We start from the raw sequence: 272034 nt of genomic DNA, 5'->3' as shown, positions 1-272034 counted from the left end.
AATTGGATTTATACCAAAACATTGCACGACTGATCATATTTACACCCTACACACCCTGATAGATAAACATGTCCACCAAAATAATACCAAAATATACGCTTGCTTTATCGACCTCCAAAAAGCATTTGATTCTATTTGGCATACAGGACTGTTCTACAAAGTTATTGAAAGTGGTGTAGGGGGTAAAATATAGCACATAATTAAATCAATGTATACTGGCAATACGTGCAGCATTAAAATTGGCAAGAAAATAACAGAATTCTTTAACCAGGGGCGGAGCCTTCGCCAGGGTAGCAATCTGAGCCCTGCACTCTTCAATATTTACATCAATGAATTGGTCACTATTCTAGAAAAATCCTCAGCCCCTGGTGTTAGTCTCCACAATTCAGAGGTTAAATGCCTACTCTTCGCAGATGACCTATGCCTGCTGTCACCCACAGCACATGGCCTACAGTAGAGGCTGGACCTGCTAGAGCAGTACTGCCAGACCTGGGGCCCTGGCAGTAAAACCCCAAAAGACTAAAATAATGATTAATGACGTAACAAAAGACAATCCCGCACAAAACAAGGGCGGGTCAAACTACTACATATAGGGAAGCTAATTAAACCAAAATAAACACAGGTGAAACTAACTAAGACAAAACCAACAGACAAACGAAAAAGGGATCGGTAGCGGCTACTAGGACGGTGACGACGACCGCCGAGCACCACCCGAACAGGCAGGGGAGCCAACTTCGGCGGAGGTCGTGACATTGCAAACCAAGATTGGGACAAACACCCTATTGAAACCCTGCATGCAGAGTTCTGTAAGATTCTCCTACTTGTCCAGAGGAAAACTACAAACAATGCATGCAGGGCAGAATTAGGCCAATATCCATGAATAATAAAAACTTAAAAAATAGCAATTAAGTTTTGGAAACATCTAAAATACAGTGACCCCCTCTCATATCATTACCAAGCCCTGCAATGTCAAGAGCTGAGCAAAGAAAAGAGTCCCCTCATCCAGCTGGTCCTGGGGCTGAGTTCACAAACTTGTTCTACTAACACACTGAAGCCTCAAGACCAGAACATCCAATCAATCAAATGAACAAAATTATAACACAGTCAAAACAAAACTACATTACTTTTTTGGAAACACAAGCACAAACACAAAGCAAAATGCAGTGCTATCTGGCCCTAAATCGACAGTACACCATGGCTAACTATTTGACCATGGTTCCTGATCAAAACCTTGGAAAAATCTGGACAAGAAGGGTAGACACAGGAAAAGGCAGGCAGGCAGACAGGCAGACAGGCAGGCAGGCAGGCAGGCAGGCTGGCAGGCAGGCAGGCAGGCAGGCAGGCAGGCAGGCAGACAGGCAGACAGACAGGCAGACAGACAGACAGACAGACAGACAGACAGACAGACAGACAGACAGACAGACAGACAGACAGACAGACAGACAGACAGCGAAAGAGAGACAGAGAGAGAGAGAGAGAGATTGAGTTTAAAAAACTTTATTGGGTCTGGGAACCCACAACACAAACACTCAAAAAACAACGCAGATCTCATGAGCATCTGAATCAGGCCAAATGACCACTTCTACCGTATTCTTTCCAGGGATGTCCAGGTAGCCAAGATAGTAAGGATTTTGTGGTTTCACTTTGTCAACAAGGCTTCAAGATCTGCCAACTGCTCACGTGGACAGGCGTACTAGCATAAGCCATACAGTCTGTTGTCATATTTTATTTTAAACGATACCTACAGTCTGCTCCAGTGAGTACACAAACCTAAACACCTATTACCGAAACGACATAACCTGTTTCAGAGCCGGGTGTTTGAAACGTCATATCCTGTTTCAGAGCCGGGCGTTTGAAACAACATAACCTGTTTCAGATCCGGGTGTTTGAAACGACATAACCTGTTTCAGAGCCGGGTGTTTGAAACGACATAACCTGTTTCAGAGCCGGGTGTTTGAAATGGCATAACCTGTTTCAGAGCCGGGTGTTTGAAACGACATAACCTGTTTCAGAGCCGGGTGTTTGAAACTGAATAACCTGTTTCAGAGCTGGGTGTTTGAAACTGCAAAACCTGTTTCAGAGCCGGGTGTTTGAAACGACATAACCTGTTTCAGAGCCGGGAGTTTGAAACGACATAACCTGTTTCAGAGCCGGGTGTTTGAAACTGCATAACCTGTTTCAGAGCCGAGTGTTTGAAACGGCATAACCTGTTTCAGAGCCGGGAGTTTGAAACAACATAACCTGTTTCAGAGCTGGGTGTTTGAAACTGCATAACCTGTTTCAGAGCTGGGTGTTTGTTCCAGAGGTGGGACCAAGTCATTGTTTTGTAAGTCTCAAGTCTTAGCACTTAGCAAGTCAAGACCGTCAAGTATCCTAAGTCCTAAACTGTGAGTTTTGAGTCCTAAACAAGTCATAATATGCTCTTCACCAAATGTAATACCATATCATATTTTTGACAAGAGTAATAGTTAGTATATTACATTTACGCAAATCATGAATGCATTTAAAAATATCTAGATATTTATTACTTTCCAAATAAACATTATATTTCCATGGAAAGACCCCACCCCCCCACCCCCACCCTAATAGGGATCGACTATCAAGGATCGCTATGGGGCGCAATCGGGCGATGTAGGCTTGTACACAATCGACCCAACAGCAGTAACATCAGGCAGGATTTCGGCTACCAACTGCCTAGCCAGTTGTAGTTCAATCTTGGGTGCAAGGATCACGTTCCTGCACTGACTGACTGTGTGGAGGCTCATTGATTTAAAATATATAGCTGTCGTCTATATTAGCCACGACTTACCGTTCTTTGTGCAGCTTCAAATGTCGAACAAAGTTGGAAATTGTTGCGCCTCCGTCTGTAATTTTCTTCCCGGATGTTTTGCAAGTTGCAATCTGTTTTTTGCTGATACGGCGGCGTCTTTATATCCGAAAATAATCATTTTGGGTATCATCTTTCCAAGGGCTCCATCTGAATTCACCCGCCAACGTTCCTCTGCACTGCCTCTCACAACTTTTTGCTGGCACAATTTGATTGGCTGCTGTCAGATTCAAACTGTAATCCGTTAAATGTAAAGTTGATGCGCTGCACACTTTTTTTAATAGAATCATTTTTAATATTTGGGCTTGGGGAGGGTATCAAGTCAGGTCGAGTCATAAGGCTCAAGTCCAAATCAAGTCACGAGTCATGGGCGTTAAAGTCAAAGTTGAGTTCAAGTCATCATATTTGTGACTTGAGACTGACTCGAGTCCAAGTCATGTGACTCGAGTCCACACCTCTGTTTGTTACCTAACGGGACAATCTTAATAGAACTTGCAAACTTCCCAAACAGAAATATCTCACACTCCAATACATCACGCTCCAATACCTCACGCTCCAATATCTCACGCTCCAATACCTCACGCTCCAATATCTCACGCTCCAATACCTCACGCTCCAATACCTCACGCTCCAATACCTCACGCTCCAATATCTCACGCTCCAATACCTCACGCTCCAATACCTCACGCTCCAATACCTCACGCTGCAATAACTCACGCTCCAATAACTCACGCTCCAATAACTCACGCTCCAATAACTCACGCTCCAAAAACTCACGCTCCAGTAACTCACGCTCCAATAACTCACGCTCCAATAACTCACGCTCCAATAACTCACGCTTCAGTAACTCACGCTCCAGTAACTCACGCTTCAGTAACTCACACTCCAATACCTCACGCTCCAATAACTCACGCTCCAGTAACTCACGCTTCAGCAACTCACGCTCCAATACCTCACGCATCAGTAACTCACGCTTCAATAACTCACGCTCCAATAACTCACGCTCCAGTAGCTCACGCTCCAATAACTCACGCTCCAGTAACTCACGCTTCAGTAACTCACGCTCCAATACCTCACGCTTCAGTAACTCACGCTTCAGTAACTCACACTCCAGTAACTCACACTCCAGTAACTCACGCTCCAGTAACTCACGCTCAAATAACTCACTCTCCAATACCTCACGCTGCAATAACTCACGCTGCAATAACTCACGCTCCAATAACTCACGCTCCAATAACTCACGCTCCAATAACTCACTCTCCAATACCTCACGCTCCAATAACTCACGCTCCAATAACTCACGCTCCAATAACTCACGCTCCAATAACTCACGCTCCAATAACTCACGCTCCAATAACTCACGCTCCAATAACTCACGCTCCAGTAACTCACGCTCCAATAACTCACGCTCCAATAACTCACGCTCCAATAACTCACGCTTCAGTAACTCACGCTCCAGTAACTCACGCTCCAATAACTCACGCTTCAGTAACTCACGCTCCAATACCTCACGCTCCAATAACTCATGCTCCAGTAACTCACGCTTCAGTAACTCACGCTCCAATACCTCACGCTTCAGTAACTCACGCTTCAGTAACTCACACTGCAGTAACTCACGCTCCAGTAACTCACGCTCCAGTAACTCACGCTTCAATAACTCACGCTCCAATAACTCACGCTCCAGTAGCTCACGCTCCAATAACTCACGCTCCAATAACTCACGCTTCAGTAACTCACGCTCCAATACTTCACGCTTCAGTAACTTACGCTCCAATAACTCACGCTCAAATAACTCACTCTCCAATAACTCACGCTCCAATAACTCACGCTCCAATAACTCACGCTCCAATAACTCACGCTCCAATAACTCACGCTCAAATAACTCACTCTCCAATAACTCACTCTCCAATAACTCATGCACAAATACCTCACGCTCCAATAACTCACGCTCCAATAACTCACACTCCAATAACTCACGTTCCAATACCTTACGCTCCAATAACTCACGCTCAAGTAACTCACTCTCCAATAACTCACTCTCCAATAACTCACGCTCCAATAACTCACGCTCCAGTAACTCACGCTCCAGTAACTCACGCTCCAATAACTCACGCTCCAATAACTCACGCTCCAATAACTCTCACTCCAATAACTCACACTCAAATAACTCACTCTCCAATAACTCACGCTCAAATAACTCACACTCAAATAACTCACACTCAAATAATTCACTCTCCAATAACTCACACTCCAGTAACTCACGCTCCAATCGCTCATTGGGAATAAACAGTGGTACATTCGAAATCGTTGCCCTTGTTGACTGAGAAAGAGCGGCGTAACTTGAATAAACGTACCTTTCAGAAGTACGCCATGCTCAACCATCTGATCAACAAGACGCTCTTCTTTAAGAAACACCACCTCTTTATTCATCCGTGACGCATAAGCAACATTTTCATAACCTACTGTACCTTCTCTCCTACGGTGATCATAAACTCCTCCACAGTGACTTCAGTAACAGACCTAAAGCCGTGCCGAAGTGACAGGGACGGCGTCCCCATGTGGGTCGCTCATACAATTCCCAGCATGCACCAAACACTCCCAGCATGCAGAGAGAGCGAGACAGAGAGAGAGAGAGAGAGACAAAGATAGAGACAGAGAGAGACAGAGACAGAGAGAGATACAAAGATTGAGGCAGAGAGAGACAGAGAGAGAGACAGAGAGAGACAGAGAGAGAGAGAGACAGAGACAGATACAGAGACAGAGAGACAGAAACAGAGAGACACTGATAGAGACCCAAGTGAGACAGAAAAATAGGATGGGGCCACAGACAGACCCCTCCTGTCTCAGCCTCCAGTATTTATGCTGCAGTAGTTTATGTGTCGGGGGGCTAGGGTCAGTTTGTTATATATGGAGTACTTCTCCTGTCTTATCCGGTGTCCTGTGTGAATTTAAGTATGCACTCTCTAATTCTCTCTTTCTCTCTCTCAGAGGACCTGAGCCCTAGGACCATGCCTCAGGACTACCTGGCATGATGACTCCTTGCTGTCCCCAGTCCACCTGGCCGTGCTGCTGCTCCAGTTTCAACTGTTCTGCCTGCGGCTATGGAATCCTGACCTGTTCACCAGACGTGCTACCTGTCCCAGACCTATTATTTGACCATGCTGGTAATTTATGTACATTTGAACATCTTGGCCATGTTCTGTTACAATCTCCACAGCCAGAAGAGGACTGGCCACACCTCATAGCCTGGTTCCTCTCTAGGTTTCTTCCTAGGTTTTGGCCTTTCTAGGGAGTTTTTCCGAGCCAACGTGCTTCTACACCTGCATTGCTTGTTTGGGGTTTTAGGCTGGGTTTCTGTACAGCACTTTGAGATATCAGCTGATGTACGAAGGGCTTTATAAATACATTTGATTTGAAATAGGGACAGAGGGAGGGTTGTGAGAGGGTTCTGAAAAGGCTGACGATAGTGAGTCTGCTACCTCAGGGCCAAGGCTGCCAGCCGTCACGCCTGGCGGGAAGCTACTTGTTTACTTGGTTTTCTTTGTTTGTTTCTGTTTGTTTTCCCAGATCCAATTGTACAGAGTGGGTGGGGGGCAGAGAGCGGGGGAGCAGGAAGGGTAGGGGCAGGATGGAGAGAGAACAAGGAAGAGAGAGATAGAGAGAATTGGCTGCATGGGCTCAGGGACGGTATTATTCACCTGAAAGAGCATCCAAACAGCCTCAGCCTCTGCAGGACTTCAGCTCACCAGGAGGAGCCATCTTCTGGCTGGCTGAAAGCAGATAAATACATCAATAAAGGAATAAAGGTCATGCAACCAAAACCCCACAAAAAAAACTTTCAACCTTCCTGAAAAATATGTATTTTCTTTTTTGATAGGGCACAGAATCCCTCTGTAGCTAGTTCTCACCCTCCTGCTCTATGGGCAGTGGGCATTGATCGTTGTCATAGCATGCGGTGCAGAGCCATCCAAAGATGGCAAGGGGCCTCTACTCTGTATGGGCGAGAGGGCCCCGGCTTCATGCGTTCTTTTCCTTTTCTGGCTCTACTGCTGGTCGAGTACCTTGATTGTCTCGATTGCCTCCACTGTGTTCAGTTAGTGGGTGTTGAGTTATCGTAGCTGTTTCGTTTGCTCTACTGGTTCACAGCCCTGACAGCCTACGTCCCAAATCACACCCTATTCCCTTTATAGTGCACTAGGGCTCAGGTCAAAAGTAGGACATTATATAAGGAATAGGGTGCCATTTAGGACACCCCAGTTTGCAGTCTCAGATGGATAGAGATGAAGCCTGCCAGCTGCGGACTTCCTGTTCATGCAGGCCCTCTCCCACTGAGCTCAAAGCCCAACTAGAGCTCCCTGGTCCGGGCAGAGTGCTGGCAGACCCGGCCCTGGGACAGCACAGCCCTGGAGCTTCACGCTGAGTAGGAAGTGTGACGCTCAGAGGGGGTCCTATGGTTCGACATTAAATAGGCATGCCAGAATGGACACCCCGGGAATATCATCAGAACTTTAGCATTCACATTCTGAGCTATTTATCCATAATCAATGCAAGGCTTAGGATCCTGGTTGAGGTGGCTAAGTTTAGGAGGCTAAGTTTAGTTTGGTTAAACAGTTCTACTTCTGTCCATTCTACAATGGGCCTATAGTGCCAATGTACATTATGTGCTCTCTAGCAGGGCCAGATAGTGCCAACGTACAGATTATACTCTCTAGCCAGATTAGTGATGACCATCCAGGGTCCTACTGGACGCCATGTGGAGAGAAGAGGAACACTGTGTTCCCCCCATGGGAGTGTGACAGACTGGATTTGTGATTCGCTAAAGTCTCACACCATCTTGCTATACTGAGTCAGTAAGGACAGTCTGCTATACTGACTTGGCACCTGGCAGCTCTACTCTTCAGCTGTGACGGTAAAGGGAATGACAACATCCACACTGATAGCCGGGATGGACATTATCTCTGACTGATGATCATAATTGTACCTTTTGATTGAGCCATGTTTTTATGGGCAGCTTTGACATGGCAAAGAAGGATTTTGGCCCTTTTGGCCCTTATCTACTTCCTCAGAATCAGATGAACTTGTGGATATTATTTTATATCTCTAAGTGCAGTTTGAATGAAGTTGTTAACTAGCGCAATTGCTAACTAAACTAAAAGAAACGTCCTCTCACTGTCAACTGCGTTTATTTTCAGCAAACTTAACGTGTAAATATTTGTATGAACATAACAAGATTCAACAACTGAGACATAAAACTGAACAAGTTCCACAGACATGTGACTTACAGAAATGGAATAATGTGTTCCTGAACAAAGGGGGGGGGGGGGTGTCAAAATCAAAAGTAACAATCAGTATCCGGTGTGGCCACCAGCTGCATTAAGTACTGCAGTGCATCTAATTCTCATGGACTGCATCAGATTTGCCAGTTCTTCCTGTGACATGTTACACCACTCTTCCACCAAGGCACCTGCAAGTTCCCGGCACCTGCAAGTTCTTGCCATGGCAGAACACTGACAATCCTGTCTTGCAGGAAATCACTCACCTGCCTTACAACAGGCCTACAAGCCCTCAGTCCAGCCTCTCTCAGCCTATTGCGAACAGTCTGGGCACTGATGGAGGGATTATGCGTGCCTGGTGTAACTCGGACAGTTGTTGTTGCCATCCTGTACCTGGTCCTGCAGGTGTGATGTTCGGATGTACCGATCCTGTGCAGGTGTTGTTACACATGGTCTACCACTGCGAGGACAATCAGCTGTCCGTCCTGTCTCCCTGTAGCGCTGTCTTAGGCGTCTCACAGTATGGACATTGCAATTTATTTCCCTGGCCACATCTGCAGTCCTCATGCCTCCTTGCAGCATGCCTAAGGCACGTTGACACAGAGAGTGTGTTAGTATTACTCTCATAGTACAAAAGGCAGGTCTTAATGAAGAGAAAAGGAAATGGCTGATTTAGACCAAAAGAGGGGGGGAGAGAGCGAGAGTAGAGAGATAAATAAGAGAGAGGGAGATAGAGATAGATGAGCTATGTCATCACCTCAGAAGCAGAGGTGAGTAAGAGTTGGTCATGTTTTCTGAATCCTGATTCTGTCCTGTAATTGGTCAACATTAAAACACATGCAGTAGAGATTTCCCTATGGGCATACAGTCTCCAACTCCAACTAGGCTATTCATTATATCCAGTACGTCCTGAAGTGCTGGCCTGTTGCACACTCGACAACCACGGTGATTACTATTATATGACCCTACTGGTCATCTATGAACATTTGAACATCTTGGCCATGCTCTGTTATAATCTCCACCCGGCACTGCCAGAAGAGGACTGGCCACCCTTCATAGTCTGGTTCCTCTTAGGTTTCTTTCTAGGTTCTGGCCTTTTTAGGGAGTTTTTCCTAGCCACCGCGCTTCTAAATCTGCATTGCTTGCTGTTTGGGGTTTTAGGCTGGGTTTCTGTACAGCACTTTGAGATATCAGCTGATGTAAGAAGGGCTATATAAATACATTTGATTTGATATCAGACACAATAAACAAAAAAGCATCCTATATCCTCATAATAGCTCTTCTTTGAATGTTTCTTCAGCATTCCGTTCATTCAGCTGCGTCTCTACAGATGCGACAATCGAAGAGTGCTCTCTCTCCGTGCACCAAATGAATGTATTCAACATCTTCAAAGCAGCTCATTTACTTATTATGTTTGATACCTTTTCACAGACGAGATCTAATGACGTTCATGGCTCGAGTGTACCTTCTTATGTAAAAGAAAAAACACACCTCTAGCGGTTTCTCTACCGTTAACAAGACTAATCACAGTCGTGTCACAAAAGTGGAAAATACCTCCTACCAAACAAGACTAAGAGATAGGGAAAGAGAGGGAGAAAATGGAGGAGAGAGAGGCATTGAAGCTGTTCTGTGCCCTGGCTGACACACAAATAGGATTTTAGAGGGGAAATGTGAAGGACTACGCCATGCACGCGTGCTTGCTTGTGCTTGCATGTATATGTGTGTGCTGAAATAAATAACAGCAAATGCCAACCACAACTCTCTGGTGGAAGACTAAGCAAATGCAGCCTCTCTCTCATTACATTTAATCTCTGGTAATGGGATCAGGGCTATTGATTCATAATAACATGTAGATTATCAGACATAAGTTATATATACAGTGCCTTGAGAAAGTATTCGGCCCCCTTGAACTTTGTGACCTTTTGCCACATTTCAGGCTTCAAACATAAAGATATAAAACTGTATTTTTTTGTGAAGAATCAACAACAAGTGGGACACAATCATGAAGTGGAACGACATTTATTGGATATTTCAAACGTTTTTAACAAATCAAAAACTGAAAAATTGGGCGTGCAAAATTATTCAGCCCCCTTAAGTTAATACTTTGTAGCGCCACCTTTTGCTGCGATTACAGCTGTAAGTCGCTTGGGGTATGTCTCTATCAGTTTTGCACATCGAGAGACTGACATTTTTTCCCATTCCTCCTTGCAAAACAGCTCGAGCTCAGTGAGGTTGGATGGAGAGCATTTGTGAACAGCAGTTTTCAGTTCTTTCCACAGATTCTCGATTGGATTCAGGTCTGGACTTTGACTTGGCCATTCTAACACCTGGATATGTTTATTTTTGAACCATTCCATTGTAGATTTTGCTTTATGTTTTGGATCATTGTCTTGTTGGAAGACAAATCTCCATCCCAGTCTCAGGTCTTTTGCAGACTCCATCAGGTTTTCTTCCAGAATGGTCCTGTATTTGGCTCCATCCATCTTCCCATCAATTTTAACCATCTTCCCTGTCCCTGCTGAAGAAAAGCAGGCCCAAACCATGATGCTGCCACCACCATGTTTGACAGTGGGGATGGTGTGTTCAGGGTGTTACTTTTACGCCAAACATAACGTTTTGCATTGTTGCCAAAAGGTTCAATTTTGGTTTCATCTGACCAGAGCACCTTCTTCCACATGTTTGGTGTGTCTCCCAGGTGGCTTGTGGCAAACTTTAAACAACACTTTTTATGGATATCTTTAAGAAATGGCTTTCTTCTTGCCACTCTTCCATAAAGGCCAGATTTGTGCAATATACGACTGATTGTTGTCCTATGGACAGAGTCTCCCACCTCAGCTGTAGATCTCTGCAGTTCATCCAGAGTGATCATGGGCCTCTTGGCTGCATCTCTGATCAGTCTTCTCCTTGTATGAGCTGAAAGTTTAGAGGGACGGCCAGGTCTTGGTAGATTTGCAGTGGTCTGATACTCCTTCCATTTCAATATTATCGCTTGCACAGTGCTCCTTGGGATGTTTAAAGCTTGGGAAATCTTTTTGTATCCAAATCCGGCTTTAAACTTCTTCACAACAGTATCTCGGACCTGCCTGGTGTGTTCATTGTTCTTCATGATGCTCTCTGCGCTTTTAACGGACCTCTGAGACTATCACAGTGCAGGTGCATTTATACGGAGACTTGATTACACACAGGTGGATTGTATTTATCATCATTAGTCATTTAGGTCAACATTGGATCATTCAGAGATCCTCACTGAACTTCTGGAGAGAGTTTGCTGCACTGAAAGTAAAGGGGCTGAATAATTTTGCACGCCCAATTTTTCAGTTTTTGATTTGTTAAAAAAGTTTGAAATATCCAATAAATGTCGTTCCACTTCATGATTGTGTCCCACTTGTTGTTGATTCTTCACAAAAAAATACAGTTTTATATCTCTATGTTTGAAGCCTGAAATGTGGCAAAAGGTCGCAAAGTTCAAGGGGGCCGAATACTTTCGCAAGGCACTGTATATGCACATGCTTGATGATAACATGTCTGTAGCTGATGAGATGGGATCTGATTAATTAGATGAACTGGATTGTGTGTGACTTCCTGTTAGCCTGTGTCCTTGATGTGGGACGTGTGTGTGTGGAGAATGCCTCTGGGTGCTGCATAATGGAATGACCTGTTGTGTCTGAGTGAGTGACAGCTCCATCTCTTTCCCTGTCTGTCTCTCTCTCTTCTCATCGACGTAAAACATGGACCAGCAGATCTCCATCATTTACTCAGACAGAGAGAAGGATAAAGACAGGGAAAGATAGAAAGAGAAAAAGAAAGGGAGCAAGGATCCCGGGAGAATGACAATGTGAAGCGTGTGTGTGTGTGTGTGTGTGTGTGTGTGTGTGTGTGTGTGTGTGAGTGAGTGAGGCAGAGAGAGCGAGAGATTCCACCACGCAGGTTTGCACTGACGCTACAGTCGTGGCCAAAAGTTTTGAGAATGACACAAACATTAATCTTTCACAAAGTCTGCAAATACTCAAGAATGTTATGAAGAGTGATCAAATGAATTGCACAGTCCTTCTTGACATGCAAATTAACTGAATCCCCCCAAAAACATTTCTACTGCATTTCAGCCATGCCACAAAAGGACCAGCTGACATCATGTCAATGATTCACTCGTTAACACAGGTGTGAGTGTTGACGAGGACAAGGCTGGAGATCACTGTCATACTGATTGAGTTTGAATAACAGACTGGAAGCTTCAAAAGGAGGGTGGTGCTTGGAATCATTGTTCTTCCCCTGGTGTCATGAAGGGCATCAAAGAAGCCACTTCTCTGCAGGAAAAACTTCAGGGACAGACTGTTCTTCTGCACAAGGTACAGGGATTGGACTGCTGAGGACTGGGGTAAAGTCATTTTCTCTGATGAATCCCATTTCCGATTGTTTGGGGCATCCGGAATAAAGCTTGTCCGGAGTAGACAAGGTGAGCGCTGCCATCAGTCCTGTGTCATGCCAACAGTAAAGCATCCTGAGACCATTCATGAGTGGGGTTGCTTCTCAGCCAAAGGAGTGGGCTCACTCACAATTTTGCCTAAGAACACAGCCATGAATAAAGAATGGTACCAACACATCTTCCGGAAGCAACTTCTCCCAGCCATTGGCCATACTTACTGTGTCTCCAGTGTGCCTCCACAGTCCAGTACGTCCTATGCCTCCTCCTCGCACTCGCCCTGAGGTGCATGTCATCAGCCCGGTGCCACCTGTACCGGTCCCACGCATCAGGCCTCAAGTGCGCCTCCACAGTCCATTACGTCCTGTGCCTCCTCCCCGCACTCGCCCTGAGGTGCGTGTCATCAGCCCGGTACCACCTGTACCGGTCCCACGCATCAGGCCTCCAGTGCGCCTCCACAGTCCAGAGCTTCCGGCGACAGTTCCCAGTCCAGAGCTTCTGGGGACAGGTCCCATTCCAGAGCTTTGGGCAACAGGTCCCAGTCCAGCACTTTCGGCGGTCCGGAACCTCCAGCGATGATCGGCAGGCAAGAGCCTCCAGCGACGGTCTGCGGTCCAGAGCCTCCTGCAACAGTATGCGGTCCAGAGCCTCCAGCGACGGTCTGCGGTCCAGAGCCTCCAGCGACGGTCTGCGGTCCAGAGCCTCCAGCGACGGTCTGCGGTCCAGAGCCTTCAGCGACGGTCTGCTGCCCAGAGCCTCCAGCAACGGTCTGCGGTCCAGAGCCTCCAGCGACGGTCTGCAGTCCAGAGTCTCCAGCGGTGTTCTGCGGTCCAGAGCCTCCAGCGATGGTCTGCGGTCCAGAGCCTCCAGCGGTGTTCTGCGGTCCAGAGCCTCCAGCGATGGTCTGCGGTCCAGAGCCTCCAGCGGTGTTCTGCGGTCCAGAGCCTCCAGCGGTGTTCTGCGGTCCAGAGCCTCCAGCGATGGTCTGCAGTCCAGAGTCTCCAGCGGTGTTCTGCGGTCCAGAGCCTCCAGCGGTGTTCTGCGGTCCAGAGCCTCCAGCGATGGTCTGCGGTCCAGAGCCTCCAGCGGGGGTTCTCAGTCCAGAGCTTCCTGCTAGGTTTCCCAGTCCGGAGCCACCGGCGACGATCTACGGTCCGGAGTCCCCGGCGACGAACCACAGTCCGTCGCAAAATCTCTTTCTTATGCTACACCAAAGCTGTAAAGGTTAACAGAATATAGCATATAATAATAATACAACAAAATTGACAGTGATGTGATGTATCGTAGTGGTAGTGTAGCTCTCGACCAATAGCAGACTCTATTGCCAGGCTCTGGCTGTGCTGCAACTCTGATTCATAGGCCCTTGTCTAAGCCTTTATCTTAACACCAAGGAAACCAAAGTTATGTAGATATGTTCCACCAGGAAAAGGCCAACACAGCATGGGATACAATTAAGTATGGGAGGAGTACAAATTGAGGAGGTGGCAGAAACCAAACTACTAGGAGTGTAGCTAGACAACTGCTTATCATGGTCGTCTCAAATAACTCATCTATGGAAAGAAAGAAAGAAAAATTAAAACAGCATGCATGATCAGAAGGATAGCTAAATATTTACCAGGAAAGATTCTTAAGCAAACAACACAAGCATTAATTGAGAGTCAGGTGAACTACTGTTCTGTCGTCTGGAGAAATGCATCAGCAAGTGAAGTTAGGAGGCTGCAGATTGCACAGAACAAAGCAGCAAGGATTGTTTTAAGGTGGAGATATGGTTCTTCTGTTGTAGTCATGTGCAATGCTCTTGGTTGGTCATCAATCAACAAAAACAATTGAAAAAACCTTGCTTATTTTATTTCATAATATACATCATTTAAAACGGCCAAGTTCTATTCACAACGGTTCAGTTGGTAAGAGACAGACATTCAGTAAATACTAGGAATAGATTGTCCAGCATCTATGTGTTATCCAGACAGAAAAGAGAAATATGCAAAATAACATTTAGATTTAGAGCAATAAAGAAATGGAATAATTTAACTGAGAAAACCAGAAACCTTTCAATATATAAATTTAAACAATGCTGTAAAACCATTTAAATATAATACATAGAAAAGTTGTGCTGGACTATGGTAGATGAAGAATCAATATATATTTTTAGAGTATTTATCGGGTCAATATGTTAGTGTATTATGTCTGTTTGTAACAGTGTGTTATTTGTGAAAATGTGTTCGTATTATGAATTGTATTTTAATGTTTAAGGACTCTTGGAAGATTAGTCCAAATGAGGACTTTTTTTTATAAATGATAATAATCTGTGCTGGAGATAGTATATCTGCACTCTCTAGAGCCACAGATATATCATATCCTGTAGAGCCACAGATATATCATATCCTGTAGATCCACAGATATATCATATCCTGTAGAGCCACAGATATATCATATCCTGTAGAGCCACAGATATATCATATCCTGTAGAGCCACAGATATATCATATCCTGTAGAGCCACAGATATATCATATCCTGTAGAGCCACAGATATATCATATCCTGTAGATCCACAGATATATCATATCCTGTAGAGCCACAGATATATCATATTCTGTAGAGCCACAGATATATCATATCCTGTAGAGCCACAGATATATCATATCATTTTGATCCACAGATATATCTTATCCTGTAGATCCACAGATATGTTTTATCCCGTAGATCCACAGATATATCTTATCCTGTAGGTCCACAGATATATCTTATCCCGTAGATCCACAGATATATCTTATCCCGTAGATCCACAGATATATCTTATCCTGTAGATCCACAGATATATCTTATCCCGTAGATCCACAGATATATCTTATCTTGTAGATCCACAGATATATCTTATCCTGTAGATCAGCAGTACGTTTTGTTCCCCCTGCACTCCTTTCTGTACAGAATCCCTTTCAATTAGAGAGAAACTTGTACAACTCACAGCACCACTTGTTTTCAGGCTAAACCAAGCCGTGCTCTGTATGCAGATTCACATTCTACAAGATAATGAACTACAACCCATTATTACCCTGGAGACAGTGGACCAAAGCTCAGAGACTATGTGTTGTGATGTGCTGCTGCAGCTTAATATTGTATTCTAGCTGCACAGCAGATGATCTGGCACTACACTTTATTAGGCTCTCTATAAATTTTACATTATTTAGGTTTGGCCTCAGAAGCAGACTGAGTGACTGTGTGTGTGTGTGTGTGTGTGTGTGTGTGTGTGTGTGTGTGTGTGTGTGTGTGTGTGTGTGTTTTATGTTTTCTTTTATTTCACCTTTATTTAACCATGTAGGCCAGTTGAGAACAAGTTCTCATTTACCACTGCGACCTAGTGTGTGTATGTGTCTGTGTGTATGTGAGTGAGTGAGAGCGTAGTGCGGACTTCTACGAGCTCTATTGAAACTCACTGATTACAGTCTCTGTACTGACAGGCAGACGATAAGGGAGAAGGCGAGCCTGCCTGTCACAAATCTAACAGGTGCAGCTAGACTCTAATAAATTGCCCCAGACTCTGAGAGGGAGTGCAATCATGTCTGCGTGTTCCACAGAATCAAACTCTCAGCCAGAAAGAGAATCACTAAGTTTTTTAAGGCCCATCGGGATGGTTTTTGGGGAAGAAGCGTAATTATGTTTTGATTGGATGAAAAAGCGGATGGTGAAAAGGAGCATTATGTTTACCTCGGTGGTATCTAGTTACGCCTCTCGTCTCCTGGAGGGTTACTGCTGAGATTACCTCACTCACTAGACTGTCAGGCTGGGTCTCGTCTGATCTCTTTTACAGTTGTAGATCATAACTGGTTCTATCCACAACTCAGCCTCACAACGGTCAGTTCCAGGGTCAGCCATAGTAGTACAACTCCCCTCGAGCAAATTAGGGTTAAGTGCCTTGCTTAAGGGCAATTCGACAGATTTTCCCCTTGTCGGCTCGGATATTCGAACCAGCGACCTTTCAGTTACTGGCCCAATGCTCTAACCACTAATTCTGAAGAGAGAGAGAAAGAGATTCATGTGATTTTAATGGGCCCCGTGCTAAAGGGAGTATGATCGAGTTCAACATTTTATTTTGTTGTCTTGTGACATGACGACGGTCTGAACATCCTACTGGATCCTCACCACATAATGTACACATGTAGGAACACACACACACACACACACACACACACTCACACACACACTTCTCTGCCCACCATCTAATTACACAACCACAGGTGTTGATATTGATCCCTCTGTTAAACCCCCTTTTCCCCAGCCAGTATTTCTCTCCCATTCAATTAACCTGGTAAAACAAAAGTTCAACAAAATGGCTCCAAAGCCCCAAAACATTAATCAAAACACTAGAAAGTAATTCATTTTCATTATAAACCGGACGTTTAGAAGGACTTGAACTTCACCCCACAGCCCATCCAATACTGATGTGTCCTCATAGCACTAAGTGTCTCACAGTACAGACGCAATTTAGATAGCTTAAGTCTGATTGAACCCCAATTAAAGTGCTGTCGTGTCTTTGGCATCATTCAATTGAAGACTGTTCATTTTATCAAATCAATTCTCTGTAATTATTATTACGTGATTAAACTAATCATGTAAATGTAATTAACTAGGAATTTGGGGCACCAAGGAAAATCTTCAGATTACAAAGTTGTACTTTTCCTAATATAACTCTTCAGATATTTTAATATCTGACCAATTAGTCTTCTAATGAATGAATTATTCTTTACCTCAAGTTAGTCTCATTCCAAACGTCGTAAATTGTTGCACGAACCCAGCCTTTACTATGAATCATCCATACGCCAATTGTCTTAATCATTTATTTACTAACTAAATAATCACAGAAATGCATATACAAACAAACAGTAGATATGGTTACATGGAAATGATAGGGGAGGTTCCCTAGTGGGCTAAGCCAATATGACGGCTTGGTGGACAAAGGGAAGTGAGCGTGGACAGAGAAAGGCAGGAAAGACAAAAGAGACACTACACAGTTGATAATTATATTAATTGAAATGCTAATCCTTTGCACATGAACGCTCACTCATTCTAGAATAATTGCAATCAATGTATATTTACACTGAGTTTGTTGTCGTGATCTCCGTTGGAAGTGTCCGTCTTTCTGTTGGAAAGTTCATCCGCGCGTCTCTCTCTCTCTGCTTCCCTGAAGTCTTTCGTGGTTAGAATGTAAATCCTGAAGAGGATTTCTTCAGGTGGGGGTTTTATTCGTAACAGTAGAAAAGGGCTGTCCCATGTGCCAGATCATGTCTGTGTTCATGGGGGCGGGCCAATGACTTAGTTCAACTTTCACAAATAGTTTCATCTTTACTCCTTCATTTTGTACAATAATTAGACGCAAACCTCATAATGGAAGCACCACTTCATGAGGTCACAAACATGAGACAAAACTAACTGGGTCATAGCTGGCTTCTCTACCGACCATTTGCACATTCTCCAAAACATGGACACTGTTCAGTTCTCAAGTTCTCTGATGTAGAAAAAGTTCCTTTGTTCTACTGTGAAACTCTCTGGGTGTAGGAGGGAGAGAGAGGGGGATGCCACGCTCTATACCCAGAAACGGTCACGTCATGAGAGTACCTAGACTAGACAGTGGTCCACTGGCTCAAGCACACACACAAATAGCTCCCATCCACACAGGTTTAAACTACTCCTGTGTAATACGGCACACTGACGTGCTTAGCCTACTGCTTAGTGCTTGATGTGTTCTACTTGCTCTGGATGCATTATGCCGCGCACACACACACACACACACACACACACGATTGAGCTATCAATGCATGAACACAGACAACAGGCCTGGGCTCTTCATCCAATACTATATCAATAAAATACCACCCAGATTTACATGATCCCCGGCAGCTACAGCGCTTAGCGAGCATCAAAGGGTTGCAGCTAAGGTCAGTGTATGTGTGTGTGTGTGTGTGTGTGTGTGTGTGTGTGTGTGTGTGTGTGTGTGTGTGTGTGTGTGTGTGTGTGTGTGTGTGTGTGTGTGTGTGTGTGTCTGTGTTCAGAAAAAAATATAACTGTATCACTTGACACAGAAGCGAGCGCAGGCACACGCACCTCATGACCTTCTGGAATAAAGTGGATCTGTTATAGCCGTCACAGGCCTTACACTGCTGAATGAATAGAGAGAGGGAGAAAAAGAGAGAGAGTGAGGGGGTGGAGCGAGAGAGAGAGGAGAGAGAGAGAGAGAGAGAGAGAGAGAGAGAGAGAGAGAGGGAGAGATGGAGGGAGAGGAGAGAGCGAGAGAAAAATAGAATAGAATGAGGCAGATAAAGAGAGAGAAAGAGAGAGAGAGGAGAGAGAGAGCACCATGCTGAATGATGCTGAATAGTGTATTCATCTCCACACAGCAAGACAAAGCGATGTGAGGGAGAGGTCCGCTTCAGCACTAGCTCCAGCTCCCGGCTTCGAGCTGGCTGCTCCATTTCAAAGTTGCTTGTTTTGGATTCATTATCTTAAAAATCCAGTCCCACCAGAGAGGAGAGAAGTTTCCATAACAAAGCAAACATCGTATGAAATAAGGTATAATGAATCGGCAAAGCCTAATGCCCTCATAAAAATGTTTTATTACGAAGCTGCCAGGAGAACAGACAACAACTTAAAACTCATCTAGGAGGGTACTCTCCCTTTCTTTCTTTCTCTCTTGATCGCTCTCTCAATGCTCATTATGAGGCTAATGAAGATGAGGAGGCGATGAGGTGAGAAGAGAGTGTCGGGGCTAGTCGCATTGTGACTTCAAGGCCTAGTCCAGTAGTAGTGTACGTTCAAGTAGTAGTGTACTTTCACTGTGACCCTATTTTTCCAAAGAGACACACAGTGACTCATTTTCTAGGTGCCTCGCACGTTCACACACACACCAACAAAGATGAATATAGCCTGCACATTATACAGCAAGCAGAAACAACACAACACAATGTTTGGGATCTAGGGAGGAAAGGGCCACTACGTGTGACTTAACATGTGGGGCTTACACAGGTACGACAAAGGGGTTCTTAGAAGAGCTGGGAAAGATCAAGGCTTTTCTATCTCTCTGAGCATTCTTTTAACGCTGATGCGTTAAAGGGCAATTCTGCCACTTTTCAACCTCATATTCATTTTATCTCCAGCACCAAACCAGCGCTAACATGTGTGAAAACAACGCGTTTCTATGATCTGTAGTTAAAAAGATAAGAAAGGCCCTATAAAAAAAAATGCTTCTTTCTGACATGACAGGGTAGGATTCAAAGGGATTTAAATGGTGGTGTTCACTGTTGTGAAATGTTTTTGATGATGTCATCGTGTAGAGCTTTTTAGCTTTATGTTTGTTTCTACAAAGCGTAAAAATGTTTTTACATATGTATATACAGTTGAAGTCGGAAGTTTACATACACCTTAGACAAATACATTTATATGTATAAGGTCAATTAGGATCACCACCTTCTTTTAAGATTGTGAAATGTCAGAATAATAGTAGTGAGAATTATTTATTTCAGCTTTTTTTCCCCCAGTGGGTCAGAAGATAACATACACTCAATTAGTATTTGGTAGCATTGCCTTTAAACTGTTTCACTTGGGTCAAACGTTTTGGGTAGCCTTCCACAAGCTTCCCACAATAAGTTGGGTGAATTTTGGCCCATTCCTCCTGACAGAGATGTTGTAACTGAGTCAGGTTTGTAGGCCTCCTTGCTCACACAAGCTTTTTCAGTTCTGCCAACAAATGTTCTATAGGATGGAGGTCAGGGCTTTGCGATGGCTACTCCAATACCTTGACTTTGTTGTCCCTAAGCCATTTTCCACAACTTTGGAAGTATGCTTGGGGTCATTGTCCATTTGGAAGAGCCATTTGCGACCAGGCTTTAACTAACTGACTGATGTCTTCAGATGTTGCTTCAAAATATCCACATAATTTTCCTCCTCATGATGCCATCTATTTTGTGAAGTGCACCAGTACCTCCTGCAGCAAAGCACCCCCACAACACGATGATGCCACCCCTGTGCTTCATGGTTGGGATGGTGTTCCTCAGCTTGCAAGCCTCCCCCTCCCCCTATTGAGCGAACTTTCAGGTTAGGTCGACATAAGACTTGTTTTACTGTGGATATAGATACTTTTGTACCTGTTTCCTCCAGCATCTTCACAAGGTTCTTTGCTGTTGTTCTGGGATTGATTTGCACTTTTCGCACCAAAGTGCATTCATCTCTAAGAGACAGAACACGTCTCTTTCCTGAGCGGTATGACGGCTGCGTGGTCCCATGGTGTTTATACATTCGTACTATTGTTTGTACAGATGAATGTGGTACCTTCAGGCATTTGGAAGTTGTTCCCAAGGATGAACCAGACTTGTAGAGGTCTACAATAGTTTTTCTGAGGTCTGATTTCTTTAGATTTTCCCATGATGTCAAGCAAAGGGGCAGTGAGTTTGAAGGTAGGCCTTGAAATACATCCACAGGTACACCTCCAATTTACTCAAATTATATCAATTAGCCTATCAGATGCTTCTAAAGCCATGACATCATTTTCTGGAATTTTCCAAACTTTTTAAAGGCACAGCCAACTTAGTGTATGTAAACCTCTGACCCACTGTAATTGTGATACAGTGAATTTTAAGTGAAATAATCTGTCTGTAAACAATTGTTGAAAAAATTACTTTTGTCATGCACAAAGTAGAATGTCCTAACCGACTTGCCAAAACTATAGTTTGTTAACATGATATTTGTGGAGTGGTTGAAAAACGAGTTTTAATGACTCCAATGTATGTAAACTTCCGACTTCAACTGTATATGTATTGTGCTGGAGATAATGAAAGTTAGGTTGAAAAGTTGTGTATTTGTCCTTTAATGCTGACTCCCCACAGAAGCAGCAGCAGCCAACCCTCTCTGTGGGTTTTCTTCTCAGAGAGAGAGAGAGCGAGAGAGAGAGAGAGAGAGAGAGAGAGAGAGAGAGAGAGAGAGAGAGAGAGAGAGAGAGAGAGAGAAAGAAAGAGAGAAAGAAAGAGAGATGGAAGGAGTTGGCGAGAAAGAGAGAGAGAGAGAGAGAGAGAGAGAGAGAGAGAGAGAGAGAGAGAGAGAGAGAGAGAGAGATAGGGGTAGGGGTAGGGAGAGGGAGGGAGAGGGAGGGAGTCTGCGCTGGAGGGTCCTCTGAGCTGGAGCCAGAACAAAGAGCTTCAACAGCTGTTTGATAATACGGATCCATTAATTACACGTTGACGCCTCAAGTCTGGCCTGAGCCATGGTAAAATAAATGAATAAAATAAACCAAAACTGCTCTTTTGGAATCATGGCGAGATTGTGTAACGGCCCATTGTGCAATGTTTACCTAAGAGGGCCCCCATGAGAAATGATTCCCACCGTGTATGTGTGAATGCGTGGGTTCATAACAGGAAGTAGTTAACTGTGCCACACTCTGCAATCAGTCACATTATAAATACTATTCTCCCTGGACGTCATGTGCAAGTGATGTAATGACAGAACCCAGAGATGGTTCCTAAAGCTTCGGAATTCTTATCCACATCGACAGGCTACATATGCAGTTGACTGACTGACAGACTCCGTATGTCCTATCCATGGCAGTTACTTCTGGGGCCGTATGTATCAAGTGTCTCAGAGTAGTTGTGCTGATTACGGATCAGTTTCAGTCTGGCTTAGGAAGCCAGTGAATCTTTTCCTCTGGCTTCATTCCAAATGATCACCTTCAAGCTGCAAATCTTCAAGCTGCACACTGGACACTATTCCAACTGAACAACTTAAAGAGCTGCTTCCTGTGCTCGGCCCTCCTATGTTGACCATAATAAATGGCTCTCTATCCACCGGATGTGTACCAAACTCACTAAAAGTGGGAGTAATAAAGCCTCTCTTGAAAAAGCCAAACCTTGACCCAGAAAATATAAAAAACTATTGGCTGATATCGAATCTTCCATTCCTCTCAAACATTTTAGAAAAGGCTATTGCGCAGCAACTCACTGCCTTCTTGAAGACAAACAATGTATACGAAATGCTTCAGTCTGGTTTTAGACCCCATCATAGCACTGAGACTGCACTTGTGAAGGTGGTAAATTACATTGTAATGGCATCAGACCCAGGCTCTGCATCTGTCCTCGTGCTCCTAGACCTTAGTGCTGCTTTGATACCATCGATCACCACATTATTTTGGGGAGATTGGAAATCCAGATTGGTCTACACGGACAAGTTCTGGCCTGATTTAGATCTTATTTGTCGGAAAGATATCAGTTTGTCTCTGTGAATGGTTTGTCCTCTGACAAATCAACTGTAAATTTCGGTGTTCCTCAAGGTTCCGTTTAGGACCACTATTGTTTTTACTATATCTTTTACCTCTTGGGGATGTCATTCGAAAACATTATGTTAACTTTCACTGCAATGCGGATGACACACAGCTGTATATTTCAATGAAACATGTTGAAGCCCCAAAATTTCCCTCGCTAGAAGCCTGTGTTTCAGACATGAGGAAGTGGATGGCTTCAAACTTTCTACTTTTAAACTCGGACAAAACAGAGATGCTAGTTCTAGGTTCCAAGAAACAAAGAGATCTTCTGTTGAATCTGACAATTAATCTTGATGGTTGTACAGTTGTCTCAAATAAAACTGTGAGGGACCTTAGCGTTACTCTGGACCCTGATCTCTCTTTTGACGAACATATCAAGACTGTTTCAAGGACAGCTTTTTACCATTTACGTAAAATTGCAAAAATCTGAAATTTTCTGTCCAAAAATTATGCAGAAAAATTCATCCATGCTTTTGTTACTTCTAGGTTAGACTACTGCAATGCTCTACTTTCTGGCTACCTGGATAAAGCACTAAAAAAACTTCAGTTAGTGCTAAATACGGCTGCTAGAATCCTGACTAAAACCAAAAAATTTGATCATATTACTCCAGTGCTAGCCTCCCTACACTGGCTTCCTGTTAAGGCAAGGGCTGATTTCAAGGTTTTACTGCTGACCTACAAAGCATTACATGTGCTTGCTCCTACCTATCTTTCTGATTTGGTCCTGCCGTACATACCTACACGTATACTACGGTCACAAGATGCAAGACTCCTAATTGTCCCTATAATTTCTAAGCAAACAGCTGGAGGCAGGGCTTACTCCTATAGAGCTCCATTTTTATGGAATGGTCTGCCTACCCATGTGAGAGACGCAGACTCGGTCTCAACCTTTAAGTCTTTATTGAAGACTCATCTCTTCAGTGGGTCCTATGACTGAATGTAGTCTGACCCAGGAGTGTGAAGGTGAACGGAAAGGCACTGGAGCAACGAACCGCCCTTGCTGTCTCTGCCTGGCCGGTTTCCCTCTCTCCACTGGGATTCTCTGCCTCTAACTGGTGCTCTTCCATGCCGTCCCTAGGAGGGGTGCGTCACTTGAGTGGGTTGAGTCACTGACGTGGTCTTCCTGTCTGGGTTGGCGCCCCCCCTTGGGTTGTGCCGTGGCGGAGATCTTTGTGGGCTATACTCGGCCTTGTCTCGGGATGGTAAGTTGGTGGTTGAAGATATCCCTCTAGTAGTGTGGGGGCTGTACTTTGGCAAAGTTATATCTGTTATATCTGGAGTATTTATCCTGTCTTATCCAGTGTCCTGTGTGAATTTAAGTATGCTCTCTCTAATTCTTTCTCTCTCGGAGTAGGACCTGAGCCCTAGGACCATGCCTCAGGACTACCTGGCATGATGACTCCTGGTTGTCCACAGTCCACCTGGGCGTGCTGCTGCTCCAGTTTCAACTGTTCTGCGTGCGGCTATGGAACCCTGACTTGTTCACTGTGATTACTATTATTTGACCATGCTGGTCATTTATGAACATTTAAACATCTTGGCCATGTTCTGTTATAATCTCCACCCGGCACAGCCAGAAGAGGACTGGCCACCCCTCATAGCCTGGTTCCTCTCTAGGTTTCTTCCTAGGTTCTGGGCTTTCTAGGGAGTTTTTCCTAGCCACCGTGCTTCTACACCTGCATTGCTTGCTGTTTGGGGTTTTAGGCTGCATTTCTGTACAGCACTTTGATATATCAGCTGATGTAAGAAGGGCTATATAAATAAATTTGATATAATTTGATCACAATAAATAAGACAGGGGGACCTGATCCTAGATCAGCATTTCTACTCTAAGAAACCTAAACTAAAATACACTAGGAAACCAACTACACCATCAACATATTGACATGATATTGTGAATGCCTATCTAAGAAAATAACCGTAGTTTTGTTTATCTGTTCTGTGTGTCTGCAAGGGGTCTTGTTGCTATGTACTGTATGTTGCTTCAGTAGTGAATGACCAATACCTATCATATTGTACAAGCATCATGAATGAACAGACATTGGTTTAGTAGTTCTAAATAGTGGTTCTACTTCCTGCATGGGCAGAGGGAAACCTTATGGTCAGTTGTACAATAGTAGCGCGGAATTTCCTGTCAACATCTTGAGTCATTGTATTGTTTACTGTCAAGGGGAGGGAAAGACATCATTAAGCTGAACTGATGAGATGATTCAGCCCCTGAATGATGAACTATGTGATGCGATTCTCTCATGCCATTCAATCTAAAACTGAAGGTGAACAATACACTTCTCTTCTTCTCTCCTCATGTGTTGTTAGATCAGAGTGTGGGTTGAGTAACTGTATCAAGGCGCTCCTTTTTAGTGTGACAGTGGATGGGCTGGGCGGCCGGGACCTCCCCGAGAAGAGTCTGAAGCCAGCAGGAGCACGTCCAGGAGTCTCTTTCTCTCTCCCTCATCATCTGCTGTGGTTCAGCTCGGCTGGGCTCGCTGGTTGTCTCTCTTTGTATGGCTGCTGCTATTGGCCCAGGAGACCACAATGTATCAGTGACCACTGTAGACAGCAACTTTTTTGTCTTTCGCTAAAGTGAATAAGGTGGTTTTCCCCTTCACTTTTGTTTTTGAGTAAGATGGACTGGTGCAGTTGTTGAGTTCATGTGTGTGTCTGTGAATATGTGTCGGTATTGCTGCGTGCATGTCTGTGTCTGTGGTGTGTGCGTGCCTGCCTGCCTGTCTGACTTCTTAGTGCCTGTGTGTGTGTGTTTAGAGGTCTCTAAGCAGCACAGAGGAAGGTGAAGCTGATGCCCTTCAAACCCTAAGAGTGCCTCCTCTCCATCACCCCAGCTGCTTAAATCAATGTGTCTCTCCTGAGAGTCATCACTCACCATGAGGAAGGGGCTGATTTTAACCTTTCCCTCTCTCAGGCAGCATCCCAAATGGCAGCCTATTCCCTTTATAGTGCACTACTTCTTTCTTTTTTTTTTTACCAGAGGGCATAGGGCTCTGGTCAAACATAGTGCACTATATAGGGATTAGGGTGCCACTTGGGAGTCATCCTCACCCTCGCCTGTTGCTGCCGGCTCAAACATTATGAGATCTTCAGATCCCAAGACATGAGGAAGAGCAGCTTTATTTGGGTCCTTCCTATTTGGCTGTGAGAAATGGGGCAGAGAGAGTTTAAGAAAACAGAGAGAGTAAAGGGAGAGAGAGAAATATATAGATTCATTATTAGAGACCCTGACTAGGCCCTGCTCCTATGCACACTAGAGAGCGAGTGAGGGAGAGTGAGAGAGAGAGAGAGAGAGAGAGAGAGTAACCACAGTAGGGGGAGAGAAATGGGGAAACGGGGCCAAGCACAGACACACTATACTCCCTAGCGAAGCAGAGAGAGGGAGAGCAGGGGTTCTGTGAGTCCAGGCAACTGAGCTTCAGACCACAGAAATGCTGCTGGCCTCTGTAGTGAGGCAATAGAGACTACCTCCTAAATGGCACCCTATTCCCTATGTATTGCACTACTTTTGATATGTCTCTGGTCAAAAGTAGTGCACTATATAGGGGATAGGGTTACAGTGTTATTTGGGACGCAATCAGAGAGCCCTTCCAGAGAGCTCAACCTTTTCATTTTGTCAATATTGAGGCGTCTGAGAAAGAACAAGTTGAGGAGGGTAATGCATCTCTATTGTTTCATCAACATGGTTGCAAAGCTCAGCAGTTGGCAGAGGCAAGACGAGGAAAACTACATGAACAAAGCCAACGGAGTAATGAATAGTACAGAATGTGATATTTATTTTCAAGTTACGAGATGGTTCATGAATTGGTGAGAGGTGTTTCTTCCACTTTCCTTAAATGATCTACTGCATAATTGTAGAGTTTCCACCATCTAAAAACACAGCCATCTCTCTAAGAACTATCTCTTTGGGCTCTGCTACATTTACGTTGGGTCCATTTCTCATCTTTGAGGTCTAATACACTCGATGCAGCAACATGGAAAATCATGGAATTTGACTTCCTTTCCATTTTTGAAAAAAAAAGAGAAGAACATGTTATTCAGAAAGTTCATTTGAGAAGCTAAAGGCAAACAGACAGGAGGAAGTGCAGAAACGTCATGTTTTGATATAAATACATGATCAAGTTGCCCTCTATAGAGGTGGGGATGGGGCAGAAAAAAACCATCTGAAAGCACTGAGTCTTCTGCTCAACTTCCTGAGTAAAACATTAGAGTTTGTATTCAACAGTTTCCCCACGAGAGGCAGTTTAAAGGCCGAAACACTGACAGGCAAAAGGCAGTGAGTAAGAGGAGTTCAAATCCTAAGAGGCTTCCACTCAGCTTCCTGTGTGACCGTTAGAGAAGTAATTTACTTTATTTAGCCAGAAAAGTAATCGAGAACAACAACGACCTGACCAAGAGGGAGCAATGAAGCGGACAGGGAGCGTTGGTATTCCTGGTCTTCTTAAACGCAGACAGTGAACGTTGGTGTTCTGGTCGTATTAAACGAGGACAGAGAACGTTGGTGTTCTGGTCGTATTAAATGAGGACAGGGAACGTTGGTATTCTGGTCTTACTAAACAAGGACAGAAAACATTGGTATTCTAGTCGTATTAAACGCAGACAGTGAACATTGGTGTTCTTGTCTTATTAAATGAGGACAGGGAACGTTGGTATTCTTGTCACGGTCGTCCTCCTCTTCATCTGAAGAGGAGAGGCGAGAAGGATCGGACGACCAAAATGCGGCGTGATATGTGTTCATGTTGAATGTTTAATTAAAGAAAGAACTGAACACTGAAACACTATACAAAAACAGTAAACAAAATAACAACCGTGAAGCTAATGCGAGCTGCGCTGAAACAAGCCATCAACATAGACAATCACCCACAAACAAACAGTGCAACCCAGGCTACCTAAGTATGATTCTCAATCAGAGACAACTAATGACACCTGCCTCTGATTGAGAACCATACTAGGCCGAAACATAGAAATGCCCCAAAACATAGAAAAACCAACATAGACTGCCCACCCAACTCACGCCCTGACCATACTAAATAAATACAAAACAAAGGAAATAAAGGTCAGAACGTGACAATTCTAGTCGTATTGAACGAGGACAGGGAACGTTTGTATTCTGGTCGTATTAAACGAGGACAGGGAACATTGGTATTCTGGTCGTATTAAACGAGGACAGGGAACGTTTGTATTCTGGTCGTATTAAACGAGGACAGGGAACATTGGTATTCTGGTCGTATTAAACGAGGACAGAGAACGTTTGTATTCTGGTCGTATTAAACGAGGACAGGGAACGTTTGTATTCTGGTCGTATTAAACGAGGACAGGGAACATTGGTATTCTGGTCGTATTAAACGAGGACAGAGAACGTTTGTATTCTGGTCGTATTAAACGAGGACAGGGAACGTTGGTATTCTGGTCGTATTAAACGAGGACAGAGAACGTTTGTATTCTGGTCGTATTAAACGAGGACAGGGAACATTGGTATTCTGGTCGTATTAAACGAGGACAGAGAACGTTTGTATTCTGGTCGTATTAAACGAGGACAGGGAACATTGGTATTCTGGTCGTATTAAACGAGGACAGAGAACGTTGGTGTTCTGGTCTTATTGAACGAGGACAGGGAACGTTGGTATTCTGGTCGTATTGAACGAGGACAGAGAACGTTGGTATTCTGGTCGTATTAAACGAGGACAGAGAACGTTGGTATTCTGGTCGTATTGAACGAGGACAGAGAACGTTGGTATTCTGGTCGTATTAAACGAGGACAGAGAACGTTGGTATTCTGGTCGTATTGAACGAGGACAGGGAACGTTGGTATTCTGGTCGTATTAAACGAGGACAGAGAACGTTGGTATTCTGGTCGTATTGAACGAGGACAGGGAACGTTGGTATTCTGGTCGTATTAAACGAGGACAGAGAACGTTGGTATTCTTGTCTTATTAAACGAGAACAGGGAACGTTGGTATTCTGGTCGTATTAAACGAGGACAGAGAACGTTGGTATTCTGGTCTTATTAAATGAGGACAGGGAACGTTGGTATTCTGGTCGTATTAAACGAGGACAGAGAACGTTGGTGTTCTGGTCTTATTAAATGAGGACAGAGAACGTTGGTATTCTGGTCGTATTGAACAAGGACAGGGAACGTTGGTATTCTGGTCGTATTAAACGAGGACAGAGAACGTTGGTATTCTGGTCGTATTAAACGAGGAAAGGAAGCCTCCAGTTCTCCAACTCTGATCCAACCATCACATATTGACCTTGATCACTGGCCATGCTCTGGGGTTTACGGCAACAAAAGCGTGAAATGGTGAGGGAGGGAACGGAAATACACCAGGCTACTCAGGGAGATAGAGGCTTTGTCCCAAACGGAACTCTAATCCCTACAGTATATAGTGCAATACTCACAAGGCTCTGGCCAAAAGAAGTGCACTATATAGGGAATAGGGTGCTATTTGGAATGAAGCCAGAGAGGAAAAGCTTCACCAGCTTCCTAGGCCAGACTGACACAGAACATAATTACTTTGTATCACTCTAGAAAATAGGTTTTAATATCCTAAATACATAGCCTACAGTATATATGTTTTGCTTTAAACGGGCATACCTATTAGGGACATAAATAAACGAGAATGTTTTACATATTCTGCAAATTAACACACTCCAAATTGTAAAAAATGTACACTGGGCACAGAGGTCAAGTTCAACGTCTATTCCACATTGGTTCAACATAACTTCATTGAAATGACCTGGAAACAACGTTGAGTCAGCCAGTGTGTGCCCAGAGGGTAAATAGGCCTAAAAGAAAGTATCCAGAGTGCCTGACAAACTCTCTCCTCGGCTAGACTCAGACAATTAAGTCATTACCAAACTGTTTGGAATGCAGCGATGTGTTTGTGTATCTGTTCTGTATTAAAGGTCAGACAGGATTGCTGTTAATGTAGTTGGTTAAAGAGTGACCGAATAATTGTCTCTTTCTCGCTCTCTCTCTCACACACACATATGCAAAATATACACACATATGCTCACACACACACACACACACGCACGAGCGCACACACACACAGCCATGTGTAATCACTTGGCTGGAGGCGACAGAGTATTTTTGAAGCCTATTAGCAACAGGCCATTTCCCTGTGTCCTGTATGACATCACCATCAATTTAAGGGCAAGCTATGTATTACAGTACTGTATTACCGAATAGGGCAAAAATAGCACTTTACTACCACTGCAGGAAAAATGTAGGGTCATCTCGACTAGTTATTTGTTGTAAAGAATCTTAGTTTAATCAGTTTGCATGATCTCAGCTTCGCCTCAGTACTTCGGTAGTCCTTCAAGGCAGCCTCAGTATAAGAAAGCAGGTGCCAGGGTTAGCACACACCCAAGACACACACACACACACACACTCTCACACACACACACACACACACACACACACACACACACACACACACACACACACACACACACACACACACACACACACACACACACACACACACACTCTCTCGCTCTCTCTCTCTCTCTCTGTCTCTCATCTAAAAGTTACACACACACACACACACACACACACACACACACACACTCTCTCTCTCTCTCTCTCTCTCTCTCTCTCTCTCTCTCTCTCTCTCTCTCTCTCTGTCTCTCATCTAAAAGTTACTCCAGAGAGTTTTAATTGCTGTGTGATGAAGGAGCTGCTGCTGTGAACCTGGCCGGTGCATCCTACTCAACCCACATAAACAAACATACACCAGCGGAGAGAGTAAACACATTTAAATAGTAAATAGACCTTCACTATGAAACATTTATGACCACGCCATTTCTGTTTATTTCCCTTGGCAGAGTAACATCACCTTGAAGGTTGTAGGTATCAACAGGGTAAATGTTTCTAAATGCAAATGTTGTGTTAGTTGGCAGAGGCTGCCAGCATTTCAGACGAAGGTTTGTTGTTCTAATCTTTAAACAAAGAGCTGTGGTAAAAGGCTTCCCACTGTGCACACACTGGTTGAATCAACATTGTTGTCATGTCATTTATCAAAACTAGAGAGCAGTACGATGAGGCAATCCGCTTTTATGACCTCACACCTCTCCAGTCCAACAACAGAGGCTTAATGTCATCTCCCAATTGACACCCCAGGTGCCATCTGAGACTCATTTACAGTGTTTCCCCTGACTCTCTGTCTGACTCGCCAATTTACAGTGTGTTTCCCCTGACTCTCTGTCTGACTCGCCCATTTACAGTGTGTTTCCCCTGACTCTCTGTCTGACTCGCCCATTTACAGTGTGTTTCCCCTGACTCTCTGTCTGACTCGCCCATTTACAGTGTGTTTCCCCTGACTCTCTGTCTGACTCACACATTTACAGTGTGTTTCCCCTGACTTTCTGTCTGACTCGCCCATTTACAATGTTTCCCCTGACTCTCTGTCTGACTCGTCCATTTACAGTGTGTTTCCCCTGACTCTCTGTCTGACTCGTCCATTTACAGTGTGTTTCCCCCGACTCTCTGTCTGACTCGTCCATTTACAGTGTGTTTCCCCTGACTCTCTGTCTGACTCGTCCATTTACAGTGTGTTTCCCCTGACTCTCTGTCTGACTCGTCCATTTACAGTGTGTTTCCCCTGACTCTCTGTCTGACTCGTCCATTTACAGTGTGTTTCCCCTGACTCTCTGTCTGACTCGTCCATTTACAGTGTGTTTCCCCTGACTCTCTGTCTGACTCGTCCATATACAGTGTGTTTCCCCTGACTCTCTGTCTGACTCGTCCATTTACAGTGTGTTTCCCCTGACTCTCTGTCTGACTCGTCCATTTACAGTGTGTTTCCCCTGACTCTCTGTCTGACTCGCCCATTTACAGTGTGTTTCCCCCGACTCTCTGTCTGACTCGTCCATTTACAGTGTGTTTCCCCTGACTCTCTGTCTGACTCGTCCATTTACAGTGTGTTTCCCCTGACTCTCTGTCTGACTCGTCCATTTACAGTGTGTTTCCCCTGACTCTCTGTCTGACTCGTCCATTTACAGTGTGTTTCCCCCGACTCTCTGTCTGACTCTGCAGCAGAAAGTTGACCATGTTATTATTAGTCCAGACCACAGCAGCATCTCTGCATGTTGTGCATTTCTGTGTCTCGAACGTATCAACCTTGAACCTGGCTCCTTTCTCTCTCTGTCTCCCTCACCCTCTCTCTGTCTCCCTCTCTCTCTGTCTCCCTCTCTCTCTCTCTGTCTTCCTCACCCTCTCTCTCTCTGTGTGACTCTTTTCTCTCTCTGTCTCCCTCTCTCTCTCGGTCTCACTCTCGCTCTCTCCCTGATTTCAATGCAGACAACCTCGATGATAGCAAACTTGGTATTTAGCAGACGTTGGCATTCTCCTTGCCCTCCGGCCTCCAGAATGTAGCATGCCCTCGTCTGACCCGTCCGTCTAACTCTCTCCTTGGCATCAGATGTCACGTAGACCTGCCTGCACTAGGGATGTTGTGGTGGGTGTTACAGTACAGTACACATGGCGGATGGAGTCAACCTTACATAGAGTACAATGTAAAGCAGCAATCTGTTCCATTATGTTCAAACCAGCTTGTCCAACACTGGGTCATTTCCACAATAGACACCCATCTATAATAATAAAGAAGCATGCTCTATATAACTTCCTTTGTCTTCCTAGAGTGGTTGAATATCTCTCGCACAGACAATAGACGCCCCCCCCCCCCCCTCACAACACATTAAGGAAATCAAATAGGCAGCAGACCCAGTGTGGTGTTGGTTAACTGGTCTTTGTGTTCAGTTTCTAATCAATAGGTTTGGTCTTAGTGAGACACACACTGCATGATCGTTCAAGGGACCCCTAACTGGGTAAGTAGCAAGCCAGCCAGCTCCAGCCACAAACCCATCTTCTAAAGCTGTGATCATGTGGAAAGCACTTTAACCAGTGAAGCCTGATATGTTTTCGAGCTTGTTTTATTCCTTCTGAAAGGTAAAGCTTTTACCCTAGCTGTGGAATTCCCACTGCAATGTACAACACCGTAGCGCTCGCCTGTAGTGTAGGTGTTTTGTTTTTGCTGAAATAGTCCTCGTCTCCTAAATTGAAAGTTTATAGCGACACAGAGCCCATAGACCGAGGCTGAGTGGGCCTGACAGAAAGCTCCGCAGAGGAATATGATATGCTGCAGTCGCTGATCCAGAGAGAGGGACAGACGTGACATGGAGGTCAGAGACTAGTTAGGAAGGAGGACATGGTGAAAGAGGAGAGTATGGGGGAGGAAAAGTATGTGGAGGATTGGGGGGTGGTGGGAGAATAGGAGGTGAGAATTGGGAGAGGGTTGGGGAGATTGGGGGGAGATGAAGGGGGAAATTGGGAGAATGAAGAGGAAGATGGCAGGGAAAATATAAGGGGCATGATGGATGAGTGGATGGAATAGGAATGGAGTTGTTTGTTTTGATAAAGGGCGTTGAGGCCCTCCCATAATAACAGTGGGGTACAGATTGGTCCCTAAGCAGGAAGCAATCTCTGTTTCAGAAGAGGCCATTGGCTGGGTTGGACCCTCTAATAATGACATCAGAGGAACTGCTCTGCTCTGCTCTGCGCTGGTGACTTCAAAAAAGCGGCAGGGGTCGTAGCTAAGCCGCAGTCTCATTAATAATCATCATGAGCCTAGTTTCCAGCCCCTCACAGTCCCTTTAATGACTGAGGGGAGAGACAGACCCTCCAGGGTCTGTGGGAAGTTTGATGTAAACCTTTGCTGCATCTTAAATTGCACCCAATTCCCTTTATATTACACTTCTTTAGACCAGGGCCCATAGGGATCTAGGCAAAAGTAGTACACTATATAGGGACCATTGTCATTTGGGACACAGTCCCTGAATAGTTAGTCAGAATGGGTCCTGGAGAAAGGCCCTATCTGTTCTCAGAGTGATTTTAGACGGAGGCCATGTCTGAATAACCATACTTGAATTCTAAATAGTACGATTTTTCAGGAACCGAAAAAATATACAATTTTATAGTATGTGAAATTAATTCCAGGATGTCATACTCATTTTGGCTTTTCATCTAGTAGAATTTGTTGCAAACTATTGAGGAAGAGAATCTGCTTTTCACTCCTACCTGTGTTCTACAATGGCTGATAATCAGAATAGGGGATGTGCTCTACAAAAATGTACAAAGGGTGGGGAACAAGCGCTATTGCGCATTTGATGACACCTTCTCAGTATGCTTACAACATACCTTTTACTAAACAGTACATTCTAAATAGTACGTAGCACGAGTAGTGCTCAGTATGCTGTTTTAGTAAGTCGTAGGCAAGACAGAATTTGGACACTTTTGCCGTCAGGGTTATCTGATGGGCATTTGACGAAGCCTCCAAGCCTCTGGTCTAAAGCTCCACAGCAAAAGTGTCTGAGTCACAGTCAAACAGAATATTGTAAACAGTGACCACATCCAAGGCCACAGGCACCCTCGCACATAAGTACGTGTCACTCACACACTCAAACAAAACCCCTCCCCTACACACACATACACACCGTACAGCCTGTGCTACATTTCCGTACTAATGACCGTTGACAGAAACCAGAGCAGCGCTTGAAACGTTTTCATCATGTTTGTTTTGTGGCTCCCTCCCTCACTCCCTCCAGCAGATCCCCATATAGCCCCAGCCTTGCTTGGCTCTGGTGTCTGGTGTAGTCTAACATCTCGCTACCTGTGATACCCAGGGGAGAGGAGAAGGTAATCACCAGCAGCATTGCATTCCATCCTCCTGTCCCACTGCCATATCTACACTGGAATGTTAAACACACTGGGAGATACATGATTTACATATAGCTGTAGTTACTAGCTAGTTAATGTATTTATTTACATGATTTACCTTTTACATCATACATTATTAGTCCATGTATTCATTGGATGATTCGCATTTATTACTGTGCAAATCACTGTACTTAAGCAAATATTGTTTTCATTTGATGTGCTAAACAGTTTGTTTTTAATAAGTTAGTCCCAGTAGTTATTAAACTATATGCTGTTGTACAAGTTACTCAACAGATATGTTTTGACTCCAACCTAGAAGGTCTTATAACAGTCTCCTCTGACACACAGATCTACACTAATCTGCTAAACCCCCTTGGACATTAGGATTACTAATTGGATGAATTTAGTGGTGAGTTCACAAGGCCAGGGGGCCTGAGGGGTGGGTAGACGTTCCCCTTCTCAGACAACATATCCAGGATCAGCTTACCCTCCCCAAATCCTAGCCTTAACCATTATGGAGGTGGAACAGCAAACTGACCCTAGATCAGTATCTAGTTGGTAAAATCGTTTGGCGTTGGCTTGGACAATGGACATTCTCATTTTCATGCAGTTATTTTTTGACAGTTTAATCTCCTATGTGTGGTGTTGGCATCCTGGCTAACCTGTCTGCATTGTGTTTTCACCATATTTTCGTGTATGACACACACACGCATAATGTGCACGCAACCACTCATGCATACACACACTTGCACTTCTACACTCGCATACATGCACCCATTCACACACACATGCATCCAATCTACTCGGGACCCTCTGCTCTGTCTGACCTATAGAGAGGAGGTGAGGGGAGGGCTAAGGAGGGGGAGGGAGAAGGATTTATAGACAGCTGAACCATGCAGTGAGGTACAAGGTTGACCTGGGAGGGCATGTGTGATAATACAGGAACAGTACAGACAAATCCATGTAAGGTTTAACACACTCGCAGGATGAGTATTCTATTGGTGAATACAGTAGCCCCAGGCTACAAGGACATAATGTACGAATTTATATATTACTCAATGTCATATCTAATTAATTGTGACATGAGAAATTGAATTTCACATCTTTAGCATGTAAATAACTGAGGTGGGATATTTGGCTTGCTCTAGGCTATTGTACGCTAGTGTTTATGCTCCTTAGTATGCACGTACAAAACATAATTTGTTTCAATAAAAGTTTTGAAAACAAGGTGAAAACTGGATACCTCTCTACCATGCAAGCACGCTCCCGCCCCACAGAGGTTCCCCGCGCCCAGTTGCTTAGGGTTTCCGAGTACGCGCCCACGGCACGGATACGCGCACTCCAGTCTCCGTCCTCTGCTAGACATGGCGGCGGATCTAAACCCAGACTGGCTCTCCTGCCTTCCTTCTTCTTGGAGTTATGGGGTTACTCGGGACGGAAGGATATTCTTCATCAAGTAAATATTCTCAGGATACGGCGCATGGAAGTGAATTGGCTTTGTTTCGACGCGTTTGTTTATGTCTGTGTTATTTGCGTGTTCACCTTCTCCCCGTTTCTTACCCAACAGTGAAGAAGCCAAGAGTACGACCTGGCTTCATCCCGTCACCGGAGAGGCCGTCATAACGGGGCACAGAACAACCCCAGGTAAAAACGGTTCGCATCGACCTCTTCCAATCGTTACATACGGCAAGAGTCTCGGTTTTAAATGGTTTCAGAAACCACCGAGAAACGTTGAGCGAAGACTCCCTGCCGCAAGCAACAGCCGCCTGTCTTTCTCTCCTCTGCGCTCAGACCATCAAGTTGAGCCGCCAATTAATGTCACCTAGGCATTGCGACAGAGTTGTTGAAAGTTCGGTCACGTAGGCATTCACATTCATAAACAAAGAAGTTAGTTTCTTTTTTTACAATATTGTTTGCAACTTGCCATGGTTGTAGACTAAACTGTAAGGCTTAAGCCCGTAGCGTGGGCACTGGGCAGTTATTTTGTAACCATTGTAACAACAGCTGTTGATAAAATGATAACATGAAACATTGATGCGTAACTCGCTACAAATGTTGAATGCAACAAATGTTTGAATTGCTGTGAACATGACTTCGGATAAGGATGTTATTGTTACCATTCCATATCCATTGCATTAGAGAGAAGACATCGTGCGCTGAATGCATAGATCCTCACACTGTCAATGCCCAGGAAGCAGGTTTTTACAATCTCACGCCTATCAATACAATATGTTGAATAACGGATACGAATAGAAATGACGACGAGGCTATTCGACCATCCTTACTAGGCTATGTCATTAATGGATAGCATGTCGGTAGGCTGTATATATTGCGTAAGGGGAACGGTATTTTCGGTCACGCGCAGATCTCTGCTCGTATCAGCCGCTTGTGTGTTGCGATGTATTTGTTTCGTAGCCTATTCATTACCCCCCCCCATGCCCCTTCTCTTTCCCGCATAGATTTACCAACGGGATGGGAGGAGGGATATACCTTCGAAGGAGCCCGCTGCTTCATCAAGTAAGTTGGATTTTTCAAAGCCACCGCGCTTTATGGAAACACTTGATATTTGTCCTCCTCCTGTCGCTGGCAGGCTGCTTTGTTTTTGACGGCAGTTGAGATTTTCAGATTCTCTCCCACTGCCACTCTGGAGTGTTCAGGAAAGATCTCCTCCACATCCCCTTATGAACACACACACAGTTCCAGGTTCTCGTTTTTCCTCCTGTCTGTGGTGGAGTTTGACAAGCCAGTGTAACTCACAGCTCTCAGCTGAACAGGCTTTACTTGTTGGGGCCTCCTTCCCTCAGACATGACACTGCCAGCCAGACTGGCGTGTACTTGCAACAGAGACACTACATTATTACACCCCTAAAAATCGGCTTAGGGTTTGTTGCACAGTCATATTTGGGTTGATAAGTCAGTGTTTGAAGGAACACGTGTATGTACAGTTTTAAAGCCTTGCAGTGCTATTCAGTTGTCTTTCCTTCACCACTCTCTCTTCTGATTCTCTGCTATGGCCATTTGGAGAGTAGCAACTGAGCTAATAGCATGTGCTTTAGATGGGTCCACTAACTGGAGTGTGTTTTGTATCTCAAGGCATACATACTGTACCGCTGTGCTGTGAATTAGTGTTTTATTTAGCGTCACTGTTTCCTCTCCCACAAGTATTATTGTGGCACACTGCTGATGGCATGGACTCAAGTTGGACCGTAGGCTGAAGGAATGGAATTGGCTGAATCACAGTCACATTTCTAGATGGGATATCTTTCTGAGACACAAAGAGCAGCATTTTGGACTGAGAAGAATTTTGTCCAGTTTATGTTTTGGACAGCGTTGCATTGGCAGTGCATGGTGTGCTATTTTGCAATTTGCATTGCCTGGGATTTCTGAAATTCTTCTCAATTTCCTTGCTGGTCAGCCCATGTATTGGGCCGTTATGCAGACCTTATGCCCTCCACGTCCCCTATGCCCTCCTTCATCCCGGAAGGAACTGGATGCCCTTTGATTTAGGATTCATGTCCCTCTTTCTCTCTGGTGTTGAGAGGGTCCCATGGGACCCAGACAGTGGGCTGCTGGAGGGGTGTGTGTGTGTGTCACAACCCAGCCTGTGTCCTCGTGACACCCATTAATTCACAGGGGGATTCTTCTCTCTGTTCCCCTTTGTCCTAGTGTACCTGGAGACAGAACCAATCCGAAGAGGCTTGTATGATGTTTCATCCTCTGTTTCAGTTAACGCTCCCTAGAGTCAGTGCCCTACCTAGTACACTGAAGTACACTAGTTCACAGTGGCTGTCCAGCCAGAACAGGCAGCTACCCTAGTGTACCGTAACCCTGTATACACTTTAAGCCCTTTGACTCAGACTCTGAACGCATGACCGAGCTAAACCTACTGAGGACTATGGAAGTGTCTCCCCCACGCCTCCCATCAGGCAAAAACATAGTCATTCAGTCCTCTACCTCCCACTGAGATTTTTATTATTTTTTCTGGTCATTAAAAATACTTGTGTCAAAAAACGTCCCATTTCTTTCAGTATCCACCCTGGCTGGCCATGACGTAACAAATAAGACGTCAGCATGACGTTGCTTCAACTAGCTAATATTGCCCACTTTGATACTGCTGTTGTGGTTGAGGCCTTTAATGACCTCCCTGATGTGTCTCACCTCTGTGTGTCACGCTGGCGTCTACAGTATTACCTCAGCAGCAGGTGGAAGGCTGCCAGACATGAGGAATGGTACAGCTCATTTATTATTCCTGGGCTGTGTGGAGTCGCAGAGGGGCTGACTCTAAAGGACGGACACACACACTTTACAGATCCCATTCATCAACGACCAGGTTGTTTTCACCCAGCATCTTTAATTCACTTATCCCTCTCTCCCTTTAGCCTTCAGATAATTTCTGCACTGGCGCACACAGTATGGCTGCGTCCCAAATGGCCCCTGTCTATGGGCTCTGGTCAAAAGTAGTGCACTATAGAGGGAAAAGGGTGCCAGATGTATACACTTAGAACAAAGGAAGAAAACCTACACACAGCAAATGCAGCTTCCAAGTGATTTGATATACCACTAACCACAATAGAGAGAACATTTCAGCTAGCTGCAATAGCTTCCATAAAGGTGTTTTGGATGTGTAATATTACACACACACTGGACGATTTATGTAGCTCACACAGGTATGCCATCCAAATGGCACCCTATTCCCTATGGGCCCTGGTCAAAAGTAGTGCGCTCTATAGGGAATAGGGTGCCATTTGGGATGCAGCCCAGGAGTGGCAGAGAAAGCTGGATAAGGAGCCATGTTTAAGACATGCAGTGTGGATTCATTTCACTCTCCCTCCCCTGCTTCCCACGCTGGTTTCTTGAAGTGAGAGGAGGAGGAAGGCGGAATGAACGAGAATAGGGAAATGGTTGGAGGATATGTGGAGGATATGACCTGTAGCTGACACTTGGAGTGTAGTTGGGGGGTGGGTAGGCAAAGAGACCTAGTGAGACAGCCTTGGTAGACAGACAAGGCTGTGTATGTGTGTGCTGCAGTCCTTTCCTCTGGCTTAGTTTGGCAGCTGGGGGAGTGCTTGGGGAATCCTGCAAAATAAACAGTTAGAGAAACATGGCCTGCTCCCCTTCTTCTCCACGCCCACTGGTGAATACTGCCCTCCCATTGGAGGTGGAGGCTCTAGGCCTGCCTCTTTAACTCCGATCAAGTTTTGGGGCTTAGGGGTGTGTGTGTGTGTGGAGCCTACAGACGAGGCCACGAAGCAACATTAAGGAGACGTGACCTAGCTAGCGGTCTCAGCTTTGCTGCAGCACTCTCCATAGTGGAATTCTCCACAGGCTGTGTTAATGAAACGAGCTGTGTTGTGAATCTAGATGCACCCTAAGGATTGGAGTTTCAATTTGAGAATGGTTTTGCGAAGGACTGATGGCGAGAAAGGTTTCTGTTTTGGTCAGGCTAAATAGAGCAATCTGATAGAGGTGAGTGGAGCAGGAGATGTAGAACGAGAGATTGAGAAAACAAAAGAGAGTGAATCTAAAAAGGAGATGGGGAGAGGGAGACATAGATGGATAGAGAGAGGTTAGTGTGTGAAAGAGAGAGCTTTGTGAATTGGATAAAAGCTGGGAATAGGCTTCTAGCTGTCAGGAGGAGATGCAGGTTCTGCAGGTGTTTCCACCGGGATACAACAGCCACTCAACTTTTCCTGGACATCTGTCAGCAGTGTGTGTACGTTTTGTGTCCACACTCATTTCCACCTCTGGGATCATGTGAGCTGTGGTTGAAGTAGGGACAGATCTATAAGTGGGTCGCTGGCTGGGTGGAGTTGCTACACTGATGAAGTGCTTCCTGTCTCGTTCGCTCTCACTCGCTCTTGCTCTAGCTCGGTCTCATCAGTGGGAGACGAGAGTAAGAATGGTCTAACATTTCTACTGCTGAATGTTGCGACACTAGCAGGTGATGACAGCCCCTTGTCAAAGCTGTTGATTCACTGGAGACACCATCAACTCTCTGCATTTCAGCAACTCTGTCCTATTGCTCTTCCTCTTCCTCCCTAAACACAACACACCTCTGGTTCCACACCATAGGCCACTAATGAACGACACCACCTGCAGTGAATACAAGTGAGTTTAATTTTCTGCTTACAGTAAGCTGTGAAAAGGCTGTTAGTCAATCAATCTTATTTTATAAAGCCATTTTTTACATCGGCAGCCAAAACTGCCCAGCCAAAACCCCAAACAGCAAGCGATGTAGAAGCACACTGTACGGTACATCCCAAATGGCACCCTATTCCCTATATAGTGTGTACTACTTTTGACGGGCCCTGTTCCAAATTAGGACACCGTATAGGGATTAGGGTGCCATTTGGTATGTATCCATTGTGTTTGGCTGTGCTGCAACAGTTATTACTGAGTCCTATTCAGGGGCACCGCAGCACTGCATACCATAGTCTGTGGTGGTACTATGATGGAGTATACATCTTCAACTTGAAGTCTTGAGTTGTTACGACTGGCCATATCTATGAGTGAGTGATCTGTCAGTATCCGAGATATCACTGACCTGATTTACCACTAACCTCCCCCTCCAAAGCCAGGGCTCAGTGCAAAGCCTGCTTGTGTTCAATCCAAAAATGGAAGAACCTACAGACTGGGTAAGCTCACTGGTTATTGTGGTGAAAAATAACTGCAATCTCAGGATATGTCTAGACCTGTGAGATCTCAACAAAGCAATCAAGAGAGAGCATTTGAAGTTGCCAACCAGAGAAGAGAGAATGTCGCAGTTTGCTGAAGAAAAGTGGTTCAGTAAGTTTGATGCCTCATCAGGATTCTGGCAAATGAAGCTAGATGATGCAAGCTCAAGTCTATGCACATTCAACACACCTGAGGGCAGGTACAGATTTCATATGGGATTCTCTCAGCGCCAGAGGTCTACCACAAGACAATCCACATGATCTTCGAGCGCATTCCAGGAGTGGAGACTATGATGGATGACATCATCGTCTGGGGGTCGACAAAAGAAGAACACGATGCGAGAGTGAGACAAGTGCTGGACCTGACACGGAGAGTCAACCTAAAAGGACAAATGCGAGATTGGTGTGAAAACACTTACCTTCGTGGGAGATGTACTTTCTGAGGACGGAGTCAAACCAGACCCGAGGAAAACATCAGCCATCAACAACATGGAGCGCCCGAAGACCAAGGACAATGTGAGATGCTTCATGGGCATGATCACCTACCTTGCAAAGTTCATACCTCAGCTGTCAGCACAGTCCGCTCCACTCAGATGTATTCTGGAACAGAAAAAGTAATGGGAATGGTCCCATGAACAGGAAAACCGCTTCTAAAACCGAAAGAAGACAATCACAGAAGAGCCAGTGCTCAGGTTCTATGATCCAGAGAAAAGCAGGATTTCTGCCGACGCGTCACAGTTTGGCCTGGGAGCAGTTCTTCTGCAACAGCATGACGACACATGGCAACCCGTCGCTTATGCGTCCAGAGCCTTGACGGGGGCAGAGACAAGGTATGCACAAATAGAGAAAGACCTACTGGCAAGCACATACGCTTGCGAAAGGTTTCCCCAATACGTCTACGGACGAGACTTCGAAGTAGAAACCGACGACAAACCATTGGTGTCAATCATGTCTAAGCCACTGAGTGATTGTCCAATGAGAATCCAGAGAATGTTGATCAGACTGCAAAAGTATGATGTGAAGATGATTTATACCCTGGGAAAGTTCCTGTTCGCCGCCGACTCTCTTTCTTGAGTAGTCGACAAGAAGGAGAGCTTCGACACACAGAAAAATACTGAGATTCAGGCCTACGTCGACATAATCGTAGCATCACTTCCTGTGTCTTCTGAGAGAATGGAGCAGATCAAAAGAGAGACCGCAGCTGACCAATAAATGACAGAGTTGAAAGAAACGACACTAATAGGATGGCCTGCACAGAAAAACTGTCCAAGGAGAATACAGGATTACTGGATGTGCAGAGCAGAGCTCACCATTGTGGGTGACATAGTGTTCAAAGGCAACAAGATTGTCATTCCCATGACACTACGCAAAGAAATGCTACAGAAAATACACGAGGCCCACTTGGGTGAGGAAAAATGCAGACAACGAGCACGTGAAGTAATGTACTGGCCAAGAATGAACCAGGAAATCAGCCAGACCACTGCTTCATGTGAACTATGTTTGACCTACAGGCCAAAGCAGCAAGCAGAGCCGCTAATGCCTCATCTAGTACCCAACAGACCCTACTACAAAATTGTCAAAGGTCTGATGAAAAAGGCACACGATGGAAAGGAGGATTTCCTAAAAAAATCTGATGATCTACCACAGCGCACCGCTGCAGAACGGACTTTCACCTGCACAAATGTTGATGGGACGTCGCATCAGAACCAACCTACCCATCCATGAGGACTTGCTAACACCCAGAGGTGCTCACAAAGTCAAACTCGCAAAGGAAAAACAGAAAGACAAACAAAAACAGCGACAGGACAAAAGTGCAAGACACTTACCTGAACTGAAACCTGGAGATCGTGTACGACTCCGAGACATCACTACAGGAACCTGGATGCAGCAAGGGTGTGTGCAGAGAGAAGTTGCACCGCGATCCTATGAGATCCAAACGGATCCAAACGGAGCATGGATCACAACTGGGTCAAAAGAGTGGATCTAAGGCTTTAGCCATTCACTCAAGGGACTGAGGATCATCAGGAGGATACTGCTGAAGCGTCAAATGCTTCAGGAAGCACTTCAGCAGAATGACCAAAAAGGACTGTCAGAGCCCCTGAAAGGCTTATTGAGAATTGAAAAAAAACAAAAAAAAAAAAAAAAAAAAAGGGGCACCTGGACTGAATGTTTGGTTTATGTGAAAATAAATACGGCCACAATAAAGTATTGTTGGACAGACTATATTTAGTTGAAAAAATATTCTATTTTTAAGGGAAAATAATTTTGGGAAAGAAATGTGTTATTGAAAATTGCATGTTATGCAGGTTGAGTAAACAAATGTGATGTGACATGTAACTACTTTTCTTTCTTTTAAAGGAAAGAAGATGTGTTGTTATGTGTTAAACATTTAGACTACGTTACCCAGCAGGCTATGCGGGATAGGTGGAGGGTTAAAGAATGCCTTGCATGGCTAAACATGGAGTTTTCTAGCTGAAGTATATGTTCATTAAAAGTAGTTCAACCTACGCTCCAGTTTGTCATTATATAAGGAACAAACATAACACAACTTAATGGAAATCTCATGATACTTTATTTATTATACACGTACCATGAATACACAATTCCAATATACTAATACGGACTTCAATACACACACATTTACTTGTAGCAGGACATGGACTCATCTTACAACAGGAGGTTGCAGAGGGAGGGGTGTGCTCTGCCCCCAGGCCCGATGCAGAACCGCATGCAGGCCCACTTGATTCATGCCTGGCGCTAAAGACGAGAAGGTAATGGCCAACATTTAATCCAGTCACTCAGCTCAACGCTCATCTGACTGGGACTGACTGGCAAATCATTAAGTGTTGGATTTGGGGTCAGTTATCTGGGTGCAACTCAGGATGGTGAATGTACTGCTAGTTCATTCTACAGCAATTGCTAGATTAATGGATGAGGATATGTTTTGTTTTGGATGGCCCAATAGAGGGAGAGAGGATTAGTCGCAGTTCCTATTGGCCCAGACGTGATTAATCAGACTATGGTAATCAGTAGTGTGTGTGTTAAGTGTGCACGTACCAAGGCTGTTGAAAATGTGAGGGGCTCCCCAGGTCTGCCACTGCACTTATGCATACAGCTGGTTACAGAGCGAGAGAGAGTGAGAGGGAGGAAGATTTCGCAAGAGAGTAGGAGGAGGAAGAGAGTGAGAGCAAGAGACCCTCACTGTCTCCACATGCAGTAACTTTAAGTGAAAGCCTTTCCTCACTGCTCTGTTCTTTCCTCTGCAATGCTCTATAGAATGGCCTTCCCTGCTGTGTCTGTCAATAGCATGCTTAAAGGTGTGTGTGTGTGTGTGTGTGTGTGTGCACGCCTACTGCATTAACATCGAATAGCGCCCGCGCTATGCAACTTTTCAGGGAAGTTGAGTTAATTGAGAATTTCAATAAGCATTTTTCTACGGCTGGCCATGCTTTCCACCTGGCTACCCCAACCCCGGTCAACAGCTCTGCACCCCTACAGCAACTTTCCCAAGCCTCCCCCATTTCTCCTTCACCCAAATCCAGATAGCTGATGTTCTGAAAGAGCTGCAAAACCTGGACCACTACAAATCAGCTGGGCTAGACAATCTGGACCCTCTCTTTTTAAAATTATCCGCCGCAATTGTTGCAACCCCTATTACTAGCCTGTTCAACTTCTCTTTCGTATCGTCTGAGATCCACAAAGATTGGAAAGCTGCCGCGGTCATCCCCCTCTTCAAAGGGGGAGACACTCTAGACCCAAACTGTTACAGATATCTATCCTACCCTGCCTTTCTAAGGTCTTCGAAAGCCAAGTTAACAGATCACCCACCATTTCGAATCCCAATATTTCAAATCGGAGGGCCTGTTGTGTGGACCTCTGTCAGTTTCTATGAGGGTGACACAGGGTTCAATTCTCGGGCCGACTCTTTTCTCTGTATACATCAATGATGTCGCTCTTGCTGCTGGTGATTCTCTGATCCACCTCTACACAGACAACACCATTCTGTGTACTTCTGGCCCTTTGGACACTGTGTTAACAAACCTCCAAACGAGCTTCAACACCATACAACACTCCTTCCGTGGCCTCCAACTGCTCTTAAATGCAAGTAAAACTAAATGCATGCTCTTCAACCGATCGCTGCCCGCACCTGCCCGCCTGTCTAGCATCACTATTCTGGATGGTTCTGACTTAGAATATGTGGACAACTACAAATACCTAGGTGTCTGGTTAGACTCTAAACTCTCCTTCCAGACTCACATTAAGCATCTCCAATCCCAAATAAAATCTAGAATTGGCTTCGTATTTCAGAACAAAGCATCCTTCACTCATGCTGCCAAACATACCCTCGTTCAACTGACTATCCTACCGATCCTTGACTTCGGCGATGTCATTTACAAAATAGCCTCCAACACTCTACTCAGCAAATTGGATGCAGTCTATCACAGTGCCATCCGTTTTGTCACCAACGCCCCATATACTACCCACCACTGCGACCTGTATGCTGTCGTTGGCTGGTCCTCACTTCATATTCGTCACCGAACCCACTGGCTTCAGGTCATATATAAGTCTTTGCTAGATAAAGCCCCACCTTGTCTCAGCTCACTGGTCACCATAGCAGCACCCACCCGTAGCACGCGCTCCAGCAGGTATATTTCACTGGTCATCCCCAAAGCCAATTCCCTCTTTGGCTGCTTTTCCTTCCAGTTCTCTGCTGCCAATGACAGGAACGAATTGCAAAAATCACTGAAGCTGGAGACTCATATCTCCCTCACTAACTTTACGCATCAGCTGTCAGAGCAGCTTACAGATCAGATCATTGCACCTGTACATAGCCCATCTGTAAATAGCCCATCTGTAAATAGCCCATCCAACTACCTCATCCCCATATTGTAATAATTATTTTTTTCTCCTTTGCACCCCAGTATCTCTACTTGCACATTCATCTTCTGCACATCTATCATTCCAGTGTAAATTGTAATTACTACAGCCCCATGGCCTATTTATTGCCTTACCTCCCTCCCTTACCTTATTTGCGCACACTGTATATAGAATTTTCTATTGTGTTATTGACTGTACGTTTGTTTATTCCATGTGTACCTCTGTTGTTGTTTGTGTCGCACTGCTTTGCTTTATCTTGGCCAGGTCGCAGTTGTAAATGAGAACTTGTTCTCAACTGGCCTAACTGGTCAAATAAAGGTGAAATAAAATAAATACCTGTGTGCGTGGGTTTGTTTGCATACTTTGCTCAATAATTTAGTCTGTTCACCTAGCTACCTTCCCATGATCATGTCCAATTTCATTGACGTGTCCCCTCTGCACTATCCCCACTGCACTTGTAATGTCCTGAGTACTGCTGTCCATCAGGACACGAAGGCTGTGTTGACACAGGCAGCCCAATTCAGCTTTTCTTTCCACTAATTGGTATTTTGACCAATCACATCAGATCTATTCACATCAGATTTTTTCCAGAGCCGATCTGATTGGTCAAAATACCAATTAGTGAAAAAAAGATCAGAATTGGGCTGCTTGTGTAAATGCAGCCAAAGTCTTGTTTACTTACTAGTGACCAGACATGGAGGGATGTGAGCCAGTGCCAGATACATGTTTACATTCCGTACTCAGAGGAGGATTGGCCCCAGGGACTCCCGTTTAGGATAACCTATTGTAGAGCCAGGCTAGGATCAGGACAACTTGTCTGACCATGTGGAAACAAATGCGCTATCAAATCAAATTTTATTTGTCACATACACATGGTTAGCAGATGTTAATGCGAGTGTAGCGAAATGCTTGTGCTTCTTGTTCCGACAATGCAGTAATAACCAATGCGTAATCTAACCTAACAATTCCACAACTACTACCTTATATACACACAAGTGTGAAGGGATAAAGAATATGTACATAAAGGTATATGAATGAGTGATGGTACAGAACGACATAGGCAATATGCAGTAGATGGTATAGAGTACAGTATATACATATGAGATGAGTAATGTAGGGTATATAAACATAAAGTGGCTAGTGATACATGTATTACATAAAGATGGCAAGATGCAGTAGATGATATAGAGTACAGTATATACATATACATATGAGATGAGTAATGTAGGGTATGTAAACATATTAAGTGGCATTGTTTAAAGTGGCTAGTGATACATTTTATTCCATCAATTTCCATTATTAAAGGGGCTGGAGTTGAGTCAGTATGTTGGCAGCAGCCACTCAATGTTAATGGTGGCTGTTTAACAGTCTGATGGCCTTGGGATAGAAGCTGTTTTTCAGTCTCTCGGTCCCTGCTTTGATGCACCTGTACTGACCTCGCCTTCTGGATGATAGCGGAGTGAACAGGCAGTGGCTCGGGTGGTTGTTGTCCTTGATGATCTTTATGGCCTTCCTGTGACATCGGGTGGTGTAGGTGTCCTGGAGGGCAGCTGGTTTGCCCCCGGTGATGCGTTGTGCAGACCTCACTACCCTCTGGAGAGCCTTACGGTTGTGGGCAGAGCAGTTGCCGTACCAGGCGGTGATACAGCCCGACAGGATGCTCTCGATTGTGCATCTGTAGAAGTTTGTGAGTGCTTTTGGTGACAAGCCGAATGACAAGCCGACAACCTCAGGAGGCTGAAGAGGCGCTGCTGTGCCTTCTTCACAACGCTGTCTGTGTGGGTGGACCAATTCAGTTTGTCTGTGATGTGTACGCCGAGGAACATAAAACTTACTACCCTCTCCACTACTGTCCCGTCGATGTGGATAGAGGGGTGCTCCCTCTGCTGTTTCCTGAAGTCCACAATCATTTCCTTTGTTTTGTTGACTTGAGTGTGAGGTTATTTTCCTGACACCACACTCCGAGGGCCTTCACCTCCTCCTTGTAGGCCGTTTCGTCGTTGTTGGTAATCAAGCCTACCACTATAGTGTCGTCCACAAACTTGATGATTGAGTTGGAGGTGTGCATGCCATGCAGTCGTGGGTGAACAGGGAGTACAGGAGAGGGCTCAGAATGCACCCTTGTGGGGCCCCAGTGTTGAGGATCAGCGGGGTGGAGATGTTGTTACCTACCCTCACCACCTGGGGCCGGCCGGGGTCGAGACCCAGGGTCTCGAGGTTGATGACGAGTTTGGAGGGTACTATGGTGTTAAATGCTGAGTTGTAGTCGATAAACAGCATTCTCACAGGTATTCCTCTTGTCCAGATGGGTTAGGGCAGTGTGCAGTGTGGTTGCGATTGCGTCGTCTGTGGACCTATTGGGACGGTAAGCAAATTGGAGTGGGTCTAGGGTGTCAGGTAGGGTGGAGGTGATATGGTCCTTGACTAGTCTCTCAAAGCACTTCATGATGACGGAAGTGAGTGCTACGGGGTAGTCGTTTAGCGCAGTTACCTTAGCTTTCTTGGGAACAGGAACAATGGTGGCCCTCTTGAAGCATGTGGGAACAGCAGACTGGGATAAGGATTGATTGAATATGTCCTATGCTAATGCTAATAGTGTTATTAAAATCATAACATTTGTTTTGTTTTAGTGATGTGGAAAGTATGCGAGTCTCGGCTCTTTCCGGCGACTTATTGGAAATTGAAATGTTTGCCTGATTCTAATAGACTGTTTTATAGAATATAGCTTTGTGTTCTTTTAAGAAGGGAATTATATCCTCTAATACACTTTGATCCACTCCATCATTCTCCCTCTCTAATCTCTCTGTGACAACAGACACTCATTTCTTAGGAGCGATGATAAGAAAACACTTGGGTACCGTGATCTCTCATCTGCACAAACAGAAGGTCATCTGCTACTGAACAAATACAATATAATGTTTGAGTCCTTAGTTGTTGTGGAGAACCAGACCTTACCGACCTGTTCGTTGAGCTGCGAGCGCTGATCCGCCATGATCACACGAGGCTGCTGTCTTAATCATGCGTTTCAGTAGAGGAGCGTGAGTCTGAGGCATGATCTGTTTTTAAAGGTCCCATGACTACAGATGAGGACGTGAACTGAAGGTGAACACTGCTATTGGAGTGTTTTGTTTAATCCTCTTATCTCAGGATGAAGTCTTTACTATTTGACAGTTTTTTTGATGTAGGTCTAGTTGTTTCATCAGATGTATTTCTATGGTACACAGCGAGAAGAGCTCTGCATTGATTTGTCTGGTGGTGTTACTGCAGAGAGGAGCAGACTGTTGTTTTACCTCTACGATCAGTCTGCAGCATTGGGAAGATTGAACACTGCTCAGAAACATTTGATAATGGCTTCACTGCACCAAAAGCAACATCGGATCATTAGCCCAATTTATCATCCAACTCTAATCCTTGTCAATACAGATATTCTCTGGTGTAAGTGGTAACTGAAAAGCAGAATGAATCTAAATTCCCAGTTGTGGCTCTATTAGATTAGGAAGAGGCTTCAAAGGAGGAGTCTGGAGGAATGGTGGAGACCTGACCTTGTGTAGCGTCTCATGAGAACCTATGTGGCTGTAGGGCAGCTTTTCTCCCACTCAGGACAAACGCACACATGCTCACACTCTCACACAAAGACATAAGGCTAAGGGATCAGTCCAATAATAGGGTATTAGATCATAATAATGGTGCCATTATATGATGGCCTGTTATTATCATTATAATAATAGTGTAATGCGTCATAATATAGGTAATAGAGATGCCACGGTTTACCCAACCATGGGCTGTTGTTCCCACTCACGGGACTCTGACTCTATATTTGTTACACAGACTCTTGGCCTCCCATTCTAACCACCTCTCGCCGGCTTTGTATTCATGTCACTTGATGTAATTGCTGTACAATATGATTTTGTTGCCATCTAATGCACATTCAAATGTCATAAATCAACACTGCAGAGCTCTTCCTGTCCTCTGCCGTGCCCTGATTGTTTTACTGCTGATGATATCTGGAAATGTGCATGTACACCCTGGCTCATCTACTGTTGCTAGACCCAATTCTAACTTGTGCTCGGATATCTGTTTAACTGATTTCTGCTCTCGTTAAAGCCTGGGTTTTCTGCACGTTAACACTAGAAGCTTATTACCTCAAATGTATCAATTGAAAGTGTGGGTTCACAGCTCCAATCCAGATGTATTGGTCATTACTGAGACATGGTTAAAAAATAGTGGTTTGAACACTGATGTTAACCTTTCTGGTTATAACATTTTTCAGCAAGACGGATCTTCCAAAGTTGGTGGAGTGGCAATCTTTACCAAGGAACACCTTCAGTGCTCGGTTGTCTCCACCAAGTCTGTCCCCAAACAATTTTTTGGGCTGGTTTTAAGCATTACAATTTCAAATAGCTCTTTGTTGACTGTTGCTAGGTGTTATCGTCCACCATCGGCCTGTACTCTAAATGCCCTTTCCCCTTAAACTAAGTCTGATCTTGTACTGCTAGGTGACCTAAACGGGGACATGATTAAACCACCTGACCAAGTCCTAAAGCAATGGGACTCCCTAAATCTTTCTTAGATTCTTTACCAATCCTACAAGGTATGACTCCAAACAGCCAGAAAAGGCTACTCTCCTTGATGCTATCCTCACAAATAATCCCGATAGGTATCAGTCTGGTGTTATTTCTGTAATGACCTTTGTGATCACTGTTTTATAGCCTGTGTTTATAATGGCTGCTCAGTGAAATGGCCTGTCCTGATTTGTCATAGACGCTTGGTAAAAAACTTAATGAGTAAGACTTCAATCATGACCTGGCCTCTGTAAATTGGTATAGAATCAGCTTGATCCCCTCTGTCAAAGATGTTTGGAGCTTCTTTTTCTATATTTTCAGTGATATTGTTAACAAACACGCCTCCATAATGAAAATGAGAATTAAAAACAGGTTCAGCCCCTGGTTCGACCGTGATCTGACTGACTCTCTTTCAGGCAAATGAGAAATGTGACCCGATTCAGGAAACTAGACGTATGTCGCAAGTCACGACTTCACAGGAGAGCCATTTGAACGTAAAACATATTTTTTCATCAAAACGTGTGAACTTTCATGTGCCTTAATAACAAACTTGTATGCCATCTGTAAATACGAATAAAGTTATTAAATTATGAGCCTTGTTGGTTTTGCCGCAGAAAAAGTCGTCAACCTTCTCACTATAATGAGTGTGCTGGACATGCCGAGAGATGAGTTCGGATTGGTCTGCCATATAGAGGGCTTCTGTCTATTTGAGCTCATCAATTTGTGTTGGTAATCCTGTCAAATGCAGCTTTAAATTTTTTTTATAATATAATAATATTATAATTGTTGCTCTCCACTTTCTGGAGGATCAAGTTTTGAAATCAGTGGAATTAGTATGATAGCTAAAGAGATGGAGAAAACACCTGTCTCCGGATTACATCTTCAAACTAAGGGTAACTGTGGTATGGCATTCCTGACAGGGAATACGCATCCATCATGCATGTAAGATAGTTTAGCCTTAGTCTAGCATTAGCTAGCTACATTTTCAGAAAGAGGTTTAATTTCAAGCTAAAGTGTACTGTTAGCTAGCTAACTGTTAGCTAGCTAACGCTAGCTGGCTGGCTCCCTAGCTGACGTTATTATGCGTATCCCAGAGCTGTTTACTTTTCTAGTTGGAGCCTAATGTTAGCTAGCTAACATTGCACCTGGTTGGTTAGCTCCCAGCACTGTTGCATTGTTGGCACTGTTCATTGTTGTTTAACTAGCTAACTTTAGCCGGCTCGTTAGCTAACATTACGTGACGTGTACAACACCCGGTGTCAGTAAACGTCTGCAAAAATGCATAATGAAATTGTTGCCAGCAGAGCTGGTTAGGCTGTTTTCATGTTATCCATAGGTAAACAAATCATCGGCCAGAGCATCAAGTCTGCGCTCCGAGAGCGAGATGGGTGGAGCTAAAGCTTAAGAGGGTGTGAACGATGCTCAATGGGTGGAGACAAAGAAGAGCTCTTCACTCGATATCAAAACATTCAAAGGCCATTTTCTCAAAAGGTGAGTTTACAAGTTGATCAACTTTCAAAGCAGAATTACTTTCCCACTGTTCCTCAAATGCAGTGTATGTTATACCATTTTGTAACTCTGAGTCTCTACTTTTATTCAATGTAAGACATTTTTTTTCTTCAAATTTTGCTACATGAGACCGAATCCGGGTGGTGAGTCACAAATAAGTGCACTCAGGCTGAGTTCGTTACTCTAAGGAACAGTTCTCTCACTGTGGGTCTAACCCCAAGAAGTTCTGAAAAACGGTTAAATATCTGGAGAATAAACACTCACTGCTGCCCATGTCCCTTAATGTTGATGATGTGGTTGTTACTTACAAGGTGCACATGGCTGAGCTCTTTAATCACCACTTCATTAAGTCAGGATTCCAATTTGACTCAGCCATGCCAAAGGTTCCCATTGCTTGGAAGGCAACCAAGTTGCATCCTTTATTTCAAGGGTGAGATCAAGCTGATTCTAACTGTTATAGGCCAATTTCTATTTTGCCCTGTTTATCAAAAGTGTTAGTTGATTATTGACACGTTTTTCTGACTGGCTTTCTTGATAGTATTCTCTCTGGTATGGTTTCTGCTCAGGTTCTGGATGTGTCACTGCAACCTTAAAGGTCCTAAATTATGTCACCATTGCTCTTGATTATAATCAATGCTGTGCTGCTATTTTTATTGACATGTCCAAAGCTTTTGGTATGGTAGACCATTCCATTCTTGTGAGCCGGCTAAGGAGTATTGGTGTCTCTGAGGGGTCTTTGGCCTGGTTTGCTAACTACCTCTCTCAAAGAGTGCAGTGTATAAAGTCAGAACATCTGCTCTCTCAGCCACTGCCTGTTGCCAAGGAAGTACCCCAAGGCTCGATCCTAGGCCCCACTCTTCTCAATATACATCAACAACATAGCTCAGGCAGTAGGAAGCTCTCTCATCCATTTATATGCAGATGATAGTCTTATACAGCTGGACCCTCCCCGGATTTTATGTTAACTTCTTGGCACACCCATCCTGTTAGCGGGATCCTTTTCGTCAACATCCACTGAATTGCAGAGCGCCAAATTCAAATTAAATTACTACAAATATTTAATTTTCATGAAATCACAAGTGCAATATAGCAAAACACAGCTTAGCTTGTTGTTAATCCACCTGGTGTGTCAGATTTTCAAAACGCTTTACAGCAAAAGCTATCCAAGCGTTTATGTTAGGACATCTCTCTCAGCAGACAAAACATTACAAACAGCTAGCAGCAAAGTAGATTGGTCACGAAAGTCAGAAAAGCAATAAAATGAATTGCTTACCTTTGATGATCTTCGGATGTTTGCACTCACGAGACTCCCAGTTACACAATAAATGTTCCTTTTGTTCCATAAAGATTATTTTTATATCCAAAATACCTCCATTTGGTTGACGCGTTTTGTTCAGAAATCCACAGGCTCGAGTGGTCACGACGGGGCAGACGAAAATTCCAAATAGTATCCGTAAAGTTTGTAGAAACATGTCAAACGTTTTTATTATCAATCCTCAGGTTGTTTTTACAATAAATAATCAATAATATTTTATCCGGACCGTAGCTTTTTCAATAGGAGAGAGAGAAAATGTCTGCTCCAAGCTGTGCATGCAAAACTCTGCTAGCACCCAGCCATCCACTGACGCGATGTGATCGTTCTCGCTCATTTTCAGAATAAAAGCCTGAAACTATGTCTACAGACTGTTCACACCATGTGGAAGCCATAGAGAAAGGAATCTGGTTGATATCCCTTTAAATGGAGGGAAGGCATGCAATGGAACAGGGAGATTTGTTTATCTTAGGCACTTCCTTGTTGGATTTTTCGCCTGCAATATCAGTTCTGTTATACTCACAGACAATATTTTGACCGTTTTGGAAACTTTAGAGTGTTTTCTATCCTAATCTGACAGTACTATATGCATATTCTAGATTATGGGCCTGAGAAATAGGCAGTTTCATTTGGGTGCGTTTTTCATCCAAACATCAAAATACTGCCCCCTACACTCAACAGGTTAAACACTCTACAACAAAATGTTCTTAGTGTCCAACAAGCTTTCTCTGCCCTTAACCTTGTTCTGAAAACATCCAAAACAAAGGTCATGTGGTTTGGTAAGAAGAATGGCCCCTCCCTACCGGTGTGATTAGTACCTCTGAAGGTTTAGAGCTTGAGGTAGTCACCTCGTACTTGGGAGTATGGCTTGATGGTACTGTCCTTTTTCTCAGCACATATCAAAGCTGCAGGCAAAGGTTAAATCTAGACTTGGTTTCCTCTATCGTAATCGCTCCTCTTTCACCCCAGCGTCCTAACTAACCCTGATTCAGATGACCATCCTACCCATGCTAGATCACGGAGACGTAATTTATAGATCGTCAGGTAAGGGTGCTCTCGAGCGACTAGATATTCTTTACCATTCCGCCATCAGATTTGTCACCAATGCTCCTTATAGGACACATCACTGCACTCTATACTCCTCTGTAAGCTGGTAATCTCTGTATACCCATCGCAAGACCCACTGGTTGACGCTTATTTATAAAATTATCTTAGGCCTCACTCCCCCCTATCTGAGATATCTACTGCAGCCCTCATCCTCCACCTACAACACCCATTCTGCCAGTCACATCTTGTTTAAGGTCCCCTAAGCTCACACATCCCTGGGTCGCTCCTCTTTTCAGTTCACTGCAGCTAGAGACTGGAACGAGCTGCAAAAACACCTCTTCATTCAAATACTCAACCATGGACACACTTACTGACAGTTGTGGCTGCTTTGCGTGATGTATTGTTGTCTCTACCTTCTTGCCCTTTGTGCTGTTGACTGTGCCCAATAATGTTTGTACCATGTTTTGTGCTGCTACCATGTTGTTGTCATGCTGTGTTGCTGCCTTGCTATGTTGTCTCTTTATGTAGTGGTGTCTCTCTTGTTGTGATATGTGTTTTGTCCTATATTTTTATTTTTAATCCCAACTCCCATCCCCGCAGGAGGCCTTTTGGTAGGCCTTCATTGTAAATAAGAATTTGTTCATAACTGACTTGCCTAGTTAAATACATTTCAAAAATGTCAAATAGAAAACTGGTCAACTTTTGAGACGATAAACAGCAGAAGTGGAAGGATAATGTCTCATGGGAGGGACAGGCAAATGGAGAACATATAGAAATGGAGGAGTTATATTCACTCTAGTTTTCATGGACATTATGTCCTTTGGTTATTTTCATTAGATATACTCTGACAGCCTCTTTGGGTTAGACTGGTACCAGGAGACAGATGTTGACCCACTCAGCAGTTTCACTGTGGCTGAAGAGCCAGTTGGTTGAAGGGGTATTCGAATCCTGCCCTACGAGGTCTGGACTACTACTGGTTTTGTTTTCTACCTGATAATGAATCGCACCCACCTGTTGTCCCAGGTCTAAATCAGTCCCTGATAAGAGGGGAAGAATGAGGTGGAAAATGCAGTGGAACTGGCTTCGAGGTCCATATTTGAGAGACGACCTGTTTTGGTAAAGCTCTGATGGTCTAGTTGATTGTATGAGTAGGCCTAGATCTCCTTATTGGGCAGTCAGGTCTCTCTGTGTTGCGGCTGATATTACATGGCCTGTGGTCAGTTAGCCCCTCTGTTTTGTGTTGTGGTCTGACATACTTGCCTGTCTACCCAGACTCCTTGCTCTGGCCAAACGCTATGCGCCACGGACATGAGTTTCTTCTCTGCAATAAGTCTGGATCTGAGTACCTCCCCGACCCTTCACCGAATGCCAACACATTCAGGGCCAGCTGATTTGTTGCCGCTGACATATGGTTTTGTGGTCTGTGGTTAGCCAGTGATTTACTGCCCCTCCCTAGATAAGAGGCCCGCCCTCTGATCCACAGGAAGTCAGGCCCACAGGCCGCAGGAAACAGACTAATCTACTTCCTATCCATGTGAGAACACTGTCATGGTAACTTCAGCTGTTAAGCCCCCCCTCCCCTCTCTCTTTTTGTGGTCACTAATTCATATCTGTTCAGTTTTTCTTCATGTCGCCAACCAAGCTTTTAAAGCATGATATGATATCCATTTGTCCAGTCTGTCATGCTTGTCTGGAGCTGTGCCACAGGAAAGGACAAACTGATAGGTCAGTTTAAAGAGTCATTGTGAAAACAGACAGCACTGGACACAGATCCACAGCAGACAAGACTGTTGTTCTTCACACGGAGACTGTTTACTGCAGTCCAGGTCACGCTATCATCAACTGTGTACCTTCAAACTGGATTGGCTCCAACTGTCTACTGATACTGCGTGGGAGTTGGCTTTAACACGGAGAGTGTGGTGTCTCAATCATTGCGTCTGTGTTAGAGGTCGACCGATTATGATTTTTCAACGCCGACACCGATTATTGGAGGACCAAGAAAGCCGATGCCGATTTTTAAAATTTTATTTGTAATAATGACAATTACAACAATACTGAATGAACACTTATTTAACTTAATATAATACATCAATAAAATCAATTTAGCCTCAAATAAATAATTAAACATGTTCAATTTGGTTTAAATAATGCAAAAACAAAGTGTTGGAGAAGATAGTAAAAGTGCAATATTTGCCATGTAAGAAAGCTAATGTTTAAGTTCCTTGCTCAGAACATGAGAACATATGAAAGCTGGTGGTTCCTTTTAACATGAGTCTTCAATATTCCCAGGTAAGAAGTTTTAGGTTGTAGTTATTATAGGAATTATAGGACTATTTCTCTCTATACCATTTGTATTTCATTAACCTTTGACTATTGGATGTTCTTATAGGCACTTTCGTATTGCCAGTGTAACAGTATAGCTTCCGTCCCTCTCCTCTCTCATCCCTGGGCTCAAACCAGGAACACAACAAAAACAGCCACCCTCGAAGCAGCGTTACCCATGCAGAGCAAGGGAAACAACCACTCCAAGGCTCAGAGCGAGCGAGTGACGTTTGAAACGCTATTAGCGCGCGCTAACTAGCCAGCCATTTCACTTCGGTTACACTAGCCTCATCTCGGGAGTTGATATGCTTGAAATCATAAACAGCGCAATGCTTGACGCACAACAAAGAGCTGCTGGCAAAACGCACGAAAGTGCTGTTTGAATGAATGTTTACGCGTCTGCTTCTGCCTACCACCGCTCAGTCAGATACTTAGATACTTGTATGCTTGTATGCTCAGTCAGATTATACATGGCACGCTAGATAATATCTAGTAATATCATCAACCATGTGTAGTTAACTAGTGATTATGATTGATTGGTTGTTTTTTTATAAGATAAGTTTAATGCTAGCTAGCAACTTACCTTGGCTTACTGCATTCGTGTAACAGGCAGTCTCCTTGTGGAGTGCAACAAGAGGCAGGTCGTTATTGCCTTTGACTAGTTAACTGTAAGGTTGCAAGATTAGATCCCCCCGAGCTGACAAGGTGAAAATCTGTCTTTCTGCCCCTGAACGAGGCAGTTAACCCACCGTTCCTAAGCCGTCATTGAAAATAAGAATGTGTTCTTAACGGACTTGCCTAGTTAAATAAAGATTACATAAAGGTGTAAAAAATCTGCAAAATCGGTGTCCAAAAATACCAATTTCCGATTGTCATAAACTTGATCGGCCCCGATTTAATCGGTCGACCTCTAGTCTGTGTGTGTGACTGCATTATCCAAGCATCAGATTTGTCTGTGGAAAGTGGAAATGAACGTCTCCCAGAAGGAGCCAGAATGCCAGGCAAGCCATGGTGTTCAGCGTTGCAATGGCTTGGGATTTTCTCATCTGAAATTGGATGCTCTATCACCCCTCCCTCTTCCTATGAGACCCAGGGATCAACTGTAATTAACACCACTGTTTCAACAGGGTGCTGGAGCTGAACGGCAAAATACTCACACACACACACACACACTACAGCTAAGCCTCACTCATATTTGAGGTATTACGAAGAGAAGCATCTGCTTTGGATTACTGTATGTGATGATTCACATCCCAATATCCTCCACCCTTTACTATGAGTTTCTCCCTCAATCACTCCCATCTTTGAATTACTTTATTTTTTGGGGGAAACATGTCTATTTATTCTGTCGGTTCTTAGTGATTCTGGTCAGGAAAAAACCCTACCTACCTTACTGTAATGTCACAGTGTAATTGGCTGCTCAGCGGTCTGTAATGGCACAGTGTAATTGGCTGCTCAGCGGTCTGTAATGGCACAGTGCAATTGGCTGCTCAGCGGTCTGTAATGTCAGTGTAATTGGCTGCTCAGCGGTCTGTAATATCATAGTGTAATTGGCTGCTCAGCGGTCTGTAATGGCACAGTGTAATTGGCTGCTCAGCGGTCTGTAATGTCATAGTCTAATTGGCTGCTCAGCGGTCTGTAATATCATAGTGTAATTGGCTGCTCAGCGGTCTGTAATGTCATAGTGTAATTGGCTGCTCAGCGGTCTGTAATGTCATAGTGGAATTGGCTGCTCAGCGGTCTGTAATGTCTTAGTGGAATTGGCTGCTCAGCGGTCTGTAATGTCATAGTCATCAGCTGTGATGGATAAAATCACTTCCTGAGAGCCTCAACAATGGCCGTGTGTGTTCCTCCATCACCGTCAACACAATCACTGTCCATATGGTGGAATTACTGATGTGAATAAGAGTGGAGATCCTATGCCATGCCCCGTAATGTCTGCCAATACAATATATTGATTCTGTCCTTGGGAGTGAAATTAGATTTTTCTCTACAGGTTTAGGAGTAGCTGTTTAAAATCTGGGGCTGACTGGAGAGAGAGGAAGGGAGAGGCAGAGCACACTGTTTACCAAGATTTGCCGCCAACTTTACCACGCAGCCAACTTCTTGCTGTCATTTCTTTATCTGAAAGGTAGTGATGACAACAAAGCCTTTGCGTGTATTTCCGCCAACCGACCTAGTCATGATTGTGTTAATGTATGCATTTTAAAAGTCCTGCCAACCCCTCAGCATAAACGTCGCCTTTTATTTTACCGACTTTGTCACGTATTAAATCAGGAACATTCTTTTGTTGTCCGACATCAACTTGTCAATCACAAAGCTTCACAGAAATGCTTTTAATGCGTTATTTTTTTGTACAAAGTGTCGTCCTTCAGCTGTGCTCGTCACATGGGGGAACTCACACTGCCATTCTTTTCTTGACTTTGACAGGGAAATATTTAAAGGCCCTTATATTTATCTGATACATAATGGGTTAATAGCAATCGTTTCTAACTCAGCCTCCTAGCTGTTTGGAGTTTATCTGTCTTCAGCCAAAGTCACTGGTGGGGAGTTTGAAAGTAGAGAAGTTTATCCAGCTGTGTCTGTTTTTAATGAACAAAATAAGAACTGATTTTAATTTACATGGCATAGCCTGTAGGCTGCACAGACCAGTAACATAAATGCAAAATATTATATTATTTTGAAAATAAATGTTTCTTTGTGACGGCGTATGCTTTGCCACGCTTTAAATCATGAACCTTCTATTGTTGTTATCCGACATCAAACTTGTCCTTGTCATCAAGAAGTATAAACACATAAATAACATCATTCAGATAGCAATGTTATATGCTCACTAAAAATGGATTTAGGATAGGTCAATCTAACAAGCCAGGCAACTAAAAGCCACCTTCTTGACAATGTTTTGGTTCATTGCAATCGCGGCTGGCTATCCAGATCATATAATTAGCAGAACATATCTGACTACGTTTAACTCTAGCCAACCTTTTTATTCGAATGTGAAGAATGAAAGCAGGTCTGAATTTAAAGAGGAATTTAGCACATGCTACTTGGTCGCACGTGTGTGTGTGTGTGTGTGTGTGTGTGTGTGTGTGTGTGTGTGTCCTCTCTCCTGTCATGAGGTGAGGGAAGAGGTCATCAGGCGTATGCTCAGGGGTTGCCCAGGCTGGGCATACACAAAACACAGAGGCGTGTGTGTGTGTGTTAGGCCAAACAAAAGACATAATCTCGGTGATGGGAACGGCATGACTCTCCTCTCTGTGACTCTCAATGCCATTGTTAGTGGATCAGTCGTATCATCTAGAAGCAAAACATAAGCTTGCAGCTGCATTCTCCTCCAGTTCCATCCGCAGTGTTTGTCTTTCTATTCCATCCCTTGTGTTTCCTGACCTTGTCTCTCATGTGTGTGTGTTTGTCTCTCTGTGTTTTTGTGCGACTGTGTGTGATTCCAGTACATCATGTCCTGCTGGTCAGAGAGGGGTTAGTTTAGGAGGCCCAGTGCCAAATAACAGCTGATACTAACAAAGTCCTCTTGGCCTGATACCACCGTGTCAAGAGTTTCCCCGTGGATCTCTGGGTCTCCACTCTCGCGCTCCCAAATTGTTCTACTTCCAATAATTCCCTAAAATTCCATCCTGGCTCCAGTGCATAACCTCAGTGTTGAGTGTTCATGCTGCAATCTGTTCTATACTGGGATGGGGATACACAACATTACCAAAAGTATACACAACATTACCAAAAGTATGTATGCCAAGAGTGTGCAAAGCTGTCAAGGCAAAGGGTCTAAAATCTCAAATTTATTTAGATTTGTTTAACCCTTTTTTGGGGGGGGGTTTACCACCTGATTCCATATGTGTTATTCCATAGTTTTGATGTCGTCCCTATTATTCTACAATGTGGAAAATTGTAAAAATAAAAACCCTTGAATGAGTAGGAGTGTCCAAACGTTTGACTGGTACTGTGTGTGTGGTTTGTAAGCAAACTCTCGGCTTCAACGTCATCCTCGTCTCCTTTGTGACTGTAAAAGTTTGATATGTAGGAAGAAAACGGAGTTGTGTGTGTATATACCAGCATGCTTTGTTTTATACCTGCAGTGTCCTGTATCATCCATTGTATGTCTCTTGGTCATACAGGGCTCCCTTGTAAAAAAAAAATCTCATTGGGACTTTATTTAAATTTCAAGCAGCAATGATCAGGGTCCAAGCTAAATACCGTTTTTATTGCCATATGGTCAAAGTACCGCACCAATGTTTTCTCATGAACCATTGAGTTGATCTACATGAAATGTTGCTACTTGCGCTCCTTTTAAACACTTTGGGCTGATGCCTCAAAGTTGGAGGGCTTGGCTTTGCTGTTTATTCTGTGCCCCAAACAGGCCTCCCAGAACAGGGCCTATACATTTCAGATGGAGGGTTTATAGTTCTGGCTATAGTCCTCCCATTTAATTTACTAATCCAACTCAGTGTATCAGCCCCAGTCTTGGCCCGTTCACTACCCACCAGCAGCCTGACACCAGGGCCGAGCCGTGCGCCAGGGCACAAGCAGAGGCTGAGAGGGATTTATTAAATAGGTAATGGACTACACTGCCTAGCTTTGAAATGATCTGGGGGGTCTGCATATGCTGTGTGCAAGGCTTATGATTCTAAAATTCCAATCTGTGTTGGCAACTGGTTTGGACTGTTTCTCTGAGTGGTTTTCAATATGGTAATGTTCTAAATCTGTTATTTGTTGGGTGAAAAAATCCTCCCAAATCCTCTCATGCAATCAGATGGATTGAATAGAGAAAAACAAACTGAATGAGAGAAATGAAAGGGATGTGTCACGTGTGCTCCCTCTCCAGCCTCTAGGTCACCAGGCTGCTCGTTATGGCACACACCTGTCACCATTGTTAAGTGCACCTGCGCATCATCAGATTCACCTGGACTCCATCATCTCTTTGATTACCTGTCCTATATATGTCACTCCCTTTGGTTCCTTCCCTGTGTTGTTCAGTTGTTTATTCATTTATGCACTCCCTTAACTTGCTTCCTGACTCCCAGCGCACATGTTACAGGATTGTTGAGGTGAAGCTGAAGCTGGTCTCTGTAGCTACCAGAATCATTTGACATTTTTTCTGGCTCTGCATTAAAAAGGAGTTTGTTTATCGATAGTCAGTACAAAATACAGACCCTTGCCATTTCATAGTTCTTTTGTGGTACATTTTCAGGGAATAATTTTATGGCTTTGAATGTGAAAGATCTTTTGTTTGAGAACTGAAATATAGCTTTGAGAATTCTTGGTCTATGTTGCCTTAGGGCCAAGCCAACGGATAAGTGAAGGAGTGTTATCCCTAGGAAGTAATATGGTTCTAATCAGGGCTTCAATGGCACCTGGTGGAGATGCCTATGTAATAAGGCTGTGGATTTACAGCTGACAGCCTTGTTGTTGATCTCGCTCTCTCTTTCGGTCTTTTTTTCCTTCTCTTTCTCCGTTTCTCTATCGGCCTCCTCTTTCACTATGAAAAGATTATGGTTGATTTAATTAGACCACATTGGCTAAATGAATTACTGTCAATCAGGTTGAAATGGAAAAACAAATTGAACCTGATTGTGTATGCAGGTCCTCGTACATCTGGGATGGACCAGTGAAGCTTCAAGGTGACAGTTATAGAGGACAGCTCTCACTCTCAAACAGCTCCGAGGAAAGGAGAAGAGGAGAGAAGGAGAGGGACAGAGAACTACATTAGAAATACTCTTCTAGCTCCCAGCTCATAAAAGGAAGGGAAAAGTGGCTTTGGCCAGTGGATAGAACATTTATCTCACAAACTTGATATTTGAATCGATTTGAAATGTACTACCACTGATTATGTACGGCTTCTGGCTTGTACCTCCTCTGCTCTGAGGGAGCAGGCTGTATGTATTTTTTATTTCTCCTCGGTCAGAATAGATTTAGCTTCCCACTTTCTGATTCAGTGGGAATCCGATAATGTCAGTGTCGTCCGTGTATGGGGTACACACGTGCACGTGCACAGCTAGAATAACCTGCCCTGGTGATTCACTTCGCCTGTAGGCACTCCTGGATGACCTTGGCCCCAGTTGAAATCAACATCAAAGAATTGTAGATACTGTAGAAATACAGCCTATGTGTGTCACATGGAAATCCAGCAGCCTTAAATATTTCACTAGCGTTCCACTACCAGACTCATTAAACCAGATTAGGTCGCTCCGAATCGGAGACACCGAGAGTGGAGGGACTCTGCATGATGATCACAACGCAGACGCACACATTGACCTGTATCATTCTGAGCCTGTCCCATATACATTTAGAATGGATCCTCCTTTCCTTCCTTGAGCTAGCCTAATCACTGATCTGACACGACCTGCTTGATGAACCGAATGTAGTGCACTCCAATCCAGGCTGTATCACAACCGTCCGTGACTGGGAGGCGCACAATTGGCCCAGTGTCGTCCGGGTTTGGCCGGCGTAGGCCGTCATTGTAAATAGGAATTTGTTCATTACTGACTTGCCTAGTTAACATTAAAAAAAAATATATATATATAAAAATACCTTGCATTACACCTAGAAGGGAATGGTACCCCGTTCCTTGTGTGGTACTTAGTGGCATGGTTAATAGCAGGGGTGGGCAAATCCAGCCCGCGAGGCGCAGGAGGTTTGTGTAAAGAAAAATAGAAAGAAATTATGTCAATTATAATGGACCCAAATATTTTATCTAACTGACCTTTTTCTGGCCTGCAGTCTGATTTTGGCGAACACATTGTTCCCAAAACATTCTGTGTTTTGAAATGGCTCTCGAGCCAAAAAGTTTGTCCACCCCTGGTCTATGGTGAATAAAGTGAGACTCATTCTCTGAAGCCATGAACAAACAGTACTGTCTGTTCTGTGCTCTATGTATAGAATGACAGTAAACACACGTGGGTGTGTAGGAGTAGGGACACGTGTTAAGTGAGTGCATCTTCTACTTAGGCTTAGTTACCAGCGTGTGGATCAGGGACAATATTGGATTACAGAGTCAATGTACAGAGCCTTGGCTCGCTTTCTGACTGGATCCTTCCACACAATGATGTTAGTGCCGTTGCTTTACTTGTAATCTGTAGCATGATCCCGGGTATTGTGTGTGTGTGTGTGTGTGTGTGTGTGTGTGCTTGCAAGGTCCTTTGCACTTTTTGTATTTACCCTGACAAAAGACCTGTCAGGGTAAACCCTGAAAATAGCACATTGTTCTGAACGCATGTCCTACCTTGTGACTGTAGTGTGCTGATATACAACCACAAATCCTCTGAATGTTTCACATCGGTTTGAGTTTCTACAGAACCAATTATAGACGTTCCCATCAGGGCTACCCCTCTGCCCCGCCTTCCCTCTAGTCCTAGAGAATAACCTGCCCGGCTTTGATGTGATACTTGTGTGTGTGCTTCTTACTTGGGGTTCTATCATCTGTTAAAGATTGCTTTTGTATTATTAAAGAGCAGGCCCATGATCTAAGGGAAGTAGGCCCACACACAAACCCTTAACAAAGTCTTCTTCACACACTATGAACAGTCTCATTAGCAGTACAGTCCCAGGGAGTCTCCTCATTCACCTACTCTGCAGATGTTTCTGGATGTGTTTGGCCTTCATCTTCATCACAATATACAGCTGTGAACCATCAGTCTGGTTGTGGCATTGGTCTCAGAGCAGTGGGGGCACTGTGTAGAGTGTTTCAGTAGGGCGATTGATAAGATGTGGGATCACGTGCATATCACCTACAGTGCCTTTCAAAATTATTCATCCGCACCTGTTCTGAAAGTCCCCAGAGTCTGCGACACTACTAAGGAAGGGGCACCACCAAGCAAGCAGCACCATGAAGACCAAGGAGCTCTCCAAACAGGTCAGGGAGAAAGTTGTGGATAAGTACAGATCAGCGTTGGGTTATAAAAAAATATCTGAAACTTTGAACATCCCATGGAGCACCATTAAACCCATTATTAAAATGGAAAGAAAATGGCACCACAACAAACCTGCCAAGAGAGGGCTGTCCACCAAAACTCACGGACAAGGCAAGGAGGGCATTAATCAGAGAGGCAACAAAGAGACCAAAGATAACCCTGAAGGAGCTGCAAAGCTCCACAGCGGAGATTGGAGCCGTACACTGCACAGAGCTGGGCTTTATGGAAGAGTGGCCAGAAAAAGCCATTGTTTCAAGAAAAAAATAAGCAAACACATTTGGTGTTCGCCAAAGGCATGTTTGAGACTCCCTAAACATCTGGAAGAATGTACTCTGGTCAGATGGGACTAAAATGTAGCTTTTTGACCATCAAGGAAAACGCTATGGTGCAAATCCAACACCTCTCATCACCCCGAGAACACTATCCCCACAGTGAAGCATGGTGGTAGCAGCATCATGCTGCAGTGATGTTTTTCATCGTCCGGGACTGGTAAACTGGTCAGAATTGAAGGAATGATGTATGGTGCTAAATACAGGGAAATTCTTGAGGGAAACCTATTTCAGTCTTCCAGAGATTTGAGACTGGGGCGGAGGTTCACCTTCTAGAAGGAGAATGACCCTAAGCATACTGCTAAAGCAACACTTGAGTGGTTTAAGGGAAAACATTTACATGTCTTGGAATGGCCTCGTCAAAACCTAGACCACAATCCAATTGAGAATCTGTGGTATGACTTAAATATTGCTGTACACCAGCGGAATCCATACAACTTGAAGGAGCTGGAGCAGTTTTGCCTTGAATGGGCAAAAAACCCAGTGGCTAGATGTGGCCAGTTTATTAGAGACACCCCAAGAGACTTGCAGCTGTAATTGCTGCAAAAAGTGGCTCTACAAAGTATTGAATTTTGAGGGGGAGGGGTGAATTGTTATGCACACTCAAGTTTTCAGTTTTTTTTGTCTTATTTCTTGTTTGTTTCACAATAAAAAATATTTTGCATCTTCAAAGTGGTAGGCATGTTGTGTAAATCAAATTATACAAACCCACAAAAAAAACGATTTTAATTCCAGGTTGTAAGGCAACAAAATAGGAAAAATGCCAGTGGGGGTGAATAATTTTGCAAGCCACTGTATGCCTGTGTGTGTGTGTGTGTGTGTGCATGTCTGTGTGTATTTTCAGCAGCTAACAGCGTGGTGTTACCTAGGATCAAGCAGATGTACTAACTCCCTTCATCTCCTCTACCACATCTCCCTCACACGTCCTGCCAGACCAGACCAGACCAGATGGAGTAAGATTTCTTACTCACTGATAAATAATTGGCCCAGCAGCCTGGCAGGCTGGCGGGGTGAACTCTTAAGGGCTTTACAGGATCTCGTTCATGGCTGCGGCTGGAATGGAATCAGAAAAACGCCTTCATCACCAGGAGGACTGATGTAAGTGTGGGATGGAGGATGACTCGGCTAAAAGCTGTGAAAAAGTTTGGACAACTTCTGCTTCTTGGCGGAACACTGAGGGCAAGAGGGGATATTAGATTGGTTTTCTAATGCAGGTCATGAAATGAAAAAAGAGAAGCTGGATTTAGAGTGGCTTTGATTTGAGAGGAGAGGAAGACTGGAGAGGATATGAGAGAAGGCGAGAGGATACGTTCTAAGCTGAGGGGGAAGAGTTTGGCAGATGCTGTGTGCCTCTCTAATGAGATGTGGTTGTTCTCTCTGTCAGCTTAGTGTCAGAGCTGGGCCTTTTTCGCTTTCCCTCTCTGCCTCTCTCTCCCTCTCCCTCCCTCCTATCGCCAAAGATCTCCACTACGGCCAGTTGAGTGTGTGTCTCTGTGTGGGGGATGCCGGGTTGGTTTTATCCATGCTTAAGAGGGGGCCTCCTGAGCGTCTTTGGTGGAATACACACCACGCCTGGAGAACACAGCGCTCCGTTGAAGAGAATAGCCCCTCTACTGCTAATGATGTTACGTAAGACAGGGCAAATCCATTCAGTATGAGGTAACAGAGGAGATGAAGAGAGGAGGAGTGAAGAAGGCTTAAAGGAGAGGCAGAGAGAGTGAGGGAAAGAGGCGGACAGAAGAAGGCAGAGTTCTGTGCTGTGCTGCCAGTTTTTTAGAAGAAGAGGGTCAAACTGGTGCCAGGGTTTCCTCTAATCCCATTCTAGAGAGGACGGCGGTTAGTCCTCAAACCGCCTGAGAAGAGGTGCTGCTAAATGCAAATTACATCTATAATGAGGAGCCATATTGTATTGTACCACTCACAGACAGATGCTGCACTATAGCTGCCTCTGTTAGTTTAAAGAGGCTTTAGTATGGATGCAACATGACTCGTAAGAGCAACCCAGTGCTGGGGCTACTTAGTGGCACTATGAAGCGACGTGGCTCCTATCTCCTTCTGTTCCCCTTCTGCAGCTTCTGATGTGTCCACTACCGCAGGCCTAACTGTAGTCACTGAGCTTAGCTCCTCAGAGAATATGTCTATCTCCTTCTGTTCCCCTTCTGCAGCTTCTGATGTGCCCACTACCGCAGGCCTAACTGTAGTCACTGAGCTTAGCTCCTCAGAGAATATGTCCATCTCCTTCTGTTCCCCTTCTGCAGCTTCTGATGTGCCCACTACCGCAGGCCTAACTGTAGTCACTGAGCTTAGCTCCTCAGAGAATATGTCCATCTCCTTCTGTTCCCCTTCTGCAGCTTCTGATGTGCCCACTACCGCAGGCCTAACTGTAGTCACTGAGCTTAGCTCCTCAGAGAATATGTCTATCTCCTTCTGTTCCCCTTCTGCAGCTTCTGATGTGCCCACTACCGCAGGCCTAACTGTAGTCACTGAGCTTAGCTCCTCAGAGAATATGTCTATCTCCTTCTGTTCCCCTTCTGCAGCTTCTGATGTGCCCACTACCGCAGGCCTAACTGAAGTCACTGAGCTTAGCTCCACAGAGAATATGTCCATCTCCTTCTGTTCCCCTTCTGCAGCTTCTGATGTGCCCACTACCGCAGGCCTAACTGTAGTCACTGAGCTTAGCTCCACAGAGAATATGTCCATCTCCTTCTGTTCCCCTTCTGCAGCTTCTGATGTGCCCACTACCGCAGGCCTAACTGTAGTCACTGAGCTTAGCTCCTCAGAGAATATGTCCATCTCCTTCTGTTCCCCTTCTGCAGCTTCTGATGTGCCCACTACCGCAGGCCTAACTGTAGTCACTGAGCTTAGCTCCTCAGAGAATATGTCTATCTCCTTCTGTTCCCCTTCTGCAGCTTCTGATGTGCCCACTACCGCAGGCCTAACTGTAGTCACTGAGCTTAGCTCCTCAGAGAATATGTCTATCTCCTTCTGTTCCCCTTCTGCAGCTTCTGATGTGCCCACTACCGCAGGCCTAACTGAAGTCACTGAGCTTAGCTCCACAGAGAATATGTCCATCTCCTTCTGTTCCCCTTCTGCAGCTTCTGATGTGCCCACTACCGCAGGCCTAACTGTAGTCACTGAGCTTAGCTCCACAGAGAATATGTCCATCTCCTTCTGTTCCCCTTCTGCAGCTTCTGATGTGCCCACTACCGCAGGCCTAACTGTAGTCACTGAGCTTAGCTCCTCAGATAATATGTCTATTGGCAGTGGAGAAAAACTGTGTGTGTGGATTAAACCAAAACATCAGTCATATTACTCAGTTCTGCCCACACCCTCTGGTGATGGTGGGCTGTGACAGCTCTATACAGTTGTTTTGGGGACTAGAACCCACCTCTGTGATTCCTTCTGCTCAACAAGGTCTTCTGGTACCCTCGCAGCGTGGCTGTGCGTGTGCACGCCTTCCCTGACGTGTGTGTGTGTGATGCACTTGTCTGACTGTGTTTCTGTGCGGCTTGCGTTGTGTACATACCACCTAGTGGCCTAGTGGTTAGAGTGTTGGGCCAATAACCGAAAGGTTGCTAGTTTGATATCCCCAAGCCAACAAGGTCTGACACAATCTGTCCATCTGGCAGTTAACTCTAATGACTCTACGGTTTGCCGTCAATCATGGCCGATCCGTTTCCGTGACCCCACCCTCCGAGGGCGTCTCAGGGGAAGTTGGGATATGCCAAAAAAAAAACATTTCCAAAAACAAAACATTTCCAACTTCACCATCAAACTCATCTGTTCCACCCCACCACTCTAGAATCCTGACACTGTCTCCACCAGCTGGGAGAGAGAACGCAAATTAGTCCGAATGCAACAGAAACCACCTCCGAGGAGAGAAATTATGGTTCTAATTACTACACCTAGCAGCAGAGAATGGAGCAGAACTAAATTTAGCCGTAGCTATAGCACAGTGGCGAGGAGAGAGAGTCACCTGACAGACTGGATCCCTCAGGGGAGCTTAGTACACTGAAGCAACAACACGTGAGCAGCAGCAGTGTGGAAGATGCATCACTCTATAGGAGTTAACACGTGTTCCCCCAGGCAGCTTATATTGTAGGGAGAGTATATGGGTGGTTAAATTTGGAGTGTGAGCCCAGTGTCGTCCTCACTAAATTCCAGGCCGACCCCTGATGCCACCATGGTCACTGCCACCTAATCATCCCAGCTTCCAGTTTGACTCTTGGAACTCTTCTCCAGGTTTTTGCTGTAGATGAGAAAGTATCCCACTACCTGGTATGAAAAGGTTTTAAACGACAACCTTAAAAGACATGCAGACAGAAAGACCAGTTAGTCCTGTGGTTGGATTCCCCTTCTTCAGGATAGAAGAGCCTCTCTCTCTGTTCCACTGCACACACACTATGCTCCGCTATCTGACCTGGATAATGGCACTGCGGTGTGTGTGTGATGGTTAGAGAGGATCTGTTATGGTTACGTTGTTATGACACCTGACAAATTCACTTTACAGCGGAGTAGATGACACCTGAACGGCTGGCTGGCTGGCTGGCTGACTGGAAGACTAGACAGATTTAGGACAGTAATCCACTCTCAATGTCATGACCTCGCTCTCTATTCCTTTCCTGTTTCTAAGTACTGGGTGAGATACTGGGAATGAGAGGTGCAGAAAAAGATGACTTCAGCGAGAGAAGTATTAAAAGCATTTGAAAGGTTTGCACCTTTTGCTTCAAGGAACTTGCTGGAGATCGTTGAGCTTCAACGAAGCAACCGGTTTCACACGTCTCTCCCCCACTTAGTTTCCACTGTCCTGTTAGGTTTCCCACCAGAGCTCTGAGGTCTGCAGTGTAGTGCCAGCTCTCTGTGTGTCTTGCTCCCCACATCTCTGTTACCACCGATCTGCTCCCTATAGCCTTACATGGAGACACAACCAACCTCCTCTAGGTTGGGATTGGACCTGTTTACTAGAGAGTGAACGCTAGAGAGGAGAGTTCGGAAAAGAGGGAGGGGAGAGCGTGTGAGAAGCACAGCCCGACCGAGAAGAGGAGGACGGAGAAAGAGGAATTGCTCATGAGTGTTTTTGGGTTATGGCCACGGTCGCCCCTTCAAATCCAAACTAAGACGGTATGTTCCTCCTAGCTCAGCAACACAATCCCTGTTTGAACCGTTTCTGCTTGTTAACAGAGAACCTTAAGTGGCCTAACAGCTACTCTTAACTAGGTCAAGTGTAGTGTAGCTATATTGTTCAGTCTGGGTGCGTCCCAAATGCACCCTATTCCCTATGGGCCCAGGTCAGAAGTAGTGCACTGCACAGGGAATAGGGTGCCATTTTGGGACATAGGTTAAGTTGTTCAGTCTGTCTTCACCCCCTTCCCCTGGTCTAAGGGTGTGTAATTACAGCCCCTTAGACTGGCTGCTCTGCTCTCCTTGATCGTTGTCGAACTCAAAGGGTTTGGGTCTCTGCAGAAAGCCTTCCTGTAATCTAGTGTAAGAAGATAAGCAGAGCCATTGATTGATGGTAGATTCTACAGGCACTGCTGTGATTAAGGCAGAATGAAAAGAGAGAGTGGGGTAGATGGAGAGAGAGAGGGGCGGGAGAGAGACCGAGACGGTCACTAAGATCTTTGTGGACTTGTCTCAACGTCTTGACTTATCATGACATGCTGACTAGAGAGGGAGAGGGAGAGATGTTGGCTTGAGGTCATGCAATATCACTTGTCTTCATCAGCTGTGTGTGTAAGTAAACATTTCATTGTTAGTCTACACCTGTTGTTTACGAAGCATGTGACGAATAACATTTGGTGGGTGGTTTGATGGGGGTCTGTGCGATCCAAGATCGTTGGGACGTCCCAACCCCATTTTGAGTTTACATTTCAGAAATGTTCAGGGTAGGCACTAGAGGTCGACCGATTAATCGGAATGGTCGATTAATTAAGGCCGATTTCAAGTTTTCATAACAATCGGAAATCTGTATTTTTTTACACCTTTATTTAATCCTTATTTAACTAGGCAAGTCAGTTAAGAACACATTCTTATTTTCAATGACGGCCTAGGAACGGTGGGTTAACTGCCTCGTTCAGGGGCAGAACAACAGATTTTTACCTTGTCAGCTCGGGGGATCCAATCTTGCAACCTTACAGTTAACTAGTCCAACGCAATAATGACCTGCCTCTCTCTCGTTGCACTCCACAAGGAGACTGCCTGTTACGCAAATGCAGTAAGCCAAGGTAAGTTGCTAGCTAGCATTAAACTTATCTTATAAAAAACAATCAATCATAATCACTAGTTAACTACACATGGTTGATGATATTACTAGATATTATCTAGCGTGTCCTGTGTTGCATATAATCTGATTGAGCATACAGCATACAAGTATCTAAATATCTGACTGAGCGGTGGTAGGCAGAAGCAGGCGTGTAAACATTCATTCAAACAGCACTTTTGTGCGTTTTGCCAGCAGCTCTTCATTGCGCTGTTTATGACTTAAAACCTATCAACTCCCAAGATGAGGCTGGTGTGACCGAAGTGAAATGGCTGGCTAGTTAGCGAGCGCTAATAGCGTTTCAAACTTTACCCGCTCTGAGCCTTGGGGTGGTTGTTTCCCTTGCTCTGCATGGGTAACGCTGCTTCGATGTGGTGGCTGTTGTCGTTGTGTTGCTGGTTCGAGCCCAGGGAGGAGCGAGGAGAGGGACGGAAGCTATACTGTTACACTGGCAATACTAAAATGCCTATAAGAACATCCAATAGTCAAAGGTTAATGAAATACAAATGGTATAGAGGGAAATAGTCCTATAATAACTACAACCTAAAACTTCTTACCTGGGAATATTGAAGACTCATGTTAAAAGGAACTACCAGCTTTCATATGTTCTCATGTTCTGAGCAAGGAACTGAAACGTTAGCTTTCTTACATGGCACATATTGCACTTTTACGTTCTTCTCCAACACTTTGTTTTTGCATCATTTAAACCAAATTGAACATGTTTCATTATCTACTTGAGGCTAAATATATTTTATTGATGTATTATATTAAGTTAAAATAAGTGTTAATTCAGTATTGTTGTAATTGTCATTATTACAAATACTTAAAAAAAATATTAAATCGGCCGATTAATCGGTATCGGCTTTTTTGGTCCTCCAATAATCGGTATCGGTATCAGCGTTGAAAAATCATAATCGGTCGACCTCTAGTAGGAACGTCCCAAGAAATCCCGAATAGCACTGACCATGGTGTGCGTGTATTCAATGTGAAAATAAAAGATTCACAGACGTGAGGTGTTGGCGACCGGTCATGAAATAGCCTCTGCGGTGATTGTGTATGTTTGCAGCAGTGTGCGAACTGTGTTTTGTATGATGTGTATGGCTGGGCTGTTGAATTATATATCAGAGGATCTAGATCTCTGCCTCCAGACAGATTACTATAGCACCACCTGAGACATATTCCTCGTGTTCCAAATTGCACCATCATTCTCTGTTTAGTGCACTACTTTTGACCAAGGCCCATAGGGTGCTGGTCAGAAGTAGTGCACTATGTAGGCAACATGATGCCATTTGGAATGCAACGGTAGACCTGAAGATCCGTGCAGCCCTATCTAGCTGCATCCATGAAGGCTGAGCTGGATTCTGGTCTTTGGTTTGTCACACTCTGTTTCACACAGATACACGGCCTCGCTGTATGTTAGCTACTTGGGCTACTCCATAAAACATTTACCGTCACATACACCCCCCTCCCCCCCCCCCAAGCAACGTCCTCGCCTTCATTGTGCCTCTCTGCCCTCCCTCCCTCCCTCGCTCCCTCCCTCTCTCCCTTTATCCGGCATTCCTCTCATCACAAAGAGACTCTTATTAATGTTTTAGCGTTTTAGTCTTCTCCGTACGATTGCGTGCGCGTGTGTGTGGGTCCGTCCGTGTGTGTGTGTGTCAGCTCAGTGTCTCACTCGGAGTGCACTCCCCCTCAGCAGTCTGACTTTTAGGCCGCAGATGTGAGATGTTGACATGGTTCTGTTTCTTGTCATCACAGAACTATGTGTTTCTGTGCCTGGAGAGGAACCGTTATTGAATTCCTTCTGTCTTTTTTATCGCTCTGTCTCGGTGAGGTGACTGAATCAGGGACCTTACTGGAATAGAGTTGCAACGGCAGCAGGAAAATGGATGGAATTTTAAAGGTTTAACCCTGAGAGGAGAAATAGGACCTCCAATTCTGTCTCTGGCAGCTCACCTCAGTGATATTATCAGTCTCTACAGCTGATGCTGCATTAACAGCCATACTAATCAAGCACAGAGAATGGAAAGTGAGAGCCATACTAGTCAAGCACAGAGAATGGAAAGTGAGAGCCATATTAATCAAGCACAGAGAATGGAAAGTGAGAGCCATACTAGTCAAGCACAGAGAATGGAAAGTGAGAGCCATACTAATCAAGCACAGAGAATGGAAAGTGAGAGCCATACTAATCAAGCACAGAGAATGGAAAGTGAGAGCCATACTAATCAAGCACAGAGAATGGAAAATGAGAGCCATACTAGTCAAGCACAGAGAATGGAAAGTGAGAGCCATACTAATCAAGCACAGAGAATGGAAAGTGAGAGCCATACTAGTCAAGCACAGAGAATGGAAAGTGAGAGCCATACTAGTCAAGCAGAGAGAATGGAAAGTGAGAGCCATACTAATCAAGCACAGAGAATGGAAAGTGAGAGCCATACTAGTCAAGCAGAGAGAATGGAAAGTGAGAGCCATACTAGTCAAGCACAGAGAATGGAAAGTGAGAGCCATACTAGTCAAGCAGAGAGAATGGAAAGTGAGAGCCATACTAGTCAAGCAGAGAGAATGGAAAGTGAGAGCCATACTAGTCAAGCAGAGAGAATGAGATGTAAGAGGCATTTCCTCATTACAGCTGCAGCTCAACCTGTTGTGGATCATTAAGCTGTGATGTTGGCTGTGACACTCAGGAGAAACATCTCCATCCGGACAGAGAGCCTCAAACTGCGCTCTCTTTTCACACAGTCCACTGAATATAGACTGCAGTTAATTACCCAATGGTGCTCAACACAGCTCCTCACAGCCAAGGGGCCAATATGCTTGTCTAGGTTTTTTGATGTTCTCCTTCAATAACTATCTGCAGCTTGAAGTTCCTAATCCACCTCGATTAATCTGCCTAAGACTTAAAATTAGCCTCAAATGAATCAGCGTTTTCCTAGATACACAAGCCACATAGCTACAGTACCAGTTCCATTTAACTGCAGAGACCGTCCATATTGTGTGTCTGTAATGGGGTGTGTACAGATGAGATGTGCTGAGCTATAAGGAGTTCAAAGGGGTCATTTATATGAGGCTGTGTCCAGTCGTTGTTAACCAACAGTGGGGCTGGATGGAGGATTTGGGATGTGGAGCAGCATCGAAGCTTAAAAACTAATTTTGCAGTGAGCCGTGCAGAACATCTAGGTTCAGATGGTCAGCTGCAGAGTTAATCCTATCTGGGGTGGGGAGAAGTCTTAACACGGGTTGCAAAGGGTTGGAAACTTTCCTGTCAATTTTCCAAAATGTTTGGAATTTTGCTTAAATTCATCAAAAAAGTTAGCTTATAACAGTGAACCTTTTTTTGTGAGATACACATAAGGCAATTCTAGGTCTTGTGGCATATTTTGGTTAAACTATCCCCAATTCAATGGAATTGCAACCCTCTGCATGCACAGTGCATTCTACCATCACATGCACTGTGCATTCTACCATCACATGTGCAGTGCACTCTTCCATCACATGTGCAGCGCACTCTTCCATCACATGTGCAGCGCACTCTTCCATCACATGTGCAGCGCACTCTTCCATCACATGTGCAGTGCACTCTTCCATCACATGTGCAGCGCACTCTTCCATCACATGTGCAGCGCACTCTTCCATCACATGTGCAGCGCACTCTTCCATCACATGTGCAGCGCACTCTTCCATCACATGTGCAGCGCACTCTTCCATCACATGTGCAGCGCACTCTTCCATCACATGTGCAGCGCACTCTTCCATCACATGTGCAGTGCACTCTTCCATCACATGTACAGCTGATTCTCAAGATCTTGCACACTAATGAGATGCTATTGAGTCCACACTACTATACTTTGTAAGCCAAGGACTACATGCTTTCTGGTGAGTTTTGATTACAATACTGGGTGGGGTGAATATATTTAAAATCAAATCAAAGTTTGTCACGTGCGCCGAATACAACAGGTGTGGTAGACCTTAAAGTGAAATGCTTACTTACAGGCTCTAACCAATAGTGCAAAAAAAAGGTGTGTGTGTGTTTGTGTGGGTAAGTAAAGAAAAAAAACAACAGTAAAAATACATTTGAAAATAACAGTATTAAGGCTATATACAGACACCGGTTAGTCAGGCTTATTGAGGTAGTATGTACATGTGGGTATGGTTAAAGTGACTATGCATAAATGATGAACAGAGAGTAGCAGTAGCGTAAAAGAGGGGTTGGCGGGTGGCGGGACACAATGCAGATAGCCCAGTTAGCCAGTGTGCGGGAGCACTGGTTGGTTATTTTTCAGTTAAGAACACATTCTTATTTTCAATGACGGCCTAGGAACGGTGGGTTAAGTGCCTTGTTCAGGGGCAGAACAACATATTTTTACCTTGTCAGCTCTGGGATTCGTTTTTGCAACCTTCCGGTTACTAGTCCAACGCTAGTCTAACCACTTGCCTTACATTGCACTCCACGAGGAGCCTGCATGGCAGGCTGACTACCTGTTACGCGAGGGCAGCAAGAAGCCAAGGTAAGTTACTAGCTAGCATTAAACTTATAAAAAAACAATCAATCTTCACATAATCACTAGTTATATACACATTGTTGATGATATTACTAGTTTATCTAGCGTGTCCTGCGTTGCATATAATCGATGTGGTGCCTGTTAATTTCTCATCGAATCACAGCCTACTTTGCCAAACGGGTGATGATTTAGCACTGTCGTTGCACCAAACCTAACCATAAATATCAATGCCTTTCATTAAAATCAATACACAAGTATATATTTTTAAACCTGCATATTTAGTTAATATTGCCTGCTAACATGAATTTCTTATAATTAGGTAAATTGTGTCACTTCTCTTGCATTCCGTGCAAGCAGTCAGGGTATATGCAGCAGTTTGGGCCGCCTGGCTCGTTGCGAACTATGCAAAGACCATTTATTCCTAACAAAGACCTTAATTAATTTGCCAGAATTGTACATAATTATGACATAACATTGAAGGTTGTACAATGTAACAGAAATATTTAGACTTCGGGATGCCATCTGTTAGATAAAATACGGAACGGTTCCGTATTTCACTGAAAGAATAAACGTTTTCGAAATGATAGTTTCCGAATTCGACCATATTAATGACCAAAGGCTCGTATTTCTGTGTGTTATTATGTTATAATTAAGTCTATGATTTGATATTTGATAAAGCAGTCTGACTGAGCGATGGTAGTCAGCAGGCTCGTACGCATTCATTCAAACAGCACTTTCGTGCGTTTTGCCAGCAGCTCTTTGCAATGCTTCAAGCATTGAGCTGTTTATGACTTTAAGCCTATCAACTCCCGAGATTAGGCTGGTGTAACCGATGTGAAATGGCTAGCTAGTTAGCAGGGTGCGCGCTAATAGCGCTTCAATCAGTGACGTCACTCGCTCTGAGACTTGGAGTAGTTGTTTCCCTTGCTCTTCAAGGGCTGCGGCTTTTGTGGAGCGATGGGTAACGATACTTTGAGGGTGGCTGTTGTCGATGTGTTCCTGGTTCGAGCCCAGGTAGGGCCGAGGAGAGGGACGGAAGCTATACTGTTACACTGGCAATACTAAAGTGCCTATATGAACATCCAATAGTCAAAGGTATATGAAATGCAAATGGTATAGAGAGAAATAGTCCTATAATTCCTATAATAACTACAACCTAAAACTTCTTACCTGGGAATATTGAAGACTCATGTTAAAAGGAACCACCAGCTTTCATATGTTCTCATGTTCTGAGCAAGGAACTTAAACCTTAGCTTTTTTACATGGCACATATTACACTTTTACTTCTCCAACACAAGTTCAATTTGGTTTAAATAATAAATTATTTAAACCAAATTGAACTTGTTTCATTATTTATTTGAGGCTAAATAGATTTTTATTGAAGTATTATATTAAGTTAAAATAAGTGTTCATTCAGTTTTGTTGTTATTGTCATTATTACAAATACAATTTAAAAAATTGGCCGATTTAATCGGTATCGGCTTTTTTTGGTCCTCCAATAATTGGTATCGGGAGGCAATAATTGGTATCGGGAGGGGGCACACAATGCAAATATTCTGGGTAACCATTTGGTTACCTGTTCAGGAGTCTTTTGGCCTGGGTGTAAAAACTGTTGAGAAGCCTTTTTGTACTAGACTTGGCACTTCGGTACCACTTGCCATGCGGTAGTAGAGAGAACAGTCCATTTTTATGTGACATACATGATTTTTTTTGTTAACCAGTAAATACTAGCCTACAGCAAAGTGTGTTTAAATAATTTCTAACATGTTAACAATTTATGCTAGTTAGTTTTTGCAACCATGTGGGATTTAGCTTGCTTGAGCCTGCTAACTGATGAGTGTTAATTCACCTGTTTCCATACATGTTTCATTTTAGAACATTTATCTTTACAAATGAGTTGTTTAATCTAACTGCCTAACTATTTATCTGTACATGGAATTGTATTTGTTTTGTTTTTTTACTATTTTTTTTCTAATCTTTACAGGAAAATGCCACTGATGTGTGGAGACATTTCACTGCAGCTAATGTAGAAGGAAAAGTTGTGTACATTTGCAAATACTGTGCCAAATCATATGTGAAGAATGCAACAAAGATGCAGAATCATCTGGCCAAGTCCTTAAAGTTCCTTCAGCGCTCACAACAAGCAACCTCTAACAAAAGTCCCTCAACTTCTATTTGAGGTAAAAATGATGAATTAGACACCTTATCGAAAGCAACAGGTCCTCCTGGAATCAGAAGTTTGTTTTGACTCAATGGAGGAACGTAGTCAGAGAAATGAAGACAAATTTCTTGCTCGAGCTGTGTATGCAATGGGTTGACCCCTGCTCACAGACAATGTGTATTGGATGAGATTTCTGAATGTTCTTCTCCCAGCATACACCCCTTCTGCCTGAAGCCCATACACGCCGCAGCGTACATGTTGGACAACCAAGTATGCTGGCAAGCGCATCCTGTCTGGTGCAGAGATCAACAAGGCCTATGGTGTCATCACTACCGTGTCTCACCACCTTGGCCTTGATGAGGGCAAGGTTCTTGGCAGTCTGGCGAAGTACACTTCCAAGTAAGGGCTTTGGGATGGAGATTCAATATGGCAGTCATGCCAACATATCTCATCAGCCACCTGGTGGAAGGGACTTTGTGGATCTGAGGCTCTTTCCTCTGTTGCCTTCATCATCCTCCAAATCCCACCAACATCAGCCGCCTCAGAGCGCAACTGGTCCTTGTTTGGGAACTCCCACACCAAAGCACGCAACAGGCTGACCAATACAAGGGTTGAAAAATTGCTGGCCATCCGGGCAAATTTGAGGCTTTTTGAGCCTGACAACGAGCCATACTCAATAAGGTTGGAAAGTGACAGTGAGTCTGATGTTCAAGAGGTGGACATTGAGGAGGTCCAGGGAGAAGACATGGAAGCCCGAGAGGAAGACAACCAAAGCTTTAGTTTCTAGACTATCATTTTACAGATGTATGTTGAAAACGTTTTTGGGAGATGCGATGGATCATTCAGTATTCCCTTTCTTTTGTTGTTCAGTGAAATCATCCCATGTGAAGAGTCAACTCCTTTAATTAAAGTTCAATGTGTAACTAAATAGTTTTTTGTTATTTCTATTGGAAGGATTTAATCATTTGCAATTATGTCTACTTATGATAAGGTAAAAGGTTAATATGTCTGTCTCCATATGATATGGTAAATATATCCAAAGCAAAAAAACATCAACATTTAAATGGTATTAATATTAATTTGCATATATTTCCGTAAATTCCCACGGAAAGTTTCCACCTCCTGAATATTTCCCAAAATGTGCAACCCTACTTAAAACACATGCACTACACAGTGGTTTTACTTTCAAAATAGTATGAGGCTTAAGTGCCTGCTGTGTGCTGCTGCCTTATTTGCTGTTTAGCAGCGGTGTGTGTGTGCGTGCGTTACCCCCAGTCCACCTCTGCAGAGACTGATGTTGCTTACTCTGCCTCCAGATTGACAGACAGACAGAGGGAGAAGTTTTTCTGTTAACAACTGCTGAGCACACTGGATGTTGTTGGGACTGGAGTTGGTGCTGGGTGTGTGGAGCTGGCTGTGATCATGTGTGTTGAACAGAAACATTCTGCCCCTACGCAAAGTGATGCAGCACTGCGCTCACTGACCCTCACATATCAAAACACCCCCTCATTCTTTTTCTCTTTCCCTCCCTTTCTCACTCTCTCTCTCCCTTGCGCTCTCTCTCTCGCTATTTCTCACTCGCTGTGTGTCTCTCTCTCCCTGACTCTCTCCCTGCAACAACAGTGTTCGGGTTCCCATCCTTCCTCTCTGTGTTGTCTCTGATCTGTTTCCCAGGAGACCGAGAGAGTCTCCTGCTGAGTAGTACTACAGTAGGAATGTACTGTACAGTAAGTAGCATGATGTAGTAAGGATACTCTGTGGGAACAGGGAGTGTTTGGCGTTTTAGATGGTGTGTTCACACTTGCTGGTGTACGTGCACGCCTGCATCAGTGTGTGTGTAATTCGGGTGTTGGGGGATATTTTAGAGGTTATTTTTCTATTCCTCCACCTCTGAGCTAGACCTTGCCTTGAAGTGTGTGTGTGTCTGTCTTAGTTCAAACGCTGTCCCTGTGTGTCAGTCCCAGTGTGTCTTCTTGGGACCGCTTGCTCCAGACCATGTCTAGAGGTTAGATCAGGGCTAGAGTCTAGGAGGTAGGACCAGACCAGGACCTGTTGTTTTGAGTAGAAGTCACTGTGGCCTTTCTCCACACACCTTCCTTACTGTATTTGTGTTTATTATGGATCCCGATTAGCTGCTGCCAAGGCAAAATGAAGGCAGTTATGCAATTGAAAAACATTACAATACATTCATGGCTGTCTGAAGACGCTTGGCACACAGTCAGGGGGGGTAATGACCGGAAAGAGCTATTTGAGTCTCAAACTCTCTTTGATTGCACACACAGCCCCTTCCTCTACCAGAAGAGTGTGTCTGTGTCTGTCTCTGTGTCTGTCTCTGTGTCTGTCTCTGTGTCTGTGTGTGTTAAGATACAGAGAAACAAGTGACATGATTGATAGGACAGACTCACCCCAAAAAACTTCCAGTACATTTATTTATTACATCAAATATCAGCCAGCATTTTAATGTCGTCTCCGAGAGATGTACAGTTGAAGTCAGAAGTTTACATACACTTAGGTTGGAGTCATTAAAACTCGTTTTTCAACCACTCCACAAAATTCTTGTTTACAAACTATAGTTTTGGCAAGTCGGTTAGGACATCTACTTTGTGCATGACACAAGTAATTTTTCCAACAATTGTTTACAGACAGATTATTTCACTTATAATTCACTGTATCACAATTCCAGTGGGTCAGAAGTTTACATACACTAAGTTGACTGTGCCTTTAAACAGCTTGGAAAATTCCAGAAAATGATGTCATGGCTTTAGAAGCTTCTGATAGGCTAATTGACATCATTTGAGTCAATTGGAGGTGCACCTGTGGATGTATTTCAAGGCCTACCTTCAAACTCACTGCCTCTTTGCTTGACATCATGGGAAAATCAAAAGAAATCAGCCAAGACCTCAGGAAAACAAATTGGATACCTCCACACGTCTGGCTCATCCTTCATCTGTACAAACAATAGTACACAAGTATAAACATCATGGGGCCACGCAGATGTCATACTGCTCAGGAAGGAGACTTGTTCTGTCTCCTAGAGATGAACGTACTTTGGTGCAAATCAATCCCAGAACAACAGCAAAGGACCTTTTGAAGATGCTGGAGGAAACGGGTACAAAAGTATCTATATCCACAGTAAAACGATTCCTATGTCGATATAACCTGAATGGCCTCTCAGCATGGAAGAAGCCACTGCTCCAAAACCGCCATAAAAAAAGCCAGTCTACGGTTTGCAACTGCACATGGAGACATTGATTGTACTTTTTGGAGAAATGTCCTCTGGTCTGCTGAAACTGTTTGGCCATAATGACAAAATAGATGCCATCAGGTGCAAGGAAAATGTGGATATATTGAAACAACATCTCAAGACATCAGTCAGGAAGTTAAAGCTTGGTCGCAAATGGGTCTTCCAAATGGACAATGACCCCAAGCATACTTCCAAAGTTGTGGCAAAATGGCTTAAGAACAACAAAGTCAAGGTATTGGAGTGGCCATCACAAAGCCCTGACTTCTATCCTATAGAAAATTTGTGGGCAGAACTGAAAAAGCGTGTGCGAGCAAGGAGGCCTCCAAACCGGACTCAGTTACACCAGCTCTGTCAGGAGGAATGGGCCAAAATTCACCCAACTTATTGTGGGAAGCTTGTGGAAAGCTACCTGAAACGTTTGACCCAGGTTAAACAATTTAAAGGCAATGCTACCAAATACTAATTGAGTGTATGTAAACTTCTGACCCACTGGGAATGTGACGAAAGAAATAAAATAAATCATTCTCTACTATTATTCTGACATTTCACATTCTTTTAATAAAGTGGTGATCCTAACTGACCTAAACAGGGAATTTTTACTAGGATTAAATGTCAGGAATTGTGAAAAACTGAGTTTAAATATATTTGGCTGTAAGGTGTATGTAAACTTCCGACTTCAACTGTGTGAGTTATTTCCTTTGAATAGAATAGACTGTTGAGATCAGATATTTATTGTCTGAACCTCTCCTGTGAACTCTGCTGTTCAGTTGGAAGTGTGTTTTTAGTATGCACTCATCCTTTTTCTCTCTTCCTGTTGTTGTGTGGGCTTGACTCCCTGCCATGTTTTCTGGAAGTTCCTTCTTGGTGTATGGTTGTGAGTGTGTGTGGGTTTGTCTTCCGTGTGTGTGTGTGTGTGTGTGTGTGTGTGTGTGTGTGTGTGTGTGTAGAGCTGAGTGACAGTGTCTTGCGGTTCCATGGAGGTTTATCAACACTGTCATTACAAACCCTGAGACACTTTTTTCTTCCACCCAGAGAGCCACAAGCCTACACACACACCCATATCCACCATATAGTGCACTATTTTTGTCGACTCCACTTTGCCATCTATATAGAACCCAATGCACACTCCCCATCTTTGCAGACAGAGAATCTAGTCCACACTACAGCCTGCATACAGAGCCCACTCGCCCAGCTACACTGAGAATCTGGGTCTCCAATCAACATAACATGTCCTCTCCTCTGCTGTCATTTCTCCGTGCCTCACTTCCTGGCCTGGTTGTAGAGAGTGAGTCACTCACAGATAACACTCATTCATTCAACTGGCTGGTCTTAATGACTTAACCCAGGAAGCCAGAGAGAAGTCCACTCAATGAACTGGCCTGGATAGATGAGACTGGCCCTGCTTCACATTACTTTAATACAATGGCCATGTGACTATAGGCCAAAGGGATAGAGTGCTCTCTTCTCTATTATGCTATTTCCTTTGTATTTCCTCCTTATTTTGTTCGCTCTTCTCTTCTGTTCTCATCTCTCGGGTTACAACCACCTGCCCATGTGTGTGTGAGGGGAGTTTTCTTTTAAGAGGAGTAATTGCATGGGTCTCAGTTTTGCCGGTGTTCTCTGTGATTTTCTGGTGCGTCAATCCAAGCTTGTCCTCCTTGGCCAATGTCCCCCCAGCCCCACGGACAAGCGTGTGCACTCACACAAATACATTGCCTCTGTAGCAGCTGGGTTGGCTGTATACTAATGGCTTTGTCCAGGGGCCGCAGGAGCTAGGAATGTGTGACCGTGTGTGTAATAATGATAATAATGTGTGACACCAGCCTGCGATGGTAATGAGCGTGTTGCTGCTCCACCTGAGAAGTAGCTGTGTCGTGCTTTTACTAGTCCTTTAACTAGTCCTAGGAACAAGATGAACTGCCTTGTTCAGGGGCAGAACGACAGATTTGTACCTTGTCAGCTCGGAATTCGATCTTGCAACCTTTCGGTTACTCGTCCAACGCTCGAACCACTAGGAATAACTGCCGCCCTGTGCTTGGGGGTTCTCACAAGGATAGTAAAACATGGAAAATTCATGGACACTTGCCCCACAGGGAAAAATACTATTTTGTGCTTAGGGGTAAGGTTTAAGGTTACAGTTACAATTAGGTTTAGGGGTTAGGGGTAGATTTGGGGTTTAGGGTGTAGGTTTAGGGCTTTGGGGTTAGGTTTAGGGGTTAGGGGTAGGGCTTTGGGGTTAGGATTAGGGGTAGGGTAGGGCGGTGTCCAGATTTTCATTTTCATACATAATCCTACTGTTTTATACCATAGCAGCATATACGGTATTCGCAAATGTGCACACAAGGGGTGCTATTTTTTGGGGATGCACAACACAATTTAGGCAACAGGGATCTTGATCCAAGAGGGGATTGAATGTCTGCTGTAACTACCTGTGTGATGAACCTTTGATCTTGATATCTAGCCACTTAGCTAGCAAGTGAGCACTGAGCTGGATATCATTTGCTATAGCTTAGATTTCTTGTGTGAAGTGAAGAAGCAATTCCGGGATGCTGGCCTTCTAGGCAGAGTTGCAAAAGAAAAAAGCCATATCTCAGACTGGCCAATAAAAATAAAAGATTAAGATGGGCAAAATAACACAGACACTGGACAGAGGAACTCTGCCTAGAAGGCCAGCATCCCGGAGTTGCCTCTTCACTGTTGACATTGAGACTGGTGTTTTGCGGGTACTATTTAATGAAGCTGCCTGTTGAGGACTTGTGAGGCATCTGTTTCTCAAACTAGACACTCTAATGTATATGTCCTCTAGCTCAGTTGTGCACCGGGGCCTCCCACTCTTTCTATTCTGGTTAGAGTCAGTTTGCGCTGTTCTGTGAAGGGAGTAGTACACAGCGTTGTACAAGATCTTCAGTTTTTTGGCAATTTCTTGCATGGAATTGCCTTCATTTCTCAGAACAAGAATATATTGACGATTTTCAGAAGAAAGTTATTTGTTTCTGGCCATTTTGAGTCTGTAATCGAACCCACAAAGGCTGATGCTCCAGATACTCAAATAGTCTAAAGAAGGCCAGTTTTATTGCTTCTTTAATCAGCATGGCAGTTTTCAGCTGTGCTAACATAATTGGAAAAGGGTTTTCTAATGATCAGTTAGCCTTTTTAAAATGATAAACTTGGATTAGCTAACACAACATGCCATGGGAACACAGGAGTGATGGTTGCTGATAATGGGCCTCTGTACACCTATGTAAACATTCCATAAAAAATCTGCTGTTTCCAGCTACAATAGTCATTTACAACGTTAACAATGTCTACGCTGTATTTCTGATCAATTTGATGTTATTTTAATGGACAAAAAATGTGTTATTCTTTCAAAAACAAGGGAATTTATTTTTTCAGGACCCTGTCTTTCAAAGATACTTTGTAAAAATCCAAATAACTTCACAGATCTTCTTTGTAAAGGGTGTAAACACTGTTTCCCATGCTTGTTCAATGAACCATAAACAATTCATGAACATGCACCTGTGGAACGGTCGTTAAGACACTAACAGCTTACAGACAGACGGTAGGCAATTAAGGTCACACTTATGAAAACTTTGGACACTAAAGAGGCCTTTCTACTGACTCTGAAAAACACCAAAAGAAAGATGCCCAGGGTCCCTGCTCATCTGTGTGAATGTGCCTTAGGCATGCTGCAAGGAGGCATGAGGACTGCAGATGTGGCCAGGGCAATAAATTGCAATGTCCGTACTGTACGACGCCTAAGACAGCGCTACAGGGAGACAGGACTGACAGTTGATTGTCCTCGCAGTGGCAGATCACATGTAATAACACCTGCACAGGATTGGTACATCCGAACATCACACCTGCGGGACAGGTACAGGATGGCAACAACAACAACTGCCCGAGTTACACCAGGAACGCACAATCCCTCCATCAGTACTCAGACTGTCCGCAATAGACTGAGAGAGGTTGGACTGAGGGCTTGTAGGCCTGTTGTAAGGCAGGTCCTCACCAGACATCACTGGCAACAACATCGCCTATGGGCACAAACCCACCGTCGCTGGACCAGACAGGACTGGCAAAATGTGCTCTTCACTGACATGTCACAGTTTTGTCTCACCAGGGGTGATGGTCAGATTCACATTTATTGTCGAAGGAATGAGCATTACACCGAGACTCTGGAGCGGTATCGAGGTGCAGGGTCAGACTGAGCTTGTTGTTTTTGCAGGCAATCTCAACGCTGTGCGTTACAGGGAAGACATCCTCCTCCCTCATGTGGTACCCTTCCTGCAGGCTCATCCTGACATGACCCTCCAGCATGACAATGCCACCAGCCATACTGCTCATTCTGTGCGTGATTTCCTGCAAGACAGGAATGCCAGTGTTCTGCCATGGTCAGCGAAGAGCCCGTATCTCAATCCCATTGAGCACGTCTGGGACCTGTTGGATCGGAGGGTGAGGACTAGGGCCAATTCCCCCCAGAAATGTCCGGGAACTTGCAGGTGCCTTGGTGGAAGAGTGGGGCAACATCTCACAGCAAGAACTGTCAAATCTGGTGCAATCCATGAGGAGGAGATGCACTGCAGTCCTTAGTATCTGGTGTGGCCACCAGCTGCATTGACTGTTAATTTTGATTTTGACCCCCCCTTTGTTCAGGGACACATTATTCAATTTCTGTTACTCACATGTCTGTGAAACTTGTTCAGTTTATGTCTCAGTTGTTGAATCTTATGTTCATACAAATATTTACATGTTAAGTTTGCTGAAAATAAACACAGTTGACAGTGAGAGGACGTTCTTTTTTTGGCTGAGTTTTTATACACACTTTATTTATTAATTATTTTAAACAGTATTGAAAATCACTCCGTCTGTATTTCAAAATTCCCCAGAGTATGGTATAAGTGGTATATCTCCCAAGCCTGATTAGGGAAAATATGATTTAAAAATGGGAATCAATTGTCTGGTAAAACAAATGTGTGTGTGTGTGTGTGTGTGTGTGTGTGTGTGTGTGTGTGTGTGTGTGTGTGTGTGTGTGCGATGACTTCACCATAGCAACGTGACACAGCATGCAACTGTGGCTGAGTAGCTTAGCTCTCATGAGTGTGTGTGTGTGTGTGTGTGTGAGGGAGAGTCTCTACAGAGTGACATGCTAGTGAGGCTTGTCCTCCCCATGGGTAGAAGTCCTCGAGAACAGTGTTGTATGAGCGGGTGTGGGGTGGGACACTGAAACACAATAACGCAGAGAACACATTGATCTCACCTGACAAGAAAAGCCTGTTTCCAGACCTCGGCTGAAGGATTGCCCTTTAGATTCTGTTGTGTTACTGGGTTGTATTTGATTCTATCCGAGCTGTGGTTTGTTTCATGGGTCACCGCTTCCCCTAGATTCTGTTATACTGCTATTTGTCTAAAGGGCTAGGTCTCTCTGAATAGGCTGAGGTTCATGCCAGAATGCCTGATAAATTGCCCCTGGGATCAGTTTACCCTCCCCAATTCTTAACCGTAACCATTGGGAGGGGAAACCCCATAGGTGGCCTTAGATCAGTGTCCAGGTTAGAGGCAAGTTGATCTTACTCCTGGGAAACCACTCACATTTAATTACTATTAGGCACTGATCTAGGATCAATTTATTGTTCCCAAATCCTATGCTTATCTATGAGAGGGTAAAATCAGTGTTATGTTGTAGGAGCAACTTCATCCTACTCTTGAGTCCTGACTGAGAAACCACTCTGCTGCTCGACCTCATTTAATTCCTGTTGATTTTGCTGTCTGTTGTGTGTAATAACTGAGTCACTCTCTTCCTCAGTCATCACAGAATCCATCTGCCCTCATATAACTAAGTGTTTCTCTGCCTCCACACATTATAATGCATTAGAGGACTCCACTTTTTCGTTCAGACCTCTTTTTTTTATTTTCCTTGAAGATGTTGGACACTGTAATGTTTTCATTTGGATTTCAGCCCTCTTTTTCTTTTCATTAAAGATGTTGGACCCTGTAAAGTTTTTCATTAGGATTTCAGGCCTTGTCTTTTCCGTTGGCCACGCCTCCTGTGGCTGGGTGCTACGGGTGTGACACGCGATGCTGCCAATCTTAGGCACAGATCTAGGATCAGCTTATGCTCCCCAATCTTGACCTTAACTATTAGGTTGAACCGTTCTAAACACTCCTTAGACCAGTGTCTAAAGAGGCAGCTTCGCCCAGCTCCCCTGAGGCTCTCGGAGTAAACCACTGGCTTCCTGTTAACACACCCAGTTAATGGCCGTTCATCAAAGACCTGGGCTGGGTCTCATGCCTGGGTTGGTCAAATCATGTCGCTTTCTCCTATCCAGTGCTCCATTCGTATCTAAAAGGAAAGATTGGAAAGGAGCAACATTTTGGGAATGAAACTCAGCCAGTGCCAGCCTTCATCTCTGTTCTCTGAAGTTTCCGTCCAAGCTTGGATTAGAGTTAAGATTAAACAAATGACATAGGGGATGGCTGAAAAGGGAAAAACAGCAATGTTTCTGATCTTCCTTCATATACTGTGGTGCGTGTCTAATGTTATTTCATACAGCAGCCGCTTCAATTCTGACTGTGGCACGTATAGTGGTAATGGGCTGCAGATCAACTATGCCGGAGATATTGGCTGTTAACTGAACCATTCCTCTTGTGTTTCCATAGGCCTGGAGAGATGAACTGTGTGTGTGTGCGCGTGCGTGAAGGATAGGATGTGAGGCCAAGCCCTCTCCCATAGTAACAGCCCAGGGAATATTTTTGCTCTGTCCATGAATGCCAGAGATGCGCTCATGTCTGAAGCCAGATGGAAGCTGCGCTGAACTTTTCTCATCTGTGTGTTTTATCACCGATTATTTGATTTCAGTTACGTCCACAACGACCCTCTTTCATTCCACAATAATTGATGAATGCTTCAGAACATTTAGCCTTCTGCGTGGATCAGTGTGTGTGTGTGTCTTAGCAGTGTCCTTATAACTCAACTCTGAAGGAAGGCTGAGGCTCAGTTCCATTAATGAGCTGCTGTCTAATTGAAACCTCTGAAGGTCCCTCAGTAGGTGGAGGGACAGTGATCCACCAGGCCATTCCCTGTCATGCTGGCCCATTGAGGAAAGCTCTGCTGTCTAACATGGGTTTTGTGGCCCCGCGCAGCAACATCAGAGGCCCTTGAGTGTGTCTCCATTCTCTTGCCTGATTCAACACCCCTGGTAGCACAGTGGCCTGGCTGACGCGACCCACGTGACCACACAGTGAGGAAGAGCTGTGACTTACTGGCCTTGAAAGGAGGCCGTTTCCTAATGCAGTATTAGCTCAGAAATTGAGCGGACGCAATGATTGGTTCTCTCAAATGTTTTTTTGTTGTTGTTGCTGCGGGGTAATGGAAGGGAGCGGCACTCGGGGGGGTTGTGGGTGGTTCAGTGAGAAAGACACAGAGGAGAACCAATAGCACCCTTCATTATCAACGCACCGGGTCGACAACATCAACACAGCCTTTCCAGACTCTGAAGTCACAGGACTTTGAGTTTGGCATCAGCCAGACTGGTAGCACAGGTCCTCTGTGTGTGACAGTCACATCTGATTTACTATCTTTGGGAAGATTCTGGGCAGGATGACATGAACACAGTCACAAGCTCAGCCCTCTGCGGGACTGTGGTGCAGAGTTTTAATCTTGGTCAACAATGGATTGTGAGACTAAGCTATTAGGATGTTACTTGTGCACTTTTGCTGAATCGTGTGTAATCTGTGGAGGCGTATGCACTCCAGTGTGTGTTTACCTCCCAGTGCTGTAGTGCAGAAGGGTGTGTGTGTGTGTGTGTGTATATGACTCAGTGCCGTAGGACATTAGCAGTAGCGGGTCTGGTGCTTCACATCAGCAATGCAGCAGCTAACCCCATCAGAGACCCATCATGCTCAGACTTGACCTCACACACTCAATTACTACACACACACGGTTACCACACACACTCACACGGTTACCACACACACTCACATGGTTAACACACACACACACACACACACACACACGGTTACCACACACACACAATTACGACACACACACACTGCTTCACAGGCTAAAGGGATTATTAACCTCTCACCAGAGCTAATGCTAATTACCCAGGCTAAAATAATGAGCGTGGAAGTGTGTGTGTGTGTGTGTGTTTTTGCTGCGTAAACAAACAAACAAACAAACCTTTTAATGTGGGAGTGAAGATGGTGAGCGTGTTTGGTCAATGGCAGTGCATGGCACGGAACCTCAGACAAAATGTTTGGCTTCCAGTAATACTAGGCTACATCTAAACGCCGGCCCCTGCTCCCCAATGCTGTCGTGTCACAGCTGCCTTGGTTTGGGCCTCAGAGCAGAAAGACTGAGGAACGACAGCGCTGAGCATACACCTCTCCTCCTGTCCTTGGCTTGTGTTGTGAGTCTCATCCGTCTGCCTCATCGCTGCCTGTGTAAAGTGACAGCTGTTGTTGTTGCAGCCTTAACAGTGATTATTTTGTCATTCATGTGGATGAGACCGATTATACAGCGCATTGTGTTTAATATTCATTACCACATTCAGCTGCCTACGCTACAAGTGCCTGTGTGTGAGGGAGGGAGGGAGGGAGGGAGGGAGAGACTTCCTCCTCAGTGCATACCATGACAGTTATATGAACGCACAGTTGCTCTGCTGTGTGTGTCTGTAGGGTTGGTTTATGTGTCATCCTCGCTCCAGCCCTTTCTGTCAGCTGGAAGGGAGGGGTTGGGAGCCCTGCATGTCGTCCTCTTACCCTGTTGAAATCCTCTGCACGTCCTGTGTGTTGTGTTCTTCTGGCCTTGGTCATGAGAGACCTTGAGACTCGCTCTCTCTCGATGTGCGTGATGTGCCCGTGGCAGACTGCTTGGGAGGGAGTGTGCGTGACGTGCCCGTGGCAGACTGCTTGGGAGGGAGTGTGCGTGACGTGCCCGTGGCAGACTGCTTGGGAGGGAGTGTGAGACGTGGCCGACTGCTTGGGAGGGAGTGTGCGTGAGTGTGTGTCACAAAACTGACTGTGTCAGTGTGTTTGCTCCGCTCTCTATCGAACAACAGCTGTGTACTATCAGATCTCCAGTCACGCACACACACGCAGCCTGAGGAAAACATCCCCTGGACTCTGGCTGTGTGTGTTTTCCTGGAATATTTATTAGTCCAGAACTAGCTAGCTGAGAGGGATGAGCTCTCCTCCACTCTGAGGACTGCTGGAGCTGCTGTCAGCCTCTCTTTCGGGGAAAGCCCGACATTCTCCTGCCACATTCCCAATACGGAATGTTTCCCAGTGATATGTTCCTGGAATCCCTCCACTGTATCCCTGCTAGACGAGCGCATGGCAGAGTTCGAGAGGGAGGGGCTGTACTAGAGGATCTAACTGGGGTCTCCTGTAAGGGGCTGGGGAGCTGACTGATGGTAGAAGTGTTTGGCATGGTAGGAGTGGTTGGCATTCTGCTGTCACATTCCCAGTCAGCCATTCCTAGAATGTTCCACCTTTGGCTCGACTGGCTAGACTGACATCGTTGTGGAAGGAGTGTTCACTGTGCTGCTGTCTCTGTCTCTCACGTTGTCTTTCTTTAACTGGGCCGCAGGTAGTATATGAAAGGTTGCTGGTTCGAATGCCCGAGCCGACTAGGTGGAAAGTCTGCCTGTGCAAGGCACTTAACCCTAATTGCTCGTCACTCTGGATAAAAGCGTCTGCTGAATGACTAATATGTAATGAAAATGTCAACTCGTTTTCTAACTCTGTGTTCGTATCCGTGTGTGTGTATGTGTGTTTGTTTTGTATGCCTGCTGTCGTGTACCCGTGACTCTGTCTCAGCCTGGCTCATTACCGTTCTGTCTCCACTCTCTCGGTCTCATTGTCCTGCAACAGAGACGGCCCCGACTTCACAGCACGACACCATATTCCTGCAAACTTCAACCACCCTCCACTCTATTTAAATGAAGTGTGTGTTTACCGTATGTGGGTCTAGATGTGTGTCTCCATGGAGTAGGAATCTCGGTGAAACTGGATCCATGCTGGACTAAGTATAGACTGAGCTCATAGAGGGTTGAGTTGAGGCTGGAGCGAAGGAATAGACGGGCTGTGTTCCGCGGCATGTCGACCCTAACAGCGGGAAAGTGTCACTTTGACAGCCCCTACCAGATGTGAGCCCAGCTTATAGTACACTCTCTCTCTCTGTGTCTCTGTGGATGTTTAATTCACAGCTCAATGGATTCTATTCTCCTTCTCCTTTCTTTTTACAAAGTATTTTATCAATGCACAATGAATATTTAACTTGTTCATATCTCTAACTGAGCTTTAAGCTTCCAAATCTATACCGCACGCTACGGTGATATCTATGCATCTATTTGTTTCCGTATCAAGTAGATGTCTCTTCTGGAGATGATTTTAAAAGATGAAGGGCTGTACAAATGCGTCGCTAATTAGCATGTGTCATAGTAAACGCACACATTGCAACCTAATTTCATCAGCCGAATTCTGTTAAGCCGAGATGACAAAAGAGATGTATGAAACGCATTTTGCTTTATAAATAATTCATAATGGGAATACTGGAACAACAGCTGAAATCATTTGTCCTGAGATTTTCTCTCAGTGCCCTCTGCTGGACATGTTTTGCCTCATACACTAGTTGATTATAGGAAGGAAGGAAGGAAGGAAGGAAGGAAGGAAGGAAGGAAGGATGGATGGGAGAAAGGGAGGATGCATTTTCCAACAGGATCTAACTGTCCTACAGGTGTTGTCAGATGCTGCATAGTGCGCACGCCATCTCTCTCTCCCGCTCTGCCTCTGTCGGTGTTTGAACATGAGCTCCATTCCACCCTCTCTCTCTCCCGCCTTCCTCCTGGACAGACTGTGACAGACTCTGTCCAAACAGCCTCCAGGCTAATTAGTTGGAGCAATGGTTGGAGACAGATTCCTCTGGTGTAAACTTCCGCCTGTTGACTGTTGAAACTCTCTCTCTCTCAGCTCTCTCTCTCTCTCTCTCTCTCTCTCTCAACTCTCTCTCATCTCAGCTCTCTCTTTCTCTCTCTCTCTCTCTCTCTCAGCTCTCTCTCTCTCTCTCTCTCTCTCTCTCTCTCTCTCAGCTCTCTCTCTCTCTCTTTCTCTCTCAGCTCTCTCTCTCAGCTCTCTCTCTCTCAGCTCTCTCTCTCAGCTCTCTCTCTCTCTCTCAGCTCTCTTCTATGCAGGCTGTTGTCTTTAGACATTCCAGTGTTCTGGGAAATTCAGCTGTAGCTGGAGGGTCTGTCCTAACCGGAATCAAAACTCTTCTATAGCCTGGACATAGATACCGGGCTCAGGGGGTTCAGAAAATGTGGGAGCACCCTTGTGCTACGGGACAGTGACCCGGGATACTGGGGCTTCTCTCTCGCTCTCTCTGTCCTGGGGGTTATCACCGGCCGGTGGAACAGGCACTGGGGCGTGGACAGACAGAGACACCCATCCACTCACCCAGCTGGGCAGAGGCATGCTGCAGAATGGAACATTTGTTCCCATCCTTTATTCATGAGGGAGCAGCAGCCCTCCGGTCACTCAGTCAGACAACGGGGATATTAATTCCCATGTAACATCTCCAGCAGACGACTCACGCTTTAACCCAGGGCCCAGTGTCGAGTAAATGGGGAATCGATTGAACTCAAACTGTATCGAACTGTTGCCGGCTCACACCTGTACCCTGAGTCACAGTTCTAGGATCAGCTTGGCCTCCTCAAATCAGCATAAATAGGATTTGAGGCAGAATATTAGATGCGTGCACACACACTCACTCACACACTCACTCACACACTCACACACTCACTCACACAGACGTGTTGTGCTTTATTCTCCTCGCTCTCTGGGATGAGAAACAAAAGGGATGTTTTAATGTTTCAGACAAACCCGAAAACTGCCTCTCTCTGGTTTTTAAGTATCTCCACACACACCTCGTCCTCTCCTACCGACAGAAGGCTATAGCCCTATATCTCTGCACACTGAGGAAGGGTAAATCCCTCCTAAAACCCTGGCCTCGGCCTTAACGGGCAGAGGAGAGGAGACCTTCGGGGTGGTGTTACAGGGCATAGTGCTCCCTTAGCCTCCCTCCCTGGCTCTGGGCTGTAGTAAATGCGAATGTTAGCCTCTCTACTATCCTCCAGTCTCCTCAGGACTGGACAGCTAGCTGTGTTATGGCACAAGGTTCTCTGACCACACACACACACACACACACACATTCTCTGTCCCATTCGTAGTGGAACACTGTCCACATTGTGTCTATGTTCTCTGTGTTAGTGAAATTAGTGTCCGTCCGTCCTGCATTATGGACAGGCATTTTTATTGGGTCCACACCCACCTCCACTCTTTTCCTACTCCACACTCAGAGGAAGGTTGATTCATGCCGAAACGGAAGCCTGTTGGGTTTTTTTGTCGCGTCAATAAATCTGTCCGATTTACCCCGCTCCCCCATCTCTTTAGAAAGGTTCCTGCCACTGGCAAACAGTGGACACGTTACTCTTACTCAGGTACTGTTTTCTCAAAGTGAACAGTACTCTTTCTCCTCTCATCCATTCTCCTCCATCTCTTTAGAAAGGTTCCAGCCACTGGCAAACAGTGGACATGTTACTCTTACTCAGGTACTGTTTTCTCAAAGTGAACAGTACTCTTTCTCCTCTCATCCATTCTCCTCCATCTCTTTAGAAAGGTTCCAGCCACTGGCAAACAGTGGACACGTTACTCTTACCCAGGTACTGTTTTCTCAAAGTGAACAGTACTCTTTCTCCTCTCATCCATTCTCCTCCATCTCTTTAGAAAGGTTCCTGCCACTGGCAAACAGTGGACACGTTACTCTTACCCAGGTACTGTTTTCTCAAAGTGAACAGTACTCTTTCTCCTCTCATCCATTCTCCTCCATCTCTTTAGAAAGGTTCCAGCCACTGGCAAACAGTGGACACGTTACTCTTACCCAGGTACTGTTTTCTCAAAGTGAACAGTACTCTTTCTCCTCTCATCCATTCTCCTCCATCTCTTTAGAAAGGTTCCAGCCACTGGCAAACAGTGGACACGTTACTCTTACCCAGGTACTGTTTTCTCAAAGTGAACAGTACTCTTTCTCCTCTCATCCATTCTCCTCCATCTCTTTAGAAAGGTTCCTGCCACTGGCAAACAGTGGACACGTTACTCTTACCCAGGTACTGTTTTCTCAAAGTGAACAGTACTCTTTCTCCTCTCATCCATTCTCCTCCATCTCTTTAGAAAGGTTCCAGCCACTGGTAAACAGTGGACACGTTACTCTTACCCAGGTACTGTTTTCTCAAAGTGAACAGTACTCCTTCTCCTCTCATCCATTCTCCTCCATCTCTTTAGAAAGGTTCCTGCCACTGGCAAACAGTGGACACGTTACTCTTACCCAGGTACTGTTTTCTCAAAGTGAACAGTACTCTTTCTCCTCTCATCCATTCTCCCCCATCTCTTTAGAAAGGTTCCAGCCACTGGCAAACAGTGGACACGTTACTCTTACCCAGGTACTGTTTTCTCAAAGTGAACAGTACTCTTTCTCCTCTCATCCATTCTCCCCCATCTCTTTAGAAAGGTTCCAGCCACTGGCAAACAGTGGACACGTTACTCTTACCCAGGTACTGTTTTCTCAAAGTGAACAGTACTCTTTCTCCTCTCATCCATTCTCCTCCATCTCTTCATCCCGCCCTCGCTCTTTCAATCTGGTCTGTAAGCACTGTGCTGAAAGCCATTTCTAGAATCTGATTTATTCTTCCGAGAGATTCTAATAACCCTTCAGTGTCTTATTCCTCAGACAAGCCCCTCTTGTCAGAACACATAGCTGCATCCCAAATGGCACCCTGTTTAGGACACTACTTTCGACCAGGACTTATGCCTTTTTGAGGCACAGACTCAGCGGGGTAAGCCTTAGCGTTGATCCACCTTGTACTCTCTCCTCAAAGGCAAATGCCTTGATCCTACTGTCTGGAGCTAGTTGACTTTTGAGGTTGAGCCTCTTCACTGACAGAGACCTGAGAAGTGTCATTATTCATTCTCTCTTAGTCACACAAACTGTCAATCTACAAGCAACTGAAAGACCCACTCAGTTGAAGTGGCATGTTTTGAACAACAACAAAAAAAGCATGAATTCACATGTTGTAGTTTTTGCGTTATGAGTTTAAATTTGCCACTGGGAATGAGGTGTAGTACCTAATGTACTGTAACAAAAGCAAATGGCAGAATAGCAGGGTTTGATTTGACTGCATAACTTTTTCTTAAAGGAAGTGGTAGTTGTCCAGTTCTTTGAGCCATTGTTTAACATGACAAAAATGTGGTTTGTTAACACTCAGGAGTCGCCGGATTAGCAAATAGTTTTGGCCCGTCTGTATGTACATGATTTTCCATCACCTCATCTACCAGTGAAACTTTAGTCTGATCATACTCATTTCCTATGGTGAGTGAGTGAGAGAGAGTCTGTGCATGTTGATTTTTGGAGGTCTCATCAGCCTTGTATAAATGTGCATTTCTCCCTCTGACTCCAGGAAAAAGGAATCAGTACAATTTTATGGTGAAACTCACTACCCCTTCCAAGCACTGCATGGTTCTGTCTCTCTTTCTCCCCCTCCGTTCTCCTCTTCCATCTCTCCCCTCTCTCCCTAACGACTGGGAGTGAGTGAAGGGTCATTAAGATTTGCCCTGGTTTCTAATTGTGGTCGCCATGTTCCCTCTGCCAGAGTGCGGTACAGTAGCTGATTGCTTCTACGGTTACTACTTCCTGACTCTACGTGTGTGTGGTTGCTATAGAGGAACACCCGAGCTGGAGAATTCCTTTACAGAGGGCTTATTGCATTACACTTCTCTTTGCTCTGTGGTAAACACAGATGGATGGAATACTTCATTTCTGTTATCAGTTGACAAGTTTTCATTGCATTGCACAAGCCCTATTTTACCATCCATCCATTCACCAATAGCCTAGATCCGGATTCCCCAACTGAGTGGTGGTTTTATTTGGCCCCCCAAGTTGTCTGGTTGTAGTTTTTTTTTAAATGTTCATTGTTGGACATTAAAACATTGTAAAAACACCAGCCAATCAGCTCCAGGTGATTGTTAATTTTGGAAATCGGTCCCCAAGTATTCCCACGCATAATAGACGGACACGTGATGGTATGCAGACGTACGCCAGGTTTGAAATGATTAAGTTTGAGTCAAATATCTCTGTTTGCGCTTCTTTCAGCGTACAAATGATTTGCTAATATGATCCGCCCGCGGCTGAATCTAGTTGTGGATCCCTGGATCTGTCTCTCTGCTGCAGGGTTAGTCTGTCTTCATCGAGGAAGATCAGACCGACGTTGTAGATCTGTTTTAGATAATAAACGTTGGGGTAAACAAACGCTGTTGGCGCTCAGCGTGTTTCTGGAGAACATTGGTTAGGTAAAGCATCGGAACAGAAGAATGGTCTTGTTTCGTCTCCGAGGCAGAAAATTGTCTTCTCACTGTGCAGAATAATCAACCCTGTACGTCTGAACTAAGGAATCAGTATGCAGCTTAGTGTGTGTGCACGAATACGAGTCTCTCTCTGTGTGTGTGTGTGTGTGTGTGTGTGTGTGTCCACAAGTCACCAGGCTTCACTCGATTCATTCATTATGTGTTGAGTAATGATTGGGTTGGACAGTCTCGTTACAGGATCTCATTAAACTCTGTATTCATTTTGACACACTGATGGGAAAAGAGATCAGCCACGTGGAATCATTGGGCCTGATGCTGTCTACAGTGGGACCTGCGACATACTCACTTTCACATTCAACAATGTAATGACAATGTATTGCCTGTTGAACCACCTACTCTTGATACCTCAGAGTAATTGCCACACACTCGAACACACACACACACAAATAACCACACACACACACACACACACACACACACACTCGAATTGTAGACATTACTCAGCCATCATCCCTTCTCTTCCTCATCCATCCATATTTTCTTGTCTCTGTGCTACATGGCCTTACTGCACCAGAGAACACACACACACACACACACACACACACACACACACACACACACACACACACACACACACACACACACACACACACAGATCTTTGATCAACCTGTCACAGTCCTCCCAGAGGAGCAGGTTCTAATGGAGCTGTTTGGTGCTTCTTCTGTTTCTCTTCGTAATTATGAGTCCCTAATGATGTTCCTGGTCTGTTGGAATACATCAGAGTTGCTATGCTAGAGGAGGCTCAGGTTTCTCTCTCTCTCTCTCTCTCTCTCTCTCTCTCTGTCTCTCTCTGTCTCTGTCTCTCTCTCTCTGTCTCTCTGTCTCTCTCTGTCTCTGTCTCTTTGTCTCTCTCTCTCTGTCTCTCTCGCTCTCAATTCAATTCAAGGGGCTTTATTGGCATGGGAAACATATGTTAACATTGCCAAAGCAAGTGAGGTAGATAATATACAAAAGTGAAATAAACAACACAAATTAACAGTAAACTCTCTCTCTGCCTCTCTCTCTAGGTCTCTCTCTGTCTCTCTACCTCTCTACCTCTCTCTCTCTCTCTACCTCTGTCTCTCTCTACCTCTCTGTCTCTCTCTCTACCTCTGCCTCTCTACCTCTGTCTCTCTCTACCTCTCTGTCTCTCTCGCTCTCTCTCTTTCTCTTTACCTCTGTCTCTTTCTCTCTGTCTCTCTGTCTCTCTCTACCTCTCTGTCTCTCTCTCTCTTTCTCTTTACCTCTGTCTCTTTCTCTCTGTCTCTCTGTCTCTCTGTCTCTCTCTACCTCTGTCTCTCTCTCTCTCTGTCATAGCATGCATGTTTGGAAAACTTCTGCCATTACTCTCCCTTTCTTCAGCTTCAATAAATGATATCATTCTGGTGGAAAGGGCTATTTCCAGTATTTAAATGTTTTACCCAAGATGTATTTCCACCGTGTGGAAACTGTCATTTATTAGTGAACAATAATTTATGATAGACCTGTGAGCCATTCCTAACTATAATTACACAGTCTGAATGACTGATTGCTCACTGAGACACCTGTATCTGTACCACCTGGAAAATGAAACAGATTCCTGATCAGTCAGGTGTGTGTGTGTATGTGTGTGTGTGTGTGTGTGTGTGTGTGTGTGTGTGGAATGTGCATTCCACATAACACACACGTGAGTTCGGCCCTCATTGTATCATTGTAATGTGTAGTATGGGTCATTCAATCACGTGTTTCTTCAAACCAGTCATCTTCATATTCAAATGGCCCAGACTTCAAAAGCCACACCCCCTTAACACTTTGACATTTGATGTGTATTATAAGGTGCTTTGTTAATGTACTGAACTCATATTTGAAGAGGCAGGAATGGGAGAGATGAGAGGGGCAGACTCCTGTTGAGTCAGATGTTCAGAGACCCTACTGTGGTGTCTGTATAGAGGTTGAGTAGTTCGCTACAGAACCATTCCCTTATGGAGTGAACTCGTCAAACCTCACTTCCAGAGAGCCCTGCTGTATGAAGCATTGATTAGGTAGGGCAGTGGATGAGAGACATGGGGATGGGATGGAGAAATGGGGAGGAGGAAAAGGAGGTGGGGAACAGGAGAGGATAAAAATGAGGTGGAGAGGAGCAGGATGGTAGGGGAGGGGGATGGGAGAGGAGAGAGATTGGGAGGAAAATGAGATGGAGGGGATTAGAGAGATGAGATCGGAGGGGATTGAAGAGATGAGAAGAGATGGGAGGGGATTGATGAGAGGAGAGGAGAGAGATGGGATGGGAGGGGATGGGATGGGAGAGGAGAGGGATGGAGAGGAGGAAAATGAGATGGGGAGGGGATTGAAGAGATGAGATGGGAGGGGATTGATGAGATGAGAGGGGGTTTGAGAGATGGGATGGGAGAGGGGGTTTGAGAGATGGGATGGGAGAGGAGAGAGAGGGGATGGGAGAGGAGAGGGATGGAGAGGAGGAAAATTAGATGGGAGGGGATTGGAGAGATGAGATGGGAGAGGAGAGAGATGGGAGGGGATGAGATGGGAGAGGAGAGTAGATGGGGAGGAGGAAAATGAGATGGGGAGGGGAGAGATGAGATGGGAGGATATTGGAGAGATGAGATGAGAGGGGATTGGAGAGATGAGAGGGGATTGGAGAGATGAGATGGGAGAGGAGAGAGATTGGAGATGAGAGAGATGAGAGGGATGGGGAGGGGATTAGAGAGTAGATGGGGAGGAGATTAGAGAGATGAGATGGGATGGGAGAGATGAGTTGGGAGAGGAGAGATGGGGATGGGAGGGATGGAGAGGGGAGAGATGGGGATGGAAGAGGAGAGAAGAGAGATGGGGATGGAAGAGGAGAGGAGAGAGATGGGGATGGGAGAGGGGAGAGGAAAGAGATGGGGATGGGAGAGGGGAGAGGAAAGAGATGGGGATGAGAGAGGGGAGAGATGGGAATGGAGTGGGAGAGGGGAGGGGAGAGATGGGGATGGGGTGGGAGAGGGGAGGAGAGAGATGGGGATGGGGTGGGAGAGGGGAGGAGAGAGATGGGGATGGGAGAGGAGAGAGATGGGAGAGTAGAGAGATAAGATGGGAGGGGATGGGAGAAATTAGATGGGAGAGGGGGAGGGGATGGGAAAGGAGAGAGATGGGGAGGGGATGGGAGAGATGGGGATGGGAGAGGAGAGAGATGGGAGAGGAGGGGGTGGGAGAGGAGAGAGATGGGAAAGGAGGGGATTAGAGAGATGGGGAGGGGGAAAAAGAGGTGGAGTGAGATGGGGAGGAGAGAGATGGGGAGGGGGAAAGGATGAGGAGAGGAGAGAGATGGGGAGGGGATTAGAGAGATGGGAAAGGAGGGGATTAGAGAGATGGGGAGGAGGAAAAGGAGGTGGAGTGAGATGGGGAGGGGGAAAGGATGAGGAGAGGAGAGAGATGGGGAGGGGATTAGAGAGATGGGAAAGGAGGGGATTAGAGAGATGGGGAGGAGGGAAAGGAGGTGGAGTGAGATGGGGAGGAGATAGGAGAGAGATGGGGAGGGGATTAGAGATATGGGGAGGGGAGTTGGAAAAAAGGTGGAGTGAGATGGGGAAGAGATGAGGAGAGGAGAGAGATGGGGAGGAGGAAAATGAGGTGATGAGAGATGGGGAGGGGATTAGAGAGATGGGGAGGAGGAAAAGGAGGTGGAGAGAGATGAGGAGGGGATGGGAGAGGAGAGAGAGGGGGTTGGGATTAGAGAGATGGGGAGGAGGAAAAGGAGGTGGGGAGCAGAGGAGAGAGATGGGATAGGGAGGTGGAGAAGAGAGAGATGGGGAAGGAATGGGAGAGATGGGGAAAAGGAGGTGGGGAGGAGATGAGAGAGGAGGAAAGGGAGGTTTAGAGGAGACATGGGGAGGGGGTGGGAGAGATTGGGATGGGATGGGAGAGAGATGAGGAGAGAAATGGGAAGGGGATTAGAGAGATGGGGAGGGGAGTTGAAAAGGGAGGTGGAGTGAGATGGGGGGAGAGGAGAGAGATGGGGAGGAGGAGAGGATGGGAGAGAGATGGGGAGGGGATGGGAGAGATGGGGAGGAGGAAAATGGGGTTAAGATGGGAGAGATGAGGAGAGAGAGCTGGAGAGAGGATGGGCGAGGAGAGAGCTGGGGAGAGGAGAGAGATGGGAGGGGATGGGAGAGGAGAGTGATGTGAGGGAATGGGAGAGAAATAGATTGGGGGATGGAGATAGATGGGGGTGGGAGAGGAGAGAGATGGGATGGAAGAGGGGAGGGGATGGAAGAGGAGAGAGATGGGGAGGGCATGGGAGAGGAGAGAGATGGAATGAAGAGGGGAGGGGATGGGAGAGGAGAGAGCTGGGGAGAGGAGAGAGATGGGAGTGGATGGGAGAGGAGAGTGGTGTGAGGGAATGGGAGAGAAATAGATTGTGGGATGGAGATAGATGGGGGTGGGAGAGGAGAGAGATGGGATGGAAGAGGAGAGAGATGGGGAGGGCATGGGAGAGGAGATAGATGAGAGAGGAGGGGATTAGAGAGATGGGGAAAAGGATAAGGAGAGGAGAGATGGGGAGGAGGAAAAGGAAGTGGAGAGATGAGGATGGGAGAGGAGAGGAGAGAGGTGGGGAGGGGAGGGGAGAGAGGTGGGGGGAGGAAAAGGAGGTGGAGAGGAGACATGGGGAGGGGATGGGAGAGATTGGGATGGGATGGGAGAGAGATGGGAAGGGGATTGGAGAGATGGGGAGGGGAGTTGAAAAGGGAGGTGGAGTGAGATGGGGGGGGGGGATGGGGAGGAGGAAAAGGAGGTGGTGAGAGATGGGAAGGGGATTAGAGAGATGGGGAAGAGGAAAAGGAGGTGGGGAGCAGAGGAGAGTGGAGCGATGGGAGAGGAGGAAATGGAGGTGGAGAGGAGAGAGCTGGGGAAAAGGAGGTGGGGAGGAGATGGGAGAGGAGGAAAAGGAGGTTGAGAGGGGAGGAGAGAGATAGGGAGAGGTTGGGAGGGGATGGGAGAGATGGGGAGGAGGAAAATGAGGTGAAGATGGGAGAAATTAAGAGAGAGATGGAGAGGGGATTAGAGATGGGGAGGAAGAAAAGGAGGTGGGGAGCAGAGGAGAGTAGAAAGATGGGAGAGGAGGAAAGGGAGGTGGAAAGGAGAGAGATGGGGGGAAAGGAGGTGGGGAGGAGATGGGAGAGGAGGAAAAGGAGGTTGAGAGGGGAGGAGAGCGATGAGGAGGAGGAAAATGAGGTGGGAGCAGAGGAGAGTAGAGAGATGGGGATGGGAGAGGAGAGACATGGGGATGGGAGAGGAGAGACATTGGGGATGGGAGAGGAGAGAGATGGAGATTGGAGAGGAGAGAGATGGAGATTGGAGAGGAGAGAGATGGAGATTGGAGAGGAGAGAGATGGAGATTGGAGAGGAGAGAGATGGAGATTGGAGAGGAGAGAGATGGGGATGGGAGAGGAGAGAGATGGGGATGGGAGAGGAGAGACATGGGGATGGGATGGGAGAGGAGAGACATGGGGATGGGATGGGAGAGGAGGGAGATGGAGATGGGAGAGGAGAGAGATGGGGATGGGAGAGGAGGGAGATGGGGAGGGGAGAGGAAAGCAATGGGGAGGGGATAGGAGAGGAGAGGGATGAGGAGAGGAGAGTGATGGGAGGGGAGGATGAAAAGGAGGTGGAGAGGAGAGAGCTGGGGAGAGGATGGGAGAGGAGAGAGCTGGGGAGAGGATGGGAGAGGAGAGAGCTGGGGAGAAGATGGGAGAGGAGAGAGCTGGGGAGAGGAGAGAGCTGGAGAGAGAATGTTAGAGGAGAGGGGTGGGGAGAGGATGGTAGAGGAGAGGGATAGGAGAGGATGGTAGAGGAGAGGGGTGGGGAGAGGATGGTAGAGGAGAGGGATAGGAGAGGATGGTAGAGGAGAGGGATAGGAGAGGATGGTAGAGGAGAGGGATAGGAGAGGATGGTAGAGGAGAGGATGGTAGAGGAGAGGGGTGGGGAGAGGATGGTAGAGGAGAGAGCGATGGGAGGGGAGGATGAAAAGGGGGTGGAGAGGAGAGAGATGGGGAGGGAATGGGAGAGATGGGGAGGAGGGAAAGGAGATGGGGAGCAGAGAGGAGGTTGCCTGATTTGTAGCTCCATGGGACCACTAGAGGGCACCAACCTGTCAGGCCATGACCTCAGATTTTAACACGGGTAATCTGACCACTAGAGGGCACCAACCTGTCAGGCCATAACCTCAGATTATAACACGGGTAATCTGACCACTAGAGGGCACCAACCTGTCAGGCCATAACCTCAGATTATAACACGGGTAATCTGACCACTAGAGGGCACCAACCTGTCAGGCCATAACCTCAGATTGTAACACGGGTAATCTGACCACTAGAGGGCACCAACCTGTCAGGCCATAACCTCAGATTTTAACACGGGTAATCTGACCACTAGAGGGCACCAACCTGTCAGGCCATAACCTCAGATTGTAACACGGGTAATCTGACCACTAGAGGGCACCAACCTGTCAGGCCATAACCTCAGATTATAACACGGGTAATCTGACCACTAGAGGGCACCAACCTGTCAGGCCATAACCTCAGATTATAACACGGGTAATCTGACCACTAGAGGGCACCAACCTGTCAGGCCATAGCCTCAGATTATAACACGGGTAATCTGACCACTAGAGGGCACCAACCTGTCAGGCCATAACCTCAGATTGTAACACGGGTAATCTGACCACTAGAGGGCACCAACCTGTCAGGCCACAACCTCAGATTATAACACGGGTAATCTGACCACTAGAGGGCACCAACCTGTCAGGCCATAACCTCAGATTATAACACGGGTAATCTGACCACTAGAGGGCACCAACCTGTCAGGCCATAACCTCAGATTATAACACGGGTAATCTGACCACAACAGGGCACCAACCTGTCAGGCCATAACCTCAGATTATAACACGGGTAATCTGACCACTAGAGGGCACCAACCTGTCAGGCCATAACCTCAGATTATAACACGGGTAATCTGACCACTAGAGGGCACCAACCTGTCAGGCCATAGCCTCAGATTATAACACAGGTAATCTGACCACTAGAGGGCACCAACCTGTCAGGCCATAACCTCAGATTATAACACGGGTAATCTGACCACTAGAGGGCACCAACCTGTCAGGCCACAACCTCAGATTATAACACGGGTAATCTGACCACTAGAGGGCACCAACCTGTCAGGCCATAACCTCAGATTATAACACGGGTAATCTGACCACTAGAGGGCACCAACCTGTCAGGCCATAACCTCAGATTATAACACGGGTAATCTGACCACTAGAGGGCAACAACCTGTCAGGCCATAACCTCAGATTATAACACGGGTAATCTGACCACAACAGGGCACCAACCTGTCAGGCCATAACCTCAGATTATAACACGGGTAATCTGACCACTAGAGGGCACCAACCTTTCAGGCCATAACCTCAGATTATAACACGGGTAATCTGACCACTAGAGGGCACCAACCTGTCAGGCCATAACCTCAGATTATAACACGGGTAATCTGACCACTAGAGGGCACCAACCTGTCAGGCCATAACCTCAGATTATAACACAGGTAATCTGACCACTAGCCTTGCAGCAGCACTGTCCTTGTTCTCAACCACATCTGTCACAGATCTGCATGTTTCTGTCAGTGTGTGTGTGTGTGTGTGTGTGTGTGTGTGTGTGTGTGTGTGGTGAACCCAGACTGATCTCAGTGGGAAACTAATAGATCCCTGTAGGAAGACATGACTGGTCTCACCAGGGTGTGTGTGAGATAGATCCCTGTAGGAAGACATGACTGGTCTCACCAGGGTGTGTGTGAGATAGATCCTTGTAGGAAGACATGACTGGTCTCACCAGGGTGTGTGTGAGATAGATCCCTGTAGGAAGACATGACTGGTCTCACCAGGGTGTGTGTGAGATAGATCCCTGTAGGAAGACATGACTGGTCTCACCGGGGCGTGTGTGAGATAGATCCCTGTAGGAAGGCATGACTGGTCTCACCAGGGTGTGTGTGAGATAGATCCCTGTAGGAAGACATGACTGGTCTCACCAGGGTGTGTGTGAGATAGATCCCTGTAGGAAGACATGACTGGTCTCACCAGGGTGTGTGTGAGATAGATCCCTGTAGGAAGACATGACTGGTCTCACCAGGGTGTGTGTGAGATAGATCCCTGTAGGAAGACATGACTGGTCTCACCGGGGCGTGTGTGAGAGAGATCCCTGTAGGAAGACATGACTGGTCTCACCAGGGTGTGTGTGAGATAGATCCCTGTAGGAAGACATGACTGGTCTCAGCAGGGTGTGTGTGAGATAGATCCCTGTAGGAAGACATGACTGGTCTCATCGGGGTGTGTGTGAGTTAGATCCCTGTAGGAAGACATGACTGGTCTCATCGGGGTGTGTGTGAGATAGATCCCTGTAGGAAGACATGACTGGTCTCATCGGAGTGTGTGTGAGTTAGATCCCTGTAGGAAGACATGACTGGTCTCATCGGGGTGTGTGTGAGATAGATCCCTGTAGGAAGACATGACTGGTCTCACCAGGGTGTGTGTGAGTTAGATCCCTGTAGGAAGACATGACTGGTCTCACCAGGGTGTGTGTGAGATAGATCCCTGTAGGAAGACATGACTGGTCTCATCAGGGTGTGTGTGAGATAGATCCCTGTAGGAAGACATGACTGGTCTCACCAGGGTGTGTGTGAGATAGATCCCTGTAGGAAGACATGACTGGTCTCACCAGGGTGTGTGTGAGATAGATCCCTTTAGGAAGACATGACTGGTCTCAGCAGGGTGTGTGTGAGATAGATCCCTGTAGGAAGACATGACTGGTCTCATCAGGGTGTGTGTGAGATAGATCCCTGTAGGAAGACATGACTGGTCTCATCGGGGTGTGTGTGAGATAGATCCCTGTAGGAAGACATGACTGGTCTCATCAGGGTGTCCTGGCAGCATCCCATCACTTTTACATTTCGATGACTAGAGTTGTTCCTCAAACACCGGCTTTGCTTTTGAACACTGTGTCCCCATATCAGTGTTGGAGTTCGCTCAGCACCCAGTGTTGGAGTTCGCTCAGCACCCAGTGTTGGAGTTCGCTCAGCATCCAGTGTTGGAGTTCGCTCAGCACCCAGTGTTGGAGTTCGCTCAGCATCCAGTGTTGGAGTTCGCTCAGCACCCAGTGTTGGAGTTCGCTCAGCACCCAGTGTTGGAGTTCGCTCAGCACCCAGTGTTGGAGTTCGCTCAGCACCCAGTGTTGGAGTTCGCTCAGCACCCAGTGTTGGAGTTCGCTCAGCACCCAGTGTTGGAGTTCGCTCAGCACCCAGTGTTGGAGTTCGCTCAGCACCAAGTGTTGGAGTTCGCTCAGCACCAAGTGTTGGAGTTCGCTCAGCACCAAGTGTTGGAGTTCGCTCAGCACCAAGTGTTGGAGTTCGCTCAGCACCAAGTGTTGGAGTTCGCTCAGCACCAAGTGTTGGAGTTCGCTCAGCACCAAGTGTTGGAGTTCGCTCAGCACCCAGTGTTGGAGTTCGCTCAGCACCCAGTGTTGGAGTTCGCTCAGCACCCAGTGTGTGAATGTGGAATTTGACCATATGTGTTTGTCGTTTTATCTTGTTTTTCTACTGTTTTTGCGAAAGCATTTAACATTTTTCTTTATTTTTACAAACATTTGTCCTTAGTTTTCTGGGTTCTTGGTGTACTTGTCATGTATATCATTTTTGGGGTTGAATCTGTATTGAAAGCCAAAGCCACATTTCTGTTTTTACCTTGAAATGGACTCAAGTTGTAGAACTTTTTGTATTGACAGTGTTATTTTCTGTGAGGACAGTACTGATGATCGGCAGAGTACAACACTTCATTGGAGTATTGCTGTGATAGGATTTCTTAAAGTGTATTTCTCTGACAACAATGAATCAAAACACAAGTGGCGCTTGTGATCATAGAGCAGGTTTGTGAGCAGATGACATCATGTGTATTTCAGAAGATGTGCTTGTATACGCCACCCACTAGGGGGCAGTGTTGAGTTAGCTTGAGTTGTATCTGCCCTCTGTTGAAGTGGAGACCTCGAGCCTGATGAATGGACCCTCAATATACAATGAAGCTGGAACTGAACGGGAATCAAACCCAGGTCCTCTGCTTGGCTTAAAGACCGTGTTGGCCCATTGAGCTAAACGCATAGGCATTAGTTCTGACTGATAAGCCAAGTCTTTAATTATCAAGCAAAGTGGTCTTCCAAATGTAGTTTACACCACACACTTTACATACTGTATAACATTGCATGATCATTTATCATGCAATGTTATGTATTAATATGTAGTTCAGTTCTCTACAATCTACAGTACCAGTCAAAAGTTTGGACACACCTACTCATTCCAGGGTTTTTCTTTATTGTTACTATTTTCTACATTGTAGAATAATAGTGAAGACATCAAAACTATGTAATAACACATATGGAATCATGTAGTAACCAAAAAAAAATGTTAAACAAATCAAAATACATTTGAGATTCTTCAAAGTAGCCACCTCCTCCATGCTTCACGGTGGGAACCACACATGCAGAGATGATCCATTCGCCTACTCTGCGTCTCACAAAGACACGGTGGTTGGAACCAAAAATCTCAAATGTGGACTCGTCAGACCAAAGGACACATTTCCACCAGTCTAATGTCCATTGCTCGTGTTTCTTGGCCCAAGCAAGTCTCTTCTTATTATTGGTGTCCTTTAGTAGTGGTTTATCTGCAGCAAGTCAACCATGGACTGATTCTCTCAGTCTCCTCTCAGCAGTTGATGTTGAGTTATCTTGCTTGAACTCTGTGAAGCATTTATTTGGCCTGCAATTTCTGAGGCTGATAACTCTAATAAACGTATTCTCTGCAGCAGAGGTAACTCTGGGTCTTCCTTTCCTGTGACGGTCCTCATGGGGCCAGTTTCATCATAGCGCTTGATGGTTTTTGCAGAAACTTTTAAAGTTCTTGAAATGTTCCGGATTGACTGACCTTCATGTCTTAAAGTAATGATAAACTGTTGTTTCTCTTTGCTTATTTGAGCTATTCTTGAAAATTCTTAAAATTTGGTATTTTACCAAATAGGGATATCTTCTGTATACCACCCCTACCTTGTCACAAGACAACTGATTGGCTCAAGAAGGAAATAAATTCCACAAATTAACTTTTAACAAGGCACACCTGTTAATTGAAATGCATTCCAGGTGACTACCTCATGAACCTGGTTGATAGAATGCCAAGTGTATGCAAAGCTGTCAAGGCAAAGGGTGGCTACTTTGAAGAATCTCAAATATAAAATATATTTTGATTTGTTTAACACTTTTTTTTTAGTTACTACATGATTCCATGTGTTATTTTATAGTTTTGATATCTTCATTATTCTACAATGTAGAAAATAGTGAAAATAAGGAAAAGACCTGGAATGAGGTGGTGTCAACTTTTGACCTGTACTGTATTTCTAATGTCAGTGTGTATTATTATTATTGTTGTTGTCGTGTCTTTGGCTATGCCGGATTAAGTGATATGACATGCTGTTCTATAAAATAATTTCTCCGTAATTAATATCTTCACGAACACTGGCTAACAATTTGAATCAGCAATACAAAATTGGGTTTAATCATTTATTTACTAAATACCTAACTAATCACACAGAATTACATATACACATAATTAAATCATAACTTGATTACAAATGACGTCATAAAGGAAAACGTCCCTAGCGGGCGGAACAGATATGACAGCTGGTTACACAAAAGAAAAGGGGCTGGGTTTGAGTGGAAGAGCGGGAAAACTGAGGGACAAAGGGAAGAAGCTGTGCTATCGTAAATACAGTTTCTTATGCATTCTAAATTACCACCCATTTGGAAAAGGAAAATGCAATAAATATTTACTCTGAGCTGCGCTTCGGTAGGTTGGTGGTAGATGGAAGGCCCTGTTGCCCAACCAAGTCCTTTGAAGAATGTCTCTGGTTGTCAATTGTATACGTTGTAGTAACGTCTTTGAGTGATAGACAGGATACTCTGTCTGTTCCTTCCTAACCCTCGTTTGCATCTGCTGTTGCTAATTCAATGGCTAGGAGGTATCACTTCTGTAGTGAATAAGAGTTCAAAGTTCATACCATTCGCAACCAAAGCTCACGCTGATGTTGGCTTCGTTCTGTAGTTATTATCTGAACCATTCTGACATCGGACCGTCGTCCTCACATCATCGGAACAGAAAGTTATATTGTCGTCAAGGGCTTATATAGGAAGGGAGAAGAAGGCGTGTTTGAAAAGTTTTATAGCCCATGTCCCTTCACAGGGGCAGGCCACTGATTGAGCAGCCCTAACTTATGAAAACCCACATCTCACATTTTAGAAGCTAAAATCACATTTCATCCCATCACAAATAATTTCATATTCAAACATTTAAATTGAACAACAATTCCATGTGAATCCGATAACTCTGATGTGTAGACTTTCCACTGTAGAGTTTGTCATCTTATCATTGATGAGAATGTCTCAGATGACAACCGAACTGACATCATATTCATTAAGTACCACCGAATATGTTCAATGGTTCGGATTACCAGAATATAGTTAATTTCCCCCGACCTTCTGACGTTCCCAGAATCTCTGTTAACCAAGGGATTTGCAAATGTAACCTCAGTAGGGTGGAGAAGAGGTATTTATGACTGTCATAAACCTACTCCCCAACGTCATGACATTGTTGTTATTATTATTATTGTTATTCTGTATTCTCATTATGTGGATATGTCGACTGCAGAGAACCCTCATTAACGTATTTATCCCTTCTCTCTTTTCCCATGTCCTGCTGTGCCTCCATCATTACTCCTCAACAGGTAAGCCATTTGGTTTGAATAACAGCGGTTTTTCTCCAGACTTTGTTTGTCTTGGTTTAATAATGTTTGTAATTGTTTTTTCTAGTCTTTGAATTTGAACATGTATTGTGTATATGCATACACAATCTGTGAGTGCTGTCGGAGATGTGGTTCGATGCATTCTGTGGCGAGAGCAGCTGGTGTATAGGAAGACTATCCAATGGTGTGTTGGGTGATCGGCGTGTGTGTCCATGTGTGTAACTAAAGTGATGTTCCTCTCTGCCTTCAGCATGTTGACTGGTTTATTCATGGACCCATATGGCTGTTTATAGAGATGGCCAATCATTTCTCTCTCTCTCTCTGTCTATCCCCCTCGCTCTCTCTCTCTCTCTCTCTGTCTGTGTTATCAATCTCATAGTTATTTGTGTAGCAGTTTTTGTCTGCTGGTCCTGTTTGTCCTCCTGGTGCTCCGTCCTTTAGGTAAAGTCTACGCCAGTGTTTTCCTCTCTTTATGGATGAGTGTTAGTGGAAGGGGGCTGACATTTCAGGGTGTCAGAGTATGGGATGGATTGCTGGCATGCAGTCTCTCCCTCTACCAACTCAAACACGATTTCAGTCACACACACACACACTCGCAGCTCAGTGTAGTGTTTGACGTGTGTGCGTTCAGAATGGTAACCATGACAACATAGACCCTGAAGTACTGCTGCTCGCGGCAGTTGGACCATCTCCCTCTTCCATCCCTCCCTGGGAGAAACTCTGTTGCATACTCCTCTCGTCCTCTCTCATCACCTCCTCCTCACAACCCATTGAAGGAGGGTCTCTTGCCAACTTTCTCTCTCGCTCTCTGGGTCTTTCACCCTGGGTTCTCCAATAGGAGATTTTAGACTCCATATTTATGAACATATGCCTGTACTGTACTCGTACCTTGTAGCTGGATATAGATTGATATGAATGAATCCCACAGGTGTTTGTTGATTTCAGATCATTGCCATGGGTTATAGAGATGTTGGCCCCCCATGGGGTCCATCTGTCTGTCCCCTGTAGCTCACACATCTGGACTGGTCATTCAACACAGCTTGTGACTGACAGACAGCTGAGAGCTTCATCAACACACACACACACACAGACACACACACACACACACAATAAGATGTCAGCTGGCTGAAATATGCCTATAGATATTTGAATACTACTTACTTAAAGCCTTTTACTTCTTGGGGGGCCTAGGTCATCCGCAAACTTCCTCCAGTGGGCTCTGTTGTTGTTTTCACAAATGAATAAAATAGGTGCCAACAAGGAGAATAGCCTGCCTTGGTTTTTCTGTGCTCAGTGTTGTGGTCTATCAGAATGTGACCCAGTTAGCATCTGTAGAACCAAGTGTCCTCTGGCTCTGATGATCAGTGTTCTGGCTCCAGTGGTCAGAACAGATGACTCTCCAGCCGTCTGGGCCAAGGGCCTGTGTCAGGGTTCAGATCATGGCAAAACTAGAGCAGTACAGCCTGGTCCTGTCCCCTCATTGCCCTAGTAGCTCCAGCTGCTCACATGCACCCTCTGCACATCAATACCAGTGGTTCCCCTAGGGACCCAGGGATCGGCAACTACTGATGGAGACCACAAAAAAAACTTGGGAGGGGCCGCAGTGTCTCGCGGGTCTGCAAACCCACATCCACACATGCAGTCAGAGCTGGCCCGAAGCTACATGTGACAGTCCTTCAGAGCAGTCATCACGCAGAAATAAAGACATAAAGCTTCTGCTGTGTTGCTCAGTCAGTAGAACATGGTGCTTGCAATGCCAAGGGTTGTGGGTTCAATTCCTGCTGGGGCCACCGGTACGTACAAACGTATGTCGCTTTGGATGAAAGGATCTGTTATTGTATTATCAGAGACCGAGAGAGAACATTCAGCAGCAGGATCAGTGCCTCCCTTGTTTTTTTCTCCTCGCTCGCTGACAGGTCCTCTTATCAGCAGTATTCACACCAGAAATACTGTGAGCTCTGGAGTTTTGTTTGAGTATGAATGTCTTGATGTTATGTCTGCTGCCTGTTTTTGTGCCAAGTGCAGTCCGGGTTCAGTACATCCCAGTGTATCATATGTATTGCCATTTTGCATTATGTACAGTAGGAACATACAGTACACTCAGTGTACAAAACATTAAGAACTCTTTCCATGACCTGACCAGGTGAATCCAGGTGAAAGCTATGATCCCTTATTGATGTCACACACTTTGCAGCTGAGCCGTTGTTGCTCCTAGACATTTACACTTCACAATAACAGCACTCACAGTTGACCGGGGCAGCTCTAGCAGGGCAAAAATTTGACAAACTGACTTGTTGGAAATTGTGGCATCCTATGACGGTGCCACGTTGAAAGTCACTGGGCTCTTCAGTACGGGCCATTCTACTGCCAATGTTTGGCTATGGAGATTGCATGGCGGTGTGCTCAATTGTATACACCTGTCAGCAACGGGTGTGGCTGAAATAGCCGAATCCACTAATTTGAAGGGGTGTCCCCCCCAAAAAAAAGAACAGCACTTAAAAAACACTGCATGGAAAACGTGCGTTAACACCTGTAGCTTAATACACAGTAATTATGTAGAAGCATTAAGATGAAGACGTTACAGAAGTGTCGTTTTTGGAGAACTATTTTGACATTGTTATCAAGTATATACACGTATTAGTACAAATGTGTCAGGGAATGCCAGGCCACTGGTGCACCAAGGACATTATGGGCAGAGTGTGTCCTTTTTCCCATCAGCAATTTTAGACCCGTGACAGCTGTTCTACACTTTTGCCTAATTACCGTGTGTGTGGAGTGGGGTTTCAGATAACACAGCCAGGCTCTCCCAATACTGCCTGCATCTGTGATGAGTCTGCAGAGACCTCTTACAGCCTGTCTACCTATGTCTGCTGCCTACGGGCTACTCGCTGACAGATGCTTTCTGGAGCCCGGGAGAACACGGGAGCGCACGAACAGACACACACACACACTCACACACAGTCTGTCCGTAACATACACATGGTGTCTGGCAGATATTGCAATGGGTGAAACACACACTGACAAATACGTATACTCCCAGGAGAGACGGAGCGAGAGGGGGAGCTGTCGAGCTGAGTGCTGTTAAGGTGTGATAGTGTAACCATCTCTGTGCTGTGTGGCTATGTGAAACTCAGCCCCAAACCTCCCTCCATTCTGGCTCTAGTTCCTTACATCATACAATGGTCTCGTACGCCATTTTGGTTCCCCCAGGAACATACTCCCACACCATTAAACAGCACCCCCTCCCGTACTGTGTGATCAGGCTAGGGGTGAAAGCAATCGCCTGCAGGCTACCGTATTGTTAGTCCACACTGAGTCTCTAATTTTTAAAGGTTCATTTAGAGGATAATTTGGTGATATTATCTAAAACTCCTAACTATAGGTAAGACGAGGCAGTCCCTGTCCTCGTTCCGTTATCATTAAAACCCTCTGCCCTCCTACAGTGAGATAAGGGCAGATATTTCAGATGACGGTTAAGATGCCTCTGTAATCCCCACCCATTGCCTAGGCAGCCTAATGATGACATTTATCAGGGAAACAGACAGACCGGAGCCGACCCGACCGCTGTCAATCCCACTGCTGCCACGACAAAGATGTCTAATATGAGGCGTCGTCGTGGCACCTGAGTGAAATCACATTTGTGTCTGGGTAAGTGGATGCCAATGGACCCACTGGGAGAGGTGGAAGGTAATGAAATGTAATTGTTACGGTCGATTCTCTTCTCTGCGGTGGAGTTCTTTGCTGTCACTAAAGAGATGCAGATGCATTGTCTTACGCAAATGGAGTCATTTAATAACGCTTATTTTTACCTCTCGAGGGGAGATGGAAAGCTTCTGTTCTCTTTGTGTTGGAGTGAAACTCTCAAGGTCTCACTTCTGTTCTTGGCTCTACCTTTAGTTGAAGGGTGTTGTTGAGGTGTGATGTTTTAAGAAAGATTCTTTCTCCAAAGGCCAAACTATAAAGTGATGCATTTTTTTGCAGAAGAAATCGTGTCTTCTGGTAAAACGTTGGCGTGTGCGTCCAGGTAGCTCCTTCCCCACGCTAACCTACAGGGACTTAGCGCCTTGCTGAAATGTTCTGAAAACGGAGATTTAGCGGTCTATGTTGCTATCCTGTAGATATACTCTGTTTCCCAAAGGTCCATCAGCAATGATCTTCCAAATCCCTCACTTCTTCACCGTAATACAATATCCCCTTTCACCCAGCCTGACCCCGGCTGTGTGAATATGATCTGTTATAAGCCGTGTTGATGTTCACCACAGTTCCTCCGGGTGGTGTGAGCTGTAGGGCAGCCAAAGCTCGTTTTCCTCCTCTCCTTTACTCTTTCAAATCTCTACCCATTACAGATTCTGTTTCTTTAGTTTCCCCTCTCATGGTTTCCTCCTCTCCTGTTTCTTTAGTTTCCCCTCTCATGGTTTCCTCCTCTCCTGTTTCTTTAGTTTCCCCTCTCATGTTTTCCTCCTCTCCTGTTTCTTTAGTTTCCCCTCTCGTGGTTTCCTCCTCTCCTGTTTCTTTAGTTTCCTCCTCTCCTGTTTCTTTAGTTTCCTACTCTCCTGTTTCTTTAGTTTCCCCTCTCGTGGTTTCCTCCTCTCCTGTTTCTTTAGTTTCCCCTCTCGTGGTTTCCTCCTCTCCTGTTTCTTTAGTTTCCCCTCTCATGTTTCTTTAGTTTCCCCTCTTATGTTTTCCTCCTCTTCTGTTTCTTTAGTTTCCCCTCTCGTGGTTTCCGCCTCTCCTGTTTCTTTAGTTTCCTCCTCTCCTGTTTCTTTAGTTTCCCCTCTCGTGGTTTCCTCCTCTCCTGTGTCTTTAGTTTCCCCTCTCATGTTTTCCCACAGTTATGCTGTGCAGTACATTTCAGAAGCGAAGGACCTGTGTCTCTGATGATCTGAGAGCTGCTCTTAGCTGCAGAGGAAGGAGACGGCTAGCTAAACGCACACACAGGCCCACGAATGTAACACACACACACACACTGAGAGCCCAGCTGTGACGTTATGGGAGGAAGATGACTAGGCTAGCCAATACACACACACTCACTAACACACACACACCCTGAGTGGGCTGTCAAGGTGAACACAGCATGGTCGCTAACTCCTGCATAATGATTCGGAGGCATAGCAGTTCCTCTTTGAAACGTAATTTGCCTGGGATTTGTTTTAGCCAGAATAAAAGGTTCCGGGTCGTTCACTACCCTGCCTGATATGCCCACTGGGTCTAGGCAGGAAGAAAAAAAGATCTTGGATTTAAGAGAAGGAAAGTTGGTTGGCTGGCTGGCTCACAGTTATCTTTTCTTCCACATCAGACACACAGTATGCAGTTCTCATGTACTGTCGTGGCCAAAAGTTTTGAGAATGACACAAATATTAATTTTCACAAAGTCTGCTGCCTCAGTTTGTATGATGGCAATTTGCATATACTCCAGAATGTTATGAAGAGTGATCAGATGAATTGCAATTATTTGCAAAGTCCCTCTTTGCCATGCAAATGAACTGAATCCCAAAAACATTTCCACTACATTTCAGCCCTGCCACAAAAGGACCAGCTGACATCATGTCAGTGATTCTCTTGTTAACACAGGTGTGAGTGTTGACGAGGACAAGGCTGGAGATCATTCTGTCATGCTGATTGAGTTCGAATAACAGACTGGAAGCTTCAAACAGAAGGTGGTGCTTGGAATCATTGCTCTTCCTCTGTCAATCATGGTTACCTGCAAGGAAACACGTGCCGTCATCATTGCTTTGCACACAAAAGGATTCACAGACAAGGATATTGTTGCCAGTAAGATTGCACCTAAATCAACCATTTACCGGATCATCAACAACTTCAAGGAGAGCGGTTCAATTGTTGTGAAGAAGGCTTCAGGGCGCCCAAGAAAGTCCAGCAAGCGCCAGGACCGTCTCCTAAAGTTGATTCAGCTGCAGGATCGGGGCACCACTAGTACAGAGCTTGCTCAGGAATGGCAGCAGTCAGGTGTGAGTCCATCTGCACGCACAGTGATGCAAAGACTTTTGGAGGATGGCCTGGTGTCAAGAAGGGCAGCAAAGAAGCCACTTGTCTCCAGGAAAAACATCAGGGACAGACTGATATTCTGCAAAAGGTACAGGGATTGGACTGCTGAGGACTGGGGTAAAGTCATTTTCTCTGATGAATCCCCTTTCCGATTGTTTGGGGCATCCAGAAAAAAGCTTGTCCGGAGAAGACAAGGTGAGCGCTACTATCAGTCCTGTGTCATGCCAACAGTAAAGCATCCTGAGACCATTCATGTGTGGGGTTATTTCTCAGCCAAGGGAGTGGGCTCACTCACAATTTTGTCTAAGAACACAGCCATGAATAAAGAATGGTACCAACACATCCTCCGAGAGCAACTTCTCCCAACCATCCAGGAACAGTTTGGTGACAAACAATGCCTTTTCCAGCATGATGGAACACCTTGCCATAAGGGAAAAGTGATAACTAAGTGGCTAAGGGAACAAAACATCGATATTTTGGGTCCATGGCCAGGAAACTCACCAGACCTTAATCCCATTGAGAACTTGTGGTCAATCCTCAAGAGGCAGGTGGACAAACAAAAACCCACAAATTCTGACAAACTCCAAGCATTGATTATGCAAGAGTGGGCTGCCATCAGTCAGGATGTGGCCCAGAAGATAATTGACAGCATGCCAGGGTGGATTGCAGAGGTCTTGAAAAAGAAGGGTCAACACTGCAAATATTGACTTTGCATCAACTTCATGTAATTGTCACTAAAAGCCTTTGACACTTATGAAATGCTTGTAATTATACTTCAGTATTCCATAGTAACATCTGACAAAAATATCTAAAGACACTGAAGCAGCAAACTTTGTGGAAATTAATATTTGTGTTATTCTCGAAACTTTTAGCCACGACTGTACACACACACCTGCATGCACGTACTTGTACACACACAAAACACGTGTTTGGTCCGTAGTCATGGGGACTCCAGGCAGGTCTGATTGTGGCTGATAATTGGCTGGAACATTTACATAATGAGAAACAAGTGGAAGGCTTCATTTTTTTTTTTACCATTGTCTCTGTCTCAGTTCTCTATTTGCCTTGTATTCTCATACTATCTGATTAACATTGTAGCCCAAACAAAATAAAGCACCTTGAACACCTGGAAAAGAACCATTTACATCTCATCCATTATGCATTGTCATTATAATCCACCCATTACAATGCTAGACAGTGTATTGCTATGGTAATGCTATTTTCCCATTGCACTTGGAAGTGTTAGTCACCCCCCCCCCCCCCCCCCCCCACACACACACTAAACATCATACAGATATTATTAATGTGACAGTTGATCTGTGTGTGTGTGTGTGATTCAGGTGTGAGGAGAAAGGATATTACATGGGCTGATCTCACCAGATATAAAACAATAGGAACCAGAACCTGCTGTCACTTGGTGATGATTGATAATCCCAACAGAGGGGTTTATTGCTTTTTGACTGAGACGGCAGGACAGCTATTACATATTGTGTGGATTGGAGGGAGAGGCTGGCATTCCGCTGTAATTGCCTGAACAGAGCTGTGAACGTAATGCAGAGATGCAGACACTGAAAATGCACTTCTGTCTCTCATCCAGTCGACATTACTCACGGCGACGAGGGAAGGCAATAGCCGTACCTTTGTAGCGATTTGAAGGGGAACAGCCAGGCTTGAACCAGCAAGCAGCAATGTCTTTCTTGTGTGTGCCATAAAGGGCCAGACCTCTTGGCTGAGGTCGTATGCACTCAAATATAGGGAGGCTACACTGTGTCTTCGCCTTCAGCCTGGGTGCCTGTGTGCTTTTAAACAGTTCAACAGAACAGACGGGGAACATTTACACAACTGGTGTGTCTTTAACAGACAAGATAGGAATGATCCAAGTGTCCTTTTTCATGTCCGTACTCCTCCAGTCTCAAACCTATTCAGGCAGCAGTAGAGTGGCAAAAGAGAGTGGATTTTTTAGCTTTGCTACATGTTGCAGGATGACAGCTCGGAGTGGTTCTTCCCGTGGTTTTCAGCCGTGCATACAGCCGGGAGGATGTCTAGTTCCACACACACACACACACACCCGTGAGGATGTAGTTTTGTAATCTAACCACTGTGTCTGATTCTGACTGACAGAGTGGCAGTTAGAGCATGCAAAAACTCATTACCGTCGTGTGTGTGTGTGTGTGAGGGGCATAAGGTCTTCTGAAAGCTTTGTCAGGCAAGAGAGCTTTAACCGCTGCTGATTCTCTTGACTGAGAGTGTTGAACTTCCCCCTGTGCATTGTGACAGAGCCTGTCAATCAGTAGAACTAGAATGTCTGTAGGAGAGAACCTAGAAGTTAGGTAGCTAGAATCAGCTGGGTAGAATCTCGACTCAGTCAGCTTGTCTGTCACCTTCATCTTATTGGATTTGGTAACGAAGCACCATTTTTTTCTCTCTCTCTCACACTCAGTCACTGACTAATTGTGATTTTGGTGTCGTGCAGCTGAATCACAACATGCATCTAATCCCATAAACTCGTAACTTCATTACACGCACCACTATTCCCCCTCTCCTTGGCTCCTCCCCTTAGACCCTCCCCTCTCACCAGCATTTCTTCTCATGTGGAATTCTAGAGGGGATCAGTTCAGCACAGCATGACACTCTTCCTGGCTGTAGAACCAAAAACCAGGCTTGCTGGCAGATTCCAGTTGGAGCAGTACAGAGGTACGGCATGAAGAAGAAGGGAAACCGCGCCAATGCAGAGAGCTTTGTGTTGTTGCATGTCATAGTCGATGTTTACAACCCCTTGTGATTGAATTAGTTACATTTCAGACTGTGCTTTAGTTTTGACTGAAACAGCACGGTACTGCAGTAGGATAGTCCATCCAGGAGAATGCCCTATCCCTATTTTTGTAGTCCCGTACCCCTTCAAACATTCAACCTCCAGCTCCAGGGTCAGCGCACTCTCAACTGTTGTTTTATGCCATCATTGTAAGTCTGCCACACACACACACACACTATACAATACATTTATTAAACATAAGAATGAGTGAGTGGGAATAACCCGGCTCGTGGGAAGTGACAAAGAGCTCTTATATGACATGGGCACGAATACAAATATAATAATAATCAATAATTTGCTCATTATTTAACCATCTTACATATAACGTATTTGTTCGTCGAACATTGTGAATAACTCACCACAGGTTAATGAGAAGGGTGTGCTTGAAAGGATGCACATAACTCTGTAATGTTGGGTTGTATTGGAGAGAGTCTCTGTCTTAAATCATTTCCCACAGACAGTCTGTGCCTGTATTTAGTTTTCATGCTAGTGAGGGCTGAGAATCCACTCTCACATAGGTACGTGGTTGCAAAGGGCATCAGTGTCTTAACAGTGTGATTTTCCAAGGCAGGCTACTCAGAGCAGCCCAATCCAGAAATCTGGCAGTGGCTTCTGATTAAATTAAATTTTCACAGAACCGCTTGTTGCAATTTTGATGAGGCTCTCTTGTTCAGATATCGGTAAGTGGACTGGAGGCAGGGCATGAAAGGGATAACGAATCCAGTTGTTTGTGTCGTCCGTTTCAGGAAAGTACCTGCATAATTGCTCACCCAGCTCACTCAGGTGCTTCACTATATCACATTTGGCATTGTCCGTAAGCTTGACTTCATTTGCTCACAAAAAATCATACAATGATGAAAGACCTGTGTGTAGTCCTTGTTAATGCAGACAGAGAAGAGCTCCAACTTCTTAACCATAGCCTAAATGTTGTCCCGCACATTGAATATAGTTGTGGAGAGTCCCTGTTATCCTAGATTCATATCATTCAGGCGAGAAAAAACATCACCCAGATAGGCCAGTCGTGTGAGATACTCATCATCATGCAAGTGATGTAGTGTCCAAAACGTCTTTCAAGCGATCAGGCATTCTCTTGGCAGCAAGAGCCTCTCTGTGGATGCTGCCGTGTACCCAAGAGCCTCTCTGTGGATACTGCAGTGTACCAAAGAGCCTCCCGGTGGATGCTGCAGTGTACCCAAGAGCCTCCCGGTGGATGCTGCAGTGTACCCAAGAGCCTCCCGGTGGATGCTGCAGTGTACCCAAGAGCCTCCCGGTGGATGCTGCAGTGTACCCAAGAGCCTCCCGGTGGATGCTGCAGTGTACCCAAGAGCCTCCCGGTGGATGCTGCAGTGTACCCAAGAGCCTCCCGGTGGATGCTGCAGTGTACCCAAGAGCCTCCCGGTGGATGCTGCAGTGTACCCAAGAGCCTCCCGGTGGATGATGCATTGTACCCAAGAGCCTCCCGGTGGATGCTGCATTGTACCCAAGTGGCGTCAGGAGAAACTGCTTGCACCCGCGTTACCACTCCACTATGTCTCCCTGTCATGGCTTTTGCACCATCAGTAGATACCAACATGAGCAGCAGCTACGTTTGGCTACACACGGACCGTTAGTGGAATTATCGCGAGAGAGTAACGGTAAATGTGATGTTAATTGTTTGACTAGGCTACCTGTATTTGACATTGTGTTGTTATTTCGCTGAACACTAGATTAATTAATTTGATTTTTGGCAGTGAAACGAGGCTACTCAGGAGAGAAAAAAATCTCACCCATATTTATAAGTCCCTTGGAAAATATAAATATATATATATATATTTTTTTAAAGCGTACCCCAGTTTAGGAATACCTGCCCTATCCTATAAAACAACAAAACATCTCAAATGACATTCCCATATAGTTACCCACTTTTGAGTGGCTATTTCTCATATATAGTGCATTACTTTTGACTAGGGCCACTTATCCCTACTCATCAAAGTAGTGCACTACACTATACCAAACTCTCTGAGACACAGCCGCTGAGCTTGAAAGGCCTGGTTGCCCCGAGCAACAGCTTACTCACCGCAAACGCACAGTTTATGATTAAGGTCAGACGACCCGTTTCTTAAACTCCTAATGAGCTTCATCCCCTCTCTCCGTGGATGAACCTGTTCCCTACCCTTTCTCTCTGACATTATAATGTGAGGGTGTAGAGTCCTCCCAGCCAGCGTTATTATACGCTAGCACATTCACCGAGATGAGTCTAGACTGGTAATGCTCTCAGATCCATTTGTAAGGATGTGACTGTCTGCTTCGACTCTTAGTGATACGTTCTATGGTTGGAAACGGGTATAGTTCCATCGTCTCACTTAAGAGGTGCCATAGACAGACAGGCACATGTGTACGCACATCTGTACACACACGGCACCAGTTTAGCAGCAGAGCAGTCATGTGGAAAACATAGAGAAGCACTCGAAAGTGAGTGGTCATTTATATGACTGGCTGTGAATCCGAGTCATCTCTCCTGGGCTTTTATCTCGAAAAGTCTCTCTCCAAACAATGGTCGTCACAATGTTTTCTCACTGACATGAGATTGCCTTCCATTTCAGGAAGCACTTGAGGCAGATTTGAAAGTCGTCCATGAGTCATCACCATGACAATTTGTTACAACTTTCTACATTTTTACAACATATTATGTTACACGTGCAGTTGTTGTATTGTGCTTTATATATTGAGGTTTATTCATGTTGTACATTATTATTTTGTTTGTCTGCATCGATCAATACAATGTGGCCTGGCAGATTTTTTGTTGTTGAAAACATCGATGTGCCAATTGCAGACTGTAATTCCAAAATGCTGGGTTTCACCACTTATTTAGCCTACAGTAATATGTCACCTAAGATATGCTAAGTGTATACAGCATCAGTGGACAGAGATGTGTCGCCTGAAGATAAATGCCTTGCTGCTAGAGTGCCATACTTTGAACAGAAAATTACAGCAACTTTCTCTCTTCTGCCTCGTCTGAGACGACTCTCGGCGGACACTGAGGCTGGAGTTTTACAGAAGCTATACACACACACATACTCGCTTGCACGCACACGTGTGCGCCTGATGAGGTTACACTTGTGGGGAAAGCCAGTCCAGCGGAGCACGCATGCTCTTCCAGGCATTGGTGATTGGGAGGGAGAGAGACTGTGTGTGCAGTCTAATCAAACCTCAGTGGCCTGAAACATCTCTGTAATGACGGTGGATGTGGTTCTCTCACCCTGACCCAAACACGGCATTCTCCTCTCTCACTGTCATGCATCCACACACATGCACGTCCAGGACAAACACACACCCGGGCACTGCTTGTGGACACTATGAACACGACCACAGCCGGACGGACATATCTACTCTGCTACAGAGCGTGGCATGAGTGATCTGGCTGCTGTTTGTGAATCATACAGCAAGACTCACACTGCCAGGTAGCGAGAGAGACATGCAACACACTGCGTAGGAGAGATGGAGAGAGAGAGAAAGGCTATTTGCCCACTGGTTTTCATATTTCATTCCCTCTCTTGCCTCTGGTGTAAACTTCTGCCTGTTGCGGTTTCTCTCTCTCCCTCTTTCAATTTGAGGGCTTTATTGGCATGGGAAACGTATGTTTAAATTTTCAAAGCAAGTGAACTAGATAATGGACAAACGTGAAATAAACTATACAAAATGAACAGTGAACATTACACTGACAATAGTTCCAAAAGAATAAAAACATTTCAAATGTCATATTATATATATATACAGTGTTGTAATAATGTGCAAATAGTTAAAGTACAAAAGGGAAAATAAATAAACAGAAATATGGGTTGTATTTACATTGGTGTGTGTTCTTCACTGGTTGCCCTTTTCTTGTGGCACCAGGTCACAAATATTGCTACTGTGGTATTTCACCCAGTAGATATGGGAGTTTATCAAAATTGGATTTGTTTTCAAATTCTTTGTGTGTCTGTGTAATCTGAGGGAAATATGTCTGTCAGCGTGTGTGCGCCTCTGGTTATAGTTGTTAGTAGTGCATACATACACACAACTTTCCGTGCCCCAGTTTCACCACAGAAATACTGCATTAAAACAATCCCATATTCTCATGGCCTTATACAGTATGACAGGTGCATCTGTAGCAGACCAACATGTAGTGCTTGCTATTCCCAGCCATATTCAGCACACTAACAACATCCATATACAGGTAACTGTCAAAATAAAGGAAACACCAACATAAAGTGTCTTCAAGAGCGTTGGGCCACTACGAGCTGTCAGAACAGCTTCAATGCACCTTGGCATAGATTCTAGAAGTATCTGGAACTCTATTGGAGGGATGCAACGCCATATTCCATTTAAAAAAAAAACATAATTTGGTGTTTTTTGTTAATGGTGGTGGAAAACAGGTATAGATAACAGATAACAGATAACAGATATCTGGTGACTGAGACCCCCCCCCCCCCCCCCTAATACCCTATGCTCCTTTGAGACCCCTCTTTCAAAGTCACTGAGAGAGCTTCTTCTAGCCACATTAGCCAAAAATAATAGGCAACTGGGCATTTTATACATGGCCCTAAGCATGATGGGATGATAATTGCCTAATAAACAGGAAGCACCTGCTTTCAATATGCATTCTGTTCCTCATTTACTCAAGTGTTCCCTTTTATTTTGGCAGTCACCGTGTACATCCCATCAATGAGCTCAAGTGTGACTGATAGAACAGTAGGCGTGTGACCAACAGCCTAAAGAATGGGGATGGAACAACCCTAGTCATGCATGATTCATGCTGTACCTCTAGCTAGCACGCGGTCCTCCTGCCTCATGCCAGCCCACTCAACTGTCCCTCTCTACCTACACCTGGATGCACACTCAGACAGGAAATGGGAAGTGACATCACAGAGAGTTACAGGAAGGAAGTGCAGACCGATGGTATTGACATGTTCAAAGCCCTTTACAGTGTATCATATCCCACTCCCCTCCGGTCCTCGTGCAAACATTATGCTGTCTCTCTGCTGTTATTTTGAGGTCTGTATCAAATATTAATGTGTCACATTGTTTAGTCCTGTGAGGCTCCCTGTTAATGATTTTCATTATAAGTGAAATCCTCAATGAATTATTCACACTAAAACACACGGTTGGAGACAGTGAGAAGAAAAGTCCGGCTTTATTCTGGAAGTGTTTGCTTAGCTCTGGCAGAATTTCAGTAATGATATTCTGAAATAAATGGCTGTTTCGACCCACAGTGTTCCTTTGGGTGTGTTCCAGCACAAATGGACGAGTCTGGAGTCGACTCAATGTATTTTTTAATATGCCACTGGTCACACTGATTGGGTTGGGTGTAAAAGTCTGAAACATATGGTGTCATTTACTGCGTGTCTTAGTCTTTCCTCCCAGTGCAGCTTTATGCATGGGGATGCAATGCCCCATGCAGGCCCTGGCTGAGAGGGTGTATGACAATAACTCTTATGGACATGTTGGGTCTCGGTTCAGCGAGACTGTGTTGTGCTGCTGTGACACGGGTGCCATTGAGGACCTATGGCTTTCTCTCTCCTTCCCTCCATCCCCCTCTCTTTCCTGGGATTTTCCTGCTATTGAAATCCTTGGGCGGATTTTAATAGCAGTGTAAATTTCAGGTTTTAAAAACGCTTTCAGTGTAAACTAAAACTAGTGGGAAAGTATGTAGAAAAGATAATGGACCTGTGTGTGTAATGGACCTGTGTTTGTATATATATATGTGTAAATAATATAATATTTGAGAACTAAAAATCATAGATTAGACAGTCAGAGAGAATTGAAAACAATGAATTTAGATGCATTAGCCATGGTAAAATGCATAGAATTGCAGATAATTAGATTTAAAACTACAAAATGATCTCCGCTTCATGGCAGAATATGTAGAATCGTAGGAAAATTTGCTTTTGAAATGAAAACAATTTCTCTCAGCTCCATGGAGAAATGTATATAATTGGAGGAAATTGGCTTAAATATTCAACAATGTCTCTACATCGCCAAGATGATGGCCACTAAGTGTCTCTACGATCCAGCAACCACACCCATTGCCACACCCACTACCTAAACCTATTTTTGTATTTTATTTTCTCTCTCTACCACATCAACTGCTAGGCTCCAGTGGAGCAGTACAGCCAAGCCTGGCTGCCTGCTATCCTTCCTCTCCTCCCTCCATCCATCCATCCACCCACAAGCCACCCTCAATCGTCTTATGATCTCCCCATCCTTTCCTTAATCGCTTCCCCATCTTCTCCCTCCCCTCTTACTTCATCCATCCTCTCAAACCATCCCTACTCCCTCTCCTCTCCTTTCTATCCTCCCTCCCTCCCTCTGCTGCTGCACTGTGGCCTGTCTCACCTGTTGCCCCGGCAACCTGCCTGGGCAACATGTGACCAAACAGACAAGCCACGTGTGTGTGAAGAGCAGAGTAGTCTGGCGTGTGTGTTATCAACCTCGTACAGCCTCTCTTCTGAAACTCTCTACCATAACTCAGCCATCAGTGTTTACCCCTGCTGCTAATGCTAATCCTCTAATGAACATGCTGTTTATATTGGCTTCATTAAAGACCTCTGTCTGAGAGGGTAACAAGCAGAGTGTTTCAGTGACTGACCTTCGTGTTGTTGCCCTCTCCACTCCTCCACTAGCCTGTTAAAATCCCCTAGTAAATATCACTATGACAGAAGGGTAACTCCCTGTGTGTCCAAATGGCACCTTATTCTCTACATAGTACATTCATTTTGACCACGGCCAGCATAGGGCTCAGGTCAAAAGTAGTGAACTATATAGGGTACCATTTGAGACTAATATCTCCCTCTCTCTGTTGGGGTTACTGACTACCCTCCCTCTGTTTCTGCCCCCATTGTTAAATACTGAATCTGCTCTGCTCTAGCGTCTCACTCTAATGGATTCAGATTGCCTACAGCAGTTTCCCAACCCTGGTCCTCCGGTACCCCCAACAGCACACAGTTTCTTTGGAGCTCTTGACAAACACCTCATTTAACTCAGGACTTGATGATTAGTTGGACAGATGTTCTTGTCCAGGGTTACAATAAAATTGTGTACTGTTGGGGTTACTGGAGGACCAGGGTTGGGAAACACTGACCTACAGGACACACTAAGGTTAAGGGCATTGGGTTTCACAGGTTCAAACTCATCACATTAGTTAAGAAGTTAAAGTATAACTTTTTTGATGGAACTTTTCAAAAGCGTTGCAGTTTAATTTATTTTATCGCAGCTCCTTAGAAAATGGAACAGGAAATGTAGTCGGCCCAAAATATGAAACTATTTGGGGTTTTATAGGAAAATGTCCGTAATCTCTTTGTGACAGTTATAGTGGGGAGAAGACAGGAGGATAGAAGAGGTCTTTGTTAACTCTCTCCTTTACCACTTGCTGACTGGCACACAGCAGCAGAGACCAGAGAGCCTAGATATGATAATACACACACACACCATCTCCAACACCCATACGCTCTTGTCATTGATTCACTCCTTTAACTCCTCATCGTGTGTGTGTGTGTGTGCGTGTGTGCGTGCGTGCGGGCGTGCGTGCGTGCGTGCACACTTTGGCAAGTGTGTTGGTCTCTTCTTACTTGGTCTCTGCATACAGATAGATGGCTGCTTAGAAGCTTGTTTCACTTATCAACAGAGGGAGATTGCTGAGTTTCAGCTGTCGGCATTACATATCAATCTCTTTAATTAGCAGACATTTTACTTGATAAAATACTGCGGAGACGTTTTTCAAATCAAGTACCACACGTCCGGTGGGCGCTGCCTCTGGGTTTGGACAGATACAGTTACTGGGAGTATTTTAATTCAAAATAATAAAAATGTAGAATTCTGAATTCAGAGTTTTAGGACAAGATAGTTCCTTGTCTATCCAATACACGCACTATGGAGCCCAACACCGCAGCTCTCTTCCCTAGCCCCATTTGACAATATCAGCTTTACTAGGCTAGCCAGCTTTCAAAACCTTTCTCTCTCTGACCTGGTCAAAAGTAGTGCACTATATTGGAAATAGGGTGCCGTTTGGGATGCACATATGGGTTTAGACTTCAAACGCATGCCCCCTGTTGTTTCCTGGACAGTTGAAGCAGGGTGGATCGAGTGGACTTTTCCATTCTACTGACCTCATCACTGCCAATGGGTCTTGTTCATCCTCCCTCGCCATCACGCCTTTCTCCCACATCCCTCCTTCCCTTGCATCTGACGGAGGTCAGGTCAGGCATTCAGGTCAGGTTGTTCCTGAGTTTTATAAGATTCGGGGTGTTATGAGACGGCATTCTATGAGTCAGCATTAAAGGTGCTACACGGGATTTTTTTTGAGATGTTGCATTTGTCATTTGAGAAAATGCCCATAATATATCTGTTAGTAATAGTGGAATTATAGTGTTTGACAGTATTACTTAACCACCAGTGTTGTGGTTGACTGATATTTGCCTATTGATTTCTCCCGCCGAAGTTGCATCTTATCAAAATGTGAAAGCTGTTTTGACTTTGTGGCTGTGTTATCTAGGTCAAGTGGCCAATGTAGAAATTGCTGTCATTGCTAAAATTCTATACTGAACACTTCATTTCAGTTTGCGGCAAAACAAGCACTGAATAGTCTAGGGAATCATCGCTGTGAAAATCTTCTCAATAATGAAAAGTATGTAAGTAAGCCGGTCGACCGAAACCTAAAGTAAAAGGCTCAAGCCCGAGTCTCCGCCATGTTATGGGATGGGGAGATTGGTTTTGAATGCAGCCGTTTGCTGTTACAATTCACCTAGCTTCCACATAGGGGAGGAATTCTAGTTGTAGAAATTCTAGTTGTAGCACCAACCTGGCATGGTTTTTTAACCATGCCAGGTTGGTTGTTTTTATCTGCTCTTTAAAACTATTGAGGAGCCACAGCAGGGTTCAATACAGTTTTCTGTGTGGCGAAAATATGTAATGATGAGCTTTTCTCTCAGCCTTTTGAAACCCTGGTTTAAGCTGATGTCCGGTCTCTTTTCCGACACACATACACACTAAAAAGGTCCTCTCTCTCCGGAGCCATTGGGCCCCCAGTTTCCCCTCTCCCCTCCTCCCCTCCAGGCCTGAATAACAGCACTAAGCTGGGGGGGGAGCAGATTAGCCCCTCCACAACCATTGTCTGCTTTCTATTAGAAAGAGTCCTGACTTGTGGTTGAACTTCAGGATCTTGTTATCTATTTACACACTGTAGTGCGTGTGTTCCTAGTACCACATCATATCACAGCCTGGTATGAATACGTGTTAGATGGGACTCTGGAGGAACATCAAGCATTACGTTAATAATATAGGCCTAGCTTTGGAGCAGACGCGTGTAGGCGTACCTGATTATTTGCACTCAGGAGACGCCATGCACTAGATGTAATGTTGTTACCATGTAATGTTTCGATAGCGCTAAACGATTAGGTCTATAGTTTACATTGAGATGAGCCTGTTAACTAGCGTGTGTCTGCTGCATTTTGCACGCCACCAGCGGTCACACACACACACAGCCTGAGGCACACCGCTCATCATTTCTGTAGCCTATTCCGTGTTTTTCAACGAACACGTGATGCCACATCTGCTTTGAAATTCAATTGATCCGTGCATTACATCGCGTTTCAGTTAGGTTTGAAAGGCATTAACGCACAGCACGGCAGATTTTGTTCCAGCTCGGTCGGCGGCGCGCATTTCACAGAGCGGGCGAGGAGGAGCGCGCCAGTCAGTGAGCGGTCACTGAAGTGCGCTGCTCTCACCCAGTCCGCATCTGGAAAGACTGCGTTTATTTATTTCACGAGTTTTACTGGCTTCTCCACTACAGGCGTCCACTCGTAAGTAAACACTACCCGGTGATCATTTAGTAATGTTCTGTAGTCATGCTTGGATATGATTTGTTTATTCTATAGGCTATTGAAATAATGAAATACTGGCATTGCTATTTATGCGTGCGGTAATGTGATGCCTTGTTGGTATGACAGGCTATATTTCACCGTAGCCCACGCGCTGTCATACATTATGCATATTTTATGAAGTACACACTGGATGCCTGCTCAACATAGGACTGATGCTCAGATTCTTCCATATAGGGAACTCTACGTTGCTGCTTTGTGTAACAATGCCAATAGGATAGTAGGCTTAAGCAGTCTAATTTAAATTGTAAATGTTGTTGTATTTGACTGTTATATTTAGTATCATGCATTCAGCTCTATTTGTTTACTACATCCCATAGCCGCTGTTACTCAGCCTCTCCCCTGCTCTCCTCTCCTCTCTATCTATAGCTCATTTAACCTGCCCAGACCCTTGGGGATAATGGAATGGGAGCTTGTCTCTATTTCTCCATCAAATAGTTGCTATTCCTTCTCATTCTGGACCCATGTTATCGCTCTCTTTCCCGCGGTGCACAGCGTGCCGTTAGGGGTGTCAGGCTGTTCCCTGCGTCCCGTTGGGAATCCGATTAAAGTTGTATTTAACGAGCTGTGGTTCAGGGATGCCACAGGGACCATGTTATGTCCCTCGGCCAGCTCCATGCATCTCATTGGTCAGCTCTCTTGAGTCCATGTTGATGAGTCTCCCTACTCCTTAGACTCCTCTGTCAGGGTTTCTTCAGTCTATTAATTAGGGAGTTTCTGTTTCTACCATTTGGAATTAAGCAGCTATCAGTCTCACTATGCCCGTGTCCATTTGGGGATACACGTAATTACTTTAAGGAATCCAGACGTTATCTGTGTGTGTGGGCTTGTATAATTTTCATTTAAAGGAAGGTAGACTTTTAGGGGACTTTCCCACCAAATTGTTTTGGAGCTTGCTTTCACCCTCAGGTCGGTAAGTTTGGACTGTTGGGAGTGTGCGGAACAACGCACCATGGTTCACTCAAAGGGTGGTCTCGGTCCGATTCCATTCTTACATTGGTGCGGTTCGCTGCAGGTGAGAAGGCAGTCCGGACCAAGCACAGGACAAGTGTCAGAGGCCTGCGGTATCAAGGCGAGACCCAGACTCAGATGCAGACTCAGGGTCTTACAATGTTTATTAATCCAAAGGGGTATGCAAGAGAATGGTTGTGGACAGGCAAAAAGGTCAAAACCAGATCAGAGTCCAGGAGGTACAGAGTGGCAGAATGGTCAGGCAGGCAGAATGGTCAGGCAGGCAGAATGGTCAGGCAGGCAGGTACAAAGTCCAGAAACAGGCAAGGGTCAAAACCGGGAGGACGAGAAAAAGGAGAATGCAAAAAGCAGGGGAATGGGAACCTAGAAAACATACAAGACGAACTGGCACAGAGAGACAGGAAACACAGGGATAAATACACTGGCACAGAGACAGGAAACACAGGGATAAATAGACTGGCACAGAGAGACAGGAAACACAGGGATAAATACACTGGCACAGAGAGACAGGAAACACAGGGATAAATACACTGGCACAGAGACAGGAAACACAGGGATAAATACACTGGCACAGAGAGACAGGAAACACAGGGATAAATACACTGGCACAGAGAGACAGGAAACACAGGGATAAATACACTGGCACAGAGAGACAAGAAACACAGGGATAAATACACTGGCACAGAGAGACAGGAAACACAAGGATAAATACACTGGCACAGAGAGACAGGAAACACAGGGATAAATACACTGGTACAGGGAGACAGGAAACACAGGGATAAATACACTGGCACAGAGAGACAGGAAACACAGGGATAAATACACTGGCACAGAGAGACAGGAAACACAGGGATAAATACACTGGCACCGAGAGACAGGAAACACAGGGATAAATACACTGGTACAGGGAGACAGGAAACACAGGGATAAATACACTGGCACAGAGAGACAGGAAACACAAGGATAAATACACTGGCACAGAGAGACAGGAAACACAGGGATAAATACACTGGCACAGAGAGACAGGAAACACAGGGATAAATACACTGGCACAGAGAGACAGGAAACACAGGGATAAATACACTGGCACAGAGAGACAGGAAACACAGGGATAAATACACTGGCACAGAGAGACAGGAAACACAGGGATAAATACACTGGCACAGAGAGACAGGAAACACAGGGATAAAAAACACAGGGGAAAACAAGCAACACCTGGAGGGGGGTGGAGACCATAACGAGGACAGGGGGAAACAGATCAGGGTGTGACAGCAGTGTTATTGGTTGACGGACTGTGACCATTTGATGAAATGCACACACAGTACCATAACTTGATATCTCAAACATTCTGTGAGCAGCAGTGCATTTAAGAGCCATCCAATGCAGATGAAGCTGGGACTTTACCAGGGATATAGGCTAAATAAAGTCTATTCGCATCGCAGTTTGTGGCCATTGTGCTGTTTCCTCCCACATGTTGTTGGAAGACCAAAGTGGTTGTAATATGAAGATTGTCTGTCTGTCTGTCAGTCAGTCAGTAATGAATGTGTTCACCTGATTAATGCCCTATAGATCAACTTGACCAATTAAGAGAAATTCGAGCACTGTAAGACTCCGAGCATCTCCATCACAAGGACGAGGAGCCCGTTGGCAGGCACCCTATTCCCTGTAGGTGCACGACTTTTGCCCCATGAGCCACAAGCATATAGAGCTCTGTTCTGATCAAAAGTAGGGCACTATATTAGGGACCATGGTGCCATTAGAGACACAGAAAGTGGTTGACAGGACCATGGGATGGATGGACTGACTGACAGACAGACAGAGGGCAACATGTGGTACTCTAGTTCTATTGTTTCCATGGTGACCCTGACTGAAGCCCCCTCACCTCTGTGGCCCAATCCAGACCTAATTTCTTCCATCTGTTTTTAATTTTATGTATCTGTCATTTTCCTCTGTCTTCTTTTGAACTGTCCTTCTATCTCGACATGGAAATCAAATAAAGTTGCTCTGAACCATTCACAGCCTGGCATTTCATTCCCCCTGCCATAGAACTACATAGCATCAGCCATCTGCCAGGGTTACTATTGGCAACACACTCAGCAGAGGATGAAATACCTCAGCAGTTTGACTTGTTTTGGGTTTTATTCGTGCTGTTTTCCTGACTGCATTGTTTAATATGTAACTGTGGGTTATTTTCTGCTCTCTGAGGTGAACCTGAGTCCATATGCTGTTGCAGCACCTAGCTATAGTAGCTAGTAGCTACAAGTCTGTGTTGTGTGTGTGTGTGTATTCATAATTATCATCTATTCATATGGATGGGGTATAGCAGACTGTTATTTGCAGATTAGAAAAGGCTAAAGGAGATTGCCATGTATGTCATTTTAAATGCCACCTTGTTGAAATGTCATTTCTAATCGGTGAACCCAGAACCAAATGTTGCATGCCGGTGTGCTGGCTAGAATTTTTGTTAAGAGTCTGTCATACTGTCACAGGTAACTAGGGACGTAACGAATGTAGAAATGTTCTTAACGTTTAAATTGCCATTTTTTTTATCGTTTAAACGAGAGAGAAAAATGAAGGGGGAAAAAAAACATAATGAGGTGAATTTACAATGGGCATGACCGCTAGGGGGCAATGCAGTTCAATCTACTGGAGTCCTGGCTACCTACCAGACAGCGCTCACCTTACTGCTGTCCTCCACCCACTCAGCAACGATGGTATTAATGCCGTTCTAGGTTCTCTGTTGTGACTCTCTTCAATGTTCTCAGTTGTCAGTACATGGGACTTCATGTTCCACTTCCCATCAATGTGAGGGCTCGTTTCAGTGATGTACAACAGGGTGTTCATAGATGTCCAACCACCTGTTGTTAAGGCCACGTATGTCGTTTGAGAGAGTGTGTTTTGTACTTGAAGAGCAATCAGTGTACAATTTACTCCATCAGGGCCGTCACGTTTTTTCCGACGTGGCATCTAGTAGTCTGGTTACTAGATATGTCATTAGGGTATTGAAGCCGACATCCTCCACACCCTCTACGGTGGCTGCATATCAACTGCTATCATTTCTGTAGTCTGTGCTGTGATCTGCTCACTTCGTCCCTTAACACACTGCTGCCAGCAACGTGTTGGGGTCGGGTCTCGCGGTGCCTCCCTTTCAGCATCTACAGCCACTGTAGCTCACATCCAACTCGCAAAAGTTTGCATTTAATCTCCTTCTCATTTAACTTCTCAGAGTATTGCCATACAGGACTTCGCAGCTGTCGCTTGCTATTCCAACTGTTAACGACAACGACGTGCAGAGCGCTTTATATCTGTGGCAAATCATTTGAAAGATGTCCAGTTAACTTACAGCATTGCTGTGTTAGGTATTTGTTTAAAAAAATATACGTTTTGCCAGTATGATGATGATCAGGACCTGTTAGTGGTAGTTTTGTGAGAACGGCACTGTGATTTCAATTCTGTAGGAACATTCTAAACGTTAATGATCACACATTTGTTTAAACATCATACCCCTACAGGAGAGTATGTACATCTCAAATGGCACCTTATTCCCTACATAGTGCACTACTTTTTAAGGGTCCATAGAGCCGTGGTCAAAACTAGTGCACTATATAGGGAATAAGTGCCATTTGGGATGCACTCTATGTCAAAACAGCTGGTATGTGTTCTGTATGTAAACATTGGCCCTGGACTTGTCACAATGCATACTGTATTATCATCCCAAGCTCTCACTCTTAACCTGATTATGAATTGTACGTGCAGGAATTACATTTTGACTGAGCATCAAAGGGGATTTGTTCTCGTCCCCCTTCTCAGAAAATGAGCTTTAGCAAGTTGTCGGTGACGTGGAGGGCAGCTAGTGGGAATCAGCTTTATATTTGCGATCTGCCTTAGTTTAGCTCACCCTGGATCATGTTGTTATACAGTAGGTGCTCCCTGCCACTGTAAGTAATAGCCTAACTGTTTTAGTGCACTTCATGTTCATTTCAAATGATACAAGGTGCTGTTTTGTCCCTCGATAGGCTTTTCAGTTAATAGTGGTAGAGTGTGACATTCTCGAGTACCGGCACTAGGATTTTGTTTTTACCTCAATGTGTAGTTGTGATTTAATTGAAGTGCTTGTTGGAGTATTTAGTTACTGGCTCTTCTAACAGAAGGCTTCTCTGTGTTGGAGAGACTCCCCAAACCTCATCACAGGAAGGTGGGCTGCCTCAACAGATACACTATATATACAGAAGTATGTGGACACCCCTTCAAATTAGTGGATTTGGCTTTTTCAGGTATATAAAATTGAGCGGCCATGCAATCTCCAAAGACAAACATTGGCAGTAGAATGGCCTTACTGAAGAGCTCTGTGACTTTCAACGTTGCAGCGTCATAGGATGCCCCCCTTTTGGACCCCCGAGTCTGTCGAGTCTGTCCTTAGTTGCAACACTCACTACCGAGTTCCAAACTGCCTCTGGAAGCAACGTCAGCACAAGAACTGTTCGTCAGGAGCTGCTTAATGAAATGGGTTTCCATGGCCGAGCAGTCGCACACAAGCCTAAGACCACCGTGTGCAATGCCAAGTGTCGGTTGGAGTGGTGTAAAACTCACCACCATTGGATTCTGTAGCAGTGGAAACGCGTTCTCTGGAGTGATGGCAGTCTGACGGACGAATCTGGGTTTGGTGGATGCAAGGAGAATGCTACCTGCCCGAATGCATAGTGCCAACTGTAAAGTTTGGTGGAGGAGGAATAATGGTATGGGGCTGTTTTTCATGGTTCGGCTAGTCCCCTTAGTTCCAGTGAAGGGAAATCTTAACTCTACTGCATACAATGACATTCTAGATTATTCTGTGCTTCCATCATTGTGGCAACAATGCCCTTTCCTGTTTCAACATGACAACGCCCCCGTGCAAAAAGCAAGGTCCATACAGAAATGGTTTGTCGATATCGGTGTGGAAGAACTTGACTGGCCTGCACAGAGCCCTGACCTGAACCCCATTGAACACCATTCAGATTAATTGGAACTCCAACTGTGAGCCAGGCCTAATCGCAGCAATGTTCCAACATCTAGTGGAAAGCCTTCCCAGAAGAGTGGAGGCTGTTTATAGCAGCAAAGGGGGGGACCAACTCCATATTAATGGCCATGATTTTGGATTGAGATGTTTAACGAGCAGGTGGCCACATGTTTTTGGTCATGTAGAGTACATACTGCCATGGAAGGCATCACATTAACACGAGGAACAGAAGAGAGGATGGCGTTCTGTAGGAGGACTGTTTATTCATAGATCTGCTGACGATGATGAAAGGAAGGAAAATTAAGATGGCATCCGCTTGATGGCAATTTGAAGTGCTTTTTGTTATTGTTTAGATGACTGCCAACCAAAGCCAAGCCCTACTGTGTGTGTGTGTGTGTGTGTGTGTGTGTGTGTGTGTGTGTGTGTGTGTGTGCGTGCGCGTGTGCGCATGTGTTTGCTGCAGCCTGGGTTGTGTGCAGTGAAGGCAGTATCTGACGTTTTTAAAGAGCTTTTCTCCTCCCTAGGAAAGGTGTACAATACATGTCATGGGCGAGTCAGAGTGCTACTCTGAATGCTGAGAGAGAGAGAGAGAGAGCAGGATGCAGAAAGGGAGGGAGGATGTTGAATAGAGAGAGAGCGAGGCATGGGGAGAGAGGGATAGAGAGAGTGCAAGGGAAATGAGGAAGGTCTGTCTCTGGCCTTTCTGAAAGGTTACTCAGCGGTGCCAGAGGGAGCGGTGTGAATGGCAGGGGGCTCTACAGGGAGCGGATTAGCAATTGTTGACTGACCCTCAGCCTTTATAATAGCACAATACTGAGACAAGGGTCTGAATATGGACACATTGTTCTCACCATGCCGGGCCTGTACAGAACCGAACACCGAGACGTATACACACTTTGCACATCAGAAGACTTGTCATTCATCCACTGTGGATGAAGACATTTAGAAGGGCCCGGCCCTGGCCTGCGCTATAGCCGTTTGACCAAGGCAACGTTTCACTTGGCATTTAGAGCAGAGCGAATCATACATACAGGGGAACAAACATGGTCTGACATTTTACATGTGGTTTTAATGTTTCTGACGTCTTATGGATTAGCTGTCATCATAAGATTGATGGGGCTCCTCCTGCTCCTGACCTCTTGTTATGCCAGGGTTATGTAGGCCCTATGACAGTGGTGTGTATGCTCCTGTGAGAGCGAAATTATAAGATTGTTATAATACTGTTATTGCATCAAATGGTTGTTTTATAGAATAGGGGTCTTAGAACACTCATCTGTGTGTGGTCTTCTGAGTTTGGCCTCTGGGGGGCCCAGTGTATTTACGATGCCTTTTTGGTGATAATGCCGAAAGACAGCATTCCATAGCATGAGTTGGTGTTTGTGTGCCGGGAGATACCAGGGTGGAGATGGCTCAGGTATGGATAATGATGAGGGGAACCTTGTTTGGGGGCCAGACACACTGGATTCCACAGAATGAGAACAGTCTTTACAGCAGATACTGTCTGCTGTGAATTATTAATTGCGTTCATACAAACCCTAACCTTGTGACCCATTCCACACATCTGTTGTTTGTCATGTAGACTAAGGGGGTGTATTTTTGCTATAAAAGATCTTTGTATCCTTTGTGTCGGGGCTCTCAACAAATCATCTGAGGGTGCTTCGTCGACCAGTCCTTCGTCAAGCAGAGCACTCACAACATTCACGTGTGTGTGTGTGTGTGTGTAGCCTGCTCTCCTTATTAATAAGCGAATATTTAATAAGTGAAGATTTAGTTTAAGTATAACTCTTGACTTGTGTGATTTTGTGTGAAGTTTCTCTCCTCATTTAATAAAAAATAAATAACCACCACAGTCCTCACGCAGGGGCTTGTTATTACCCACAATGCACTGGGGCACTTATCAGAGAGCAGCATGAGTAGCAGACTCCCGCTGGCAACATGCCCTCTTCACAACCTCCCTTCCTCTCCACCACTCTCCCCCTCATACCCCCTTCCTCTCCTCCACTCTCATCCTCGCTTCCTCTCCTCCTCATCCTCCCTTCCTCTCATCCTCCACTCACCCCCTCATCCTCCCTTCCTCTCCTCCTCATCCTCCCTTCCTCTCATCCTCCACTCGCCGCTTCCTCCCCCTTTTCTGTTTTTGGGTGATTACTTCTCCTGTACTCTTTCTCAGTTTAGTCTGTATCTCTCCCTCTCTCGGTCTCTATCTCTGGTCTGAATATCTCTCTCTCGCTCTCTGTTTTCTCTCCCAATTTCCCTCCATCATCGCCGGCGGCCGGCGTTTGAAAAATTGTTTACAGGCAATTAGGGTGATTTGTAATGCTGTGTGTTAGCGGGTGGCAGGGAGGGATGGAGAGGTGGAAGAAGTGCCTGTTGATTTTCTTATCAGCGTTGTCCAATAAACACATTATTTCTCTCAGACCTTCCTACCAAGCACAATTAGCCTAACACCGAGAAGACTAATCAGAGGCCATACTGAGACCTGGGTTGACTTCAGCGTGACAGCAAACAACATTCCCATACAGCATTTTACTGTGAAGGAAACGTTCTGAAACAGGGAGGGAATACCTGTACAATAAGAACACAGATTTTCTGTTCCAAAACGTGTTTCTACGCGGTGTGTCCTACTCAACACAGGCTGTTTTAGAGTTTGAAGGCATCCGGTATTGGTAGGGCTAGGAGTTTTTCTTTGAGATGAAATGCCCTGTAGTTTTTCACATTCCTGTTGGACAGACAGTTGACAGGTGGTATAATCCTCTCCGTATGTTCCTTATTGCCTACCTACCTCGAAGGGGGCGGGGGGGGGGGGGGGGGGGGGTACTTATATTTGTCCTGTTTCACTGCTGTTCGAGTGCGAGATGTGAAATTATTTTATTTTTTGCATATCCCAACTCCCACTGAGACACCCACAGTGTAGAGAGTGGAGTGGGTCACGGCCAGGGATCAGCCATTATTGAAGGCGACCGTGGAGCAGTTAGGGTTAAGTACCTTGCTCAAGGGCACATAGACAGATTTTTCACCTTGTCTGCACAGAGATTCGAACCAGCAACCTCTTTGGTTACTGACCCAACGCTCTTAACCGCCAAGCTGCAACAGACCAGTCACCGGAGCAGAAACAATGACATTTCAGAAGAAAGCGGCGGCATACTGCTTTGGCATAAAACACTGCTCTCTCTGATTTATTTCCCTGTCTGTGTACAATTCAGCTCCTGTCCTTGGACTGACAGAAAAGCCCTTCTGTTCATACCCTTCTGTTGTTTCACCTTGCAATGGTCAGAAAATGAGTAAAACATACAGCCCCTGTTGATAATCAGTTACGTGATGCCTCGCTGAAGAGGACACGAAGCTACTCTGCAGACTTATTTAATGGCTGTAATTCAAGATGATCGTTATGTCCCTCTGCCTCGGCCTCCTCTGTCGCCTCTAAGCAATGTGTGTCCAGTGTGCTCCAGCTGTAGTTCAAGTTACGGCTAGTTATGGCATGGCTTGCCCCACATCACACATAACAACATCAGTGTATCTGGGAGGGAAAATGGTGCATGAAATCTGAGGTGATATTTTTTGGTTCGATATATACAGTGGGGCAAAAAAGTATTTAGTCAGCCACCAATTGTGCAAGTTCTCCCACTTAAAAAGATGAGAGAGGCCTGTAATTTTCATCATAGGTACACTTCAACTATGACAGACAAAATGAGAAAGAAAATCACATTGTAGGATTTTTAATGAATTTATTTGCAAATTATGGTGGAAAATAAGTATTTGGTCAATAACAAAAGTTTATCTCAATACTTTGTTATATACCCTTTGTTGGCAATGACAGAGGTCAAACGTTTTCTGTAAGTCTTCACAAGGTTTTCACACACTGTTGCTGGTATTTTGGCCCATTCCTCTATGCAGATCTCCTCTAGAGCAGTGATGTTTTGGGGCTGTTGCTGGGCAACACAGACTTTCAACTCCCTCCAAAGATTTTCAATGGGGTTGAGATCTGGAGACTGGTTAGGCCACTCCAGGACCTTGAAATGCTTCTTACGAAGCCACTCCTTCGTTGCCCGGGCGGTGTGTTTGGGATCATTGTCATGCTGAAAGACCCAGCCACGTTTCATCTTCAATGCCCTTGCTGATGGAAGGAGGTTTTCACTCAAAATCTCACGATACATGGCCCCATTCATTCCTTCCTTCACATGGATCAGTCTTCCTGGTCCCTTTGCAGAAAAACAGCACCAAAGCTTGATGTTTCCACCCCCATGCTTCACAGTAGGTATGGTGTTCTTTGGATGCAACTCAGCATTCTTTGTCCTCCAAACACGACGAGTTGAGTTTTTACCAAAAAGTTATATTTTGGTTTCATCTGACCATATGACATTCTCCCAATCTTCTTCTGGATCATCCAAATGCTCTCTAGCAAACTTCAGACGGGCCTGGACATGTACTGGCTTAAGCAGAGGGACACGTCTAGCACTGCAGGATTTGAGTCCCTGGTGGCGTAGTGTGTTACTGATGGTAGGCTTTGTTACTTTGGTCCCAGCTCTCTGCAGGTCATTCACTAGGTCCCCCCGTGTGGTTCTGGGGTTTTTGATCACCGTTCTTGTGATCATTTTGATCCCATGGGGTGAGATCTTGCGTGGAGCCCCAGATCGAGGGAGATTATCAGTGGTCTTGTATGTCTTCCATTTCCTAATAATTGCTCCCACAGTTGATTTCTTCAAACCAAGCTGCTTACCTATTGCAGATTCAGTCTTCCCAGCCTGGTGCAGGTCTACAATTTTGTTTCTGGTGTCCTTTGACAGCTCTTTGGTCTTGGCCATAGTGGAGTTTGGAGTGTGACTGTTTGAGGTGGTGGACAGGTGTCTTTTATACTGATAACAAGTTTAAACAGGTGCCATTAATACAGGTAACGAGTGGAGGACAGAGGAGCCTCTTAAAGAAGAAGTTACAGGTCTGTGAGAGCCAGAAATCTTGCTTGTTTCTAGGTGACCAAATACTTATTTTCCACCATAATTTGCAAATAAATTCATTAAAAATCCCTCAATGTGATTTTCTGGATTTTTTTCTCTCCATTTTGTCTGTCATAGTTGAAGTGTACCTATGATGAAAATTACAGGCCTCTCTCATCCTTTTAAGTGGGAGAACTTGCACAATTGGTGGCTGACTAAATACTTTTTTTGCCCCACTGTATGTGTTTCGGTTTTGGCTCAGAGGCTGAAGTCTGTTGCTGCTTTATTGACAAGCCCCAGGTTGTAATTTCATGATACGTTATTACTTTTAGCAGGACCGAGTCTGACAGTTAGTGCATAGAAGTTGTCCTCAGAGGCTAGAAAGACATTATTTATCTTCCTTTTAACCAGTGGAAATGGATGTTGCTCTGATACTGGAGTGCTATGGAGCATGCGGTTGTTTTGAATCTCTGACTAATGACCATTGTCTTCCCACAACTTTCATTTCGAATCAAAGAGCAATGGGATGCTTCCCCCTTTCATTGAGTTTTGTTTATCATTTCCCACATTGCCATCTAGATTTCTTGTGTCTCAAAGTGGGGGGGGGGGGGGGCAAGTGGAAACACTTCTGAGACCCCCTTGTGGCGTCTCCGCAGCATTGACATATACACACACTCACTTACACACACATGCACTTGGGTAATCTCCAGAACTCATGAATAAAAGCAGATCCTGTCATGTCATGGCTCTGAGTGATTGTGCTTTGTGATTCTACGTGACAGATGGGAGACATGGATCACAGTTAATAATAGACGGTACAGGCGACATGTCTCTCTGGCTCAGCTGTGACTGTGTCCTGGATGGCAGGGCTGGGGCATCTCCAGCAGGGACACAGTCCAGAGACCAAGCCCACGAACACTGCTGCTTCACTGGGTAGATTAGCCCAGCAGACCCCCTGGCATGGCCTTAGTAGGACAAAGATCCGCAGAGAGTGAGAGGAGTGTTCCATCTCCATCTGTGACTCCTGCAGGCCAGACTATCCTCTTGCTCCAGTGTTGACTTAACTGAAGTGTGTTGTATTGCACAAGAGCTACAGCAGGCCCTACAGCAGTGGATAATGTGTGTGTGTGTGTGGGGGGGGGGGGGGGAGTTTCAGCAAGTTACAGATGAAACCAGGTGTTTCAGCCACAAGCCTAGCTAACTACAGCCCAGCTGAGACACTCGGTAAGCCTGCAGGGATAGCATATACGGTGTGTGTGGGTCTGTGGCATCATACAGTGTGTGTGGGTCTGTGGCATCATACGGTGTGTGTGGGTCTGTGGCATCATACGGTGTGTGTGGGTCTGTGGCATCATACAGTGTGTGTGGGTCTGTGGCATCATACAGTGTGTGTGGGTCTGTGGCATCATACAGTGGGTGTGGGTCCGTGGCATCATACAGTGGGTCTGTGGCATCATACAGTGTGTGTGTGTGTGTGTGTGTGTGTGTGTGTGTGTGTCGGGGGGGGGGGTTCTGTGGCATCATACATACAGTGTGTGTCCGAGCCAGTTGATAAATATACAGTACACTCTCTCTTTCAGATATCCATCCATGTCCAGATGAGCCTAGAGAGCTGTTAAATCCATGAGAATAGCGTATTCTCTGTCTGTACAGTCTGTCCTCCTTCCCTCCGTGTGTGTGTGTGCATGGCTTCATCTTTGGAGCAGAAAAGAGAGCTCTGTTCTCTCTAGTCTTTATCAGCACTAAGCGTTCCCCTGCCTCCCCTCCACTCTGCGTGAAAAGCTGCTTGTGTCTTACAGAGGGCCGGCTGCCGAGGTCTCTCGTTCTCTGTCTGACTGGCTGAGGTGCTGTAATTGTATTTATAGATAGGTCACAACTTGCTGTGAAACAGCCTGTTAGCTGTGCTCTTGTGATCTAAGGCATATGACTGGAGCAGTTCGAGGCTTCTAGGGAGGGGTAGATCATTTGTATTCTGCAGCAGTGTTGAAGATCCACGGCTGGGCTGGATAGCGGTTCGTCACGCGAGAGAAGAGAGGATAGTGTCAGTGGAAGAACTATGTTAGATGGTGCTGTGTAGAACAGTGTTTGACCCAGGTCAGAAAACAGATGGGCTGCCATGCTGAAGTTCAGCACCACCCCCCACTCAAGGTGTGTAGGCATTGTGTCTGCTGTTCGTTGTTATTCAACAGGACATTGTGTCGTGTGGAGAGGGACACTAACCCTCATCTTCCTACTACTCCTCAATTGGCTGGTTAACAATGGGTAATATGGTTACTATTGGCTGGTTAACAATGAGTAATATGGTTACTATTGGCTGGTTAACAATGGGTAATATGGTTACTATTGGCTGGTTAACAATGGGTAATATGGTTACTATTGGCTGGTTAACAATGGGTAATATGGTTACTATTGGCTGGTTAACAATGGGTAATATGGTTACTATTGGCTGGTTGACAATGGGTAATATGGTTACTATTGGCTGGTTAACAATGGGTAATATGGTTACTATTGGCTGGTTAACAATGGGTAATATGGTTACTATTGGCTGGTTAACAATGGGTAATATGGTTACTATTGGCTGGTTAACAATGGGTAATATGGTTACTATTGGCTGGTTAACAATGGGTAATATGGTTACTATTGGCTGGTTAACAATGGGTAATATGGTTACTATTGGCTGGTTAACAATGGGTAATATGGTTACTATTGGCTGGTTAACAATGAGTAATATGGTTACTATTGGCTGGTTAACAATGGGTAATATGGTTACTATTGGCTGGTTGACAATGGGTAATATGGTTACTATTGGCTGGTTAACAATGGGTAATATGGTTACTATTGGCTGGTTGACAATGGGTAATATGGTTACTATTGGCTGGTTAACAATGAGTAATATGGTTACTATTGGCTGGTTAACAATGAGTAATATGGTTACTATTGGCTGGTTAACAATGAGTAATATGGTTACTATTGGCTGGTTAACAATGGGTAATATGGTTACTATTGGCTGGTTGACAATGGGTAATATGGTTACTATTGGCTGGTTAACAATGGGTAATATGGTTACTATTGGCTGGTTAACAATGGGTAATATGGTTACTATTGGCTGGTTAACAATGGGTAATATGGTTACTATTGGCTGGTTAACAATGGGTAATATGGTTACTATTGGCTGGTTGACAATGGGTAATATGGTTACTATTGGCTGGTTAACAATGAGTAATATGGTTACTATTGGCTGGTTAACAATGAGTAATATGGTTACTATTGGCTGGTTAACAATGAGTAATATGGTTACTATTGGCTGGTTAACAATGAGTAATATGGTTACTATTGGCTGGTTAACAATGAGTAATATGGTTACTATTGGCTGGTTAACAATGAGTAATATGGTTACTATTGGCTGGTTAACAATGAGTAATATGGTTACTATTGGCTGGTTAACAATGGGTAATATGGTTACTATTGGCTGGTTAACAATGGGTAATATGGTTACTATTGGCTGGTTAACAATGAGTAATATGGTTACTATTGGCTGGTTAACAATGAGTAATATGGTTACTATTGGCTGGTTAACAATGAGTAATATGGTTACTATTGGCTGGTTAACAATTAGTAATATGGTTAACAATGCTGTTATTAATTAAGTCTACTTTATGTATGATTTTGGTGGTCTAATGTGCTCTCTCTCTCTCTCTCTCTCTCCCCTCTTATCCCTTTCTCTCCCTGCCCCCCCCCCCCCCCCCCCCTCCTCTATCCCTCTCCCCCACCTCTCTATCTCTCTCTATCTCTCTCTCTCCAGTCACAATGAGCGGAAGGTGACCTGTAAGCATCCAGTCTCTGGTCTTCCTTCACAAGACAACTGCATCTTTGTCGTCAACGAACAGTAAGTCTCTTCTCTCCCACACCCTGACCAGTGGGATGACTGGAACATACATGCCAGTGGAATGACATACCCACAAGTGAACTTACATGCACACACATTAACTTATAATGTCGGATTGGTTTCACCATTCTTTATGCCACAAGATGAATGTCAAAGTGTGAGTTGAAATACAGGGAAGTTTTCCACAAATCACATTCAAATGAAAGTTATAAAACACACAACTTTGTCCTCCAGTAATGCTTGAGGGCCCACGTTACTGTCAGATCATGTCACAGTATATTGCATATTAAATGATGTACTAAATTGGTTGTGTGGTGTTTACATAAAATATTCATACAGTAGTTGAGCATGTATTCACAATGGCATATATTCACAGTTTGAGCTTTTATGCCATTGTAAATTGACGGAGACGCTGTGAGAAGAGTGGCTTTTATGGACTAGAAAGTGTATTGTAATCCTGGAGGCGTTGGAACAAGAAAACCACGGTGGGATCCAGACAGGAGGAGTCTGATCATAGACACCTTCTGATAGTGTCTGAAGGTCACAACACTCAAAACCAGGTTTTAACACACACACACACACAGAGGTATCCTGAAGAGGAAACCTTACAGTTTATCATAACATAATGTAGTATTAACCTTCTTCAGTGGCTGACTGAGAGAGTGACTGACTGACAGACTGAGAGTGACTGACTGACAGTGACTGACTGACAGAGAGTGACTGAGAGAGTGACTGAGAGTGACTGACTTAGGGACTGCGTGAGTGAGTGAGGGACTGCGTGTGTGAGTGAGTGAGGTGAGGGACTGCGTGTGTGAGTGAGTGAGGGACTGCGTGTGTGAGTGAGTGAGGGACTGCGTGTGTGAGTGAGTGAGGGACTGCGTGTGTGAGTGAGTGAGGGACTGTGTGAGTGAGTGAGGGACTGTGTGAGTGAGTGAGAGTGAGTGAGCGAGGGACTGAGTGAGAGAGGGCGAGCGAGGGACTGAGTGAGAGTGAGTGAGCGAGGGACTGAGTGAGAGTGAGTGAGCGAGGGACTGAGTGAGAGTGAGTGAGCGAGGGACTGAGTGAGAGTGAGTGAGCGAGGGACTGAGTGAGAGTGAGTGAGCGAGGGACTGAGTGAGAGTGAGTGAGCGAGGGACTGCGTGAGAGTGAGCGAGGGACTGCGTGAGAGTGAGTGAGGGACTGAGCGAGAGTGAGTGAGTGAGCGAGGGACTGAGTGAGCGAGGGACTGAGTGAGAGAGTGTGTCAGGGAGAGAGAGAGAGTGTGTCAGAGAGTGTGACAGAGTGAGTGACTGACAGTGTGACACAGTGAGTGAATGACAGTGTGACAGAGTGAGTGTCTGACAGAGGGAGAGAGAGAGAGAGCCTGAGCGAGTAACAGAGAGGCAGAGAGTGACTGAGCGACTGAGAGGGAAAGAGTTACTGACTGAGAGAGAGACTTAGAGAGGATGACTGAAAGACTGAAAAAGAGTGACTGACTGAGCGTGACTGAGAGACTGAGAGAGTGACTGACTGAGAGAGTGACTGACAGAGAGTGACTGACAGAGAGAGTGACTGACAGAGAGAGTGACTGACTGAAAGAGTGACTGACTGAGAGACTGAGTGAGTGAGGGAATGACTGAGTGAGTGAGCGGGTCAGAGGAGAGGGAGAGAGAGAGTGCGTGTCAGAGGGAGAGAGAGAGTGCGTGTCAGAGGGAGAGAGAGAGAGCGTGTCAGAGGGAGAGAGAGAGAGAGAGCGTGTCAGAGGGAGAGAGAGAGTGTGTGTGTCAGAGGGAGAGAGAGAGAAGAGTGTCAGAAGGAGAGAGAGAGTGTGTGTGACAGAGTGACAGAGAGAGAGAGTGTGTCAGAGGGAGAGAGAGAGCGTGTCAGAGGGAGAGAGAGAGCGTGTGTGACTGAGAGAGAGAGAGTCAGAGTGACAGAGAGAGTGTGTCAGAGGGGAAGAGAGAAAGAGAGAGTGTCATAGGCAGAGAGAGAGAGAGTGTGTGACAGAGAGTGACAGAGAGAGAATGTGACAGAGAGTCACAGAAAGAGAGTGTGTCAGAGGGAGAGAGAGAGAGTGTGTCAGAGGGAGAGAGAGAGAGAGTTTGTCAGAGGGAGAGAGAGAGTGTCACTGAGAGAGTGACAGAGGGAGAGAGAGAGGGAGTGTGTGTGACTGAGTGACAGAGAGAGAGAGTGTGTCAGAGGGGGAGAGAGAGTGTGTGTGGCTGAGAGAGTGACAGAGAGAGAGTGTGTCAGAGGGAGGGAGAGAGAGAGGGAGTGTCACTGACAGAGTGACAGAGGGAGAGAGTGTGATAGATGGGGAGAGCGAGAGAGAGTGTCACAGAGAGTGACAGAGGGGGAAAGAGAGAGAGTGTGGCAGATGGGGAGAGAGAGAGTGTGACAGATGGGGAGAGAGAGTGTGTGTGACTGAGAGAGTGACAGAGAGAGTGTGTGACTGAGAGAGTGACAGAGAGAGAGAGTGTGTCAGAGGGAGAGAGAGAGAGTGTGTGTGGCTGAGAGAGTGACAGAGAGAGAATGTGACAGAGAGTGACAGAGAGAGTGTGTCAGAAGGAGAGATTGTGTGACTGAGAGAGTGACAGAGAGAGAATGTGACAGAGAGAGAGAGTGTCAGAGGGAGAGAGAGAGTGTGTCACTGAGAGAGTGACAGAGAGAGAGAGTGTGTCAGAGGGAGAGAGAGAGTGTGTGTGGCTGAGAGAGTGACAGAGAGAGAGAGTGTGTCAGAGGGAGAGAGAGAGTGTGTGTGGCTGAGAGAGTGACAGAGAGAGAGAGTGTGTCAGAGGGAGAGAGAGAGTGTGTGTGGCTGAGAGAGTGACAAAGAGAGAGTGTGTGACAGAGGGAGAGAGAGAGAGAGCGTGACAGAGGGAGAGAGAGAGAGAGCATGTCAGAGGGAGAGAGTGTGACAGAGCGTGTGACAGAAACTGAGTCTGAGACAGAGTGACTGACTGAGAGTGACTGATACAGAGTAAGATAGTGAGTGATGGACAGAGAGTGAGTGACGGACACAGAGAGTGAGTGACGGACACAGAGAGTGAGTGACGGACACAGAGAGTGAGTGACGGACACAGAGAGTGAATGACGGACATAGAGAGTGAGTGACGGACACAGAGAGTGAGTGACGGACACAGAGAGTGAGTGACGGACACAGAGAGTGAGTGACGGACACAGAGAGTGAGTGACGGACACAGAGAGTGAGTGACGGACACAAAGAGTGAGTGACAGACACAGAGTGACGGAGAGAGAGAGAGTGAAGGAGACAGAGAGCATGACGGAGACAGAGAGCATGACGGAGACAGAGAGAGAGTGACGGAGACAGAGAGAGAGTGACGGAGACAGAGAGAGAGTGACGGAGACAGAGAGAGCGTGACTGAGACAGAGAGAGCGTGACTGAGACAGAGAGAGCGTGACTGAGACAGAGAGAGCGTGACGGAGACAGAGAGAGCGTGACGGAGACAGAGAGAGCGTGACGGAGACAGAGAGAGCGTGACGGAGAGAGAGAGAGAGCGACGGAGACAGAGAGAGAGCGACGGAGACAGAGAGAGAGCGACGGAGACAGAGAGAGAGAGCGACGGAGACAGAGAGAGAGAGAGCGACGGAGACAGAGAGAGAGAGAGCGACGGAGACAGAGAGAGAGAGAGCGACGGAGACAGAGAGAGCGACGGAGACAGAGAGAGTGCGTGACTGAGACAGAGCGAGTGCGTGACTGAGACAGAGCGAGTGCGTGACTGAGACAGAGCGAGTGCGTGACTGAGACAGAGCGAGTGCGTGACTGAGACAGAGCGAGTGCGTGACTGAGACAGAGCGAGTGCGTGACTGAGACAGAGCGAGTGCGTGACAGAGAGAGTGACAGAGAGGGAGAGTGTGTCAGAGGGAGAGAGAGAAAGAGTATCAGAGGGAGAGAGAGAGTATCATAGAGAGTGACAGAGGGAGAGAGAGAGTGTGACAGAGGGGGAGAGAGAGAGAGAGAGTGTGACAGAGGGGGAGAGAGAGAGAGTGTGACAAAGGGGGAGAGAGAGAGAGTGTGACAGAGGGGGAGAGAGCGAGAGTGTGACAGAGGGGGAGAGAGAGAGAGTGTGACAGAGGGGGAGAGAGAGAGAGTGTGACAGAGGGGGAGAGTGAGAGAGCATGTCAGAGGGAGAGAGTGTGACAGAGCGTGTGACAGAAACTGAGTCTGAGACAGAGTGACTGACTGAGAGTGACTGATACAGAGTAAGATAGTGAGTGATGGACAGAGAGTGAGTGACGGACACAGAGAGTGAGTGACGGACACAGAGAGTGAGTGACGGACACAGAGAGTGAGTGACGGACACAGAGAGTGAGTGACGGACACAGAGAGTGAATGACGGACATAGAGAGTGAGTGACGGACACAGAGAGTGAGTGACGGACACAGAGAGTGAGTGACGGACACAGAGAGTGAGTGACGGACACAGAGAGTGAGTGACGGACACAAAGAGTGAGTGACAGACACAGAGTGACGGAGAGAGAGAGAGTGAAGGAGACAGAGAGCATGACGGAGACAGAGAGCATGACGGAGACAGAGAGCATGACGGAGACAGAGAGAGAGTGACGGAGACAGAGAGAGAGTGACGGAGACAGAGAGAGAGTGACGGAGACAGAGAGAGCGTGACTGAGACAGAGAGAGCGTGACGGAGACAGAGAGAGCGTGACGGAGACAGAGAGAGCGTGACGGAGACAGAGAGAGCGTGACGGAGAGAGAGAGAGAGCGACGGAGACAGAGAGAGAGCGACGGAGACAGAGAGAGAGCGACGGAGACAGAGAGAGAGAGCGACGGAGACAGAGAGAGAGAGAGCGACGGAGACAGAGAGAGAGAGAGCGACGGAGACAGAGAGAGAGAGAGCGACGGAGACAGAGAGAGAGAGCGACGGAGACAGAGAGAGAGAGAGCGACGGAGACAGAGAGAGAGAGAGCGACGGAGACAGAGAGAGAGAGAGCGACGGAGACAGAGAGAGCGACGGAGACAGAGAGAGAGCGACGGAGACAGAGAGAGAGAGCGACGGAGACAGAGAGAGAGAGAGCGACGGAGACAGAGAGAGAGAGAGCGACGGAGACAGAGAGAGAGAGAGCGACGGAGACAGAGAGAGAGAGCGACGGAGACAGAGAGAGAGAGAGCGACGGAGACAGAGAGAGAGAGAGCGACGGAGACAGAGAGAGAGAGAGCGACGGAGACAGAGAGAGCGACGGAGACAGAGCGAGTGCGTGACTGAGACAGAGCGAGTGCGTGACTGAGACAGAGCGAGTGCGTGACTGAGACAGAGCGAGTGCGTGACTGAGACAGAGCGAGTGCGTGACTGAGACAGAGCGAGTGCGTGACTGAGACAGAGCGAGTGCGTGACTGAGACAGAGCGAGTGCGTGACAGAGAGAGTGACAGAGAGGGAGAGTGTGTCAGAGGGAGAGAGAGAAAGAGTATCAGAGGGAGAGAGAGAGTATCATAGAGTGACAGAGGGAGAGAGAGAGTGTGACAGAGGGGGAGAGAGAGAGAGAGAGTGTGACAGAGGGGGAGAGAGAGAGAGTGTGACAAAGGGGGAGAGAGAGAGAGTGTGACAGAGGGGGAGAGAGCGAGAGTGTGACAGAGGGGGAGAGAGAGAGAGTGTGACAGAGGGGGAGAGAGAGAGAGTGTGACAGAGGGGGAGAGTGAGTGTGTGTGACAGAGAGAGTGTGTCAGAGGGAGAGAGAGACAGAGTGTGTGGCTGAGAGAGTGACAGAGAGAGAGAGTGTCAGAGGGAGAGCGTGTGTGACTGAGTGACAGAGAGAGTGTGTGACTGAGAGAGAGAGTGTGTCAGAGGGAGAGAGAGAGTGTGTGGCTGAGAGAGAGTGAGTGACTGAGACAGCAAGAGAGAGAGAGAGTGACTGAGACAGACAGAGAGAGAGAGTGACTGAGAGAGAGTGACTGAGACAGACAGAGAGTGACTGAGTCAGACAGACAGAGAGAGAGTGAGACAGACAGAGAGAGAGTGAGACAGACAGAGAGAGAGTGAGACAGACAGAGAGAGAGTGAGACAGACAGTGAGAGAGTGACTGAGACAGACAGAGAGTGACTGAGACAGACAGAGAGTGACTGAGACAGACAGAGAGTGACTGAGACAGACAGAGAGAGAGTGAGACAGACAGAGAGAGAGTGAGACAGACAGTGAGAGAGTGACTGTGACAGACAGAGAGTGACTGAGACAGACAGAGAGTGACTGAGACAGACAGAGAGTGACTGAGACAGAGAGAGTGACTGTGACAGACAGAGAGAGTGACTGAGACAGACAGAGAGTGACTGAGACAGACAGAGAGTGACTGAGACAGACAGAGAGTGACTGAGACAGAGAGAGTGACTGAGACAGAGAGAGTGACTTAGACACGTACTGAGAGACACGTACTGCGAGACGGAGAGAGACGCGTACTGAGAGCCGGAGAGAGAGATGGAGAAATTGCTTAAGCTTGGCAGCCATTTTCTCACTTTACCTCAAAAACAAAGAATTTAGGCTATTATGCAGTCAGATGCAGTCATGACTCAGTTCGAATCCTATTTTTCTGGATGGAACATTAGGTGTTTTGGAGATTTGTAGTCTGTTCCTTACTTCCTGGCTGTGCCGTTGAGTGATAACCCCCCTCCAATCTGCTCTGCACCCCGTCCCAATTATCCCCTCTGTCACACTCTCCTCCTCAGACTTGGATTAAAATTCCATTTGCTTTTGCGTTTACTTTGTTTTGTTTTAGTTTTGTGAGCATTCCATTGGTTCCATTTCGGCAGGCAAGCTCAATCAAGCCCATCTAAGGTATTTGAAATGATTTCAAATACTATTTGAACCCATGTCTGCTCTTTCTATTAGCACCACACTGAGGCGTCTGAGGATAATATGCAAATATTCTCCTCAGTGTGTAAACTGTTAATTGGGACTGAGGCGAGAAAGTCAAACATAACAGATTGAGGTGTGTTGGTGTCAGACAGAAAGGTTTGTGTGAACGAGGGTCACCTCCGATCACGAGAAGGAAAATGGAAAAGATGCTAAAATGTTTCTTTCATTCCAAACAGCAACTCGACACCACCGCCTTCGCTAGGGTTCTTGGGCTGACTAAGTCTTGACTGCCGGAATGTGTTGGTTTTTCATAATGAAGGCCCACTTTCTATTCAACTCCTTGCACGTTGCGAGAACGACATAACAGAATACTTGAAACAACAGAAAGCAAGTGATGTGTTCGTTCCTCCCAGTGGAAAAACACAACTTCACATCCTGATTATCCAGCGAGCGTCGGCCTATCCGTGAGCGGATAACCAAGCAATGTTAATTTGGCCGGCCTTGTCACTCAGTCTCTCTCTCGGTCTGTCTGAAGACTGTATGATCAATCAATCAAACTTCATTTATATAGCACTTTTCTCACAGCAAATGCATTTCAAGGTGCTTATTTAATCAAATAAAAGGGTGTTAAAAGCTAACACACAGCGTTTCTATGCAAATCTCAACTCAAGATAAATTCGGAAATGAATTACAATAGTAAAAAACAATTGTAAAATAACGGTGGATATGAGAGACTAATGCAGCAGGTGACAAATGGTGATATAATATACTGGATATAGAATCAAATAAATGGAGTGGAGCAACCTCTGCTTTATGGCCAGCACTGCATTCTGAAAGTGTGTTCGCTTAGCGTTCTTTGTACTGAACTGCTGTCCTTGAATCCTGGTCGACACCATCTCCGTTCTCCCAGGTGATTGACACGTCAAAACACCTTTTATGGAACTTTAGTATAAGAATCTTTATAAATCTCTGAAAAGGAAAGTTTCCGAAGCGAATAGGGGATGAAAAGTAATCTACTTCAGATAAATGTCACCTCTCCCTCACACACCTCCACCTTCCCTACAGACGTAATAGAGGGTGTAATGTGGATTAATGGTGTTCTGAAGGAAGCACTCCTCATTGGTAACCGGTTTACACTTCTTCAACCCACACATCCTCTCTCCCTATCAACCTCTCTCTCCATCTCTTTCCACTTGTCGCCCACAGTCCCTCTCTGCCTTTCCGACTCGCCCATATTCCCCCACCCTGCCTCTCTCCCTCTTTCACTCTCCTCCTCATGCTTCGTCTCTCCCTTTGTCCCTCCCACACCCCATACTCCCTCTCTCTCAAACTTTCTTCTCTCTCTCTCTCTCTCTCTTCCCCTTTCCCGCTCTCTCTCTTTCTCAATAGGATCAGTGCTCCTGGTCCAGCCAGACTCTGTAATGAGTTATTTACAGTGTGATAAACCTCTGCTTTAATCTCCTTAGACCCCAGGCACAAACCACTGAGCGCCACTTTATAGTGCAGAAATGTCACTTAGAATAATGTTGTGTTTGTGCCTAATATCCAGACAAAAGAAAGTATTCAAAAGTTAACTCCTTGGCTCATTAGTTTATACCCTTTCACCATTTATATTGTAATACTTTCAAGTGTCTTATTTATTTCCCCAACTTTGATGTCTTCCACTCTTTAATATCTCTGACTCTGAAGGCTCGGCTATGAAAAGCCAACTGACATTTACTCCTGAGGTGCTGACTTGCTGCACCCTCGACAACTACTGTGATTATTATTATTTGACCATGCTGATCATCTATGAACATTTGAACATCTTGGCCATGTTCTGTTATAATCTCCACCCGGCACAGCCAGAAGAGGACTGGCCACCCCTCATAGCCTGGTTCCTCTCTAGGTTTCTTCCTAGGTTTTGGCCTTTCTAGGGAGTTTTTCCTAGCCACCGTGCTTCTACACCTGCATTGCTTGCTGTTTGGGGTTTTAGGCTGGGTTTCTGTACAGCACTTTGTGACATCGGCTGATGTAAAAAGGGCTTCATAAATGCATTTGATTGATTGAATGAATGGAGTCTTAAAGTGGCAATATGTCACTTTTTGGGTGACCTGACCAAATGCACATAGAAAGGTGAGTTATAGAACTATCATTCCACTTGAAAGCAAGTTTAAAAAGTGGTAGATCTGTTTTATGTGAGCTATTTCTATGCTTCCCGTTCTAAAGTTTTGTTTATGCATCTTTTTACTGGCCATGTCTTTCTTCACAACTTATTCAGCACTCAGAATTGGATTCAAAATGTCCGCCACCTCTGCGATGACCCTGGGCCTAAAGGAGAGGCCTTGCTCTCGTCATCCGTCACAGCAACATTTACAGTGTCTTCCGAAAGTGTTCACACCCCTTGACTTTTCTACATTTTGTTGTGTCACAGCCTGAATTTAAAAGGGATTACATTTTAGGTGTCTTGTCTCTGGCCTACACACACTAACCCATAATGTCAAAATGAAATGATGTTTACAAATGAAAAGCTGAAATGTCTTGAGACAATAAGTATTCAACCCCTTGGTTATGGGAAGCCTAAATAAGTTAAGGAGTAAAAATGTGCTTAACAAGTCACATAAGTTGCATGGACTCACTCTGTCCGCAATAATATTGTGTATCATGATTTTGAGTGAATACCTCATCTCTGTATCCCACACATACAATTATCTGTAAGGTCCCTCAGTTGAGTAGTGAATTTCAAACACAGATTCAACCACAAAGACCAGGGAGGTTTTCCGATGCCTCACAAAGAAGGGCACCTATTGGTAGATGGAGTAAACATTTAAAAAGTATCCCTTTGAAAATGGTGAAGTTATTCATTATACTTGAATGGTGTATCAATACACCCATTCGCTACAAAGATACAGGCGTCCTTCCTAACTCAGTTGTTGGAAAGGAAGGAAACCGCTCAGGGATTTTATCATGATGCCAATAGTAAGTTTAAAACAGTTACAGATTTTAATGTCTGTGATAGGAGAAAACTGAGGATGGATGATCAACATTGTAGTTACTCCACAATACTAACCTAAATGACAGAGTGAAAAGAAGGAAGCCTGTGCAGAATAAAACTATTCAAAAACATGTCCTGTTGGCAACAAGGCACTAAAGTAATACTGCTAAAATGTGGCAAAGCAATTCACTTTTTTACCTGAATACAAAGTGTTATGTTTGGGGCAAAACACATCACTGAGTACCACTCTCCATATTTCCAAGCATAGTGATGGCTGCATCATGTTATGGGTATGTTTGTTATCGTTAACGACTGGGGAGTTTTTCAGAATAAAAAATACATGTAATAGACCTAAGCACAGGCAAAATCCTAGACAAAAAACTATTTCAGTCTGCTTTCCAGCAGACACAGCAGGACAATGACCTAAAACACAAGGCCAAATCTACACTGGAGTTGCTTACCAAGAAGACAATGAATGTTCCTGAGTGGCCACGTTACAGTTTTGACTTAAATCTACTTGAATATCTATGGCAAGACCTGAAAATGGTTGTCTAGCTGTGATCATAAACCAATTTGACAGAGCTTAAAGAATATTGAAAATAATAATTGACAAATGTTGCACAATCCAATAGTGGAAAGAGACAGAGAAAGACGCATAGCTGTAATCACTGCTAAAGGTGCTTCTACAAAGTATTGACTCGGGGGGGGATACTTGTGTAAATTTGCTATTTCTGTATTTCATTGTGTGTAGATGGGTGAGATTTTTTTTTTTCAATGAGGACGTGAAAGTCCAGGGACATGAATACTTTCTGAAAGCACTGTACATTCTTCTACATTCCTCTTTTCACTCTCCACTTCCTCGCTCTCTTTCTTCTGTCTCATCTTCCTCTTTCCTCTTTCTTCTCTTGCTCCATCCCTGTCAATCATCCTCTCTGCTTTCTCCCCTATCTTCTTCTCCCACTAAAATATATGATTCAATTCACAGAGAACGTTTACTCCTTGCCACAATTTAAAGCTAGACCAAACTGCAGTTAGGTTTGAGGGGAGGAAGGGGCTGGACAGCAATCAGCTAGTTTCACTCTGTAGGGAAACTGATATTGATATCACAGCACATATGGTGCATGTTAAAGGAAGATGGCAGCATGGGTTGGTATTAAACTGATGGTGGTTTTGCCATCAGAGCTGTTGATATGAACCCTGTCTTGTTTCAAGACCAGATGAGAAAGGACCACTGTATTTGATGCTTGGTGGGAGTCAGCTTTCTGATGTGGTAATTCTCCTGAATACTAGATGTGATAACCACATGAGCCACGTTCAGCATGTGTTAACTGTAAGTGGCTTTGGATAAAAGCCTCTGCAAAATGACCATATGATGATGATATATTTGAACACTGCGTGGCATCCAAATGTGAGCAAGCAAGGGAAGAAGCCCTGAAGCTAGGGGCTATGCAGGGGGCAGCCTTCATGTGGCACAGGGAGAGAGAGACTGGTGGTAGGAAGTAGGAAAGGAGAAGGGACTGTCCTCCCAACAAACCCATCCCTTACTTACAGTACAGAGCTGCCAGTAGCCTAGAGGGGAACAGTCAATTAGCGCTAGGTAATGGTCTTATGTAATATAAACCGCAACGGTCCTCTGTAGCTCAGTTGGAAGAGCACGGAGCTTGCAACACCAGGATAGTGGGTTCGATTACCGGGACCACCCGTACGAATGACTAAGCTTTGGATAAAAGTGTCTGCTAAATGGCATATATTAATGCAATTGTAATGTTCTCTTCACGATGGATATTCAGTGAAAAGCATCTAGAGAGTGTGTAGCCTGAGAACGTCCCTGAAGACTACAATTATAGTTTCAGTTTGATGTGAATGTTTATTTGTTAAATGTCACGATTACATATAATTAGTTTATCACGTGTTTGATATTTTCAGGTTATATTGTTTGATATTATTCTTTAATTCAGTTCATTTTGTTTCCTTCCCTTTTTGTTTTCTAGCGTGACTTCTGCAAAACTTGTCCACCCTGTTACAGATCCTGTCACAGTCAACCCTGTTACGGTCAACCCTGTTACGGTCAACCCCGTTACAGATCCTGTCACAGTCAACCCTGTCACAGTCAACCCGGTTACACACCCGGTTGCAGACCCTGTATCAAACAGGTAATATAGTATACATGCCTATTGGCTGGATGGATGCTTTGCTCTTCCTTGCTATTAAGCATAAGCCTCTTCATCTGTCTTTCTGTGGAGAACCCCAGCTAATTCATCTCTCTGGAAGTCCTGCCTCTACCGCTGTCTCATTAAGTCAGTCCAACCACTAACCCGTATGCTGCGTGTGCCGTGTGTTGGGTTGCCTGAAATCCTGCTATGCATTGCTAATGCTAAGATGTGAAAGATTTATTTGTGCCTTCCGATTTGTCTTTAAGTATATTTAATAGAAAAAATTAAGCTTAGCTCTCATCGTGTGTGTGTGTGTGTGTGTGTGTGTGTGTGTGTGTGTGTGTGTGTGTGTGTGTGTGTGTGTGTGTGTGTGTGTGTGTGTGTGTGTGTGTGTGTGTGTGTGTGTGTGTGTGTGATCGCAACGGGTGAAATACATTGTGTCTCCGAGCCTGAGTCAATTTATAGAATTGTTCCTCGCAACGGGGTCTACCATTTACCTCTCAGATAACGATAGCCTCAGTGTTCAGACTGACACACAGTCACTAGTTATTTAGCTAAACAGACCCTGCATAGACAGACAGCATACATGGGTTCAAATAGTATTTGCTTTCATTCAAATACTTAATCATTGATTGAGCTTGCTTGGCGCAATGGATTTGTCAGGGAGATGTAAAACTCTGTCCATTTGATTCTCCAGACAGAAAGAAGTATTGGAAAGAAAACCGATACTATTTGAACCCAGGTCTTTCGGACAGTAACAAACTACAATGCAGCTTTAAGAAATGCTTCACTTCTAAGGCATGTTTTGTAACCTTTATCTTCATTTTCCTCTCTTATCCTCTCTGCTGACACACTAACACACATAGGGGCCATTGATCATGAGGCAGAGGCTGTATGATCTGGGAGCCTGGCTGTGTGGGTCGACAGCGCTTCTCAGAGAGGTCATACTCCGGTTTACTCCTAGAGATTTCTGCTAGCAGAGGTAACAGAGAGAGAGAGAGAGAGAGAGAGAGAGAGGGTGTGTGGGGGGGGAAAGGAGGGGAAGGTGGAGCCATACAGATGGCGGGAGAGATAAAGACCTGGGGGAGATAGAGAAGCATCATTAAGGCGAGAGAGGAACAAAGAGATCTATAGAAAAGGAAAACGAGAGAGTGAAAAGTGACAAAGAGAGTGATTGCCTATAGAAAGGCTGTATGATCTAAGCATGATTTGTATGAGTCACTCTTCAGTTCTTTTGATGTTGTCACCAGGACTGATGTCATCCACTCCTACAGGAGTCAATTGCCCCGCAATTCACAGACCTATTCACTGGGCCTGCCTCTGACGCACTTGGAAATGCTTGAAATGCACATACACACACTTTAATGCTGGAAAGCTTTGACTGGAGACAAGCGTTGAAGTTGGAAACTTTCCAGGTTCAGCTAAGAAGAGTGTCATTTAACCTTTCTGATCTCCCCATCCCGGATCCGGGATCGTGAATACAGACTCAAGCTCATTACCATAACGCAACGTTAACTATTCATGAAAATCGCAAATGAAATGAAATAAATATGCTAGCTCTCAAGCTTAGCCTTTTGTTAACAACACTGTCATCTCAGATTTTCAAAATATGCTTCTCAACCATTGCAAAACAAGCATTTGTGTAACAGTATTGATGGCTAACGTAGCATTTAGCATAGCATTTAGCGTTAGCATTCAGCTGGCAACATTTTATTTATTTATTTATTTTTTTGAATTTTTACCCCTTTTTCTCCCCAATTTCGTAGTATCCAATTGTTGTAGTAGCTACTATCTTGTCTCATCGCTACAACTCCCGTACGGGCTCGGGAGAGACAAAGGTTGAAAGTCATGCGTCCTCCGATACACAACCAACCAAGCCGCTGCTTCTTTAACACAGCGCACATCCAACCCGGAAGCCAGCCGCACCAATGCGCCGGAGGAAACACCGTGCACCTGGCCACCTTGGCTAGCGTACACTGCGCCCAGCCCGCCACAGGAGTCGCTGGTGCGCGATGAGACAAGGACACCCCTACCGACCAAGCCCTCCCTAACCCGGGCGACGCTAGGCCAATTGTGCGTCGCCCCACGGACCTCCCGGTCGCGGCCGGTTACGACAGAGCCTGGGCGCGAACCCAGGACTCTGATGGCACAGCTGGCGCTGCAGTACAGCGCCCTTAACCACTGCGCCACCCGGGAGGCTAGCTGGCAACATTTACACAAAAAAACAAAAGCATTCAAATAAAATCATTTACCTTTGAAGAACTTCAGATGTTTTCAATGAGGAGACTCTCAGATAGCAAATGTTCAGTTTTTCCTGAAAGATTATTTGTTTAGGACAAATCGCTCCGTTTTCTGCGTCACGTTTAGCTACGAAAAAACCCCTGTATCCAGGATTGTGTAAATCTATCAGCAAGCTCATTAGCATAACACAACGTTAACTATTCATAAAAATGGCTAATGAAATGAAATTAATCTATTTGCTCTCAAGCTTAGCCTTTTGTTAACAACACTGTCATCTCAGATTTTCAAAATATGCTTTTGAACCATAGCTAAACAAGCATTTGTGTAAGAGTAGTGATAGCCTAGCATTGCATTAAGCCTAGCATTCAGCATGCAACATTTTCCACAAAAAACCATAAAAGCATTCAAATAAAATAATTTACCTTTGAAGAACTTCAGATGTTTTCAATGAGGAGACTCTGTTAGATAGCAAATGTTCCGTTTTTACAAAAAATATTATTTGTGTCGACTAATCACTCCGTTTTGTTCATCGCGTTTGGGTAAGAAAAAAAAAAAGAAAAAAAAGTCATTAAAACGCAAACTTTTTTCCAAATGAACTCCATAATATCGACAGAAACATGGCAAACGATGTTTAGAATCAATCCTCAAGGTGTTTTTCACATATCTATCGACGATAAAATCCATCGTGGCAGTTTACTTTCAATTCTGAAGAAATGGAACGCGCATGGACTTACTGATTACGCACACAGGACACCGGGCGGGACACCAGGTAAATGTAGTCTCTTATGGTCAATCTTCCAATGATATGCCTACAAATACGTCACAATGCTGCAGACACCTCAGGGAATATACAGAAAGCGCAGGCTCATTCCTGGCGCATTCACAGCCATATAAGGAGACATTGGAACACAGCGCCTTCAGAATCCGGGGCATTTCCTGTATGAAACATCATCTTGGTTTCGCCTGTTGCATTAGTTCTGGGGCACGCACAGATAATATCTTTGCAGTTTTTGAGACGTCAGAGTTGTGTCTTTCCAAGGCTGTCAATTCCATGCATAGTCAAGCATCTTTTCGTGACAAAATATTGCGCTTAAAACGGGCACGTCTTTTTATCCAATAATGACACAACGCCCCTATAGGTTCAAGAGGTTAATATCTGTTAATATCCCTCATTCTCTCACAGATGCTTGAATTAACTCGTGATAATCCGTGTTGGCTTGGAAGGTCACGCACGTTTCACCAGCCCACAGAAACATAATTTAAGCATTTGGGGAATACCCCGGGCATGCGTTGTGTAAAGGAATGGAAAGCCGCAATGGAGATTAATCCTGTCAAATGGGCTGTGAAGACAATTATTCACTTTGAAGATAATAACGTCTAAATATCGGTCTAGCAATTCACTATAAATAGGTTTTTAATGTTGATCTATACTGAGTGTACAAACCATTAGGAACACCTGCTCTTTCCGTGACATAGACTGAGCAGGGGAGGAGACGGGTTAAAGAAGGATTTTTAAGCCTTGAGACTTGGGCAAGACAAAAGATTTAAGTGCCTTTGAATGGGATATGGTAGTAGGTGCCAGGCGCACCGGTTTGAGGGTGTCAAGAACTGCAGCGCTGCTGTTTCCCGTGTGTATCAAGAATGGTCAAACCAACCAACGGACATCCAGCCAACTTGACACAGCTGTGCGAAGCATTGGAGTCGTCCCTGTGGGATGCGGTCGACACCTTGTAAAAGGTCGACACCTTGCAAAAGGGGGTGCAGGAAGGTGTTCCTAATGTTTTGTGCGCTCCGTGTGTTGTTAAGAATGTATGTTGTGTGTAAGTAAACAGCAGCCGTTGCTGTCCTAATTGTGGCCTGGCCTTTGTGTTTTTGAACGCCAAGCTGAACTGATGTGTGCCTGTGAAGTAACCTTGCCCCTACGTTCACATGTCTTAAGTCACGTTCACATACCTGTCATAACAATCCTGTTATAATCCCCTGTCCTGTCTGACCAGTCCTGCAACGTCCCTGCATGCAAGCATCATGCACATGGTCCAAACATGTCACAGACTCTGACGGACATACAGGCTGACCTGTTTCTATGGCGGGTTGGAGAGGTGGCGATTACAGTAGATTAGAGGAATGGGCTAAGCGAAAATGTAGGATAATATTTGTCAAGCTTCAGGGAATGATAGCTGGCAGGAGAGGGGAGAGTGGATTGTCATACCTTATCTGTTACCAGAGCTGAAATCAGCGGTGTACCCTCATGTTCAAGGTGTTTGTTCCTGTGAGGTGGGGACCTTAAACCCAGCTTTACTATCTCCCAGACAGACCGATACAGATATTCTCTCGACCCCTCTCCACGCTCCAGAGATCACAGAATACAGGCTCAGAGATCACAGAATACAGGCCACTGCTCAGAGACAATACTGATCTGAATACAACTCTAGATCTATCAACTCTGCAAATAGGAAGATTTATAGGCGAGCCTAGCTTATTTTTTGTTACTGTTGTTATAAGCATTACAATCTTTTATGGTGCTGGGTAGTTTATCCTGGGGGTCCTTGAACTTTCCTGCATTTGGTATTGGCCTTCCACTGGACTGGGACATGCACTTTGAGGCCATTTAGTTTGTCAGGCAAAGTTGTCAGGCGATTTAAAGTGGCCTGACTTGGAGGAATATATCAGATGTGAGACGGAGTGAGTAATTGGTTTGATTTATGGGGCCTGCCTCTTGTTGCCTTCTCTCTCTCTCTCTCTCTCTCTCTCTCTCTCTCTCTCTCTCTCTCTCTCTTTCTCTAACGGCAGGGTTTGGCTCTAACAGAGATGGGCTCTCATTGTCGTTGTAGTTTAAACTGGCGAACCGATAGAGCTAGACAGGCTTGGCCATTAGGCAGCTTATTCGCAGAGCAATCAGTGTCATGCACACAGCTGCAACCGCGTCGCCTCTTAAACCCGCCCATTAATCCCACAGAAGTTGAGTCCCAGCCTCATTTGTGTAGTCTTGTCGCATTTCTCATGTCCTCCTGCATTTCTCTGTCTCCCCCCCCCCCCCCCAGGCCAAAGGCTCCAGAGCAGGCTCCATCAGAGGAGAGCGACCGAGTGAAGAAGGAGCGCCCGATGAGCACCATGAGCCAGGCGTCTAACTACACAGGAGGGTCAGACTACAGCACCTACCCTGGCAGCAGCCCCGCCACACGGGTAAGAGCTCCACTTCGGCCTGTACACCCTACCCCTAACAGGCCACTAGACCCATGCCCTAAGCACGAGTATAGATCTGAGAGGGTTAGAAGTTGGTGGTTCCTAAAGAGCACATGGATGCCACTGTAATGGATGTCATGCAATTCTGGTCCATGTACAAGGACCGGGTTGGATTAATGTACTGTAACAAGAGTGATTTGGCTAATAGGGGCCTGTGAGAGGGGAGACAGAGGTCCCAGTTCTGGGATTTTGAGAGGTGTCTTGTGGGGTCAGTGCTCGCTCCCATTTTCTCCATTAGTTCAATGTTATGAGAGCCGTATTAGTCCACAGAGAGTATCAGAACAGGGACTCTACATTAGATAAAATATGCTGGATTATCCCAGCCCTGTCACAGCTTCACAGTTCATAAATGCTTAATAGACTGGTGTATAAATATGCATGCTTTGATCAAATGAAAAGCATGCTTTCATGAATTAATGATGTTTTACTTCTGCTTACACTGACCAAAGGTATTGCTTGGTGGCATGTATTTATTAATGAGCTGTAATTATTGATGAGTTACCATAGAGCACCACGGTGGAGGTGTCATAATACCCATAAAATCGAGCGGTCAAATGGTCCCCCACCCCCACCCCCAAAAAAGAAATGTCATGCTAATTAGGCTATCATAAAGAACTACAAATACCATGATGCTCTGGATTCGAACCATTTCCCTGTTTGATTGCTAGATTTTATGGTTATTATGACATACTGTGGAACTCTATTGTGGGTCGAGCTACTGTAGCGCTATGCTCTGCTGCTGTAGGGGTGGATAGACGGTTCTGCAATGCTGTAAATGAGTCTCTCTCTTGCTCTCTCACTCTCTCTGTCTCTCTCTGTATCTATCTCTCTCTTTCTCTCCCTCTCTCAGTAAAGATGGTCTTGTAGAATGGGCTAGTTTAATGAGGTGAATACTGTACCTCTTCCTTCAGTTGCTTTTGGACTTTGTTTGTTTATTAACACCAAAAAGCCAAATGCATGTTAACGGGCTTCACCTATATTTACTGCTGAAGGAGGATATTTTGAATGAATTTGTAACTCTCCTCCTCTAATTATGCAACTTCAGAAATGTATTTGTGTATATATACTGAACGAAAAATAGAAACGCAACATGAAACAATTTCAACGATTTTACTGAGTTTACAGTTCATATAAGGAAATCAAGTCAAACTGAAATAAATTCGTTAGGCCCTAATCTTTTGATTTCACCTGACTGGGCAGGGGTGGGCCATGGGTGGGTCTGGGAGGGCATAGGCACGTCCACTGGGGAGTCAGGCCCAGCCAGTCAGAATGAGTTTTTCTCCACGAAAGGGCTTTATTACAGACAGAAATACTCTTCAATTTCATCAGCTGTCCGGGTGGCTGGTCTCAGACGTCCCGCAGGTGAAGACGCCGGATGTGGTAGTCCTGGGCTGGCGTGGTTACACGTGGTCTGCTGTTCAGGCCGGTTGGATGTACTGCCAAATTCTCTAAAACGACGTTGGAGTCGGTTTATGGTAGAGAAATGAACATTAAATTCTCTGGCAACAGCTCTGGTGGACATTCCAGCTGTCATAATGCCAATTGCACGCTCCCTCAAAACTTGAGACATCTGTGGCATTGTGTTGTGTGACAAAACTGCACATTTTAGAGTGGCCTTTTATTGTCCCCAGATATACAGTCTATGGCTATAAACAAACAAATTAGAAGTTTTGAAATGGCCTAGTCAGAGTCCTGACCTAATCCCAATTAAATTGTTGTGGCAGGACATGAAACAAGCAGTTCATCCTTGAAAACCCAAGGATAACATTCAGTATCAAAAATATACAAAAATTAAGAAAATCAGAAAGGGGGCAAATACCTTTTTCACGGCACTGTGTATAAATGTTTTTACATACTGACAGTTTATCTATTTACATTTTCAGCCTTCAAGGTCTTACAAAAAGGTCCACAACTTTGGCAAGAGGTCCAACTCTATTAAGAGGAACCCCAATGCCCCGGCGGTCAAGAGCAACTGGCTTTACAAACAGGTATTGGAAAGTTTGTACATCATTTGTAGTTCCCAGAATAGAAGAACTTGACTAAATGACTTCTTCATTGCAATTGACTCTCAAAATAGTCCAGAGAATTGCAGAACCTGAGCGGATCAAATGGCTGATTGCAGTATGTATGAGGATGAGTTGGTGTTGGTGGAAGTGTGCAGCCTACACAGGCTTCCTCGGTGGGTTGAGGAGAGAGTCTGTGTGACAGGGCTTTGAGGGGATAGCCACCTGCACACACACATACAATTCTAAAACTGATACAATTGTTATTTTTCCTCATCAAATTACACACAATAACCCATAATGACAAAAGCAAAAACAAGTTTAGACAAAATATCACATTTACATAAGTATTCAGACCCTTCACTCAGTACTTTGTCGAAGCACCTTTGGCAGCGATTACAGTATCGAGTCATCTTGGGTATGACTCTACAAGCTTGGCACACCTGTACTTGGGTGTCTTCTCTGCAGATCCTTGGATGGGGAGCGTTGCTGCACAGCTATTTTCAGGTCTCTCCAGAGATGTTCGATTGGGTTCAATCCGCGCTCTGGTTGGGCCACTATAGAACATTCAGAGACTTGTCCCAAAGCCACTCCTGCAGTGTCTTGGCTGTGTGCTTAGGGTCATTGTCCTGTTGAAAGGTGAACCTTCGCCCCAGTCTGAGGTCCTGAGCGCTCTGGAGCCGGTTTTCATCAAGGATCTCTCTGTACTTTGCTCCGTTCATCTTTGCCTCGATCCTGACTAGTCTCCCAGTCCCTGCCGCTGAAAAACATCCCCACAGCATGATGCTGCCACCATCATGCTTCACCGTAGGGATAGTGCCAGGTTTCTTCCATAAGTGAAGCTTGGCATTCAGGCCAAAGAGTTCAATCTTGATTTCATCAGGCCAGACAATCTTGTTTCTCATGGTCTGAGAGTCTTTAGGTGCCTTATGGCAAACTCCACGCGAGCTGTCATGTACCTTTTTACTGAGGAGTGGCTTCTGTCTAGCCCCATAAAGGCCTGATTGGTGGAGTGCTGCAGAGATGCTTGTCCTTCTGGAAGGTTCTCCCATCTCCACAGAGGAACTCTGGAGCTCTGTGAGTGACCATCGGGTTCTTGGTCACCTCCCTAACCAAGGCCCTTCTCCCCCGATTGATCAGTTTGGCCAAGCTTCCATGTTTTGGTACCCTTCCCCAGATCTGTGCCTCAATCCTGTCTCAGAGCTCTACGGACATTTCCTTTGACCTCATGGCTTGGTTTTTGCTCTGACATGCACTGTCAACCTTATATAGACAGGTGTGTGCCTTTCCAAATAATTTCCAATCAATTGAATTTACCACAGGTGGACAATCAGGTTGTAGAAACAGCTCAAGATGATCAATCGAAACAGGGTCTACCTGAGCTCAATTTAGAGTCTTTACTTATGTAAATAAGGTATTTCGGTTGTTTTATTTCGCTTTGTCATTGTGGGTTATTGTGTGTAGATTGATGAGGATTTTTATTTATTTAATCCATTATAGAATAAGGCTGTAATGTAACAAAGTGGAAAAAGTCAAGGGGTCTGAATACTTTCTGAAGGGACTGTATACACACACACACACACACACACACACACACACACACACACACACACAGACAGAGACACAGACACACAGACACAGATACTCAAAGGGAACTTGACAATGTCATAGGGGTTTATCCAGGCTTATCACAACCGGCCAGGATTGGGAGTCCCATAGGGGGGGCGCACAATTGGCCCAGCGTCGTCCGGGTTTGGCCGGTGTAGGCCGTCATTGTAAATAAGAATTTGTTCTTAACTGATGTCTGGGTAGGTTCCTTGTTCCTTGTCAATCATTGGCTTATTGGGGAAATCAGCAATCGGACAATATCTTTAAGTAAATCAATCAAACCTTTATTAATGCAATTGCAGATAGAAGTTGACAACGGAAACACAACACCTGTGTTTCAGACTAAGTTCTGCACCCCACCTAAGGGCCCAGCAGATTTTATACATGTGATCACTCCCTGCTCATATGCTCACCTACGTCAATGTATGTATGCAGCAATATGCTGAGGTTACCTTATAAGGTAACCTAGTACACTAGCTTCTCTGAATTCATTAGCATTGTCTACTGTCACACAAGATCAACATGTCAAAACCAGACAGTGGTTACTTCTCTTTATCTAGTTTCGGTCTGACTCAGACCTAGTCTGCAAGCACAGTCTCACGACAACCAGGGCTTAACCACAAAGACTAATATAGATGGCTTGTGCAACGTATAGTGGCAGAGCAACTGTATCTTATTATAAGGCCTGCAGCAAAACGTATGAATCTTAAGGTCCCCTTAATTAATAATGGGGAGGGTCTTTGGGACCCTAACCCCTTCACGGACTTGCCTAGTAAAGGTTAAATGTGTAACATCAGACTCACACACAGACGCCCAGCTATCTATTTACCAGGGACATCCTCATTCATATTCAGAAAGAGATACATTCACTTTGAATCTGTATTCCCAGACAATGGATTGAAATCAGATTGGATTTGGGGGGGGGGGGGGAGTGGCCTCATCTCTTGTTATCTGGCAATTGTATTCAGTCTAAATGTTGATGCATCATTTTGTCATTCTCATTTACATAGCCTTAGTCTTTTGTTTTAGTTAATACTGATATGGTGGCCTGGTCCCTCAAGCAAAGTGACAACCATCCTTGATTGGATGTAGCTTTCTCTCTTTCTCTCTGTCTCAATTAATCAGGTCACTTTACAGACTTGCTCGACCAACCTTGTGGTGGCTCAGCTATTTTGCTCATTATCTTTCAACCTGTACAATGCAACTTGAGCATTTCCTCTCCCTCACCAAGCTCTGGCTGTGGGTCAATTTGTCAATGTGTCTCGACCCCCTAGCACACACAGTACACAAACACACCCACACTCACTCACAACGATCAACATTAGCATCACTCAGTTTCCAACCAGAGTTGAGCTGTTGTCAATAACCTTTCTCCTACGCGCTTCCCTCTCTACCATGCTGAATTACCCTTTCAAAGCTGCATTGATTCTCTCGCGAAAGACTTGCCTTTTCTCCTTCTCAAACCTGACAACCAAAGTCTTCTCTTAAAGGGGACATATTTTATTTATGATGGCAAGGCTTTGTACTCCTACTCATGCATCAAGAGAAGCTGAAAATGAAAACAAGAAAAACACAAAACAGTCTTTAGATTATTTATGTTATGAATAAAAAAGAAAGGCAACGTTAGAAGAGAAGCCATTATTGTTTTAGAGAAAAGATTGGAGCTTATTATCTAGAGACTAAAGGCAACTAAAGAGCGTACACACAGCTATAAAAACAGAAATTGGAAACTTGTCTGGTAGTTATTAAAAATATAAATTTAAATAGGGCCAATTAGCTTCAGTGGGAGGAGATAGCTGTGGTTAATGAAACCGTCTGGGATCAGAGGGAGTGTGTACGTTGCTTCCTGAACTCCGTGACAGAGTTGGCCACTCCGAGCTGGAGGGACAGCAGGGTGTGCAGGATTTGGTTCTAGCCTAGCTATACTTACGCATCTCATTCAGCAAATCAAGGTAGGTCTAGATGGAAAACAAGCACAGCCTATAGGTATCCAGGACCAGTATTGAGGAACACCGCTCCATGCACTAGATCTGATAGCGGATGCTTGAATAGATGGAAGCAATTTGCCATTTATTGTCGAAAGGCTCACCTAGCTTATCAGAGGGCAAGGAAGCGCTTCTACAACACGTTTTACTCTGTCTCAGTATCTGATTGGATTCTCCCATCTTCTGTTACCCTGTAGGACAGCACAGGGATGAAGCTATGGAAGAAGAGGTGGTTTGTGCTGTCTGACATGTGCCTGTTTTACTACAGAGGTGAGACACACACACACACACACACACTCAAAACGCAACACACGGTCAAAGTTTGAGTATAGGACATCCACCAGGTGCATCATAGCTAGCAGTAAAAGGCAAACGTATTTGCTGCAGACGTAGACATAACACAATTCTCCCAGGTTTCAGAGAGTTTAATTTCCATAAATTGTTCAATTAAATGGTCCCGGAGTGCAATCAGCCAGCTCTTTCATGACATGCCCAGAGGGGAATTTCCTGTTTATTGGCAAACCAAGAGACGAGAGAAGAGTTCTTAAAAGAGTGTTGACGTGCTATGCTTTCTGATAACAACATCTAGCTCTCTCACGCGCTCTTATCATCTTCACTCACTTCATTTGAACTTAAGTTCCGTCTGTCAATGAGTTTTCAGGGGTAAGGTTTTGACTAGGAATTGTGTCTATCTGAAGGCAGGAAGGAAAGAGGTTGTTGGGGGAATATGAATGACCATGTCTGATTTGACTGATGGTTCTGCTCTGGTCAGGATCTCTGTCGCCACAGAATGATCAAATCAAATCTATTCATATCATCACATAGCTTAAAGGTTAAGGTCACCTTGCTTCGTCTTTGTAGAATCTAGTGAAACGTTGTTGTTCACATGTGCTGGATACAACAGGTGTTGTAGACTTGACAGTGCACTGCTTAATTACAAGCCCATTCCCAACAGTGCAGTTAAAAAAAGAAGACACATATTTGCTAAAGAAAAAGGAAAATAGGAACACAATAAAAATATAACAAGGCTATATAGAAGGACTACCGGTACCGAGTCAATGTGCAGGGGTACGAGGTAGGTCATTGAGCTAATACAGTATGTGCATTTGGGTAGAGGTGCAGCTTTCAGGGGGAGGAGGAGCTGCGTTCTCATTTCATCTTCTCGATCTCTCTCCCTCTCCTCAGTTAATAATGCAGCAGTAGAGAGAGAGCGGGGCAGACGCAGGGATGGAGAGCTGCGGGGAATTCTGCTGTACTTGCCTGTTTAAAGTAAACCCTGAAGCTGGGTTTGGGCTCTGTTGGTTTTGCTGCAGTCATGCTGCACTCTACAGATGGTGTGTTACAACACAGTGTAGGCATTATACAACCCAGCTTTACGTAACACTCTGACAAGCAAGAGGGATCGATTCCATCATTGTTTACTTGTCTCTCTTTGATGCTATGCTATCACACCCCAGTTAGTGTGTTTGTTTACCAAGTTGCACTGTTAGGATTCAATTTGACTGTGAAATTATAGATGTTTGGCAAAGCTGCCCGAGGAGAAACGGGTTTGTTGCTCCATCTGGTTTGGGTACCCTACTGTGTAACATGCTGTAAGCCCGGGATTTGGGGGGTTCTTAGTAAAGAAAGAAAGTGAACATCCCGCCATGCTCTGATAAACTCCAGACTAAATGGTCCTATCTGAGACGGTTAACACACCCAGACCGAGGATAAGGCGTCAGAACTTCTTAGGCACCTTTTATGTTTCCGGTACATCCAGTGTCCACTGTCCTGTTAGAATGCTGATAGTTCCCCTCCTATGATCTCTCCTGACTTTTCTCCGCCAGATGGACCATAATGCACTATTCCACAGCCTGCATCGACATTGTAAACCATATATGACGATTCTTCTCGTCCTCTGTCCTGCAGATGAGAAGGAGGAGGGCATCCTGGGAAGTATCCTGCTGCCCAGCTTCCACATCTCCATGCTGTCTGTCGACGACCACGTCAGCAGGAAATACGCCTTCAAGGTCAGTACTGTACACACAGACACAGCCATATAAAGGACGCTGCGCTTCCGCGAGTGGACGGCCTAGGTGGTTGCAATGCGGAGCCCGAAAAATAACTTGGGAAAAATGTTTAGGGGGGGTACTTGTTTACTTGTTACTGAAGGCAAATCTATAATCCGTAACTCCTTGTCCGTCGGGCTGGATTGTATAATGTATGGATATCTGTATAGACAGCGGTAGGTTACGCGGAAGCACGTCTTCCCGCTGTATACCACAGCAGAGTTATTGCTTTTGTACTGAGTTTTTGTAGTGCTATGTATCAACAGCCATTGTCAGACAATCCCGTAGGGGTACGAAGCTTTGGTGAGCATCAACTGGTCACTCGCGTCGCGATATCGTGGAGGATTTGAATAGTTCAGCTTTAGTCCCGCCCTGTTCAGATCCCTCATGCTAGCATCGCTCAACGGTCCATCGCCCACTCTGCTTCTCTCTCTTTCCTTCCATTGAAAGTGAATGGCTTCCGATGTTTCACCGCGTGATGCTGCTTTCTAGTGTATGAAACACTGTGACACACACACTTCTCTGCGCTTTTGGTCTTTCCTTTCAGAGAATCTCTGAAAATGTGTTTGTATATGGAGAGCTCTTTGTGTGTAGATCCATGATAAAGTCAATAGATTTTCTAGTCTCACTTGGCAAGAGGGTGATTGGAGCAAGATGGGCAGAGAGAGAATATGAAGGAAAGTATATACTGATAGAATGCTATATCCACCTTCTGAGCATGTTATCCTCACATACTGTTTCACACAAGTCATCACAGTCAACACCGGTTCACTCCGACACATTGACACCGTCTATAACACAGTAACAAACCCATCCGTTCTCTACTCCCCCACATCCCCTACTGTCTGTCCTCTCCTCTGATGTGTGTTAGGGCGCATCCCAAATGGCACCCTATTCCCTATATAGTACACTAGGCCTGATCTAAAGTAGTGTACTATACAGTGCCTTGCAAAAGTATTCATCCCCCTTGGCATTTTTCCTATTTTGTTGCATTACAAACTGTAATTTGAATGGGTTTTTATTTGGATTTCATGTAATGGACATACACAACATAGTCCAAATTAGTCAAGTAAAATTTTCTAAATAACTTGTTTCAATACATTCAATAAATTTTAATGGAAAAGTGGTGCGTGCATTCACCCCCTTTGCTATGAAGCCCCTAAATAAGATATGGTGCAACCAATTACTTTCAGAAGTCACATAATTAGTTAAATAATGTCCACCTGTGTGCAATCTAAGTTTCACATGGTCTGTCACATGATCTCAGTATACAGTGGGGAGAACAAGTATTTGATACACTGCCGATTTTGCAGGTTTTCCTACTTACAAAGCATGTAGAGGTCTGTAACGGAGCACCATTAAATCCATTATTACAAAATGGAAAGAATATGGCACCACAACAAACCTGCCAAGAGAGGGCCGCCCACCAAAACTCACGGACCAGGCAAGGAGGGCATTAACTAGAGGCAACAAAGAGACCAAAGATAACCCTGAAGGAGCTGCAAAGCTCCACAGTGGAGATTAGAGTATCTGTCCATAGACCCACTTTAAGACGTACACTCCATAGAGCTGAGCTTTACGGAAGAGTGGCCAGAAAAAAGCCATTGCTTATTGGAAAAAATAAGCAAACACGTTTGGTGTTTGCCAAGAAGCATGTGGGAGACTCCCCAAACATATGGAAGAAGGTACTCTGGTTAGATGAGACTAAAATTGAGCTTTTTGGCCATCAAGGAAAACGCTACAGTGCCCTGCGAAAGTACTCGGCCCCCTTGAACTTTGCGACCTTTTGCCACATTTCAGGCTTCAAACATAAAGATATAAAACTGTATTTTTTTGTGAAGAATCAACAACAAGTGGGACACAATCATGAAGTGGAACGACATTTATTGGATATTTCAAACGTTTTTAACAAATCAAAAACTGAAAAATTGGGCGTGCAAAATTATTCAGCCCCCTTAAGTTAATACTTTGTAGCGCCACCTTTTGCTGCGATTACAGCTGTAAGTCGCTTGGGGTATGTCTCTATCAGTTTTGCACATCGAGAGACTGACATTTTTTCCCATTCCTCCTTGCAAAACAGCTCGAGCTCAGTGAGGTTGGATGGAGAGCATTTGTGAACAGCAGTTTTCAGTTCTTTCCACAGATTCTCGATTGGATTCAGGTCTGGACTTTGACTTGGCCATTCTAACACCTGGATATGTTTATTTTTGAACCATTCCATTGTAGATTTTGCTTTATGTTTTGGATCATTGTCTTGTTGGAAGACAAATCTCCGTCCCAGTCTCAGGTCTTTTGCAGACTCCATCAGGTTTTCTTCCAGAATGGTCCTGTATTTGGCTCCATCCATCTTCCCATCAATTTTAACCATCTTCCCTGTCCCTGCTGAAGAAAAGCAGGCCCAAACCATGATGCTGCCACCACCATGTTTGACAGTAGGGATGGTGTGTTCAGCTGTGTTGTTTTTACGCCAAACATAACGTTTTGCATTGTTGCCAAAAAGTTAAATTTTGGTTTCATCTGACCAGAGCACCTTCTTCCACATGTTTGGTGTGTCTCCCAGGTGGCTTGTGGCAAACTTTAAAAAACACTTTTTATGGATATCTTTAAGAAATGGCTTTCTTCTTGCCAGTCTTCCATAAAAGCCAGATTTGTGCAATATACGACTGATTGTTGTCCTATGGACAGAGTCTCCCACCTCAGCTGTAGATCTCTGCAGTTCATCCAGAGTGATCATGGGCCTCTTGGCTGCATCTCTGATCAGTCTTCTCCTTGTATGAGCTGAAAGTTTAGAGGGACGGCCAGGTCTTGGTAGATTTGCAGTGGTCTGATACTCCTTCCATTTCAATATTATCGCTTGCAGAGTGCTCCTTGGGATGTTTAAAGCTTGGGAAATCTTTTTGTATCCAAATCCAGCTTTAAACTTCTTCAAAACAGTATCTCGGACCTGCCTGGTGTGTTCCTTGTTCTTCATGATGCTCTCTGCGCTTTTAACGGACCTCTGAGACTATCACAGTGCAGGTGCATTTATACGGAGACTTGATTACACACAGGTGGATTGTATTTATCATCATTAGTCATTTAGGTCAACATTGGATCATTCAGATATCCTCACTGAACTTCTGGAGAGAGTTTGCTGCACTGAAAGTAAAGGGGCTGAATAATTTTGCACGCCCAATTTTTAAGTTTTTGATTTGTTAAAAAAGTTTGAAATATCCAATAAATGTCGTTCCACTTCATGATTGTGTCCCACTTGTTGTTGATTCTTCACAAAAAAATACAGTTTTATATCTTTATGTTTGAAGCCTGAAATGTGGCAAAAGGTCGCAAAGTTCAAGGGGGCCGAATACTTTCGCAAGGCATTGTATGTCTGGCGCAAACCCAACACCTCGCATCACCCCGAGAACACCATCACCATGTTTTTCATCGGCAGGGACTGGGAAACTGGTCATAATTGAAGGAATGATGGATGACGCTAAAAACAGGAATTTCTTTAAAGGAAACCTGTTTCAGTCTTCCAGAGATTTGAGACTGGGACGGAGGTTCATCATCCAGCAGGACAGTGACCCTAAGCATACTGCTAAAGCAACACTTGAGTGTTTTAAGGGTGAATATTTAAATGTCTTGGAATGGCCTAGTCAAAGCCCAGACCTCAATCCAATTGAGAATCTGTGGTATGACTTAAAGATCTCTGTACACCAGCGGAACCCATCCAACTTGAAGAAGCTGGAGCAGTTTTACCTTGAAGAATGGGAAAAAAAATCTCAGTGGCTAGATGTGCCAAGCTTATAGAGACATACCCCAATATACTTGCAGCTGTAAAAGGTGCCTCTACAAAGTATTGGCTTTGGGGATATGAATAGTTATGCATGCTCAAGTTTTCAGTTTTTTTGTCTTATTTCTTTGTTTCACAAGGAAACATATTCTGCATTTTCAAAGTGGTAGACATGTTGTGTAAATCAAATGATACAAACAGAAAATACATTTTAATTCCAGGTTGTAAGGCAACAAAATAGGAAAAATGCCAAGGGAGGTGACTAGTTTCGCAAGCCACTGTATAGGGAATAGGGTGCCAATTGGGACGCTGACTTCTTGTCAGTCTCTGCCTCTGCAGCAGGAAACGAGAGTAACACTCAGCTTTGAGTGTTTTCCTGTTGCTCATATTTATGGTCCTAAGCCTAAGCAGGTAATTAAAGTTAGCTACACAGCCTTGGAGTGGTAGGGATGCACACATACATTCATGCTCAAACACACAGGCGTGTGTGCACAGACAGTCTGATCGAACACGTGCACACCTCTTCCAAAGAAGGTGATGTAAACACTCTCTGCGGTCTTGCCAAGGTTACCCACTTACCTTCCTCACGCTCCTCTGTCTTACAAACTCTCCCTCTCCCGCCCTCACTCTCTCCCTGCTAGGCGACCCACTCCAACATGAGGACATACTACTTCTGCACAGACACGGCCAAAGACATGGAGTCCTGGATGAAAGTGATGACGGACGCAGCCCTGGTCCACACAGAGCCAATCAGAAGGTGGGTAAACCCAGATAGAACTGCCCACTAACCCAAATCACTCCGATAGCAGCCAGCCAGCCTTGATTGCCTGACCTGTGGCAATGAAAGCTACCAACTGAACCGTGCAATCTACCAACAGTGATTGCATTTGTTTTGTAAGCAAATGGACAGCCGTGAGAGACTGCAGTATTTCTTGCAGAAGCGAGAAATCACATCGATTTAGAAGACAATTACCAGATGTTGTGTTGAAGATGCATAGCTGGGAACAAGAAGCTATAGTTTTAGGGCTATTCACCACAGCAATGGTATCCATCCTCACTGCCTCCAGTCAAACTTTATTTATTCTGTTGGTGTGGCATATCAGAGGCAACAAAATCGAAGTGTCAGTTCTTCTTGCTTCTGCACTTCACACTCGATACAACAAAATACTTTAAGTGCTGTTGGTAATTGCAGTGTTTTAGCTGTGAGCTGTTCGTGAAGGCTTATCGACATACAGCGCTTTATACTCTGGAGAGACTCCGATAGACAGTGACACCTACTCTTCACTGTCCTGGAAGCACAGCACACCAGCAGTCCTAGCTTCATCATTGTGGAGTGATGCAGGCCGGGTCTGGAGGTTTGTTTGTATGTCTGCACACTGCAAGTATTTCAGCACTGCTCTCATCTTAAAGTCTGGCAGTAGAAATTGGACACACTGCCATTACTGTACCTTTACCTCACTGAGAAATACTAGAAAAATCCCAGATAGAAATACATTATGTACTGGAGCATTAGATTAGCAGTCCCAAGTGGCTGCCACTGTGACTTGTTCCTGAGCGCAGTAGGCGGTAAAGGACTGTGGCAAGCCTTGAGCTATTTCCCTCTGGAGTACCAGACCTGTTAATGGCCTTTCTGTAACAGACTGAAAGATTGCAGCAGTGAATGGCTGCTCAGTCAAAGTAGCCATGTCTCACTGTGCCCTCAGAGTGCTGAGGGCAGACAGTGATGTTTTAAAAACCACTCACTTCCTCTGCTCCTCTCTGGTCCCCCGAGGCAGACAGGCATATAGTCAGGCAGGTTAGGGGAGACGTAGCAGTAGAGCCCAATGCCTGACACCCACACAGCAGGAGTCCATTGTTGGAATGTGAAAATATGTTTTTCTGTGAACCTGCCTAGTAATGACTTGTTGATATATATTTATCTTCATATTTTTATCATTCATCTGTCTTTTTTTCTTTCTCTTACTGTTTCCAATCCCTGTCAATCCCTGTTCTCTCCCTCATTTTCTCTCGTCCATCACTCTCTCTCCCCCTACTCTCTCTCTTCCAGACTGGATAAGTTGAAGGTGGACCGCTGCTGTCCCCAGGAGGTGAACAACATCCTGAACCACAACCGGGTTCTGACCCGACCAGAGATCCAGAACAACGAGAGGAACCTTGAGCCGCGCCAGCCCTCCATTACCCGCAGCATGGACCGCACAGACGGGGACAGGAAACACAAAGACCCAGAGAAACACACCCTCCAGAGAGAGCGGGAACGCTACACGCTGCAGAGAGACGGAGAGAGATACTCCCTTCAGAAAGACGGGGTGAGCTACACGCTGCAGAGAGACGGAGAGAGGTACCTGTTGCAGAAAGACGGCGAGCGGTACGCCCTGCAAAAAGACGGGGAGCAGTATTCCTTGCAGAAAGACGGAGGCGAACGATATTCTGTGCCTAAAGATGTTCAGATGGAGAAATACGCACCTCAGAAAGACGGGGAGAAGTACTTGGTACAGAAAGATGGAGAGAGATATGCTCTGCAAAAAGAAGGAGAGAGATACACCCTCCAGAAAGATGGACAGAAATACAACCTCCAGAGAGGGGTAGAAAGACACACGTCTATGACTGAGAAAGATCGGTCAGATCGTTATGGAACCCTTGATGAAAGGCAGAAGTATAAAACCCTACGGGAAGGGAGTAAGTGTGGTACCCTGCGGGATGGAGAGAAGCATGGGACGCTCGATAAGTATGGTACCCTTAGGGAAGTGGATAAGTATGGTACCCTCCGTGAAGGGAACAAGTATGGATTCCAGAGGGATGGCAGTGCTGAGAGGCCTCTGACTAAAATCAACAGCATCAAACTCCAACCAGCCCAGGCAGCAGCCATCGCAGCAGCAGTTACAGCCTCCCGCCAGGTACAGGTCTCCCAGCACATGGCCCCACATCAGGTCAACGGCTCTGGAGAGCGGGCTGGGGACCACAGCCCAGGGGAGGTGGTAGGTACCCTGGGCAGAGGAGCAGGGAAGGCCCATGACCCGCCTCAGAACCAGACCCAGAACCAGCAGGCCCAGGAGCCAGAGAAGAGTCTGACCAGAACCAACTCCATGAGGCAGCTGGAGAACTGGGTTAGAACCCAGAGGACACAAGAGGATGACGATACTAGGAGGTATGGGGTTGATTGTGTTTCTGTCTGTCTGTATCTCTGTCTGTTTCTTTATCGGTCTGTACGTACTAGAGGTGGACCGATTATGATTTTTCAATAACGATACCAATTATTGGAGGACCAAAAAAAAGCCGATACCGATTAATCGGATGATTTAATTTATTTATTTGTAATCATGACATTTACAACAATACTGAATGAACACTTATTTTAACTTAATATAATACATCAATAAAATCAATTTAGCCTCAAATAAATAATGAAACATGTTCAATTTGGTTTAAATAATGTAAAAACAAAGTGTTGGAGAAGAAAGTAAAAGTGCAATATGTGCCATGTAAGAAAGTGAACGTTTAAGTTCCTTGCTCAGAACATGAGAACATATGAAAGCTGGTGATTCCTTTTAACATGAGTCTTCAATATTCCCAGGTAAGAAGCTTTAGGTTGAGGTTATTATAGGAATTATAGGACTATTTCTCTCTCTACCATTTGGATTTGCTCATACCAAGTGCTCATACCAAGATGGCATAGCGGTCAAACGTCCTTTGTCCTCATCTTGTCGTGTCCCGTGTATATATATATATATATATATTTACATCTTTCTTCGCATATCTTTTATATATATTATTTTCCAAAAACTCAACTTCAAAACACTCTCCTGCAACCCGCCTCACCAATTTAAAAAAGGAAAGTATTATTTACCTCAAATCTGAAATACACAATAGAAGCTAACCAGAAGCTAGCCAGAAGCTAGCCAGTTTACTGGCTAACGTTCGTATTCAGCTAACCACGGTTTGTGGTCATCAGCTATCCTTCAGCTCGAAAAGCTATCACCAGTTTTGTACAACGCGACTCAGACCAGAACATACCGGACCTATTTTTCTCTCCATATCCCCGGATTTCAACCGCAAGCTCTGGACATTTACACCTAGATCTCGCAGCTAGCTAGCTGCTATCCATGCGACTATTGGCTTACGTCAATCCCGGAGCAAAAATCTATTATTCCGGAGCTAGCCAGCTGAAGAGTTCCATCAGCTACTCCTGGGCTAAAATCACCTATCCGGACCCGTTTTACTGCCGATGCGGAGCCCCACCGGGCCTTCACAACTGGACTACGTTATCTGCCCGAGGGAGTAATCCAACTGACCCCTCCGTCGCGACGTTACCTGAACGCCCATCTGGGGCCCGCTAATCGTTAGCTGTCTTATCGCCTGCTGTCTGAATAGGTCTATCGGACAATTTCTTTCTTGGGTCACAAAACTATATCTATTTTGCCAATTGGATTGATCCCCTCTACCTCACGGAACCCCACTAATCTACCGACGGAAACGCACGAGGTGGCTAAAAACAGACCTCTATCCTATGCTAACTTTCTACCGATGGCCCGGCTAGCTGTCTGAATCGCCGTGACCCCAACCAACCTCACTACTCACTAGACCCTTATGATCACTCGACTAAGCATGCCTCTCCTTAATGTCAATATGCCTTGTCCACTGCTGTTCTGGTTAGTGTTTATTGGCTTATTTCACTGTAGAGCCTCTAGCTCCGCTCATTATACCTTATCCAAACTTTCAGTTCCACCACCCACACAAGCGATGACATCACCTGGTTTCAATTATGTTTCTAGAGACAAAATCTCTCTCATCATCACTCAATACATAGGTTTACCTCCACTGTATTCACATCCTACCATACCATTGTCATTATACCTTGAAGCTATTTTATCGCCCCCAGAAATCTCCTTTTACTCTCTGTTCCGGACGTTCTAGACGACCAATTCTCATAGCTTTTAGCCCAGCCCTTATCCTACTCCTCCTCTGTTCCTCTGGTGATGTAGAGGTGAATCCAGGCCCTGCAGTGCCTGGCTCCACTCCTATTCCCCAGGCGCTCTCTTTTGATGACTTCTGTAACCGTAATAGCCATGCATGTTAACATGAGAAGCCTCCTCCCTAAGTTCACTGCTTTAGCACACTCTGCCAACCCAGATGTTCTAGCCGTGTCTGAATCCTGGCTTAGGAAGACCACCAAAAATTCTGAAATCTCCATCCCTTACTACAACATTTTCAGACAAGATAGAACGGCCAAAGGGGGCGGTGTTGCAATCCACTACAAAGATAGCATGCAGAGTTCTGTCCTACTATCCAAGTCTGTACCCAAACAATTGGAACTTCTACTCTTAAAAATCCACCTCTCTAAAAACAAGTCTCACCGTTGCCGCCTGCTATAGACCACCCTCTGCCCCCAGCTGTGCTCTGGACTCCATATGTGAACTGATTGCCCCCCATCTATCTTCAGAGCTCGTGCTGCTAGGCGACTTAAACTGGAACATGCTTAACACCCCAGCCATCCTACAATCTAAGGTTGGTGCCCTCAATCTCACACAAATTATCAATGAACCTACTAGGTACCACCCCAAAGCCGTAAACACGGGCACCCTCATAGATATCATCCTAACCAACTTGCCCTCTAAATACACCTCTGCTGTTTTCAACCAAGACCTCAGCGATCACTGCCTCATTGCCTGCAACCTTAATGGGTCAGCGGTCAAACGACCTCCACTCATCACTGTCAAACGCTCCCTGAAACACTTCAGCGAGCAGGCCTTTCTAATCGACCTGGCCGGGGTATCCTGGAAGGATATTGATCTCATCCCGTCAGTAGAGGATGCCTGTTTTTTTTTTTAATGCCTTCCTCACTATCTTAAATAAGCATGCCCCATTCAAGAAATTTAGAACCAGGAACAGATATAGCCCTTGGTTCTCTCCAGACCTGACAGCCCTTAACCAACACAAAAACATCCTATGGCGTTCTGCATTAGCATCGAACAGCCCCCGTGATATGCAACTTTTCAGGGAAGCTAGAAACCAATATACACAGGCAGTTAGAAAAACTAAGGCTAGCTTTTTCAAGCAGAAATTTGCTTCCTGCAACACAAACTCAAAAAAGTTCCGGGACACTGCAAAGTCCATGAAGAATAAGAACACCTCCTCCCAGCTGCCCACTGCACTCAGGATAGGAAACACTGTCACCACCGATAAATCCACTGTAATTGAGAATTTCAATAAGCATTTTTCTACGGCTGGCCATGCTTTCCACCTGGCTACTCCTACCCCGGTCAACAGCACTGCACCACCCAAAACAACTCACCCAAGCCTTCCCCATTTTTCCTTCTCCCAAATCCAGTCAGCTGATGTTCTGAAAGAGCTGCAAAATCTGGACCCCCACAAATCAGCCGGGCTAGACAATCTGGACCCTTTCTTTCTAAAATGATCTGCCGAAATTGTTGCAACCCCTATTACTAGCCTGTTCAACCCCTCTTTCGTGTCGCCTGAGATTCCCAAAGATTGGAAAGCAGCTACGGTCATCCCCTTCTTCAAAGGGGGGGACACTCTTGACCCAAACAGCTACAGACCTATATCTATCCTACCCTTCCTTTCTAAGGTCTTTGAAAGCCAAGTCAACAAACAGATAACTGACCATTTAGAATCCCACCATACCTTCTCTGCTATGCAATCTGGTTTCAGAGCTGGTCATGGGTGAACCTCAGCCACGCTCAAGGTCCTAAACGATATCTTAACCGCCATCGATAAGAAAAAATACTGTGCAGCCGTATTCATTGACCTGGCCAAGGCTTTCGACTCTGTCAATCACCACATCCTCATCGACAGACTCGATAGCCTTGGTTTCTCAAATGATTGCCTCGCCTGGTTCACCAACTACTTCTCTGATAGAGTTCAGTGTGTTAAATCGGAGGGCCTGTTGTCCGGGCCTCTGGCAGTCTATATAGGGGTGCCACAGGGTTCAATTCTTGTATACATCAATGTTGTCGCTCTTGCTGCTGGTGAGTCTCTGATCCACCTCTACGCAGACGACATCATTCTGTATACTTCTGGCCCTTCTTTGGACACTGTTAACAACCCTTCAGACGAGCTTCAATGCCATACAACTCTCCTTCCGTGGCCTCCTCCGTGGCCTCCAATCGCTCTTAAATACAAGTAAAACTAAATGCATGCTCTTCAACCGATCGCTGCCCGCACCTGCCCGCCCGTCCAACATCACCACTCTGGACGGTTCTGACTTAGAATATATATATACAAATACCTAGATGTTTGGTTAGACTGTAAACTCTCCTTCCAGACTCACATCAAACATCTCCAATCCAAAGTTAAATCTAGAATTGGCTTCCTATTTCGCAACAAAGCATCCTTCACTCATGCTGCCAAACATACCCTTGTAAAACTGACTACCGATCCTCGACTTCGGTGATGCCATTTACAAAATAGCCTCCAATACCCTACTCAATAAATTGGATGCAGTCTATCACAGTGTCATCTGTTTTGTCACCAAAGCCCCATATACTACCCACAACTGCGACCTGTGCGCTCTCGTTGGCTGGCCCTCGCTTCATACTCGTCGCCAAACCCACTGGCTCCAGGTCATCTACAAGACCCTGCTAGGTAAAGTCCCCCTTATCTCAGCTCGCTGGTCACCATAGCAGCACCCACCTGTAGCACGCGCTCCAGCAGGTATATCTCTCTGGTCACCCCCAAAACCAAATCTTCCTTTGGCCGCCTCTCCTTCCAGTTCTCTGCTGCCAATGACTGGAACGAACTACACACATCTCAAACTGGAAACACTTATCTCCCTCACTAGCTTTAAGCACCAGCTGTCAGAGCAGCTCACAGATTACTGCACCTGCACATAGCCCTTTCACATCGGTTACACCAGCCTAATCTCGGGAGTTGATAGGCTTGAAGTCATAAACAGCTCAATGCTTGAAGCACAGCGAAGAGCTGCTGGCAAACGCGCAACAGTGCTGTTTGAATGAATGCTTATGAGCCTGCTGCTGCCTACCACGGCTCAGTCAGACTGCTCTATCAAATATCAAATCATACACTTAATTATAACATAATAACACACAAAAATACGAGCCTTTGGTCATTAATATGGTCGAATCCGGAAACTACGGAACCGTCCATATTTTATCTAACGGATGGCATCCCTAAGTCTAAATATTTCCGTTACATTGTACAACCTTCAATGTTATGTCATAATTATGTACAATTCTGGCAAATTAATTACGGTCTTTGTTAGGAATAAATGGTCTTCGCATAGTTCGCAACGAGCCAGGTGGCCCAAACTGCTGCATATACCCTGACTGCTTGCACAGAACGCAAGAGAAGTGACACAATTCCCCTAGTTAAAATAAATTCATGTTGGCAGGCAATATTATCTAAATATGCAGGTTTAAAAATATATACTTGTGTATTGATTTTAAAGAAAGGCATTGATGTTTATGGTTAGGTACACATTGGTGCAATGACAGTGCTTTTTTCGCAAATGCGCTTGTTAAATCATCACCCGTTTGGCGAAGTAGGCTGTGATTCGATGAGAAATTAACAGGCACCGCATCGATTATATGCAACGCAGGACACGCTAGATAAACTAGTATCATCAACCATGTAGTTAACTAGTGATTATGTTAAGATTGATTGTTTTTTTTATAACATAAGTTTAATGCTAGCTAGCAACTTACCTTGGCTTCTTGCTGCCCCCGCGTAACAGGTAGTCAGCCTGCCATGCAGGCTCCTCGTGGAGTGCAATGTAAGGCAGGTGGTTAGAGCGTTGGACTAGTAACCGGAAGGTTGCAAGATCGAATCCCAGAGCTGGTCAGGATAAAAATCTGTCGTTCTGCCCCTGAACAAGGCAGTTAACCAACCGTTTCTAGGCCGTGTTCTTAACTGACTTGCCTAGTTAAATCAAGGTAAAAAAAAAAACGTCCACAATCCGTGTCCAAAAATTCCCGATTACCGATTGTTATGAAAACTTGAAATCGGCCATTCCGATTAATCGGTCGACCTCTAGTATGTACCCATGCCTCTCTGAAATCTGTTACTGTTCTCTCAGATAGTGCAAACTCATTGTCAAAGCAAAAACCACCTCAAATAGCCAGCAGCATACCGCCCTGCATACCACTGCTGGCTTGCTTCTGAAGCTAAGCAGGGTTGTTCCTGGTCAGTCCCTGGATGGGAGACCTGATGCTCCTGGAAGTGGTGTTGGAGGGCCAGTAGGATGCACTCTTTCGTCTGGTCTAAAAAAAATATCCCAGTGCCCTGACACTGCCCTGTGTAGGGTGCCATCTTTCGGATTGGACGTTAAACGGGTATCCTGACTCTTTGAGGTCATTAAAGATCTCAAGGCACTTATCGTAAGAGTAAGGGTGTTAACCCCGGTGTCCTGGCTAAATTCCCAATCTGTCCCTCAAACCATCACGGTCACCTAATAATCCCCAGTTTACAATTGGCTCATTCATCCCCCTCCTCTCCCCTGTAACTATTCCCCAGGTCGTTGCTGTAAATGAGAATGTGTTCTCAGTCAACTTACCTGGTAAAATAACAGAAATCAAATTTTATTGTTCACATACACATGATTAGCAGATGTTAATGCGAGTGTAGCGAAATGCTTGTGCATCTAGTTCAGAGTATGCAGTAATATCTAACAAGTAAAAACCACCTCTGTGTGTCTGCAGTGCACTCTGTCAGTGAGTCAGCCAGCCATTTAGAGGTTAGGTTGTCTCTAACAGCACCGGGCGGACAGAGACAGAGACGTAAAAAAACAACCGCTTCCTCTTCTCCCGTGGCTATATCTCCCAGACCTCTTTATCTTGACCATACCCCTCTCTCTTTCTCTTTCACTGTCTCTCTCTCTCTCTCTTTCACTGTCTCTGCACAGTACTCTGGCATCCTTGGCCGCGAGAGCTAAAAGCTTTTCATGTCACCACTGTATGTCGTCAGGGATCATGCACTCATTTTGCTGGGCTTGTTTGAGAACAGGAGCGAGGGAATGTTTTCTCCCTGTCTCTTTACTCTTCTCCTCCCATTCCTTTAGATGAATAAGTTATGGACCTGTGCCCCTGTTACCAGTAGAGCACCGCTCAATGCTCCTACTGCATCATCATCAGTCCTCTATAACAGCCCAGAGAATAGGAGGGAAACTTCCTGATGACATGTGTTTGGGTAGCGTCTCAAATGGCACCCTATTCCCTATGTAGTGCCCTCCTTTTGACCAGGACCAATAGGGATCTGGTTAAAAGTAGTGCTCTACATAGGGAATAGGGTGCCATTTGGTACGTGTAAACACTGATTCCCTCTCTGTGTTATTCCAACAATCTGGTGTTCTCACGTTTCCAATTCCCTTTGACGGAGATAGTGTGTACATAGCAGTGCAAAGCAAACGCTCTGGTCCCAAGCTTCTATTTGAACTGTGGGCAGCAAGGTGAGATATTAGAACTGTTGTACTGTGAAATATAGATCAATTAAATCCATATGCATATTATGTATTTAAAGATAGCTGTCCAGTAAAGGTATTGGCTATGTTTTTATTTATCCTTTATTTAACTAGGCAAGTCAGATAAGGAACAAATTCTTATTTAAAATTACGGCCTACCCCAGGCCAAAACCCGGACGACGCTGGGCCAATTGTGCACCACCCTATCCCGGCCAGATGTGATACAGCCTAGATTCGAACCAGGGACTGTAGTGACGCCTCTCGCACTGAGATGCAGTGCCTTAGACCGCTGCGCCACTCGGGAGCCCTGTTGCTATAGCTCACTGGGCTCTACAGAAGACCGTATGTGCCTGTGTTTGCATACTTTATTCCCCTGTGCTTGTATGACATTGGCTATTGGCTGTGTTTGAGGTTATGTCTTCTTTACCACTGAGCTCTCTGTCCCTACTCTCTGGCTGTGAATTTACTGTACTAAGCCCATATTAGGAGCCCAGACATTCAGCCTGCAGCCTCTACTATAGCCTAGTCTCAGAGCCAGCGAGAATACAGATTAGGGCCAGCGCCCTACTTTCCATTTTCCCTCTCTACCATCCATTAAACTGCATTTGTTTACGGCAATTAAGCCTCTGAAAAGAGGAAGGACTCAGAGGAACTGATGCTAAACAGCACAAACAATGGACTGGTTCAATTGAGCCCCCTGTTCTTTTAATGTCCCCTGTCCCTTTTAGCTTACTGTTGTAATGCCAAATGGACTCTTACCATGCAGTTGTTGTAGGCTTACAATACTGTCAGATGCTCTGTCTCATCCTCAAGGGGATATGCTTTTATTTATCATATACAGGCTAGTTTCTGGACATGATTTTGAGACTTCATAAAGGCCGTTGGTGTCTTTGTGTCACTGACTCATATTAACACTAGTAGTCAATCAGCTCTTACTGTAATGAGGTCATGACATATCCATGGCTCTCCTCTCCTGATAAAGACCTGAGTGTGTCTGTGATATGTTAATGACCCAGCCATTAATTGTGTCTCCCAGGTATATAAAGGAAAGGTAAAGCTAAAGTAACCGAAAGATCGCTGGTTCGATTCCCTGAGCCGACTAGTTGAAAAATCAGTCGATGTGCCCTTGAGTAGGTCACTTAACCCTAATTGATCCTGTAAGTCACTTTGGATAAGAGTGTCTGCTAAATGTACATTTTGGTCCAAAAATCTACTGAAATGCTAAGAATCTCCGGTTAACAATTTATTGATGCTCATATTATATTATTTCTGCCTTCCGAAAATACCTAAAATTTGGTGACAACAGTGTGGAGCCACATGTAACTGTGTTGACTGTCATTGATCTACAAGTCATTTGCAAGCCGAACAACCCCCAGGCAAAATCAGTAGCCTAGTCAAACTGAGCACGGTGCCCAGCTTCGCGCGCTGACCAACGAGAGGTAGGCAGCCTGTTCCTGACCTTGCACATCTGTGCGCCACCTTCAGCTTGCAAATGCTAAAATGGCTTATTAGTTGAGTGACAACCTGTGTAATTTGCTAGTTTATTGTTATTTATTTGCTGTTTGAAATTGTGTGAAAGTAAACCGGAAACCCAACTCTCATCTGGCTGTACCTGCTGAATGGGGCTTACAACAGATTTTTATTTTGATTGTTCAGGTTCTCTATCGGCAATACTTTTTTAAACAATCAGTGTATATTGTCATTTTTAGATATACAGGGTAAAGTTGATAATTTCATAATGAGGACAGCAATCACTTTTGCGAGGTGCAGTTCATGGCCGTAAAGAAAGGAGAAGAGAAACTGATGCTATTGTGGACGTTAAACACGTCCACACGCGCACACACACACACACACACACACACACACACACACACATGTTTGGACTGACGGAATTACCATAACATCAGTCCTCATTTAACAATGCTTAACCTACATATAAAAAGCCATTCAAGCAAACCTAAATTAATTTGAGAAATATTGTTTAGATGATTAAAAATTCTATGCAAATTACCATTCTATTATGGCATTGCTAGTAATAACGTCTTTTGACTTCTCAACCGTCTGGTAGAGCTCTGTAATTTCCAGAATAGACATAAAGTTGTAAAAAAAAACTATTGGGAGTTGTTATTTGAGTTATAGGAATGCTTACTTTATCAACAATATGTTTTTCAAGAAGAGAGTTCAAAGGATTAAGATTAGCAATAATGACTGTATAAAATATTGAGCTATATTGTATGCTCACAAAACTGTTTTTTTTTCTTCTCAAAGGTAGGGGTCGAAATTATTGACAACCCTGAAGATTCTTGGAAATAAAGTAGTCCATTTTTTTGGTAGTATTCGGTCCCATGTTTCTAGCATGAAATGATTACATCAAGCTTGTGACCCTACAAACTTGTTGGATGCATTTGCAGTTTGTTTTGGTTGTTTCAGATTATTTTGTGCCCAATAGAAATGAATGGAAAATAATGTATTGTGTCATTTTGGAGTCACTTTTATTGTAAATAAGAATATAATATGTTTCTAAACACTTCTACATTAATGTGGATTTTACCATGATTACAGATAATCCTGAATGAAATGTGAATAATGATGAGTGAGAAAGTTACAGAGGGTCCAAGATCATACCCCCAAGACATGCTAACCTCTTGGGAGTATGATCTTTGACCCTCTGTAACTCTTACAGATATCTTAGTGATCTTCTGAAATCTATCATGTTCAAACATATCCTTCATGTCAATTATCTTTTTTGGAAAGAAAGAATGTCTGTCTTTTTTTGAAAGAAAGAATGTCTGTCTTTTTTTTGAAAGAAAGAATGTCTGTCTTTTTTTGAGGAACAGAAAGAATGTCTGTCTTTTTTTGAAAGAAAGAATGTCTGTCTTTTTTTGAAAGAAAGAATGTATTGTCTTTTTTTTGAAAGAAAGAATGTCTTGTCTTTTTTTTGAAAGAAAGAATGTCTTGTCTTTTTTTTGAAAGAAAGAATGTCTGTCTTTTTTTGAAAGAAAGAATGTCTGTCTTTTTTTTGAAAGAAAGAATGTCTGTCTTTTTTTTGAAAGAAAGAATGTCTGTCTTTTTTTGAAAGAAAGAATGTCTGTCTTTTTTTGAGGAACAGAAAGAATGTCTGTCTTTTTTTGAGGAACAGAAAGAGAGCTGTAAAATAGAGACTTTCACAAGCTGTTTAACGGACACTATGACTGTACTGTACGGATACAGTTCTGCTGCTCCTCAGATGTTCACAGACGTTAACTGTGACAGAGAACACACTGCAGCCCTCCACTAATTTCTTAATTGACTGTGGGACATGTTATACTTTATTTACTTTTGGAACCAAACTAACCATTAGAGAATGACTTTGAAACCTTTTAAGTACCATTCAACTGGAGGTTGAAAGGGCGAAGGATTGGAACAACAAAAAGCTGTGAGCTGTTAGTCACCAAGGAGAAAGGCGTCTGAAATAACTAAAGAAGAAGAAGAAGGGCTCCATACTGTTTGCAGCACTCCGACGGGTGTTACTGTATCAAACCAACATTCTACAGATTTCAACCGGATCCGAACAATCATCTCAGTAGATTTGACTGTTGTTGGGAGAGATGAGAGCCATGTTTTCCCTGTTCCTGTTGATTCAGAGTGTTAGTGGATGGATGCATCCTAAATGCCACGTTTATAACAGTGGGGAATACTTTCCCACCTGGAACTACTGTCCTTTGGCAGAACAGTACACTGCTGCCTGTCGAGATGTCACAGACATCGAGGAGGATCTGCTTGGACTTCCCTCTAATATCAATACCCTCTGCATATCTATGAAACGTGGGGAAAATAGTTCCATGTCTCTGGGCTTTTTCGCTCGTTTTCAGTATTTGGAGTATCTGTACATTGGAGGCTGTTTTCCTCAAATCCTTCCAGCTGGGAATAGCCAGGGCCTTCAAAATCTGCAACATATGCACATTAATGGATTGGTCACTGGGTGCTGTGATTGTTATATTGGGCCTAACACATTCAGAGATCTAGTCAAGCTAAGTAATTTGACCATATATGGTTATAGGCTATCAGCAATGGCACCAGATGTTTTCCATTGCCTACCTCAATTACAAAGTGTCTATTCATGAACCCTGTGTAGAGAATTTGTCAGAAATACTATGCAGAATAGTTAATATAATTTCACTTACAAAGTTAAATGTACATGCACCAAATATACAATCGTTAAACCAATCAAACTGCTCCATCTTAAAAGCTACCGAAAGCAATCTAACAAGCGTCAATTTAGATTTCGGTCAAATAAACCGTATAGAGGAAGGTGCACTGGCCTGTCTCCAGAACCTGACACATTTTTCTGGGGGCCTAAACCAGGATGTCCTACTGCGCCTTCCCCTGTCTGGCATTAAGCAAATCCGGGTCTTGTATTCCTATGGTAGCAATAGCATTGATTTTGAAAGTATCTGTAATGTAGTGTTTTTGCTTTCCATCAAGGAAATACATTTTGCCAATGTCAATACAAGCAGCCTCTCCATGTCCAGTGTTGAATTGTGCATTGGGCTGGAATATATGGGTTTTGATGGACCTGGTGCCTTCCATTCTTCTCCCCATTTGAAATTGAATTTTATTTCCAGTCTCAAAAACCTTAAAATGCTATATGTATCTGGCCAGGCAGAAAACAGTCTTGACCTCTGCTCATTCCGAAAACAACCAATCACATGGTTAACAGAACTCACTTTCATGTCGAGCAATGTACAAACGCTTTTTGCAAAACGGTTCAGCTGTCTTGAGAACCTGCGGTCTCTAGATTTGTCATGTAGTTTCATTTCAAACATTGAAGACTTTGCTTTCTTCGGATTGGCAAATCTGGAGTCCTTAGACATGACACAAAATAGTATAACCCAGTTATATGCAAACACGTTTATTGGTTTACATAGTTTGACATTGTTAGACCTCAGGGAAAATCCACAGATCTACAATATTGAAGCAATGTCTTTCGCACAACTTACGTGTCTAAGACAAGTGTTTCTGGGGTACTTGAACTATCCACCAAGAGAACCCGTGATAAAGCTGAATCTGACACTTGTATTCGGTGACGTTCTGAGTCACCTGACTCATCTGCACATTAGTTCAGGTATGAGGCCAATGCAGTTGATTATTGGCAGTAACATCACATCTAAACAGAACCTGAGTCTCCAACTCAAAGGCCAGACAGTGTCATTTGAAGACTGTGACAGACCCTTCTTTCAGTCTGTAACCCATCTTCATGCTGATGCTGAAGAATTCCTTTGTGGATCTGAATTCATGGGAAAGTACTTCAGGTCTGTGGAGACATTTGTGTACAGATCAAAGCTTTCAGCTAAAAGTGTGGACTTAACATCAATGAATCAGCTCATTCACCTGAGGAAACTGACTCTAGTACAGCGTTCTGCCGACATCATTTTTCACAACCTGACCAAACTGGAGGTTCTGAAACTTTCAAACTGCAGGATTGACTCTTTGGAGGGGGGTTTAACTAAAGACTTTAAATCCTTGAAAACCTTATATTTGCGTATCGAGAACGTTTATCATGTAATCTACAGCTTTACTGAACCTCTCTCTAGCCTAAAGTATTTGATACTTGATACATTACAGATTTTTTGCGGTTGTGACAATGCTTGGCTCATTGCATGGGCAAAGAGGTACAGGCCGGTTGAAGTGATCATGCTTAATCATGAAGTTATGTATAATTTAGAGGACTTGATATGCTTGTCAGACAATGGACTAGACACACCTAACTTTGTCAAGTACACAGAAGCCAACTGCACAACAGAGGTGGGCTTTGTGCTCTTTGCTGCGACTGGCCTGGGAGTCATCTTCTTCATGCTGGTGGTGCTGGTCCATAATCTGGCCGGTCCTTACCTCCTCCCCCTCTACTACATCACCCTTGGCTGGCTGTCAGAGGCGATGCGATCAAACACCAGGGGGCGCTACCACTACGATGCGTTTGTCTCCTACAGCGGGAAGGACGAGCGCTGGGTGGTGGAGGAGCTACTACCCAACCTGGAGAAGAGGGGTCCCCCTTTCCTGCACCTCTGTCTGCACAGCAGGGACTTCCAGCTGGGGAAGGACATTGTGGAGAACATCACAGACAGCCTCTACCGGAGCCGTCGCACACTCTGCCTGGTCAGTCGCCACTACCTGCACAGTAACTGGTGCTCCCTGGAGATGAAGCTGGCCACCTCCAGACTGCAGGTGGAACAAAGGGACATCCTCCTCCTGGTCTTCCTGGAGAAGATCCCCCCTCGCTGGCTGTCTGCCCACCACAGGCTGGCTCGCCTGGTCAAGACCAGGACCTATCTGGACTGGCCCCAGGACCCCCATCAGCACCAGGCATTCTGGAACAGACTGTGGGCTAAACTGAAACCTCCAACTGAAGCCTGAGATCAGAGGTTTATGTAGAACCTTGTGTTAATGCTGAGACAAATAATGTTAGCAGATTTGTTGAGGTATTGCATTTGCAGTTAAAAGTCCTCAGTACTAAGAGCCTCCCGAGTGGCGCAGCGGTCTAAGGTGTTGCATCGCAGTGCTTGAGGCGTCACTACGCACCCGGGTTCAATCCCAGGCTGTGTCACAGCCTGCCATGACCGGGAGACCCATGAGGTGGCGCACAATTGGCCCAGCGTCGTCCAGGTTAGGGGAGGGTTTGGCCGTCCGGGATTTACTTGTCCCATCTCGCTCTAGCGACTCCTTGTGGTGGGTAGAGCACCTGCAAGCTGACTCCTTGGGGCGGGCAGCTGGTGACCTGCACGTCGGTCGCCAGCTAGACTGTGTTTCCTTCCTCCGCGTCAAAAAGCAGTGCGGCTTGGCAAGATCGTGTTTTGGAGGACGCATGGCCCTCGACCTTTGCCTCTCCCGAGTCCGTAGGGGAGTTGCAGCTTTGGGACAAGACTACCAATTGGGGAGAAAAAGTTTTTAAACATTATTTAATAATCCTCGGTACAAAACGCCTACCGGTATTTGAGGTTTGTTTAGACAATTCTGATTCCTTAAATTAAATAAGCCTGTTTTATTTTTTTCTCTCCAAATTCAACACCTTATCACTAACACATATGTTTGTTTGTGTCTTTGTTGCTTAGAGGACCTGAAAAGGGCTCTATCACTGGTTTTATACTATTTTTGTTGTATATCAGGGTAAAACCAATGTAGCCATCTGCTGTATGCTGCTTTGAATGACAATGCATGAATGACCATGAACCATTTATTTTAATTTCAACATAGATCAGAGGTTTGTCCATACATTTAGTTGCTAGTTGTTTAACAAATGTTTTGCCTGTATATGGTCTGCTACATATGTCATTTAACAATTCTTAACTCATGGGTGTGGGGAGGTGACTCCCTTTCTGGACAATTGTTATTTCTGCGCTATATTTGTGAGTTGGCGGGAACCTTGTTTTATTGATTTATTTGATTATTGATAACTGTTAACATTTAAGTACTTTACCGTGATTGTTTTCAATTAAAATGGTCAAAAAGAAACAAAAATTGTGTTTTAGCAAATAGCAATTTCTGAATTAGTGACGTCGCCAGGCATGCAAAATTCCATCCCACCAAAACAGGCTGAAATTTCAGGCAATCTTTTCAAACAGCTCTTACACTAAAAGGGCATTATCATCACTTTCACAAATTCACAGCATTATTCCAACCTCATTGTGTGTAAATATACAGTATATAAAACACAGGAAAAACTTGCTTTTGTCTGCGTTGGGCCTTCAAAAAACAATTCCCCTGCCTTAGCATAAGCAGAAGGAGTTATCTATATTTTCAACGACCACAGAGAACTGTCTTATCAGACCAGTTTTCAGCAGCTTGCCTAGACCAGCAATGCACTGGCTATGGTAGGCCACAGAATAGGCCTGTTATGGCTGTCTAGCCTCCATTATTATGGTGTCTGATGGAGAGTACAGCCTTATCAGTATAAGCCACAGAGAAGCATCATCCCTCAAGCTAGAGGTCAGGTCTTCCCCGGGAGTAACCTTGGCTAAGACCTGAATAATTTATGTTAGCTCCTTGAGGCTTGAGCTCTGTGGGCAAACACAAGCTATAGACTCGGGTTCATACCCAGTTGGTCACAGAAGCATCTCTCTAGCCACAAGTTAAGCCCTCCCCAGGTCTTCCTAGTGGTCGTCCAGGGTGAAAGTTGCAGACGGGCCAGGGGGTCCCATTCTTTATCAAGGTGACTATGGACTCCATAGAGAGAAGGGGGCAACACACACATGACATTGTCACAGGGAAAGCCAGGGAGATAAGACTGGAAAGCTGTTCATGTTGGCGCTGCCTAGGTGGGTGGGTAGATTTACAGAGGGGAGGGCGCGGCAGACGAATCTCAGGATTTCTGCTACCTTTTCCGCCACACAATTTACATCCGTCGTACTGTACATTCCTATAGAGTCGACCAGATACCTGTCAGTGAGTACAGTATGATATCGACCCAGAGTGGAGTCTGTTGGCGAGCCAGATTTTTTTCATGAAGGTAACGCAAAGTAACATAAATAGGAATATAACGTGTTACTTAAATGTAATGATTAATATGTACTTTTTCAAGTAACAAATCCCAACACTCTGGTGGTAACTAGTGGGAAATATATTACTTTACCAAGTAACTAATCCCAACACTGGTGGTCACTATCGGGCATAGCCACAGTCATAAAGTCTGATTTTGAACCTAACCTTAACCACACTGCTAACTTTATGCCCAACCTTAAACACGTTTTACTATATAGCCAATTTGGACTTTTAACGGAAACCGCTTAGCTGGGCCTCCAGGAGAAGATTCATCCCTATAAACGTCAACCTGCATAAAGGCATATGCTACAGGGCTCTGGAGAAGACTACAGTAGCAGATAATGGTAACATACTTGAAGTGAAATCCCAAATTCAAGGACATTAGGAAATGGCGGCACTCCAAAATGGTCAAGAAGACTTAGTGGCGGGAGGACACATTGCTCTGTCTCCTCCCTTTCCACATGAGGTGTGCGTTTGTGTGTATGGGTATGTGCGTGTAGCATTATAGCTGTGATGTTCATTGCTAAGATCATTTCCAAGAACTTCCTCTATTTACAGACGCCTGATGAGCTTTCCTGTAACCCATATTTATACCAAATAAGTCATTTAAAAAAGTTCAATGTAAGTGTGTTCTGTATTGAAAATAAGATATCTGAACAACTCTCCTACTTGCCTATACTAGTACAAAAAAAATACACTTTGTCATACATGATCTCAAAAGGTAGCCTGAACATGTGTGAAACATGGAGGAAAAACCTGCGTCATTAGAAATGTAACAACTATTTTGGGGACGTTGCGCGATACAGCACCGAAAAATGCACCGATTTGGACACAAAATTACCATGATTTGTTCAAATTTGACATCTGTCCTTATTAACATATAAACATATCTACTGTATAAAAGCAATTCAAGCAGATCTAAATCAATGTATATAATATTCTTGTAAAAATGATATGCAAATTACTATTCTAATATGACATTGCTAGTAATTTCCCAAAATAACATCTAGTTGTAAAAATAAAAAAAACAGCTAGATGTTATTATTTGAGTCGTTCGTACTTGGATTTTAAAGTGACATATTTTTTTCAAGAAGAGACAGTTAAATGGTTAAGACTGGTTTGTATTACCTACAGCCCATTTCCTGTGAGAGGGAGCTGGAGCCCAGTGCCTTTTACAGTAGGTACTGTACAGTGCCCTTTACAGGAGGTAGTAGGTAGTGTACACTGCCTTTTACAGGAGGTAGTAGGTACTGTACAGTACCTTTTTTACAGGAGGTAGTAGGTAGTGTACAGTGCCTTTTACAGGAGGTAATAGGTACTGTACAGTGCCTTTTACAGGAGGTAGTAGGTACTGTACAGTGCCTTTTACAGGAGGTAGTAGGTACTGTACAGTGCCTTTTACAGGAGGTAGTAGGTAGTGTACAGTGCCTTTTACTGGAGGTAGTAGGTAGTGTACAGTGCCTTTTACTGGAGGTAGTAGGTAGTGTACAGTGCCTTTTACAGGAGGTAGTAGGTAGTGCACAGTGCCTTTTACAGGAGGTAGTAGGTAGTGTACAGTGCCTTTTACAGGAGGTAGTAGGTAGTGCCCAGTGCCTTTTACAGGAGGTAGTAGGTAGTGCACAGTGCCTTTTACAGGAGGTAGTAGGTACTGTACAGTGCCTTTTACAGGAGGTAGTGGGTAGTGTACAGTGCCTTTTACATGAGGTAGTAGGTACTCTACAGTACTGTTAAGACTAACAGAGAGAGGCAGTAAGCATGCTGCACTTACACTACTAAGTATCTATTATTGCTCTTTAGGGGTTAAGCCCAGGTTCTTCTCTATAACTATATTTAAGCAATGAGACATGAAGTGGTGTGGTGTATGGCCAATATACCATGGCTAAGGGCTGTTCATAAGCACGACACATCACGTCATACCCGTGGTATACGGTCTGATATACTACGGCTGTCAGCGAATCAGCATTCAGGGCTCGAACCACCCAGTTTATAAAATGCTATATGAGTGGATTGATTGATCAAAGTATTTGTAAATCATGTTTTATCAGCTGATCCATTGACTGATTTCCCCCTCATTGTCCCCCTGTCCTTCAGCATCACCTCCTACCAGACCTTGCCCCGCAACATGCCCAGCCACCGTGCCCAGATCGTTCCCCGCTACCCCGAGGGCTACCGTACCCTCCCCAGGAACATGCTGTCCCGACCCGAGAGCATCTGCAGCGTGGCCGGCTCCATCTACGACCGTGCCCTGGCTCCCACATCCAACGCAGGTGATGGGTCTTAAACTTTACTGTTGTACTTGGCTGTGCCCCATTCTCTATGTAGTGCACTACTTTTGACCAGGGACTATAGGGGATAAGGTGCCGTTTGGGACGCAGTTGAAGACTTTGCTGTTATACTTTCTTGCACTCGCACTTCTTTTCTTTCTGGCACTGATTTTGCAGATTGTGGCTGTCTTGAGGTTGTACGGTTTCACTTGTAATGACTGTGATATATTGTGTTGATATATATTTGTTTTAACCTAGTTAAAGTCTGTGTGGATAAGAGCCTCTGCAAAATGACTGAAATGTAAAACTGTAAATGCAGACAAGAGGCGCTCCATGAGGGACGACACCATGTGGCAGCTGTATGAGTGGCAGCAGAGGCAGGCCTTCTCCAGGCAGGGTCCACCACCACCAGGCCACTACGGGACCCTGCCCAGCCCCAAGACCATGGGGAACATCTCTGAGCACCAGGGGGTGGCCCCCTCCATCCCCACATCCCCCTCCCATGGATCCCTGGCCCTCTACCACACCTTCTCCCCCCCGGGCCAGCACCGCAGAGACAACCCACCAGGGTCGACCAGGTCCGAGGTGTCCTCACCCATCTTCAGAGGGGACCAGACTATGACTATAGACTGCAGGCACAGGACTCACCTCACCAAGGTAACGGACAAGGAATGGAACACAATCATCTAAGACAGTCTTACACATCAAAATAATCACCAGGGGTTTCAAGCATACAGAAATGACTGGAATTGCTCTGCATTGAGCAGTAGTTATTTTATTTATTAATATGGCATACATTTTAGTTGTCGGCCAGTTGAAATCAGTACATGTAACAGAGCATCCTGTCTCTCTCTCTCTCTCTCTCTCTCTCTCTCTCTCTCTCTCTCTCTCTCACAGTATAACTACCCACCTGACCGCCGGTCCATGCCAGCAGGCATCCCAGTGCAGACCATTACCCCACAGTCACTCCAGGGCAAGACGGTGAGTCACGCATCTCTCTCTGACCTCCTTCACCTCTTCTCTGCTTTCTTGTTCTCCTCTCTACTGTCCTCTTTTCTCTCAACAACAATGTATTGTGAGTGATAGTTATGCTATTGGTATGATTTCAATGGGACGCAAATACAAATCTGTTTTTGTGGCAGGAATAAAAACAAGCACACAAGCTATCATGTATTACTGTCGTTCTGTCATGCTACAATGGATAGCCTGTATGTGTACTGTATTTCTGTCAGAGTGTGTGCCTCGTTACATTCTCTGCTGTCTTCTATTGCAAGCATTTGTTATTTCTGTCAGTAGCAGACACAATTTGATTAAAATAATGGCATTGTCTTGGTGATGATACGGAAAGAGAGAGAGATAGTGGCACCAACGAAATTGCCTTTGGCTGTGTCCTCTCAAATTGAGTAGACTAGAATCAGCCAGAGAGATTGATATTCTCCACAGTTAATTTTGTAACTCTCTGAATATTATTGTGATTGTGCAATTCCAGTGGAATGCGTACAGAGCGCGCGGCTTCAGAATGCAGTTGATGAGAAATATTTGTAATAAGTGATTTGAAATGATCGCTTTTACTGTTACTGAATATATTCTCTCACTTTTCATCTCCATTTGATGGAAAGTTACTCCGTTTGGAGTCAGGAGACCGAGGGAGTTTATTTCAGACAGATTCTCTAAAGGTGTAAGTCCTATAGCCCAGCCACAGCACAGGCCAAGACCCAAAACCAGTGTTTCCAAAGGCATCTTGTGCCTAAAGACTTGTCAGAGTCCTGGTTAGAAACATAGGTTAGGGCAGGGATTACAAAAGCTATCGCTAATTTTCCTCAATTTAAAACCATCGCCAAATGGAAAATCAAGAAAGGTTTGGTTCATGTATTTGTTCATTGATCGACCGCTGGATGAATTGACTGTCTCGTTATCTCCTCTGTGTCTATGCTGCGTTGTGCAGCCAGAGGAGCTGACCCTGCTGCTAATAAAGCTGCGTCGGCAGCAGGCTGAGCTCAACAGCATCCGGGAGCACACTGTGGCTCAGCTAATGATCCTTAGCATGGAGGGGCCCAACGCCAAGGTTAGCACCAGGAGGGTGCACATACACAGCATGTCATTGGTCACCTCCAGGAGTGGTGTGTGTGTGTGTGGGTGGTTGGGTGTTGATGTGCCATCTCCATGCAGCTCAAGGCTCTATGAGCAGGCCATGCATTCCAGTGAATGCATATTATGTGTTTGCTCCTACCTGTGTGGTTCAGTGGTGGTATGGTTGAGTTTTGGTTCAGTTTTGAACTCCTTTCAACCCTTTGGTGTGCTGTGTTCATCTGGCCTTGATTTCATCTTTTGACATGCAGAGGACAGCATGGTATGAGTATCATGTGATTGCCTTCTTGTTGTCTGCTGTGGTTTCCCAATACCTTTACGAGGAAAGTGTTGGTAAGTAGTTGCAATGGGTTTTGCATGGTTTGGTTTAGTTCAGTAATCAACAGTAAATGGCTGTGGTGGTTCATGCTTCGGATTAATGCCAAAGCCACAGTAGCGACTTCCTCTTTCATCTCCATCTTTCACTATCAGCTTGTACCAGTTCTACTTCTATTTCCTACTGTTTGCCTTACTCAATCTCCTTCTCTCTTTCTCTCCTGTCTGACTCTTCTCTCTTCCCTCTTTCTCTACTGCCTTCTGATGTTAGAGTGAGGTTCTGTCTCATCACCTTCAGAGGAACCTCATGTATCTGGACAGCCAGGTGAGGAGTACTGCTATATCTTTGGTTGCTCTCTGTCTCTGTCTCTCTCTCTCTCTCTGTCTCCCTCTCTCTCTCTCTGTGTCTCCCTCTCTCTATCTCTCTGTCTCTCTCTCTGTGTGTGTCTCTCAGGGTTAGGCACTCCTCAGGGTTGGTCATACACCCAGCTGCTCTCACTCTGCCCAGGGTTATCAGTGACTCAAATGCCAGGGCCGCGCTCCTTTTTGTCTTTTCTATACGTTCTCTCTCCTTCTTCATTCTTTTCTCTCCGGCCCTCCTGAAGCATATACCGTTCACTGCAGAATAGGAGCTGCGCAAACCTGCATTCCCACAGGAGGACATATTGTCTAGCTCAGTACAAGAAAAGTCAAAAATACTTTAAAAATGTTTTTTTAAATGCCTTTCTTGGCATGGTAATGCTGCCCTAAACTAATAAGATTACTTGTGTGTTTTTGTGCTGTATAGTTCGTACAGTCCCCGGAGAACAGTTTTTATTAAAAAAAATTAATGTAAGTCAAGCTTGAGAAAGCCCGAGAGCAAACTTCAACGTTTGATGATGAGTTAGTCACGTCATTATCATAATGTAATTAAGACTATAGAAACAACCTCCGGGGTTTCAGGTAAAGTGGCTAGGACGAGCGACTGACGTTCTGACTAGCGCTCACTCAGGCATAGATAATCAGGGCAGACGTCTAAAGGTGCCGTTTGTTTTTCGGGAACGGGCCCTTTGGTTTAGAACGGGTAAATAATTCAGTTCCTGTTTCAGAAAAGGTCATGTGTAGCAGGAGAAACCACTCTACCATGTGCACACGAGGGACCTCACTTAGTGACTTCACGGAGTCTGATTGTGACCCCTCTAACCAAATATGAAATGATTTGATCTGCCATTTCAAAGGCTTTCACCTCTAATGGCAGGCAATTTCACAGCGGGTTATGAATGAACTTTAACTCGCCGACCCTGCTCTCCCCCCCTGGTCCATAGGCTCTGATGCATGCAATTGTTTTGCTGTTTTGTTGGTAGTTTTTGGTCGGGATGATATTAAGAAAATCAGGACCGTTTTGTCTCTCCTCCGTCTGCTGAGAGGGACTGGCAATATTGTCTTTGGACCCAACTGTAGCCTCCTTGTATCTACTGTAAACATACTAGGACTTCTCCCAAGAGTTCTGGGCCTTTATGGTACAGGTGGTGGCTATAACCCCAGGGTTGTTGGCTCAAGGCCCCCCGTCTCCCTCAATCACTAGTACCTTAAAACAACAATGTGTTCTTTATTTCGATGGATCCTTTCTAGGCTCTGCCGTTGTGTTCGCTAACTAACACCTATATTATGCTGTTGTGTGTTGTTGCTCCCTTCCACCCTGCCTAACGTCGATCTCCACTAGACGAAGGACAGTGAGCCGTTAATCTTCACGATTCACACTATGATTGAGAACTCTGCACCACGGCCTCAACTGTACCAGCAAGTAAGGTCTTATTGGCAAACCAATGACTCTTGTCCTGCACTCCTCTCCTCCCTCCATCATCGATCCCTCCTGTTTTTGTTCACATTGGATGCAGTCAGTCAGTCGGTTCCCCCTCTTCCTGGTGTCATGATCCCAACATTGTTTGACATGTACCTTCATGTGTTGTTTTGACTACAGCACATCCTCTCCATTCATTTGTGCTTTATTCATCAGTCCGAGGTTGGGTTATGGTGGATGTTAATTAGCCATGCCCATCCTACCTCATTGTAACTTGATGGTATTGTTGCTGCTGGGAATTACGGTGGCTGCTACCTTAGAGCCATACCCCCCCATCTTCCTGCAATACCAATGCTGTTGATGATGGATCTTATGTTGGCTCGGCGCTGTACGATCACAGTCAAATCAGAACCTCTCTTCTCTGTGCTTTGTAATGTTGTGTTCAGTTTGTCTACATGGGTTTGATACGAGCTCAATGGATAACCTGTTGTTTAAGTAGCCTAGTGGTTAGAGCGTTGGGCCAGTAACCGAAAGGTTGCTGGATCGAATCCCCGAGCTGATAGGGTAAAAAAATCTGTGGTTCTGCTCCTGAACGAGGCAGTTAACCTACTGTTCCCCGGTAGGCCGTCATTGTAAATAAGAATTTGTTCTTAACTGACTTGCCTAGTTAAATAAAGGTTAAATAAAAAGTTACTAAAATACCATGACTTCCTTTTTTGTGTGGTGGCCCAATAGTGTAACAGTGAATGAAAGAGTGCAGGGGTATTTTATTTGTAGCTGGGTAAATTGTCCTAGAGGGTGTACTGTGTGGGGTCCATAGTCTGGCCTTTCCACTATGCTAAATTATCATTTTATTACAGGCTTCTACAGGTATGACTTCAGCCCTGCTCTCTTAAACCTCCCCCTCTTTAGCCGTCCTGGGGTTGAAAATCACCTGCTTGCTCCTTAACTGAAGTAGTCAGGAGTGTGAGGATGGCTGGTTTTCCCTAGCTGTGTGTGTGTGCGCGGTGTGTGTGACTGTGTGCGTTAATGTGTGTGCCTCCGTAAGGGCCAGATTTAGCCCAGGTCTTTTAGAGGTTTTCATTAGTCAAACTCCAGCCATGACAGAGTGTACCGGGGGACAGTAATGAAGAGTGCACAGAGGGGACGGTAATTAGTGTGGCACAGGGCAGAGCTGCCAGCACAGAGGACTATACACCCAGCCTAGCCAACCACTACAGCAGCCCTCTAGCCTCTCTTAAGGGTGTGTGTGTGTGTGTGTGTGTGTGTGTGTGTGTGTGTGTGTGTGTGTGTGTGTGTGTGTGTGTGTGTGTGTGTTAGAACATCCTCCTCTAGTCTCTGGTGACCTCCTGATGCCAGCTTCCTGTCCTCCATAGCTTCTTCACACCCCTGGAGCCTCCATCAGTAGGACTGTTATCAGTGATGCTACTGAAGTGGAAAACACAGTCTGATTTCCCAGCAGAGGGGACTGACACTCCTTATTGTGAAATGGACATTTGGGCTGAGAAGTTGTATCCAAAGTGTTGTTAAGTCATAAGTCATGTGAAGAGAAGGTCAATGAAATTGCATGGAGAGCTCCATTTCACCCTCCCTCCCTCTCTCTTCTCTCTCTGGGCTTTGTTGACCCTGTGGACAACTCTTGTAAGGACACAGATATTTACCATGAAAACCACATCACAAATGAATAACCAGACCATGGGTGCATCTTAATACTCCTCGTGTCATCTCCTTCATCTGCACTGATCGGAAGACACGGGACGGCTGTCATCAGTATGGTGGATACCTACTAGAAATGTGCTTTTACCTGTCCAGTTCTTTAACCTGTCTAGGACTGGCTCGCCAACAGCCAATGAAATTGCAGGGCGCCAAATACAAAATCAACAGAAATCTCATAAATCAAATTTCTCAAACATAGAAGTATTAGGCACCCTTTTAAAGATAACATTCTCGTTATTCCAGCCACAGTGTCTGATGTCAAAAATACTTTACAGCGAAAGCTCCACAAATGATTATGTTAGGTCACCACCAACTCACAGAAAATCCCAGCCATTTTTCCAGCCAAAGAGAGGAGTCACAAAAAGCACAAATAGAGATAAAATTAATCACTAACCTTTGATGATCTTCATCAGATGACACTCAAAGGACTTTGTTATACAATACATGTATGTTTTGTTCGGTAAAGTTCATATTTATATCCAAAAATCTTATTTTACATTGGCGTGTTATGTTCAGTAGTTTCAAAACATGAAGTGATATTGCAGAGAGCCACATGAATTCACAGAAATACTCATTATAAATGTTGATGAAAATTCAAGTGTTATGCATGGAACTTTAGATATACTTCTCCTTAATGCAACCGCTGTGTCAGATTTCAAAAAAACTTTACGGGAAAAGCATCATCTGAGAACGGCGCTCAGAGCCCAAACCAGCCAAAATAAATATCTGCCATGTTGCGCAGTCAACATTAGTCAGAAATAGCATCATAAATATTCATTTACCTTTGATGATCTTCATCAGAATGCACTCCCAGGAATCACAGTTCCACAATAAATGCTTGTTTTGTTCGATAATGTCCATCATTTATGTCCAATGGCTTCTTTTATTAGGGCGTTTGGTAAACAAATCCAAAATCACGTTCAGGTCCAGTCGGACGAAAAGTTCAAAAAGTTATATTACAGTTTGAAGAAACTTGTCAAACTAAGTATAGAATCAATCTTTAGGATGTTTTTATCATAAATGTTCAATAATGTTCCAACCGGAGAATTCCATTGTCTGTAGAAAAGCAATGGAACGAGAGATACCTCTCATGTGAACTGCGCGTGACTGAGAACGAGGCTGCAGGCAGACCCCTTAGTCAAACAGCTCCCATCCGGCCCCCCTTCACAGTAGAAGCCTGAAACAACGTTCTAAAGACGGTTGACATCTAGTGGAAGCCTTAGGAAGGGCAACATAACCCATATCCAACTGTGTATTCGATAGGGGTTCATAAACTACAAACCTCAGATTTCCCACTTCCTGTTTGGATTTTTTGCCTGCCATATGAGTACTGCTATACTCACAGACATCATTCAAACAGTTTTAGAAACTTCAGAGTGTTTTCTATCCAATACTAATAATATGCATATATTAGCATCTGGGACTGAGTAAGAGGCAGTTCACTCTGGGCACGCTATTCATCCAAAAGTGAAAATGCTGCCCCCTATCCCAAAGAAGAATTTTAACAAGGAGACAAGTAGACTATTGAGAAACACCCCATGTCATGGGTCTGTATTATAGGTTGTTTTGCCGTCCCCTGTCTGTGGCTGTCTTCCCACAGGCAGCCCAATTGTGATCTTTTTTCCACTAATTGGTCTTTTGACCAATCACATCAGATCTTTTCAAATCAGATCTTTTTCAGAGCAGATCTGATTGGTCAGAAGACCATTTAGTGAAAAGAAGATCACAATTGGGCTGCCTGTGTAAACAAGGCATGTGTGTCTCTAAGGCTGTCTGGTGTTTCAGATCAGCCCTGAGGACTACAAAGACAACTCCTACAGCCACCAGAGGCCAGAGGACATCGACATAGACGTAAGACCAAGTCCTTTTATTATTGTCTTGTCAAGGTAGAGGGCAAAGCATTAATTTCCCTTTGCACCTATCCTCTAGTCTGGACACACAGCAGTTGGCTTCCTAGACATAGATTGAAAGATTCACTTAATAGAATACCACACGTGTGTGTGTGTGTGTGTGTGTGTGTGTGTGTGTGTGTGTGTGTGTGTGTGTGTGTGTGTGTGTGTGTGTGTGTGTGTGTGTGTGTGTGTGTGTGTGTGTGTGTGTGTGTGTGTGTGTGTGTGTGTGTGTGTGTGTGTGTGTGTGTTTTTCAGACTAAGCTGAGCAGACTGTGTGAGCAGGACCAAGTGGTGAGAACACAGGAGGAGAAACTACAGCAACTACACAGAGAGAAGGTAACTACTGTACACAGACTTTAAACTGACAACTTGCTTCACAATCACACACACTGGGCTGTCTGAGGCTGGAGTAGACCTTTATCATACAGAGGGAGAGAAGGAGAGAGAGTGTGCCGAGACTGAAGGAGATACAGTGCCTTCAGAATGTATTCACATCCCTTGACATTTTCCACATTTTGTTACAGCCTGAATTTACTATTGATTAACTTGAGATTTTCTGGTCACTGGTCTACACACAATACCCCGTAATTTCAAAGCAGGATTACGTTTTTAGACATTTTTACAAATTAATCAAAAATGAAAAGCTGAAATGTCTTGCGTCAATAAGTATTCAGCCCATTTGTTATGGCAAGCCTAAATAAGTTCAGGAGTAAACATCTGCTTAATAAGTCACATAATAAGACGCATGGACTCAATAATAGTGTGCAAAAATAGTGTTTAACATGATTTTTTTTAATGACTACCTCATCTCTGTACCACACATACAATTAACTGTAAGGTCCCTCAGTTGAGCAGTGAATTTAAAACACAGATTCAACCACAAAGACCAGGGAGGTTTTCCAATGCCTCACAAAGAAGGGCACCTATTGGTAGATGGGTAAACATAAAAAAGCAGACATTGATTATCCCTTTTAGCATGGCGAAGTTATTAATTACACTTTGGGTGGTATATCAATACACCCAGTCACTACAAAGATACAGGCGTCCTTCCTAACTCTGTTGTTGGAAAGGAAGGAAACCGCTCAGGGATTTCACCATGATGCCAATGGTAAGTTTAAAACAGTTACAGATTTTAATGACTGTGATAGGAGAAAACTGAGGATGGATCAACAACATTGCAGTTACTCCACAATACTAACCTAAATGACAGACTGAAAAGACAGAAGCCTGTACATAGTAAAATATTCCAAAACATGCATCCTGTTTACTACAAGTAGTACTGCAAAAAATGTGGCAATTCACTTTTTGTCCTGAATACAAAGTGTTATCCAATACAACACATTATTGAGTACCACTCTCCATATTTCCAAGCATAGTGGTGGCTGCATCATGTTATGGGTATGCTTGCGCTTGTAATCATTAAGGACTGGGGAGTTTTTTCCAGGATAATTAAGAAACTGAATGGAGCTAAGCAAAGGCAAAATCCTAGAGGAAAATGTGGTTCAATCTGCTTTCCACCAGACACTTTGAGTTGATTTCACCTTTCAGCAGGACAATAACCTAAAGCACAAGACCAAATCTACACTGGAGTTGCGTACCAAGAAGACTGTGATTGTTCCCTGAGTGGCCGATTTACAGTTTTGACTTTAATCTGCTTGAAAATCTATGGCAAGACCTGAAAATGGTTGTCTAGCAATGATCGACAACCAATTTGACAGACAGAGCTTGAAGAATTTTGAAGAGAGACTTAGAGACCCAGAAAGACTCACAGCTGTAATCGCTGAAAAAGTTGCTCAAAAAAAAGTATTGACTCAGGGGTGTGAATACTTATGTAAATGAGATACTGTGTGTAAACGGGTGACTTTAAAACATTTTTTTTTATCCGTTTTGAATTCAGGCTGTAACAAAATAAAATGTGGAATACGTCAAGGGGTATGAATACTTTCTCATGGTCTCTCCAAGGCTACCAACCCTCTTTTGCCAGGCTTGTACCACAGTGTATAGACGAGCTAGCAGACTCACCGCTGGGAACTGACTCTCTCTCCCTTGCAGACAGCAGCTCTAGCCTGCCCCCTAGGGTCCTCGGAGTGGCGGTACACACTTTTGATGGTGGCGATGCTATGATAATGTTTGGTTGGTTCTTTGCCTGTGGTTCTGTTTGTGTTTCTGTGTGTAGTCGTCAGACAAATGTTGGCCGTAGATGTTGTGCTGACCTGTGTCGTTGTCGTCTTCTTCCTCTTCCTCTTCCTATCTCTGCAGAACACCCTGGAGACGGCTTTGCTGTCTGCCAGTCAGGAGATAGAGCAGAGCTCTGACAACCCAGCGGCCGTACAGAGCCTTATACAGCAGAGAGACGTACTGCAGAATGGACTGCTCAGTACCTGTAGAGAACTGGCACGGGTCAACACTGTGAGTTCATATTGTAGCGGTATTTATTAGAGAGGGGTAAAGAGAGATTTTGTTCGGGCGCCAGGCAGGTATTAACCATGCCGAAAGGAAAATAGTAGAATAGAGAGAGTACCACTACCAGACCAACACACATCAGCAGAAGAGACTGCCTAGAGGGTAGCCTGTTTACCAGATAGCCAGTGGAGAGAAAAGAGAATACACACCATATAAAACCCACATCACAGCACAGGGGTAACCCAAACAAGAATACCTCATACAATAATAATAATACTAATAATAATGGCAGAGCAATTGAACAGCGACTTCATACAAGAAAGAACCCAGTCATCAACAGAGGATTTGCAGTAATCTGTATTATCATCCAGTGGAGGAGTGCAGAGGGTTTGAATGTGGGGGGGGGGTATTCTTAGACACAACAAAGGCCTTAAAATGTCCACAATCTTCTCAGCCACATGTCATTAGTACACCCCACCTCAATACAGTTCAAATAACAATACACAATTTACAAGCAACCTCACTTTTAACTAAAATGTCCACCCAAATACTTCTGGCAGGGCAATAATAGTCCAGCTCTAAAGAGAGAAAGAGAACAAGAGAGATCTTAGCTGTGGTCTTCAGGCGTGCCGGTGTACTGTCTGACCGTCTGATGGTTTGTATGTCAAAGCCTCGTAACAATGTTGCTACTAATTCCATGCGATCCATAACCGGCGCGGACCTAGAACTGTCACACCGATGATTGAGTTAAACACTCTATAAACTACACACGCTGAAAATAAACAAAACTTCTGCAGCATAGCACACACAATCAAACTGTCGCGCCAACCAAGAGCTCCTCCCCTAAGAGCTGAACGAGCTGTCTTTATTTTCTCCTTCCTTACTGCTGATGCGCTCTTAAAGTGGCAGCGCACGGTGAAGGCTCCGTGCAGGATTTCGCCACAATATGTATACACACACACACACACACACACACACACACACACACACTGTACATGCAGATGTCAACACACACTGATCAGCACCTGTCAAGATCTCTCCAGGGTCAATGCTGTTAGTGTCAGTGCATAAACACACACACACAAACACACACACACACACACACACACGCTGTCTAGTAGTGACACCCTCTCGTCTCTCAGGAGTTGGAGCGGTCGTGGAGGGAGTATGATAAAATGGAATCTGGCGTCTCTCTGGCCAAAACAAACCTGTTGGAACAGCTAGAGGCCCTGGGCAGCCCACAGGTAAGACTCTCTCTCTCTCTCTCAACCTCTCACACACATGCAAACATGCCTTTGCAAGATGGAGAGTGTTTTTTAATCATTTTCTGTCACTGTATGAGCAGACGGAACCTCCCAGCCAGCAGCATGTCCACATCCAGAAAGAGCTGTGGAGGATCCAAGATGTGATGGAGGCTCTGGCCAAGAACAAACCCCAGAGGACCACTGACACTGGTTTCCTTGGTTCCAAACCCATCTCAAACCTACAGAAGAACGAGGTGAGTCTCACTTCTACTCTATGGATAAAGAAAAACACAAGATAAGTACTGTATATAATCTGTTTATGGAGTCTTTGTGAACTTATTTAAAGCTGTCCGCAGCCTACATGTGAAACGGATGTGAGCCAGATAGCTCCACTCAATGCCACAGGAGACTGTGCTGATCTGTCTAATACTCTTGTGTGGTGTGGCTTACTGTTGTCCCAAGAGTGTCTCAACAACAACAACTTTCTATCTATCCTCTCCTCATGCGGCAGCCGGTGACCTTGTTCCGGTCACTCTGTTCTCTCACGGAGGGTGACCGTCAGCCCCCCCGCCCACCCCTCCCCCAGTCCTACGGCTCAACAGAGCGCCCTCCCGCAGTACCCCCCCTTCCCTCCCCCTCGGGCGCCCGTCCGCCACCACACACAAGCAAGCACGGCCAGAGGAACGGAACACACAGCAGTGTAAGAGACACGCTGACTCGTCACGCCTGACCCTTCAACCCCTGTCCTTGTGCTTCATCATCGCTACTTACCCTTAAGCACAGATCTAGGATCTGTTGAACTTCACCAAATTCTAATCTTAACTGTTAGGGTGAGGTAATACAAAACTGATCATAGGTCAGTGTCTAGAGGCAGTTTTATCCTACTCTGTACAAGACCAGAACAAGTTGACCCCTGACCCTCTACCTTTACCCGCACCACACATGGTTAATCTCTCATCGCCAACTTGGGTCACCGTTGTGACTCTCTTTTCATTTGCTCTGAATCATTTGTTTTACCATTTGTAGACATTCAGGTTTTACCCTGCCTCTTACCCTGGAGTGTTGAGTTTGACATTCATTCATTTGGTTTATCATCTGTTTGCTCTTCAGTTTGGCTTATTCTTCTTTCCATGGAAGCGTGTGTGATTCCACCCCAGTTGTCATTCCGACTGTGTCTGAGTGCTGTGCTGTGGTGTGACTACTCTTAGTGTTTGGAGTGTCAGTTAACCGTTTTCTGCTCTTTTCGGCTCCGTTTTAAATGTCCCTCGACCATCCATCGGTCACATCCATCGTGACCACCTTGTGACCTGCGAGTGTCCGTGTTTCCTATGCGTGTACCTCTCAGTGTGCTGACTCTCTGTCCCTCTACAGCAAGGCCCAGACTACCGTCTCTATAAGAGTGAGCCAGAGCTGACCACTGTGGCCGAGGAGGTGGACGATAACAACGGAGAGGACAATGACAAGGACAGACTACAGACGGGGCTGACCACTGACAAGGAGCCTGCGGCCACTAAAGGTCAGTCACTGTCTGTCAACAAAGTCCAGTTTGGTCACGCTGCCACCGCTGTTTCAGGCTGGATACATGCTAGGGTCAAAACTATTGTAATTCAGTGAATTCAAGAAGTAATTATAAATTCCATAGGTCAACTTATAAAGAGTTAAAAGGGTTTATAAGTACTCTATTAACTGAATATAAAAATTAAACACCTCTAATGGCTTTGTCACTGACTTAGTCCCCCACCCCTCCAAGTCCCATTAGGAGTACCAGTCTACCCAGTGGGTATCGTTCCTCCCAGGACCAAATCCCCCATGAGCCCCCCAGAGTCCTGCACCATCGCCTCCTACGTCACCCTGAGGAAGGGCAAGAAGCCTGACCCCAGGACTGTAAGTCGGACTCAGCACTTTAGGGAATAGCAGGGGAACAGTACTATAAACTGACCCTCGCTAACATATTAGAAACTGTTGTTTGATAGACAGGACAGCACTGATTTTGGATTCGGAAGTGCTACTGTTGCTATTCATTCCCTGACATTTTTACCACTACAAGAGCTGGAGATGGATATAATATGTCACCAATAGACGGGCAGATAAAACGTAATACTAATCCAACGTGACTGATCCCTGCTCCACTGCTCCCCCTGTAGGAGCGTCCTCACAGTGCCGTGGAGCAGACGTGCGGACCGGGGGAGAGGGAGAGCGGCAGAGCCAGGATGAGTGTAGAGGAGCAGCTGGAGAGGATCAGGAGACACCAGCAGGCCTCGCTCAGGGAGAAGAAGAGAAGTAGCAGCAGTATCTCCCCCTCACGCTCTCCATCCTTCTCCAAGGAGAACCCCTTCGTTACACAGGTAACCTCTCCTCGGTTTGGTGTGTGTGTTTGATAGGACTTGATAGGACTACGCGTGTGTCTGTGCGCGTGTGTGTGTGTGTGTGTGTTGATAAACCTTGTTTCACAGCATTGAATGTGGTTGTGTACACACTGTTAAACTGAGTTATTAATTTGGCATGTGTGTCTCCTGCAGGTCAGGCTGGAGGTGTTCTCCACAGACACCCAGGAGCTGGAGGCAGCACTGCAAGACCTGGAGGAGGTCAGAGGCCGAGTTACAGAGCATCTGGAGAGGGACCGAGGTGCAGAACTGGAGCTGCAGAGAGACAGAGCTGCAGCAGCTGCTGAAGAAGAAATGGAGAAGGGTCGAGCTGCAATAGAAAAGCTGGAGCGAGACATGACTGAGGTGGCTGCAGTGGTGGAGCAGGAGATGGCCAGGACTGCTGTGGCTGTAGAAGAGGAGTTGGACAGGACTGCTGTGGCTGTAGAAGAGGAGCTGGAGAGAGACCGGGCCGCAGTAGCAGCAGCTGCAGAAGAATTGGAGAGGGCTAGAGCTGCAGCTGAAGAACTCGTCAGAGGGAGGACTGCAGTGTCTCCAGAAGAGGTTGACACGGCTGCATTGGTGGAGCTGGAGATGGAAATCACTGTGGTGGAGGAGATCAGCTACAGAGCTGAGGAGGTGGATGTCATCCCTGTCCCCAGGCTGAGTGAGGAGGAGCCACAGCCCCGGACGGAGAGCTCCAACATGGACACAGAGGTAGGAGAGTGTCCCCACTCACACAGACCACCAGAGAGCAGAATATGTATGGCAGACAATATCATTTGATACGTATGTTTATGACTAGTAGGAGTGGTGACTGAGTCAGCATGGTGTACTGTAACTCTGTATAAATAAGAAAGATCCTTACCGAGGATGCACAGAGCACTGTGTTCCTTCACTGAAAAATGAACGTTTTCAAAGAGAGTATTCAGAGAGAGAGGAAAGACTTGTACAAGTATACATTTATATCTAATCCAATAATGTCGCACTAAGAGTGTTTCAGGGTTTTAGGGAGTAAATGGTTGTGTTGTGTTGGCAGCCTGGTCTCCGTGTTAATGTCCTTTAATCTGATCTGGGAGGCTTTGTGGGCGTGAGGAGGATCCAGGCTGGATTTAGGGGTTTATCTCTGGGCCTCAGCCTAGCCGTGGTGACTCACACTGGGCTAGAGAGAGCGAGAGAGAGACACCTCCCAGAGCTGGCCTGAGCTCCACGGAATCTCATGATCTGATGATGATGATGATGCAGTTGGCTCAATTAATGTCCTCTAATTTAGTAGCCCAGTTAAAAAATAATAATATGGCGAAAGCTGCTTAAGTCCATTAGTTATCACCATGTGTCTTATACCAATGTGTCTCAACTCCAGTCCTTGTGGATCCTCAACAGTATGCATTTTTTCTTGTAGCCCCGGGCAAACATCGCTGAGTGGCTGGGTGGCTTGATGATGAGTTGACCGTTTGAATCAGGTGGGCTTGTCAGGGGTTAGAATAAACCAAATGTACTGCTGGAGTTACTCAAGGACTGGACTGGAGTGGTGCCTTACACCTACCCGGTTTCTTCAGATCCCCAAACATCGATGAGGTAGCCGCTAGGGATTGACATTAGACCACCAAGATCGTGTTCAGTAGGGCAAAAATAAGAGCTCCGTTTCAAAACATATTTTCCTGTTTGGTACCGCCTGAACACAGCCCAGACTACAGTCTATCTCACTGTCCGTGTGTTGCAGGTGTCAGAGACCCAGATGATGGTGATATCGGATCAGGGCGTGAAGCCCCTGTATGTACAGTACCTGATCCCTGGACAACATCAACAGCAGGGGGAGAGGGAGACAGAGAGGAGAAACACCCACACTCCCAAAACCCTCATTCCCCACAACAGGTGAGACTAGCTGGGCCTCACTAGGACATATCTTAGCCTCTCTGGATCGATAGCAACTTTGACCCTGTTTGAATACTTTAAAACCATCCCTTCCTTCATCCAACTGTATTTAGATCAGTGACTACCTCATTAAAGGCAGAAAAGAAGGATGCATTTGTAAGTATTGGAATAAGGCCTGTATGTGAAGGTGTGACTGTGCCAGTTTGCCAGCTGCTGTGTCAGAAGCACTGACTCCTGAACTTGAGGAGGACATGATGCAGAGTGAGGTGATGCAAGGGGAGGCCCCGGAGCATGAGACCCAGGGGAACAACATTAACATATCCTATGAACTACCAGTAGAGGGCGCTAAACTCAACAACAACCTGATGGCAGGTAAGAGAACAAAGTGCTTTGTTGATGATGATTGATTGATGGAATGATTGATTGATGGAATGATTGATTGATTGATTGATTGGTTGATTGATATATAACTGATAAATGTCAAAGCATTTACGTACAGTACCAGTCCAAATTTGGACACCTACTCATTCAAGGGTTTTTCTTTATTTGCACTATTTTTCTACATTGTAGAATAACAGTGAAGACATCAAATCTATTAAATAACACATCTTTGCAGAATCTTGGCATTCTCTCAACCAGCTTCATGAGGAATGCTTTTCCAACAGCCTTGAAGGGGTTCCCACGTATGCTGCTTTTCTTTGTTGGCTGCTTTTCCTTCCCTCTGCGGTTCATCTCATCCCAAACCATCTCAATTGGGTTGCGGTCGGGGGATTGTGGAGGCCAGGTCATCTGATGCAGCACTCCATCACTCTCCTTCTTGGTCAAATAGCCCTTACTCAGCCTGGAGGTGTGTTTTGGGTCACTGTCCTGTTGAAAAACAAATGATAGTCCCACTAAGCCCAAACCAGATGGGATGGCATATCACTGCAGAATGCTGTGGTAGACATTCTGCTTAAGTGCCTTGAATTCTAAATAAATCACAGACAGTGTCACCAGCAAATCACCATTACACCTCCTCCATGCTTCACGGTGGGAACCACACATGCAGAGATCCTCCGTTCACCTACTCTGCATCTCACAAAGACACGACGGTTGGAACCAAACATCTCAAATTTGGACTCAGACCAAAGGACAGATTTCCACCAGTCTAATGTCCATTGCCTGTGTTTCTTGGTCCATGCAAGTTATTCTTGTTATCGGTGTCCTTTAGTAGTGGTTTCATTGCAGCAATTCGACCATGAAGGCCTGATTCACGCAGTTTCCACTGAACAGTTGATGTTGAGATATGTCTGTTACTTGAACTCTGACATTCATTTATTTGGGCTGCAATCTGAGGTGCAGTTAACTCTAATGAACTTATTCTCTGCATTAGAGGTAACTCTGAGTCTTCCTTTCCTGTCCTCATGAGAGCCAGTTTCATCATAGCACTTGATGGATTCCATGTGGTATTTCATAGTTGTAAAGTCTTCTCTATTATTCCACAATGTAGAAAATGGTAAAAATGAAAAAAAAACCTTGAGTGAGTAGGTGTGTCCAAACTTTTGACTGCTACTGTGTGTGTTGTTTGCAGTGAAAAGCCTGCCCTTTCCACCCCAGTCCTCCTCCTCTCCCTCTCCTCCATCTCCTCCTCAACTCACTGACGGATCCCACTTCATGTGTGTGTAGACGTGTCGAGGAGGTGGTTCTGTGAACTGAACTACACTCAGTAAGAGACTTCTCTGACCTTACCTACAACCTTTGACCTTTATCAAATCAAATGTCATGCGCTGAATACAACAGGCCTTATAGTGAAATGCTTACTTACAAGCCCTAACCAACAATGCAGTTTAAAACATTTTTAAAAGACAACAACAAAAAATAAGAATAACAAATAAAAGTAACAGATAATTAAATAGCAGCAGTAAAATAACAATAGCGAGGCTATATACAGGGGGTGCAGGTACAGAGTCGATGTGCGGGGGCACCGGTTAGTTGAGGTCATTGGGGTAATATGTACTGTAGGTAAAGTTAAAAACTCTACCCATCAACCCCCTAACCTCAACGTCAGGGTCCAGTGCTCAGCCCTCAGAGATCTACCCTCCAATCGACACAGACCTTACCAGCAGGCAACATCACACCAGCCATTTAAACACAGACATAATTTGTCGTCGAAGCAAAAAGCACTGCCTAGTCATGTCAGCCTAAACATTTTCTCCACATTTTTTTGTTGTTGAACATTGTGGCTTGTGACCTCTGCTATTTTTGTGTGTGCTCATCGGTCTCTTCACCTCTTCCCTCTCTTTGCACTTATCCCTGCAGCCCAGACATTGACCTTGGTGAGCAGTGACTCATAAGCGATGCCAGCCTGGAGACCCAAGATGGCATCCTACAGAGCCATGATGGCACCAGCCAGCCTGCACAGAGCATGCCCAGTAGCTCTCTGTATGTATAGAAACAACTGTAGCCAGACAGACAGAAAGAGTAGATCCACAGGCCTGCTCGTATTACTTACTGCCTGCCTACACAATAACTGTGATGCAAAACTTTTTCATTCACACAGAGATATCAGAGGACAAGATAGTATTACCAGAGTGATAATTGATGATGATTATTATTATTACAGGTATTATGATGGTCTGTTATTTTGGACATGTTCTGTGAGGATGTCTTGAGTGTCTATTAGCTGAGCACTGCTGTGAAAAGGAGAGGACTGTACAGTTGTAAATAAGAGCACTAGAGGAGTCTCACACTGGGAAGATCTCAATTGCATTCTTCTTGCGTCCTGTCTCCTCGTCTCCTTCTCAAATCCCGCTGGAGGAGAAGGTCAGAGGGGAAGGATATCTGGCTTTCTCATCTAATGGGTTCTGAGAAGGAGACAAGGACCTGAGGATGGGAGGAGTATGCATTTGAGGTCTTCCCACAATCACACACTATTGAGAGGGCGAAGCACCAAATCTACACACACTAAGGCAGTGCTTTACTTTAACCACACGGGGGCGCCATATGCTCTTGTCTTTTTTACTGGTTTTACTCCCATTTAAGTTTTTAACCTGAGGCCCTAAACTTTTCATTTTCCACATATTTTACACCGCACATTCCCTCATTGTTCAAAGAAGTTGTTAATATATACATATATAAAACATATAGAATGAACTAACTATTCAATGGGTTTATACTTCAATAAGGTGCCACCCTATTGCTGCTGTTGGACAGAGTTTAAATATTTTATAAAAGTTGTGTTTATTTATGTCGGGAGGATCGGAATCTGGTCGCCGCTGACAACCACACGTAAATGTCCTGGGTTAGAATCGATCTGCTTCTCTGTTTTTTTTCCCTACGGCTGAGATATATTTAAAGTAAAATATAGAAGAGAGATAAAATAGTTTTATGAGATTAGGGTTGTGTGTTAGATTCTGTCTGATTGTGTGGAGTCCTGGACAGAGAGAAGAGAATAGCACATGTATAAGCAATAAGCAGACGTTTTGTTCCTCCAGGACATTAAAATATAATGTACATAAATGTAAAGTTTCATTGTGTAAATGATGTACACCATAGAAAGAGCAGAGCAGAAATTATAAGTCTGAGGTTATTATTATTAGAGTTAATATGAAAAATGTTCATATCTCATCTGTTTTATATCATGTGAAATAAATGTTGATGTTCTTAAATGCTGCGGTGGGGGTTTATGTTATGACACAAGCTAAGTATTTACATTTGTTTTAAACATTGGGAGATCGAAGGAATGCCATTTCCAATGCTTCCTGCTGTTTTGGTTGTATCATGTTACAAATATGATTTCCTGATCACTGATATGATAGAAGCTCTGATGGTGCTGAAGACGAGACATTGACAAACTTTAAAGATCAGGAAGCTCCTTTCTGTGTCCGTTGAGGGACTGGGACTCTGGCCTCCAGCTGGAAGTGTAGCCTACAGGCCAATAGCTCATATCCACTTGGTACATGAATGATCTCTGCTCTGGACAGTGCCACTGTCACACTAGACGCAGCCAATCACTCAGGTCATCGACACAGTAAGGTCAGTCCCCTCCATTCTCACCCTCTTTCCCCATCCTACCACCTTCTTCCCTCCCCCCCCCCCCCTTTCATGCTGGACACACATGAGTAGCTATGTTAATGAGGCTCTGAATCTTTTGTGGTCCCAACCTGTAGCACTCTGTGGCTACGTGGGCCTGGTTCCATTCCACTCCTTCCACTAGTTCCTACCCTTTCCATGCATCCTACCCTATAGTTCCTAATCCCTACCACCTTACGTATTTAGTATTTTATTAGGATACCCATTAGCTACTCCTCTTGTACCTGTACTTGGAAGAGTCCTTTACATGTGGTCATGATCTCCTACCTTACTTTTACAACTGAATAAGAATATATCCGCTTTGATGAATTTGCATGAAAATCTCGGCTTTATACAAAAACATAATTACACATATGCTAGGCCCGCTAATACAGTGGAGCACAGGTATGGTGGTAAGAATTGTCTAGATTTGTGACTGAAATGTGTTAATGGGTGATTGACATCATTTAAAGTGAAATGTAGGGCCAATGTTCTGTTTTCTGGAACACTTTTTAAAAAATGGTTTATTGAATACCCAAAACATACAATATACTTGCAGCTCAACAACTACACCATACCAGTCATCCAATAGACTTCCATTCAGAGCGACACACCGAAGCATCCAGGGTCAACGCCCTGCTCAAGGGCACTTTGACAGGTCTCCCACCTGGCCAAACCAAGATCCCCCCCACAGTTCCCCAGTAGCTGTCCCGCAACCGTTCGAGACCCCCCCTCCTCCAAAGGACATCAAGGACAACTAAAATCATAACAGCAATATATGTTTGTGTGCATGTCTGGCACTATTACATGTATGTGTGTGTTCTTGTATGCGTTTATGTGAATGAGAGTGTGTGTATATGCATGTGTACAAACACCTGCACGGCATCAGCCTCAAGCAAACCCGTGTTGTGCCAAAACTCTCTCCCCTGCCAGAATCCCCCCCTTAGCGTTCTTCATTGCTGGGACTTGCTTGCTAGTTGAGATTTCTGCTCTTAACTCCGTTGTCAGTTTAGCCTACATTTCACTGTTCTTAGTAGCAGAAAGCATTTTGTATGCAGTTTTCGGTTTGGCTATTTGTTTCAAGTGTATGTGGCTGTTCTTGCTTGTATGGCGCCCTGGGTGAACCGCCGCCCCGGGTCCCGCCGCCCCGGGTCCCGCCGCCGTGGGCGGTTGCCCATGTCGCTCGTACTTAAATCCGCTACTGATTTGTATTAGTCTATAAATACATCTCTTTGCCAAAGTTTGTCATCTCTCCCATGTCTTATTCGACTAGTATTTTTGAAAGTGTAAGGATACTAATTCAGCCGTAGTTGTTCTGAAATGTCTATTGCTTGCCAACGTTTCACTCCCTCCTCTATGTTTAATGTAACACACATACATTAATTAATAATTTCGGTTTCCTATCCTGACGTGAAGTTTGTTCTACAGAAAGTATTTGACTCTGATGTGTGCCACGGAAAGTATTTGACTCTAGCCACAAAAATAAGGAAATTAGAATGGGGGGGGGATTCTGGCAGGGGGGAGATTTTCGGTACAACACCGGCATTAGCTGTAAAAACACTGCCCCTCACCTCAGTGTCATTCAAACGTACTTTTTATTGTTTTATTTTGACTTCAATTTGACTGTCTTTGACCATCATTCTATCTCCCGCACAGCAACTCCACTCCCACTTGTCTCCAATTCCACATCCCATCTTCAGCCCATCCCATCTATCTCCGCTGGCCACCCTCTACAAAGTTCTTCGCAACATATATCTTTCAACTATGCTGTGATGTTAAAGGTACAATTTCAATCTAATCTAATATAATCTACACATTACGTGTGGAAGATCAATATTTTTACTAAGAGTATTAGTATATTAGTAATTGACTGACCCGGTCTCTCCAGATCTCCTAACAGTACTATTTCTAGGGTCAATTTTAGATCAATGTTATGCATTTTCAGCCATTCCTGAACCTGAGACCAGAAACAGGCTACCTGAGGGCAATACCAAAATAAATGGTCTATTGATTCTGTATCCTCACAACAAAATCTGCAGAGCTTTGATGATATTATGCCCCAAATATTCAGCATTTTGTTGGTGGCAAGAATTCTACATAATAATTTTAGCTGAAAAGCACCAAGTCTTGAATCTAGGCGTTATACAAAAACATAATTACACATATGCTAGGCCCGCTAAGAGTGGAACACCGTAAGAATTGTCTAGATTTCTGACTGAAATGTATTAATGGGTGATTGGCCCTAACATTTCACTTTAAATTATGTCAATGTTCTGGTTTCTGGAACATTTTTTTTGTAAATATAAAACAAATATAACAATAGTTCTCTGGAACACGTGGAACGGTCCACAATGCGGGGGACTACGTCATGGTTATGCCTCCTCCCCTCGCGTCCCGGTTGAACGCTCATGGTGAAGCAGCGCATGCGATTGGGAGAAAGAACCAACTTTTGGGGGGGTAGTAGCCTACAACACAAAATAGCTTACTAAGAGCTGTGAACATGGCTGCAGTTACAACCAACCGTACCGAACAAGACTCCACACCGGCAAACGAGCAAAATGGAACATTGGCCAAGGGAGAGAACAGGAATAATAAGCAGGGCCCTGCAGACTCGAAACAGGAACCGGGTGACAACGAGGACGAAACAGAAATGGACGTGAGCAACGGAGACAGCAAAGAGGAGAAGCCTTCAGTCGCACCAGAAGTCGCCAAAGAATCGGTTTTACCCACGGAAAACGGCAACAAAGAAGACGAACCGGCCTGTGAACTGTCTGAACCGGTTAAAAGTCCCGTGGAGGGAATCCCTGCGAGTAGCACCGAAACCGGGGAGAGCACGGTGGAGCTGAATCAAGAACAAAGAGAGGAGAGCGTGTCCTCGCTTCCTAGCTCCGACAAGACCAAAAGCGAGGAATCCACGGAGAAAACTGACCACGGTATCAAAAGACGGGCCAGTGTCGAGATATCCTCCTCGGATGGAGAACCTCTCAGTCGAATGGATTCGGAAGACAGGTCTGTGCATTACTAATACCCAGTCAAATGTTGAATACAAAGCAGCGCAACAATGTTACCAGCCCACACCAACAATGATTCAATCTCGATAAGGTGTTGACGTTTGTGATCAAACTACATTGTCACGAGTTGCATTCACTATCCTTGCAATTATACAGTGTTGTGCGATATCTCCGCACTTTGTCTTTTGCCAAACAACAGTTTAGCGTAACAGTCGGGTTTGTTTTGCTACAATGCATCACCACCCAATGCGCAACGATGCGTTATGGACAGTTGACAACATTTGGGTACATGCATAGTTTTAACCGATAGTTGAATAGGCCTAGGTTTGCCTTTAGGTTTCAACGGAATGGTTCCACGCTGCACGTACACCCGCATCTGGACATAATGTCCATGTATGGCCTGCATTGCTACTTGGCCACCACGATGCTCATTGTGTAATAACGTAGCTACTATAAAACCACGTTTTAAAAAGAGAGACAACAGCAATATGAACATTTCAGACTTGATTTTATCTTATGAACCAATTCAGTGAGTAAGATCGTCCAAGTTGGCATGTATCCTTGAAAACAGTTTGGTGAAAGTCCCATGAGTAATTTCACAAGTGGAGCACTGAGACAAAGAAAATTATAATCACACACTAGCATATCTACACACACACTTACAGACGTGTCAGTGTGGTCAACACAACTCCTCATCGCCTTCTAGTTGGTTTGGCCTTGTGGCTGGGTCACTGTAGTTACAGGACGTCTATGTTGAGATGAGTCCTATACACACACACACACACACAGATTCTCACCCACATGCACATGAGGGAATCACACACACAAGTCTTTCTGAGATATTTAGATGTGTACCCAGAATTCCCCATGCCATTATGTGAAATGGCCAAGATGGAACTTCCACTGGATCATAAACTAGTGCAGAACGAGAGAGTGAATCAGATCAAAGGCGTTAGAAATGAGTAATGATGTATGCAACTCGCTGCTCAACTCTCTTACAGTGCAACATAGGATAATTTACTCGGGGTTGCTGCGGCCCTGCCGAAGCAGTGAGTTTCGCCGATCTGATTCACCTAACACTGTGCAGAATTCCGGTTACGCCTGTGTGACTCTTTATGTGCATGTAACAATAGAAGTCAACACACAGACACATATGCAAAAGCCTGTCCAGTGTGGATATAGGGTCCTATCGGCCATATACTAATACATACACATATACTGTACACGATGTCTGAATATCACTAGACTAGCCAACAGAAAATAACAATATACACATACATTTCTTATTCAGACGGAAGCAGAGACCTCAACCATTTCACACACCTCGATATCCACCCTTCTCCTTTTGCTGCTAAAATAGTGGGATGATTCCCTTTCTGGATCCCAGTAGATTGTCTCAGTCTGTAGCCATAAGATGACCTGTAGCGGGTAGCTAACAAAATAAACCCAGTTAGCACAAAGGCCTAAGACCCTGTGTTACTACATTTCAGCTCCTGTTGTATCTGAAGGAGAGGGGATTCCCCCCCCACCACACCCCCTTTCCCCCCCTCTCCCGTCCTGGTGTGTTGCTTTGTCTAGCCGGGGCAGAAAGGCCTGTAGTAAGAAAAGAGGGAGTGAATGGAGGAGAGAGCTCTACTGTTTGGGCAGCTGCATGGTCTCAATGTAACTTTTGTTCCCCTGCTGGCACTGAGGACCTCAGGAACAGAGCAGGGGAGCAGCTGGAGGCAGGCAGCCTTATGAGGTGTGTGTGTGTGTCACTTTCTCTTCATTCAGTGCAACATGGTAGCATTACTGAGTCACTAGTGCACTCTGAGAGGCTTTGTGTGTGAGGACGAAGGGATATACTTCTATGTCTGTAGTGGCCTGAGATTAAAATCCACTATGACACCCTCGCATCCCTCCTTGTAGACCAGGCATACTAAACCTCATATGCCCCAGAGAAGTCTGTTGACGAGCAGTGTCTGCACATGCTACAAACACACTAAATCACCAAGATTTAGTGACTGAGGCTGTCCAAACCCATGACTAGAACCGACCGCAAGGCGCGACAGAGGGTAGTGCGTACGGCCCAGTACCACACGGGGGCCAAGATTCCTGCCACCCAGGACCTCTATACCAACCAGGTGGTGTCAGAGGAAGGCCCTAAAAATTTCCAAAGACTTCAGCCACCCTAGTCAGACTATTCTCTCTGCTACGACACAACAAGAGGTACCAGACCGCGAAGTCTAGGTCCAAAATGCTGCTTAACAGCATCTAACCTCCCAAGCCATAAGGCTGCTGAACAGCTAATTAAATGGCTGTATTGACCCCTCCCCCTTTTTTACGCTGCTGCTACTCACTGTTTATCTATGCATAGTCACTTTACCCCTACCTACGTGCACATATTACCTCAATTGCCTCGACTAACTTGTACTCCTGCACATTGACTCGGTACCATTAGCCTCGTTATTGTTATTTTGTTACTCCTGTTTTTTACTCTAGTTTATTTAGTAAATATTTTCTTAACTGCATTGTTGGTTAAGGGCTTGTAAGTAAGCATTTCAAGGTAAGATGTGACTAATAACATTTGATTTGTTATGTAGTACAACAGATCTCTGTGCTGACCCCATCTCCCTCCCTCCCTCTCTCTCAGTATCAGCAGTACTCTGATGGACATGGAGAGCACAGCGTCCAGCGGGCGCTCCACACCTGCCATGATGAACGGGCACGGCCCGGGCACCGCCACCCCGTCGGTGGGTAAGAGCGTGGCATACACCTGCTGCTGGGACCAGTGCCAGCTCCTCTTTACCACTAGCCCAGACCTGGCTGAGCACATCAGGGGCGTGCACGTGGACGGACAACGGGGAGGGGTATGTTTTTTTTTTTCTTCTTCTCTATCCTTCACTTCATCTTCTCTGTCCTGCCTGCCTGCTCACCATCTTCTATCCCCTTCCTCCTTCACCTTCGAGTTTTACGCCTCCAACTCCTCTTCTCCTCTTCTCCACCACCACAACCCTGTCTTCAAAATATCAATCCCCCTCTTCTCCATCTTGAAGATAATCCAAACATCCTGTGTTAAACTAACTCCAGATGAGAAGTACTGCTGTACAAAGACCGCTTGATGTTTTATCTCTCTTGGAACTGTAGGTTCAGAGAGGGGGCGGGGGTCAGTTTATGGGGACTTGAGTTTCTAGGTGCATCAGTTAAAAATGGTCCGTCATTGAATTTATATATGAAATGTCCATCTGCCAACTACTACAATTATCTAGGATAGTAGGACATTTAGTTTCTTACATTGCATCTTGGGTAACTCATAAGAGCTAGGTTGTGAGTGACCTGTGAAGAGACGTGTGTTTAACAGTGTTGCTGTCCTCTCGCCAGGTTTTTGTGTGCCTGTGGAAAGGCTGCAAGGTGTACAACACCCCGTCTACCAGTCAGAGCTGGCTCCAGAGACACATGGTCTCACACAGCGGAGACAAACCATTCAAGGTGAGAAAACGCCTTCCTTTCTTCCATTTTCCTGTTCGGTTGCTCGCTCGCTCACTCTCCCTTCACTGTCACACACACAACATCAAAGCACTGACTCTGCAAACCACATCCTCATGTCAGATACAGTGCCTTCATCGTATTGATACCCCTTGGCTTATTCCACATTTTGCTGTGTTACAGCCTGAATTCAAAATGGATTCAATTGTTTTTCCCTCGCCCATCTACACACTACCTCATAATGACAAAGTGAAAACATGTTTTTATTTATTTTTGCTAATTTATTGAAAATGAAATACAGAAATATCTAATTTACAGAAGTATTCACACCCCTGCGTTAATACATGTTAGAATCACCGTTGGCAGCGATTACAGCTGTGAGTCTTTCTGGGTATGTCTCTAAGAGCTTTGCACACCTGGATTGTACAATATTTGCACATTATTTTTATATTCTTCAAGCTCTGTCAAGTTGTTGCTCATTGCTAGACAGCCATTTTCAAGTCTCGTATTAGATTTTCAAGCCAATTCATGTCAAAACTGTAACCAGGCCTGACATTATTCAATGTCGTCTTGGTAAGCAACTCCTGTATATATTTGACCTTGTGTTTTAGGTTACTGTCCTGCTGAAAGGTGAGTTTGTCTCCAGTGTCTGCTGGAAAGCAGACTGAACCAGGTTTTTCTCTAGGATTTGACCTGTGCTTAGCTCTGTTCTGTTTATTTTTATCCTAAAGAAAAGTCCTTGTTAATGACGAGCATACCCATAACATGATGCAGCCACCACCATGCTTGAAAATGTGAAGTGGTACTCGGTGATGTGTGGTTGGATTTGCCCTAAACATAAAGCTTTGTATTCAAGACATAAAGTTAATTTCTTTGCCACATTCTTTGCAGTTTTACTTTAGTGCCTTGTTTTTTTTAACCTTTATTTAACTAGGCAAGTCAGTTAAGAACAAATTCTTATTTTCAATGACGGCCTAGGAACATTGCAAACAGGATGCATGTTTTGGAATATTCTGTACAGGCTTCCTTAATTTCAGTCTGTCAATTAGGTTAGTATTGTGGAGCAACTACAGTTTTGTTGATCAATCCTCAGTTTTCTCCTATCACAACCATTAAACACTATACCTGTTTTAGTCACCATTGGCCTCATGGTGAAATCCCTGAACGGTTTCCTTCCTCTCCGGCAACTGAGTTAGGAAGGACGCCTGTATCTTTGTAGTGACTGTGTGTTAATAACTTCACAATGCTCAAAGGGATATGCGATGTCTGCTTACATTATTATTTTTTTTACCCATCTACCAATAAGTGCCCTTCTTTGCGAGGCATTGGAAAACCTCCCTGGTCTTTGTGGTTTAATCTGTTTGAAATTCACTGCTCAACTGAGGGACCTTACATATAATTGTATGGGTGGGGTACAGAGATGAGGTAGTCATTCAAAAATCATGTTAAACACTTAAGTCCATGCAACTTATGATGTGACTTAAGCACATTTTTACTCCTGAACTTATTTAGGTTTGCCATAACAAAGGGGGTTGAATACTTATTGACGCAACACATTTCTGCTTTCAGTTTTAATTAATTAGTGAACATTTGTCAAAACATAATTCCACTTGGACATTTGAAAATCGGGTTGTAGCACAACAAATTGTGGCTAAAGTCGAGGGGTGTGAATACTTTCATACCTTCTGTATGTACATGTCAGGTGCTATAGATTATTCTAGTCTTAGAATGATTCTAATTATCTCCAACACAATACACTTGTCACACACTATCCTGTGTGATGCTAATGCATGATTTTATATTGAATGGTTCCATTGAACTGTGCCTTCTATACCCAGACCTACAGTTTCCCCTGCATTAAACCCTTTGAGCTATTATTGAAATAGAAATCAGCTAGATTTCAAATAGAACGACCAATACTGTTATTCTCTATGTAAGTGCTGTTGAATAAGCGATCTACTGTTAAATCTACTAGTCCGTGTTCTCACCGGTGTCGTCTCCATCTTTGTCAGTGTGTGGTGGGGGGCTGCAATGCCACGTTTGCCTCCCAGGGGGGGCTAGCGCGCCACGTACCCACCCACTTCAGCTCCCAGAACACCAACAAGCTGGCCAATCAGGGCAAGATGAAGGAGGATTCACCTTCGAAGGCGGGGCTTAACAAGAGGCGGAAACTCAAGAACAAACGCAGGCGGTCTTTACGTACGTATCCGAGAAACACACACACGCACATATAAACACACGCAATACACACACAGCATGTTTTATTATCCTTGTGCGGACCTAAAATTGATTTCCATTAAAAATCCTATTTTGCCTAATTGTTGCCCTAATTTTAACTGTAAACCTAAGCCTAAAATAGCCTTTGTCCTCTGGGACTTTTGGGCATTTCTGGTACCCATAAGGATGGCAATACAAGCACCCACAAATGCAAGCATGTGTATACACACACAGATATGCACGGACACACACTCAATCATACAATCAATCAATAAACCAATCATGTACTCACTGATCAGGTTGCCTGGCATTCAAACCAAGCGTCTTAACCAATCGGGTGGTGGGAAACGTTTTGATGATGAATATCTACGAGGGTCAGATCCATCTGATTGGCTAATCCCCTCTGACCTCCCGACCTATGAACCTCAGTTTAACGCTCCCCCTCTCTCACCCCAGTGTGTTCTGTCCCTCCAGCACGACCTCACGACTTCTTTGATGCCCAGACCATGGATGCTATCAGACACCGGGCCATCTGCCTCAACCTGGCTACACATATAGAGAGCCTGGGCAACGGACACAGTGTGGTGTTTCACAGCACGGTTAGTAGTAGCACACACACACCGTTGTCTACCACAGCATGGTCAGGGATCCAGCGGAGGCAGACCATGCAGGGTCCTGCACACACACACTGTACTTCACTGTTCAGACAGCAGAGGGCACAGCAGACCTACAGAATAATTTTTCTTTTTTTAAAACTTTTATTTAAGCTGGGAGTCATGCTGAGACCACGTTCTCTTTATGCAGATGAGGCCTGCATGAACACATCAATACACAACCATTGCACTATTATACATGTCTTTCTATACACACATCAATTACACAATATGTGAAAAGTAAACACAACCGTATGAAACAAACACATTCTTCAGTAAAAAGCCCTCTAACATCTGCCTGAATTGCTCTAGAGGCACCAACTCTAACTTTAAGGACTTTTTTAGAAAAACCCAAATCAGATTTACCTAATTCGGTGGAGATTGAAGGGCTCTCCAGGGTTAGCCATCCCTGAGTCCGGGTCTGGTAACTTCTACGTCTGAAGTTTAACAATGAGGTAAGGTATGATGGCAGTTTATAGACAAAGAGCACAATGCCTCGATCTACGAGACTTCACGTTGGGCCAGCCTACTTTCTGATTCAAAATGCAATGATGAGTACGGAACCTATCGCCCGTAATAATGCACTGTGATAAACTGTGCCCAACGGCTTCAGTACAGTGGCAGCTGCATTCATATAGACAAATCCCCATAGTCAATAACCCGGAATGAATGTTGACTGGAAGATTTTGTTTTCTGCTATTTAACAAAAGACAGCATTTGTCCCTATATTGGAAGCCTATTTGACTGATTAATTTCGTAACTTATTCGTCAACATGCTTTTCGTTCATCCAGATGCCCAGATATTTATAAGAGGGGACACGATCAACGAGGGCACAATCCAAAGTACTAGGGGTGTAACTGTTCATCAAACCCACGGTTTGATATGTATTGGGGGGGTCGCGGTTCAGTTTCGGTGAAGTTCCATTCACAATATTCCTGTCATTCTGTTGTGACAGGATTGTCATGTTGGTCCTCTCATGTTTCCACTCTTGATGCTGCATTTGTCACCTTCTGGGAGTTGTGAAGTCATAAATACCAGTTGGATGCGTTCATGTGATTTGAACTCGTTGAGAAACGCAAGTAGCTAATTGCCAACAAGCTGCGTCAAACATAAACTAAAAGTACAGCCATCATGCTTGTAAACATGTTTTTTTTTACCCACAATAGATTGCTTTTTTATTAATGTTTTGCTGCATTTAACTGCCAAATGCTGCTCAAGGCCGTTTCCTTAGTAGGCGACACCCGAGGTAATCATGTGGGAGAAGTGTGTGCTTCAGATCATTGACAAGTTTCCCACAAGTAAGTAAGTACCAGTTGGAGGGCCATTCAAGTGGGTTTTCCCCAGTCGTATGTGGTAAATTCCCACTTGGTTACGAACACGCCATGACACTGTCTCCTTCAGTGCCAGATGCGCAGTTGGGATGCTCATAAAGGGGCATGTCTGTAGCACGGCACATCTCCTATTCCAGGGTAATGTGATGTCTGTCACTGTTACGTAAGCGCAACACAGGGGTGCGTTGGCCAATTCATTCTAAACCTCATCTTTGGCTTGCTCATATAGAGCGGGTACAACCTGTTTGCTTAAATTGGCGCAAGAGGAAGTTCGTAAGGCGCTGAAACCCCCCTATTCTCAATCACCGTGATTGGGTATGTCTGTGGTTATAAAGCAAATAATAAAACACAGCCTACCTATCGCTCTTGTAATGTATTTGGCCCGGTCAGAGTCATCTGCCAAGGAATGCTTGAATGCCGAGGTGATACGGTGGTGTTTCTGTCTTGATGTCAGAGTAAATGTGTCAACACATTTGAGGTGTTGGCAGCTGCATAGGATATTCTTGTTGAGCGTGGCGACATACTGTTAATGTTTTATCCACAACTCTCTGCCCATATCAGTTGTAATCTGCTGGGGAAGCCTGAATGTCCACATACTGGAGATTTAAACGATTGTTGATGATCCTCCCAATTCGGGTTTATCAACCTCCCCATCGTACAGAACTCGTCCTTGGCTGCGCCTCACAAAATGTGAAATGCGCCAGTTAAGGTAATTTTGATTCCGATGTCCGCGTAGGCGCTAGTTTTAACGGAATAGCCTTACATGTTTGTTTTAGTTCAGATTTACGGCATGGGCCTACTACGACGCAGCGTATGCATTTTGTAATATTAGTTTTTATGTATTCATTCGGGTTCAGTGCGACCGAATCGAGGTCCCTGAACCGAACGTTTCGGTACGACTACGTGTACCTTTACACCCCTAAGGAGTACTTCTGCATAAATCATCAGATTCTTATGTGATTTGGAAAATAACATGTTCTTGGTTTTACCTGCACTAAGTACCAATGTCAGTTCAGCAAAGGCCTTCTTGGAGGGCGATAGCAAAAGATTGAGACTGACTGGGCCTGGTCAGATGCGGGGTCAATAGCATACACCACAGTGTCACCTGCATACAGGTGAATGTTTTCATTATTTTTTATTTTTAACCGGAACACGAATTGATCCCTGTAGGATATATTGGCACGGGTGTTAGGACCGAGTCCTGGTCGAGGGCCTGCAAACCGTGCAAATGTATCCTCCAGACACCAGCTTCGTGGGCGTTATACCTTTTATACAACGGGTTACCAACATATTCAAATGATTGACCTATTTTCATGAGCGTTATTTTGATTCATTTATTCATACTATTTCATCCTTCCACAAGATATTGTCCTGACACTAATACTAGTAAAGGCCCAGTGCGCTACTTTTGTGAATTATTATTATTATTATTATATATCTTTTTTTTTTTAACTCTGCTTTTTTTTTAAATATATTTTTTTTACTTCCGGCTGGGCTGATTGGACAGTGAGACAGAACAGAGAAAATTAGCATTTCAACATCATAGCTTTAGCCGGTGGTAACTTGTGGAACAGACACCGTCAGACTCACCAATTGTATAATTACAATACATTTCCTAGTTAAAAAGGATCTGAGTATTTGCCAAGGGTTCTATCATTTTTGCTCTGCAAGAGTTTGGACATAGGGCTCAGAATTACTTAGGTGACCCGACACCACCTTTTGAAGGGGGAGTATGTGGGCCACTTTCCAGACCCTGGGGATGGCACCAAAAACACTTCTGGTAAACATGTGTTAAAGATTCTGCAATCAGAGGAGCAGAACGCTGCAGCAAGACTGGATCTTTTGGATGAAGCAATCTTGCTCAAGGCGTCTAGCACATCACAAGTAGAAAGTTGTTGAAATGAAAACAAAGATTCACAACTTCCATTGAGCCAGCTAGAGGCTGGGAGAGGGGCAGGCAGTCGACTGGCTGACCAGGGTCAATTAAAACTTTTATTTTAGTTCAAGTGAAAAGCCTGCTGATATTAAATGCTGATTTAAAAAATAAAAATAAACACATTTCTAAAGCATCACAATCACACAACTTGTTTTCCAAAATTGACGGTTTAAACTCACATGAGTTCATGTGTGCAGTGTTGAGGCCTGCTGAAAATGAAGGGCCCAGCCAGGGAATAACACTGACTCCTGTGTCCCTTTTTTTAATTAAACTGCTAATAAAGGGAACTGCCAGCAACCCTCCCATGAAACACACTGCTCTGACGTACATGCCAGAGTTCAGACCCAGCCAGGCCTGTTGTTGGAGCCGCTTAGAAAACAGACCTCTTCACCTCCTTCCAGCCTCTGTCCTCCCTCACTCCCACCATCTCTCCCCTACACATGCAGTTGGAGAACTTCTACCAGTATTTTCACAGAGAAATCAAGAGAGACAGACAGCGTAGGAACCCAGCAGTTGCCTGACGACTCCGACTGAATTATTCCGCTGCTCTGTTCACTTCGTACTTAAGTCTGAGACTGCCATCATTGTGGGGATGGCAAAAATGATGGGTGTTGTACAAAACAAAGTCATCAACGATTGGGTCTTTACATCTTTATCCACGTGTGTTCTGGCTCTGGCCCCACCCATCAGTTTCTGGGACCAATCAGAATGGTTAGAATGTGTTTGTGTTCTAGACATCGTCGGGGAGGTACTCGGATCCAGACTCATCGCGGAGAAGAAATGAACGTCCATGGGCGTGGCGTAGCATTTGGCTGAAGCAAGTACTTTGGGTAGCCAAGCAAACCCAGCAGGCCTTCTCTAAGCCAAAGCAAAAAGCAAATAAAACCATGGGAGAGAGTCTAGTGTAATGTCTTTTCACACTGTGACTTACATTGTGTGTGTGTGTGTACGTGTATGCACACATCCATCTGTGTGTTTCTAAAGATAAAGAGCATTCCTAGTCTTCACCTTGGTCCAGGGTCACACTCACTCACTGTGGAATGCACTAACGTCAGTCAGGGAGCTGTATTGTTCCTACCACACACAGGGTGTGTGTATATGTTTAGTGGCTGGACTGGCGTCTTCAGGCCAGTGAAGTAACAGTGTTAGTCTGCGGAGTGGGAGGGAGGACAGATTGAGTCTGGCTTAATTAGACTGGAGCCAGGTGTCTGATTCCTTTTACTGACTTGCCATCAGCATCAGGCCTTTGGTTAGGGATGGTGTGTGTGTGTGGGTGGGTGTGTCTCTCCAAATATCTCTCCAGTATGACCTCAACAACAATGTGTTGTTTTTCCAATGTCTCTGTTATTGGGTGGTGTCTTACCTCTCTTCTTCTTCTATCTCTAGGTAATAGCGAGGAGGAAGGAAGATTCTGGGAAGGTTAAAGTCCTCCTCCACTGGACTCCTGAGGACATGTGAGTTGCCCTCTTTTTCTCCACCCTCCCCTCTACCTCTCCTCCCAACATCCTGCTCTTCAGTTCTCTCCTGTTGGCAGACACAATGCCACAGTCCTCTTCTCTCCCTTTTCTCTCCTGTACTACTGGCAAGCAGAGGGCTATCCTCCCCCTCCTCTCTTCCTATCCTTCTCCTCCCCTGCTCTGTAAATGTCAGCAGGCGTTTAGTGGTGGTTAGTCAATTTGTCCTGTGGCTGTGGGCAGGAGGCTGGCAATCACCTGTGACCCTACCATCGCACCACACACACACACAGGAGGATACCCAGGTTAGCGTCTCCATCTTGAAGGGTCAGTGATCTGGATGAGTTCACTCGTGTCGTGGGAGCTACTCTGTGATCTCTGTCCACCCTTTCATCCCTCCTGAACTCTTTCTCTTTTCCTTTGGTGTAGTCCCATAGGTTAATTTTGATCAGTGGCCCAGTTTAGGAGATAATTAATGACCAAGAGCTCCCTTGACAATCATTACAGCTATCATAACCAGCTGTGTGCATTTCAGACTGAATTATTGTAAGTTAGCTATGTAGTTGGCGTACTATATTATCAGGAAAATTATTGAAGGGGAGTAGACGAGGAGAGAGAGCCTCTTCAGACTATTGAGCTGCAGCCCTGTGTAGCCCTACTCCTCCTCAGGCCATTAGTTTCTCAGCCAGAGGAGAGAAGGAGAGGAAGTCACTTCAGACTGAGACAAAGCCCTGTGCAGCCCTCCTCTCTAGCCATTAGTTTCTCAGCTGGAGGAACAGGCTGTCAGCTCTGCTCTGTCTAAAACCCCTCTCGCAGAGAGCTCATCTCCGACAGAAGCAAATTTCTGGGTCAGGAAACGGGCTATAAGCCAAAACGACGCTCGCTTTCATGGTACATGTCCAAAATAAACCTCTCTCTTTTGGAATTTTTGTTGTTTTGGGGTTTGGATGAAGAAGGGAGGAGGAGGAGCAAGAGGCGTATTGCAGCACTCGTTTCAGAAGCAGAGTGTTTTGTTTAAGAGTTGGATATGTCTCTCTAAGGACCATGTTGCTGTGAAGGCAACCGTCACCCACACTACCATGGAGAATGTCTACCAGATGTTATTGTAGTCACTTCTAGCACTCAGCTACGGCGCTGCAGCAGCATCCTATGTGTACAGTGACACAGCTGAGGCCTTCCTCTCTGTCTCCTAGCATGTTATTGGGTGCTTTTCTGCCGTTTTTGTTTTGGCTCTGTCCACTTGGGTTCATCCCTCTGCAAGGGTATGGTCCCCTCTCGCCTCTCCATTTCTTTAATACCTCTCTCTTCTCCTTTCATCCACTATCCACTTTCTTCCTTTCCTTCTCCTTTCCTCCCCCTAGGGCTTTCATCTGCCCCTCTCTGAATCTATGATCTATAGCCAAGCAGTCTGCTAACGATGAACCAGGCACCGCTTATTCACATCTCCCCCACATCCTCTCTCTTTCTCTCTCTCTCTCTCTCTGTTTGTTCATTGGGATGCTTTCCTGGTGACGCACACAGTGACGACTGTAGCAGGAGTAGAGAGGAGCCCAGTACTGGCATTGATCCTCTCCCAATGTTTCCCACAGATAACACCTAAATACACTCTTTAGTTAGACAAGCACTTTAGGAAGCATGCATTTGTACCACTGCAATCTCCTCTTAACCCATGTCTGTTAGATGCCAGTCAGACACCAGCTCAGAGAGGCCACGGTGCCAACTACAAGATTTGTACTGTCTGTCACCTCTTCCCCCTCTCTCTCTCCCTCACTCTCTTCTCCTCCTTTTCTCATCCTTCTTCCCTTGTGCTCTCACATTCTCTCTCTCCTCCTTCCCTCTCGCTTGCTCTCAATCTCTATCCCCCTCTCCAGACTACCTGATGTGTGGGTGAATGAGAGTGACCGGCCACAGCAGAAGACCAAGGTGGTCCACCTCTCCCAGCTGCCCCAGGAGACACACGTACTGCTGGACCCCAACATATACAGGTGTGTGTGTGTGTGTGTGTGTGCATGCACTGGAGGGGGGGGGGGGGGGGGGGGTTGCCAAATCTTGAGGCATAGACCATTAGGGCTAATCATTTACTCTCCAAATAGTGTGTGTGTGCCTGTGGACGTGCAAATAACTCATACAATGGTTGACTCACAACAACAACAATGTGAGCATACCTACCACAGCCAGTGTGTTTTCCTAGACTCCGTACTGGCCCAGTGATCCCCGAGGGCCTGTGCTACTCTGTGTTTACCCAGCTAATTAATGATGGTTACAGGCTTCTTGTAATGGATGGCCATGCAGCACAGAGCTAAATATGAACACCCAATGCCCATGGAGAGAGGTGATCCTGAACCTCACGTCGGCCTTGCATGTGAATGCCGGCTGCTTTGAGTTTGTTGTACCTAGTCTTTCCTCTCTTTTATTCTTACAAGCAGTGATGTAAATGCTTTATAGGCAAAGTGAAGAAGGTATGGTTCCCTGAAGAGCCCCCACCCCCCCTTCAGTGATGTAAATGCTTTATAGGCAAAGTGAAGAAGGTATGGTTCCCTGAAGAGCCCCCACCCCCCCTTCAGTGATGTATATGCTTTATAGGCAAAGTGAAGAAGGTATGGTTCCCTGAAGAGCCCCCACCCCCCCTTCAGTGATGTATATGCTTTATAGGCAAAGTGAAGAAGGTATGGTTCCCTGAAGAGCCCCCACCCCCCCTTCAGTGATGTAAATGCTTTATAGGCAAAGTGAAGAAGGTATGGTTCCCTGAAGAGCCCCCACCCCCCCTTCAGTGATGTATATGCTTTATAGGCAAAGTGAAGAAGGTATGGTTCCCTGAAGAGCCCCCACCCCCCCTTCAGTGATGTATATGCTTTATAGGCAAAGTGAAGAAGGTATGGTTCCCTGAAGAGCCCCCCCCCCCCCCCTTCAGTGATGTAAATGCTTTATAGGCAAAGTGAAGAAGGTATGGTTCCCTGAAGAGCCCCCCCCCCTTCAGTGATGTATATGCTTTATAGACAAAGTGAAGAAGGTATGGTTCCCTGAAGAGCCCCCCCCCCCTTCAGTGATGTAAATGCTTTATAGGCAAAGTGAAGAAGGTATGGTTCCCTGAAGAGCCCCCCCCCCCCCCCTTCAGTGATGTAAATGCTTTATAGGCAAAGTGAAGAAGGTATGGTTCCCTGAAGAGCCCCCCCCCCCCCTCTTCAGTGGTGTAAAGTACTTAAGTAAAAAATACTTTTAAATGACTAAAGTTGTTTCTTGTGCTAGCTGTACTTTACTATTTATATTTTTGACTACTTTTAGTTCACTACATTCATTAAGAAGATAATGTACTTTTTACTCAATACATTTTCCATGACACCCAAAAGTACTTTTTAAACTTTTTATGCATAACAGGAAAGGAAAAAGGTCTAATTCACACACTTAACGAGAACATCCAGGTCATCCCTACTACCTCTGATCTGGCAGACTCACAAAACACAAATGCTTCATTTGAAAGTGTGCCCCTGACCATCCGTAAACTCAAAATGACTAGAAAATCGTGCCGTCTGGTTGGTCTAATATGAGGAATTACAAAAGATTTATACCTTTACTTTTGATGCTTAAGTTAATTTAAAACCAAATACCTTTACTCAAGTAGTATTTTCCTGGGTGACCCCTAACCTAACCCCTGAAGCACTCACTGGCTCCTTGGCCTGTTGTTTTCAAACACACATTCCTCCACTCTCCTCCTTCTCTCTGTCTCGTATGGGATAGTGAGAGAAAGAATCCTGACATGCCTGACATTCAGTAGGGTCAGGTTATGGTGTGTTGTCATTATGATTTGTGTGCCAGGAGTAATCTGAGAAGCACAGCTTTCAAGATTCAGGAATGATGTGACTGCTATTTATTTCCCCACCAGGTGGCACCCGTCACTGTTGTCAGCCAGAAGAAAATACTACGCTGTAGACAAAGCATTCCACCCCTTTCTTGACCCACCTCCCTCAATGCCGTCTTGCATCTTGGGTGTCATCCCCTGCTGTTGACCCTTCTGGCCACTATAATGCAACCCTCCCCATCACTCCCCTGATAAATATTTTTCTTCACAAAAGTGGTTCCCTGGGCCTTGATTCCTCCTGTATGAAAATGTAATGGTCGATATCCTCTCATAGTTCTGTAAAAACCCCGGTAGAATGTATAACATTCTGAACATGTAGAGGAATGCTTACAGTACATGAATGACTGTGGGGGGAGGTGGACCGTGTTAAGAGTGATGTCATGCGTACACAATATGCATAAGTGGAAACGAATGTAAAGTGCCGCTGTCGTTACAGGATGTTCTTCTAGAGACTAAGGACCAATCAAAAGGGACTCGAGCAGGAGCCTGACTATGTCACCTGGCACAGGAAGTCCCCATGTCATATCCTGTCTGGACAGGAGTGGAGAAGACCAGAGATTTCAATACCTCTTTTATTTCCCCCCTTTTTTCTTTAACTTTCTGCTCTTTTCACTTTCTTTTCAATGTCAAATTCCTCCAAATGATGAAGTGAATTTAGTATTTGTTTTCAATGGTTTCTGAAAATACACTCTATACACAGTAGTATGCTGACACCTCTTCAAATAAGTGAATTTGGCTATTTCAGCCACACCCGTTGCTGCTAGGTGTGTTAAATTGAGCACACAGCCATGCGATCTCCGTAGACAAACATTGGCAGTAGAATGAAGTGGGTTTCCATGGCCGAGCAGCCACACACAAGCCTAAGATCACCATGCACAATGCAAAGCGTCGTCTGGAATGGTGTAAAGCTTGCCGCCGTTGGACTCTGGAGCAGTGGAAACGCGTTCTCTGGAGTGATGAATCACACTTCACCATCTGGCAGTCCGACGGACGAATATGGGTTTGGCGGATGCCAGGAGAGCGCTACCTGTCCGAATAAGGTGCGCCAACTGTAAAGTTTGGTGGATGAGGAATAATGGTTCGTGCTAGGCCCCTTAGTTCCTGTGAAGGGAAATCTTAACGCCACAGCATATGACATTCCAGACGATACTGTGCTTCCAACTTTGTGGCAGGCCCTTTCCTGTTTCAGCATGACAATGCCCCCCTGCACAAAGCAAGGTCCATACAGAAATGGTTTGTCAGGATCGGTGTGGAAGAACTTGACTGGCCTGCACAGAGCCCTGACCTCCACTCCATTGAACCTTTGGGATTAATTGGAACGCAGACTTTGAGCCAGGCCTAATCACCCCACATCAGTGCCCGACCTCACTAATGCTCTTGTGGCTGAATGGAAACAAGTCCCTGCAGCAATGTTCCAACTTCGAGTGAAAAGCCTTCCCAGGAGAGTGGAGGCTGTTATAGCAGAAAAGGGGGGGACGAACTCCATATTAATGCCCATGATTTTGGAATGAGATGTTCTACGAGCAGGTGTCCACATACTTTTGGTCATGTAGTGTAGGCCAAATGTATTATATACTAGGTGCTGAACATTTGAGCTATTTTGGGGGTGTTTTAGTTAATACAACTAGACTACGAGCTTAACAGCACAGTTACTTGATGTTGTAGAGACCTAGTTGCATTTTGTAGAGAAACGTGTCTTTGTAAATACTCCTGGAGATTGGTAATATATTTTTATACCTGGAAATTGTACTCTAGATGTTTTATTATTTCTTTCCATTTAAAAAAAAAAAAAAACATTTTTAAAAAGATTTTAAACTATAATAATTGTACATAATGCAATAGGAAAATAGTTAGGAAAATAGGCTGTTAAGTGCACCCGGTTTCTGTCTGACACTAGCTAGGTGAATTGTACTGTCGAATCTTCTGATAGTTAAGATGATGATGAGGAAGTTGTAAGGCCTGTGTGTGTGTTTCTGTACGTTGTCTTTGTGCTGCTGGCAATAGGCAAGTAATAACAGTATTATTAACCCCTCTCTCTCTCCAGTCTTCTGTCAGTCTGGCTAACTGACCTCTGCATGTTAGTGTCCGCAGGGAATGGGGATGATCATGTTGAACTATACAGTAGGACTGTTCTTCACGGTCTGTCTGAATAGCTACCGAAGTGTGTGTGTGTGTGTGTGTGTGTGTGTGTGTAGAGGTCCATTATAACATGGCATCACAGGTTTTTTTTTTTGAATAAAATGTTTAATTAAACCTGTCATCTCTTATAATTGCCTCTGACATTAGGCATGGGTGGGATGTCTGTAGAGAGTGTGGTTGTTCTGTTAAAATTGCAGTACTGAGAAGTGTACTGTTGACCATGACGCCACAGACAGTGATGCTGGTGCTCACCGACAGGACCTAGCAAGTTATTGGGCTCCCTGTGCGATGGTTCCATACACATTCTATGGCTTGGTTGGTAGAGCATGATTCGCTGTCTCTCTGGCCTAGTTTGTGCGTGCTGTTGTGGGGTTGTTCTTTAGCTGGTTCCGTCTGTTGATCCAGAGCAGGGCTGTTGTGGTGTTTTGGGAGGCTGTGTAACAGGCTTGTTTGGGAGGAATGCAGGGGCAGCAGGCAGCGTTAGGGGCATCTGGGACTGATTTGCTGAGCAGATTTGTGAGCATGCTGCGGACGGACCTACGACCCACCCAATAAGTCATCCTTCAGCAGTGTGAGTGTGTGTGTGTGTAAACAGTGCTGTCAAAAACAGGTTTTATTGAATGCAGTTCATTTAGACAGTCCAACTCTCATGACTGTCCATAATGAACTGACTGCATTGAAAGTCGGATTAGAGCATGTTATTTACATCTAGGACAAGTGCAACTGATAATTAAAGTGATCAATGACCGCTGACACCACCTCTGGGATATTGAGGTAAGGAACAACACCAACATTGATCCAAAACAATATTAGCAATATCAGTTCACTCTGAATCCACTCTGTGCCCTACAATAACATCATGAAGCCTGTAGGTTAGCACTAATCTATCAATCTATTCTCGCCAACTACCGAGATCTGACGTTAGGTTTGTTAGTGTTACATGATCAATGTCGTCTGGTGGTGACTGAAATCCATAGATCTAGAAAGCACATTTGAAAACAGGTTACGCTTCCGCCAAAGTGCCAGATTCCTACTGAGAATGCTGGGATTAATCACTTCTTTATGAACCAGTATATTACTTGCTAGTTATCCAACAACTTTGATTTGCCGGGTGCAAGTTGGGAAGGAAGAAAAAGTTGTTTTTTAAAAGATCCCTAGCCATTCCAGATTTTTGGCTATGACTAGTATTGTCGAGATCAAGAATTTAGGTCTTATATCGAGAACAAAGGCAATAACTTAGAACCCTAAAATCACTTCTGGGTTCTTTTTCTCGGGCCTCCATTCCAAATGGTTTCAAAATATGAAGGCTGGCAGAAAGCATTCAGGGTAGTTAGTCTGTAACCGTTTCTTCTCTCTCCCTAGAAAGATCCTAGTCATTTCATTATTCCGTAACTATGGCTGTGGTGATAAGGTCAGCTTTGGTTTGCAATTCTAGAATAGTTATTGGGAGAAAAAGCAGGAGCCGCATAATCCAGAGTGGTTTCGGGTGAGGGACAGTGGTCACGGTAGAAGAGGCTAACGCAGACACCAGCACATTGTGACAGCCTCTTGTAAGGCAAAGTGGGCCAAACACACGTGACCCATTCTGTGTGGGTGTCACTGTATTCATCGCCATGATCATAATTGGACTAATTTCGTCGACACTCATTGAAAATCTTTCTTCGCAGCTATCTGACGTGTAGGCTAACTGCTAATGCTATGTGTGTAGGATAAACCACTAATGAGAGAAGTCCTGTTTCTGTGGTCTGCGTTTGACCTCAGCCTGAGGGATTCTCCCATGGCGCTGTCATGCGTGTCACACATTGCGTGTTGTAAGGCCTGTAACTTTTTTCTCACGCACTCGCATACATGCATACACACTCATGTTGCACGCACACACACAAACACACAAATTCATTATCTTCGGGATTTGATCATTAGGGGTATTTTTTTTTATACATAAGATTCACAAGCTCTGTCTTTTATCAAGCAGATTCGATCTGATTAGCCAGATGCTCATAAATCATGATTTGGATAGGCTGCTAATTTGGATTTGGCCATCTTAACGCAATACAGTCCAAGAACATTGTGTCGTTTAGCGATTGTGTTAAAAGAAATCTCATAAAAACTTTCTCCCTTTTAAGAGAATCTGATTTTAAACTATTCCCCTATGGAAGGCGGACTGTTTAACTCTCCCATACATTAAAACCAACTTTGAGAAAGTGGATCTATAGCTGTTTACCACTCCAAATAAACAGAGAGAATGTTTGTTGCACGGTTAACATGGGAAACAACACCACGGGGTTTCACTTATAGCTTGAACACATGTTTTATAACTGCATCTTTCCAGGGGGCCTCAGATTATAGCTAGCTGTCCTCCAACAATGAAGAACGTGGTCTTCTGGGAGAAAATGGTGGTCTTGAATGACATCATGGATTTCCCACAATTCCCAGAGGTATACTGGGGATGTGAGTTTCTCTCATCACTTGACTCATAATAAACATATAGCAAATTAGTATGTTTTTCTGTCTTGGGAATTTGCCAATGCCTCTTATACTCCCATGTAGTACTTTTATTTTAATGTAAAAATATGCATGTACAACAAACATAGCCAGTTCCACCATTGCGTGGAGTTGGAAATATGGATTAATGGTAGTTTGGACAGGATTTAGAAGACAAAACATTTGGAACACCTGCTCTTTCCATGACATAGACTGTCCAGGTGAAGGCTATGATCCCTTATTGATGTCACTTGTTAAATCCACTCAAACCAGTGCAGATGAAAGGGAGGAGACAGGTTGAAGAAGGATTTTTAAGCCTTGAGACATGGATTGTGTTTGTGAATGGGCAATACAAAAGACTTCAATGCTTTTGAACTGGGTGCCAGATGCACCGGTTTGTGTCAAGAACTGCAATGCTGTTTGGTTTTTTCACATTCAACAGTTTCCCGTGGGCATCAAGAATGGTCCACCACCCAATGGACATCCAGCCAACTTGACACAACTGTGGAAAGCATTGGAGTCAACATGGGCCAGAATCCCTGCGGAACACTTGAAACACCTTGTGGAGTCCATGCCCTGACACATTGAGGCTGTTCTGAGCACACAAGGGAGTGGAGGTGCAACTCAATATTAGGAAGGTGTTATTAATGTTTTGTACACTGTGTGTACATGTGTAAATACACTGCTCAAAAAAATAAAGGGAACACTAAAATAACATCCTAGATCTGAATGAATCAAATATTCTTATGAAATACTTTTTTCTTTACATAGTTGAATGTGCTGACAACAAAATCACACAAAAATGATCCATGGAAATGAAATTTATCAACCCACGGAGGTCTGGATTTGGAGTCACACTCAAAATTAAAGTGGAAAACCACACTACAGGCTGATCCAACTTTGATGTAATGTCCTTAAAACAAGTCAAAATGAGGCTGGGCATGCTCCTGATGAGGTGGCGGATGGTCTCCTGAGGGATCTCCTCCCAGACCTGGACTAAAGCATCCCCCAACTCCTGGACAGTCTGCCAATCTTGATGTTCTCTGGCAAATGTCAAACGTCCTGCACGGTGTTGGGCTGTAAGCACAACCCCCACCTGTGGACGTCGGGCCCTCATACCACCCTCATGGAGTCTGTTTCTGACCGTTTGAGCAGACACATGCACATTTGTGGCCTGCTGGAGGTCATTTTGTACTGCTCTGGCAGTGCTCCTCCTTGCACAAAGGCAGAGGTAGCGGTCCTGCTGCTGGGTTGTTGCCCTCCTACGGCCTCCTCCACGTCTCCTGATGTACTGGCCTGTCTCCTGGTAGCGCCTCCATGCTCTTTACACTACGCTGACAGACACAGCAAACCTTCTTGCCACAGCATTGATGTGCCATCCTGGATGAGCTGCACTACCTGAGCCACTTGTGTGGGTTGTAGACTCCGTCTCATGCTACCACTAAAGTGAAAGCTCCGCCAGCATTCAGAACCACTCCTTTATTGGGGGTGTCTTGCTAATTGCCTATAATTTCCACCTGTTGTCTATTCCATTTGCACAACAGCATGTGAAATTTATTGTCAATCAGTGTTGCTTCCTAAGTGGACAGTTTGATTTCACAGAAGTGTGATTGACTTGGAGTTACATTGTGTTGTTTAAGTGTTCCCTTTTTTTTGAGCAGTATATATTGTATTTGTACTGTATACGTCATGTATATGTTGCTAGCTGTACACATGCCCAACACTTCTCATCTCTACCATAATAAGCTACATGTATATTTGACTTTGGTCTGTCCAGTCCTGCAGCTTATGACCAAAGACTTATGTGGTCCACAGACCTGGGGTTCATATACTATTTGTTTTCAAATACTTTATCAAGGCTTGATTGAACTTACCTTGCAACAATGGCAGCAATAGAATAGTCCCAAAAGTTCAAACCCCACCTGTAAGAAAGAGACCTAGGGCCTCAGTCTTGAAAGGATAGCACTGACCGACGACAAGGTTCCATTCGATTATTTATTCCATATAAAAAGACTGAGCACAATACTGCTGCTCTTCATCGGCCCTACCTCCTGCAGCTTTTCAACGGCCCTACCTCCTGTAGTTTCCTGTACTCCACCACTCTGTCCTGGAGAGAGAAGCTCAAACAACAAAGACAAGATGCTAGTTCATGGTAGACAATGTAGACAATATCTTTGAAACTGTACTACATATCTAGAGTTGATCAGTCTTTGTGTGTATCATTTATTGATAAGATGTTTTTAACTTTTGACCGAACAAAACAATGCTGCATGGCGCCACCCGGTCTTTATCGCAATTTTAGCCTGTAGGCCTAGATTGATGGAAGGTGTAATGTGAGCTGTATAATCAGTCGAGGTGTGATGGGTGCTTCCCTTCCACACCACCCAGCTCATATGAGTTCCAGGCATACTCAATCAGACAGTCAAAGTATTTGAAAGAAAGCAAATACTATTTGAACCCAGGTCTGCGGTGGTCCAGTCTGTTCACCAGGCTGGTTCCCCGCTGATTATCCCCTCTCTCCCCCATCCTGTGTGGTCATTCCTATCATGACTCAGTCTGTCTGCTAGGCATTACCGTTCCCTCCGTGTGGAGTGGAGCAGATTTAGAGGTGATTACACATTGATTAATGACTTGTTGTCTTCAGTAGAATCCCACAGCCTGCCAAGAGAAATTCTGCTTAGAGTTCTTCTCTCATATGGACATTGATCACCATTGTGAGAGCTAGCCTGATCTGGTTCACACACATAACTAACCTTTACCCTAAACACCCTACAAATAGCATTTGACCTTGTGGGGACTAACAAAATGTCCCCAGTTGGTCCCCACAAGAATAGTTAAACACCATACTGAACCATTGGTGCTCTGCAACTGGAGTAGTTAGAGATGGTATCACCTACATATTTGCTTGGTAGCAGCCCTCTGTATAAGAGCTTGTTAGCAGCCCTCGGTATAAGAGCTTGTTAGCAGCCCTCGGTATAAGAGCTTGTTAGCAGCCCTCTGTATAAGAGCTTGTTAGCAGCCCTCTGTATAAGAGCTTGTTAGCAGCCCTCGGTGTAAGAGCTTGTTAGCAGCCCTCGGTGTAAGAGCTTGTTAGCAGCCCTTGGTATAAGAGCTTGTTAGCAGCCCTCGGTGTAAGGGCTTGTTAGCAGCCCTCGGTATAAGGGCTTGTTAGCAGCCCTCTGTATAAGAGCTTGTTAGCAGCCCTCGGTATAAGAGCTTGTTAGCAGCCCTCTGTATAAGAGCTTGTAAGCAGCCCTCTGTATAAGACATTGTTAGCAGCCCTCAGTATAAGAGCTTGTTAGCAGCCCTCTGTATAAGAGCTTGTAAGCAGCCCTCTGTATAAGACATTGTTAGCAGCCCTCGGTATAAGAGCTTGTTAGCAGCCCTCTGTATAAGAGCTTGTTAGCAGCCCTCGGTATAAGAGCTTGTTAGCAGCCCTCTGTATAAGAGCTTGTTAGCAGCCCTCGGTATAAGAGCTTGTTAGCAGCCCTCGGTATAAGAGCTTGTTAGCAGCCCTTTGTATAAGAGCTTGTTAGCAGCCCTCGGTGTAACAGCTTGTTAGCAGCCCTCGGTGTAAGAGCTTGTTAGCAGCCCTCGGTATAAGAGCTTGTTAGCAGCCCTTGGTATAAGGGCTTGTTAGCAGCCCTCTGTATAAGAGCTTGTTAGCAGCTCTCTGTATAAGAGCTTGTTAGCAGCCCTCGGTATAAGAGCTTGTTAGCAGCCCTCTGTATAAGAGCTTGTAAGCAGCCCTCTGTATAAGACATTGTTAGCAGCCCTCGGTATAAGGGCTTGTTAGCAGCCCTCGGTATAAGGGCTTGTTAGCAGCCCTCGGTATAAGAGCTTGTCAGCAGCCCTCTGTATAAGGGCTTGTTAGCAGCCCTCGGTATAAGAGCTTGTCAGCAGCCCTCGGTATAAGAGCTTGTCAGCAGTCCTCGGTATAAGAGCTTGTTAGCAGCCCTCGGTATAAGGGCTTGTTAGCAGCCCTCGGTATAAGGGCTTGTTAGCAGCCCTCGGTATAAGAGCTTGTCAGCAGCCCTCTGTATAAGGGCTTGTTAGCAGCCCTCGGTATAAGAGCTTGTTAGCAGCCCTCTGTATAAAAGCTTGTTAGCAGCCCTCGGTATAAAGAGCTTGTTAGAACCTTTTAGGGGTGCTAACAAATTTAAATGTTTCCCCTTAAACCATCTCAGTGTTGCTTTAGCAGTATGCTAAGGTCATTGCCCTGCTGGAAGGTGAACCTCCGTTCCAGTCTCAAATCTCTGGAAGACTGAAACAGGTTTCCCTCAAGAATTTCTCTGGATTTAGCGCCATCCATCATTCCTTAAATTCTGACCAGTTTCACAGTCCCTGCCATTGAAAAACATCCCCACAGCATGATGCTGTCACCACCACGCTTCACTGTGGGGATGGTTTTCTCGGGGTGAAGTGTTGGGTTTGAACCAGACATAGCTTTTCCATGATGGCCAAAAAGCTAAATTTGAGTCTCTTCTGACAAGAGTACCTTCTCCTATATGTTTGGGGAGTCTCCCACATGCCTTTTGGCAAACACCAAACGTGTTTGCTTATTATTTTCTTTAAGCAATGGCTTTTTTCTGGCCACTCTTCCGTAAATCCAAGATCTGTGGAGTATACGACTTAGTGGTTCTATGGACAGATATTCCAATCTACGCTGTGGAGCTTTGCAGCCAGCTCCTTCAGGATTATCTTTGGTCTCTTAGTTGCCTCTTTGATTAATGCCCTCCTTGGCTGGTCCGTGAGTTTTGGTGGGCAGCCCTCTAGCAGGTTTGTTGTGGTGCCATATTCTTTTCATTTTTTAATAATGGATTGAATGGTGCTTCATGGGATGTTCAAAGTTTTGGATATTTTTTATAACCCAACCGTGATCTGTACTTCTCCACAACTGTGTCCCTGATCTGTTTGGAGAGCTCCTTGGTCTTCATAGTGCCTCTTGCTTGGTGGTGTACCTTTCTTAGTGGTGTTGCAGTCTCTGGGGCCTTTCGGGACAGGTGTACAGTTGAAGTCGGAAGTTTGGCAAGTCGGTTAGGACATCTACTTTGTGCATGACACAAGTCATTTTTACAACAATTATTTACAATCAGATTATTTCACTTATATTTCACTGTATCACAATTCCAGTGGGTCAGACGTTTACATACACTAAGTTGACTGTGCCTTTAAACAGCTTGGAAAATTACAGAAATGATGTAATGGCTTTAGAAGCTTCTGATAGGCTAATTTACATAATTTGAGTCAATTGGAGGTGTACCTGTGGATGTATTTCAAGGCTTACCTTTAAACTCAGTGCCTCTTTGCTTGACATCATGTGAAAATCCAATAAAAAGAAATCAGCCAAGACCTCAGAAAAGGTACCACGTTCGTCTGTACAAACAATATAAACACCATGGGACCACACAGCCGTCATACCGCTCAGGAAGGAGACTTTGGTGCGAAAAGTGCAAATCAATCCCAGAACAACAGCAAAGGATCTTGTGAAGATGCTGGAGGAAAATGAAAATGGTACAAAAGTATCTATATCCACAGTAAAATGAGTCCTATATCTACATAACCTGAAAGTCCGCTCAGCAAGGAAGAAGCCACTGCTCCAAAACCGCCACAAAAAAATCCAGACTACGGTTTGCAACTGCACATGGGGACAAAGATTGTACTTTTTGGAGAAATGTCCTCTGGTCTGATGAAACAAATATAAAACTGTTTGGCCATAATGACCATTGTTATGTTTGTAGGAAAAAGGGAGAAAGTCAAGTCAAAGAACACCATCCCAACCGTGAAGCACGGTGTGCGAGCAAGGAGGCCTATAAACCTGACTCAGTTACACCAGCTCTGTCAGGATGAATTGGCCAAAATTCACCCAACTTATTGTGGGAAGCTTGCGGAAGGCTACCTGAAACGTTTGACCCAAGTTAAACAATTTAAGGCAATGCTACCAAACACTAATTGACTGTATGTAAACGTCTGACCCACTGGGAATGTGATGAAAGAAATAAAAGCTTAAATAAATAATTCTCTACTATTATTCTGACATTTCACATTCTTAAAATAAAGTGGTGATCCTAACTGACCTAAGACAGGGAATTTCTGCTAGGTTTAAATGTCAGGAATTGTGTTTAAATGTATTTGGCTAAGGTGTATGTCAATTTCCGACTTCAACTGTATATATACACTGAGATCATGTGACAGATAATGTGACACTTAAATAATGTCCACCTGTGTACAATCTAACTAATTATGTGACTTCTAAATGTATTTGGTTGCACCAGATATTATTTAGGGGCTTCATAGCAAAGGGTGTGAATACTTTTGCAAGGCACTGTAAGTATCAAAAGTGTCAGGGAAAAGGTATGGAGTAAAAGTACATAATTTTCTTTAGGAATGTAGTAAAGTAAAAGTTGGCAAAAATGTAAATAGTAACGTACAGATATCCGCAAAAACTACTTAAGTAGTACTTTAAAGTATTTCTACTTAGGTACTATACACCACTGCTAGTAATCTTTTCATCCTTGTACTCCACATTCCTGCTCCTCGCCCCAGTCCCAGACAGTCACTTCTGCATCACAAATGGCACGCTGTTCCCTACATAGTCCACTACCTTTGACCACAGCCTATAGGGCTCTGATGTATTTAATGTATTTAATAGGGTGCCATTTGGGACGCACAAACGATCCCATAACAAATTACCTGAATAAAAGGAGGCTAATTGAAAATGGAGTGGTTGAAAAGTGGAGAGCATGTTCTCCCCAGCCAGAGGAGATGCAGGCAGGCTAAATAATTGTTACATATTCAATAGCTTCTCCAAACAGCTGGTCATTTTCTATGCCCCCTATATTTTGTGGATTAACTTGGAGTTACTCACTCGCAAGTCCTATCTCCCTATGTTTGGTTCGTAGTCGAGTAAGCACATATTTCCATGTGTATTACAAATCTTCTGGGTATATATATATATATATATATATATATATATATATATACACACACAGCTGATTAATAAATGGTTGGCTCCCGAACAAGGATTTTCCCCATCCGTCAAATGACTAATACCCCATAATTCTATGATATAAAGATGCTCGATTGACAGTAAAATCTGTCATGAAGCATTGCCTTCTTACTCTTCCAACCTCAATGTTTTGATTGTCTCTTTCCTGGTGTAAAGCAGTTGGCTGCATATTCTGGGGTATCAGTTCTAGTCGTTTAGTTCATTCCAGGCTCTGGCACTGCAGATCACCAAATCCCTTCTGGTCCACGGATGAGGGGTCAAAGTTATGTGTAAGTTGTGTATGTCATTAACTGGTTTAGTGGAGTCTCTTCTCCCTTACTACAGCCTGAGATTCCTTCCTCTTAGTCGGTCTTCTGAATCCTTGCCCTTTTCTCCATCCAATGATGTCTGCTTCTTGTCGCTCATCCAAACATTTCCTGGCTTCTTTTAGCATGAATAACCAATACACTATCCTGTTGATGGTGAAATCACTTTGGAGCATTTGGAGGCATTAGCTTCATTATCCTATACTTTGCCATAAAATGTTGTTGATTACTAAGGTGGCACACTGCCTGTACATTCCTGCTGACTTGGTAGTGTTGTGTTTATTGGAGAGAATAGAACAACAGGAACAGGTGGAGTTGATTTGGACATGTGGGAGACATTTCCTCATCCAGCTGAGGGCCCCAGGCTTCTGGACCGGTGTTACTTACTTCTGTGTTTGTGAGCGAGTGTGTGCTGTTTTTCTCCATCCATCTTGCTCCTCAGTTGCCTTAGGGAAATGAAGACCTTTCAGATTTTAGTGTTTACATTTGTACGCCTGTGGAGCGCCAGAGAGTGATCTGAGCTATCGAACCCTGAAGTATTCGGTGGGAAGGAGGTCTTGTACACAAACACACACATTTTGCCGGCCTTTACAGGCCACAATGTCAATGGTAGACCAAGTCTCCTGAAATATAGATGAAAACTCTTGGTAAATAGTGTGGTCTACAGAGTACCTCAGTGTGGTCCACAGTTTATTGTGAGGTACTCTGTAGACCACACTATTTACCAAGAGAGTTATCATCTATATTTTCATATTTTTTCATCGCTGTCTATCTTCCACCGCAAACCAATGCTGGCACTAAGTCCACACTCAGTGAGCTGTATAAGGCCATAAGCAAACAGGAAAACGGTCATTAAGGCTGCGCTCCTAGTGTCTGGGGACTTTATTGCAGGGAAACTTAAATCCGTTTTACCTCATTTCTACCAGCATGTTAAATTACTCCACACACAGAGATGCTTACAAAGCTCTCCCTCGCCCTCCATTTGGCAAATCTGACCATAATTCTATCCTCCTGATTCCTGCTTATAAGCAAACACTAAAGCAGGAAGCACCAGTGACTCGGTCAATATGTGGTCAGATGTCTTAGATGATAAGCTACAGGACTGGAATATGTTCCGGGATTCTTCCAATGGCATTGAGGAGTACATCACATCAGTCACTGGCTTCATAAATAAATTCACATACCAGGCAACATTTGCACTGCCGCTATCAAGGAGCGGGACTCTAACCTGGACGCTTATAAGAAATCCCTCTATGTCCTCAAACGAAGCATCAAACAGGCAAAGCGTCAATACAGGATTGAATTTTACTACACTGGCTCCGACGCTCATCAGATGTGGCAGGGTATGCAAACTATTAGACTACAAAGCACAGCTGCGAGCTGCCCAGTGACACGGGCCTACCAGATGAGCTAAATTACTTCTGTGCTCACTTCGAGGCAAGTGAACACACTGAAGCAAACATCAGCTGTTCCGGACGACTGTGTGATCACACTCCATAGCCAATGTAAGACCATTAAACAGGTCAACATTTTTTATTTTCAATGACGGCCTAGGAACAGTTCAGGGGCAGAACGACAGATTTGTACCTTGTCAGCTCGGGGATTTGAACTTGCAACCTTTCGTTTTCTAGTCCAACACTCTAACCACTAGGCTACGCTGCCGCCCCAAAACATTCACAAGTCTGCAGGGCCAGACGGATTACCAGGACGTGTACTCCGAGCATGGCGCTGATCAACTGGCAAGTGTCTTCACTGACATTTTCAACCTGTCCCTGACTGAGTCTGTAATAGCAACATGTTTCAAGCAGACCCGCATACAACCTGTGCCCAATAACACTAAGGTAACTTGCCTAAATGACTACCAAATCAAATTTTATTTGTCACATACACATGGTTAGCAGATGTTAATGCGAGTGTAGCGAAATGCTTGTGCTTCTAGTTCCGACAATGCAGTAATAACAAGTAATCTAACTAACAATTCCAAAACTACTGTCTTGTACACAGTGTAAGGGGATAAAGAATATGTACATAAGGATATATGAATGAGTGATGGTACAGAGCAGCATAGGCAAGATACAGTAGATGGTATCGAGTACAGTATGTACAAATGAGATGAGTATGTAAACAAAGTGGCATAGTTTAAAGTGGCTAGTGATACATGTATTACATAAGGATACAGTCGATGATATAGAGTACAGTATATACGTATGCATATGAGATGAATAATGTAGGGTAAGTAACATTATATAAGGTAGCAACTGGCGGTGATTGTTTAAAGTGGCTAGTGATGCTCCGTCGGTTGTCATACAGCTCCATCTCATTTACACATCTTGACACCTCTTCATACAAATCATGCAACCCATAGCACATCGTTTAAAGTGGCGTCTGTAGCCATGAAGTGCTTTGAAAGGCTGGTCATGGCTCACAACACCATTATCCCAGAAACCCTAGACCCACTCCAATTTGCGTATCGCCCCAGCAGATCCACAGAGAGTCCATCTCTATTGCACTCCACACTGCCCTTTCCCAAATGGACAAAAGGAACACCTACGTGAGAATGCTATTCCTTGACTACAGATCAGTGTTCAACACCATAGTGCCCTCAAAGCTCATCACTAAGCTAAGGACTGTGGGTCTAAACACCTCCCAGGTGGTAAGGGCAGGTAATAACACATCTGCCACACTGATCCTCAACACAGGGGCCCCTCAGGGGTGCGTGCTCAGTCCCCTCCTGTACTCTGTTAACCCATGACTGCTTGGCCAGGCACGACTCCAACACCATCATTAAGTTTGCCGGACGACACAACAGTGGTAGGCCTGATCACCGCCAACGATGAGACAGACTATAGGGAGGAAGTCAGAGACCTGGCCGTGTGGTGTCAGAATAACAACCTCTCCCTCAACGTGATCAAGACAAAGGAGATGATTGTGGACTACAGGGAAATGAGTACCAAGCACACCCCCAATCTCATTCGCAGGGCTGTAGTGGAGCAGGTTGAGTGCTTCAAGTTCCTTGGTGTCCACATCTCCAACAACTAACATGGTCCAAACACAACAAGACAGTCTTGAAGAGGGCACGACAAAACGTACTTCCCTCAGGGGACTAAAAAGATTTGTCATGGGTCCTCAGATCCTCAACAAGTTCTACAGCTGCACCATCGAGAGCATCTTGACTGGTTGCATCACTGCCTGGTATGGAAACTGCTCAGCCTCTGACCACAAGGCACTACAGAGGGTAGTGCAAATTATTATTATAATATGCCCCCCCCCAGTTCTAAAACCAAAGTTGTTCCCCTGGCTACAGTGTAGATTAACATGTATAGGTGCCATGTACTAAAACACATGTTATTAGAAAGGTGTTTCCTTCATTTTCAGAAGTGAAGTTAACCACTAATGCTGTAAAAGGCACTAGGTATCTGAGTGTTGATGTAACTCCTGTCCTTTGTGAGAACATCATTCAGATATTGTCATTCCTTCACAGTGTCTTGAAGCATACTGGATAAATGAGCGTAAAGGTAGAATTTAGAAATGTCAAAGGAAGAGAAGAACCAGTTTAGAGAGGCGTGCCCAACCAAAACATCAAACAGCGCTGCAGAGACCGAGAGAGAGGTTCCAACACTGGTCCTTGAAACACATGTGAGACGTGGCCCACGTCCACCTCGTCTGAGAGGAAGATCTAGGGTCGTGCTCAGGAGCTTATTACAGGATGTTACAGAACGGAACAGAACCGTCAGAAATATTATGTAGAATAGAAATGAATGTCCATCATGCTCCCGGGGTTGGGGAAAAGGGAGAAGACGTATTTCTGTTCTAATTAAATGGAAAATAAATGACCTATTTATTATATTCTATTGTACACTTGTACAGTAGGGAATCATGGGAGCTCTATTCAAGAGGAACATGAGCTTCTACATTCTCGGACGTTCAGGGTTCTAAGGATTTGTCATATTATAATGTGAATCCGAAAAGTGGATGATTGCAGAAAATTGACATCTGGGGTTGGCTCGGTTAACAGAAGGAGTCTCATATGACCCATACACTCTTCAAACTCTTCTAATTAATAAACCCATTTATTCATATTCCGAATATCCGTTTCAGTATTTTGTGCTTTCGCCCCATCCAAATGGTATGGCTCTAGTGATTCATTAAAACAGTAAACCACTGGCGTTAGAAGAAGATAGGCCTTTGGTATCATGCATAACTCTCTCTCACAGTGTGTTTGTGTGCGTGTGTGTGTGTGTTATTAAGCCCACAATCCAAGGAATGTGTGAAGTAAGCTTTTGGATGCAAAGGGAAAACCGGTCAGCCATTGAGGACAGGGAGATGACCGCAGAGTGAATGAGCCAGTGAGGACAGCGAGACGACCGCAGAGTGAATGAGCCAGTGAGGACAGGGAGACGACCGCAGAGTGAATGAGCCAGTGAGGACAGGGAGACGACCGCAGAGTGAATGAGCCAGTGAGGACAGGGAGACGACCGCAGAGTGAATGAGCCAGTGAGGACAGGGAGACGACCGCAGAGTGAATGAGCCAGTGAGGACAGGGAGACGACCGCAGAGTGAATGAGCCAGTGAGGACAGGGAGACGACCGCAGAGTGAATGAGCCAGTGAGGACAGGGAGACGACCGCAGAGTGAATGAGCCAGTGAGGACAGGGAGACGACCGCAGAGTGAATGAGCCAGTGAGGACAGGGAGACGACCGCAGAGTGAATGAGCCAGTGAGGACAGGGAGACGACCGCAGAGTGAATGTATTAAAGGCAGTTTTCAGATAAATAATTAGGAATGTGTGTCACTTTGAATGAGTCCAACTGCTGACAGGACATTCCGCTTGGTGCATCTCCATAACACACCATCATTATCAGACGCAGCAGGAAGAACAGATCCCATCCCCTGTGGTGGGAAGGAAGTGTGTGTGCACGCCCATGTGAATGCAAACGTTCACGCGTGTGTGATGTTTTGAAAGGGCATAAGGGATCAACACAATTTCAAAGATTTTATGGAGGGAATCAGTCAATTAAAATAAATTCATGAGGCCCTAATCTATGGATTTACAAATATGCATCTGAAATACAGATATGCATCTGTTGGTCACAGATACCTTAAAAAAAAAGGTAAGGCGTGGATCAGAAAACCAGTCAGTATCTGGTGTGACCACCATTTGCCTCTTCGCATAGAGTTGATCAGGCTGTTGATTGTGGCTTGTGGAATGTTGTCAAAATCCTCTTCAATGGCTGTTTGAAGTTGCTGGATATTGGTAGGAACTGGAACGTGCTGTCGTACATTAATCCAGAGCATCCCTAACAGGCTCAATGGGTGACATGTCTGGTCAGTATGCAGGCCATGGAAGAACTTGGCCTCAACTTCCTGGAATTGTGCACAGATCCTTGTGACATGGGACCGGTGATTATCATGCTGAAACATGAGGTGATGGCGGCGGATGAATGGCACAACAATGAGCCTCAGGATCTCGTCACGGAATCTCTGTGCATTCAAATTTCCATTGATCAAACGCAATTGTGTTCGTTGTCCGTAGCTTATATCTGCCCATACCATAACCCCACCGCCACCATGGGGCACTCTGTTTATAATGTAAACCGCGCGCCCACACGACACCTTACATGCTGTCTGACATCTGTCCAGTACAGTTGAAACCGGGATTGATCCGTGAAGAGCACACTCCTCCAGCGTGCCAGTGGCCATCGAACGTGAGCATTTGCCCTCTGAAGTCAGTAACAATGTCGAACTGTAGTTCGGTCAGGATGACGAGCATGCAGATAATGAGCATGCAGATGAGTTTCCCAGAGATGGTTTCTGACAGTTTGTGCTGAAATTCTTCAGTTGTGCAAACCCATAGTTTCATCAGCTGTCTGGGTGCATGGTCTCCGACCATCCCGCAGGTGAAGAAGCTGGATGTGGAGGTCCTGGGCTTGCGTGGTTACACTTGGACTGCGGTTATGAGGCCGGTTGGAAGTACTGCCAAATTCTCAAAAATGTTGTTGGAGGCGGTTTATGGTAGAAACATTATCATTAAATTATCTGGCAAAAGCTCTGGTGGACATTCCTGCAGTCAGCATGCCAATTGCACGCTTCCTCAAATTTTGAGACATCTGTGGCATTGTGTTGTGTGACAAAACTTCACATTTTAGAGTGGCCTTTTATTTTTCCCAGCACAAGTTGCACCTATGTAATGATCATGGGGTTTAATCAGCTTCTTGATATGCCACACCTGTCAAGTGGATTGATTATCTTGGCAAAGGAGAAATGCTCACTAAGAGGGATGTAAACAAATTTGCACACAAAATTTAAACGAAATAAGCGACTTGTGCATATGGAACATTTCATGGACCTTTTGCTCATGAACAGGGTTGGGGAATAACGGATTACATGTAATCCATTACATGTAAGGGAATACAAAAAACTAACTGTAATCTGTTACGTTACCAGCTAAAATATTGTAATCAGATTAAAGATACTTTTGAAAAACTAGATGATTACTTTGAGGATTACTTTTAAATTCAGAAAGGATGTTTGCGGGGAAAAAAATTGTTGACACTTCTCTGCTTTCTCAGTGGCATTCAAATCAGCATTGAAGTTTAAGTTTGTTACACCTGAGCAAGTCTGACCACAAGTTAGAGACCACTATGATGACACACCAAATGTGTTTGATGGATCGTAGGAAAAGAGCAGGAATAGGCTTTTGAAGGCTACAGTCCAAGATATGTCTTCCAGTGGTGCGACTGCTGTCGGCATCCAAGATGATCCAACTTGAATAAACGCTTGGAGGTAATGACAGCAGTGGTGTAGTCTCCTGCGATACGGATATCACTGATTATTGATATCTACATAGCTCATTGATGTGAATCACACTGCTTCTCTCTCTCATTTAACTATTTGCGCCTCACGGATTGTGGTTGTTGTGGATGGCTGATCACAAATCTAAATGTGTATTTATAATAATGGTTGAATACAAGAAGTTTAAGCTGCCTATCAATCATTGTTTTTGAAACCAGTGGACAGACAGTGAAAAATCCGCTCTTCCAACAGCTGCTTAGTGCGGATCCAAGCCTATGGAATAAAAGTGGAGCTTTTATTGCTCAATCTAATTCATGCTGATACAAAAATACAAATTCAGAGGCCTACTGGACACATGCTCAAATTTGCACACTTTTGATATCTGTAGTTACAACATACATTTCTGGACTTATAAATGAAATATATATATCTATATATCCATTGATTCTTGAAGAATAGAACTTGTAAATGCCTCTTGAGCTTAGTTCAACTGTCACACTCCATGAGAACCCAAAATATAAGCTTGTTTTACTCCAATGTCAATATAAACAAACCCTGTATAACCTCATAACATGGTTAAAACAATATTTTTGATATCATGGATGGTCAGTCCTTGCATCCATAGCGCTGCCTATTAATCTGAAAGTGGTTACATTTCTGCAGGCCCATCCCTCAGCTTTTTACCAAAACAGAGGTGGGGCAAGCATTTTGTTATTGTTTCATCTGTGGATTTGCCCTTTAAACAGCTGCATATTATCAAGATAAAGTGTCACCAAAAAAAGGTAAACAATAGGTCTATAGCAAATGTAGCATATGGCATTCATTTTTCACATGTAAATAGCACTTTTCAGTAGTGCTCAAAGCATGCGAGCCCAATCAATGAGCCCAATCAGTCCTCCATGACAACAAAATCATAAACAACAGCGTAGGGCTGGCTAATAAGTCCTTAGTTATGGGGTTTGGCTAATCTATATTTCCATACAGTATTTACAAGTCCTATTCTTGAAGATCAAGGGGTATAACATTTATTGGAATGACTGGAATTCTGATAGACTTTGGTTTTTACTGCAAAGATATCATTTAATAGTATTATTATGTTTAGTAGAAAGCAATGGTTTAGAAGAAGCCTACGTAACCAACCTATAAAATAAAATGTAACATCCATATGGCCAGCTATGTAAACTTTAACATTGATTTATCCTGCAATAGATGTCGTTCAATTGCTAACATACATTTGTGTCTTCTTCTAATGCCTCTTAAGGGGAATGTAATCTAAAAGTAACATAATGTAATCAGATTACGTTTCCGAGTTTGGGTAATCCAAAAGTTACATTACTGATTACAATGTTGGACAGGTAACTGGTAACTGTAATGGATTACATTTAGAAAGTAACCTACCCAACCCTTCTCATGAATCATGAGACCAACAATTGACATGTTGCGTTTGTTTTTGTTCAATGTATCTCAGACACATAAAACCCTGAAGGGTTGTTGCTGGATGGTATCTGAGTGTTGCCTGTGGCGGTGTATGTACTGTACATTTTTATCATAGATCATTAGCGTAATGCTCTTTGACTAAGTCTCCCCTGTAGACATGAATGTTTGCCTGCTCTCTTCCCTGCAGATACTGCTAATAACATCCCTTTGGTTTGACTCACTCACTCATGATATCATAGTTGAATCTAATAATCTGCCTTTCATTTTGTGTGTGTGTGTGTGTGCGTCACATGATGTTAGGGGAATTCTGCCTGCTGAGTGCTCTATACGGACACATACAGTGAGTCTCCCGCTTGCTGATTGGCTGAGACAGCCAGTGATGCTGACAGGACCATGGGACTGAAAGGAGGGAGGACAGAGCGAGGAAGGCGAGAGTGGGAGAGTGAGTGTGTACATCACAGATGACGGGCATTGCCAGTGATTGTCTGCCAGCGATGCTGAGTGTATGTTAAGAAGTGCTCACCTCAGTTACTGCCACGGTAAGCATCTATCTACTGCTCTTTCTTGAGAGTGTTGTCATCTCCTTAGGTTAAAAAGAGACCGGCTCGTAATCACCATTGTGTCTCCTGGGCTATGTTTGACCTGTGCTTCATCTCTGGTTAGATTTTATATTCAGCAGGTGCATTAATGCATCTCCTCTCTCTCTCTTTCTTTCTTTCTTTCTTCTTGCTCCCCTCTACCCCCTCTAACTGCCAAAGCCAGTGTTTATTGGGATGAATATACAGGTTATTGTGAATTTGAATTAGCCTGAAAGGACAGTCACAGCAGTACAGTAATAAAGTCGACAGAAGGGGACACAACTATAATGAGTAGAAAGGACGTTCCCATTACCTCAAATGACAGTTTGTCCTCTGTTGACAGATCCCTAAGAAATCCTGATTGATGAGTGTGAACCACTGGATGTGTGAATCCTCAGACAAAGTCAACTTGTCCTGGAAACAAATGAGCGAAACATTGCATACTGCATCCTCCCTGACATACATACAGTTAAAGTCGGATGTTTACATACACCTTAGCCAAAAACATTTAAACTCAGTTTTTCACAATTCTTGACATTTAATCCCAGTAAACATTCCCTGTCTTATGTCAGTTAGAATCACAATTTTATTTTAAGAATGTGAAATGTCAGAATAATAGTAGAGAGAATTATTTATTTCAGCTTTGATTTCTTTCATCACACTCCCAGTGGGTCAGAAGTTTACATACACTCAATTAGTATTTGGTTGCATTGCCTTCCACAAGCTTCCCACAGTATGTTGGGTGAATTTTGGCCCATTCCTCCTGACAGAGCTGGTGTAACTGAGTCAGGTTTGTAGGCCTCCTTGCTCTCATACGCATTTTCAGTTCTGCCCAAACATTTTCTATAGGATTGAGGTCAGGGCATTGCGATGGCCACTCCAATAGCTTGACTTTGTTGTCCTTAAGCCATTTTGCCACAACTTTGGAAGTAATATTGGGTAATTTTCCATTTGGAAGACCCACTTGCGACCAAGGTTTAACTTCCCGACTGATTTCTTGAGATGTTGCTTCAATATATCCACATCATTTTCCATCCTTATTATGCCATCTATTTTGTGAAGTGCACCAGTCCCTCCTGCAGCAAAGCACCCCCACAACATGATGCTTCCACCCTCATGCTTTACAGTTGGGATGGTGGCCTTATTCCTCCAAACATAACGATGGTCATTATGGCCAAACAGTTCTATTTTTGTATCATCAGACCAGAGGATATTTCTCCAAAAAGTACAATCTTTGTTCCCATGTGCAGTTGCTGAGCGGCCTTTCAGGTTATGTCGATATAGGACTCGTTTTACTGTGGATATAGATATTTTTGTACCTGTTTCCTCCAGCATCTTCACAAGGTCCTTTGCTGTTGTTCTGGGATTGATTTGCACTTTTCACACCAAAGTACATTCATCTCAGTTTTAATGACTCCAATCTAAGTGTTTGTAATCTTCCGACTTCAACTGTACATACACACATGCCAGTCTGTTCCAGTGACAAACACGTCACCAAACATACACCAGTCCACCCCAGTGACACACACACGTCAGGTCTCTCCCTCGACCCAGACACCTCTTTGCACGAAAGACAACCCTCTGTGTTCCACTGTTGTGATATGTTTGCAATAATAATATGACACATGGCTTAATGTCATTATTTGTGTGTGTGTGTTTGGCATTTTGCTTGCTCCTCCCTCCGAGATCAGTTTCTTGTGACAATGACCAGGCCTGCGTGTGCATGTGTGTGAGCGTGACACTGCTCTGGGCCTAGCTAACCCCCAGCCAGCCCTGTGGTTAGATAAGGAATTGATGTACGTGGTCTGTGAGCTGCCTTATCCCAGGGGCCCATGCTCTCAATAGAGAGAGAAGAGAGCAGAGAGCAGTGTGTTATAAAACACATCATCTGGCCATGGTCCACAGGCTCCAGAGCACAATTCTTGTCCCTACATGCTGTACATACGATTCTGATTGGCCCATTTTCTGCCAGTATACTGTACATACAATTCTGATTGGCCTAGGTGCAATACCATTCCCTCAGCCCATTGGCTCTTAATTCAGTCCCAATTCACATTCAAAGGAACCTTCCATGGTGGGCACACCGGCAGCCATATTTGGTACATCATTTGTAATCTGCCAATAGATGAGTATTGAATCACCTAGTTGAATAGCTGTCAATGACAGTAAAGTGTAACATAGACATACATGCCAGTTGAAGCTAATTCTGTTTTGACGTACAGCAGAGAGTAAGAGAGTCGACCCACAGTAGTGTGCCTTCGTCATGTATAAAACTGCAAAGGAGTGATTCCTCACGAAACTAGAACAAAAAAAAATACAATTTTCACAACATTTAATCAATAAAAGCGTCCTTTGGAGGAAGGATTGTTGACATATTTTTGACTTTAGTACTGTATCTTTAAAACATAATTGAAGTTGGACTATTTGTGACATTTTGGCCATACTCAGGCGTCCTTTAATAAGACTCCATAATGTCTCATCTGTAGGTGCTACAAAACAGAAATTGGTGTCATATGAAGATTTACCGCTTGAAAATGGATTCAAAAGGGCCACCTTCTGCTGTTGATTAGTAGGATGTGCAACGATACAAGTAAAAAGAGGGCTGTGATTCATTACATTGCCTACTGTGCCAATTTCTCTGTATAAAATGGCCCGTAACTTTAAAACTAGCTCAGATTCCACTCTGTAGAGTATATTATCTTCAACAATATATTGAAACATTTGCAACACCAACATTTCTATATTTTCAATATTCATGTTTATATTTTTCAAAATACATATATTAATGTAAGAAATTGTTATGGAAATCATAATACCTCTCATATTACAGAGCAAGTGGTAAAGCTTCATATGACACCAAATTCTGCTTTGTAGCACCTACAGATTAAACATTATGGAGTCTTAAAGGAGGCCTGGCTAAATCAAAAATGTCACAAATATTCCAACTTATGCTTTACGATACAAAAGTTAAATATATGTCAACAAAACCTCCCTCCAAAGCTCTTTTTTTTGTTCTAGTTTAGTGAGGAATCACCCAAAGTGTATAGTGTGTAGTGTTTGTGTGATGTATGTGTGTGTGATGTGCAGTAACAGTGCAGCTGAAAGGGGAGAGTGCAGTAACAGGCTTTTTTTGTGCAGTGCGTTTGTTTGGTGCTTCACATGTGTCGTGTGGCGTGTGTGTGCTTCTGTGAGAGCACTCATGCATATGTGAGTAAATGTTTGCATGACACGAGTGGTGTGTGCATGAAGCATTGTGTGCATGAAGCATTGTGTGCATGTGTGGTGTGTGTGTTCTGTACAATAATCCTTCAAGAGGTGAAATACTTTCTAAGCATATGCTTTCATGTGAGGAAGTTGAAACACCCTATGAACACACACAACACCATACAGAACACCATACAGAATATCATAGTGAATCTCCCCATTGGTTTTCCCTACCCAGTCAGCCATTCATTGCATGCCTTCCACCCTGAATGTCTGACTTGAGAAAATGTAGCATGGAAATGATTTCAGCTTTACTATCATCAGGCTGTGTAACATTGGCATCGGTGCAGGGCTTGGTCCACATCGTGCCCGCTGCCCAGACCATCAGACCGCTGCCACACAGGAAACAGCAGGGCAGACATGTTTCCAATTACATGCTATAAACCGACCTGCGCTGCAGCCATCTATGGCAATGTGCTGCTGATAAACGTCAAACAGCAGATTCTTTGAATTATTAATGGTGAGGAGGGAGCAGCGAGTGACGACAATGCATAGATGAAGCTGTAATTTAGGCACGTAAGTGCTCCGCTCACTCACTCCGCAAAGAGGGGAATGCGCACACAACGCTTTTTTCCATTAGCTTTTGCAAAAGCTGGTAAGCTTGAAACATGGCTGATGGTACTTGTATGTTTGTGTGTGTGATTTTAATCTATTTGGTGAACAACAGTTCAGCTCAGTAGGCTAATCTGAAACTCCTTTGTGTGTTTTTGTGTGTGTTTACATTGTTATGGAATAGGTTAGGCAGTTTGGACAGCACACTCCCACACTCCATTCCCCCAGGGGACAGCACACTCCCACACTCCATTCCCCCAGGGGGCAGCAGCTACCGCGTCCAGATGCTGAGCCTGGTTGATAAGGAGACGGTTGCTGCTAATTTAAGGTGGTCGTCAGTCAGAATGCCAGCTTGTAAAGCCGTGAAGCTGCTGGTTGGTTTGGTGGCTGGTTTGGTGGCCATGAGGCCTTCGTTTGGTTTTGAATCTTTAGTTTAGGTATGCCTGTTTGTAGTTTCTTTATTGTATATTTTTATGTTTAGCCACCATCTGAACAAACAATAATTCGCTTGGAATGGCCAACCAAGAGGTCAAGAGAGACCGAGCTGGCCCTGGACCAACGTACGGTGACGGTCTCTCTGGGCCCCTGGACCAACGTAAGGTGACGGTCTCCCTGGGCCCCTGGACCAACGTAAGGTGACGGTCTCCCTGGGCCCCTGGACCAACGTAAGGTGACGGTCTCCCTGGGCCCCTGGACCAAAGTAAGGTGACGGTCTCCCTGGGCCCCTGGACCAACGTAAGGTGACGGTCTCCCTGGGCCCCTGGACCAACGTAAGGTGACGGTCTCCCTGGGCCCCTGGACCAACGTAAGGTGACCGTCTCCCTGGGCCCCTGGACCAACGTATGGTGATGGTCTCCCTGGGCCCCTGGACCAACGTAAGGTGACGGTCTCCCTGGGCCCCTGGACCAACGTAAGGTGACGGTCTCCCTGGTCCCCTACACCAACGTAAGGTGACGGTCTCCCTGGGCCCCTGGACCAACGTAAGGTTACGGTCTCCCTGGGCCCCTGGACCAACGTAAGGTGACGGTCTCCCTGGGCCCGTGCACATTCAACACATTCGCTGATTGTTCACATACAGTGCTGAGAAAAAGTATTTGCCCCCTTTCTAATTTACTCTACTTTTGCATATGTTTCATACTGAATGTTATCAGATCTTCAACCAAAACCTAATGTTAGATGAAGGGAACCCGAGAGAACAACTTATTTGATTTATTTCATAAACAGTTATGCAACACCCAATGCCCCTGTGTGAAAAAGTGATTGCCCTTTTACAGTCAGTAACTGGTTGTACCACCTTCAGCTGTAATGACTGCAGCCGAATGCCTCCTGTGGTTGTTGATCAGTCTCTCACGTCTCTGTGGATAACTTTTGGCCCACTCTTTCATGCAGAACAGCTTTAACTCAGCGACGTTTGTGGGTTTTCAAGCATGAACTGCTCGTTTAAAGACCTGCCACACCGTCTCTATTGGGATTAGGTCTGGACTTTGACTAGGCCATTCCAAAACTTCAAATTTGTTGCTTTTTAGACATTTTCATGTAGCCTTGACAGTGTGTTTTGTATCATTGTCTTGTTGCATGACCCAGCTACGCATCAGCTTCAGCTCACAGATGGATGGCCTGACATTCTCCTGTAGAATTCATGGTTCTTTCTGTTAAGGCAAGTCGTACAGGTCCTGAGGTAGTATAGCAGCCCCAAACCATCACACTACCACCACCATGCTGACCCCAAACCATCACACTACCACCACCATGCTGACCCCAAACCATCACACTACCACCACCATGCTGACCCCAAACCATCACACTACCACCACCATGCTGACCCCAAACCATCACACTACCACCACCATGCTGACCCCAAACCATCACACTACCACCACCATGCTGACCCCAAACCATCATACTACCACCACCATGCTGACCCCAAACCATCACACTACCACCACCATGCTGACCTCAAACCATCACACTACCACCACCATGCTGACCTCAAACCATCACACTACCACCACCATGATGACCCCAAACCATCACACTACCACCACCATGCTGACCCCAAACCATCACACTACCACCACCATGCTGACCCCAAACCATCACACTACCACCACCATACTGACCCCAAATCATCACACTACCACCACCATGCTGACCCCAAACCATCACACTACCACCACCATGCCTACCCCAAACCATCACACTACCACTACCATTCTGACCCCAAACCATCACACTACCACCACCATGCTGACCCCAAACCATCACACTACCACCACCATGCTGACCCCAAACCATCACACTACCACCACCATGCTTGACGGTTGGTATGAGCTTCTTACTGTGGAATGCAGTGTTTGGTTTTCGCCAGGCATAATGGGACCCATGTCGTCCAAAAATTGATATTTTTTTGCTCATCTGTCCATAGAACATTCTTCCAAGAGTCTGATGATCATTCAGGTGCTTCCAGGGGCTTTTTGGCTAACTTGAGTCAACTTTTTGGACGACATGGGTCCCATTATGTCTGGCGAAAACCAAACACTGCATTCCACAGTAAGAAGCTCATACCAGCGGTCAAGCATGGTGGTGGTAGTTGAATGGTTTGGGGATGCTATACTACCTCAGGACCTGGACCACTTGCCTTAATAGGAGGAACCATTTCTGCTCTGTATCAGAGAATTCTACAGGTGAATGTCAGGCCATCCGTCTGTGAGCTGAATCTGAAGCACAGCTGGGTCATGCAGCAAGACAATTATCCAAAACACACAATCACAATCAAGTCTTTAATCAGGTTACAGACCAGATAACTAGGCCTAAGACCCCTCGACTTAGTGAGTGCACCAATATTAGCAAGCTAGTTAATGGTTTCATAACAACATGGCCCACTCTCCTGTTTTTTCACACAGTTTGACCCTTTCAGTATAGGTCAATGGGATTGGGAGATACCAGGGCCTGTGGTCTGTGACTTCTTCTCTCAGCCCCCCCATCTCTCTCTTCTTCCTCTCTCATATTCTCTCTTCCTCTCTCTAGCTCTTTCGTCCCCCCTTTCTCTCTTTTCTTCCTCTCTCTCTCTTTCTCTCTCCACTTCCTGTCGGACTCTGTAAGGTCACTGTAAGCCCCCAGCCCCCATGGGGAGGTGTTGGGTCGATATGAAGCAGGCGAGCAAGAGAGGAAAGAAGTAGGGATGGAGAGGAGAAAGGAGAGAGAGCGAGGGAGGAAGAGAGAGAGAGAGAGAGAGAGAGAGAGACATGGTGAAACAGCTGAGTCCAGTGTTCTACTCTCTTTATTCCTGATGACTCCCAGATGTTTCAACAAACTCCACTGACACTCTCTTGCTCTCTGGCCCTGGATAGGCTTGCAGTACCATTCTCAGGACATGTCCTCTTATTTCATCAGATATTCCCTCCCCATCCCTGTTTCCCCTGCCTCTCTTTCCCTCTTTCATCCTCTCGATAATATCCCTTGGATGACAGGCATGCTTTTGTATTTTGAAATTCTTGTGGACTTTTATACATTCTGAAAGCTTGAACAGAAGAGATGGATGCCATGGACAGTGTGTTATTTTTTTCTCTCACAGCGTTGAGGCAGACACCAGTACCGGATCATGCTCTACTGGGAATGTGTAGTGACTGGGCTGTGCTGGTGTGAGTCTGCGTTGTGTGTCATACAGTTCTCTACTCTGTGTGTATGATGGGGTTTAGTTAAGCATACTGTATTTTTCCCCTGGAGGAACAACAGGAGGTGAAGAGGAGATGATGGAACTTATTTTGACCCCGTCACAGCTCTCTTCGGGGACCGATTCCATGTAAATGAAGTCAACTTCTCTGCAGACTCCCGGGGATTGAGTACAATTACCAAAATGCGCGTATCCACACACGCACACACCGACACACAAAGACTTCACATTCTGAGGTAGCTTGTTAATATTGAAGAACACAGTAAAAGTGCCCGGGCTTTGTTTTTTGTCAACCAACCTAAAAATAAAATCTCTCCACTATTTCTAGTTGTAGTTGTTTTTTGGGAGCCGTATCACTAGGTACCGCCTGGTTAACATTTTCTCATAAACCCGCTCTGGTGAGGAATGTTTATTGCTCTGTTTCCACTGTATTGTCCAGGAGCCATTTCACAGAGCAGAAAGAGTGTTTGTCAGTACTGAGGGAGTGAGTGGGACTATAATTGTTTTCATTTTGGTAGAGGTACGGCTGTAATGCTTCAGACAGTAAAAACTCTTCTTTCCTCTCTTTTTAACAGTGGCTACAGTTTCTGGCTCACAGCAAAATCACAAATCTGCTTTTATGAGCCTGGGGGCCTCCCGGTTTCACAGCCCTGCTCTGGAAAGCAGAGTGCACTGCCAAATGATTAGTTGGAGGGATTGAGATCTTGGAGGGATCGAGGTGGTGTGTGTATGCATGTGCGTGTGTGTTCCTTAACCGGCATCATTATTCAAACCCCATGATGAGACCTTAAGTGGATACATAAAACCAGTCAATGTGGGTCAGAACTCATCTACTGCTCTTTTCAATTAGACAGTTAAGTATGCTGTCAGAGCCAGTTGGCCCAGACCTGAGGTCATTGTCTTCTGAACGCTGTGTGTTTTTTTTACATTCTCCACAGTCAGAAATATGCTCGGTCCCCTCATGTTACTGTTGTTGTTCTTCTGCACCATAACATGACAGTAATATGGGAAAGCAAGATGGTGGCTACCATCCCACATGAATAAACACTACAGTACACTATATAATACTACAGTACTTACTATAGAATTCTATAGTAAACTATAGTATAATTTAGAATACTATGCTACACACGGTAGTATCCCTCGATCATAGTACTTTCTGTAGAATGGAATGTTGTAGTATATTGTAGTAAGTTCTACAGTATTATCCAGATGACAAAAAACACTGTAGAAAATACTACAGTATTGTCCAGAAAACCAAACACTTCTCTAACTTTAGGAAATACTACAGCATTTCATTAGCATATACCCTTCCCATTCCCCTCCCCCATATTGCAATTTTTGCCACCAATAAGTGAGAAACCAATTATAGACCCTATATCCAGCCATACCTACCTACAGGTTATACATTTGCTATTTTAGAATTTCTCCAGTAGATTTTCTGAAGGAGAAATCCTCCACTTCTAGGTCAAAGATAATAAAACAAAAACACTACAGTAAAGTCTGCAAAAACACTACATTGACTACTGTAGGTTTATGCCATAGTTTAATATAATTTTTTTTTTCATGTGGGATGCAGCTGCACTCATCAAGCAAAAGACACACACGGACCATTTTGGACTAAGTGACTGACTGATTGACTTACTGACTGACTTACTGTCTGTTTGACTGACTGACTGACTCTCAATACACTCCAATTCTTTCTCAATGTCCCATCACACAATGCAACTCTGGCATAACATAACACACAAAAACCACCTACTCAACATCCATCAGGATTATATTAGAAGCTCAATGATAACCCCATTACCCATGGATAGAGCTACTTACAGCCTCACATTTGGATATTCTCAATATAGTGCTCTGGTGCTACCCTGTATGAATCCTGTCCACACACCCTTTCCCATTAGATGAGCTCTTACAGATCCAGAATAATCCCTATAACTCCTGGGGACTTAGTTTGGTGAACACTGCTGGGTCCATCCCATTACGAATCAAGGAAATTTGATCTGTTCCACCTGGTTCTGGCAGGGTCTGTGCCCCAAATGACACCCTATTCCCCACGTACTGCACTACTTTTGACCAGATCCCTATGGGCCCTGGTCTGAAGACGTGTGCTATATAGGGAATGGAGTGCCATTTTGGTGGCATCCAGAGACAGTGTTATGGGTAGAGTGTGGCAGTAATGGCTGTGCCACAGATTAGCTCGATAAGGATGATGAGTAAATGGACCAGGCTTTTCCTGTGCTCCTGCCCGCTGTGCCGTGTGTGTGTGTGTGAGTGTGTGTTTGTGCGTCAGAGTGGGGTGGTATTTTGGGACAGGGTATGGTGTCTCTTCCAGCTGTGTCCTTGTAGTATTTATCGTACTCCAAAACGACCTCATCCACCTCCCCCTCGATTCCCATCTCCTTCTCTTCTTCACCCTCCCTGACTTCTCCTCCTCTTCCTCCTTTTCTCCATCACACCTGCACCTCTCCATAGCCGCGGGAAGTAGGGGGGATGAGGGTGCACCCCCTAAAAAAATTGTTTACGCAATGTGTATGTGTAAATATATATGTGTGTATATATATATATAAAAGAGAGAAACTCTTTATTTTTACTTTTTTCTACACTGTAGAATAATACTGAAAACATCAAAACTATGAAATAACACATATGGAATCATGTAGTAACCAAAAAAGTGTTAAACAAATCAAAATATATGTTATATTTGAGATTCGTAGCCACCCTTTGCCTTGATGACAGCTTTGCAAACTCTTGGCATTCTCTCAACCAGCTTCATGAGGCAGTCACCTGCAATGAAGGATTTAAAAAAAAATGAATTAAAAATAAATAACAGAAATACCTTATTCACATAAGTATTCAGATACAGTGAGACCTGAAATTGAGCTCAGGCGCATCCTGTTTCCACTGATAATCCTTGAGATATTTTTACAACTTGATTGGAGTCCACCTGTTGTAGATTCAATTGACTGGACATGATTTTGAAAGGCACGCACCTCTCTATATAAGATCCCGCAGTTGACAGTGCATGTCAGGGCAAAAACCATGAGGTCGAAGGAATTGTCCGTAGAGCTCTGAGCTTTATGTCGAAGTACAGATCTGGGGAAGGGTACCAAAGAATGCAGCATTGAAGCTCCCCAAGAACATAGTGGCCTACATCATTCTTAAATGGAAGAAGATTGGAACCACCAAGACTCATCCTAGAACTGGCTGCCCAGCAATCGGGGGAGAAGGGCTTTGTTCAGGGAGGTGACTAAGAACCCAATTGTCACTCTGACAGAGTGAGTCTGCAGAGAGTTCCTCGGTGAAGCATCTCTGCAGCACTCAACCAATCGGGCCTTTATGGTAGAGTGCCAGACGGACGCTACTCCTCAGTAAAAGGCACATTACAGCCCACTTGCAGTTTGCCAAAAGGCACCTAAACTCTCTCAAACCATGAGAAACAAAATGCTTTGGTCTGATGAAACCACAATTGAACTCTTTGGAGTTCCTGAAAGCCAAGCGTCATGTCTGGAGGAAATCTGGCACCATCCCTACAGTGAAGCATGGTGGTGGAAGCATCATGCTGTGGGGATGTTTTTCAGCGGCAGGGACTGGGAGATCGAGGGAAAGATGAACAGAGCAAAGTACAGAGAGATCCTTGATGAAAATCTGCTCCAGAGCCTTCAGGACCTCAGACTTGGGCGAAGGTTCACTTTCCAACAGAACAGCGACCCTAAGTACACAGCCAACACAACTAGGAGTGGCTTCGGGACAAGTCTCTGAATGTCCTTGAGTGGCCCAGCCAGAGCCCGGACTTGAACCCATTTGAACCCGATCTCTGGAGAGATCTGAAAATAGCTGTGCAGCAATGCTCCCTATCCAACCTGACAGAGCTTGAGAGGATCTGCAGAGAAGAATGGAAGAAACTCCACAAATACAGGTGTGCCTAGCTTGTAGTGTCATACCCAGGAAGACTTGATGCTAAAATCGCTGCCAAAGCTGCTTCCAAATGTGTGTAGGTTGATGAAGGAAAAAACGATTTAATCAATTTTAGAATAAGGCCCTAGTGAAATGTGGAAAAAGTCAAGGGGTCTGAATAGTTTCTGAAGGCACTAGATTTTTATAAATAAGAAAACTTTACTTGTCCTGTGTTAGCTGACCGATAAACAAAATAATTATGCCCCCCCCTCTACCCACAGCGATCAAATCGCAGCACCTCTCTCTTCAGACCACCTAATATTTCTCCTTCCTCCACCACTTCCTCTTCATCTTCGTCCTCCTTCGCTCTCATGATTTAGATAAATGCTGCAGGTCCTCCATCAAAAAATGATCTCTGGATTTCAGCGTGTGGAGGGCTCTGCTCATGAGATGGGTGTTGAAATTGTTTACTTGTGTGACTGTGATCCCTCCAGTGAAAATTATTTCTGTTGACAGAGGAGAAGAGAGTCAGTCACACGCAAGCAATGTTGCATTTCAACGTGACACAGAGACCGTGTGGTTATATTTAGAAGACATTATGAATAATATACAGATAGACATTTAACCCTAGGATGCATAGTAAACATGGCGCCCAAAGAATGCATTTGCCGGGTCAAAATGACCCAATAATGTAATATCTGTGTTTTATTTATAATGGTCTAAAATATTAGCAATTTTGTGAAACACAATTATTTTGAGTAATGATTTGGATAATTATTTTATTGTTTGAAATGTTTTTAGTTGCTCCTCAACAGTTTGATACACATATTATGGAAATTCATAATGGCTATTGAAAATATTAGCATATTTTTCTTATAATCAAAGTTTCACATTAAACCTTTTAGTGTGAAGAACAAAATAAAACCACCTTAAGCATGTTTTATAATATTTCAAAACATTTATTTGAAAATCACCCAGGACAGATTTAGCCCAGAGAGCCCACATCAAAGACAGAGCACTACTACATACCCTTACCGCAGTGTATAGGACTCTGTATGCTGTGGGACCTACTGATAGGACTCTCCCGCCTGTGCTGAATGCTTTCAAAGAAGGCACCCAGGGAAATAGGGGAAGGGTGGAGGGGAGGGAAGGAGGGTCTTTATCTTGGCCAGGTCACAGTTGTAAATGATAACTTGTTCTCAACTGGACTACCTGGTTAAATAAAGGTTAAATAAAAAAATAAATATAAAATAAAAGGGAGAGAAGTGTGTGGACCAGAGGAGGCTGGTTTGAGGAGCTATTGGAGGACGGGCTCATTGTAATGGCTGGAATGGAACAAATGAAACAGTATCCAAAAGCATCAAACATATGGAAACCCCATGTTTGACTCCGTTCCATTAATTCCATTCCAGTCATTACAATGAGCCCATCCTCCAATAGCTCCTTCCACCAACACAAGATGTGTGGCAGAGTGCGGCTGTGTGTACGCGCGTGTGTGTGTCCGTGCGCGTGTGTGTGTCCATGCATGCATTAGTGCATTTGTGTCTGCATGCCTCTGTATGTATAAGGCTGGGTAAGGTCTGTCAGGGACAGGAGGAGAGAGGGGAGGTGAGAGAACAGCTCTGTCAGCAGAGCTGTGATGTCTGGGGAATATGCTCCCTTTCAATAATGATGAGTGTCAAAGACAGCCGTTTACTGTCCTCTGCTCTGCCTGCCTCTCTTCGCCTCTCTTCCCATCCACATACGGGTGCTACTGCCTGGGGGCTACACTGACCTAATAACAAGAGCCAGGAGGAATCTGCATTCCTTTTTTTGTGTGTGTGTGCGCATTGTGATGCATGCTCTCTGTGTGTTCTACGAATGCAAGAACAACATTGTTTTAAACATGAATGGTGAATTGCAGTCAACTAATAGATTTAATCAAATCAAAATAACATTATGTTTGTCACATGCGCTAAATACAACAAGCCCTAAACTTACAAGCCCTTAACCAACAATGCAGTTTTAAGAAAAAAATACCTAAAAAATCAATAAAAGTAACAGGTAGTTAAAGAGCAGCAGTAAAATAACAGTACATAGGATAATTACAGGGGGTACCGGTCCAGAGTCAATGTGCGGTCCAGAGTCAATGTGCGGGGGCACCAGTTAGTCGAGGTAATGGAGGTAATATGTACATGGTAGGTACAGTGCCTTGCGAAAGTATTCGGCCCCCTTGAACTTTGCGACCTTTTGCCACATTTCAGGCTTCAAACATAAAGATATAAAACTGCATTTTTTTGTGAAGAATCAACAACAAGTGGGACACAATCATGAAGTGGAACGACATTTATTGGATATTTCAAACTTTTTTAACAAATCAAAAACTGAAAAATTGGGCGTGCAAAATTATTCAGCCCCTTTACTTTCAGTGCAGAAAACTCTCTCCAGAAGTTCAGTGAGGATATCTGAATGATCCAATGTTGACCTAAATGACTAATGATGATAAATACAATCCACCTGTGTGTAATCAAGTCTCCGTATAAATGCACCTGCACTGTGATAGTCTCAGAGGTCCGTTAAAAGCGCAGAGAGCATCATGAAGAACAAGGAACACACCAGGCAGGTCCGAGATACTGTTGTGAAGAAGTTTAAAGCCAGATTTGGATACAAAAAGATTTCCCAAGCTTTAAACATCCCAAGGAGCACTGTGCAAGCGATAATATTGAAATGGAAGGAGTATCAGACCACTGCAAATCTACCAAGACCTGGCCGTCCCTCTAAACTTTCAGCTCATACAAGGAGAAGACTGATCAGAGATGCAGCCAAGAGGCCCATGATCACTCTGGATGAACTGCAGAGATCTACAGCTGAGGTGGGAGACTCTGTCCATAGGACAACAATCAGTCAGTCGTATATTGCACAAATCTGGCCTTTATGGAAGAGTGGCAAGAAGAAAGCCATTTCTTAAAGATATCCATAAAAAGTGTTGTTTAAAGTTTGCCACAAGCCACCTGGGAGACACACCAAACATGTGGAAGAAGGTGCTCTGGTCAGATGAAACCAAAAGTTAACTTTTTGGCAACAATGCAAAACGTTATGTTTGGCGTAAAAGCAACACAGCTGAACACACCATCCCCACTGTCAAACATGGTGGTGGCAGCATCATGGTTTGGGCCTGCTTTTCTTCAGCAGGGACAGGGAAGATGGTTAAAATTGATGGGAAGATGGATGGAGCCAATTTCAGGACCATTCTGGAAGAAAACCTGATGGAGTCTGCAAAAGACCTGAGACTGGGACGGAGATTTGTCTTCCAACAAGACAATGATCCAAAACATAAAGCAAAATCTACAATGGAATGGTTCAAAAATAAACATATCCAGGTGTTAGAATGGCCAAGTCAAAGTCCAGACCTGAATCCAATCGAGAATCTGTGGAAAGAACTGAAAACTGCTGTTCACAAATGCTCTCCATCCAACCTCACTGAGCTCGAGCTGTTTTGCAAGGAGGAATGGGAAAAAATGTCAGTCTCTCGATGTGCAAAACTGATAGAGACATACCCCAAGCGACTTACAGCTGTAATCGCAGCAAAAGGTGGCGCTACAAAGTAATAACTTAAGGGTGCTGAATAATTTTGCACGCCCAATTTTTCAGTTTTTGATTTGTTAAAAAAGTTTGAAATATCCAATAAATGTCGTTCCACTTCATGATTGTGTCCCACTTGTTGTTGATTCTTCACAAAAAAATACAGTTTTATATCTTTATGTTTGAAGCCTAAAATGTGGCAAAAGGTTGCAAAGTTCAAGGGGGCCGAATACTTTCGCAAGGCACTGTAGGTAGAGTTAAAGTGACTATGCATAGATAATAAACAGAGAGTAGCACCACCGTAAAATAAGGGGGGGGGGGGGCAATACAAATAGTCTGGGTAGCCATTTGATTAGATGTTCAGGAGTCTTATGGCTTGGGGGTCGAATCTGTTTAGAAGCATCTTGGACCTAGACTTGGCGCTCTGGGACTGCTTGCCCGTGCGGTAGCAGGGAGAACAGTCTGTGACTAGGGTGGCAGGATTCTTAGACAATGTTTAGGACCTTCCTCTGACACCCCCTGGTATAGAGGTCCTAGATGGCAGGAAGCTTGGCCCCAGTGATGTACTGGGCCGTACGCACTACCCTATGTACTGCCTTGCGGTCGGAGGCCGAGCAGTTGCTATACCAGGCAGTGATGCAACCAGTCAGGATGCTCTCGATGGTGCAGCTGTAGAACCGTTTGAGGGTCTGAGGACCCATGACAAATCTTGTCAGTCTCCAGAGGGGGAATAGGTTTTGTCATGCCCTCTTCACGGCTGTCTTGGTGTGCTTGGACCATGTTAGGAACTTGAAGCTCTCAACCTGCTCCACTGCAGCCCCGTCGATGAGAATGGGTCACGCTCGGTCCTCCTTTTCCTGTTGTCCACGCTCATCTCCTTTGTCTTAAATCACGTTGAGGGAGAGGTTGTTGTCCTGGCACAACACAGTCAGGTCTCTGACCTCCTCCCTATAGGTTGTCTTGTCGTTGTCGGTGATCAGGCCTACCACTGTTGTGTCATCTGCAAAATTAATGATGGTGTTGGAGTCGTGCCTGGCCATGCAGTCATGGGTAAACAGAGAGTACAGGAGGGGGCTGAGCATGCACCCCTGAGGGGCCCATGTGTTGTTACCTACCCTTACCACCTGGAGGCAGCCCGTCAGGAAGTACAGGATCCAGTTGCAGAGGGAGGTGTTTAGTCCCAGGGTCCTTAGCTTAGTGATGAGCTTTGAGGGCACTATGGTGTTGAACGCTGAGCTGTAGTCAATGAATAGTGTTCTCACATAGGTGTTCCTTTTGTCCATTTGGGAAAGGGCAGTGTGGAGTGCAATAGAGATGGACTCATCTGTGGATCTGTTGGGCGGTATGCAAATGTAGGTGGGTCTAGGGTTTATGGGATAATGGTATTGATGTGAGCCATGACCAGCCTTTCGAAGTGCTTCAGATGTGAGTGCTATGGGTCGGTAGTCATTTAGGCAGGTTATATAGTGTTCTTGGGCACAGGGAGTATGGTGGTCTGTTTGAAACATGTTGGTATTACAGACTCAGACAGTGAGAGGTTGAAAATGTCAGTGTCAGAAGACACTTGCCAGTTGGTCAGCGCATGCTCGGAGTACACGTCCTGGTAATCCGTCTGGCCCTGCGGTCTTGTGAATGTTGACCTGTTTAAAGTTCTTACTCACATCGGCTTCTGAGAGCATGATCACACAGTCTTCCGGAACAGCTGATGCTCTCATGCATGCTTCGGTGTTAAGTAATTTAGCTCGTCTGGTAGGCTCGTGTCACTGGGCAGCTCGCGGCTGTGCTTCCCTTCGTAGTCTGTAATAGTTTGCAAGCCCTGCCACATCCAACGAGCTTCAGAGCCGGTGTAGTATGATTCAATCTGAGTTATGTATTGACGCTTTGCCTTTTTGATGGTTCGTTGGAGGGCATAGCAGGATTTCTTATTAGCTCCGGCAGCTCTACCCTTTAGCTCAGTGCAGATGTTGCCTGGAATCCATCGCTTCTGGTTGGGATATCTACGTACGGTCACTGTTGGGATGACATCATCGATGCACTTATTGATGAAGCCAGTGACTGATGTGACTGATGTGGTGTACTCCTCAATGCCATCGGAAGAATCCCAGAACATATTCCAGTCTGTACTAGCAAAACAGTCCTGTAGCTTAGCATCTGCTTCATCTGACCACTTTCTTTTTGACTGAGTCACTGGTGCTTCCTGCTTTAGTTTTTGTTTGTTAGCAGGAATCAGGAAGGTAGAATTATGGTCAGATTTGCTGAATGGATGGCGAGGGAGAGTATCTGTGTGTGAAGTAAAGGTGGACTAGAGTTTTTTTCCCCCTCTGGTTGCACATTTAACATGCTGGTAGAAATGAGGTAAAACGGATTTAATTTTCCCTGCATTAAAGTCCCATGCCACTAGGAGTTCCGCCTCTGGATGAGCATTTTCCTGTTTACTTATGGCCGTACACAGTTCATTGAGTGCAGTCTAAGTGCCATCAACAGTTTGTGGTGGTACAGTATGTAGACAGCTACAAAAAAATACAGATGAAAACTCACTTGGTAAATAATGTGGTCTACAGCTTGTCATGAGATTACCACAGGTGAGCAAAACCTAGAGACTTCCCAAATAGGTCCACAGACGATGCAATCTCAACCACACTGCACACTGCCCTAACCCATCTGGACAAGAGGAATACCTATGTGAGAATGCTGTTCATCGACTACAGCTCGGCATTCAACACCATAGTACCCTCCAAGCTCGTCATCAAGCTCGAGACCCTGGGTCTCGACCCCGCCCTGTGCAACTGGGTACTGGACTTTCTGACGGGCCGCCCCCAGGTGGTGAGGGTAGGCAACAACATCTCCTCCCCGCTGATCCTCAACACTGGGGCCCCACAAGGTTGCGTTCTGAGCCCTCTCCTGTACTCCCTGTTCACCCACGACTGCGTGGCCACGCACGCCTCCAACTCAATCATCAAGTTTGCGGACGACACAACAGTGGTAGGCTTGATTACCAACAACGATGAGACGGCCTACAGGGAGGAGGTGAGGGCCCTCGGAGTGTGGTGTCAGGAAAACAACCTCACACTCAACGTCAACAAAACTAAGGAGATGATTGTGGACTTCAGGAAACAGCAGAGGGAACACCCCCCTATCCACATCGATGGAACAGTAGTGGAGAGGGTAGCAAGTTTTAAGTTCCTCGGCATACACATCACAGACAAACTGAATTGGTCCACTCACACAGACAGCATCGTGAAGAAGGCGCAGCAGCGCCTCTTCAACCTCAAGAGGCTGAAGAAATTCGGCTTGTCACCAAAAGCACTCACAAACTTCTACAGATGCACAATCGAGAGCATCCTGGCGGGCTGTATCACCGCCTGGTATGGCAACTGCACCGCCCTCAACCGTAAGGCTCTCCAGAGGGTAGTGAGGTCTGCACAACGCATCACCGGGGGCAAACTACCTGCCCTCCAGGACACCTACACCACCCGATGTCACAGGAAGGCCATAAAGATCATCAAGGACATCAACCACCCGAGCCACTGCCTGTTCACCCCGCTATCATCCAGAAGGCGAGGTCAGTACAGGTGCATCAAAGCTGGGACCGAGAGACTGAAAAACAGCTTCTATCTCAAGGCCATCAGACTGTTAAACAGCCACCACTAACACTGAGTGGCTGCTGCCAACACACTGACACTGACTCAACTCCAGCCACTTTAATAATGGGAATTGATGGGAAATGATGTAAATATATCACTAGCCACTTTAAACAATGCTACCTTATATAAATGTTACTTACCCTACATTATTCATCTCATACGCATACGTATATACTGTACTCTATATCATCGACGGTATCCTTATGTAATACATGTATCACTAGCCACTTTATACTATACTATGCCACTTTGTTTACATACTCATCTCATTTGTACATACTGTACCCGATACCATCTACTGTATCTTGCCTATGCTGCTCTGTACCATCACTCATTCATATATCCTTATGTACATATTCTTTATCCCCTTACACTGTGTACAAGACAGTAGTTTTGGAATTGTTAGTTAGATTACTTGTTATTACTGCATTGTCGGAACTAGAAGCACAAGCATTTCGCTACACTCGCATTAACATCTGCTAACCATGTGTATGTGACAAATAAAATTTGATTTGATTTGATTTGATTTGATATTTCGTGCACCAGCTGTTTACAAATATACATAGACCGCAACCACTTGTCGTACCAGAGGCCGCTGTTCTATCCTGCCGAAAAAGCTTCAAACTCGCCAGCTGTATGTTATTCATGTCGTCGTTCAGCCACTCCTCGGTGAAACAGAATTTATTACAGCTTTGACTGTTCCGTTGGTAGGATATACATGATCGTAGTTTGTCTTTTTTATTATAGATTGATTGTACGTTTGCTAATAGGACCAATGGTAATGGTAGATTACCCTCTCGGTGACGTATCCTCACAAGACACCCGGATCTTCATCCACGATACCGCCATCTCTTTCTCCTGCGAGTTATGGGAATGAGGGCCTTGTTGGGCTTCTGAAGTAAATCCTTCCAGTCCTACTCGTTGAAGATATCAATCAGTTGTTTAGCCATTTATCATAATTGGAACATACTGAGTGAATTACAGGGTTTAAACTAAGTCCAAATCTATAGCTAATTAATTAGCTTGTAATATTGTTGCTCACTCTCCCTCCACTATCACTGTTTGGCCCAAAGCTTTCCGATTCTATTCTAGTGAAGCTGGGAGTACTGGTGCTGGATGACTTTGTGTCTTTAGCAGCTTTGATTAGTGCCATGTTTCATTGGCCTGTAGTGTTTTATATGGTTCTCAGAGTGATCACTGTACATAGAGAGGTGATAGATGGCAGGTGCAGAGAGAGAGGTGCTCTGTGGGAACCAAATTAACACTGTTTTGAGACTGAGAGCTTTATGACTGTGTTGCTGGAAGGTGATGAGCTGGGTTTGATGTTTATCAAGCCTGGCACAGTTATATTGACTCGTTTGATTTTTCTCTCTCTCGCTCTCTATCTCTTGCTCGCTCACTCTCTTCCGCACTCTCTCTTGTTGACTCCCCCTTTCTCCCTCTCGTTCTCTCTCTTCCTCGTGCTCGCTCTCGCGCTAGCTCTCGCTTGCTCTCTCTCTCTCGCTCTCTTGCTTTCCTCTCTCTCTCTCTCTCTCTCTCTCCCTCTCTCTCTTCCTCATTCTTTTGTTGTTTCTCTCTCTCCCTCTCTCTCTCTCCTTCTCTTGTCTCTCTCTCTCCCTCTCTAGTCTCATATCTCTCTCCCTCTCGCTCTCTCTCTCTTGCTCTTTCTCGCTCTCTCTATCTTGCTTTTTCTCTCTCTCGCTCTCTTCCTAATTATTTTGTTGTCTCCCTCTTTCTCTCTCCCTCTCTTCTTCTCTTGTCTCTCTCTTTCCATCTCTAATCTCTTATCTCTCCCTCTCACTCTCTCACACTCTCTCTCTCTCTCTCTCTCTCTCTCTCTCGCTCACTCTCTCTCTCTCGCTCACTCTCTTTCTCACTCTCTCTTGTTGTGTCCCTCTTTCTTCCTCTCTCCCCCTCTCTCTCTCTTTCTCCTTTTGTATCTCTCTC

At 44.8% G+C, this 272034-nt stretch overlaps 4 protein-coding genes and 1 non-coding gene across 10 annotated transcripts; 4 read left to right on the top strand and 1 right to left on the bottom strand.

Annotated features, from left to right (window-relative positions):
* Nucleotides 1-3218: 3218 nt before the first annotated feature.
* LOC139392917 (uncharacterized abhydrolase domain-containing protein DDB_G0269086-like) lies at nt 3219-5257 on the bottom strand. The gene is made up of 2 exons (XM_071141242.1): nt 5182-5257; nt 3219-4966 (listed from the first exon to the last, which is right to left on the bottom strand). The coding sequence occupies exons 1-2, from the start codon at nt 5255-5257 to the stop codon at nt 3219-3221; spliced, it is 1824 nt and encodes a 607-aa protein (XP_070997343.1).
* A 30604-nt stretch (nt 5258-35861) lies between these two features.
* LOC139392837 (pleckstrin homology domain-containing family A member 5-like) lies at nt 35862-212423 on the top strand. 5 transcript variants are annotated; one of them, XM_071141126.1, is made up of 30 exons: nt 35885-35998; nt 36110-36186; nt 37002-37059; nt 142983-143066; nt 154832-154993; nt 160276-160417; nt 162361-162465; nt 166271-166343; nt 167982-168082; nt 172535-172650; nt 173941-175038; nt 192928-193103; nt 193420-193757; nt 193998-194081; nt 195046-195165; nt 195775-195828; nt 197206-197286; nt 200785-200850; nt 201147-201227; nt 203151-203300; nt 204437-204538; nt 204640-204792; nt 205050-205238; nt 205910-206054; nt 206289-206422; nt 206683-206883; nt 207058-207618; nt 208625-208776; nt 208979-209148; nt 211075-211337. In XM_071141126.1, exons 1-30 carry the CDS (start codon nt 35907-35909, stop codon nt 211107-211109), a joined length of 5100 nt encoding a protein of 1699 aa, XP_070997227.1. In that variant the 5' UTR covers nt 35885-35906; the 3' UTR covers nt 211110-211337. The 5 variants fall into 5 exon arrangements, with proteins under 5 accessions (XP_070997228.1, XP_070997227.1, XP_070997230.1 ...); XM_071141127.1 differs by lacking the exons at nt 197206-197286; nt 205050-205238 and adding an exon at nt 210347-210481 and having other exon boundaries at nt 35862-35998; nt 211075-212423; XM_071141129.1 differs by lacking the exons at nt 195046-195165; nt 195775-195828; nt 197206-197286; nt 205050-205238 and adding an exon at nt 210347-210481 and having other exon boundaries at nt 206298-206422; nt 211075-212423.
* Nucleotides 185754-189635, top strand: LOC139392886 (toll-like receptor 13). Its single transcript, XM_071141207.1, is given in 2 exon segments — nt 185754-186406; nt 186408-189635. Coding segments are annotated over 2 exon segments (2805 nt in total). The 5' UTR covers nt 185754-185909; the 3' UTR covers nt 188716-189635.
* Nucleotides 212424-215216: 2793 nt separating the features above from the next.
* Nucleotides 215217-233003, top strand: LOC139392770 (zinc finger protein AEBP2-like). 2 transcript variants are annotated; one of them, XM_071141015.1, is made up of 8 exons: nt 215217-215835; nt 218470-218686; nt 219198-219305; nt 221315-221501; nt 221994-222118; nt 226827-226894; nt 228766-228879; nt 231187-233003. In XM_071141015.1, the coding sequence occupies exons 1-8, from the start codon at nt 215327-215329 to the stop codon at nt 231197-231199; spliced, it is 1341 nt and encodes a 446-aa protein (XP_070997116.1). In that variant the 5' UTR covers nt 215217-215326; the 3' UTR covers nt 231200-233003. The 2 variants fall into 2 exon arrangements, with proteins under 2 accessions (XP_070997116.1, XP_070997115.1); XM_071141014.1 differs by having other exon boundaries at nt 215236-215835; nt 221976-222118.
* Nucleotides 233004-233062: 59 nt separating this feature from the next.
* LOC139393350 (small Cajal body-specific RNA 14) lies at nt 233063-233192 on the top strand. The gene has a single exon (XR_011629781.1). It is a non-coding gene; the product is annotated as a small Cajal body-specific RNA 14 (non-coding RNA).
* The last annotated feature ends 38842 nt before the right edge of the window (nt 233193-272034 follow it).

Source organism: Oncorhynchus clarkii, chromosome 33, assembly GCF_045791955.1.
Source record: "Oncorhynchus clarkii lewisi isolate Uvic-CL-2024 chromosome 33, UVic_Ocla_1.0, whole genome shotgun sequence".
NCBI classification, from domain to species: Eukaryota; Metazoa; Chordata; class Actinopteri; order Salmoniformes; family Salmonidae; genus Oncorhynchus; species Oncorhynchus clarkii.
This window is presented reverse-complemented; position numbering and strand designations above follow the sequence as displayed.

Excerpts from the sequence above, each read along its gene's own strand:
- LOC139392770 (XM_071141014.1), top strand. The coding sequence starts at position 215,327 with ATGGCTGCAGTTACAACCAACCGTACCGAACAAGACTCCACACCGGCA. Across the intron at positions 215,836-218,469 it reads CGAATGGATTCGGAAGACAG|TATCAGCAGTACTCTGATGG; the intron begins GTCTGTGCATTA and ends CCTCTCTCTCAG. Across the intron at positions 221,502-221,975 it reads CAAACGCAGGCGGTCTTTAC|TGTGTTCTGTCCCTCCAGCA; the intron begins GTACGTATCCGA and ends CTCTCACCCCAG.
- LOC139392917 (XM_071141242.1), bottom strand. The coding sequence starts at position 5,257 with ATGAATAAAGAGGTGGTGTTTCTTAAAGAAGAGCGTCTTGTTGATCAG. Across the intron at positions 4,967-5,181 it reads GCATGGCGTACTTCTGAAAG|AGTTATTGGAGCGTGAGTTA; the intron begins GTACGTTTATTC and ends TATTGGAGTGAG.
- LOC139392837 (XM_071141126.1), top strand. The coding sequence starts at position 35,907 with ATGGCGGCGGATCTAAACCCAGACTGGCTCTCCTGCCTTCCTTCTTCT. Across the intron at positions 35,999-36,109 it reads GGAAGGATATTCTTCATCAA|TGAAGAAGCCAAGAGTACGA; the intron begins GTAAATATTCTC and ends CTTACCCAACAG. Across the intron at positions 206,055-206,288 it reads GGAGCCTGCGGCCACTAAAG|TCCCATTAGGAGTACCAGTC; the intron begins GTCAGTCACTGT and ends CACCCCTCCAAG.